Below are 288358 nucleotides of genomic sequence, written 5' to 3' on the forward strand. Positions count from 1 at the left end.
GGGTTATTAATCCATGTACACTAATAGGTAAGGTCCAAGGAAGTTACTGGAGTTCTTACTATCTGACAAAGTCCTATTAATATCAGCGTAATTAAGTGCTGATGCCATTAACAAGACTATGTATTAATATTAACAGACTGGCTAATCTTATGAATTAAGGAAATGAGGAGATGGTGGAAAGAAGGAGAATGAGAACATTTTCACCCGTCACATGATCCTAGAATTTGACAAAACTTGAGCTTGAGGACAGACAAAAAGGAAATACTTCTTCACACAATGCATAATTCATTACTGATGGCCTGGGACTTAGATGACTTTGCAGAATTAGATAAATTCCTGAAAGGTAGGGAGATCAATGACTATTCACCATCCCATACCATTATTTTTAGAAGAAGAGCCATGCTGGATCAGACCAAGGGTAGACCAGGAACCTACAAGCAGGACATGAGCTCAACAGCCCTTGAGGATGTTTCCGCCCTTTTTTAACTTTAAAAAGCCCTAAACGAGGGATGGGCAACTTGTGGCCCTCCAGATGTTTTTGCCTACAACCACCATCAGCTGTAGCCACCATAGCTGTGGTGAGGGATGATGGGAGTTGTAGGCCAAAAACCCTGGAGGGCTACAGGTTGCCCACTCCTGCTGTGTACCATTCACCGCAGCATGAGGGTCTCTTCCTGTAGCTTCCCGCTGGCCTCAGTTCCTGGAACACCTTGGGAGCTGCGCCATGTCAGATCATGTTGCTCCCAAGGCATTCCAGGAAGTGAGGCCCGTGGGAAGCTACAGAAAGAGCTATGTGCTGTTGTGATGGGTGTGGCACTTAAAATAAGTAAAAGCAAGAAGAAAATGGAAAATCCTCACCCACCTTGTAAGGTTAAGTAAGGTAAATTCATCCACCTTTGCCTCCCCACTCCTCTGTTCCGATTCTGCAAGGGAAGAGACTGAGCAGCAATGACAGCTGTTTGGCGGCCTGTCCAGAGAGCAACTGTGATTGGGAAAAATATGTCATCTTCAGAGTAATCCACAAGAGTAATCTCCGGGCGCCCTCTCTTCCTCATCCATTTTCATTAGGATTGTTGGGTGGGGGAAGGAGGTTAGAGCCTCTCCCCCCTCCCCTGGCAATCCTGAACAGAGAGGGGGAGAAGTTTCCTTGCATTAAGATTTCAGGGGGTGGGAGGTTCAAGCCTCAAGTGTCAAACTCATAGGCCCAAACAAGTATCATGTATTTTCAGCTATTTTTAAAAGACATAATTGGTGTTTTTTTAATGAAACTACTCATTACTGACATCCCTTCATTGTTAATAATTTTACGAGGGCCACTGGCCTTCAAAAAAAAAAAAAAGCTACCAACGTTATTCACTTTAGATGGTAATCACAGAATAGTGGGGTTGGAAGAGGCCTACAAGACCATCAAGTCATTGCAGGAATCCAAGTCAGAACATCCCTGACAGGTGGCTGTCCAGCCTTGTCTTGAATGTCTCCAGTGTGGGAGAGCCCACCACATCCCTAGGGAATTGGTGCCATTGTTGTATTGCTCCAACACTGAGGAAGTTTGTCCTGATGTTCAGCCGGAATCTGGCTTCCTGTCACTTGAGCCCATTCTTCCATGTCCTGCACTCTGGGATGATTGAGAAGAGATCCTGGCCTTCCTTTCTGTGACAACTAAGTACTTGATCAACCCTTTATCAGATCCGTGGCCCATAGGTCTGGAAGCCTTCCTTGACTGACCAGCAGGCGTAACTGACATTGTTTCTTTAGAATAAATTTTAATATGGAGTTTTATTCTTTTATCTTATTTTGTATCTTTTTTGTTCATCGCTCCAGAATTGGTCTAGATGTGGAGCTGTATATAAATGGGCATCACAATTTAAGAAGGATGCAGACAAACTGGAAAGGTTCAGAGGACGGCAATGAAGATGACCAGGGGACTGGAAACAAAGCCGTATGAGGAGAGACTGAAAGAACTGGGCATGTTTAGCCTTGAGAAGACTGAGGGGAGATATGATAGCACTCTTCAAGTACTTGAAAGGCTGTACAGAGAGGAAGGCCAGGATCTCTTCTCCATCATCCCAGAGTGCAGGACACGGAATAATGGGCTCAAGTGACTGGAAGCTAGATTCTGGCTGAACATCAGGAAAAACGTCCTGTCAGAGCAATACGACAATGGAACCAATGACCTAGGGAGGTGGTGGACTCTCCCACACTGGAGGCATTCAAGATGAGGCTGGACAGCCGTCTGTCAGGGATACTCTGACTTGGATTCCTACATTGAGCAGGGGGTTGGACTCGATGGCCTTTTAGGCCCCTTCCAACTCTACTTTTCTATAATACAGAAATAAGAAATAAATAGTAACTGTATGGGAGACGGAGACTGAAATGATATTGACATATATCAATATGTACTCATGCTCAATGTTTATGAAGTTGCTGCATTTGGCATAGCAACCCCTAGCATTCCATATATTTTTATTAAAAGCAGGTAAAAAGAGAATGCAGAAAAACAGCCTCCCCAACCTGGCACCCTGTGTTGGAACTAGTAGTCCCATCATCCCCAGCATGGCCATTGGTCATGCTGGCTGGGAATGATAGGGAGTTGTAATCCAACACCTCTGCATGGCGTCAGGTTGAGCAGGACCATATAAAATGAAGAGTGTTTCACTTGACAAAGCTGCACTTCTTGCAAATTCTCTGATGACGTTTCAGCATCTTTAATAAAAATGTTCCTGATTATTTGGAAAAGAAGAAAATTAAAGACAATGAGAAGGAACAGTGACGTGTGTGAGGAAATCTATGCAACAGGAATGCAGCTTCTGCATTCTGCAGCTGGATTATAACCTGTACTGTACTAAGCTTCTGTTTTATTTTCCAACAGTGGAAAAAAAGTTTTCCAACAGTTTCCTTTAAAGCAGCTTTCCCCAGCATGGGTCTCTCCAGATGTTTTGGACTACAACTCCCATCAGCCCTAGCCAGCTCAGGGAACGGAACTGGATGGAACTCGCACTAGCCTAATAAGCATGCATCCCCCAAACCATCTAGCAATTCTAGAGGGAGGAATCATCACCTCCACGGAAGATGGCCTGAAAGACATGCACAGTATATTGATGGTGGGCATATAAATATGGTAAATAATGAACCACAGTTAAGTCCCAGGCTAAGGAGCTATGAACTGGGGCTGAACTGAGGAGCAAAGATCCCTAGAGGAACAGACATACAAATGTTGGAAGAGGGATTTATCCGTTTTGTGGCTAAGCAGAAACCTGGCCATTGAGTGTAATGATGCAGATCTTGCAGGACCTCTATAATGGACAGGACCTCTTTGGGATTCTCATCCTTCATTTCATCATGAAACAAAGACCTACCAAATAGTGTTGTATATCCTATTTTGGGGTGGTTTGGATGACAAAAGAACAGAAGAAGAGCCCTGAAAGATCAGACCAAAGGCTTATCTGGTCCAGTATCCCATTTCCCACAGTAACCATCTAGATGTCTCTTGGGAAGCCCACAAGCAGGACATAAGGAAATGTAATGTAATAAAGAGAAATGTAATAAATAAAAATAAATAAATAAATAAGGGCAATAACCCTCTCCTGATGTTGATCCCCATTAATTGGAGGCATGCTGCCTCTGATCCTGGAGGAAGAATATAGCCACCATGACTAGTAACACTAGCAGAATATCCTCCTAGTTCTTGAAGTCTCTGCCACTTAACATCCAGGTTGTCAAATGTACAGTTCTGGCTGAGCAAGTCCACTGAGACGCAGGTGGAAGTTGCAAGATCTTGATGAGACTGGGAAACCACTATCTTCTGAACCAGAAGGAAGTAATGAGAAGGACCTTAGTACTTTACTCTCTTCTCTTAACAACAGGCTGGTTGAGCAATTTGAATTTGGCTGTTTATGCTTGTTCCTCCTTTCTTACAGTAGGTAGGGCTTTTTTCTTTACTCTCCACCAACAGGGCACCTAAAAAGTTTCCAATAAGATCAGTACCTGTGGACAAAACGTTGGGGAGATGGTTTGAGAAACCAGAGCCACCTCTGTTGTGCTTGGGCCTTCACTCAAAGAAATGCTTGTTCTCACATTGCATTTTCGTGCCTCTTCAGACATAGGCCTGACTTGTGAATAATGTATCTATGACCCTATGGGAGAAATGCCCCAAAATGTCATTTCTTCTGCAATGCAATACTCAGGCCACTACAAACATCTGGGAGACATTGGGTATATGACAAACATAAGTTTGTTCCTTCTGGGAAGTGGTAAATCATCCATGAACTTTAAGCATTCCCCATCTCTTCACACCAAAGGTAAGAGTGCACATTAGAGGAGATGTAAGAACATAAGAGATACACTGGATCAGACCAAAGGCCCATCTAGTCCAGCATTCTGTTCACATGGAATACATCCAGATACCTATGGTAAGCCCATTAGTGTGACTTGAAGGCAACAGCCTTCACCTGTCATTGCTCTGCAGCAACTGGCATTCCGAGGCATACCTCCTCCAATACTGAAGGCAATATATCACCGTCATGTTGATAGCTTTATCCTCCAAGATTTAAAACCCTTTTGAAGCTGTCCACATTGGTGGCTATCACTACATTTTGTAGTAGCGAATTCCATAGTTTAACTATGTGCTGTGTGTAGAAGTACTGTCCTGAATCTTCCACCATTCAGCTTTTGGTTCTAGTATTATGAGAAAGGGAGTTTTTCTCCCCATCCACTTTCTCCACAGTATGCATAATTTTATACACCTCTATCACATCCCCTTATTTGCCGTTTTTCTAAGCTAAAAGGCCCCAAATGTTGTAATCGTTCCTCAAAAGGAATTGCTCTGGCCCCTTGATCATTTTGGTGGCCTTTTTCTGCACCTTTTCCAGCTCTACAATATCCGTTTTGAGGTGCCAATGACCAGAATTATGTATACAGTAGTCCAAATGTGGTTGTACCATAGATTCATATAAGAGCATTATGTAATCTTGGCAGTTTTATATTTGATTCCTAATGATCCCCAACATGGAATTTGTCTTTTTCACAGCAGCTGCACACTTGGTCCACATTTTCATTAGGCTATCCAACACAACCCCATGATGTTTTTTGGTAATATGCCAGTACCAGTTGACAGCCTAACATGAGCCATCAACTGACATTCACCAAAATACTAGGTGTAGGAGGTAATGCGTTTTCCCAATTTCTCATTGTTATTTTGTTCTGTCAAATAAAATATAACTTGCTTTGCTTAATGGGTTTAAAATGTACTTTAAAATGGTTTAGTCTGGCATGTAGAAAAGCATGCCTGCTTTCAGGCAGAGGTTAGCTTCCCGAAATCTGCAGAAAGAAAAGACTGGTCAAAATCAAGAAGATCTAGGGGATACGATTTGTTATAAATTTATTTCATCTTCAGTATTTCAGCTTGCACCTTTGCTCCAGCACTTTTTAAAATAGAACGTTTCACCTATGGCAGCATCTGCCAAGTTTACATTGAGTCCCAGTCAATGTTCTTAAGAGAGGCTTAGCTTAATCCCATTAAACCGTGTTGTGTTCGGTGTTGCATATGACTAGTTTACTTCTGGATTCCCCCCGCCCTCCCCCCGAATTAGCAGTCTCAAGTTTTTACAAAGCTGTTGAGTTTACAACATCCATATGCAGACTCATATGTACAAACTATGACCTGATAATCCCGAAACAGTAGTCAGTTAGACAGGAAGGGGATTATTAGTTTTCCACACACTCTTCTTCTTTTTGGCCTGGAAACAAGAATCTCTCAAATTCTACCAAATATTTAAATGGCAGGAAGAAAAATATACAAGCTTGTATTTATACCGTACTTCTATCAATGGCAACAGGTTGTAAATTCATGTTTGCGACTATCACAAAAGACTCATGAACACCAACTCAGCTTTATACTGTAAATACTGCTGGATCAATGGTTTAGGATTATCAATCATTGTTGTCATATGTTGTCTATAACAGTTCAAAAGCATCCTGGAGAAAAATCCTGAAAAACACATACCTTACGGTATATAATAATGCACCTGCATTAGCTAAATATATACTGTACACAAGTCTTATCAGCATTTTATCTACCAAAGATGTGATATTCCACTTCTAAATACAAAGCAGATAGCCAGTAATGTATACTTATAATACAGCCCTCCCTTTTTTTTTTTGCTTTGTTTTTTAACCTTAAACAATTTGGTCACAATGCACCTTTGATATAAAATCGCTTTAAATTTTATTATTAATACTCAGGACATTAGGATTGCCAGAATTGGAATATTCTTTTTCAGTAGCATGTTGAGAACCACTTTTGGTAACAAATACAGTAATCAGGAATGAACAGCCGAGTTCAGAATGCTGAAGTATGTTATCCAGAATCCATTCCAGCTCAAAACAAAAAAGATGTTGCTGTGATGAGAAAAAGTATTAAGAGTTACAGAAACCCCACAGTATCTTTCCTCTCCAAAGGCTACATCTTTTCTTTTTCTTCTTTTTGGCTGGAATGTTTAATAAATACATGTTTAGGAACGTAAGGCAACAACTTCAAACAATCCAAACTGTTTGCTCAACTCCCCCCTGCCCTCGCTCCCACTCGTAGATCCATGACGACCATAAGAGACCGATTTCATAGATGTACTCTTTCTTTTTTAATTATTTTCAAGTGGCCCGAAGAAAATAGCAATACAATAATTTAGCCTCAGTATTACTTACACAAATCTGGTCATGTTATCAACGGTGTACAACTAATACTGGTCGGATACTGAAGTCTGCATTGTTGCCACTGCACACTTTGATAGAGATTGGTGGGATGACCCTGGATTCACAATCAATTGATTCACTGACAAATCCAGAGCATACTTCCAAATTCTGTTTATAACCACCTTAAATTTACTCATAATGTTCACACTGAAGGAGCACCAAAGCAAGTCTGGTACTCAAAAGTTGCTTATACCAGAACATACTCTTAGCATTCAGGACCTCTATTTTTTCCATGGCCCTGATCTGTATAAACATTCAACTCATGAAGATGTGCAAAAAGGAAAAAAAAACCAAAGTCAAATTACATCATAGTTACCCAGAGGAGAAAGATGTTACACAAACTCATAAGAAAATGACAATCTTTTTTTTCTCTTTTACTATAAATACATTTAACAGTTTAGCAGAAAGACAAGCTAAATTTAAGATTGTTCACATTTGAAGTTGTATCACTCTCTGCTAATGATAAATAAGGAACAGGTCCTGACAATGGAATTTGGACATAGCGATTTTCAGCAACAGATCTTTTGAAGACTCGTTTAAAGAAGGGTTAAAACAATGATTATTTTTGCAAAGTTCTGAGAAGTCCATCCGTTGTCCAAACTTTGGATTTAAGTCCTTATTTTTTTCCTTTACTTAGAGACAGATATATACAGTGCTGTTGTAATAATGAAACAAATGTGAAATCTACTGTAAAGTTGCACAATACAGAAAACTGTTGCTCCATCTTCTACTACATACATGTGTGACTCCACAGGTTAATTAATGCTGGTTGGTTTCTTTTTGTTAAGTTGGAATTATTCCATCACGTCTAAGACCCCGCTTTAATTCCAAATCCTCCAGTTTCTTCCATAGTTCTTCACGTTCCTTCTCCTTTTTCTTCTCACTAGCAAATTTTTAAAAAAGGATTAGCAACAAAGAAAGATTTTTAAGATCCTGGTTTTACCATCTGGCTTACAATAGTACTGCTACAAAAACAGAACAGCAATAGAGACAAATGATGTACTGAGTATCCCAAGATATCAATTTTCTCTAAAATGTCGCAAGATTGCACACAAAATAACAGCAACTGCAAAGTACCATGCATTGACAGGACAACCCAAGCTGGTTATGCCTTGTAGCATCCAATTCTACCAAGTCTGTCAAGACTTCTGAGTCACACCACTTGCTCAGTTTGCTGGCTGAACTTCTCCTGCACTTAAAAGAACTTCTTTATCCAAGTTAATGAAAAAAACCCTACTACAACAAAACAAAAGTAGCTGGAAGTCAATAGAATTAACACAATTACAGATCAATAATGTAGACTTTGGGGGGAAAGAAATGTGTTTACATTCCTGTATCTGAAGCCATTAAAAAAAGCTACCATGTCCAATACATTTCTTCAAATACTGCTCTCACCCACACCTAGGGCATCTATTTTCCTTTCTAGTGAATCCTTACTAATTTAATCTATTTTTAGTATAGGCTTATATCAGTTAAATGTCAACATTAAAGCATTATTCTGCTTGATTAATGATAAAGCATTCATATGCTTTATCTTTAATTAGAATAACCATTCTATCTTAAGTATTAATCTCAATCATAGCACTGGAATTATGGACAAATAGTGAGTACAACTCCAGTCTCCAACTTTTCACAGAACAAAAAACTGTCATTTAACCTTTGTATCTCTCTGGTTTATAAGTGTTATATATGCATAACTTTAAATTTGCTGGAGCCCTAATGATCTAGGGACTAGTTTTCTGGTCAGAACATGGGAATTTAACTTTCTCTGTAATTCCCTACAATGATTTAACAGCTATACATACCATACATAGTTAAGAACTGTAATTTTTTGTATTCAAGTACAATCCTGAACTACAATTGTATAACTAGTGTTGACAGAGGAAGCCCCAATGAAAACAATAGGGCTTACTCTCTAACCAAAATGTGCCCTCTACTTGATTAACATTTTCAATTTCTATAGGAATCGTGTTGCTATTAGTGCCGGAATCCAAAGAACAGCGTGACTAGTTCTGTGTAGCTGGCCAGTGGGGCTTTAGGCTTGTGTTTCTCAAACAAATTCCCCTCATGCCACATCAGAAACCATTTTTGAAACCAAAGGTGTGCCATGGGAGTCTCCTGTTCAAAGACAAAAAGACAAGAATCCCATGGCAGATTTTCAAGCCCTAACTTTATAAATCACTGCCTCTAGATCTCATAATCTCTAAAATGCAATTGATGCAAAGGAGGTGAAGCCTTATTTTGACCATTTGAGGTTTTCAAATACCAAGACTCCTGTTGAGATGCCAGAAACATGATCAATGCATCTCTAATGGATAAGAGTCCATCAGTTCTTTGATGAAACTTGCATAGCATTTGCATATGTCAAAATTAGCAGCATCCGTCTGTTTCCCTGAAAGTTTTCCAAGATGACCCTAGCATTATAGACACTGCCTAGCCTGGTTTAAACAAAATGTTAATAGACAAGCGCAATTCAGACTGAAACTATGTGTACCAGGCATTGAGTGTATAAAAACCAAGGGCACTTCATACTCCGCCAATTACATTTCTTTAAAATAAAAAACTTCAAGCAGTGAGCTGTGAGCCTGGAGGTGGAACTGAACAACATTACGGCCTCCAAAAATGTGTGAGAGGCTATACTAACCTAACAAGGCTTGATGACATACAGTACCCTTCGCTTTGCTTGTGGGAACCCCGAGTCTCACAAAAGACACGACTTTCACCAAGTCGCAAACTGCCCGGAGTTCCCGAAGTTTCCTCAATAGTTTCACCTGCTGCTTTGGATAAGCTGAAATTTCAGACAAAAGATGATGCACTATAATTGGAGAAGGATGATTAAGGAAAAGACAGAGAAACATTTTAACTAGGGTGCAACTAATGACTGTATGGATGGCACTTCTTCTAGATCCTGCAATGTCAAAGCCTTGGATGTATCAAGATATTAGAAGAAGGAAAGCTAGAAAGACTGAAAAAGTGTCACTTTGCTTAGAGATTTAAATAAAGATCAAGATGTAAGTCATGAGGGTTAATGTCAAATGCTTTTGCCACTCACCAAGAGGTCCTGTACATTCTGGACACTATCTTCAAGCAAAGTGATGGCTAATTGTTGGAGGGGGTTTTGTAATTTTATTTTTTACTACCAAAACTCTTGATACATTTAAGTCTTTAAGAACATAGAGCCAAAAGAAGTTCTGTGAGGAATGCAAGTTCACAAGCTACGCAATGGGTACTGTATCTCATAAAGGGGGAAAAAACAACCATCTATACGTCTTGCAAGGGCCAGGCTAATGAGCATGCAGGGGAAAAAATGAGGCATTGCAATCAATCGTGTGTGGAAATTATGCAATTACTGCAAAGTGTAAAAGAACAAAATAAAAAAAGAACGAAAAACTGCAACAGCAGGCTTAATGCACAGCTGACCAAAAAAAAAAATGCTTTAAAAAGTTACCGCTGGCGATCTGACTTGTAAGTGGCCGTCAGCTCATCAAACATGGCGCTGTTCATTTCCATAAATGCCTTCAGCACGTTGTATACTAAAGCCACAATAGCCCTGTGAAATATGAAAGGTAAGAGTCCATTAATCTGAAGTTCATACACAGGTCAAAAAATATTTTGCCAAAACCTTGTTCTGATCTCTTATGCTTATAATGGTCAAATTCCTTTTATTTCATTCCTGAGATAACCAAGGCCCCCATCATACCACATTTAAGCAGTTATAGCACTATCCCTACACATTTCTCATGCTTCTTCACACCACAATATTTCTGGACATGCTCAGAACAATGCCAGCTGGAAGGAAAATAGGAGATAAAGTTATTATGGATCCTCTGGGGTATGGTCCTTCCTCTCTTCTCCAAATCTATGATACCTCTACGGTATCAGAAGCCTGTGTTAAAATGTTTTTTGCTGCGAGTTGTCAGGAACCACAGCCCAATCCAAAGAGTCAAGCCTTTTAAAATTCTGCAACACTGAACCAAAAAGAAATTGTAGCAAGCCAAACTCAAGAGGTCACTGCTCTGTGGAGAATGAAAAGAACAGAAGGACCAGAAGGGGCAATTGTAATCCAGAGTTTGCTGCCAAAAAGAAAGAACTGAAATCAGAGACAGAACATAAGCTTCAGCACAGGATCAGAGTCAATTGCACATGTAGATGGCCAAGAAGTTGTCGTTCCTTTCATTTGTGACCCAGCATAAGGATGAGTGCTCAAAGCTGCCAATTAATGCTGCTCACAATACCCAAAGCTTTGGGGACCCTTCAAGGCTTTCTCTAGAGCCTCTCTCTAGACCAGCTTTCCCCAACCCGGCACCTTCCAGATGTGTTGGACTACAATTCCCATCATCCCCAGCCAGTATGACCAAGTTCGAGAAGGCTATATTACACAGTGCCCCTTCATGGATCACTGCCTTGTTGTGGCGAAGGGGCTTGTGTAACTCAGTGAAGCCATAACCTATGCCATGCAGGGCCACTCAAGACGGACAGGTCATGGCAGAGAGTTCTGACAAAATGTGGTCCACTGGAGAAGGAAATGGCAACCCACTCCAGTATTCTTGCCAAGAAAACCCATTGGAACGTATCACAAGGCGAAAAGAGATGATGCCGGAAGATGAGCCCCTCAGGTCGGAAGGTGTCCAATATACTACTGGGGAAGAGCAGAGGGTATTTCCAAATAGCGCCAGAAAGAGTGAAGCGGCTGGGCCAAAGCCGAAAGGACACTCAGCTGTGGATGTGTCTGGCGGTGAAAAGAAAATCCGATGCTGTAAAGAACAATATTGTTTAGGAACCTGGAATGTCAGATCAATGAATCAAGGTAAGCTGGAGGTGGTCAAACATGAGATGGCAAGATTGAACATGGACATCTTGGGAATCAGTGAACAAAATGGACAAGCATGGGCGAACTTAATTCAGGTGACCATTATATCTACTACTGTGGGCAAGAATCCCTTAGAAGAAATGGAGTAACACTCATAGTCAACAAAAGGGTGGGAAAAGCAGTACTGGGGTACAATCTCAAAAACAACAGAATGATCTCAGTACGAATCCAAGGCAAACCATTCAACATCACAGTAATTCAAGTCTATGCCCCAACCACTGATGCCGAAGAAGCTGAGGTTGATCGGTTCTATGAAGACCTACAACACCTTCTAGAACTAACACCAAAAAAAGGTGTCCTCCTCATCATAGGGGATTGGAATGCTAAAGTAGGAAATCAAGAAATCACCAGGATAACAGGCAAGCATGGCTTTAGTGTACAAAATGAAGCAGGACAAAGGCTTATAGAGTTTTGCCAAGAGAACACGCTGATCATAACACTCTTTTCCAACAGCACAAGAGGCTACACATGGACATCACCAGATGGTTAATATCAAAATCAGATTGATTATGTACTTTGCAGCCAAAGACGGAGAAGCTCTATACAGTCAGTAAAAACAAGACCTGGAGCTGACTGTGGCTCAGATCATGAGCTGCTTCTTGCAAAATTTCGGCTGAAATTGAAGAACTTAGGGAAAACTACTAAACCATTCAGGTATGACCTAAATCATATCCCTTATGAATATATGATATATGAGGAATAGATTTAAGGGATTAGACCTGATAGACAGAGTGCCTGAGGAACTATGGAACTATGGACGGAGGTCTGTAACATTGTTCAGGAGGAAGCAACTAAATCCATCCCAAAGAAAAAGAAATGCAAGAAAGCAAAGTGGCTGTCTGATGAGGCTTTACAAGTAGCTGAGGAAAGAAGGGAAGCAAAAAGCAAGGGAGAAAGGGGAAGATATACCCAACTGAATGCAAAGTTCCAGAGGATAGCAAGGAGAGACAAGAAGGCCTTCTTAAATGAACAGTGCAAAGAAATCAAAGAAAACAGTAGAATGGGAAAGAATAGAGATCTCTTCAAGAAAATCGGAGATATCAAGGAAACGTTTTGTGCAAAGACAGGCATGATAAAGGACCAAGAAGGCAGGGACCTAACAGAAGCAGATGAGATTAAGAAGAGGTGGAAAGAATACACAGAGGAACTATACAGGAAAGATCTTAATGTCCCTGATAGCCAGGATAGTGCGCTCACTGAACTTGAGCCGGACATCCTCGAGAGTGAAGTCAAGCGGGCCTTCAGAGGCATTACTAACAACAAAGCTAGCGGAGATGACAGTATTCCAGCTGAGCTATTTAAAATCCTAAAAGATGATGCTGTTAAAGTGCTGCACTCAATATGCCAACAAATCTGGAACACTCAACAGTGGCCACAAGACTGGAAAAGGTCAGTTTATATTCCAATTCCAAAGAAAGGCAACGCCAAAAGGTGTTCAAACTACCGCACAATTGCGCTCATTTCACATGCCAGCAAGGTGATGCTCAAAATCCTACAAGCTAGGCTTCAGCAGTATGCGAACCGAGAACTACCGGAAGTACAAGCGGGGTTTTGAAGAGGCAGAGGAACTAGAGATCAAATCGCCAACGTTCGCTGGATCATGGAGAAAGCAAGAGAATTCCAGAAAAATGTCTATTTCTGCTTCATTGACTACGCTAAAGCCTTTGATTGTGTGGATCACAACAAACTCTGGCAAATTCTTAAAGTGATGGGAGTACCAGACCACCTTACCTGTCTCCTGAGAAACCTGTACGAGGGTCAAGAAGCAACAGTAAGTACCAGACATGGAACAACCGAGTGGTTCCAAATTGGGAAAGGAGTACGACAAGGCTGCATATTGTCACCCTGCTTATTTAACTTATATGCAGAGTACATCATGAGAAACGCTGGGTTGGATGAATCACAGGTTGGAATTAAGATTGCCGGGAGAATTATCAACAACCTCCGATATGCAGACGATACCACCCTAATGGCAGAAAGCGAAGAGGATCTCAAGAGCCTCTTGTTGAGGGTGAAAGAGGAGAGTGCAAAAGCTGGTTTGAAACTCAACATTAAAAAAACTAAGATCATGACATCTGGCCCCATCACTTCCTGGCATATAGAAGGGGAAGAAATGGAAGCAGTGACAGATTTTACTTTCTTGGGCTCCAAGATCACCGCAGACGGTGACTGTAGCCATGAAATTAAAAGACGCTTGCTCCTTGGGATGGCACACCTAGACAGCATAGTAAGAAGCAGAGACATCACCTTGCCGACAAAGGTCCGTCTAATCAAAGCTATGGTTTTCCCAGTAGTAATGTATGGCTGTGAGAGCTGGACTATAAGGAAGGCTGAGCGCCGAAGAATTGATGCTTTCGAACTGTGGTGCTGGAGAAGACTCTTACGAGTGCCCTGGACTGCAAGGAGGTCAAATCAGTCCATCCTAAAGGAAATCAACCCTGAGTGCTCATTGGAAGGACAGATACTGAAGCTGAAGCTCAAATATTTTGGCCACCTAATGCGAAGAGAAAACTCTCTGGAAAAGACCCTGATGCTGGGAAAGACTGGAGGCAAAAGGAGAAGGGGACGGCAGAGGATGAGATGGCTAGATAGCATCACCGATGCAATGAATATGAACTTGAGCACACTCCGGGAGAGAGCGCAGGACAGGAAGGCCTGGTGTGCTATGGTCCATGGGGTCACGAAGAGTCGGACACAACTGAACGACTGAACAACAATGCTACTTAGCCTAAGTATGGCCTCCATTTTTGAGTACCTGATACACAAAGTGCTGATGACACCACCACCACCGCACTGTGACTAAAGCCCTCTTCAGGCTTTACTGTGTTGAAAGGACGTGTGAAGAGAGGAGCGCTCCAGCCCCAGCCCCTCCGTTGTGGTATCCGTTGCCCTGTATGCATGTAGGGTGACGGTCTGAAGAGGAGCGCCTCCTGTATCTGTGGAGGTGCGCCACACAATTAAGAACCTTGATTTTACATGGTAAGTAGAATGACTGAAGAAGGCTTATAGTCGTCCACATTATCTGTGCAAGGAAGTACCCATAGTAAACAAACCTCCTGTCAGGAATGAATCTAAGCATGTAGAGGTGTCTCGCAGCTCAGATTCAGAATCTGAATGGGAACAGCCAGAACAGAGGGAGGCAACCTCCCCAGTGAGCCCAGATATGGTGAGATTTTCTTCCCAAGACCTTGAACACACAGATAGCACAGACTGAACAGCTCCACCATGATAACGCAAGTTTCGGAGGAGGAGATTGGGGGGCGGGGGCAAGGGTGTGACTTGAGGGATGCGAGAGTCCGTCGCACAGCGAAGTGGGAAAAGTTAGGAGCAGAGCTAAGATGCTCCACCAGGCTGGCCACTTGTGATAGCCAATGTAGGAGAGAGCCACCCTGATGGAGGGGCATCCCTGCAAAGCTAGTCTGGCCGTGAAGTTCTTGCCCAGACTGCTGGCAACTTTCCTAACATCCACATGGTATCCTCTATTGATATTCAAAGGTGCATGGATTGGCTAGTTCATTGCAGTCTGAGAGTTTCCTAGAATTTGCATTTGTGAAGAAGCTAGTCGTTAACCAATAAAGCAGTGTTAGCCTGGAGCTTTGTTTCCTACAGTGTGTTGATTGTGAAGGAAGAGGAACATCACACCTCCCTTTTCCCAGTGAATTGTAGATTGTTCCCACTCTTTTGGCTATCATTTGATAATATTACTGGGCCTTGGTGGGGTAGGGGTGGGGTTGGAGAGAAATAAAGAATACAAAACCACTGCATCAGAGCACCTGGCAATTACATGCTGACTTAAGAGTATGGAGTGAACTTTATGCTTCTCCAATTTATCTTTCAGTTTGTGGGCAGTGAACTTTAAACAGGTGAAAGTTTGCCCAGGGTTTGCTAGTTAGTCTACTGATGAAATAACAATGTTTAAAGATCTGCAATGGTCCAGCTTTTAACTCTTCTTAGGGCTGTTCACACATAGTTTGTGGGGATATATATGTGGTGGTTGGAAGGAGAGTGCTTTGGGCTTACACACAGACCTCCATCACACATAGAACTAGTGACAGCACAAGACATCTTGGTGTCTGAGGCAGAAAATCAAATGCTACCATTTAACGGTACCCCAAAAGCGGCACCCTGAGGTGGACTACTCACTTTGCCGAATAGTTGGCTTTTAAACTCTTAAAAAGAGCTGGACAGACTGAGCACATAGGACCTACCTGCATAGGTCCACATGTGCCATGCCTAGATCTCAGTTTGGGGAAACTGAAAACACCTGGTTTCCAGAGTGGATGGGTATATATCTGCAGCCACTACAGGCCCTCCAGGAGCAGCAGAACACATCCAGAGCACAGGGAAAGAGACTGAACACCACCATCCTTGTCTTTGTTGGAGCCTTGAGAACTTCACCAGCATGACAGAGTGGAGCATGGGAGAGATCTGCTGCAGGCTTTAAGAAAACTGGCTGCTATTTTCTGAACTTTGTTTTCCTGGCACAGCTGTTGCAGTTCATAGTGTTCATTAAAGCCTTAATGCATAGGAAAGATTGAGTCTATTGGGCTCTGGTTTACACACTACTGAAAGATATTAATTGAAATTGTGTTGCAATGTTTGATTTTGCCTATTTTGTAATTACTCAGAAACGTTAGTATGCTAGTATCGGTGAAATGAGTAGTTTATTATTGTAATGAGGTCCTATTATAATGATGTAATGGTATGCTTTTTTGTTGTTGCATGGCTGTTTCGTTAGCTGCTTTGGGCACTTTTTGTGGAAAAACAGCATATAAATTAGATGATGACGACGACGATGACGACGACAATTAAAAGGTTATGTGTATAGCAAACAGGAAGCACAAGCCTGCAATTCACTCCCACAGCTTGCCACTTGTATAATCCACAAACAGAAGCTATATGTGAACCAGCCCATAGAAAAATGTGATTTGTTGCTTCCTTCATCCCCACCCCCAACCCTAAATAATACTTTAGAAAATCCACATGCTCAAGGCTGCAAGCACAGCATTCACTAATTCCAGGGGGCCTAGATTCAAGTAACAGACAACATGAGAAACTATGGCTATGCACCAAACAATATTTGTGTACAAGTTCCAGTATAACTTTCAAGTAAATACAATCAGATCATGAAGACAGTTCTTTTGGAAGTCCAACCAAGTCCCCTCTATATTCCAGCAGTTATGTCCTTGTCTATGTTCCTAAGTCTCCATGAACAGAGCAAAATCAGGCCAAGAACATACATTCATGCTCTCTTTCTCTCAGCAGTTCCAGAGTTTTGTTTTGTTTTTAGTTTCTCACCTTTTCTCCAAGGATCTCCAGGCAGGGTCCACGGGGTTATTCTATCATACTGTACTTTACAGCATTGTCAGCTAGTACAGTATACTGTGTACTGGATACACAGCAACTTTCCCTGTCATTGTATGGTATCCCAGAAACAAGTTTCCTGAATACAATGCAGATAAATATCTGTAATGCTTTTAAATGCACTGTTCTGATTGTGAACTTCCATAGTTAAGTACATTCTGTGTCAAGTTTAGTTATGCTATAAACCTTGGAGGGGGTGTAAAATGTTTAAGTCAGAGAATTTGTGTTTTACTGTATAGGAGACAGCATTCAAAGGTAGAAACACGATGCTCTCAGTATGCTGGAAGGTAAGCAGCAATGCCAAAATAAACTTACGGATTCCAGTGTTCTTTGGAAATCCTGTACAGACTGGAAAACATGATGGGAAGTATTACATTGGAATTCTCCTCTATCAAACTCATGATGTATTCATTATTCCAATAGTATAATGCTCTTTCAGCCACCTTGAATGAAGGGAAAATTTGTATTCTGTTATTTCCAAAATTGTATAATGTTTCCAAGTGAAAACAAAAGCACACAGCAAAACATTTATTTATTTATTTATTTATGTATGTATGTATGTATGTATTTATGTATTTATGTATTTATGTATTTATTGCATTTATACCCCGCCTTTCTCCCTCTCGCAAGGAACTCAAGGCGGCTTACATTATCCTCCTCCTCACCGTTGTATCCTCACAACAACAACCCTGTGAGGTAGGTTGGGCTGAGAGTCTGTGACTGGCCCAAAGTCACCCAGTGAGCTTCCATGGCCAAGTGGGGACTAGAACCCAGATCTCCCGGCTCCCAGTCCGTCACTCTCACCACTACACTACACTGGCTCTTGACCATGACCTTGTCATGTCAAATCGCAACAGAGGCAGTGACAGGAGGCAGTAATAGCCATTGTATCAGCCACCAAGGGAACACCATGGCAGCAGGAGAAGGATGGTTTATTCTGTCATCAGCCTCGAATTTCCTGATTGCTGTCATGGTGGGGGATAGCAGAACCACCAGCTAGCCACCAAGAAGACCTCCACAAGGAGCCTACAGCTTCCGGTGTTGGGATGTTGACTCTGGACTCAGTGCAGGCAACCAGAACAACTGCCAGACACCAGGAACCACTGCAACAGCCAGTCCATTAGGGAAACCAGGGGAAGGATTGTTATTGATAACATCATCCCTTCACCATGCCCCGCCCCTCTGGGTTCCTTGGGTAGTGCTGCAGCGAAGAACAGCAGACGATCAGTAGTTTCCACACTGAGTACACACTTCTCAGTACACACTGAGAAGACCTCCAATATGCCTATAATTCTATTTTCATGTGTTATATAATCTTGAAAGCTGCCTTGTCAGGGCAGTGTGCCCTGAAAGACGGGTTAAAATATTTTAAATAACTAAATAAATATTAATGTATGTGTGCGTGTCAATTCCTGAACAGCAAGCATTGCTTATTTGTATAGCACTTGTTAAAATTTACAGTGTGCCTTACAATACTATTCTGTGGATTCTCCTAACAAATGCAGACTAGATCACTATTTCCATTTTTCAGGAACACTTGAAGCTGAGAAACACTTGAAGTCAGTCTTCCACAGCCATACAAGGAGCCCATGGTGCATGTAGTACTGGAGTCAGGCCTCCCAAATCCAAGCCCATGTCTACCCATTAGTTCATCCTGTCTCATCCCTTTTTACTAAGCCCAAGGTGCATACTTTCAGGGTGGGCTGGGGATTTACTTATTTTATAAATTTCTATGCTGCTTACCATATCTAAAATCTATCTCTAAGCGGTTTAACAAAGCAAGTATTAAAAAAAGATTAAAAGACATCATAATAAATACAAAAACATTTATATAAATTATAAAAACGTTAAAACCAAACAAACTGGGCAGCATAACCAATCGGGGAATGCCTGAGTGAAGAGGGAGGTCTTCAACTGGAGCCTCCCTAATGCATTTTGGGCTTCCTCCATCCAAAACCACCGGAATGAGCTACACAGCTTACTTTTTCTATGGATTCTATTTCGAACAGGAAAACCACCTAATGAAATACTTTTATTTATACTATAATTTTAATGCCTTTATTATTAGGTACCTAAAATTATAGATATGTGGGACAGAAAACAAGAGCAACATTATTCACTACTATCTTCCCTTCTGTATGTAAACTTACAGCTTCCCAGAATGCCTACCTCTATTTGGGGAACATTTCCTCTCAAACTGACAAGTGAATAAGTGTTTCCAGTCAGTGTAATGGCGTATGTCATTGTGAAATGAATATTATCAATACAAGGCAAACTCAGAATTTAGGTACTGATTTGTTAGATCTATTAAGGGGCTTACCACAATCTTACACACAAATGCACATAAGAAAGCTTCAACTCCATTTTTTTAAAAGAGAAGCTAGGAGGAGGGAAATCTAGATGAAGATATCACAGGAGTAGGCAGTGGAGTTGCCTACCCTTTCCTACTCCATCTCTTATCTGTGCCAAATAACCCCACAAACGACTCCTTCCACCACCCCAGTAGTGTTCCAGTTATGTATTTGTGAGAGTAAATCTGCATGTTAAATTCCACCAGGGGAAAACGTGAAGTGGGGGGGAGGCTGCTTCACTGTTCTGAAATCCATTCTTCTGAAGTGACTTCTCATATAAAAAAAGCTGTTGTGGCTTTTTACACACATTTATGTACAACACACAATACTGACCTGAAAGCTGCAATACTGACCTGAAAGTGAGGGCTAGAGACACACTTAGCTATTTGTTTAAACAAGGGTTCTTGAATTTTTACAAATTGTGAAGGTTCAATCACATCTAATATCTCTTCCAGCTCCCCAAGAAACATGACCTAAAGTGTAAAAGGAAATATCAAATTCAGAAGTCTTCTGTTTGCAATTTTTCAAACAGATTTTGAAAGAAGTATCAGTTCAGCTTCTATAGTCAGGCAAGTACAGATAATGCAAAGAAGAAATATTCTTCATTTGCATATATTAGCTGCAATCCATATACTTCTTAGAACATAAGTGCACAAAAGTCTTGAATTTATTGGTACAAGAACATGAATGCTTGTAGTGTTTCACCTAAGGTAAAACCACCAGACTTCCAAATGTCACACTTAAGAGCAGATGAAAACAGTTACAACAGCTCTTAAAATGTTTAAGAACAACATGGGGTGGGCAGCTTACTTTTCCCAGATGGCATTAAGGAGGTAGCCATTATTTTACTCCTACAACAATATGCAACATACAATAGTTACTATTCAAAATCCTAAATTAGGCTGCTGTCAAACTGTACAAAACAAAGGACTTAGGATATCTGAGTAGTCAATGATGCACGTCAAAAAGGTATTATTTTATTTATTAAATGCCTCATAAAATAATTTTCTCTAGATGTCGTAAAGTATAAGGTATACTTATAAAATCATTTAGCAGAACTACTCATGCCTCCTCATAGGTTGCTAAATTTTCAATTGCACTACAAAGCACACATATTTATTATTCTATCCTGCCTTTCCTAAAGAGCTTAAGGCAATGTCCATGGTTGTCCCCCGATTTTATCCTCAGAACAAGCCAGTGAAGTAGGAGAGGCTGAGAAATATTTACTTGGTTCGCATGACATGATAGTCCATGGGTTAAACAACCCACGGGCTGTCAGGGATGAGCAGGGGAGAGCACATGCCAATTCCACTTTTAATCTGCAACCAATGAGCAGCTCTTTCATAGGTTGCTGAGCGTATTGTGCAAACCCAGAGTCCTTGGTTGTTTAGGGGCTAAACAACCCAGTCGTCCAGGTTCAGATGATATGCTCAACAACCTACAAAGGAGCCACTTGTGGGTTGTTAATTAAAAGCAGAAGTGGCAGGTGTGCTGCAGGGAGTGTCCACTCTCTCCCGCTTGTCCCTGACAGCCTGTGGGAAGTTTAACCCACAGGCGGTCGTGTAGTGCAAACCAGCCCAGTGACTGGTCCAAGGTTACCCAGCGAGCTTCACAGCTGAGTGGGGAGTTGAATCTGAATGTCCCTATAATTTTACAGCACTTCGCAGTTACGTCCAAGTGCGTTATGTCTCAAGCGTCAAACAGCAGGATGTCAGGGTGGACACTGAGCCCATAGAATCCCAGAGTAGTTCTGATTCTGAGGAAGAGGAGTCGCTCCTGGGAGAGGAGCACACTCCTCTTTCCCAGGGCCAACAGCTGACGGAGATTCCTCCCACCAGCATTCCTAGCTTAGAGAGCAGTCCTGGGAGTGACAGAGCGTGGGAAGCAGACTTGATGGACACGCGACGCCGACGCAGAGAGCGGCGCCAAATGGAGGGCACAGAAAGGAGGCGTGGTGCCCGGTTGGCGCACAAACAACGGCTGCGCCCAGAGGATCCAAGGGAAAAGGGGAGGGACTCTCCCTAGTCCTTAAGTTCAGGGGTCTGCCAGTAATTCCCTTTCAAACGGGGACCAACTGTTCCAACGTAGGGCATAGGTACTCTGCTGCTCATATCTAGTTGCTAACAGTAGAGTTGTTAAGTTGTAGAAGAGGAAAAGAGCTTTGAAAAGAATCCATTTGTTTGTGTCTGGACTTGGCTACTGGATTAGACTGAGAGAGGCCTCCAAGGAGCCCTTGATACAGAATACTAATGCATGTGGGAGAACATGGTACATTCTTCTGAGTCGTGAGGAGGAAGCTGCTCATGTTTATGTCCACAGATGTCCCATAAACATATAAAAAGCTTTGTAAAGCTATGTGTTATTTCATTTACATAGATGCATCTAGCTCAAAAGATCTATCAGACACTGATTTTCCTATGCTAGTACTACCTCAATGCATGCATAGAGAAGCCCCATAGTTTAGTATTTGCAACTGGAGTTAACAGGTTTGTGGACAGAGCCAACATATATTTGGGCTGTACACATACATGGCAAGAATTGAGACTGGACCTTATATCTGCCCAGCATGTGTTCTACCTCTGAGCATTCTTCTCCATACGCTTATGTGATATCAGCATAGGAAAAATTTGCAGTGTACAGATCACACAGATCCAGCCTACATCCATTGAGTTCTCTCCATGTAGGTCCCTATGCAAATGTGAAAACTAATACCTGAATATCAGGTGGGGCTGGCATGATCCTAATCCTCCATATCTGCAGAGGGCATATGATTTGGGCCAGAACTTTCTGTATGGATCCTATGTCAAACAGGAAGGCAACCTAAGGCCCATAGCTTACCTCTTTTTGACTGCAAGTTTTCGGCCAGAATTTCATTAAACCTCTAATGACCTAAATTAAAGCAAAGAAGATACAAAAGAGCATTTAGATATAGAAATACACAGCTCTGTGCTCTGTAAAGTTAATGTTCAAGACACAAAATGTATATCTATCATACTTACAGGCTCTGTGAGTGAAGGGTCTTTCTCCAAAAACTGCACTATGCAATATGCCAACTGTAAAGAGAGAGTAAACATGAAAATTAAAATCTTTTATTGGAAAGGCAAGGGGAATAAATGTATTGTTAGGGTGGCTAATCCAGATATATCGCTCGGATCCCAACTACTTTGAGCAGACTACCCACTGTGGTACTGGGCTTTTCCTCCTGCTGCTTCCTGCTGTAGCCCCCTGCACCAGAGGACTGGGTGACCCCTTTGGAACAATTTAGGATGTAGGGTGGGGGTGCTGCACCGGAAAAGGCCAAATCAGAGACATCCTGTCTCTTGTGTGAGCACAAAAGCATTTCATTTGCACAGGGGCAGCTTTGGATCCACGTCAGCTTCTTCTAGAAGTAGTTTCCATTTCCAGAAAAGATGTGGAATTCCATCAAAGCTGCGTCCAAGTTGATCAAAACACCAACTCCTCAGTATACTAAATCAACTAGCTAAATGTGAGTTTGAAGTCATCTGAATTTCAGCAGTCAATGCCTTCCTGTGTATGTTTTTCTTTTACATGTTTGGCAGCACTGGGGCATCTTATGAAATGAGGTAGCACGGCCAAAGACTGACATATAAAAAGACTAACCTAGCAAGACTACACTTGCAGGGATGTCAGAGGCAGTGCTGTATAAGACATACAGTAGTACAAGGAAGCGGTAGTCAAGCTGATGCCCTCAAGATGTAGTACCAACCTCCAACCTTATACCACAATTCCCGTAAGCCAATGGTCAGGGATTATGGCAGCTATAGTTCAAAACATCTGGAGGACACCAGGCTGCCTACCACTAGGTTATGCTTATAGTTGTCAGCATTAGAAAGTAAGAATCTGGTGCGGGATAATTCTAGCTGTGGGATTTATTCTAGCTGGAAGAAACCTGAATGCTTGACAAAACACTAAACCTTCACTATAAGAAACCTCCAAACATTAAAGACCCAACTTTGAGCCTGCCCAAGAGTAATTCAGCATGAAAAAGGACAAGCCACAAGCCTTCTCTTTTGTTTTGCTTTCAAAGGTTTGCAGGCAGACATACTGGCTCAGTTCACATGATCACTGTAGCTTAAACAAGCCACTGTGGTTTGTTTCAGCCGTAGAGCACGTTAGAGTGTGCCAGGCACCATTTGCCTAATCACCTGCCCAGGCACTGCTTTTCATGTCGTCCAAACCCAGGCGGCATGGCTAGTTGAAGGGGGAAACAACCTTCAAATAACCCAACAGGCCATAGCGATTGTGGGAACCAGGTCATTGAAGTGAAAGCAAAGGACAAGGCTGTTGTACCCTGCAACTGCAGGGTACAACACCTCCCCCTCAGTAACCTTGTAAGGCACCAAGAACAACCCAATTCAAATGGATGGAGCACAGAGTTATCTGCATTGTACCCACTGGAAGACTGCATGAGAGGGAGTCTTGTCTGACTGGGGGGTGGTCTCTAGGGAACGCAGAAGTATATGCTTTACGTATACATCCTGTAAAAGATCTCTGCCTAAGAATATGTGTTTATTGAAATCTACAGTTTCAGCTTTGTGGGGAGTTTGATAACATACTTTCAGTTTGGTACAGTTGCACATTCAGTACAGCACAGTGTTGCACAATTCTAGTGGGAAACAGAAAATATTTGTATAAAAGTTTCTACCTGTGCATGGAAGAGTGACAGACTCCTAACAGTATGTAGAGGGATCAGCACTTTCACCAAAAACTGTTTATGCTCTGCTTTAAGAGGTAAAGCAAAGCCATTGATAATACTAGAAATGAGAAAAAAGATTGTTTATTAACATGGCATCTCTCAATACAGACTGAACAGAACAGTACCTCATCACAACTACACAAGGGTACATTGGCACAAGCGTACACGTGTATGTGAAGCATGTTCTAGATTTGCCCAAGAGCAAAGGGGATCTTGCAAACTTTATTTATAAACAGAAAAAGCATATTCATTTACTGATACGTGCAAGCAATGCATATTATGAAGCACTCTAGGGGACTTTTCATCTCATTACCTCACCCCTGGGACAATGATATCAGAAGTGAGCTTTGGTCTCCTTCTCTCACTCCCTGCAGGTAGAAGTGAATAAATGATCCACATTTACTTGAAGATGGAATTTCCCTGACTTTGCATGATAAAAACAGAGGTTTTTCTCTCAGGATCAGAGATATTTCATGATCAAACAAATGTAGGAAATCTTCAGTCATTCACTTCTACTTGAAGCAAATTGACTAAGGAAGAAAGCACATGAGCCTGAGGTCTGTTCCTAGTCTCCCTGGAGCTAGAATCCTGGGAATCAAACAACAGGTACGCAAGTGCAAGGTATAGGCCAGCCTTCCACAATCTGGTGCCTCCAAATGTTTTGCACCTCAACTCCCTTCAGTATCAACCAGCCAGTCAGGAATGCTGGGACTTGTAGTTCAAAACATCTGGAGGGCACCAGGTTGGGGAAGGCTGGTACAGACCATCCAAAAAATCTATAATGGGAACACAGAAAAACTTAATGGCCTCCAACTATGTGACCTGGCATCTAAACTAAAATTAAGCAGATGCCTTACAGCTAAGGATACAAACCTATAACCTTTGAAAAATGTCACCATGGTTACATGAAATACTACTAAGAATGTAAGGACTAGCTTGCCAAAAATGGGATGCCCAGTAAAACACAGAATGTCTGGCAACTTGCCCTAACAGGTCAATTCCTTAAATGCACTTTAGCACAGTTACTGTAAAGACCATCTTAAACTAGCTAAGGCAAAGTAGCATCCAGCTTTGGCAAGTGACTTTGCCCTATGTCTGGGAAACCTATATCTACTTTCAAGGAGGGCTAACCACAGGTTCACCCACATCTACACAACTGTAGTTCTGTTTAAGTGTTGCATGAGACACAGGTGGGTAGAGGAAAGAGACAAGCACAATAGCTGGTACTGTGCTAGCGCTGAGGGTAACATACAGGCTTCAACAAAAGAACACCTATTTCGCTGGACAAAGTCACTTGCTGGAGTCTGGAATTCCTCATCTTATAGATCCTACATGGCAATGCAATGGCTCATATTGTATGGCTCATCATACACTTATTTGGAAGCAAAATTTTAACTGCCAGTGAGGTATAGTGTTAAGACAGGTGCCCAGGTTCACGTCCCTACTCAGCTACGAAGCTCACTGGGTAACTCTGGGCCAGTCCCCATCTCTCAGCCTAACATACCTCACAGGGTTAGCGTGATGATAAAATGGGCAGGGTGAGAACCATGTAAACTAATTCCTTTCTCCTTGGAGAAAGGGTAGGATGATGGTGGTGGTGGCGGTGGTGCTTCCTTAAAATTAAACATTTGGGGGGTTCCAGTGTTTGACTCTCAAAAAATTTAAGATAACCCTTTCAACATGTCAAGTTTAATACCATGTAGGAATGTTATAGGTGAGGTCAGTAATTAAAATGAGACTTCATTACCTTCCTAATATTTCCAGCAGTTCAGCTACACCATTGAAGTGTTCAGTTTCATAAACAAACCTGCCCAAACAAATTACATAGATCAAATGTTCGAACGTATTCAGTTATATAACTCATGTAACACTATAACCAGCTTTCTTTCCCCCACCCCCAAAAACTTACCGTAGAAAAATATTGTTAATCTGTTTTCTGATAAATGCTCTAAGACCAAGGAACTTGCCATAAATTCTGTGTAAGACTGTCTTTAAGTAGTCCCGCTCTCGAGGATCTTCACTGTCAAATAGTTCCAACAGCTATTTAAAAAACAAAACAAAAAAGAAAAGCTTAGACATGGTACATGACTCTAAACCTCTGAATCGCTTTTTCTGCCTTTCCTTTGCATTCTTTCTGCTTACCTTACACTCTGCAACCATTTTGTCCATTGTGATATCTGCACACTGCCTCCCTGATCCCTACCAGGACTTACTTCCCACTCTTTTCTGGAATGGGGCAGGTCAACAGAGCTCACGGACGGGAGCATTTCTGCTCATTTCAGGGTTATTTTTAGGAGTGCCAAAGCCCCATTGCACAAGCAGTGGGTCCCACAGGCAGAACAGAACCAGCAGCAGTGGAGCTGCCCTGTGGATACTGCCCACGCTGCTTATGCATTTGTAAGCCCTAAGAGGGAGGGGTGGATTCAGGCCTTTTGCACGAGTTATATTCATAATGTGGCAGCAGACAGAGAACTGTTTCAACTGATGGCTTTGTGGCACTTTTTTCCATGTGGCTTCTGGTTAAGTTACCCATTTCTTAGTGCCAATGTTTCCTCTCATCTACGACCTTCCAGTGAATTTCAGCTACCATCCTGCAACATTATCTTCGTTCATTTCAATGCAGGTTTCTAATGAATATGAGAAACAGGGATGTACACAGGGATGTTACCTGTTTTTTTAATTCCTCAGGCTCATTAATTCCTCCGACTACTAACAATCCTAATTAATAAAATCTAACAGAATAAATGCCACCATGAGCTTAAAGAAGACAGATCTCCTTACCTGTAATACAAATTTCTGATCTATGTACTTTTTGGCAATGCTGGGCTGGAATTCTTGGCTTTCCAAAAATCGTATGAAAAATTCATATACAAGCTGCAGATCAAAAGACAGTTTAGTCACGACTAAATTAATTTCTACTAGACACCTTTGTAAATTATTGTTTTCCTTCTGCCTTAAAAGAGGGAGGCAAGTAGATAAGTAGGCAGGCAGGCAGGCAGGCAGGCAGGCAGGCAGGCAAAGTCATCATCTATAGGCCTTCTTTGGGATCACATGAGTTACCACATCTGCTGCCCCCATCACCCACCCAGAGGTACTACATATTCTGGGGGGCGGGGGGGGTTTGTTGTTGCTGAATCCAACATTATTTTTTAAAATTCTCCACACAACCACCATGGTAAACCTCTTTTCCCTCTGTCACCTCCCACACTCCCTGGGTCACTTTATATGGCCTGTTTTTACAGTTAACCCTTCCATATGACACAGACACATATATACCATTGACTACTGCTGTTATATGCCCTGAGACATCAGGATTGGGTGGGATATATATCCAAATAAATAATCTCATATTTCTGTGTGTTCATATAAACTAGAGTGATACAAGCATAGTGCCCATTAATTCTTCTCATTTAACTGTTGTCAGGAGAATTCCAACTCATGCTAAGAGCAGGCATTGCCAACCCTGTAATGCTTGTTCACTGGCTGGTCAAACTCCCAGGGGTAATCAACAAGCACATTCTTCTGCCCTCCAGACCCTTGAAATCATATAAAATAAAGCAACTGTGATGTTGACAAGACTTGGTGAAACTGTTTGGAAACATTTTATGGTAATTAGAAAATGTTCAAGAGCATTATCCTACAACTCAGATGTCTGATACAGAATAATTTGATTTAATCAGGAGCCTAACTTGCTGAAAAGATTTTGCCTTAGCCTGAAGGATACTTACATATACACTCTCTCACATGCATGCACTCACACATACACACACACACACACTAATGCCCAAACTATACATTACATGTAAAGACGTACGACTGCAGTCCAACAGCCTTTTTGTGTGTGTTTAAAGCCACTTTGGGAGGGTATAATTGACAGAAGAGAAGCAGTAGAAGGAGGGAATACTTAACTTTTTCCTTGCCCAGTTTTCACACTCCAAATAACCCTGTGAAGCAACTTCTTGCTCCCCCTGTGTGGTTTTTGATGTATGGACATTTTATGAAAACTCAACAGGACAGCACAATTTGGAGAAAGGAAAGGGTACCCTCCCAAAGATGTTTTTAAAAAATAGGCTACAGCTGCACCTGTTTGTATGTACACAGAAACATATGCAGCTGCCTTATACCAATCAAACCATTGGTCCATCTAACTCTGTGCCGTCTACCCTGACTTGCCCTGGTTGTCCAGAGTTTGGCAAAGGGGTCTTTCCCAGCTCTATCTGAAGATGTCAATGCTTGAATCTAGGGACTTTCACATGCAAACCATGGGGCTCTATGCCCTGACTCATTTTAAGAGAAAGCAACTGACTAGACCAGGCGATTGTTCAAAAGTACAGAACAGAATATAAAGAAAGCAATGGAATTGATATTCTACTATTAAAATATCTGTGAAATTGGTTTTAGAAGCCGTAGCCTATCTTAAATGTGGCTCAGGTATTTAAGCAACCTAAAAATAAGCTGATAAGAAGACTAAAAGCTGTAGGTTATAGCTAATTTTCCCTAATGTGGCTCTATATTTCCTAGGAGACTATTTAAAACAATGTTCCACACTCCCTTTTGAAAAATCAGTACCTGCATTAAAACAGAAAGCCAAGATAAATATAGAATTTAAAAACATTGTTCACCCATGTACATTCCTCTATAATATAAAGAGATTCAGTAGTTCTATGGCTGCAATTTTGAAAAAGATCTAAAGAGTGAAGAGGAAAAAGTCCTAGAGTTTATCAGATATAATATACCTAAAAACCACCATCTATACACAACTATACTAAAAATAAATTGCAATAGCTCTTATGAGTATCAGACTAAAGAGACTGAAGATTTCTGTTCTCCTCATATACCTTGAACTGTCAACAGATGAGAAATAGGACTAACAGTATTTGAGTCTAAGGCAATGTAAATGAGGCCCTAAACTGCACAGGCACGTGGGGAGGAAGCTTTGGTACTCATCAGCAGCCAGAAAACCAAAAGGTTGTAACCCTTTTTTATTATTATTATTTGATTTGTACCCCGCCTTTCTATCGAGAAAAATGGCACTCAAGGTGGCTTACAATCATATATAAAACTTGATTAAAACAATAATAAAATACAAACACAATAAAAAAACACAGTAATAACAGAAAAAACAGCATCCAACCCAACAGACCTGCTTTTACATCAAAGGCCTGCTTGAATAAAAAGGTCTTTGCCTGCCAACGGAAGGACACCAGGGAGGGAGCAAACTCAGCCTCTCTTCTCTGCTATGCAAACACCAAAGCAAAGGGAAGACCATCCTGGCCCCAACATCAGCCAGGAGCCCAGATGTTGCAGGGAACTCACTTCTCTCTCTTCGAGAAACAACTTTGCTGCAACTGCCTGCTGCCCTGTGGCTGCAGAGACTGAAGAGAAAGACAAGATAGCTCCACAGTCACCAGAACTGGGCTGATGCTACCGACCCACCAGGGAAGATAGGACTGGTCCTTACTGGATTTAAATACCTGTCAGCACTTCCTTCTAGCACTGGCACAAGCCAATTCCCCTCCCTTCCTCTCCCCTTGCATGCTTATTGGTTTGTTTGTGTATATGCACATGTATGCAAATTAGTGTATTGCATTTTTTAAAAGTATACAATAAAATAAAAAAAACATTAAGAATAAAATCACCTGTAAATGTGGCCATGATGCCTCAAGGGTGGGTTCATCTTCTTCAGGGTCAAACTCGTTGCTATCACTAGGAGGAAGTGTTCGGAATATATTGCAAGAAACCTAGGAAGTTGAGCAAACAAAATTAAAAGCTGCTCTTCTACAAAGATAACAAATTCCAGAGGGTGGAGTGCTGTAATTTTAACATACCACTCTTTAGACAACTGCTCAGGAGATTCAATCCTTCTGTATTTTCTCACTAAAGTCTTCCAGCCTCTGTCCCAACAGTGTTCCTATAACCCAACCAGCTGCTCTTCTGTTACAATTATCCTCACCTATCAAGCTCATCATAATTTCTACTCCCCTGAAGCTTGCAGGGTAAAACAGTTCAAAGAAACCAGAGTTAATGTACAAATCAGTAGAATTCACCCAGAGTCCATGGCTGAATCTACACATAGCAGTTTTACCATTATCAAAACTCCTGTGTGCAGATTCAGCCCATGAGTTATTCTTGTGCATTTTACTAACACATTATTCTTAGCTAAAAACTATTTCTATAGAATTGTATGGTTTACAAGTAAACTAAGTGCCTTAACAATTCTTGTCTCATTTTAACCCTGCAATGAGAGGAGGCAGGAAGACCCTGATAATTCTAGCCAAGAGATCAATCTATGCAACAGCTCTTGAGCTGTTTTTATTTTTTTTAATGAACCACACAGACAACCTTGGCTATTGGGCAGTATAAAAATGAAATAAATTGTAATAGTAGTAGCAGTAGTAATAATCTAGAATTAAGGGTTAACTTATATGCAGAGTACATCATGAGAAATGCCGGGTTGGATGAATCAGAGGTCGGAATTAAGATTGCCGGGAGAATTATCAACAACCTCCGATATGCAGACGATACCACCCTAATGGCAGAAAGCGAAGAGGATCTCAAGAGCCTCTTGTTGAGGGTGAAAGAGGAGAGTGCAAAAGCTGGTTTGAAACTCAACATTAAAAAAACGAAGATCATGGCATCTGGCCCCATCACTTCCTGGCATATAGAAGGGGAAGAAATGGAAGCAGTGACAGATTTTACTTTCTTGGGCTCCAAGATCACCGCAGACGGTGACTGTAGCCATGAAATTAAAAGACGCTTGCTCCTTGGGAGGAAAGCTATGGCCAACCTAGACAGCATAGTAAGAAGCAGAGACATCACCTTGCTGACAAAGGTCCGTCTAATCAAAGCTATGGTTTTCCCAGTAGTAATGTATGGCTGTGAGAGCTGGACTATAAGGAAGGCTGAGCACCGAAGAATCGATGCTTTCGAACTGTGGTGCTGGAGAAGACTCTTACGAGTGCCCTGGACTGCAAGGAGGTCAAATCAGTCCATCCTAAAGGAAATCAACCCTGAGTGCTCATTGGAAGGACAGATACTGAAGCTGAAGCTCCAATATTTTGGCCACCTAATGCGAAGAGAAAACTCCCTGGAAAAGACCCTGATGCTGGGAAAGACTGAAGGCAAAAGGAGAAGGGGACGGCAGAGGATGAGATGGCTAGATAGCATCACGGATGCAATGAATATGAACTTGAGCACGCTCCGGGAGAGAGCGCAGGACAGGAAGGCCTGGCGTGCTATGGTCCATGGGGTCACGAAGAGTCGGACACGACTGAACGACTGAACAACAACAACAAAGCCCTTCCTTTGGGTACCTTGGGCATTGAGCATAGCTCATATTCCAAGAAAGGGAAGTAACCTGATTACTAACACTGTCCACTGCTATTGTTACACCTAATTGGGCCCACACCAAGTGTAAATGCAGCCTCCAGCACTTCTTTCTTTACAGTGAGTAATTCAAATCTAAAGAAGCTATCAATAAGGAGGGAGCAAGAGCATTTTATTTTCACAACACTTCTGTTAGGTAGAAACTGGAATACAGTGTCTTTCCCAAGGCCACTGAATGAACTTTGTGGCAAAGAAGAGATTTGAACTCAGGCATCTGCAGCCTAGTCGAAAACTGTATCCACTACACCACACTGGCTCTCAGGTTCTCATCTCATCCTCTTAATACTTTTCAATATTCCAGGTTATTTGTTTAAATTAATCAGAAACTTATCCAGGAGTTGAAACAAAGCCTGTGAGTTTTTAAACACTAATTCACATATTGCATTTCAGCATACTGATCTGGCCTTTAAGACAGCTGGTAAAAACTATACAGCTCCACAGAGCTTTCAGTGATAATCGCTGCTCCTTGATTTTAGATAATTCCCCTGATTTACTGCAATGTACGTATTTGTTTTGTTTCCTTTTTTTATATGTTATTTTTAATGGTTTTATTGTAAATTGATTCAAGCACTCAATGAGTGGGGGAGTGATTCAAAACTACATTAAATAAATATGTAAAATAGTATACTCTACTTTAAACACACAAATCTACCTGAACATCTAATTTGATATAGACGTAGTAGTTCATATACAGGGGCGAACAACTTGTGGCCTTCCAGGTGTTTTGGCCTACAAATCCCACCATCCCCCACCATTGGCTATGCTGGCTAGGGCTATGGGAGTAGTAGGCCAAAACATCTGGAGAACCATAAGCTGCTTGCTCCTGATATAAATGCCTGGGTTATTTCATGCAGGTTTTCTTATTTTGATCAAACAAAGCTGAAAAAAGTGCTAGAGAAATAGCTACTGTTACAGTATTAACAATTTAAGCCAGGAAGCCAAAAAAGCTCATTTGAAGAGGAGCTATAAGGATGCAGAAATAAAAAGGAAGTATGAAGGAAAACTAGGAGAGGATTAAGATACGGAGGAATAGCAACCAGGAAGTAAAAGGCTTTATCATTAGGCTTTCCTTTTTCCACCACAAGAGGGTGCATTTTGATATACTACTACTAAAGCATGCTGACTTTTACAGAAGTCTTTGGTATGCACAAATGCCTTGCAGTGTTTGATACTCAGAGAGAGAAGAATCTATCAGCAATAGGGAACATCATGACTGATTTAAATTCGCCTTTGGAGCATGTTTGCTAAGAGACAAACAATGTTTTGTTGTTCAGTCGTTAAGTGACCCCATGGACTATAGCACACCAGGCCTTCCTGTCCTCCGCTCTCTCCCGGAGTGTGCTCAAGTTCATATTCATTGCATTGGTGATGCTATCCAGCCATCTCATCCTCTGCCATCCCCTTCTCCTTTTCCCTTCAATCTTTCCCAGCATCAGGGTCTTTTCCAAGGAGTTTTCTCTTCGCATTAGGTGGCCAAAATATTTGAGCTTCAGCTTCAGGATCTGTCCTTCCAATGAGCACTCAGGGTTGATTTCCTTTAGGATGGACTGATTTGACCCCCTTGCAGTCCAGGGGACTCATAAGAGTCTTCTCCAGCACCACAGTTCGAAAGCATCAATTCTTCAGCGCTCAGCCTTCCTTATAGTCCAGCTCTCACAGCCATACGTTACTACTGGGAAAACCATAGCTCTGATTATACGAACCTTTGTGGGCAAGGTGATGCCTCTGCTTCTTACTATGCTGTCTAGGTTTGCCATAGCTTTACTCCCAAGGAGCAAGCGTCTTTTAATTTCATGGCCACAGTTGCCGTCTCCGGTGATCTTGGAGCCCAAGAAAATAAAATCTGTCACTGCTTCCATTTCTTCCCCTTTCATATGCCAGGAAGTGATGGGGCCAGATGCCATGATCTTAGTTTTTTTAATGTTGGGTTTCAAACCAGCTTTTGCACTCTCCACTTCCACCTTCAACAAGAGGCTCTTGAGATCCTCTTCGCTTTCTGCCATTAGGGTGGTATCGTCTGAGGTTGTTGATAATTCTCCCAGCAATCTTAATTCCGACCTGTGATTCATCCAACTCGGCTTTTCTCATGATGTACTCTGCATATAAGTTAAATAAGCAGAGCGACAATATACAGCCTTGTCATACTCCTTTCCCAATTTTGAACCACTCAGTTGTTCCATGTCCGGTTGTTACTGTTGCTTCTTGACCCTCGTACAGGTTTCTCAGCAGACAAAGTGGTCTGGTACTCCCATCTCTTTCAGAATTTGCTACAGTTTGTTATGATCCACACAATCAAAAGCTTTAGCGTAGTCAATGAAACAGAAATAGACGTTTTTCTGGAATTCTCTTGCTTTCTCCATGATCCAGTGAAACTTGGCGATTTGATCTCTAGTTCCTCTGCCTCTTCAAAACCCCGCTTGTACTTCCGGTAGTTCTCGGTTCACATACTGCTGAAGCCTAGCTTGTAGGATTTTGAGCATCACCTTACTGGCATGTGAAATGAGCGCAATTGTACAGTAGTTTGAACACTCTTTGGCATTGCCCTTCTTTGGAACTGGAATGTAAACTGACCTTTTCCAGTCTTGTGGCCACTGTTGAGTGTTCCAGATTTGTTGGCATATTGAATGCAGCACTTTAACAGCATCATCTTTTAGGATTTTAAATAGCTCAGCTGGAATACTGTCATCTCTGCTAGCTTTGTTGTTAATAATGCTTCCTAAGGCCTGCTTGACTTCACTCTCTAAGATGTCCGGCTCAAGTTCAGTGACCGCACTATCATGGCTATCAGGGACATTAAGATCTTTCCTGTATAGCTCTTCTGTGTATTCTTTCCACCTCTTCTTAATCTCATCTGCTTCTATTAGGTCCCTGCCTTCTTCGTCCTTTATCATGCCCGTCTTTGCACAAAACGTTCCCTTGAGATCTCCGATTTTCTTGAAGAGATCTCTAGTCTTTCCCATTCTATTGTTTTCCTCGATTTCTTTGCATTGTTCATTTAAGAAGGCCTTCTTGTCTCTCCTTGCTATTCTCTGGAACTCTACATTCAGTTGGATATATCTTCCCCTTTCTCCCTTGCTTTTCGCTTCCCTTCTTTCCTCAGCTACTTGTAAAGCCTCATCAGACAGCCACTTTGCTTTCTTGCATTTCTTTTTCTTTGGGATGGATTGAGTTGCTGCCTCCTGAACAATATTACGGACCTCCGTCCATAGTTCCTCAGGCACTCTGTCTATCAGGTCTAATCCCTTAAATCTATTCATCACCTCCACTGTGTATTCATAAGTAAGCCACTATCTCTCAACCTCAACCTCTACAAGCTCCTCCTCAATTAACAATACAGGAATACTGACCTACCTTACAAGGCTGTTGTAAGGACTGAGAAAATGCATAAAAAACAATCTGAACTCTCTAAATCACTATTTAAGTTCCCAGGTCTATTCAATATTTTTTCCTGAAAGTAGTTTCAAATTTCCTGTTGCATATTTACAAATGAAGACATGTCAACATGACTGATATATAAACAATTTAAAGCTGCTTATTTCTGAGACTGACAAAATTAATGTGTCCAAAAGGAATATTGGTTAGCAGGCACTGAGAAAGCTGATAATTACTGAATTCAAAGAGAGGTGGGAGGTTAACTCTTTCCTCCCCTGCTGTGCTCCTGACGAAAATCAATCCTTTGAAGTTGCTATTTGCATTGACAGGAAATCCCCCACTGGCACCAACATTGCTATAACGTAATAAATTTGAACATTCAGCTAAACTTTATTACAATGTTAACCTTTTCAGTAGTATACCATCATTGTACACAGTAAAGATGCAACCCTGTACACACTTACCTGGGACTAAGCTCCACTGCTTCTGAGTAAACACACACAGGATGCTGAGAGTGTCATAACTGTAGACAAAACTAGCTGTTCTAAACCTATCTTTTCTTTATTTATTTATATCCCACACCATCCTATCTGTGCAAATACTAGAAAAACTCAGTTTCAGAACCCATAGCTTCTGATTCTGAACAACCATGAGCTTCATAAAACCAGAACAATGGAAGATTTGCATCAATTGAAACAAGCGTCTAAACTCTTTGACAGTTGATACCTTCATTGTGTACCTGTTTTCAAATATTAATCTGTTTATTTCATGATCCAGAAGATGCATGAATCTTCTTGAGAACTGATAACCAAGAAGAGTCAGACGCTGTGTTGTACAAAAGCCTTACCACGTTGCAGAAGCAATATGCTTGGCATACTCCAAGACTGCACTCTCGCACCAAATAAATGAAGATGTTCTGCATATGGCAACATTTGATAGCATTGTTCTATCAAGTCCTAACCTAACTGTGTTGCTTGTTTAGTAATTTAGTAAAACACAGAAGCCCTATTCAGCTGTTACTCTACCCAATTAGCTGAACATGCAATCAGGGAGCGGGGCTGCACTGCAAACCCCACCCCTGACGTCGTACACTGCACTTCCCTACACAGGCATCCGCACATATGGCATGAACATCTGCAAACGGGAGTCCTACACAGGTACGTATGTGCATAGGTCTCCCCTGTGCAGACACCTGGGGGGCAATGTAAGAACATAAGAAGAACCAGGCTGGATTCATTCAGTCCAGAATTCTATTCTGTTCACACAGTGGCCGGCCAGCTATCCCAATGGGAAGCCCACAAGTAGAAAATGAGTGCAAAGCACCCTCCTGCTCATGTTCCCCAGCAACTGCTGTAAGTACTGTATACTGCCTCTGATTTTGGGATCGCATATAGCCTTCATGACTAGCAGCCCTAGATAGCCTTATCTTCCATGAACTTGTTTAATCTCCTTTCAAAGCCACCCAAATTGGTGGCTATCACTACAACTTGTGGTAGTGAATTCCATACTTGAAATATGAGCTATGAGCTGTGTAAAGAAGTATTTCCTTTTATCTGTCCTCAATATCCCACCATTCAGCTTTGTGGGATGACCCAAGGTTCTAATATTAAAAAAGAGAGAGAAAAGCCTCTTCCTATCCACTTTCTGCACACCATGCATAATCTTGTACACTTCTACCACATCTCCCCTCTGAGGCAGCGCGGAAGTAGGGGGAGGTCGGTTCCCAGAAAACATGATATCCTATGGCCGTCTACCCACTGTCTAGCGGCCATTAGGACTGCTCCCTCCGTTACCCTTTTCTGCACCTTTTCTTACTCTACAATATCTCTTTTTAGGTGCAGTGACCAGAACTCTACACAGTATTCCAAGTGTGGCCACACAACACATTTGTATAGGGGCAATATGATACTGACAGTTTTCCTTTCAATTACTGGAATTACTCCAAACATGGAATTTGCCTTTTTCATAGCAGCTGCACACTGTGCCATGCACAACAATGGGGGCAGGACTACGTGGCGCATCCTCACTCCCTGAGTACAGGGAGCACAGTAACACCCGAATAAAGCTAGTAGCAATGAGCATAATTGCTTTTAAATACAAGAGATCTGTAGCAGCATAAATTGGCTTTAAGAAGTATTGCCCCATCTATTTGATAAAGAAAACATTTCTTAATTCTCCCTCTCAATGCTAAAAAAAAGCAAACATCACCCCCCAAAATAAAACAGGGAACAGGCTTCATTGTTCTTCCCTGCACCTTCACATCTCTACTTTTATCCTGTTAGAAAGAATCTGTGCATATCCATTTTTCCACTGGAGAAAGGCAACTGTATACATACATGCAATTCTCGGCATCCAAAATCCAAATTATGTTAGTTCAGGATTTGGTTTGGAATCCTGGCACAACGAAACATTTTTTTTCACCTTTAAGAGCAAAATCTGCATGTGTGCTAATTCAGACTGCAAGGTTAACAACCACTTCTGGTGAAATTTTATTTATTTATTTGCAGCATTTTTACCCTGTTCTTCAGCCAAAAAAGGTTCCCAGGGTGGCTTACAAAGATTAATAATAAGCCACAATGTTGAGTTGGACCTTTTTCAAGCTTAAATTTTATTAACCTAAGTAGACTTGAAAGCTCTTATATTTTTAGTAACATATTGCATCCAATTTTACTATCTTTTTTTTAACTGGGATAAAGCTGAACAAAATCGTGAAGCGCACCATGATTCTTCCTTTGCGCAACATGTTTTAGGTCATTTTAAAACAATAATTCTGTCAGATAAGTCCTTCAGCTTGGACACAACAGCCTTTTTTGAAAAGTGAATCCATTAAATAGATTGATTAGCACAATCCATTTCTGCATGGGTGCAGCACTTGTGTGTAGAGGAATCTCTCATGGAGCAAACCAGAGCCCTGTTCCCTACCCCCTTTGTGTATGTACAGTCAGTGCTCCAAGCCATTACAGAGAGTAGGAGGTGTGTGCACACCTTTGATATCCTCATACAGCCTTTCTCCTCCACTTACTCAGGGAATGTGTTCATGCTGTTTGACCAAATAGAGGGGAGAAAGCTGGACAGAACTGATACACAGACCTCCCCATTCCTTGCATTGGCCTGGCATACTGATTGTGTGCACACACTGAGGAGGTAGAAAAACATAGCTCTATACAGATTCTTAGGCCCCATGGAGGAAATGCTCTCTATGGAGGCACTGCACCCATATAAAGAGGGATCATGTTCAATAAGTATGTTCTTCCCTGTCATTCACAAAGTGAACAAACCAAAATGATAGGCTCTACAAATATGAGACTATGCAAACCTGTGTTATCGCAGTCACAAGAATCTGATTTGTGAAAGCTTCATCTCAAAAAACAACCAATTCATTAAGATTCAAATTTATACTGGAAGTGCTTTGCCTCACTGCTGTTGCTGACAGCCAGGACAGTATTTGCTTTATAAATGTTTATCTGTGGATAATTTATTCAATATTTTTCGAATCAAAATGCTAATTCACTTAAAGCACAAAAGATTAATTAATAATACAGATGAATCTATGAGATTAATAATTACTAATTTGGAATAAGAAAGGAAATAGGAAAGAAGTCTTATTTCTTTGCTTTCTAGTCTCAGTTTTGTGCTGGTCCATCAGCCCATGATGCTACCATCATAGTGCTGCAACGTCAGCACATCACTTTTTGTGAAGAGAATTCCAGAAAAACATCTATTTCTGCTTCATTGACTACGCTAAAGCCTTTGATTGTGTGGATCACAACAAACTCTGGCAAATTCTGAAAGAGATGGGAGTACCAGACCACCTTATCTGTCTGCTGAGAAACCTGTACGAGGGTCAAGAAGCAACAGTAACAACCGGACATGGAACAACCGAGTGGTTCAAAATTGGGAAAGGAGTATGACAAGGCTGTATATTGTCGCCCTGCTTATTTAACTTATATGGAGAGTACATCATGAGAAATGCCGGGTTGGATGAATCACAGGTCAGAATTAAGATTGCCGGGAGAATTATCAACAACCTCCGATATGCAGATGATACCACCCTAATGGCAGAAAACGAAGAGGACCTAAAGAGCCTCTTGTTGAGGGTGGAAGTAGAGAGTGCAAAAGCTGGTTTGAAACTCAACATTAAAAGAACTAAGATCATGGCAACTGGCCCCATCACTTCCTGGCATATAGAAGGGGAAGAAATGGAAGCAGTGACAGATATTACTTTCTTGGGCTCCAAGATCACCGCAGACGGCGACTGTAGCCATGAAATTAAAAGACGCTTGCTCCTTGGGAGTAAAGTATGGCACACCTAGACAGCATAGTAAGAAGCAGAGACATCACCTTGCCAACAAAGGTCCGTCTAATCAAAGCTATGGTTTTCCCAGTAGCAACGTATGGCTGTGAGAGCTGGACTATAAGGAAGGCTGAGCACCGAAGAATCAATGCTTTCGAACTGTGATGCTGGAGAAGACTCTTACGAGTCCCCTGGACTGCAAGGGGGTCAAATCAGTCCATCCTAAAGGAAATCAACCCTGAGTGCTCATTGGAAGGACAGATGCTGAAGCTCAAATATTTTGGCCACCTAATGCGAAGAGAAAACTCGCTGGAAAAGACCCTGATGCTGGGAAAGATTGAAGGCAAAGGGAGAAGGGGACGGCAGAGGATGAGATGGCTATATAGCATCACCGATGCAATGAATATGAATTTGAGCACACTCCAGGAGAGAGCGGAGGACAGGAAGGTCTGGTGTGCTATGGTCCATGGTGTCACGAAGACTCGGACACAACTTAATGACTGAACAACAACAACTGCAATCCCATTATCTTTTCCTAGGCACTCACTGGGCTGCCACATAAACTCCTAGGTTGTTTTCACAAGAACAGCCAATATTATGCATTTTTATATGTTTTTACTGCAGAAGAGGCCACATACTCTGGATCATATGTTGCTAAATGCCAAAAATGGTGATGAATGAATAAGGCACCCTTCTGAGGGCTGAACTATACTTTACACCGGGGGGGGGGGCAACTTCTGGCCCACATTGGGCCCAATCTGGCCCATGGAAATTTGAGCACCCTCTGTGGGTCTCGCCTCCACCCTCCCCAAGCTTTGCCCCAAGGATGAACAGAGCAAAGGCAAATCCCTTTATCATCTCCAAAATCAGAGATAAGCTGTGGATTTCCTTGCACCACTTCCTGCTCTGCTTGCACCCCAATCAGGATGCAAGCAGGGTGGGTAGAAGGAACCTGACTTGGTTGGGGCTTGCAGGAGTCAGCTCCTGCAAGACCCAGCCAAATCCGTTCTGAGAGTCCCTTCCCAGTTTCCATGCAGCAGACACCACAAAAAAACAGCTGTCGGATGGAGTGATGCAAAGCAGAAAGGTGCAAGGGGTGAGTGTTTTACTCTTTTCCATTTGACATTGCTCCCTCTTAATTAAGGGGGGGGAGAGGTTTGTTACGTATGTATGTGAAATGTCTTGTTGTTGTTGTTCAGTCGTTCAGTCGTGTCCGACTCTTCGTGACCCCATGGACCATAGCACGCCAGGCCTTCCTGTCCTGCGCTCTCTCCCGGAGCGTGCTCAAGTTTATATTCATTGCATTGGTGATGCTAGCAGGAAAGGGACATGTGCATCCACCAAATTAGTCCTAATTCAACAGAGACTATTCTAAACACTATAATTAATTTAGAGGAGGAGGAGTTATGTGCTACACCAATCATATTCACAAGGTGTTGTTGTTTTTTAATTGGAGAATGCCATTTTTAGTATTGTGGAAAAAATGGCTTGCTGATAGTCCCTCCATCAAAACTGAAGAGAAGTGACAGGAATTTCTGGCACTGAATGTGCATAGTCCAAAGGGGAGGCAAGTGAAATAACAAGACATTTCTGCAATTCTAAAATTAGTTTTTCCCCCATGAATGAATGCCTGATATTGACTTTTATGGTAGAAAGCAAGTGTGTCTCCCACAATGGTGTTGCCAACAATAGGTCATTTACTTTGTCCTATAGAACTCAATGGGTCCACTAACAATAAAATGCAAAAAGATTAAGAAATGGTAAATACACTATTTAAATATAACTATTTACACTATTAATCATACACACATGCGCGCGCGTGTGTGTGTGTTCACGTGCGCATGAGATTGAGACCCATTCTTGTGTGTGTACAGGATTCATAGCTGCTGCACCCAGTTATATGGATACTTGTTTATCAAAAATATATGTGGACACAGTTATTTTAAACAGACTGCAAATTTCCTCTTAAGTTTCTTTTACAGCCTTAGATTTTGTCAAAGTTCTAAACAAACACAAATGCAAGTATCCCAGAAAGAGGAAGAAGTGATTGGATAGCTACTTAACAGTAAATCAACAGGTACCTAAAGTAATTTTAGATTTAAAATATAAGAAGAATTGTAAAATGAAGCACATTGGGGCAAAAAAAATCCCAACTACAAGAATAAGCTGATGGGATCTGAGTTAGCAGTGATGACTAAGAAAGAGATCTTGGGGTTGTGGTGGACAGCTCAATGCAAATGTCAACCCAGTGTGCAGCAGCTGTGAAAAATAGCAAATCCATGTTAGGTATAATTAGAAAAGAAATTCAAAATAAAATTGCCAAGATCATACTCCCCTTGTACAAACTTATGGTGCAAGCACAGTTAGAATATTGTGTACAGTTCTGGTCACCACACCTAAAAAAGGATGTTGTAGAGCTGGAAAAATGCAGAAAAGGGCAACTAAAATGATCAAGAGGCTGGAGCAACTCCCCTATGAGGAAAGATTACAGCAGCTGGGACTGTACAGCTTAGAAGAAAGGCCAGTCAGGGGGGACATGACAGAGGTGTACATAATTATGCATGGTGTGGAGAAGGCGAATAGGGAGACATTTTTCTCCCTCTCTCATAATACTAGAATCAAAAGTCATCTAAAGAAGCAAACTGGCAGAAAATTCAGGACAGACAAAAGGAAGTTCTTCTTCACCTTGCGTATAGCTAAACTATGGAATTCACTTCCACAAGATGTAGTAACGGCCACCAATTTGGTTGGCTTTAAAAGGGGACTGGACAAATTCAAGGAGGATTAGGTGATCGATGACTACTAGTCCTGTTGGCTATGTGCTACCTTCAGTATCACAGGTAGTATGCCTATGTATACCAGCTGCTGGGGAACATAGGCAGGAGGCTGCTATGGAACTCATGTCCTGCTTGTGGGTTTCTTGTGCACAGCTGGTTGGCCACTGTGTGAACAGAATGCTGAACTAGATGGACCCTTGGTCTTATCCAGCAAGGCTGCTCTTATGTTATAGTAGCTACCATGTTCAGATTGCATGGATGTGCTCTAAACTGAAAGAAAATATTGTAAATCCTCTAACATTAGCACACGCATGGCTGAAGTTCAGGAAACTGAAAGAACAGGAGCCATTACGTAATAGAGCCATCGAGATTAGTTGGAATGGTTCTTTTAATTTACAGCAACTGCTGTCATCCTAACTGTGTTCTTTATATCATAGCCAACTTCCATTTTCCTCTCAAGATCAACAATGAAGCCACTGGGACAACAAGCTGTAAGCACTAGATCAGGTCAATCTCTTCACAATGACCCGGTTCACACACTCAAAACCTATGAGCTGTTGTAGGGTTATGTGAGGGCTGTTTAACCCTCCAAGAAGCCATGCTGCCCAGGTTTGGATGACACAATAAGCAGCAGCCAGGCAATGATTATGCAAATCATGCCATGCACACACCACAGCTCACAATAAGCCACCGTGGCTTGTTGTGATTGTCATGCCAACCAACGCAATCTGGAACAAACACATATGTGTTCAAAGGTCATGCAAGTGTCCTTATAAGTGTCTTCTTTGTGCCAAACCCCATGAGGGCATGTAAAGGGTCATTCTCACATGCAATTTCAAAGCTTTTAGAAACCCTAATTCACCAGAAAATAGAAGGCTGAGTTCGCACGACACGATATGCCACAATGGTTTATTGTTCTGAATTAGCCATGATTGTTTATCGTGTCATCTGCAGACAGTTTTCTCCAATCACAGTTGTTTTAGCCAAAATAAGCCACCTTGATATGCCATGGTCTACAGTGAGGTTTATTTTAACCATCTAGGGACGTACGAAAGTCACTTACCTTTCCGCGGATTATGTTGATGGTGGGGGGGGAGGCGTTCTGTCCCTCCCCCCGGAATCCTCGACAGGGGGGGAGGCGATCCGTTCCTCCCCCCCGGAATCCTCCACAGCCGGCTGTGCTCCGCGGCAGCTCCGCGGAGCAGCCAGCCAGACCCAGCCCAGGCCAGAGCCGTCCGCAGCCGGGTTTCCAGCCGCGGAGGGCTCGGGGGGGGGACCGCGTACGCAAATGGCGGCGGCTACGGCCGCCGCCATTTGCGTTCCTTATTTTTGGCTGTCTCTACATAAATATTTACGTAGACTAAGTCGGCCAAAAATAAGGAACGCAAGTGGCGGTGGCCGTAGCCCCCGCCATTTGCGTACGTGGGGTTTTTTTGTTTTTTTAAACCCAGCCATGATAGGCTACGTAAATCTTTACGTACCCTATCACGTTGTTGTTGTTGTTGTTTTACAAGGCAAGGCTGCAAATGGCGGCGGCGGCAGCCAGTTGGAAGACCAGCTGCCGCAGCCGCCGCCACCGGAGCCGCCGCCGCCCGGAAGATCCGCCCCAGGTAAGTCTCGTCCCAGGGGGGATCCGCGGGGGGGGGGCAGGCCGTTCCGCCACGGAGTTTGGGGGGCTGAATGCACTGACATTCGGCCTCACTGAGATCCGTGGCGGAATTCTCTGCCATCCCTATAACCATCATGGTTTATCATGTGGTCTGGTGCTCTAGAGTGGTTTAAACAAATTGCCTACAGAGTCGCCTGGCCAAAGCAGTCAAAACCGCTGCAGCCGCTCTGCTCCTCTTGGGCAATCTCTGTTTCCGAGCTCTGCCGAGCAACAGACTGCACTCTCCGCCTGTCTCCACCCTCACCCCTCCCTCAGCGGTGCGCTCTGCAAACTTCCAAGAGGCATAGCCACACAGGATTTTAGTTCTGCCTTGGGGTGCCTCCCCACGATGGGAACCTGTGCATGAAATTTTGTCCAATTCCTGCAAACTGCCAAGGGTTTAGAGCCATCACCCCCTTTCTGGTGCAAAGGTGTTTTTGCTCGCACGTGTTTGTAAAGGTTTTATTTATTTACAATATTTGTATGCCACTCCACATCCAAAGATCTCAAAGCAGTGAACAGCAGACAGGATAAAAGAATAAAAACACCATGTGTTTAATTAATTAATATTTTTTAAAAGAAACAGAGTTCTGGCAAACCAAGTTTGATAACCCACAGCTGGTCACTCTAGGAAGGCATCCTAAAATAACAATGTTTTGGTTGTGAATTGGTTGTGTTGTCCCATTCCTGCAAGCTTCCAAGGTTTTAGAGCCCCCACCCCCCTTTTGGTGCAGACGTGTTTTTGCTTGGACATTTATAATCGTGCAGGGTTTTGGTTGCGCATCAGATGCCTCCCCTTGAGGGGAGGCTGGGTATGAAATTTTGTCCTGTTCCTGCAAACTTTCAAGGGTTAGAGTCCCCACACCCTTTTTGGTGCACACAGCTGGATATTATTTATATATTTACAGTATTTATATACCATTCCACATCAAAAGTTTTCAGAGTGGTGAACAGCAAGAATAAAAGATTAAACACCATATTAAAAGAATTAAAGACTTTAAAAGAAACAAGTTTCAATAAGACTGGATTTAATAAACCGTGGCTGGTCACTCAAGGAGATTAGGGAAAGGCTTGGAAATCCAGCTTGGGAAGCGTGGTGGCCGCACGAGGGATGGCAGGATATGATTTCCAGTGCAAAGGAAGTTGGGATACCATCCCAGCTGAGCGGGAGGACTATTGAAGGAGGGGGGGGATAAGCCACCCTGCATAGCTTAATTGCCTGATCATGTGAGGGACCACAGTAGCTTATAAACCACCATGGCTTATAAACCACCAAGTGACATGCGAACCTGCCCAAAATGTGTATTTTAAATTAGGCAAACATTTACTGGCATGGCCAATAATGAAGTGAAATATGGAGCTGAATATATGAAGCTCTTCGTTATATTTTTAATAATTTTTATTTTCAACATACTGAAAAAAGTCAATTATGTTTTAAGCTTTGATGGTATTTATATCAGATTTCTCTCCCACACCCCTGCCCTGCCTCTTTCTCTCACACACACTTGTGTGATCCACATCAAACAATTTCTCTGCAGTCCATATTTATAGAGAAGTATAACAAAGCAACGGGACACTAAAAAACATAATGGAATGTTACAAAAGCCAAACAGATTGCAATGTCTACGCAGCTGTATATAAGGATTACAAAAAATGACCTGCCACTAATAAGTAGTAATTCAGAGAAATCAACAAGCAAAACAAGTTTAATATGTAGTTTTACAGCTCCGTCCTGCTAAAGTTACCTTAAATCTTGCAGAAGATTTTTAAAAATTACCCTCAAAATTTAATGTATTTATTCTTTATAGATTTTAAATAAAGCAGCCAACTTTGTCAGGCTGGTGTCAATTGAGATAAGTGACAGTGTCATGCAAGCAACAGAGAGGATATTAAGGTCTGCCTTTTCTAACAAGTGTAACAGTCAGTATTGAGCATAGATATTTGAAAAGCCAGCTTTCAGAACACTGGAAGATTTAATTCTAAAGCATGTTTTAAGTACTCTGGTGAATGTTAGTTTTCATCAAAGATTATTAACAACACAGCCTTTTCCATAGATTTTAACTCAGATTTAAGACCACTGGCAACATCTTTCCAGAGATTCACACGTACGTATCTCCCTGCAACACAATGAAATCTTAATATGCAGTTGTCACAGGAACGAAGGAAGCCAACCATCTGGGGTTTGTTTGTTTTTTTTAACTACCCTAATTAGCCAAGGTTTGGCATTTTCCCCACATACTCACACAACTTACTTCCCTAAGTGTCCTGCTCCAGGGTTTCTTACACTGCTATTAGCCTTCATTTGTTGTTGTTCAGTCGTTCAGTCATGTCCGATTGTTTGTGACCCCATGGACCATAGCATGCCAGGCCTTCCTGTCCTGCGCTCTCTCCCGGAGTGTGCTCAAATTCATATTCATTGCATCGGTGATGCTATCTAGCCATCTCATCCTCTGCCGTCCCCTTTTTATTTATTTTATTTATTTATTATTAAATTTATTAATAGCCCATCTGGCTGGTCACCCAGCCACTCTGGGCGATGTACAACATACAATAAAAACAGTTTAAAACAATAAAATTCTACAATAAAAACATTTTCTAAAATACCCTAACCCACCCCAAATGCCTGCCTGAACAGCCACGTTTTTAATCCATGACGGAAGCTCATTAAAGAGGGGGCATGGCGGAGTTCCCTAGGGAGGGAGTTCCACAGAGTGGGGGCCACAACAGAAAAGGCCCTCTCCCTCGTCCCCACCAGTCTAGCTGTCCATCCGAGGCTGATCTTGTTAAGCGGCCTGTCTGGTGCTGCTGGAGGCGCTCCTTAAGATAGGCTGGGCCAGAACCATATAGGGTTTTAAAGGTCAAAACCAACACCTTGAATTTGGCCCGGAAAACAACTGGTAACCAGTGCAACTCCTTCAGCACTGGAGTGATGTGATCTCGCCAGCGGCTGCCTTTAATCAGGCGAGCCGCCACGTTCTGTACCAGCTGCAGTTTCCGAACCATCTTCAAGGGTAACCCCACGTAGAGCGCATTACAGTAGTCTAAACGAGAGGAGACCAGGGCATGTACTACCGATGGGAGCAGATGGTCAGGAAGGAAGGGGAGCAGCCACCGTATCAGATGGAGTTGATACAGCGCTGTCCGGCTCACAGCTGACACCTGAGCCTCCATGGACAGCTGGGAGTCCAAAATGACCCCCAGGCTGCAGACCTGGTCTTTTAAGGGTAGCTGTACCCCATTCAACACCAGGTCAACAACCCCCAGCCTCCTCTTGTCTCCCACCAAAAGTACCTCGGTCTTGTCAGGGTTCAGCTTCAGCCTATTCCTCCCCATCCAGCCACTCACCGTCTCCAGACATTTGGACAGGGATTCTACGGCCAACCTTGGTGAAGATTTAAACGATAGGTAGAGCTGCGTGTCATCCGCATATTGATGACACTGCACCCCAAACCTCCTGCTGATAGCCCCCAGCGGCTTCACATAGATGTTAAATAGCATCGGGGAGAGGATGGAACCCTGTGGCACCCCACAAGTGAGTGGCCACGGGTCCGAAACCTCCTCTCCCAGTGCTACCCTCTGGTACCTGCCGGAGAGGAAGGACCGGAACCACCGCAATATGGTGTCCCCAATGCCCAACCCCTCCAGGCGGTCCAGGAGGATACCGTGGTCAACGGTATCGAAAGCCGCTCAGAGGTCGAGGAGAACAAGGAAGGAGCATTCACCCCTATCCAGAGCCCTCCTCATATCATCTACCAAGGCGACCAAGGCCGTTTCTGTCCCATGCCCAGGCCTGAAGCCCAACTGAAATGGGTCTAGATAATCAGTTTCTTCCAAGTGTGCCTTCAACTGCACCGCCACCACCCGCTCAATCACATTGCCCAAAAATGGCAGATTTGAGACTGGGCGAAAGTTGTTCAAAACTTGAGGATCCAAGGAGGGCTTCTTTAAGAGTGGTCTTATCACTGCCTCCTTGAGGGCTGATGGCATCACTCCCTCCTCAAGGGAGGCGTTCACCACCGCCTTGATCCCCTCACCCAGTCTCTCTCTGCAGCTCATAATGAGCCAAGATGGGCTTCTCCTTGTGCCTTCAATCTTTCCCAGCATCAGGGTCTTTTCCAGGGAGTTTTCTCTTCACATTAGGTGGCCAAAATATTTGAGCTTCAGTTTCAGTATCTGTCCTTCCAATGAGCACTCAGGGTTGATTTCCTTTAGGATGGACTGATTTGACCTCCTTGCAGTCCAGGGGACTCGTACGAGTCTTCTCCAGCACCACAGTTCGAAAGCATCGATTCTTCGGTGCTCAGCCTTCCTTATAGTCCAGCTCTCACAGCCATACGTTGCTACTGGGAAAACCATAGCTTTGATTAGACGGACCTTTGTCGGCAAGGTGATGTCTCTGCTTCTTACTATGCTGTCTAGGTTTGCCATACCTTTCCTCCCAAGGAGTAAGCATCTTTTAATTTCATGGCTACAGTCACCGTCTGCGGTGATCTTGGAGCCCAAGAAAATAAAATCTGTCACTGCTGCCATTTCTTCCCCTTCTATATGCCAGGAAGTGATGGGGCCACATGCCATGATCTTCGTTTTTTTAATGTTGAGCTTCAAACCAGCTTTTGCACTCTCCACTTTCACCCTCAACAAGAGGCTCTTGAGATCCTCTTCATTTTCTGCCATTAGGGTGGTATCGTCTGCGTATCTGAGGCTGTTGATAATTCTCCCGGCAATCTTAATTCCAACCTGTGATTCATCCAACCCGGCGTTTCTCATGATGTACTCTCCATATAAGTTAAATAAGCAGGGTGACAATATGCAGCCTTGTCGTACTCCTTTCCCAATTTTGAACCAATCAGTTGTTCCATGTCTGGTTCTTACTGTTGCTTCTTGATCCTTGTACAGGTTTCTCAGGAGACAGGTAAAGTGATCTGGTACTCCCATCTCTTTAAGAATTGGCCAGAGTTTGTTGTGATCCACACCATCAAAGGCTTTAGCATAGTCAATGAAGCAGAAATAGACGTTTTTCTGGAATTCTCTTGCTTTCTCCATGATCCAGCGAATCTTGGCGATTTGATCTCTAGTTCCTCTGCCTCTTCGAAACCCAGCTTGTCATCTCCGCTAGCTTTGTTGTTAGTTATGCTTGCTAAGGCCCACTTGACTTCACTCTTTAGGATGTCCGGCTCAAGTTCAGTGACTGCACTATCATGGCTATCAGGGACATTAAGATCTTTCCTGTATAGAGAGGGACCCTTGCAGGGGTGTTGGAAGAGGACAGCATATTGGAAGAGTCTCAGCCCACCTCTTCCTGGTTTCCCCCTATCATTACTCCTCTAAAGATCAGAAAGGTTGCCAAGCAGCTAGACACATGGGGTTTTGAACATAGAATTTTTTTTTAATCATTTCCCACAGAGAGGTGGGGGTGGGGGGGAGAAAAACACAACATGTACAAAAGAATAAAATAATAAAATCAAGGTAAATTCTACATATAGGCTTGTGGAGATGGTATTATAAGCTGGCTCTATAATTTTATTTAGCTACTGTGCAATACACACACAACCTCAACTGACAAAGAGGCAGGACTTCCCCAAGCCATGAGTAGAAATCTAATATGGGACAGAAGTTTGCATTCTAAATTATTTCAGTAAGCCAGTTTCTTCTTTTTGGAGAGGGACAGCCCTGAGGGCACTGGCCCAATTGGCTTCAAGGGACTTAACTATTTAAAATGCTAATTTCTGCCCTCAGCCAGGACCGCCCAGAGGAATATGGTGGCCCAGCACAATGGAATTTTCAGGGGGACCCTGTCACACACAAAAATTACAATTAAAAAATCCTCAGGTTTTTTTTAAAAATGTTTAAGGCTCTCCTTGCCTCGGCTGATGTGAATGACTCACATTTTATTAAAAACAAGTGCTTGTCAGGGCCGCCCTGCTGTGCAGGGGTCCAGGGCAAACTGTCCCATCTCCCCCAGCCCCCAGGCAGGCCTGCCCTCAGCTAATGTTCACCAGGATCCCAAGGTCAGAAGACCAAGCTAAGTATCTCCTTTGCCACTAGCCTATGCTAAAAACATCCCTGCCCCACCTCACCCCCATGACTATAGGCAAAGTCTAGATTACTGTCTTTAAAGTGGATGGGCCATAAAGAGTGTTACACTGGCAGATCACTTTGCAACTGAGAAGCTCCTCACCAATGAATGTGTTTCCATAACAAAGGAATACACATTCCCTAGGACTGACAGCCCTGCATAGATGCTTCTATCAACCTGCCTTCATGGAGGCAGTCTGGGGTTTCATTATGGAGCTTATGATATCAACAACAACAAAATAATCAAGAGAGCTTTTCCATCACAATGGCACATCACATGGACAGTATAAACAAGCTAAGGACAATAAGTCATTGTGCCAATGGGTCAGGAGAAATTATACAATGAATACTGCGCACCACAGAACAACACATCTGTGGCACTGTAAGCAGATTCAAGATGGCACACCAGCAGTGTAGATCAGCACCACTATACTATGAAGTGGGGTTACACAAAGCCCAGCACCAAAACCAGCTATAGCAGAGCAAAGGTTAGCCTGAGCCTAATATTTGTTAGTAATACATTCCTTGCTTTATCACAGTATGATTTATAATGAACAAGACCTACTGCCCTTCCATAGGGGAACAGTTTCCCTTGACTGGAAACAGCTCCCCTGGATCTCAGGTTTTTCATAGCACTGCTGAGCTGCTTCAAATTTAAGATGTTGGGGAATGAAGCTAAAACTTGATACATGCAAAGCACACATTATTCCCTGCCCTTGCCTTCCACAAAATTACACTGGTTCAGACATGGAAAGTGAGCAATGGTGATTCTGGAGCCAGAATGATTAAATGTACAATAATTACTTAAAAGTAGGGTTACATGCACATCATGGGTCTGCAGGTCCATTATGTAAATGGAAATGAACACAGAATTCAGCAAACTCAGCAAGTATCGCTATTAGAAAAATAAAACCAAATTTCTAGTCTTTGTGGTTGCAGATAAAGGATGGGGAAAGTGTGGACAACGCCTGGTTTGGGAAGGTTCCTCACTAATTAGGCCACAGGCACTAGTGACCCTTCTCTAATTACTATATGTCATCCTGTCCTGACCTTACTAGCTATTTAAACCCTATCTCCATGCAGCAGCTTCCCTCCTCCTCATGCCCTCCAACTTATATCCCTCAGTAAATGCACTCCTTGCAAAAATATGAATGCAACTAACCCAATAAATCTTGGAAGGAGATGGAAATGTGCAGAATAAATAAATATAAGCAAATATCTTTAACGTGCATATTGATTCCAAATGCACGTTTTGGGAGTCTTTGGAATTGAAGGGGTGATTACAGAATATACACATCCCTGCATAAGTATCAGGCATCATGGGAAGGAGAAAAGTCCAGATTTTTTTCAGAGGATTAACCACATCTGCTTTTAGTTTGGGGAGTCTTTTGATGACATTTTTTTAAAATGCAGAAACATAACAGTGAATCTAATGAATGTTAAAAGGAAAGGATGATGCATTTTCTAAGTGTAACCTGCCACTAGTGTCATAATGAAAGGCAGAGACTGCTCAGCTAGAAAGGTAGAAGTTCCCCAGCAGTAGAGGACAGATGAGACCTGAAGGGAAAACGAAATAAAGACAACAGCATGCAGTGGCTGACTGGGATGGCAAGCAGTTTGTCGATTTCACTTTAAGAACAGCAAGATTTAGAAGCAGAATAAAGGTATATCAACAGAGTCTGTGACACCATTTTTTCTCCACTGCTGAAGGGATCACTTACAGCACAGCCCCCAAGATTAGCTGTCAATTGGAAAAATTAGTTACTGGATCATACCTAAGATTTTGCCTACACATATCTCATTAATAAAATCAGTTATGTCAGATTTTTAGTTAAACATGTACAACTAAGGATTGTACAACTAAGGGGAAAGGGGGGGGGCAGAACTTAGTGGCAGAACTCATGTTTTGCATGCAAAAGGTCCCAGGTTCGAACCCCCTGCATTCTCCAGGTAGGGCTGGAAAAACTCCTGCCTGAAACCCTGGAGAGCTGCTGCCAATCACTGCTGCTAGTCCTGGGCTAGACAGACCAATGAACATAAGAACATAAGAAGAGCCCTGCTGGATCAGACCAAGGGTCCATCTAGTCCAGCATTGTGTTCACATAGTGGCCTACCAGCTGTTGACCAGGAACACACAAGCAGGGCATGAGCGCAACAGCACCCTCCCACCCATGGTCCCCAGCAACTGGTGTACACAGGCTCACTGCCTCTGGTACTTGAGGTAGCATGTAGCCATCAAGACTAGTAGCCATTGATAGCCTTTTCCTCCAGGAATTTGTCCAACCCCCTTTTAAAGCTATCCAAATTGGTGGCCATCACTACATCCTGTTGTAGTGAATTCCATACTTTAACTATGCTCTGTATGAATAAGTACTTCCTTTTATCTGTCTGACTTGGTGATTGGGTTCACACAATCCCGGAGGGGTAAATAAGCCATGGTAGTTTATTTCTCCACACATGCTGGTCTCGTGCCAGGGGTGGGTGGCTGGGATTTGCATCATTACCCTCACCAGCATGGCTTGCCGTGTCGTGTAAGGCCGGCGAGGGTGGCTTGTTGCCATGATTAACAAGCCACCCAAAATCCATGGGCTGTTTTAGAGTTCTGGGGTGGCTTGTTAACCACGGCAACAAGCCATCCTCACCGGTTCACACAACACTGCAAGCCACACTGGCAAGGGTAATTACGCAAATGTGACCAGCACAAGCTGCAGGGGAAATAAGCCACCATGGCTTACTTCCCCATCTGTGATCATGCAAACAGGCCCAGTATAAGGCAGCCTCCTATGTTCCTAAGTATGCTTATCAAGCATTTTGTTTTTCCTATAAGTATGGTACAAGCAAATTAGATGGTACTGGGAAGTGATCCCTGCTTCTTTATATTCTGTTTTTCTTTCAGAGGTGCCAAGAGAACAACACCACTGGGCAGCCTATATAACTGGTGTAAATAAATAGGATATCATATCTCTATTAAGCAACTGATATATCATACAAACACTAAAGCTTATTTAATCATATTTTGACCACTCTCAGAGGCTTAAGATAAATCAGTGTTTCCACCCAGTTATTCTAATGCACAGTTTATTGAAATCAGACCTGAATAACAGTGCAGCTTCCAGGACCAAGTACCACTTCAAATAAAATCTAATGGTACATAGCATCTAGCGGCCTGTATATGTACTGTGTACATTTTGCACACAAGCATTGTATAAATGTTTACACTGTTGATCTGTCCAGAATTTTCTGTGCAAGTGCAGACATATCATGTTGGATACTGCCCATTCATATCAATGGGCAGTACCCAACAAGGGAAACCACTAACAAATTATGTTGAGGTAACATAAACTACTCCAGTGTTATGGCAATAGTGTTAGCTGGCACACCAATTTCCCCAAGTAGTTTACATTAGTGCAATGTAATTTACTTTAGCAGTTGCACCCCTTTGGATGCTAGCCAATATAAAAACAGACAACACCTATATCCAACTATCTTCAACTTCAGAAGGAATAAACTTGATAGTGGTTTAATGTATCAACCATGGGTTCTCTTTCTGGGCTGTTCACAGTTAACAAACTATGGATAGCATGACCACATTGACACATCAGGACAACACAGAATTAAACAACCCATATTGTGAGTTAGCATTATGTGCGAACCCTGCCAAAGTGAAGTGCCATTATAACAATATAAGAATTACAAATAATAAAACAGCAAAGTAAATAATCATCTCACAACTAAAGTAACAGCAAATCAAAAAATGGGAAAACAATCTTAACACAAAATCCAAAGAGAAGATCAAAACAACCAAAGCAACCTGAAGCTCATGCCTTTATCCTCTTTGTAAAGCCAAGTCTTACCATGGCATCTAAAAGTGACTAATGCTGTTGCTAGGCAGTGTCTTTAGGAAGAACACTCCAGGGAGTTGGTGCTGCAACCAAGGCAGCCCTGCTCTTTATAGATGCTCACTGTAAGAATCTGGAGCAGAGCCTCCGGTGCTGAATGAAGGAGATGGGGGAGAAACATATGGGATAAAGCCGCCTTTTAGGGACCCATGACCCAAGCTGTTTAGAACTTTAAAGGCAAGAACCAGAATCTTAAAGAAAAATAGGCCCAGAAATGTTAGCACCATTCAGTGAATAGCACTGGGGAAATATGTTCAATGCTTCCTTAGACAACAGCCTGCTGGCATCATTTTCTAACAACTGCAGTTTTCAGACACTTTTTAAAGTTAGCCCCATGTATAGTGCATTACATGAACTTCAGCACACTCCGGGAGAGAGCGGAGGTCAGGAAGGCCTGGCGTGCCATGGTCCAGGTGGTCACGAAGAGTCGGACACGACTTAACGACTGAACAACAACAAATAGTGCATTACAATATTCCAGTTTTGAAGTTACTAAAGCTTTAATGATTGTGGCTAGGGCTGCTTTCTCTAGGAAAGGGCATAGCTTGTGTACCAGATGAAGCTGGTAAAAGGAACTCCTAGTCTGCCACTTGAGCAACCAAAAGCAGCACCAGATCAACCCAGAACTGCAAGCCTGAGTCTTTAGGGAGTGCAATCCCATCCAAAACAGGTTTTATTCCCAACTCCAGGATAAGCTAATCTCCTAACCAACAGTATCTTCATGTTAGCAGGATTGTTTGTTTGTGCACCCACATTCACTTCCCCACAGTTTCCATACATCAATTCGGGTTTCAACTACATCCCTCGGAGCAGATGAAAACAAGAGATAGAACTGGATGTCATCAACTGACATCTCAGACTGATGACACCTCAGACCACATCTGCAGATGATTTCACCCAAAGGTTAAAAAGCACAGATGGAACCCTGAAATATCCCAAAATCCAACGGTCATGGAGCCGAGTAGTCCCCCAAGCACCACTTTCTGATACCTGCCTTCCCTCCCCCAAAAATGAGCGGAACCACCTCAGTATGGTTCCCCCTGAACCCACCGCTGCACAGCAGCCCAGAAGGATACCACAATTGATGACATCAAAAGCTGAAATCCAGAAGAATGAACAGGGTCAACTGCCCCTTGTCTCCCAATACAAGTTGTTCACCACAGCAACCAACCTGTAAAAGGCCTCTTACCACTTGGAAAATCAGTGCAATTAGTGATACAATATTAGACACAACCCCAAGAATTGTTTAAAACCCTTGATTTAAAGTCATCTCTATGTGTAAAGAAAGTTCTTAATCTTACACATGAAAGCTGGTATTTTCCCTAAACCTTAGTACATTGCGCAACATTAACACCACATAGAACTGTTTTAAAACCACAGCAAAGAAGCTCAACATTCAAAAGTCCTGGATATAAATAAATAAGGAATACAAAGGCTTCTACAATTCTTCCATGCTCCCCACTTTAAACTGTATTCTAGAGATGTGAAGTTCAGGAAAAATTGGAGGGGGGGGGACTGGGGGGGATTGAACAATTCAAGGTGGGAATGGGGGGGAGGATACATATACACACACACACACACACACACACACACCAGGTTTCCCCAGACCTTCACCTCTCTTTGTATTTTATACTGTAAATTAAAACAATTTAAATAATCTAAATTTAAAGATGTTTTAAATGAAAAATATCTTCCCTATTTTGCATTTGAAAGACTTCAATACTAACACATAGACCCAACATTCTCATTTAAGGTACTTACTCCACTATTATATTTAGCAAACAATGGGGTCTATAAAGTGTTTATGAAAAGAAGAAAACTCACCATTCTAACTACTTCAGGGTAAGTCTGCTCAGTCAAACAGCCTCTGCTTATTGTAATGTAATCCACAAGTTCATTAAGAGTTGAGCGCTTGTATTCTTTCATTTTAAGGTCTGAAAGCGTGTCCATGAAGTCAAAAATGACACAGCACTGCTGAAGTTTTTTTAGAAACAACTCAGGTTGCTCCGAAGATGGAACGTCTGCAAGGGTAAAAGGAAAGTCTGTGTGAGTCTAAAATCATTCTTGTATTAAACAAATTATGCGTAAAAGGAAGCAACAAACAGAAGTAGTATCCAGTAAAACAACAACCAAATGAACAATTGTGCTTTTGGAGGTTGGCTTCTTGGATACTGAATTGCACCGTGGTCATCAATAATTCATTTGTAGTTTCAGAAATAAGCCCACACCAAAAGTTCTCTGGTAGTCTTAGTCCTGCAAAGGAATCAAGATCCTTAATCCCCACTTAGATTTAGCAGAACTGCAAAATGCTGAATATCTCACAGAGCTCAAATAATAAAGAACAAGAATAATCAAATCTTGTTTTTTAATACAGGCGTATCTAACTTGAACTTCAATACAGTATTTTCCAAACTACATTATACGGAAAATTCCTTGGACTAGATCTAAGTGACTAAGTCCCAGTCATTCTGAGATTATTTTATTGCAAGAGGTATCATTTGTCTTTTCAACTCATAGTTAATAATATCTCTCCATTGCAGAAATCTTTAATTTTCTATAACATTGTTACGGATATGTAGATGCAGAACGACCCAGAACATTTGGGTGGGGAGCGGGAGGGAGTAAACAAGTTTAGCTTTGATACAAAAGTATTGCATATATTTCAGTTTTTCTCAAAGTTTGGAGAGGTGGAAAAAACACTGTTTCACTTCTCTAGCATCAGCATGTCTGACCCACAGGTAAACCTTTCAGAAGTGTAACACTACACCTTTCAAGGAAGTCATGCTTCTCTGACTACGAAGAAGTAAATATTCAATATATGTAATCAAAAATCAATACATATGAATATAAATATGACTTACACGATGTATTCTACAATGTTCATTTATAGCCACAGATGCACAAACCTTTCACATTCACTTTATGTACTGAATCAATTGTTTGGCACAAAAATACCATTTAAGGAAACCATGAACGCTGCAGCCATACCATAAATCTCCTCAAATCAGTTGACAGTTTCTATTTTACTCACAGTGTCAGGTTAGTTACTCTGCTACACATCTTCAAAGGAAAAGCATAAAATGTAAATTAATCTCAAGTACCCAGGGGGCTAATGGTAATATGCAAGTCACAGTAAGGAACACTGATCTCTACATGAACAGGAGACACCAAGCAAAGGGAAAAGACTTCTCCCCACCCTGCAGTTTGATTAGAAACAGCAGCTTTATTCATAATGTTTAAACAGCATCATGAACCAAAACAAAATGTGTTTTAAAGCAGTGCTTCAATTTAAAAGGTTACTTTAGTCTATATAGATTTTGTGATTTTGAAGACCTGCAAAAAGCTATCTGCTCTCTCTTCTGAACTTCTGAAAAAAAAACCAGTACTTTTATTTACATACTTTGCATTTCCCAATGACACATCACTTGTGTAAAATTAAATTAGCATTTGGCCTATAGTTTACAATTTTCACTGCCTAGTAAAAACTCCTGGATTCCAAATCTACGTAGGAATTAAAATATATAGGTCTTTTGTGACATGGCACATTTTCCAATCAACAATGTATGGCTAGCAGAGGCCAACCATAGCGTGCTACTGCACAAAGGGAATAGAAGGGATCCTTCCTTTGCCACACACTATAGAGCCATGTAACTGTTTTCCATTGTCTGGCTGTGCTTCAGCTACAAAAGGGGTAGCCACCAGCATAGACCTCAGTTTCTTGACATCTGGTGTCACTTCTCTACTTCTAGTGTCACTAAATTTACACTGCAAACGCAAAATTTGTGTGCTTCCGTCTGCACAGTCACCCTATTGCTTGATCAAGTTGCTACTTCAAGTGCACTTTTCAGAGAAAAAACAAACAAAAGAGAAACAGCGAACATACCCAAAAGCAACAGAAGGAGCATACTTTTATTGGGACCAACTAAAATGGCACAATGCAGTGGACAAGCTTTCAAATTCTTCAGAACTGTTCTACGGGCTTAATGGTAAGCAAAACAAGGGGAGGGGAGGGGAGGCAGAGAGAAAAGCTGGACATGGAAAAACCAAGTCTGCAATTTGTAACAGTTTTAAGATGGAGTGCAAGAGGAGCTATGCTAATTTAATTAGATTATACCTGGGGTCTCCAATGTGGTGCCCCTTGGTACCCGCCAAGCCCACTACTTCTCCTGATTTTTATTCTACTTCTTTAAGAGGGGGTATTTAAAAAAAATTACTGGGAGGCTGGCATGCTGCAAAGCAAAATGCTGCCATCCAGCCCCATCTTTGCGTTCAAAAGAATGGTTTTGTGTTTTGGAGCACAGACCCCACCTTTGCCTTGTATTTATATTCTTGGGGAAGTTATTTTCTTTTAATCTCACCGCTTTGCTTTCTGAGAAATAAGTGTTTTGTGATCAGCCGTGGCTGCCATGGCAGCCATTTTATGAATGGGCAACCTCCCACCCATTACAACTATTCTGTGAGAGCACCCACAATACTCTCACACTTCCAAATGTGACAACCAACCTAAAAAGGCTGGGGACTCCTGGATTACATCATGCTAAGTGAAAAATCAAATTTCAGGGCTCCTGGGATAAAGCGACAATGGCTACTCCCCCATTTAAAATAAAATAAAAAGCCAAAAGTAACTTTGTTCTGTCTACAGCATTAAGTGGAACTTATAGGTTATTTGTGAGGGAGATAACAGCATTAAGGAGAAACGTAGCACATAAACTCTTGTCCTTTATGTATATCCTGTTCTACCAACTGACATTCATAGGACTGCTGACAATTTACCAACTGATCCCTTAATTTTAACCACCATTAATATTTATATCCTGCTCATCAAGCACCCAGAGCTACTTACAGCCCAAATATACTATACAATCAGAGGAATTTTAAAAAGTAGTAAATTGTGAACCAAGGAAAGCCTCTTAGGCACTGACCCCAGTTCTTGGCTACTGTGGCTTCTTAAAGAGTCAAGACCAGAGGATACAGTTTGAGTGTCTAGGGGCATTTACTAGGCTTCAACCTGAGTTTGATAGTGCTTTGTCCCTGGTGCTTCTGAGATCTCTCCAGGTGAATGTATCAAGATTCACAGGGTCTTGGATGGGATCCAAGAAATGGAAGGGCTAGGTTCTTCTGTGTCCTTAATATCTGAAGTATTCAGGTGCAAAGATGCCAAATATGTGACTGGAGGGGGAAATGTCCTTGTCCTTCTGCATGGCAGATCTCACCAAGACTCTGCCATGTGTTCTCATACAAATCATACTGATATCAGTAACCTCATAATTCTGAAGTAGTTTCCCTGTAAACTGAAATAGCAAAGCTTAAGTCAGCTGGCATTCAGCAGGATCTCAGTTTCTTCCAGGCACTTAGTAAGTCCTTCAACCTCTGCCTCTGGGTCAAAAGAGATGACACAAAGATGAGTGTCAGCAGACTGAGGTTACTGAAGCTCATATTAGCACAAAAGCTCTACACTACATGCAGCCGCTTTGTGAAAATGTGACATGTCTGAATCCTGGAGAATGTCCCAACAGCCACAGGGGACGTATAAAAAAGGAAAGAGCAAAAACCACTTGTGTGTAGCATAACAGTCCTGAGCTGTCAAACTACCACACATGCAAAAAAACAGTGATAATGGCTTGCATCCTGAGATAAATTAATTTAAGGAAATTTCAATCCCCTCCTTCCCAATGCAGCCACATCTCCCCCCCACCCCATTCAAAGCACCTAGAGATGGCTCCCCCAGACAATGTGGGATAGGACGCAGGGCATACTGGGGGTGGGGAGGAGTAACCCATAAAGAATTTGAGAGGCGTATTGCTCAAAACATTGAAATCAACAATAACAAATATTAAAATACAGCAGAAGCAGACCCGCAAGGGGACCGCTAGACTGTTGGATGACAAATTAAATGTACAAGTTATTTTGCCATCCCCTCGTTAAAGATAAAGAAATCAAAGAATTTTGCTAGTTAATATGCAGACAAAATTACAACATATTGTAATAGAAACATTACAAGTATTCCTTTGCAACTGTCAAATCTTGTTCCATAGTTAATCTACAGAGATGACTTTGGAAACCGCAGAGTGTTCACAGTGTTAGAAATTACTGCAGCTTGCTCTAGCTGCATAACTCTGAAGTACTCAAACAGTCTAATCGAACTCCAGATGCAGGGTGTTTGTTTTTAATAAATACAATGCTGAAAACTCTTGACAAAAAGCATACAAAAAGCTTACAACCACTGAAATGGATGAGATTGTCAATGTAAGATTCCAGCACTTGCTCAAGTGTTGGGAATTAAATGTGGCTTAATTGAAATGGGCCACACATTATTTCTGCCAAAATGGGCATTCAAAAAAACTGAGGAGTGAAAGCTCCATTCCCAACCATTCCATTTTCCCAACCTTTACTCAGAGATTTTTAGTGACACTGATACATTCAACACCAAACAGGATATTTTTGTTGTGTTTATAATTTTACTGATTTTCAAAGTAGCAATACAATGCAACAATCATTACTTAGCCCCAAACACATATAAAATATACCCTCCTTCTCCCATTGCTGAGCATACCCCAACCTAAAGCCCCATTAACATCAAACAAAACAAGTACATAACTAAATCAGGATTAGAGTTCAATGTTGCAGCATAGCTATTTAGTCTCTTATTCAATAATTCCCATATTTGATCATGATTATCTGGGGTTTCCTGTCTATTATTCCCACTTCTTATTTCATTACTAATTTCAAAATGTACTCTTCCTTACAGAGCAACTATTACAGCTCTAGCAATCCATTCTTCATCAAATTTTTGGAGGGCGGAAGCAGCAGAAATATACTCCAAAATGCCATGATTTAAACAAAACTTAGGGAGGTTGACAAGATCAAGTTAACCCACTTTTCTCCTATATGTACCAGATAGCCATTACATCTCCAGCAGCGATCACTGCCAAAATCCTCCAAATACAGAATGCCTGACAGGATGCCAATGCTATCTAGACATTTTTTGCTGAATTAGTTTAGCTAAAGAACTACTCTTATAGTCTTTATGGATTTCACTGGTTGTTGTAACACTCAAGTTTCTGTATTCAACATCTCAGACCATCAAGGCTTATCTAGGTTTGATATGATGCAATTACAAGTAATCATTATAGTACAGGTAATACACAGTACAGCATTTAACAATGAGAATAGATTGGGGAGCTTTGGAGGCACCAAATGCATCAGTACAAAAATTTCCAGGCAAGAGTTGGATGTACTATGTACTAAGTTGGATGTATTAAGAGGTGGATGTACTAATAAATAGTATTTATTAGTAGTATTTATAAGACATCTATAAAACAGATTTTTTTTTATGTTTGAGCCATTCTTCCTATGGTCTCTAGATTATTTTATTTGCACAGCTGTTTATTCACTGTTGCTGCTAATTATTGTTTTTTAATGCTTGCTTGTCAGCCATTTTAAAGGAGCTAATGAGCTGGAAATACAGAATATAAATATTTACAAGAAATAAAATATATTATTTCTGTAATTGGCCTGATGCTTTAAAATTATCCTCTGTATCAGATAGGTTAGTGTATAAATTCCTCTATTTACCCATTCCTTTCAGAGAATCATTTTGTCACCACTGGTGGGTTCTTCCACTGAGAAAATTCTGCATGACAATCAGAATGGTCAAAGGATAGGTAGGCATCTAATATTTCCATGCTTTTCTAGTTGCGGTTATGGAAGGGCTTAAAAGTTCATGGATGACATAGATGCATGGAATCTAATAGTGCCTAACCGTTTATGGAATCAAGATTCCCTTCCTCCTATTGTAGGGTTGTTGTTTTTAATCAATATAAGCAACGTCATAAATATACATACAGTGGTGAGAAAAAGTTTGTGAACCTCTTAGGATTGTCATATATTTCCAACCTAGAAATGAAATAAATAAATAAAATAAACCTAAAATATTATTAGATCTTACTCTAGCCCCATAATCCTAGAAAAAGAACAACAGATAACCTGAGTAAACAAATGACATGCAAACATGATGCTTTTCCAACATTTATTTATCCACAACTGAGTCAACGTTCAATATCCATGTGTGAAAAAGTCTGTGAATCTTTAGATTCAGTACCTGATGACACCCCCTTGAGCAGTAATGACTTCAAGTAAGTGTTACCTGTAACTTTTCGTCAGTCTCTCACATCAGTTTGGAGGAATTATGGCCGATTCCTCCTTAAAGAATTGCTTATACTCAGTGACATTTGACGGTTTCCTTGCATGAATAGCTCACTTCAGGTCCTGCCACAACACGTCGATGGGGTTTAGGTCCAGACTTTGAGTAAGCCATTCTAAAACATGGAATTTCTTCTTCTGCAGCCATTCTTCTGTAAATATGCATGTATGTTTAGGATCATTGTCTTGCTGCATGACCCACTTTCAGTTCAGCTTCAGCTCACAACAGATGGATGGCCAGACATTTTCCTCTAAAATCTTCTGATATACTGCAGATTTCATTGCTGTGTCAATGATGGCAAGCCATCCAGGTCCTGAGGCAGCAAAGCAGGCCCAAACTGCCACATTCCCACCGCCATGCTTGACAGTTGGGATGAAGCCCTTCTGTTTGAACTCAGTGTTTGTTTTTCACCAAACAGAAAGTTTCTCACTGAGGCCAAAAAGTTCTAAGTTTGACTCATCTGTCCAGAGAACGCTGTTCCAGAAATCTTAGAGATCTTCTATGTGATCTTTAACAAACTTAATACTGTATAGCATGTCCTTAATCTTACTTTCTACCATATTTCTGTTTGTCTTTGGCAGAAGAGGACTTACGTATTTGATGACAAAATATAGAATTCTCTGTTGTAACAGTAGGAAATTCTCTTCCTAAAATCAGGGTCTCACTTTTGCCCCAATTAGCACAATATCCAGAGTATTCGCTAAATTTTGTTATTGCTGCAACAAGGCAGGAAGCAAATCTGTTAGGTCAGATAACAATGAGTTATGCTCACATACTGAGAGAGAGAGAGAGAGAGAGAGAGAGAGAGAGAGAGAGAGATTGGCATTGTCGACCAAGTAAACTGCTTTTGGCCAATGAACTATGCTGTTTTTGACCTATTAATATAATGTTTTATAAAATTATGGAAAATCTACATATATTGGCCTGGATCCAAAGACTCTATGAATGAAGTTCCACAGGTGGAAAGAGCACTCTCGGCTTCCATAAGTGAGTGGGGGGAGATTATTTTCACAGGTTCCCCCTTTCTCCTGCAGCCCTACCCCCTCCAAATCTGCTCTGGTGTTAAACAACCCCTTAAATCAGTATGGGAGGTGACACAAGTGGGAGGTGGAATTGACAAAAAAAACCCCTCCATTTGCCGGAATCTTCACTAGATCAAAGGCCCCTGCCTTCACGAAAGGACCCTTTTCTTGAACTGAAAAGCACCTCTGGAAACAACCCAGTGTTTTTTGACATATTATTCTACATGTATGAAACCTTCACCAGATGTTTATAATCTTGGGCGGAAAAAGTGTGCCTGTCTGCAACTGGGCTGCGAAGGTGGATTTGCCAGTTAGTACTTGATTGTGAAGAGTTCCTGGAGAAAATGTTGTCTAAGACACTATCTGAGCGGGTGGATTTATTTAAATAAGCAAGAGAAAACCTGGATTTAAATCACTGGTTTAAATCAAGTTTGACACAGATAGTTCTTCACATATTGCTTAAACAATTATGCAAATCCAATAACTAAAACATATTAATTTACAACTCAATACAGCATTTTACAACACCATTGATGGCATATTCCCAGATATGGTCTCTCTTCCTCCTAGAAACCATGATAGTCTTTCTGTGGCAAAAATGTGGGGGAATATAGGAACAGGAAGCTGTGCCTGTACTATGATGTTTTACTTTGTCTTTCCAATTCACTCCACAGCTCCTTTCTACTCTGCCTCCATCCATTATTTCTATATCATCTGTGTCCTAGCAAACTCCTCTGCCTTGCTCACCCCAGGTCTGCCACCACATAATCACAGAACAACAATTTTATTCATTATCACATGTGACTTTCATCAGAGGGGGTGTTCAGACGATCAGGTAGGGAGAAGACGCCATTGTAGCTTCTCCCCATGCGTGCCATGCGTGTGACCGCCATTTACATAATTACCTGCACTACAGTGCAGGTTGATGAGTCATCCGAACCCAGCATGCAGTGTGGCAGGGGTGGCTTCGTACCCACCATACAACCTCTACTGCATGTTGTGGATTGTAGGGTAGATACGAAGCCACCCACTCCGCACGCTGGGTTTGGATAACATACCAACCCGCACTGCATCGCGGGTAATTATGTAAATGGTGGCTGTGCATGCAGCACATGTGGGGGTGAGAGGAGAAGCCACGATGACTTCTTCTCCCTATGCGATCACTTGAATCCAGTCAGAGGAACATAGGAAGCTGCCTTACACAGAGTAAGACCACTGGTCTCTAAAGCCCAGTATTGTGGACGCTCACTGGAAGCGGCTCTCCAGGGTTTCATGCAGGATGTTTTCCTAGCCCTACCTGGTGATGCTGGAGATTGAACCTGGGACCTTCTGCATGTAAAACATGTGCTCTGCCACTGAGCTGGGGCAAAGCACAAAACTTTCAAAAAGCAAACACTAGTAGCTAGACACTAGACAGATACATTTTTTATGATAGGAAGAACAGAAATGAATGCCCATGTCTGACTGGTAGGTAATGCAATGTGTATGAGTTTGACAGAGCCATTAATTCATTTTTGTGAGATGTTTGGTGTAGGTTTAGCATGCTTGGGATTAGATTTAATTATAACTATGTTATTTTTTCATTGAGAGAAATTTAGTACTTTAAAAAAATTAAAGATTTTTTTTAAAAAAACAATAATCTATTATATCTTTTAATAATTGATTTGTATCCATCCTGCTTTTGACAGCCAGCCTCGGGAAACCCACCTTAAGTTATTACACTCTGAAATTATCCTTCATGAAAATTAAAGAAAATGTATAAAATGAATCAAATATAGATCTTGGTGATGTTGTTATAGAGTACATGCACAGCAAGCCTGCATATAGTACATTTCTGGAAGGATATTACTGAAATCACCAGTTGCCATATTATTCCTTCATTATCTATTCTGCAATTTAAATTTTACATTTAAAGATTTCTGCACACGCACACACAAAAGAAAGGTTAAACTAATATTAATATCAAACAAAACTTTAATGGCATAGCCTTAGCGAAAACATAAAATTCTGAATGCAGTTAATAGGAAAGCTACAATCTGGGACTTTGTTTGCTTAAATTAATATATTTTTATTAAACTGATAAATGGTGAAGTTAGAGTCATGAAAGGTTCAACAAAACGGGAGAAAGTAATTGATCCTATTAAACATGTAATATATTAATGCAAATATAATTCTATGTGTTATAGCTATATGTCAGGGTTGGATCGGAGCCCATAGAGCCCCAAAGCAGTTCTGATTCTGAGGAAGAGATAGAAACCACGGGAGAGGAACCCGTGCGCTGTTCAAAGGCACCGCCGGAGGAATAGCCCCTCCCTGCTCACATTCCTGAGAGTGGTAGCGACCCTGGCAGGCAGGGGGAGGGACAACTGGAGCTTCAGGATGCTAGGCACCGGGACAAGCGGGAGATGGAGGGCGCCGAGAGGAGGCACTCAGCCCACTTGGCGCGACGTCAACAGCTGCGCCCCGATGCCCCACAGGAAAGGGTTGGACTTTCGCCTCCTAGCCCTTATGTTCAGAGGCTTCACGCCTTTTCCCTCCAAAACGGAGACCAACTGTTTCCCTAAGGCTAGAAACCCCGGATAGGCAGCTCTCTTAAGTTTCCCTCATTAGGCTCAGGCAATTAGCATCTGTAAGTGTCATTAGGTTGAATGGAAATAAAGCCTTGGAAAAGAGCCCTATCATCTGCGTGTTGATTTTGGCCTCTTGAGGATTTCAGAAGGCAGCAAGGGTGCTCCTGACAGCTTCGTCTCCATTTTGGAGGGAAAGGTGGGAAGCCTCTGAACGTAAGGGCTAGGAGGCGAAAGTCCAGCCCTTTCCCATGGGACATCGGGGCGCAGCTGTTGACATCGCACCAAGTGAGCTGAGTGCCTCCTCTCAGCGCCCTCCATCTCCCGCTTGTCCCTGCGCCAGTGCCTAGCGTCCCGAAACTCCCCTCCCCCTGCCTGTCAGGGTCGCTACCACTCTCAGGAATGTGAGCAGGCAGGGGCTCTCCCTCCAGTGGCGCCTCTGAACAGCGTGCGGGTTCCCCTCCCATGGTTTCTATCTCTTCCTCAGAATCAGAACTGCTTTGGGGCTCTATTGGTTCCGATCCAATCCTAACAATAGATTACAAGAAGATGAAAATATATAAACATACATTTAAAAATAAAAAATACAGTCATGTAAATTACGCTTCCTGAATAAAAGAAGATTCTTTCTACCTAAAATGAAGACATGTATACTGCTTGGGAATTAAATGCTTTACCTCAGTAAAAAAAATGCAGGAGATTTTTTTTTATTTTTTGAAGGGCCATCAGTGTGAAACCCTTTCCTATAGGATTACTCTTATTTAAAGACAAAAGACTTTTTGATCTGCAATCAGTTTAACACTTTTCAATCTTAGCAGGGATGCCTAGCATTACTAACCAAAATATGCTCTTCCTACATCTTCCTAGCCTCTGTCCAGTAAGGCTAGGGAAGCTGCCATCTGGAAGATGGGGTAGTATCCAGTGCTGCCAATCCATGCATAGGGCTCACGTCCGCTTTTGCTCCACACATGAGGCCAACGCTGCTGATTCTGTTGCACAAGTGGCACCCACTGCTTGTGCAATGGTGTTCTAGTGCTTCTGGGGGCAAGCCCCAAAATGAGTGGAAATGATCATTTCTCAACAGGGCAGGTCGGTGGAGCTCTTTTATGCAGTCACCAATGGATTCCACCCAGAGAATGTACAGGCTTGGGCGGGGGGGATGAGAAGCTACACAAAAATCAATATTTACAGACAGGCTGTCATGAGGAAAGCCTAAATACCTGCCATGCATTTTACAGTTATGGCATTATATACAAGAGCCACCACCACAGTTTGACCTTTTATGTCACTAACAACTTACCACACAGCATTTCCTGTCATTTTCTCATTCCTTTCCCATCCTTGTGTCCAAACATTTCTCAAAGCAATTCAATCATTCAATGATAGTCTATATAAGCACTATTTAGCAGGAGCACCAAGGCTTTGGAGTTGTTAATCCAGCTCTAAAATTGATCTCCTCCCACCACTTCTTTCCTTGGTCTCCAAGTAGAAAGTCATGCAAAACATTCATTTCAACTATATGATCATTTGGCACAGGAATCTTTCATTAAAGCCCCAGATGAGTTTTGTTTTATATTCTGTTTCTATGTATCTCTCACCTAAGCCAGATAGCACATTCTGCTTTCTCAGTTTAGTTCTCTTTTCTTTTTTCTTCTCTTTTCTTTAATCAAAGGTTTTGATTTTGCCTTGAAACTTAACACTGAACCTACACGCCTCAGCTTAATTCTAAAAACTACTTATGTCCTGTTTTGGTATCGTCTTTCCTTCCTTCTTGCAGGTGTACTTACATTCCAATCAACTCTTGCTCAACACCACAGTACACACTATGTGTTTCTTCCTTTATGAAGCAGTTTAATGACATTTACCGGGTAAGGCCACTTTTTCTAAAAATAGAACATTCTCACCACATCAGTGGCACAAGATCATGCCTTATGCATAAATAACATACACTGGTACAAGATCATGCCTTATGCATAAATAGCACACAGTGGCAGTAGATCATGCCTTAGCATAAATAACAGTTCAAGAACTGACATTTTTGAACACCTTTCCTATCAAGAACTATTTTAAATATTTGGAAGGAAGAAATATTCAATTTTAAGTATTTCAGGATAGGAAGGCTGAAGAAATCTGCCAATTACAAAGAACTGAGCTTTGTTCTCGTTCATCACTTGTCTGTCCAAAAGTCTACATCAAATACTGAGGGCACAAGCAATTCAACAACCTTAAGATCATTAAAATGAGAGGATGCCTCTTATTTTGACTAGCAATAGCAAATCAGATAGTCCTATCAATTTAAACAACTTTTTAAAATGCAGTTTGCTCTTCATGTGGAGTATTGGTATTCTGTAATTCCATGAAAGGAGAAAATCTTTCCTCACAGAAATCAGCATTTTTGAGAGACTCAGGTTTCAGTTTACAAAAAGCAAGCTTGTTAAAGTAAGTTTAATGTGTGTTGATAATCCCTGATAACATCTCAGAATAAACCAATAAGTAGTGATGCAATGCCCATGACACAGCATCTCAGAATAAGGTGAGATAAAGAGGATGGGTTCAGCAGGATTTCCGGCAATTATGGGTGAGGCTTCAATTATCTACACAGATTCTGTACCCACTTCCCAAAGAGCAAAAGAAAAATCTGGACATTTGCTTTTTTGGATAAATTTCCCTATTCTTTTTTAGCACAGATTTTTAATCAATTTGGTGAAGTTTTGCTTTTTAAGCACATGGGTACACCTAGCCCTCAACATAACCTGGTTGTTCATAGATAAACTGGAATATGAAAGTAAAAAAATGAACCTCTATCTCTTACTGAAAACACTAAGGTACACTGATTGTAGTAAGTATAAAGGGCTTCACACTCCAATATGAAAAGGTTCAATATGAAAGTAGTTGAAAGCCTCCCACATTCCTTCCTCATCTTTATATTTCAACCAACATTCCACAAGGTCCAAGCTCAGCCCTGACCTCAAACATTCTCTATCAACAAACCAAGCCACGCAATTTTTATGCATTCAATTTGTTTGAGAAGTGATTCTGCTTTTAACACAGTTGTTGTATCTGTTCAGAAGTCCCAAAGAAAACCTCAGGACAGCATTATTGATAGCGCTGTAGGTTATGTGGAAAATACTGAAAGAAATTCAGTATACTTTGACCTGAAGTATTCTTTGTTGCTTTGACATTGTTCAGTATGAGAGAGAAAGGAAAAGGGGAAAGGTGCAGTGAGTCTGATGTAAATTTAGCTAGCACTTTATATAGTTTTTCATGTAGTAATTTTCAGAATCCTTCCGATGAAACAGCAAAAGTCCCAAACAGAATCAGCTTGCCTAATTGGTATTTATTTGCTTTAAGGACAAAAGTAATAGAGGCAAAGAAAGAAATACATAACAAGGTGAAACCTAGAGCTGTGCATCTTCCTCAGATGAGGCATGTTTTTGAGGCAAATATCACAACCTCTAAAGTTATTTGTACTACCTTGGATTCGAGGTAACTCAATCTCAAGATAGCCCTGAAGCTTCAGATATTCCTTGAAATCTAGAGGGAGTGTTTTTAACTCTTTAGTTCAGGGATCCCTGCCATGGCACCCACAGACACATCCAATGGCACCCATAAAGGGGTCCCCAACATGGCACCCACCCGCAAAAAAAAGCATGTTGTTATTATTTTCCATTTTTAAAATATATATACATGGATTTGTATATATCCATAGCAATGAATACATATGAAATGCATACAACTTCCTAGCAATTATACACAGGCTTCAACAAAAGCGGACCAATTATCCAAATAAGCATCCATTTGAAGGTGAATATGCCACCCATTCAAATATTGAAAGCACTGTAAGACATTGCATTATAGGAGGTGAGTGTTTATCCTTCCAATGTTGTAATATCAGCCTTCTAGCTCTCAAAAGGGCACAAAGAATCCATTTATGCTGACCATGTCTTAATTTCCATGAAGTAGGTAAATAATATAAAAGAGCATGTACATCTGTGAATATTAAAGACTGTTCCAGTACAAAATTTATCTGTGTCATAACCTCCTCCCAAAAAGAGACAACTACTGGGCATTGCCAAAATATTTGATTAAAAGAAGCATTAGCTGTATTGTACTGCCAGCGATTAGCTGAATTAGACAATCCCTTATTAAAGAGATGCTGTGGTGTCCAACAGACATGAAACAAACCTAAGATGCACAGCTGCGATAGATGCTAAAGCGGTGATCCGCTGATTAGGCGTTTTGTGGTGGCACCCACAGCAATTTCTCAAATTCCCAAATGTGCCCATGGGTCTAAAAGGGTTGGGGACCGCTGCTTTAGCTAACAGATGTTTGAACCAAGCTCTACAAACTTGCCATAAATAGAACATACCTCTGGGGGTACTTTATCAGAAGCTCTTTTAGGCTGCAATCCTATAAACACTTACCTGGAAAGAAGTCTCAATGAACTCAATGGGGCTCACTGATTTTTCTGCTCATTGTTTGGCAAATGACTGTCATCAGGCTGTCTCCTCCTCTCTGGGCAAGCCCTCTCCCAACATTTCCCACTGAAAGGGAACACTGAGAGGCCAGTCAGACCATGCTGCTTGAAGGTACCGTGATCACCATCAAGCAGCAGCATCCAACAACCGCCCACCCCAACATTTTCCAAGGGAAGGGCCCATCAGGAATCACTGCTTGAAGGAACCCCAAGCACCTTCAAGAAGCAGCCTTCACCCTATACCTGCTTTTTTCCAAGGGAAGGGCCAGTCAGGAGTGTGCCTGCCTGCTTGCCTGCCTCCCCTCAGTTCCGGTCACCGCTTGGTAGCAATGCTGCTGCAGCTGCCATCCTCTCCCTCACACTCACCCATGCATGTTTAGCCAGCAGTGGAGACACTGTAATAGGTCACTGCCACTGGGTAAGGGCAAGCACAAGGGAGAGGCTGCTGGCTGTCCATCCTGTCCCCTTAGAATCATAGAATAGTAGGGTTGGAAGGGGTACTCAATGCAGGAATCCAAGTCAGAGCATCCCTGACAGATGGCTGTCCAGCCTCATCTTGAATGCCTCCAGTGTGGGAGAGCCCACTACCTGCCTAGGTAATTGGTTGTTTGGTCACTCCTAAGACCTTCAAAATGCCAGATGTTGTAGAATGGCAGGATAACATTATGAATATTGAGCCTGTAATAGCTGGTTGTTTGTATTAAATTGGGAATAAACCTTTTAATCTTGGAAAAATTCAACACATTTTGATTTGGATGTGATAGAGCAGACAAAGGAAATTCATTTACAAAATAGATGCCACTCTTCCCCCCACCCCGCTTTCCTTTCTAAAGAAGAAAGCACTATTATCGCTGGGTTATATATTATTACTACCCATAATTAGCCACAGTAATTTTTGCCAAACTTAATGAGCAAGTTCTAACTCCTTTGCAACCCTGTCTGTACTGTTGCCTTTTCAATATCTGAGCTGGTGTCATCTGATGGAAGAAGTAGCTGTGATTCAGCAAGCCTGATATTTAATCCTAGTCCTGTCAGGAGCAGACTGGGTGGCCTTTTGGGGGGAAAACAACCTCACCTCCCTGTTCGTGTTTGTTCTTTCTGTAGCACAGGTGTGATCAAACTACCCCAAAAGGCGCTACCTGATTTGCTGCATGTGCTCTTGAAATCATTATTGCTTCGTAGCCTTCACTTGCAAAATGCAATGACTGCAATTGCTACAGGAGAAGCACACCATGGCTGTGTGTGCCTGGTTTCGCTGACTCTTAAGTGGATATTTTTAGAGAGTGTGAGAAATAGGGAGCATTTGTTAAATATACCAAAGCTGAGTGATTGATAAAATGTTCTGTACTTTACATTCTGGCTACATAACTGAAATAATGGTATTTGCTCTGGTTCTCTAAAATGCTAGGGCCCCACCGCTTGAGCTATTCAATGATGTGGCCTTGCACAGAAAGATGGCTGCTTTTTTGCACCACTTCGAGCGCAATCCTATGGATAGCCCTCCGTTCTACCCCACACCCTGCTGGCAAGAGCTAGCCAAGCGAGAAGAAGACAAGAGGCTTTTACAGCCTCCCATTCCTCCAATTATGTTATTTTCAGCTAGACGGGCCTCTGAGCTGGGCGGGGACAGGAATGGAGAGGCCTGCAGATCCAGGAGGTCCATGCCTCTCCTCTCCCCTTCCCCTTCCCCTCCCCACCCCTTTTCTCCCTCTCGGACCCTCTTCCAAGGTCACTGTTGCGACCTCAGAAAAGGAATGACTGAAGAGCGTGCTGCAGCAGCCGCAGTGGCAGGAAGGGGAAATACCTGTTCAGATTTTCCCCTCCCCAGGTCATAGTTGTGTATATGATCTCAGGAGCCCCCCCCCCCCGACTCTGCTCTACCCTGTTGCCTCTGGTGTTTATTGCATGACTTGTGTAATATGAACCACTTCACCGCAATTTAGTAATCTGGAACACTAATTTAGGGTTATTTATGTGATGTACAAAACATGTCACTTACACTGTGTATTCCACATAGAAATGATGCTGAATATACATATCAGGGTAGGTGGAGAGATTTGAAGTCTTCCTTCTCTCCAGCCCATAGGATTTTCACACAGTAGAAGAGGGTGGGGAGGTCAGAGCAACAGCTCTGCTGAATGGTTTCTATATCACAGCAGTTAACTCAAGACATATCAAAAATTAAAAGCATTTCATTGTCCCTGGATCATTGGTGAGTTAGTCCTTGCATAATAAAGAAGCATATGCTGAGAACAGGTACGGCCAGAAATATGAAACTGAATGTCGAAATAGGATGTTCAGTGAACTTGTGTTTTTGATATGGCTTGTTCTGTGAAAACACTTTAAATATTTGCACAACCCACAAAAGGTTTGGCAGGGCTGCATAGTTTATGCATAACTCAGGATGTTGCAACCAAAGTTTCTCATACTACGTACAGATCTTGCAGAGAGTTGTAATCCTGTTTTTGTTTCCTTATTCCCTAGAATATGGAGTAGGTGGGTGATGCATTGAAATTTACAGGACTGAATTGTGGCAGCTGAGTTAGGGCTTCTCCACATGGAGCTTTTATCCTGTCACTGAGATTGGTTAGTCACGGAAGTTTGCAGGTCCTTTGCATGACGTCATCAACCTCCAGGGTGTCTCCCGCACTAAATGACCTTTATCCCATTTTTTAAAAGAGCAGAGATAATGAGCTATCAAATTACAGCACATTGAATTTCCTTGTGAAAAGAGGAAGTCGTACAATAAGAGGAGCTACACCACAGCGCCATCTAGTGGCTGTATAATGAAGAATATAGAACATGAAGATAAAGGGGAAAAGGGGGGAAGCACGTCCAAAGGGACCAGTTGTGATCCTGCATTTAAAACGGAAGCAGAAAGCCCCCTTAAAGTTGCAGGATTTTAGCCTGGTGTAGAAATGCTCTCGGGATATAGGGAAGGGAAGGGGTGAGACAGCTTAGGCTTGCAGGCAGTAGATGGCCTACTGTTTCGCTTTGCTGCTTTATATCTGTATTTTAAATCTCTGCATTGCTGCTAGGTTTTATTCTGGTTGGATTGTAGTTTTAATGCTTTTATATTTTATATTGTTTTACTGTGTGCTTTTTGGTTTTAATTTTTGTGAACTGCCCAGAGAGCTTCAGCTATTGGGCAGGATAGAAATAAATACCCGCATCCCCAAATTCAAAGGCACTTGGAAGCACTTGCTGTTCACTGATATCTGAGGCTAGTGATCATACATCAGTTCCTGTTCCCCACCCACCATGGTGGGCTTTGGATTTGGGGCCAAGGTATACACCGGGAGGGGGGGGATGGATTGTTTAGCATTTCTCTCCATAGTCCAGTGATCAGTTCAAGTTCAGTGATCTTGTGATCAAACCTTTCCCATAGCATTACTCCACATAATTTTATGCTGCCAGCTTAGGGTGCTGAAAATGAGCAACTATTTTGTTGTTGGAACAGAATGCAGCATTCTACAGAATGGCCCTTTTGATGGAAGGAGATCATCTTTAGGCATAGCTAATCAGGGATTCCAATGAAAGCTACTAGCCCTGTTCCGACATCATGCTAATCCATGACGGCTAGGACTTTTGAATTTACCACGTTGGCTTAACATGACATCTGAACAGGTGTCTGTCCCAACCATGGTGGTTTATTAACCACAGATTGATCATGTTCCTTAACCACTTCCTGCAAGATGGTTAGTGGGCTCTACCATGGCTTAGCATAGTTTTTGAACAGCCTCTGTGGTTAATTGACAGCTGCCATAGAACTCCGCAGCAGGAGCGGCCAAAGAAGGAGTAGCCACCAAGCACCAAAATGGCTGACAGTGCAAAGGCCACTGGAATGCATGACCACCCATCCAGAGGACTGCGGGTTCCTGCGGGAGGGACGGTGGTTAGAGAATGCTTAGTCTAACCACATTGCGGAACATGGTTATCTGCACGTGTGGCAGTAGCACTTGCTGTGGTTAATGGTAACCACCATGCACCATGGTTAGCCTAACCACCCTTCCCCAATGTGCATCTGAACAGGGCAGCTGTGTTACAGCAGATAGTGATTTGGTCTTGAACCTGGGTGCAACAGCCAGTGTGCTGTACGTTCTTGGCCCAGTCATGGTCTCTCATTCTGTAGAATCATAGAATCATAGAACAGTAGGGTTGGAAGGGGTCCAACCCCCTGCTCATTGCAGGAATCCAATTCAAAGCATCCCTGACAAGTGGCTGTCCAGCTTCATCTTGAATGCCTCCAGTGTGGGAGAGCCCACTACCTCCCTAGGTCATTGCTTCCATTGTAGTATTGCATTAACAGTGAGGAAGTTTCTCCTGATGTTCAGTTGGAATCTGGCTTCCTGTCACTTGAGCCCATTATTCCACATCCTGCATTCTGGGATGATCGAGAAGAGATCCTGGCCTTTCTCTCTGTGACAACCTTTCAACTACTTGAAGAACACTATCATATCTCCCCTCAGTCTTCTCTTCTCAAGACTAAACATACCCAGTTCTTTTGTTCTCTCTTCATAGGGCTTCATTTCCAGTCCCCTGATCATCTTTGTTTTCCTCCTCTGAAACCTCTCCAGTTTGTCTGCATCCTTCTTAAAGTGTGGTGCCCAGAACTGGACACAGTACTCAAGACGAGGCCTAACCATTGCTGAGTAGAGGGGAACTAGTACTTCATGTGATTTGGAAGCTATACTTCTATCAATGCAGCCCAAAAGAGCCTTGGCCTTTTTTGCAGACACATCACATTATTGGCTCATATTCAACATATGTTGTGATCTACAACAATTCCAAGATCCTTCTCGTTTGTAGTGTTGTTGAACCACGTATCCCCCATCTTGTAACTGTGCATTTGGGTTCTTTTTCCTAGGTGCAGAACTTGGCATTTATCCCTATTAAATTGCATTCTGTTGTTTTCTGCCCAGCGCTCCAGTCTATCAAGATTACTTTGAATTTTGTTTCTTTCTTCCAAGGTATTAGCTATCCCGCCCAATTTTGTGTCATCTGCAAATATGATCAGCATTCCCTGCACCTCCTCATCCAAGTCATTAATAAAAATGTTGAACAACACTGAGCCCAGGACTGAGCCCCATGGTATCCCGCTCGTTACCTCTCCCCAGTTTGAGACGATCCCATTGATCAGCACTCCTTGAGTCCGATTCTGTAGCCAACTGTGGATCCACCGGATCGTTGTTTCATCTAGCCCACTTTGAGCTAGTTTGCTCATCAGGATATCATGGGACACTTTGTCAAAAGCTTTGCTGAAGTCAAGGTATATGATGTTCACAGCATTCCCACAGACCACAAGGGAGGTGACCTGATCAAAAAATGAGATCAGATTCATCTGGCAGGATTTGTTCTTGACAAATCCATGTTGGCTTCAAGTAATCACTGCATTGTTTTCAAGGTGCTTGCAGATGGATTGCTTTATCATCTGCTCCAGAATTTTCACAGGGAGTGATGTCAGACGGACTGGTCTGTAGGTCCCAGGTTCCTCCTTTGTGCCCTTTTTGAAGATAGGGACAACATTGGCCCTCCTCCAGTCATCTGGCACTTCACCCATCCTCCATGATTGCTCAAAGGGAATAGACAGTGGTTCTGAGAGTTCTTCTGCCAGTTCCTTTATTACTCTAGGGTGCAGTTCATCTGGCCCTGGAGATGTGAACTCATTCAAAGTCATTAGGTGTTCCTTGACCATATGCCTATCAATTTCAAACTGCAATCCTGCCCCTTCAGCCTGTACTTCGCCCTTGCCAGGGGGGTCATAGACCCTCTTTTGGGAGAAGACTGAGCCAAAGTAGGAATCGAGCACCTCTGCCTTTGTCATCTGTTATCATTTTGCTATCCTTATTTAATAGCTGAACCACCATTTCTTTACTCTGTCTTTTACTTTGCATGTAGCTGAAGAAAGCTTTTTTGTTGCTTTTAGCATCCCTCGCTAACCTCAGCTTGTTCTCAGCTTTAGCCTTCCTGACGCCATCCCTGCAATTCTGTGCTACATGCCTGTACTCTTCCTTGGTTGCCTGGCCTTCCTTCCACTTCCTATAGGTGTCCTTTTTTGTTTTCACTTCATCTCTAAGCTTTTTGTGAAGCCACACTGGCTTCTTCTGTTGTCTTCCACCTTTTCTTCTTGTGGGAATTGTTTATAATTGTGCCTTGAGAATTTCCTTTTTTTAAAAGTCCCACCCATCTTGGACTCCTTTTCTCATTAGAGTCGCTTGCCATGGGACCTTACTGATCATTGTTCTGAGTTTATGAAAATCAGCTTTTCTAAAATCCAGGGTACGCGTTTGGCTACACTCGGCTTTTGCTTCCTTTAGAACCATGAACTCAAGTATAACATCGTCACTTTCCCCCAGAGTTCCTGTAACTGCTACTTTATCCACTAAGTCATCTCTGTTGGTTAGGATCAAGTCAAGGATAGCCAATCTTCTAGTTCCTATCTTTACATTCTGTAGGAGGAAGTTATCCGCCACACAAATCAGGAATTTCCTGGAGGGGCCATGTTTTGCAGAATTTGTCTCCCAACAAATATCAGGGAAATTGAAGTCCCCCATTACTACTACATCATGCTTCCTTGAAACATTAGCTATTTGCTTTTCAAAAGTTTCATCCTCGTCTTCTCCTTACACTCATTTGTTGGCTTATCCATTACACCATTGCCACCAACTCTGAGCAAACTCGTGAAGAAGGTCTTACCAGTTAGTAGCACTGTAATCGGCTAGGAGCTAAGCAACAGCCTGGCTCTTAGAACATTACAGAGCTGCCACCACTGGGTAGGCCTGCAAGTCAGTCAGTGCCCAAGCGCTCATGCAAGGAGAAGGCTGGCAGGTGCTCCATCCCTTCGCAAGCAAGCACATGGGAAGGAAGAGACTAGTGAGACTAGTTCATAGGATTATAGCCTAAGAGAACCATTACGCAAGTTATGTGTTCACTATTAGGAATATCTGAAATCTAATGATACAAAGGATGGTGTGTGTTTTCTCTCTCCAAAATCATTTTCTGGAATAAGATTCTATAGCACTTTATCCTCCCTAAGAATAAAGTTTGTCATGAATTTTAAAAAGACAATTGTTCTGAATTTCATCACAAACTGGGCCTGTTCACACATCACAACAGCCCACTGTGGATTAATTTATCTGCGGGGGCTATCGCATTGTGCCAGGTGCCCACAAGTACCGTTTTTGCATGGCGCTTGCTGTGCCACGCAAACCCAGGTGGTAGACAACCTATTGGCTGGGTTTGCATGACACCACAAACCATGGCAAGCTGAGCACCCACGGGCACCATGCAAAAATGGTATCCATGGGAGCTCGCCATGACACAATAGCCCCCATGCACAGTGTCTATAGAATATTTATTGCTTGATACAGGCTTGTAAGTAATGCACCTATGAACAGCCCCACTGGATCAGACCGAAACCTTATCTAGCTCAGCATCTTTTTTCCCAGCAGTGGCCAACCAGATGCCTATAGGAACCCACCAAGCAGGGCATGAGGGCAATAGCCCTCTCCTGCTACTGGTCCCCACCAGCGGCAACTAGAAATTGCACACAAAAAACTGGCAACCAGATGATGGCTCAGAATTACTGATTTGAAGTATATTCCCCATAAGCATGAATCTAGACAAAAATAAAGAGCAAGCCACAGGACTCAGATCAATGAAAACTGAACCTCACAAATATATATATTCAGTGCCAGAAGCCTAGTGACTGTTTTGTAAGCGCTCCCCTGTTTACATCCTTGCTACACCACTTCAAATTCCAGTAAATTAAGATAAGGAGAGCAGATAGTTTGTGCTATGCAAGTGCGGTCTACCTACCTTTTTCTTGTCCTGAGGCTGAGTCAAAGGAAAAAATGTGGCGTGAACTTTAATTAGGTGAATGCAGAAGTTTCAGCTGCCTTAAAAAGAAACTGTTTTTGTATGGCGTTTGAAGACTATACAATGTGATTTATAATTACCCCTTTTTAAAAAAGGTACTTTATTAATTTTAGAAATGGCCTATTACTTCACAATGTTCTTGGGCTTGAACTCTTTCAATAGGGGTAAGAAGCCTGTGGCCCTCCAGATGTCACTGAACTACAACTCCCATCAACCCCAGCCAGCATGCCCAATAGTCAGGGATAATATGAGACATAGTCCAACATCATCTGGATGGCCACAGGTCCCCCACCTTTGTCTTTCAAGAAGATTTCTAGGAAATTCTGAAGCTACTATCAAAAAATAATATTTCTTAAAAACTCCTAAAAACCGTCTACATGCAATCTTTCTAGTAGTTTCATTATATGGAAATCTGGCAAGTCTGTATTACTACGGTGGTTATAATTAGTGGCTAAAATGACAGTATGTTTTAATAGCTAGGGAAAACTGTATTTTATACATGCTTGAGCTCTTCCAAGCTAGCCTCAGCCAAGCTCTTCCAAAAAAGCATATTTATTTATTTATTTATTTCATTTTTATACCGCCCAATAGCCGAAGCTCTCTGGGCGGTTCACAAAAAAACCAAATGGCACACAATAAAACAATTTAAAATATATAGAACATTAAAACCACAATATAACAATACAACCACAATAAAACCAGCAGCAGTGCAGGAATTTAAAATACAGATTTAAAACAGCAAAGCTAAAAGTCTAGAAAGCTAAAATGCTAAAATGCCTGGGAAAATAAAAAGGTCTTCACCTGGCGCCGAAAGGAATACAATGGAGGTACCAGGCAAACCTCACTAGGGAGCTCATTCCACAGCCGGGGTGCCACAGCAGAAAAAGCCCTCCTCCTAGTAGCCACCCGCCTCACTTCTTTTGGCAGGGGCTCACGGAGAAGGGCCACTGAGGATGATCTTAAGGTCCGGGCAGGCACATATGGAAGGAGGCAATCTTTCAGATAACCTGGCCCCAAGCCGTTAAGGACTTTGAATGTTAAGACCAATACTTTGAATCGAGCCCGGAAATGGACTGGCTGCCAGTACAGCTGGAAAAGTACTGGCGTAATATGAGCTTGCTGGCCAGTCCCTGTTAACAATCTTGCTGCCCTATTTTGGACCAGCTGAAGTTTCCAGACCATTTTCAAAGGCAGCGCCACATATAACACATTGCAGTAATCCAGACGAGAAGTTATCAGAGCACAGGTAACTGTAGCTAGGCTATCTCTGTCCAGATAAGGGCGTAGTTGGTATACCAGCCTAAGCTGATAAAAAGTGCTCCGTGCCACTGAGTTCACCTGTGCCTCAAGTGACAGTTCTGGATTCAAGAGCACCCCCAAACTATGAACATGATCCTTTAGGGGGAGTGCAACCCCTCCAGAACAGGTTGAATATCACCTAGCCGGGCAGACGAACCACCCGCTAACAGGACTTCCGTCTTGCCTGGATTGAGTTTCAGTTTATTGGCGCTCATCCAGTCCATTACTGTGCCCAGGCACTGATTCAGAATAGCTACTGCCTCACCTGGGTTTGATGAGAAAGAGAGGTAGAGCTGGGTGTCATCTGCATATTGATGTCACCTCAGCCCACACCTCCAGATAACCTCCCCCAGAGGTTTCATGTAGATGTTAAACAGCATGGGGGATAAAATAGAGCCCTGTGGAACCCCATGGCACAATTGCCATGGCACAGAGCAATAATCCCCCAGCACCACCTTGCGGAATTGGCCAATCAAGTAGGAGCGGAACCACTGCAGTGCAGTGCCCCAACTCCCAACCCAACCAACCTATCCAGAAGGATACCATGGTCGATGGTATCGAAAGCCACTGAGAGGTCCAGGAGAATCAACATGGTCGCACTCCCCCGTCCCTCTCCTGGCAAAGGTCATCCCACAGAGCGACTAAGGCAGTTTCCATTCCAAAACCAGGCCTGAAGCCTGACTGAAATGGATCTAGAAGAAGAACTCGACCTGGTTTGCACAATTAAAACAAGTCACCATGGCTTAAGCCATGGTGGCTTGTTTTAATCTCAGGTGTAAGTCAGGCACCATTTCCTTAATTATGTGCCTGGGTGCAGTTTGTTGTGTGATGCGAGCTCAGAAAGCATGGCTTGTTTGAGGGGGAAACAACCCTCAACCCAGGAGCTGTTGTACAGTTATTTAAGGGTTGTTCCCCCTCAAACAACCTATGCTGCCTGGGTTCAGACAACACAAGCCATGCCCAGGTGGATAATTCAGGAAATGGTGATTAAAACAAGCCATGGTGGCTCGTTTGATTGTGCAAACCAACATTGGGTCTTTTTCTGAGACAATCCAAGGACTGCAAAAATTACCTGACTCCTGTCTCCATTGACCTCCCCACTGCCCTTTCCTTACACAATTCCCCATTCCCTTTCTTTACCTTTAAATTGGCAGCAGCAGGAAGAGGGACAGAACCATATAGTAGAGGAGGGAGACTGCAGCAACTATCAGGAAAGTTACATCTCCCACAGTCCCTCATACTCCAGTACACTGTTACCCAGTGCATCAGATTGATGGAAGGAAGTGGGGGGGACTTCTCCCTGCCCTCTTGTCTCCACTGATGCTCCTACCACTAATTAAAATGTAAGGAAAGGGAAGGTTGGTTTTGAAGGCAGGGATTCTTCTCCTGACTGGGTTTAGATCCAAGCAAGAGAAGATGGGAGCTTTAAAAATTTGTCTCTCATTTGAGGGGAGCTTTTGTGAGTCTTTGAAGTTCATTTCTGAGCCTGGCTCAGGCAAACTTTGTCAGCACCTTTACTGTATTTTCTTTGTGATTATCAGAAAAACACAGGATGCATCCCTAAGAACAGAAAAAAACACGTCTCAGCCAGGAAAGACAGGCTGGGTAAGCTGACCTGGGGAGGCTGGGGCAGGGGGGGCTACTTTCTCCAACACAAATGAATAGTCCAAGGGAACCCTGCAGAACTCAGTAAGCCAGACAAGACACCTAAGAGACAATTCCCTGAAATGTACTTGAAAGACTAAATATTATTTTTCAAGGCACACAATAGAAGAATTGGATTTCTTTTAAAATCCCAAGTATTTTAACACACTTATACATAGTTTTTAAATACAAATATTTCAGTCTCAGATAAAATACATCCTATGCACCATTCCTGACAAATAGCTGGAGGAAGGAATTGCAACAGGATCAGAAAAAGCTATGAGACCTACCCAAACACCTAACAAACTCAGACAGGTCATACCTGCTCCTTTGGTCTGAACAACAAAGGAACTCAACTTCCTACTGCTCCCTGCCTTGTTCCACACCTACCAATCCTAGCCAGAGCCTCACTCCTCAGAGACCTTATCACCACACACAACTCTTCTGGGTAGCTGTCAAAGTGACAACTAGAAGTAAGCAATTCAATTTTGAGATTTGCTTTCAATTCATCATCATTTTGATGTATACTAAAAGACATGTGCCATTTTCCATTTACTGGGCCCAAAACATCTAGGCTGAGGATCGCACACCTAGTTCACCTACAACTGTTTATGATCAAGACACTAAGTATTTGCAGTTTATGATTCACAGGAGAATGACATAGCTAGGCCACATCTGCTATCTTAAAACAAAATCTATCCAGTGGATCAGACAGCTATTTAGGACTGACTACACTAGAGGAAGTCATTCTGCACAATCAGAAGTAGCCAAGTCTCCTTAACCACAAATACCACACCTTTTGATTATTGGGCATCTTTAAAGAAAATTTATGATGAAGCATGAAGTACCTGGAAAGAGGTACACTTGTTCCATATAAACCAGAGAGCTGCTGACAAAAAGCACTCTAAAGCTAGGGAACCAACAAACATCAATGTATTGTATCAATTTGTGCAGCAAATGATATGGCAGAGAGCTAAATGCTACTGCTTCAATACTATCCCTTCATACTTTTCCCCAAGGAACAAATATATTTGTGCATTTGGACTTCTTTAGTAAGTCAACAAGATAATATCTCTGCTAGCCAAGAGACTTTTAAAAGGTGTTCTCTATTTGAAGGTGCCAAGGAAACATTTGAAAGCAAATGTATTTTCATTATTTAGATTGATGACTTCCTCCTCTCTTGGATGTGCAAATACACACCCTTAAATTCGCAATGACTGGAATGTAGATTTTCCATCTGGCCCACAACTTCCTTCCTTCACAGCACAGTAGCTTGCCAACAGCCCCTCTGCCAGTTCAAGCAGATACTCACTTACCTTAGAGAAACAGCACTGGAAGTACTGGATTAAGAATGGACTCTAGCATTCTCAAAGCTAGAACATATCGTGCCTAGACAACCACCCAGAAGCATTAAGTGCAGAAGCTACGGGTTTAAAAATGCCAAATGCTAGGTCTATGTGGGTGCCCTTTTTCTTCATGTGCATGAATAAGAAAATTTTGCTGCCCCATATGGTCTTCCACATAAAAATATTAAACTGGCTTCTAAAATGTCCTTGTTTAAAAAGCATAATGTGATGTTTCACCAAAGATACCTGAATGCTGGGATCCAAAGAACCAGGCATGTCCAGGTTCACATAAACATAAGAAGAGCCACACTGGATCAGACCAAGGTCTGTTCACACAGTGGCCAACCAGCTGTCAACAGGAAACCCACAAGCAGGACACGAGTGCAACAGCACCCTCCCACCCATGTTCCCCAGCAACTGATGTACATAGGCATACTGCCACATACAAGAGGTATGCTCTGGGCCTTGAACAAATCAAATTATTAATAAATAGTACCTAAGAAGCTGCCTTATACTAAGCCATACCACTGGTCCATCTAACTCCATGTTGTAATCAGCAGCTTGCCAGGGATTCAGAAAGGAGTCTTTATCAGCCCTACCTGGAGATGACAGGGTTTGAACCCGAGACCCTTTACACGCAAAGCATGTGCCCTATCACTGAGCTACAACCCACCTCTACTAAAAAAAAAACTACAGCAAATGCATCTGTTGGACTCTTATTCTTTGTAAAATTATGTATAAAATACCTGGAATTGAGACAATTATTTATCATCTTTTAACATTTAAAAGAACGCCTCAAGGCAGCTTACAAGAGAATAAAATGTGTTTGTAAACCCAGACTAAAATAAATACACAAGGAGCACTATAAACATAACCAGTTTGAATCCACACTTGACCTTCTACAAACATAAAGCCTACTTCCATTCAGGGAAGAGACTGAGATCCAGCAGTTACTCCCCACTGGAAGGGGTAGGGGAGAGTGATTTTCGCCAGTTCCCACTTCACCCAGCACCACCTCCCATGCTGTTCTGGAGGGGTCCCCAGGCCATCCGCAGCAGCAGTGCACACAAAGGGGAAGGAACAATCAATGAGAATCAGCTTCTCCCTTCCTCCAGCAGCAGAGTCTTGTTAACAGAGTTCCACTCACAGATAAGCAAAGCCATCATATATCAAATGTTCATGAAAATTAAAATGTCTTAAACCAGCACTTAGAAGAATGCAAACTTGCTGCTATATGGTGTGTCTCAGGGGGTATTCTACAAAATACATGTATTTGTAAAATAAATTAGGAACAGTGACTAAACAACTAGCAGTCAAGTGCTGACAAGAAGAATATGAGTAACCTGAATATTGAGAGAAGTAAAAATGTTTGGACACCACTACCAGGATCCAAGAACCTTGCATGGAGTTCTGCATGTTAACAAGGCCTTCCCACTACAGTCCTTTGTTGCTTATTCGTTCAGTCACTTCTGACTCTTCGTGACTTCATGGACCAGCCCACACTTAGCACCACTCAAAAAAGCTACTCCTGAAAGTTGGGGGACCCTCCAGAACAGCATTGATGCAACGTGAGAAGCAGAAGGAAGAAAAAATCAGCAGCTCCCACTGTGCACGAACAGAAGTACTTTTAGTTCGTGAACATGAATTCCAGCCAATCTGTATGGATTAACACTGCCACGTTGTTTAAAAAAATCAAATTCTTCCAGTTTGTCTTCATAGGTACTGTTCCCATCTAGTTTCCCAGTGTCTCACACTAACACAAAACAACCAGTATTTCGGTTCGCACCAACCCTTTCCTCCCCTCTGTACATATTTGGCAGAGGTGCACACAATACCTACACACATACATTCCTAATTAAGCAGTGACTAATATAAAAATTACTTGGCACACAAATAGGATGGCATACAACACTTCAGTTAACCAACCATTAAACTGAAAAGGGTTGTGTTTTGTAATCATATGGAGGCTTGACTTCCTCCTCATCCACTTTGCTCTCAGTGTTTGTTTTTCACACAGTCTGAACTTTTAGTTAAAAAGTCAGCTCCAATTTTGAATTAAGGTGATACTAGAACCTCAGTACCAAGTATTCCACTACCCCAGAAATACTCAAATAATCCTTGGGAATAATCTGAGAAAAAATTCTGTCCCACATGCTACCACTTTTTTCCCTCTAGGTAGAGGATCACTTGCTCCAAAAATTCTATGGACTGTGCTTCCTCTCTCCGGGAGATGAGAACACGATGGCAGCTAGAAAAAGGTATGACTGGGAATTGTGATGATGCAAATATGCTCATTTGTTGGTTTGGGAAATTGGGGGTATAACTTAAGGTACTTTCAATATGCTGTGAGGTTTTAAAATGACGAGAAACACGGTTTTAAGCAAATCAAAATTAACCTTAGTTTTCCATCTATGTTTTTGTCTAGTTGTGCCTCTTTCCTTCTCTCCCATTTACATCTGAACTCTTAAACAAAAGCTCTTTCCTGTTAATTTTGTGACAGCAAACGTATTCAAGAAAACAAAAATCCATTAACACCACCACACACAATCTAAGACATCAACTTTGGTTTCTAAAAACCTATTTTCTACTTAATGTTTACCTGTTCCTCTTTCAAATAAATCAATTCTAATAAACACACATCAACAGTGAGATTATCTGTGTCTTTTAACCAAAAAGAATCCAAGATTACTTGCCTTAAGAGTCACATTTCTGATTACCTGTTAAAAAGTCTTTACACAGCTCATAACAGTGGAGAAAACAAGCATGGCTTCATACATAAAACTACCGCTGGTATGTTTCTAGATGAATTCTAAGAACATATATTGCAAATATAATCTGTCCTTGTTAGCACAACTCCAGCTCAACTGTAACTCTCACCTGTGAAACATAAAATTCCATTCTAAGGTCTACAGATCTGCATATTAAGCAAATGGGAGGTGCTGAACGTGACAATTAAGACAAGACGACAAGATATGAATAAGATGCATACAGAAAGCTCTGGCCATGGATATCCAAAAGCAACAGTCATAAACATGATTGGTATTTAAAATAAGGAATTCATTTTAAAATCTACTTGTTAAGAAATCATGTTTCCCTTTCATATATTTCCCTAAGCAAATACATGAAATTGATATTTTTATACTTTCTTTAAAACATACATGGAAAATGCTTTTTTAAAACAATGAAACAAATGCAATTCTGTGGTGTTAGTGATACAAGAACCAACAAAAGAAGTTCATATCCATTACTGCTCACATGCGCAGTATTAGTAAGCATCTACTGTAAATAAACACCAACATTAAAGCTTAATCTAACATTTCAAACTGCTGTAAAATTCTTCAAGTTCAGTTTCTTAGGGCAAACCCTATGCATGTTTTGTTGTTGTTGTTCAGTCGTTCAGTCGTGTCCAACTCTTCGTGACCCCATGGACCATACCACGCCAGGCCTTCCTGTCCTGCGCTCTCTCCCGGAGTGTGCTCAAGTTCATATTCATTGCATCGGTGATGCTATCTAGCCATCTCATCCTCTGTCGTCCCCTTCTCCTTTTGCCTTCAGTCTTTCCCAGCATCAGGGTCTTTTCCAGAGTGTTTTCTCTTCACATTAGGTGGCCAAAATATTGGAGCTTCAGCTTCAGGATCTGTCCTTCCAATGAGCACTCAGGGTTGATTTCCTTTAGGATGGACTGATTTGACCTCCTTGCAGTCCAGGGCACTCGTAAGAGTCTTCTCCAGCACCACAGTTTGAAAGCATCAATTCTTCGGCGCTCAGCCTTCCTTATAGTCCAGCTCTCACAGCCATACATTACTACTGGGAAAACCATAGCTTTGATTAGACGGACCTTTGTCGGCAAGGTGATGTCTCTGCTTCTTACTATGCTGTCTAGGTTTGCCATAGCTTTCCTCCTAAGGAGCAAGCGTCTTTTAATTTCATGGCTACAGTCACCGTCTGCGGTGATCTTGGAGCCCAAGAAAGTAAAATCTGTCACTGCTTCCATTTCTTCCCCTTCTATATGCCAGGAAGTGATGGGGCCAGATGCCATGATCTTCGTTTTTTTAATGTTGAGTTTCAAACCAGCTTTTGCACTCTCCTCTTTCACCCTCAACAAGAGGCTCTTTAGATCCTCTTCGCTTTCTGCCATTAGGGTGGGATCGTCTGCATATCGGAGGTTGTTGATAATTCTCCCGGCAATCTTAATTCCGACCTGTGATTCATCCAACCCAGCGTTTCTCATGATGTACTCTGCATATAAGTTAAATAAGCAGGGTGACAATATGCAGCCTTGTCGTACTCCTTTCCCAATTTTGAACCAATCATTTTTCCATGTCTGGTTCTTACTGTTGCTTCTTGACCCTCGTACAGGTTTCTCAGGAGACAGGTAAGGTGGTCTGGTACTCCCATCACTTTCAGAATTTGCCACAGTTTGTTGTGATCCACACAATCAAAGGCTTTAGCGTAGTCAATGAAGCAGAAATAGACGTTTTTCTGGAATTCTCTTGCTTTCTCCATGATCCAGCGAATCTTGGCGATTTGATCTCTAGTTCCTCTGCCTCTTCAAAACCCAGCTTATACTTCCGGTAGTTCTCGGTTCGCATGCTGCTGAAGCCTAGCTTGTAGGATTTTGAGCATCACCTTGCTGGCATGTGAAATGAGCGCAATTGTGTGGTAGTTTGAACACTCTTTGGCGTTGCCCTTCTTTGGAATAGGAATGTAAACTGACCTTTTCCAGTCTTGTGGCCACTGCTGAGTGTTCCAGATTTGTTGGCATATTGAATGCAGCACTTTAACAGCACCATCTTTTAGGATCTTAAATAGCTCAGCTGGAATACTGTCATCTCCGCTAGCTTTGTTGTTACTAATGCTTCCTAAGGCCCACTTGACTTCACTCTTGAGGATGTCCAGCTCAAGTTCAGTGACCACACTATCATGGCTATCAGGGGCATTCAGATCTTTCCTGTATAGTTCTTCTGTGTATTCTTTCCACCTCTTCTTAATCTCATCTGCTTCTCTTAGGTCCCTGCCTTCTTTCTCCTTTATCAAGCCTGTCTTTGCACAAAACGTTCCCTTGAGATCTCCAATTTTCTTGAAGAGATCTCTAGTCTTTCCCATTCTGTTGTTTTCCTCAATTTCTTTGCATTGTTCATTTAAGAAGGCCTTCTTGTCTCTCCTTGCTATTCTCTGGAACTCTGCATTCAGGTGGATATATCTTCCCCTTTCTACCTTGCTTTTCGCTTCCCTTCTTTCCTCAGCTACTTGTAAAGCCTCATCAGACAGCCACTTGGCTTTCTTGCATTTCTTTTTCTTTGGCATGGATTTCGTTGCTGCCTCCTGAACAATGTTACGGACCTCCGTCCATAGTTCCTCAGGCACTCTGTCTATCAGGTCTAATCCCTGAAATCTATTCCTCACCTCCACTGTATATTCATAAGGGATATGATTTAGGTCATACCTGAACGGTTTAGTGGTTTTCCCGACGTTCTTCAATTGAAGCCGAAATTTTGCAAGAACCAGCTCATGATCTGAGCCACAGTCAGCTCCAGGTCTTGTTTTTACTGACTGTATAGAGCTTCTCCATCTTTGGCGGCAAAGGACATAATCAATCTGATTTCGATATTGACCATCTGGTGACGTCCATGTGTAGAGTTGCCTCTTGTGCTGTTGGAAAAGAGTGTTTGCTATGATCAGCATGTTCTCTTGGCAAAACTCTATTAGCTTTTGTCCTGCTTCATTTTGTACACCAAGGCCATGCCTGCCTGTTATCCCGGTGATTTCTTGACTTCCTACTTTAGCATTCCAATCCCCTATGATGAAAAGGACATCTTTTTTTGGTGTTAGTTCTAGAAGGTGTTGTAGGTCTTCATAGAACCGATCAACCTCAGCTTCTTCGGCATCAGTGGTTGGGGCACTGACCTGAATTACTGTGATGTTGAATGGTTTGCCTTGGATTCGTACTGAGATCATTCTATTGTTTTTGAGATTGTACCCCAGTACTGCTTTTCCCACCTTTTTGTTGACTATGAGTGCTACTCCATTTCTTCTAAGGGGTTCTTGCCCACAGTAGTAGATATGATGGTCACCTGAATTAAATTCGCCCATGCCTGTCCATTTGAGTTCGCTGATTCCCAAGATGTTGATGTTCAATCTTGCCATCTCATGTTTGACCACCTCCAGCTTACCTTGATTCATTGATCTGACATTCCAGGTTCCTAAACACTATTGTTCTTTACAGCATCGGATTTTCTTTTCACCACCAGACACATCCACAGCTGAGTGTCCTTTCGGCTTTGGCTCAGCCGCTTCACTCTTTCTGGCGCTACTTGGAAATACCCTCTGCTCTTCCCCAGTAGTATATTGGACACCTTCCGACCTGAGGGGCTCATCTTCCAGCGTCATATCTTTTAGCCTTGTGATAGGTTCCATGGGGTTTTCTTGGCAAGAATACTGGAGTGGGTTGCCATTTCCTTCTCCAGTGGACCACATTTTGGCAGAACTCTCCGCCATGACCTGTCCGTCTTGGGTGGCCCTGCACGGCATAGCTTATGGCTTCACTGAGTTACACAAGCCCCTTCGCCACAACAAGGCAGTGATCCATGAAGGGGATCATGTTTAGGGGGGGAAAAGTCCTACAATTGCCAAGATTCCCCAGCAAGCATGACGGGCTGGGGAATGCTGGGAGTTCTAGGACTGTTTTCTGTCTAAACATGCATAGGATTGTGTCTTTCAGTCACCTAACCCAAGATAAACTCAGATCTGTATACACAGTCAAAGGTTACATCCAAAGGTCATAGGGCTGTGTTATTAAGTAGTTTTATTTTTGATATTTTAGATCATTTTGGGATGCCTGCTTTAGCTCAAGACACTTCTAATTGATTGTTTTATTATGCAGTTTCTGTTTTATGTGGATTTGGGGTTTTATTTGAGTTTTAATTTTATGTTGCCCTGAGAGCTACTTGCAATAGGGCAACTAATAAATCTGAGAAAAGACAGTTTGAGAAAAGACCCCAAATTATCAAAGAGTCTGACCATGGGATCATTTATTTGAACTATGTAAAATGTCTTAGGTAGTAATATCACACAAAACAAGTAGGAAAGGTAATATGCTTTCTCCCCCCCTCCCCTTAATGGGCCCACTTTTCTATACATCCCTCTTGCAGGGATCCTCTATACATTGCCCTGAGCTCCTTGAAGGAAAGGGCAGGACAGAAATGTAAATCATCAATTTTAATCAGTAGGGCTGAGAATTAAGGTCATTTTTTCTGGCTTAGTACTACAACAGGAAACAAAAAAAGAATATTATGATTGGCTTATATTCTATTTCCCATTTTGAGGGGGGAAGGCCCACACTTATGCAGCAACAACCATGCACAAAAGGGAGGTATTGGCAATCTTGTGGGGAAACCAAGGTTTGGAAAATCACCCAAACACCTCAATGACAGTTATGCCCATTTAGCTTGGAATGCTGGCTGAAAAGGGTGGGGGGAATCAGAGAAGACTGAGGTGAGGGGGAGGAGAGCATAATTGAGTCGCCGAAACAATGAACAAGACTCCTCCACACTGCAGCGTTTTGCCCCACTTGTATATATATAAAAATAGCCTTCTCTACCAATGAATGGTAACTTAGACACTTGCTCCGAGATAAGATCCACTGAACTGAACTGACTAACTCTTCTGAGTAGACATGCCTAGGACTCTACTGCAAGTAATCTTGTTCAGTCGTTAAGTCGTGTCCGACTCTTCATGACCCCATGGACCATAGCACACCAGGCCTTCCTGTCCTGCGCTCTCTCCCGGAGCGTTCTCAAGTTCATATTCATTGCATCGGTGATGCTATCTAGCCATCTCATCCTCTGCCATCCCCTTCTCCTTTTGCCTTCAATCTTTCCCAGCATCAGGGTCTTTTCCAGAGAGTTTTCTCTTCGCATTAGGTGGCCAAAATATTTGAGCTTCAACTTCAGGATCTGTCCTTCCAATGAGCACTCAGGGTTGATTTTCTTTAGGATGGACTGATTTGACCTCCTTGCAGTCCAGGGGACTAATAAGAGTCTTCTCCAGCACCACAGTTCGAAAGCATCAATTCTTCAGTGCTCAGCCTTCCTTATAGTCCAGCTCTCACAGCCATACGTTGCTACTGGGAAAACCATAGCTTTGATTATGTGGACCTTTGTCGGCAAGGTGATGTCTCTGCTTCTTACTGTGCTGTCTAGGTTTGCCATAGCTTTCCTCCCAAGGAGCAAGCGTCTTTTAATTTCATGGCTACAGTCACCGTCTGCGGTGATCTTGGAGCCCAAGAAAATAAAATCTGTCACTGCTGCCATTTCTTCCTCTTCTATATGCCAGGAAGTGATGGGGCCAGATGCCATGATCTTCGTTTTTTTAATGTTGAGTTTCAAACCAGCTTTTGCACTCTCCTCTTTCACCCTCAACAAGAGGCTCTTGAGATCCTCTTCGCTTTCTGCCATTAGGGTGGTATCGTCTGCGTATCTGCGGTTGTTGATAATTCTCCCAGCAATCTTAATTCCGACCCGTGATTCATCCAACCTGGCGTTTCTCATGATGTACTCTGCATATAAGTTAAATAAGCAGGGTGACAATATGCAGCCTTGTCGTACTCCTTTCCCAATTTTGAACCAATGGGTTGTTCCTTGTCCGGTTCTTACTGTTGCTTCTTGACCCTTATACAGGTTTCTCAGGAGACAGATAAGGTGGTCTGGTACTCCCATCTCTTTCAGAATTTGCCACAGTTTGTTGTGATCCACACAATCAAAGGCTTTAGTGTAGTCAATGAAGCAGAAATAGACATTTTTCTGGAATTCTCTTGCTTTCTCCATGATCCAGCGAATCTTGGCGATTTGATCTCTGGTTCCTCTGCCTCTTCGAAACCCAGCTTGTACTTCCGGTAGTTCTCGGTTCACATGCTGCTGAAGCCTAGCTTGTAGGATTTTGAGCACAACCTTGCTGGCATGTGAAATGAGCGCAATTGTACAGTCGTTTGAACACTCTTTGGCATTGCCCTTCTTTGGAATTGGAATGTAAACTGTGTATTCTTGTGGCCACTGTTGAGTGTTCCAAATTTGTTGGCATATTGAGTGCAGCACTTTAACAGCATCATCTTTTAGGATTTTAAATAGCTCAGCTGGAATACTGTCATCTCTGCTAGCTTTGTTAGTAATGCTTCCTAAGCCCCACTTGACTTCACTCTCGAGGATGTCTGGCTCAAGTTCAGTGACCGCACTATCATGGCTATCAGGGGCATTCAGATCTTTCCTGTATAGTTCTTCTGTGTATTCTTGCCACCTCTTCTTAATCTCATCTGCTTCTCTTAGGTCCCTGCCTTCTTGGTCCTTTATCATGCCCGTCTTTGCACAAAACGTTCCCTTGAGATCTCCAATTTTCTTGAAGAGATCTCTAGTCTTTCCCATTCTGTTGTTTTCCTCAATTTCTTTGCATTGTTCATTTAAGAAGGCCTTCTTGTCTCTCCTTGCTATTCTCTGGAACTCTGCATTCAGGTGGATATATCTTCCCCTTTCTACCTTGCTTTTCGCTTCCCTTCTTTCCTCAGCTCCTTGTAAAGTCTCATCAGACAGCCACTTGGCTTTCTTGAATTTTTTTTCTTTGGGATAGATTGAGTTGCTGCCTTAAATCTATTCCTCACCTCCACTGTATATTCCTAAGGGATATGATTTAGATCATACCTCAGTGGTTTAGTCGTTTTCCCTATGTTCTTCAACTGAAGCCGAAATTTTGCAAGAACCAGCTCATGATCTGAGCCACAGTCAGCTCCAGGTCTTGTTTTCACTGACTGTATAGAGCTTCTCCATCTTTGGCTGCAAAGGACATAACCAATCTGATTTCGATACTGACCATCCGGTGATGTCCATGTGTAGAGTTGCCTCTTGTGCTGTTGGAAAAAAGTGTTTGCTATGATCAGCATGTTCTCTTGGCAAAACTCTATTAGCTTTTGTTTGGCTTCATTTTGTACACCAAGGCTATGCTTGCCTGTTATCCCGGTGATTTCTTGACTTCCTACTTTGCCATTCCAATCCCCTATGATGAAAAGGACATCTTTTTTTGGTGTTAGTTCTAGAAGGTGTTGTTGGTCTTCATAGAACCCATCAACCTCAACTTCTTCAGCATCAGTGGTTGGGGCATAGACTTGAATTACTGTGATGTTGAATGGTTTGCCTTGGATTTGTACTGAGATCATTCTGTCATTTTTGAGATTGTACCCTAGTACTGCTTTTCCCACCTTTTTGTTGAATATGAGTGCTACTCCATTTCTTCTAAAGGATTCTTGCCCACTGTAGTAGATATAATGGTCACCTGAATTAAATTCGCCCATGCCTGCCCATTTTAGTTCGCTGATTCCCAAGATGTCGATGTTCAATCTTGCCATCTCATGTTTGACCACCTCCAGCTTACCTTGATTCATTGATCTGACATTCCAGGTTCCTAAACAATATTGTTCTTTACAGCATCGGATTTTCTTTTCACCACCAGACACATCCACAGCCAAGTGTCCTTTCGGCTTTGGCCCAGCCGCTTCACTCTTTCTGGCGCTACTTGGAAATTCCCTCTGCTCTTCCCCAGTAGTATATTGGACACCTTCCGACCTGAGGGGCTCATCTTCCGGCGTCTTATCTTTTAGCTTTGTGATACGTTCCATGGGGTTTTCTTGGCAAGAATATTGGAGTGGGTTGCCATTTCCTTCTCCAGTGGACCACATTTTGTCAGAACTCTCCACCATGACCTGTCCGTCTTGGGTGGCCCTGCACGGCATAGCTTATGGCTTCACTGAGTTACGCAAGCCCCTTCGCCACAACAAGGCAGTGATCCATGAAGGGGGCAAGTAATCTTACACTACCTTAAATATCTCCAAGAACTTCTATACTGAGGTTTTATCATGGCAAATGTATTTTAAACCAATTAATTGATTAAAAGGCATATTATTAATACTTTAATAATGTATTTAAAATGTTAATTTTGTCACTACTAAAGATCAAGGGGGACGGAGCTTTCAAAATACTGGGAAATCACAGGGGTTAAATATATTTTTTACTCCTAGATACTCTAGGTCATATGTCTTCTAATCCATGGCAAGGAGTGAGCATTTCTAAAGACAGATGGACAGAAACGGGAAAGTACTTCAGTTCTCTTGAAGAGAAAAACTGATGTATCCCCACCCCGCTTACTTGATTTGGGCGGTTGTTTTATATACATTTTGTATGTATTTATATGAATGTCTAAAAATGAACACACACAAACAGACCACCCAACGTGTGACAACGTTCTCTTATAAATTCCAGCCTCGAATCATATCAGGAGAATGAGGCAAAACTGTTACTTCTGAATTATTACTCTGAATGGACAATCTCTGAAAGTATTCCGGAAGTAGCAGTAATATAAATAATTAAGCAGCATTAGTAGTTTCACACAGCATGAAAAGCCGTAGCACAACTGAAGAGCCTAGGTGACTAGGAAGAAAGATAGCTCTTTCCCTTTCAATCTGCTGCACTCACTGCAACCTTCAGGTCACTCATAGAGCTGGTCAGGCTGCCTCTGCGGTGGCTGGATGACCTAGCAAACAGAGTGCTCCAGAACACACTCCATAATCCTTGATGCAAAAGCTTGTGGACAGGGTGTAATTCATACAATGGATCACTCCTGGCATATTTTTCAATGCCGGTAACCAATCCCTGGAATATATGAAGAAAGAATAAATCAAGGAGTGACTAGCTAAAGAGGATCACTAGACATCGGGATTAGGAAAGGTCTTCTAGATCATGGGGTGGCAGTTCCAGACAGACAAGAGCATTAACTACTCTTAGTATTTAAGCACTAGTTGTGGGTATGTTATGGTGCATCCTCTCAATTTTCTGAGTCTTGCACTTCCTGAATCCTGGGGCATACAATATATTCAAGAGCTTTTTTGCAGTTAAGTGTTATCCATACCCTGGTCACCTTGTGACTGCTGGACTTTCCCAGCTTTTACCCTGTTTTGTTGTTACTTTCTCCTTTTATTGCTTTCATCACTCCCTCCACTCCAAGCAAGTTAATTTGCCACAGGCCTCTTTTGGTCTCTTAATTCACTCCTGCTAACCTGTGTGCTCTAACTGGATTTTCTGTTTCCTACACTTCACCTGGCTTCTAAAAATAAGTCATTTTAAGAAAAAAAAATATCTCAAGCCCTCCCTATGAGTTTCCTAGATACCCTAATCTTTCAGGTGTCAGAGATAAGCCTGAGGATGCTTATCTAATTCTTCTTGTATTTTGTTTTTTAAATTGATGTTTTGTTTTCATAAGTTCATGTCTTGTGAGCTGCTTTGATTTCAGTTTACTTTAGAAAAGTGGAATATAAATATACTTAATAAAATTAAAGAAAGAAATAAAAAGTATTGTGCAAATGCAACAAATGTGCTCACAAGCAAGCATATAATACAGTCAAGAGCTGAAATTCCCCATGGTTTCCCAACAGGTACACTGGTTAGTAAAACCAGGTTTGCTGTCACCTGTGTGAAACGGTCCTTAGACAAAACCTCCATAGAACTATGATGGTAGGAGAAGTTAGACTTGCAACTCTTCCTCTAGTTCTCAAGTTTTTAAAGTAATTCTAATGCACATCTCATATGTGAACAGAGGCAGAATTCCTAGTCTTATTTTCTCTCATGCATTAAGGGCACTGCTGTCCTAAATGACGTTTCTGACCACACCTCCAGCTCACCAAGGGCACCTGATCTCTTCCAACTAACAAGGACATTCCATGCCCTAGGGAAATGGAATTGGCATGATGTCAACTCACAATAGATTCTGCCACCTGACAATTATGAAAGGACTTCACAAAAGGTGTAACAGGCACATAACGCTATCAATCCATCCTTCACTGACATCATCTTTTTTCAATTCTGTCCCATTCCCTTTGGCAATTAATGAAAACTATGTACACAAAAATGTAAGGAATACACTTCTACATCTGCTATCCACGTAATTTATTCTAAAGAACTGCCTGTCCTTACTTAAAGTGGCATTCCACATAAAAGAGGACATATGGATACCCCTTCTTGAAAACGCATGACTCAAAAATGTCAAGCATGTCAAATCATAGCCCTTTAACATGTTGCATTTTTCAGTCACAAATAACAAATTGTTTGTTTGTTTATAAATTAATAAACTGAAGCTCTCTGGCAGTTCAACTCCAAGACTCTTAAAACTCATATACTCTGTCTAAAGAACTGCATGTTTTTCATTGTAAGCCACATTTATTTCATCATATACAATATACTCTATAGATTTCCCCAACATATATACTTCTTGATTAATCTAGACTAACCACATCTAGTAGTGTTTTAGGGCAAGACATGATCATCCAAAGGTTAAATATATCACTCTCTTGTGGCTGCGGCTAATCACTGCAACTGGAAGAGAACATTTAAAGCTCTGAAAATGGCAAAGGTTATGAGAAATGAGAAAGAAAAGTGACAGAAGTTACTAGGGGAAAGTGAAAAAATAAAAGGGAAGATAACCCATGCTCTAATCCTAAATTGTAACTGTCATGCAAATAAGACAGCAAGAACTGAAATATAAGAACACTCAATCCCTGCCTGTAAAATATTCATCAGATATGTTTACAATAACTGACTTTTCTTACCAGACAGTATATTTCGTTTATGACAGGACTGGCTTTCAAACAAAAGCCCTTATGGTGAACATTGGCTATGATGACTTAAATGTTTTTATCTGGTCAGATGACACAATTCAGCATTTACAAGAATACCACACACACCCAACCACAAGACCTGTACATCAGACTGTGAATACAACAGTCCGTTGCCATTATTTTTTCATCTCAAATATTATTTATTGGCTTTTCAAGGTAATTGAAACAACGCATTTAAAGTAGTAAAACATTAACAGTAAACATACCCCAGAATAAGTAAGTATAAATGTAGTTTGCCCTATTCACATCTAGCCAGTAATCGTAATTTTCAATCTCATGTAAGATAATAGTACGCATGTGAGAGAATTAGATTAAAGAGTCTCTCCAAACTGTTGTATATTTGGTGGTCTGTTGGCATACAGTTATTCCTTTACATATGAAATAAAAGGATACCACAAGGTGTCAAATTGGTCTTGTTTAACCCCTACACAAGGAGAATCAAGTTCTTAAGAGAATAGGATTTCAGTTCCTACCTACTGCTTCATCTACAGCTAGGAACAGCTGTAGTCTTTTATGCCCCTCATTTCTACAATCTCACCCCCCAACATTCAACCGAGAGTAACATCTTTTCTAAGACTCAAAGAGGAAGAAATCGATGTGGACCTATGCTTCTCCCATTTATCTCCTTCCTAGTCCTCCACGGACCATATTTTAATTTAGACATCACATTTCTTGATCTCCAGGAATATGCCATAAGTGTCCACTGGCATGAAGTTGGATTTAACTCATAGTCTGCAAGATCGCTCCCCATGATTTCAACCCATGTGCTGTCAGGAACAAACAGCAGAGCGTATGAAGTTTTTATAATACTGGAGTTGGATCACTCGCACTATAATTGTTTGCTGTGTTCTCTGAATCGGGCTGTGGTCAATGCTAAGCAAGACTGCCTACGATACATGGACCTGGTTCATATGTAATAACAAACCATCAGTCAAACAACACAGGGGTTGTCATGCATGAGTGGGAGAGCTGCCTGCAGCGTGCTCACCACTTGTCTTTATTCAGCAAACCACAATCAGCTCCTTCATAGTTGCTGAGCATGACATCCGAACCTGGACTGCTGGGTTGTTTACGGGGCTAAACAACCCAGTAGTTAAATAACCCCAGTAGTTAAGTGGTCCAGGTTCAGACGTCATGCTCAGCAAACTACAAAGGAGCCGATCATGAGTTGCTCAATAAAAGCGGAAGGGGGGGGCATGCTCTCTCCCACTCGTGCATGACAACCCATGGATTGTTTAAACTGTAGTTTGTCGTTACACGGGAACCAGGCCTGTGTATCATAGGCAATGTTGCTTAGCACTGACCACAGACCAATTCAGACAACACAGCAATTATACCATGAGTGATCCACCTCCAGGACTATAAGAACTTCATACATTCAAAACCATACGATATGATCTCAGAAACATTAAGATTGAAAAAGGTCATTTGTGGCATTTTTTATTGCCTTGCAATTTCCAAAGACTTGCCATCATCACATTTTAAAGCTTATCTTTGCAACCATGACAGCTTTTAAATGAAAGCTGGAATTCTCAGGGTTTCTACAGGGCCTGTGAGCCACACGGAATACATCAGAATCAGAAAACCAGCCAGAGAGGCAGTAAGACTGTTAGATGACTAAAAAGGAATACTGAAAGAAAAGGAAATTGAAGAGAAACTAAATGGATTCTTTTATATAAGTCTCCACTGCAGAAGCCATCCATTCCTGAATCATTTCATTTATTTCATTTCTATACTGCCCAATAGCCAAAGCTCTCTGGGCAGTTCACAAAAATTACAACCCAAAAATACAACATAATCTAAACTGAATATAAAATCTTTAACATACAAAATTTAAAAACAATTTAAAGCAGCTAAGAAACAACTACAATAAGATACCTGTACCTGAAAAAACCACCATTGTTGTTTTATCATTATTTTCACGGAGTTCATTTGACGAACTATGTTAAATAGAGGTAATGTTTTAATTTGTCAATGATTTCTAAAACATCTAAAAATGATGTTTTAGAAATCACTGACAAATTAAAAAGTAGTATGTCACCCAGGCCTTATGGCACTCACCCAAGAGTTCTTAAACTCGAATAAGGAACTGCTGGTCTTTCAACTGAAATATGTAAATCAAACTCCTTATCAGAAGGGATTGGAAGGCAGCCAATGTGACACTGATTTTTTAAAAAGATAATGCAACTGAATCTAGGAAAACTACAGATTCCATCAGCCTAATGCTTGTTCCAGTGAAATTGGTGGAAAGCATTATTAAGGCTAGAGAAAGGATCAGTATGGCTTCTGCAAAAGGAGGTCTTTGCTCATCAACCTTTTAGAGTTATTTAAGTATGCGGAAACATGTAGATGGGGTGAATATGATAGACAATATATATTTGGATTTTCAAATGGCTTTTGACAAAATCCCACACCAAGGGCATTAAAAAACATAGTATGCATAGGTGAAGACAAGTTCTAATATGAATCAGTTGAAGAGTAATCCTGTAGTCCCTGGACAGCATCCAAGGGATCATGAGATTTATGATCCCCATCCTAAAGCCGTAGACACTCCTATTACCTCGGGAAGGGGACTACATGATCTAATCCCCCTCCCAGCCGTCATGGAAAGACACCAGCTGCTTTTCGAGGATGCAAAAGTAGCCTCAGAGGACCTCATAGAGGTTGAAAAAGGGGCATTCCAGTGGACAGGGAGGGAAAAGTCCAGGATACGAGAAAACCTATGGCCTCTCCAGTCCCGGTGCCACCACCACCAGATGGGCTCGGAGGTGAGTCTAGAGGAAAAACAGCAAAAAATAAGAGAAATGTGAAAATGCTGGCAGCAGTCCAGCAGGGCACTGGATACTCGGAAGCCTCTGAGATGGAAGGCTTCCATCTGGCAGGCAGCAATCTGATAGCCCTTAATTGGTTAAAAATAGGAAGCAAAGAATTGCAACAAATGTGTGTGTGTGCGCGCGCACACACACACCTGGCTGTCTATTACAGGGGTCAGGAACCTGTGGCCTTCCAGATGTTGTTGGACAGCATCAGATGTTATCTGATGGGTGTTGCAGTCCAACAACATTTGCAAGGCCACAAGTTGCCCACCCCTGTTTTATTGGGAGCCAGTGTTACTTAACATTCATAAAAAGAGCATGAGTGAACAGTGAGGTCATCCAGTTTGCTCAGGAAACCAAATAATTCAAGGTATGAAATCCAAAGCACTCCAGAAGGTATCTCTCTAAACTGTGTGAAAAGACAAATGAGTGGCAGATGAGATTTGTTAAGTGGAAAGTGATGCACACTGAGACAAATTCAATTCCTTGTGAGGAAAGGCTGGAAGAGGTTTTCATTTAAACAGAAGGAAAACTATTAAAGAGGGAGATAATGGAATTATACACTCAAAAAGTGCTGCGAAATTACAGAGATTTTTTCTCTCTCATGTAACACCGTAAGTTCATCCATCCAATCAAACAGATGGAAACAGAATTCAGGTTAAGGAAAAAGTATTTCTTCCCATAACACATAATTAACTTTTTCCACAGGGGTAGCCATGTTAGTTTGTTGCAGCAAGAACAATTAAGAATATTGTGGCACCTTCAAGATGTTAGTTTTTTATTATGGCATAAGCACTGGTGGGCTATACTCCGCTTCATCAGATGATTACAGATTTCATTATGGAATTTATGGAATTCATTATCTAAAGATAGCAACTAACATACTTGCAAATATCCTAGTGCAAATAATGCATTTCAGAAAATGAAATGCAAGACGTGGCCCTTAAACAAAAATAGAATATCAATGAGCCATTACTCTGTGAATCATCAAGCCCAACTTACTTGGGAAATGCATTCTCATCTATGAGCATCACCCCTACAACTAAGATCATCAGGTAAGACCCTCCTTTACGCTCCCCTCCCAATTTCAGAAGATCTGCAGGGATGCAGAACACAATGACCTGGTTCACATGTCATCGTCGCAATTCCAGGGTTGTTTTAACACAGGAATTATGAGGATGAGTGGAGCGTGCGAGCCATTTCCACTTTTGATTAACAACCAAGGAATGCCCCATTGCTGGGTTGTTTTGTGATGTGTGAACCTGGAAACTCTGGGTTGTCTACGGGTTAAACAACCCAGGGGTTACCCAACAAAAAACCATAGGCAATTGTTGGGTTAACTCTGGGTTGTTTAACCCATAAACAACCCAGAATTTCCAGGTTCACCTGATGCTTTAGCCCAAACCTCCAGATGGCTTGCTCCAGTGGCTTCATGTAGCCATTAAAAATACTGGGGACAGAACAGAACTTTGCAGCACCCCATAAGTCAAAGGTGTAATAAATGTCCACCAGCACTAGTTACTATGTCCTGCCAGAAAGGACTAAAACCAGCACAACGCCATCCCTCCTATGCCCACCCCAGTCAGAAGTCCCAGAAAAATACCATGACTGATGGTATCAAAGGCCGCTGAGGGGTCCAGGAGCACCAACAGGATCACACTCCCCCTGTTCATTCCCTGGCTTAAGTTGTCCACCAGAGCAATTTAACATTACTGAAGAACTATTTCATAATCTTCAGATTCACAGATGCATAAAAGGTAACTACAGAAATATGGAATTTCTCCACAAGATGAGAGAGTATCCTGAAACAATTTGCAAACTTATTTTTTACAATGAAAGATTTAAATCGGGATGAATCTTTCAGTTCAATAACCTATCTTTGACAGATAAACCCTTCAGATGACATAGTAATTCCTGCTTCTAACACAACTATTAGCTCTATAATTACCTAGAGCTCCACCTAAATCAATGAAATTCTGGCAGGAGGTCAAAGGCTCCACCTGTGCAAATCCATATTCAGACTAGCATGCTAGTATTAGGAGGCAAATTACTACAAAAAACCCTAAGTAGCTGTACAAGTTACCTAGTGAGTAAATCACAGCCCTAAAGTCAAGTGCCATTCTTAACCATTTCTGTCATGTACTTGGTTTTCCCCTTAACAAATATTATTTTCTACAAAGTTGTGCTCAACTCCTGTATTTTTTGAAAAATTCCTGTGCCCTAAATCAGTGGGTTCTCAAATTTTGGCACACAGAGGGTATCCCCCCTTCCAGCCCTGCAGATCAACAAATTATTCCCATCACAATCATCCCCCCTTACCACATCCTGTGTTGTGTATCTAACTACTCCCCTTTAGTTATATATTTAAACTTTAATTCTATCATAATCCATTGAGCTTGCTAAGAGCTGAAAGAAAATGTGTTTCTTTGACAAGATGTTTACAATTGGAACCGGATTATTTCTAGGCATCTAGCAGCGCAGACACCTAAAAATATTGTGGTAGTGCCCAAATGATTCCAAAACCCATTTCTGCATTCCAACCAGTGGGTTCACAGGGCAATGGGCTATTTCTGAGATACTGAAATCTAACATTCCCAAACTCTCTTGCTTCTCACCACGATCCCTGTGGATGTTACACCATCTCTGTCTGCCTTCTCCTCCATACCCTCTAACAGTCCCAAACTCCTGCTCCGTATCTCATGCAAGTAACCTATTACTCCTGAAGGCTTGCATTACTACCCACTACTTCCCAAACATTGCCCCTTCCCTACTTTTCTTCCCATTTGCAGCCACTCCACCTCCCTTCTTTTACAGATGGAATCTCATGTTTGCTGTGAAATACTTTTATCCAAAGACAATGTTTAATTGAACACTTAACATGTCCTAATTGTCATAACAGGCAAAAATAAAGGACATTCCTCAACTCTGAGGAATTAAATACACGTTTTGTATAAAACCAAGGTTTCCTGTGTCCTGTGAATATACTAGTCTCAGTATATACAATTTCTAGAAAATATTACTCAAATTACTGTCGTCTTTTCAGAAAATGTTCCATCTGTCATATTTGCACCTACTCAAAAAAGTAATAATTTCCGAAAGATGGCAGCCTGACAAGTGAACTGCAATGTAACATCGAACTGAATGCAGTGGTCTCTAAAACTCCTCACTTCCACATTACCATCGGTGATATGGTGTGGAAAAATTTCCAAAACAGAAAATTTTTCCGGTGCTTTATTTTTCCTAGGAACATTTTCCATTTCACAGGTTCACTAGTAACAATGAATGGATGCCAGTTGCAAATACAATGTTACGCAAGTTTGGCAGTTTCACAGTTGTAGTGTTTTACAGGTGATTATAACTGGCAAGAATGTGACAGAATAAACATATGTCCTTGAAATACAGATACATCTCAGTGTGAAATGGAGCTAATAAGTAATGACAGTAAAACTAGAGGTGCCCCAACTCCCTTAGTGGAAGAGAGTTTAGCGCTGTTGAAATAGATGAGTGGTTTATTTATTTTTATTACCCAGTTTTATACACAAGGTATCAAAGTGGTGAACACAAAATACAATGGCATCGAAACAATAACACCCAATACAAAATTAATCAACAGTAAAAACCGCACACTCCACTGCATGCTACAAACCACAGCTGGCTAGGTTATACTTCAGGGAAAGCCTGTGTGAAGAGATGAGTCTTAAGAAGACATAAAAATATCAGAACTGTGAGGCCTATCTAATGTCAGTTCGTAAACCATTCCAGAGGGTGGGTGCTGCAACAGTAAATGATCTACTCCAAGAGCTCCTGAGGCAAACCTCAGGAGAATGTGGCACAATCAAAAGCACTCCCTCTGATGATCACAGAGATGATCCAGGGACATCAGTGGTGAAGTAATCCCTAAGATAACCTGGTTCCAAGTTATTTATGGCTTTATATGTTAACAACAAAACTTAAACTTGCCCTGGTAGCTGACTGACAGCCAGAGCAGTTCTTTTGCAAGGGCATAACTTGCTGTCGGAAAGAGACCCAAGTAAGCAGTCTCACCAATGCGTTCTGCATCAGCTGCAACTTCCAGACCAAGCTCAAGGGTAGCCCCACATACAGCGCATTACAATAATCCAATCTTGAGGTTACCAATGCCTGTACCACCATGGCCAAGCTATCATGATCCAGGAACTGCCATTATTGGCATACCAGCCAAAGCTGGTAAAAGGTGCTCCTTGCCACTGACTGACAAAGATGAAGCCAGGAGAACCCACAAACTACGCACCTGTTCCTTCAGGGAGTGCAACCTCATCCAGAATGGGTAACTGACCTACTTCCTGGACCTGTGACCCACCCACCCACAGTGCTTCTGTCTTGCCAGGATTCAAACCCCATTTATTATCCCTCATCCAGCCCAGCCCACCACTGCATCTAAGCACAATATATGATGCACAGTTCTTTGGGTTGTCCTTAAATTTTTTACAAGTATTCCAAAAAAATTAACATATTGTAACATTTAAATCACATTAAATGTGCTTTAATTTTTTCCCTTAAATATTTCAGGACAACAATACATATTTCATATTTCAAAAATATTTCATATTTCAAAAGTACACTTGTACTTTTCACTGAAAACATTTTCTGATGCCCTAGATGCTGAAAATTCTGAATAACTGAATTTTTTCCTGTACAAATTACCATAATTACTGAAATAACTAAATTAAGAGGGCAGGCAGTGATGTCGGTTTTCTGGAAAATTTTAAATTGGAAAATTTCCCTATGCAAATTACCATAATTCACATAGGGACATTTTCCAATTTAAAAATTTCCAGAAAACCCACATCTCTGCCTGCTATCTTAATTTAGTTATTTTTGAAGATTTGTACTCCACCTTTCAATCAAATTATTCTTAAGGTGGTTTACAAGCATTAGGTAATTAAACAAATAGACCAAAACTCCCTCACTTGGAGCTCTGCCTCTGAATTCAGAAAGTGAGATCTGACCTATCCTATGGCCTCTGGGACACCATCTTAGGACCACAGCATTGCAACCTAAGTTGCCTTAAACAACCCGCACTCTGTGCACCCACTGATCTGCATAGTTTTATATAAAACATGCCTGATGTAAACAATTACTTTCAAATTACATTTATTTTACAAAAGGCTTTCTCCTGTCATGTTTGTCACTAGACTATCAGACACATAAACACTTCACACTGTGAACATTTGTTATTTTATCTATATTTAGCCTATCAGGAGATTTCATATAAAAAATCAAAAGACCAAGTTGAATAGAACCAGAAAAAAAATCCCAGGCACCTAGAAATGTTTTGCTTGTGCTTAAGAACGTGAAGGCTACTTTTGAGAGCAATCCTGAGACTGAAAGAACTGGGCATGTTTAGCCGTAAGAAGAGAAGACTGAAGGGAGATAGGATAGCGCTCTTCAAGTACTTGAAAGGTTGTCACAGAGAGGAAGGCCAGGATCTCTTCTTGATCATCCCAGACTGCAGGACACAGAATAATGGGCTCAAGTTACTGGAAGCCAGATTCCGGCTGAACATCAAGAAAAACCTCCTGACTGTTAGAGCAATATGACAATGGAACCAAGTACCTAGGGAGGGGGTGGGCTCTCCCACAGTGGAGGCATTCAAGATGAAGCTGGACAGCCACTTGTCAGGGATGTGTTGACTTGGATTCCTGCACTGAGCCGGGGGTTGGACTCGGTGGTCTTGTAGGCCCCTTCCAACCCCACTATTATATGATTCTATGATTGTTTGGTTTCCTGGATAAAAGGTTGGAAACAGGGCCCTGATCTTGGATCCAGGAAACTGCACTCCCCGTCCCTTCCCCCTTCCCCTCGTAGCCAGCACAGAGAGAACCTCGCCAGCTACCTCTCCACACTCGGAAAACAGAGCACTCCCAGGGGCAGGGAGATGAGGAGACTGGGGCGGCAGCCATAGCACATATCCTACGGCTGGCCAAGCTTCCTTCCCCCACGCCAAAGCCTCTACTAGATGGGTGAAAACACCCATCTAGCTTAAATGCAAAGCGCTGGTTTGGATACTCATGCCCAGGGCAGATCACATAGGATTGCACCCTTAATGTAGTAGCTAGTAGACTGAGCTATGAATGAAGTCCCTGGTCGAAATCTCACCTCATCCATGAATTGACTAGGTGGTCTTAGGCAAACTACTATTCTCTCAACCTCATCCCCTCCACCCCACCAAATCTGGGGATAATAATACAGACCTACATTATCTCAGTAATCCTTACGACAGCCCTGTTTCATCGGTGGTATGCTTTGAACACTCAAGAAATACTAAACACTATTATTAAATATTTATCCAGGCTTGTGCAATGTAGTGCTGGTATTGAGAAATCTGAAACATTCTCTTAGCACAGCAACCGAATAATGAGTTTCTCCATTACAGGGATCTGAAAAATTATACACCACATGAAGCTCAGTATTCATATTATATGACCAAAGAACAATTTCCTAAGCAGTATCTTCAATAAAGGCCTGCTGCAGACAATGTGCCTCTACTCTAAGAAGATGCGAGGTGCTCTTCATATGGACTTAAGCTTGACATGTAAGTTGACTACTTCCAGGTTATCTTTCAATTATTTTATTAACCGGCAAAGCCCTCAATTCCAAATCATTGAGTTAACCTTGTACCGTTTCAGACATGTTTCTTCTAATAATTTATAAGATTAGTATCTGCATTCTTTGTGATATATGGAACATAACTTATAAAAAATCCTGAAAGAGCAAAAGGTATAATATGCCAAGCATGTGGGGGAAAGCCAGTTCGTAGGCCCCAACATTTTGGTTTCAAATGCAAGCTGTGATCCAGGGCTAGAAAATGTTTAAATACTCAGACAACAGCGTCAAATTTTGAGGAATGGCCAGTCACCTGGGAGGTTTCAAGCCCTCTTTGTAAGTCTGGGAAGCAGATCAATTGCATGGTCAAATATTGTCCACGGTCAAATATTACGTGGTCAATAATGCCCTTATACAGTATATGTGGCAGAGGCAGTCTACCTTTATAATTGTATTGTGGTGCCATCCAATAATTGATGTAGAAGTGACTGCTCCTTGCTAACCAGTCTTGCAAGAGACTAGGTGCACAGCAATACCCTCTCTCTCTTCAATTATAGGAAGGAGCCTCCTGATCAGCACTATGTCCACATAAAAAAAAAAACAGTCTTCATATAGGAGCTAAATGCATTTTTATTTAACTTCATTTTAAATTTTGTTAACTGCCTCAACTATCCTTGGGGTTCTAAATAAAAACTAAAAAGAACTTTCCATTCTTTTAAATACTACTGACATTCATTTGCATTTGCATAACGAGGGGGCACAGCTCAGTCACAGGGCACATGCATTTACATGCAGAAGGTCCCAGGTTAAATTCCTGACATCTCTAGTAAGCTATAAATAATAATTGTTTACAACAGTTTAGAATATTGTTTCACTGTTTCATAATAGCTAAATAATCTGCGGGTTTGTATTAGCATAAACCTTTCTCTGTGTTACATTTCTACTGGCTTGATATTTTGAACACACTTAGGGCAAAATCCTATGGCCGCTAGTCAGAGGCTAGATGGCCATAGGATAGGTCGGTTCCCTGAGAACTGACCTCCACCTCCTCCCGCGCTGCCTCGTAGGCAGCCCCACGCTTCGCACTCAGAAGAGGAGCGCGGAGTGGCGAAAACAGGGCGTTCCTGGGGGCAAGCCAGGGCGGGGAGGGCAGAAGTGCCATTCCAACGCTTCCTATGCATCCTCCAGCGTCCGCCCCCCGCTCTAACTTCCCGCAGCTAGACAGCCGAAATCAGCTATCCAGCTGCGAATGCAAGGTGGCTGAAGCACGGAGGGGATGATCCCCTCCGTGCTGTTCCTGCCCTGCATTGGATAGGCGGTCACCTCCAAGTTCAGAGGCGGCCACCTATCCGGACAGGATTGCGCCCTTAATCATTATTTGACCTATCAACTGGCAAGCATTTTTGACCTGTTTACAGGCCAAGTCGACTTCCCTGTGAAAGTGCATTTTCCATTTTTCCACACGTATGCAAAATGCAGATTTCATGTGGAATTTTAGGCCAATAAGCTTTTAAAATATTTTCTTAATATTCAAATGCAACATTGATTCATTTATCAAAATGCCAGAGGAACCAACAAAAACAGTTGTTAGTCAGGTATTTCAACACACTGAACAATATTATTTGTAGTGTTACAGTAACATTAGCCCACATGATCAATTCAGAGTATTATGTATGTATACTGAAGGCCAAAACTAAGAGCACTTGTGCCAGATATCACCAGAATTTTTGGAAACACTAGCCTCAGGAGAAAAGCATCAGATTAAGATGGGATCTGGAGTCAGAGTTAAGCATCCCTGTGTCAGGTGCTAAAGGGTTTAAACCAAGAGCTCTGGAGGAACAGGCATCCATTCTCTGCTCCCTGTGCCACTATAGCTGTTTGCCACACAAGGAAACCTTAGTTATTTCAAGTCAGGCAACATACACTGCTATGCCAAGAACATTCTGAGCTTCAGTGCCAGGTGATACAGGACAGCCAATCCCACTCCAATTCCTGCTATATAACTCCAAGGCCTGTCACAGAACCTCAGTCTGGGCAGCTCATCAATGAAAAAACTCACCAGGCAGCCCCTTATGCTGCCAGATAGTTCCTTTGTCTCTATCAGGGGTGCGGAACACGTGGCCTTCCAGATGTTGTTGTACTGCAACTCCCATCATTCCTATCCAGCATAGCCAGTGGTGAGGGATGATGGGAGTTGCTCTCCAAAACTCCTCTACCCTGTCTTAGGTTTGTTTAATGGTAGCTGAGGTAGCATAACCAAGCTTCTGTCAGCCAGCCCTCTTAGTGCAGTCTAGCCTTAATGTTTATATCAGTGTTTGCTTGGGCAAGACCCCACCCCTCTCTCAATCACATGTGATATGCTCATATGTCCATCAACATCAACCCAAGTCTGCCACATTACAAACTCCACTAAGTCATTACCAATCCAGACCACTTGCATTCATTCTCAGGGGCATATATAAGCATATTTGCTGCTCATATATCTCACAAAAACAGAGCATGTCATCCTCGTTAGATTATTATTAAATATTCTATACCTTGCTTATTGCAAATAAACTAGATACATAGAAGGAAGGGAAAATATGAGCAGCTCCTGAACAAAACAAATCTCGCAGGTCCAAAACTCAAACATAACAGAATTATCGAATAACCATGGCATATATTTTCCATGCTTGTAAAACAGCATTCTCCCTTGCATGTGATGAGGACTTTACTTTTGCTATGCTGAAAATATCCGACAGTGAAAACATCTCAGTAAGAGAATATTTACAAAAGTTCCCCATATTTTTCAACTCTCTACAGAAGCTATAGAAGTTGTAAAAGCTTAAGTGCTGCAGGAAATCATTAGGGTATGGGATCAAGGATTAATTTAAAAAAACTGCACTTCCTAATAAAACTGCAGCTACATTACCATCAGCAGAGCAGGTGTTCAGTATCCATATCACAGGTTCTTCAACATAAGCATGTACAGAACTTACACAAGTATTATATAACTAAGGGTGCAATCCTATGCGTGTTTAGACAGAGAAAAGGCCTACAACTCCCAGTATTCCCCTGCCAGCCTGGCTGGGGAATGCTGGGAGTTGTAGGCCTTTTCTCTGTCTAAACACGCATAGGATTGTGCCCTCACTTTAATGCCTGCTGAACCTTCTTTCAATGAATAGCAAGTATCTCCTGAACCAGCCACAATTGGGTTATAATTAAAACTTTGCTTTCCAAATGATAAACTGGTATAGAGCCTTACCTTTTAGCAGAGGAAGTGGAGTTAACTCAATAGGCTTGCCCTGAGACCGAAACTGGGAGGAACTTTGCGACCTCTTCTGCCTGGCTTTTCTGACGGACTTCCGAGAAAATCCGTCTACTTTATCCACTGACGGAGGAGTGGTTGGTGCTGAGGACATATCCCTACTGAAGGGAAGAATTATTATTAATATTCCCAACTAAATATTATAAGAATTTTAGAAGAAATACTCCCCCTCACATTTAACCCTCCCTTTAAGATCATACTATCAAGAAATATTTCTCTCATGTGCACAGTTTAGTTTAACACATTGGTTTAGGGTACCTTTAAGTTAGAAAAATCCACTTTCCTAGTCCAGTTCTGATTATGCCATCTTGCATGTAACTGGTGGCTCCAGAAGCATCCATTAATAGGCATCAGCCAAATATTGCAATGCACATCCAGGTTTGGTGTTTGTTTTTTTCCCTTATTCTCACTCTGACTCTCATATTTTACTTTTGGGGACATTTTAAAATTCTCATTCAATAATTCTGCTTGCAGTACAGAGACAGCAAATCCATGACATCTTGAAACTGGTAACATGAACTCTCCTCCTACTATTAGTAAATGTTTCTGCAAAAGTACAATGCACCTTTCAGTCAGTGCACTGTTAAAATACGATAATAAAGACAGACCTAACCTAACTAACATTTTATGCTTGTTTATCTTTAATGCAAGTTTTGTAAAAACAATGACACTGAGAGATCAATTACAGTTAATTATCATGTCCATTACTTATTATGCTAGTTAGCAATATATTATTTTTCTCTTTTGCTTCTGATTCCTAGAATCAAAGAAGTTGTGACACACAGTCCATGTCCTAAGCCAGGATACCCTAAACACGTGTGTCCTTATGCAGCCTTCTCTTAGACGCCTCCAGGAAAAGATCCCACAACCTAACTAATTAAGTTGTTCCACTGATGAACTACTCTTAGGTCTGGAAGTTTTCACAATGATTAACCATAATCTACTGTCATCTATTTCAAATATAATGTTATGTGACTAATTCCTTTTTAAGATTCCACATCTTACTTTCTCTTACATGTACACTCAGTAGGGAACAGACTGACTTTATAAATTAAATATGAACTATTAAGTACAATTTTTAAAAGTCTTTGCCTATGGTGAATTTTTTTTAAAGTAGTACACAATGGCAAAATTACATATTTGCAACTAAAACCTACTAAAACCTATATACAACACATTAAACAAGTCAGTGGGTCCATGCATACTACATAAACCTTTGCAGGACAAGGGGTATCAACAATGATCAAATGCTGATTTAAATATTTCTGGTCAAGTTACATGAAGATTCTTTAAATGACAGTTGACATTTGCTGAAATTTAACGGGCACAAAAGTCTTAAATGTGTGCTCAAAAACTACTCTAAACCTCTAAATGGAATCACATGAGTCCTTGACACTCATCAGTGAGAGTGGCGTTATCTATAACAGTCCTTACTTTATCAAGTCATCATTCTCATACCCGTTGCTGTGAATTATACAGCCTACGCGCAAAAGATTAATGATACTGCATTAGTATAATTGTTATCAATTTAAATATTAGATATACTATGAATATGTGAGGGCTCTATGCAAGAACAACACTGTTTTCTATACTTCAGTTGTACAAAACCAGTCTTTAACATGTAATGAAAGGAGGTTGTACACACCACAAAAAAAGGATGTTACTTGTACTCCAGTGGGAATCTGAAACTCTAAAAAAAGAATCATAATCACACTGACAGCCCAGTAGGCATGCTTACTCAGGATTAAATCCCACTGAGTTCTTTTCCGCTTTTCCTAGTCCCCTTTTTTGTTTTGATTTTCTTTTTAAACTCAGTGTACATTGCATTGCAGTCTTAGGTTCTGGGCCTGTTAGACACAGCTCACCACAGCGCTTAGAATGTCTTCATCTATCTAGAAATCTTTTCACAAAGACTGAAAATGGAACTGCTAGCCCTATTAATGGACAAACCCTCAAGCAGATCCCTTCAACCGCAGGATCACTGTGTCAGCATGCTTTAGCCGCACTTCTCAGGTATAAATTTAGTAACAGTTCCTCTCTCCTGCTTTATGCATTATTAAGGTCTCATTCTAACTCAACAAGCCTTGGCAACATACAACAATAAACAAAGATCATGGAGCCCCCCCCCCCTTCCAGATCTGTCAAGTGACAGATTCTTTGGAAATCCTGAAATTGAAAAAGCAGAATTCAGATCACATTTATTTACTGTGGAGACTCTCAAGAGGAAGGCACAGCACTGGGTTCCCTCCCACAGCCCCCTTTTGGTTCTCACCCACGGGGGTAACGTAGATCTAAAAAGGGATTATTATTTATCATTCTTTCTACGTGAGGAGGGTTGGCACGATTTCGGCGCATATAAAGCAACGGTGTTGTCGTCGTCGTCAGAGACGGGGGAGGGGGAGGAAGAGAGTTCAGAAAAGGTGCTGAAAAAATGCCGACGGGCACCGAGAGGTAAGGGGCGGCCCCACCAGCCCCCTCGGCGGCCGAAGAGGCGCTGCGAGCAAGGTGCGGGGGGCTGCCCTGCCAGGCCCCCCGGCCTGGCTGGGTGTCTTCCCCACCCCCACCCCGATCAAGGGGCAGAGATCAAGTCCTCACAGACCACCGCGGGCTGATTCTGCCCCTAAAGCCCTAATGGTCGCTCCCCGCCCCGCTCTAAAGAGAGCGCTCTTCTCCCCGCCGCCCCCCGTCTCTCCCTGACGGCGGCCGGGTCGCTGGCCCGCTGAGGAAGTTACCTTGAACCCTCCTGGTAGAGAATCCAGAGACAAGGCGGAGAGAAAACGAGGAGGGGGCCGATCCCTGGGCGAGGCGAGGGCAAGCCGGGCCGGCGCGCCTGTGCGAGCGCGAGTGCGTGCCTCCCTCTCCCGCTCGCGTTCCGCGGCGCGGCCCCTGCCGCAGGAGGAGCAGCCGCCGCCTGGTAGGCCTCGTCGGCCTCCCCCAGCGCAAGACGTCGTCGCGGCGCCGGCGGCGGCGTCAGGAGCAGCGGCGGCGGCTTCCACTCGGTCCCATGCACCGCGCCCCGCTCGGCCGTCTCCCGCCCGCTTTCCTCCCTTCTCCCCCAACGACACGGCCGCCGCTGCTGCTGCCGCCGCCGCCGCCTGCGAGGCCTCGTCCTCCTCCTCCTCCTCCTGCCGCTTCTCTCACATTCCCGGCGAGCCGGCCTGGGGAAAGGAGGGGCGCCGAGGAGCGGGCGGGCGGGCGAGCGAGCGGGGCGCGGTGAGGAGGAGGAGGAAGCGGCGGCGGCTGATGCTGCTGAGCGGGGTTTGGCGGCGGCGGCGGCGGCCTTCCTCTTCTGTTGCTGCGGCTGCGGCGGGCGTTCCTGCAGCTCTTGCCTATTGTCAGTCAGTCAGTCAGTCACTGAGCTCCGGCCATGGCTCTCCCTCACTCGGCTCGCTCGCGCCCTCTCTCTGGAGGTGGGGGGGGGGGCCGCGCGCACGCGCACGCGCCGCCAGCCAGCCAGCCAGTCAGCCGCTCGCTCGCTCGCTCGCAGCCGAACGTGCTGCCCGCCCCTCGCGGCTCCGCCTCGCGCACACGCCCGCGAGACGCAGGAGGGGCGGCCGTCGTCGCCGCCGCGCGCGCGCCCGCGCCGCCGCAGCCGCCGCCGCCGCTTGCGCTCCCCCTGGGCGTCGAATGCGGCGCGCCGCCTCATTGGCCGAGGCGTCCCACCAGCCCAGCCCTCCGCCCCTCCCTCCTCCTCCGCCGCCGCCGCGGCTGAGCTCCCCCTCGGCTACCGGCCGCGACGAGGAGGAAGACGGCGCGCGAGGTGAGCGGAAGCGGGCCGCGCGGTGGCCGGTGTGGGGACGTCGCGCACGCGCACGCGGAGCCGCTCTTGTCTGCCGCCGCGGGGTGGAAGGCCGGGGACCGGCTGGTCGACCGGCTGGACCGGGAAGGCCTCGCCCCTTCCCTCAGTCTCCCCTCAGGGACGGCGACCGCCTTCGTGAGGCGGACGGGGAGCCCCCGGAGCGCGTGCGCCCGCCGGCTCGGGCGAAGGGTCGGCTTTTCGCCTGGGCTCGTCAGGTTGAAGGGGCTGCCGAAGAATAAATGCGCCGATCAACGCAGCCTCTGGGTTTGCTGAGGAGTTCTGCGAACCGCTCGGAGGAGCGTCGGCTGTTGGGCGGCGTAAAGAACTGTGATACGTGAACAAGTGGCTGCGTAGCAGGGCCGAACTTGAGCCTGCCCTACGAGCCTTTCCGGGAGCTTGGAGGGAAGCGTTCCGGCCGCTTCACACGTTACGCGTTTCCTGCGCGGAAAGGCGCGTCTGTGCGGGGAACGGTGCGACGGCCGTTCCGGAGGTTGCTTTCTGCGCGCACTTTGCTGCTCACGCGTGGACGGGGAGAGCAGCTCGCGTTCTCTGCTTTCTCTGTGGCAGGGGTGGGCTGACTTCAGGCTTGCGGGATGTACTTTTTTTTTATTAGAGGCCAAAGATTCTCCCCACCCCACCCCACCCACAGCTAGTGTAAAAGACACAGTGAGAATTAAAGAGTTCTGATCCCAGGAATGTATTTTGAGTTCCAGAACTGAATGGCATTCACAGCCCTTCTACACAAAAATCCACTCCTGGTTGCCCTAAGCTTTCTCCATTTCAGCTCTATAATTTAGGATTTGGGGGGGGGGTCACTTTGTTGCTGCTAGTGTTCAGCAGCTGGAAGTCAGAAATCCTTGCTGATTAATTACAAATCATCCAGAGATCTACCAGTAGATCCAGATCTGTGCTCTGCCCGTCCCTGCTCTATGGTGCTTTTCGTGTAGGAAAGTTGGGGGCTGACGTCAGACTGTTTGCAAAAGATACCAAAACTCTTGTTTAATTCATTAAACATATCCCCCCAAAATCTGGAAAATCATCATTTGGAGAAACATTTCCAAAATTGGAGATTTTAAAGATAGCCACCACTCTAATGTGATCTAACACTGAACTTTGACCAATCATATGTATACAGAACGATCACGTGCATCAACAAAATGCATCTTTTGCTTTCCACCTTCGATAAATACTTGTAATTCTGTGAGTGTGATCCTGGACTGGATTCTTAAAGGGGAAGATTTTTTGCCCCTCATGAGGTTCTTAATTGTCTGAGAAGATTACTGAGGTGATTTTAGCAGAAAAGACTCCTTTTCCCTTGCTGGGACCTGCAGCAGCAGTTACAGTAAGTCATACCTAGTATTGTGTCAGTATTTTTTTACACTTTGATTTTTGTCCCCCTTCATTTGTTAACTCAGTCATGTTCTATGAGTAATCCATGTGAAGGAGACAAAATTGGACTGGAAGTTTTATGTATTGTCTGTGTTTAGAAATTGTTTTGTGTGCTTTTGATTCTGACCCACTACTTAGGTCCTTTGTCTTAGAGAAAGTAGAAGGCAGACATAGGCTTTCTTCACACAGAGCTTTTATCCTGCGATTGAGATTGCGGGCTCTACATCTCCTGCACTAAATGCCCTTTGTTCCATTTTTAAACAGATCACAGATAATGAGCTATGATTCCCTCCATGAAAGGAGGAAAAGTGGCAAGAAGAGGAGTGAGACCAATGAAAGATAATGGAAGACTCAGATGTGGGGAGAAGGAGGGGGAAAGGGGAGGGGGGAAAGAAGTGGGTGAAAAAGGGAGTCATCAAAGCAGAAAGCCCCATTTTAAATGCAAGATTTTAGGCTGGTGTAGAGATGCTCATTCACTGGAGGCATCAATCATTAATCTGAAGATACACACGTAGCTTTGTAGGATGGTTGGGATAAATCTCTCACTTTTCCACCCCATTTAGTGACAGGCTTAATGCCACAGTAAGCTTCAAGGAATGGGGAATTGAAAACAACACCACACTGGCACTAATGAACACAGCTTTCCATTAAGACAAATAATAGGTAATAATAGAAATGTGCTGAAAAAGAAATAAAAATTAGCATTTGATATTTAAAAAAAATAGGACTACACAACAAAATAAAATTCTTATATGTTACATTGTACAGGAGATGTGTGTGATCTGCAAAAGATTGTTCCTTGATGGCATCAGCTGAAAAGGGGAGCCAGGAATTAAGCACGCAAGTCATGAATGCAGAGACAACATTGTGACATCACCTGACCAATGTGTATACAACCAGTGTGGTCAACTGTGTTGCAATGTAAATGTTATCAAACAAGACAGAAACCATACTAAAAGAGATTCACACATGGCTGATGGTGAAATTTGTACCCCTCTTTCTCAAGAACGAATGTTTACCTTCCATGAGTGCTGTCTGTTTTGTGGTAAACCATCCAAGTTTTCTGTAGGAAAAAAGTTTCAACGTTTTTCCTGTTCAAACTTTGGTCTTCCAAACAGCACTTCTTGGCATCTGTAATAAACGTGAAGACAATTGGGCAGAGAAGGTCAAGTCTAGGATTATGTCTGTTGACGACCTTCATACAGCTGATGCCATATACCATCAAATGCAAGTTTTACAGCGATGCATCAAATTCTTCAACTGAAAGGTGTGAAGAAAAAAAATGTTTGCTGGGTGGCCATTTGATTCCATCAATAATGAAATCTTTAAAGTTGTGAAGTATTGGAAAGACAATGATGAACAAATTAACATCCCTGATCTGGTTCAGAGGATGAAGGAGGAATTGTGAAGATTCCTACAGCGCAGTATATATGAAGAAGAAAATCAAAGAGTATTTTGAGGACAAAATAATACTGGCCAAGGTTGATGGCAAGCCTGATCCAGTTACTTTATGGAGCACAGCTGCATCTGTATTGCAAGATGTCTACAAGCATAATCAAGGGCAGAGCCCAGAAGATGAAACATTGTCTCTTATTGAACTGCTGTACGCGTAATTAAAAATGACATCAACTGAATGCCTGTGTCTAAAGCTGTGTCTAAATCCATCTCCCAAAGACCTAGTATCAGTTGACTTTCAGAAGTCTGTTCCAGATTTGTTGTAACTTTTCATAAGGACAATATTTAAAATAAAGATACAGACTTGAAATTATTTGCTGTGGGTCAGGCCATTGTACAAGCAGCTTCACTGCAGAAGTAGAGGAAAATAGTAGCACAATCCTATGCATGTTCCCTCAGAAGTAAGCCCTACTACATTCAGTGGGGTTTAACCCCGATTTAGGCTGCAGTCCTATGCATACTTACCTGGAAGTGGTGCATAAACAGTGACAGATCACAGGATACAATGTGGACTGTGCTCGAACTCTCTGTGATTTGGGCAGGGGGGACCAGAACAGGCTGCAATATGTCTACACACACCCTCAAGCCCTGTTCTCACTGTGGTGAATAATCTGTATCTTTGCTATATGATTCTGACTACATGTAAGGGGTTCATGTGATGGAATGCTTGATCATACAAAAATATTTCCTCTACCTAAAAAAACGGGCATGTCAGGGAGAAGGTTTTATCCTAGCCTTCTCCCTGATATGCTGAGTTTCTATGTGGAGGGACCCGGTGGTGGTGGTTTTTTTATATGGAGGAGTTTTCCTTCATGTGAGCCCCCATTCACAGTACAGCCAAGAAACAGCGTTACCAGTTGAGAGAATGTTTACCTTCTATGTTTACCATAGGCCTCAGACTTGGCGCCAAACAAGACATGGTAGGGGATAATCCTACTTGCTTGTTAACATACCTGCCCAGTATAAAAGATGGAGCAGAATGTCTAGTTTTTACAACAAAAGGTGCATGCAGGTCAAAGGGCTTTCCTTACCCACCCCAAACCTTGCCATGCCTCATCTCTTCACTTTCTTTCCTGCCTGCTTCATAGCTGGCATTGAAACCCAGCTGGGAGAAAAGTGTCTGAAATGATGGAACACAGGGAGTTGAGGTGAGGGTGGGTGGGTTCAGCTCCTCTCACATGCACATACCTTTTGTTGTAGAATTTATACATGATCACAGCAGATATAAAAAATATTGCTTCCTCTCCATCACATCTAGCTCCATACTCAGATAATTATCTCAAGATGATTATCTCAAGATGATTATCCCCCACATTGAGCATGGGGTTGGACTTGATGGCCTTGTAGGCCCCTTCCAACCCTACTATTCTATGAGGGTATCTCTAAAACTAAAGTGGTTTACGCTGAAGGCGTGGAAGGACAGAGGACTTTGCTACAAGTCGTCTCATGCAACATGCAGATGCCTGACCTTGAAGCAAATGAAATGTTAATCAGATGGTAAGCAGAGGATGCTTGAAAGTTTGGCCTCCTCTTTTAGCATATTTATTTTAGGTTTTTTTGTAATGTGGAATATCTCAGTGAGAATTACATATAATTAAATGCTGATTATTGTGCAATGTACTGAGTTAGGTGTGTGTGTATGTTTATATATATAAAGGATGTGATTATGTAATCTTATTTATGGATTTTTATTTTACTCTTTTAAAAATGTTACCTTACCTGGTGGGGAATCAGTTATCTCTTAACACCTTTAATTGCCTGCCATACTTAAAATGAAGTGAGTGAAGAATTATAAATGTTGCAATTCTAAGCACTGCTACTACAGAATAAGGCTCTGTGGGATCAATGTGACTGCTGAGTAAACACGTTCAGGATTATGCTGAAAAGGATTTTTTTTCCCACACTTTAATGAGTATTTGTATGTTAAGTGACAATTCTAAAATATGGCTGTAGTTATGATTAAGGAAACAAAAGGTGAAATTTATTCAAGAGCATGAGAATATGATCTCGTGTATGGGCCATTAAAATGTGTTATTGACTGTTCTTGTTTAGACCACTTGTCCAGTTATTGAAGCCCATGCACTACAAATTTTTGAGCGGTTTAAATAATTTTCTAAGCTTTTATGGTCTCTAGACTAAGTTAAAGCAGAGGTCTACAGATTTCAGGCTTGCGGGATCTTTTTTTTTTTTTTTTACTAAAACCCTGAGATCCACCAACTAGAGCCTGGTGCAAAAGAAACCTGAGCCCAGGAATTTGTTTTGAGTACCAGAACTGAACAGCAGTCATAGTCCTTCCACACAAAAAGGTTTCTTCATTTCAGCAGTATAATTTGGAGGGGGGGGAGTAATTTTGTTGCTACTGTTGTTGAACAAGTCAGAAATCTTTGCTAATCAATTGCAAATCACCCACAGATCTACTGTCTGCCCACTTCTGTCCTAAAGAATCTCATGAAATAGACTCTAGTCCACAAACATTTGTGCCATAATAAATGTGTTCGTTTTTAAGGTGTCACAGACTCATGTAGGTGGTGAGTCTCAAATAATTTCTCTAAGTAGCACCCTTTAACTTTGGGGGACTGTTACTGGTCAGTCTTTTTGCAGTCTAATCAGTTAAGGGTGCAATCCTATCGATTGCACCCTCGCTGATCGGACACCACCTTTCCTCCCTCCCAAGGCTGCTTTTCTGTTCAGAGACCATAGGATTGCTCCATCCAGTGCTTTAGTTCTTGTTTTCACCAAGTCATTTTAAGTATGCCACTTTAGTGATGTGTAAATTAATAATTGAGGCACTACAGAAATGAAAGTATATCATGCTTATTTCCAATAAATTAAGCTAATTTAAACATATATACAGTTGCCTGAGTATGTTGTGTCAATTTTATACCTACTAATATCTCAGTTTGCTGATAAAAGTTACAGAAATGTGGGGTTCTCAGTTTGTAATGTTCATTCATATTCTCTTAACACCTGTGGAGAGATGGTGTTTCCAAAATGAGGATTGTTTGCAAAAACAATGGACATCTGACAACCGTAATGGTTGGGACACAGAATCCTTGCTAGGAAGCCCTGTTCATCAAGACCATATGAAGCCAGATTTCAGTTGAAGATTGTGCACGTTGAGTAAAGTTGAGGATGAAGATGGAGCTCCTCAGAAAGCCTGTTGCTGAGGTGCAGGCAGATCATAAAATGAGTATGGCAGTTACTCCTTCAACTCTCAAAGCCAAAGATTCTAAGTTAATTTGCATAAGCCTGTTGGAGAAAGTAGGAGAAGTAACCTGCTCTATTTTATTTATTTAAAGCATTTTCCCTCACACTTCAGCCAAAAAAGGCTTCCAGGGTAGCTTACAAAGACAGTCCCTGCCCTCAGGCTTACAGTCTTAACAATACCATTCTTCACTGATGGAGAAATATCCTTATTACTCATTGTCTTGATACCAATAGAGCATAATTTGTAGGATGCATCTGTTTAAAAGCAAGAAACTCATAAAGATCAGGTCTATACTAATCTCATAATTGTTTCAGTTCAGTCATTTTCTCCACATTGGGTTGGATCCAGTGACCTCATTCCATCAGCAGAATGGGACTTCCTTGTTCTCTCTTCTCTTTTCGCCTCTGCACACTCTCCAGATCTGCCCTGGAGGGTTGAGGGACCCTCCATAGGATTGGGGGGAGGGGGTGGCTGCAGCAGGGAAAAGAGGATGGGGACTTCCTGTTCTACTGCAGTATCTGTTCTGCTGGCAGAACAACATCATTGGAGCCAGCAGTGGAAAACACTAATTTGACTAATTTCACAGATATACTGATGGGGTCTGAAGTGATGGTGATTAACTAGGAAAGAGTTCTTGGGAGTCATGGGGGACAGGTAAGTGAAAATATCAACTCTGTTTGCAGTGGGGCTTCCACTAAATAAGGCAAATCCCATGCTGATCCCAGGTCATGGTCTGAAACCACATGATATAACCACCTGCTGAACATAAACAGGTCTGGGTCTAGTAAGTGCCTGGATGAGAGACCACCTGGGAACCCATGTACACTGCCTTGAGTTCCATGATGGAAGAAAAATTAGATTGAAAATAAAATGACTAGTATTGTCATGCCTTTATGGTGTGGCCATGTTTGTTATACTGACTTTGGCTCTGGTCATCCCATCTGTAGTATTGGAAAAGGTGCAGAAAATGTCAGTTAAAACAATCAAGGGATGGAGTGCCTTACCTATGAGGAAAGGCTTGGGATCAAGAAGGTATTGATAAGTTAGAACACTGGGAGGAAATCTACAGAAATGATAAAAGGGTTGAGAAGAGTGAAGGAACTGAGAGAATGCTTCATTAGTATAAAAGGAGGGGGTTATGCACTCGAATTTCAAATATTTTAAAGTGTATCAAAAAGAGGGAGAAGAAACGTTTGTTTATCTACAGGATAGGTTGTGCGGTTAACCCAAAAAATAGAAGGAAGAATGTAAAGTTTGACCAGCTTGCCAGGAAAATAAGCTTTTCTATGGAAGCTGTAGAGTTGCCTTCCTTGGGGATTTTCAAGAAAAGGTTTGACAAGAATCTGTTAGGAATTCTTTTAAGTATGGATGCTTTGAATTGGGGAGTGGCAGGATTGTTCATATCTAACGCCACATGATTCTGTCACAGTAAATTTACTGTATTATGCATGCCTCTGCTGTATACAGATGTCACAGCATTTACATTGCCAATTCTAGGTCATATTTGAATTGGCATAAATTCAGACATCACAACAAATCATGGTTAAGGAAGTTCGGCATAAGTTCAGCATAATATTTGAATTGACAAAACATGGTTTGCACTTGACCAGTAAACCAGAAACTGAAAACATGGTTGTAAGTGGTTTGCTAACCATAGTTTGGCATGGTATCTGAACTGATCAGTGATAGTTACTGTTTCTCTGGTTGCTGACCCATAGAGACAGGAGTGACATCTTCATTTTATGAATGTTGACAGGATGGAAAATCGTACACAGCTCTAAACCATCATTTGTCTCAGTATATTTGGAAGTTCAAACCATAGTTTTGGTTCTATACCAGGATAACTACAGTCTTTGATAAATCTGTTTGCCATTGCTAGTGTGAAGGCTGTCCTCTGGAGAGCATGACAAGTGTAAGCCACACAGAGGCAATCCAGGAAAACTCTTCTTCTGGTGTGTGCTTCCAGTGCAGCAGCGCCTGATTACATGCTCTCCCGAAGGCTTTTCCCATTGGGAAAGACAGGTGGGGAGGGGATGTTACATGACACTGGTCAGAGGCACTTACTTCCAATCAGTGTTGTGCAGTTAGTCACTCTTGCTGGCCTTTTCCAATGGTAATTGCACGATGCTGATGGGTAATGCTCAGGGCACCTTCAAGCAGCATCATGCAACTGGCTGCCCTCTCACCAGTTTTTCCCATTGGGAAAGGCAGCAGGGAAAGGAGGTCTTGCATGATGCCAGTCATTGGCGCTTGGTCAACGAACTGTGTCCCCACAGACTTTTCCCAGGGTGGTAAAGGCAGGAGCTTTGCCCAGAGAGAGGCATTTTATTTTATTTATTTATTACATTTCTATACCACCCGATAGCCAAAGCTCTCTCGCAGTTCACAATTATAACTACAAAATACATTATTAAAAAGTTTAAAACTACAGTATAAAATAAAAGTTAACACCTAGCAGCAATGCAGAGATTTAAAATACAATAACAGATTTAAAACAACAGAACTAAAAGACAAGACTAAAATGCTTGAGAAAATAAAAAGGTCTTCACCTGGCCCTGGAAAGAGCACAATGTAGGTGCCAGTTGAGCCTCTCTGGGAAGCTCATTCTACAACCGGGGTGCCACAGCCAAAAAGGCCCTCTTCGTGGTAGCTACCTGCCTCACTTCCTTTGGCAGATGCTCCTGGCAAAGGACCATTGAAGGTGACCTTAGGGTCTGGGCAGGTACTTATGGGAAGAGACGATTCTTCAGGTAACCTGGCCCCAAGCTGTTTAGGGCTTTGAATGTTAATACCAACACTTCAAATCAGGCCTAGACATGGACTGGCAGACAGTGCAGATGGAAAAGTAATGGCATAATATGATCACATTGACCAGCCCCCATTAACAATCTCACTGCCCTAATGGACCAGCTGAAGTTTCCAGACAGTTTTCAAAGTAGTAATCCAATAATCCAGATGAGAGGTTATCAGAGCATGGATGACTGTAGCTAGGCTTTCTCTGACCAGATAAGGATGTCGTTGGAATGTCAGCCTACGCTGATCAAAGGTGCTCCATGCACTGAGTCCACCTGTGCCTCAAGTGACAGTTCTGGATCCAAGAGCACACCCCATCCAGAACAGAGGTCCAAGAGAATCAACAGGGTCACACTCCCCCTGTCCCTCTCCCAGCAAAAATCATCCCACAGGGCAACCAAGACAGTTTCCGTTACAAAGCTAGGCCATGAACCACTCAGAAAAGGTCTGCTGGACAACACTGAGAAGATGCAATGGTGGTGGAAAAGAACTCCCTTTTTGCCACCATCACCACCACAGAGTAGGTTCGATAGTGAACTCTAGCCTGTGTTCGGTCAGATTCGGCACGAGTTTTCCCCCACCAGCATTCTAGCTGTCTTCCTTCTTGCTGCGTTGCCCTCAGCTGAGGTGTATACCAAGGAGCTGGCCAGGCTCTGCTCAAAGGGAGAGGGCGCTTGGGTGCGATCATTTCAATTGCCTGAGTCATCTCTGCATTCCACAAAGTGACCTGGGCTTCGACGGGCACACCAGTCATACCAGAAGGAAAATCCACAACCCTCTGAAATCCATCAGAATCCATTCGCCTCTGGGGGCAGATCATTTTAATAGGTCCCCCAGCCTTGCAGAGGCAAAAGACTGCTGAAAGTCTAAACCTCAATAGGAAGTGATCCAACCATGATAAGGGGATAGATGTTAATTCCCCCACTTTCAGATCACCATCCTCCTACCCAGTCAAGACAACCAGATGAAGTGCATGTCCTCTTACTGTGTTGGGTCGATGACGTGTTGAGACGGCCCCATGATTGTCATGGTGGCCGTGAAGTCCTGAGCTTCCCTGGATCCAGCAGCCTCAGCACAGAAGTTGAGATCCCCCGGAATCATCCTAGGGGTCCTCAACACCAAATCTGAGACCACCTCTCTCAGCTTGAGCAGGCAGGGAGTCTGATGAGTAGTGGGGTGGGAGGTACACCAGCAGAATCCCTAATCTGTCCCGGGTACCCAAGACAAGGTACAGACAGATCAGCACTTGAATGAACAGGAAGCCTAGAGAGGGAGAAAGAATTCCTATAGACCACAGCAACACCACCCCCAACCCTCAAGTCGGTCTTGGTGCTGCACCAAGTACCCAGGAGGGCACAGCTGGGAGAGACTACCTCCCCCAGTCCCCCCCCCCCAAGTCTCAGTAATACATACCAGGTCGGCCCTTTCATCCACAAATAATGGATGAGGGAGATTTTGTTTTGGACCTGGCATTCAGCAGCAGCACCAGACCCAAGGGCAAGCTGGTAAGGCAGCCAGAAACCATCTGGTTGGAGGAAGAACTAGAAGAGGGGATAGCTGTAAGGTATCTAGCCCCTCTTCTCCTCAACTGGCCTGTTAATCCCGCAATGCCATACCTCCCCCCACTGACCTCAGTAATAGGGGCACCCCCTTTCCCCACTAAATTAACCAATGAATTTCCCAGGCAATTATACAGTTTTTAGTGTGGCCAGCGAGGCCTGCCAAAAATTGTAGACCTCTGATAAGTACTAGCTATGGTTTAGCACGCTGTCTGAATTGATTAGTTTTATGTATATCAAAAACATATGTACCATGATCCAACTCCAATTGTGCTTTTAATGTGGATGGGAATGCACAGTAGAGCATGCAACCCATGGAAAACAATGTAATACAGGCAAACATCCATCTGTACTGTGCGGTTGGATGTACATTTGATTTACGCTCACAATTCCCAATCTAAGGGTGCAGGCCTATGGGGCTAGGCGGCCACCTCCAAACTTGGAGGCAACCACCTATCCAATGCAGGGCAGGAGAAGCACGGAGGGGATCGTTCTGTCCGCGCTTCTCCTGCCCTGCATTTGTGGCTAGACAGCCAAAATTGGGAAGGCAGAGCAGGGGAGGAGGCTGCCGGACAACACATAGGATGTGTCATACCGGCATTTCCGCCTTCCCTGCCCCAGAACATTCCCCGGAATGCCCCGTTTCGGCTGCTCCACGCTCCTCTTCTGAGCGCGGAGTGCAGGGCTGTTCCACGCTGCCTGCAAGGCAGCACGGAAGGGGGGGAAGGTCAGTTCCCAGAAAACCGCATGTCCTATGGCCGTCTAGCCACTGAGTAGTGGCCATAGGATTGCTCCCTAACAGATGGAAGTCTGCTTACATGTGCAGCTCTCTTTAACTGGAGTAGGATGATGAGCTACAGCAGCATAGTGATGAGACTTACGTTGTACTTTGTCTTTCAACCAGCAAATTTTCTCCTTTCCTTTTCTTATTGGTTGATTTTCCTTTTCTTTCTTGGACATTTCCCATGAATTCTCGCTTTTCTGTATACAAATAAAATGAGATAAAATAAAAGTTGTCTTCAACTATGACATGTGACTAATTTGAGTTATCTGTCTCTTAGAAAAAGCTACAGCCAACTTTTTCAAAGAGCAGCAGCTTGTTCGATGCCATTTTATGTTTCATTTACACTTGGGGTTAAAAAAAAAACAGACCTGATGCAAACAAAATTCTCCTGGAACTGATAAATATCTGTTCATTTGTTAAACAAGAAGAAAACAACCCTTAAAAACAAAAAACAAAAACACTGCCAAATCGTGCCTCCGGCTGGTCTACACTTTCCAACATGTCTGAAAGTCTGAGGCATTTTACAGGCTGTATTTTGTGGTGTGTATCCTTCATTCTGTTAACCAGAGGTAGCCCCACTGAAACTATCTGAAGAGCAACGCTTGCTAAGTTAATAGATCTGTTGGAGTATTTTTTGATGAAAACTCCACAAATCACACAGAATTAAAACAACAACAAGCATGTTTTACTTAGGAGCATTTATAAGGTTCTTTAAGATATCCGGAGACAGTTAATTCCTTTTTTTAAAGGGAATTAAGAGGAGTTTGAGTGCCCACCAATCCACACATCTCAAGTTCAGTCTGCCTCTGCCATGCCAGTATCCACATGTGTTTTCTGGGGCTTGTGATCTGGATTGTGAGATACCTTCCGTGTCATACAGAAGACTAAAAGCACAAAGCTCTCCACGGATACATAGTGTAGATGAGCTACACCTCTACACTAGTGTAGATGAAGTACACCCTTCAACACCTTTTATCCACTGTGTTAAATTCACAATCAGGGTAGCAAAATGGTGGGCTCTTCCCACTCTTTCAGCATATTCTTATGGATGCAATGAAGCTTCTAGTCAATGTAAGACTGGCTCAGGGTAAAATCTTCAGGAGACTTTAAAACTTAAGATACCTTATTAGTTATAGAATCATAGAATAGTAGGGTTGGAAGGGGCCTATAAGGCCATCGAGTCCAACCACCTGCTCAATGCAGGAATACAAGTCAGAGCATCCCTGACAAGTGGCTGTCTAGCTTCATCTTGAATGCCCCCAGTGTGGGAGAGCCCACCACCTCCCTAAGTATTTATTTATTTCATTTCTAGGTAGTTGGTTCCATTGTTGTATTGCTCTAACAGTCAGGAAGTTTTTCCTGATGTTCAGCTGGAATCTGGCTTCCTGTCACTTGAGCCCATTCTTCCATGTCCTGCAGTCTGGGATGATCAAGAAGAGATCCTGGCCTTCCTCTCTGTGACAGCCTTTCAAGGACTTGAACAGCGCTATCCCATCTCCCCCTCAGTCTTCTCTTCTCAGGGCTAAACATGCCCAGTTCTTTCAGTCTCTCCTCGTAGGGCTTTGTTTCCGGTCCCCTGATCATCTTCATTACCCACCTCTGAACCCTCTCCAATTTGTCTGCATCCTTTTGGAGAGGTCATTGAAATAGTCATGTACAAGTCTAGTTCTTTTCAGAATTCAGTCTAACTGCCTGACATGACTGCTCACAACATCTGAACAGACCAGGGTTGCTCCTTTTTAGCAGTGGGCAGGTGCAGCCATGGTCTTGTCCAAAACTACCATACTCTTGGAGCAATGGTGGCTTTCCTTGCCTATTTTTTAAATGTTTTGGCCAATTATATATCTCATCTTGTTTTAATCTTTCATTATGCAAATGTGCTTCTGTTGATGCACGCACTGCATGTGGCAAATTATGGAATTACATTATGGAAATAGGCTGTGTACCATCATCTTAGGTGGCAAAAGGTGCAATGAACAAGCTATCAACACTACTAGGAAAACCATGATCACCCATACAGAGCAAGAAGCTTGAGGCTGGATCCATAACTCCCAGAATGAGACCCAATATCCATTTGGTCTGGGTTAGAAAACATGCTGGTAAAAGTGCACCTCTAAAGCTCAAGTGGATATCCAGAAGCTTGCTTTTACTGAACAGATGTCTCTGAGAACTAAACTGCACTTTACGTAGAACCATGTGAAAGAAAACTCTGGTCTGGTGTTTTGATTTTTCCTGAAAGGCATTATCAGGAGGAGGAAATTTCAGTGGGAAGAAACAGGGGAGGGGGTAATTAACCTTTTCCCCCATTTACCACTTTTCCCATAGGGCTCAAGATGCATGTTTGTAAGGATAAACATGCATCTGGAAACCACTGAGGGGGAAAACAGCTAAGGAAGAGTTAAACATAAAAACAGATGGCAGGGAAAGGTTTAAGCACTTACTCCCCCATCGCTTCTGCTCTGCAAACCACCACCTTTCAACTTTTATTTTCAGCAAAGAACATCAGGGTTTTCTGTCATGCAATTGCATGTTGTGTGTAGTTTGGCCCCATCATGTTGTTTTAGTTGCTTCGCCTGCAAATTTCTCTTTTTGGTTCATCCATTTTTGCTTGTTCTCCTTTGCCCCGCTGCTTTCATATTCCCCTACTCAACACTTACTCTCTGTTCATTTTGCTTCCCCTTATTCTTGTTCTCCTCAGCTCTGCAATGCATTCTTTAGAATCTTTTCTCTTCTGTCTAACTGTCATCCCCAACCGCTTTAGAATACTCTGAGTTAAAAAAAAAAATTATCTCCCCACAAACAGATAGTCATATCCTTGAAAGTTCCTTTAGAGTTTGGAAAATCAATATAGGAAAAAAATGTTTACTCGTTGGTCTCCATGTTTTCCTATTAATTTGTTCACGGAGTTGAACTGAAATACAGTAACTGTACTAAGCTATCATTTTCACTTGAGCTGGAACCAAACATAAAGTTAAAAGTATAAGCCCTATTCACTGGACCTGAATTCACTCCCTGTGGAGGACTTCATCATCTGCCAACAAGAGTTTGACCTGCCACCTAAGCTCCTGAGAGCAGGGCTGGAAAATCTCAGAAACCTAACTGTCAGCTGCCTACCTTTTTTATTTTGGTGCCAAATTTTTGGCATGTCTTCCATCCTTAGATAGGTCTTGCACCTTTAAAAAGGAAACTTAAATAACTGGAAGTGTATAGAAACCAGAGGGTGGAGGTGAGCATAGGAGCTGGGCAGTGAGCTAAAGATAGGATGGGCATAAAGGTCAGGCCAGTGGGGAGTGAGAAAAAACAGAGGAATGCATGAGCCAAGCAGGTATACCCAAATCTGCATATATGCTAGGATTCAATGGAAGCATAGGAGAAGCCAGAATTATGGTGATGGCTGTAGAATTTGGCTTCCTGAGAATGTGAGCTTTCATTGAGGGTAGGGTGTAGCTCATAGCCCTTGTTGCTGAGAGAGCTGCTAATAAGTTTGTGAGCAATGCCTGTTGAAATCTCAGAAGTCATACAGGTGGCAGAATAAGACTTCCAGCAATTAAGTTGGAGTTTCAGTACCCTGCATAGCTCCTTGCCCCTCTCCATTATTAGTAAACCCAAAATAAATTACATAATTATAAATTATTGAAATTATTGAAATGTTGAAAATCATAATTTGCATAGTTTACAGAGCTTGCTAAATTCCCATTTTTCTTGACACTGAATATGGATTATCTTGGTGCAGAATTTTAATTACTTTTTAGCCCACTACTGTGGGCATACCTAATGAAGAAACTAAGGCAGGCTGGTGGACAGCTTGTAGCCCTCCAGATTTTTGGCCTACAACTCCCATAATCTCTCACCATTGGCTATGCTGACTAGGGCTAATGGGAGATGTTGTAGGCCAAAACATCTGGAGGGCCATAAATTTCCCTCCTTGGTCTAAAATATGGGGATAGGCTCAGAATAACTTGTAAGAGGACGTGATTTCATAATAATTTCTGGATTGACTGAACTCAGATGCATTTGCTAAATAATAGATAAACATGATCCAAAACAACCATTTAAGCTACTGATTAAAGTAATTATTTAGGCTCTAATATTAAGCACACTTTTTTAAAAAAGTAAGTCCCATTGAACACTTACTTTCTCCTAAGTAACCCTTATCAGACCCAGAACTCACTTTTAATGTCAACCTGCAACATGAAACCCATTTTTAGTTTTTCACTGTACTGCTTTTTCACCTCTCATGTTTTACTTCACTCTTTCTCTTAAGTTTTTTGCCTTTCCCCTTCTTCCTCTTTAATTTTTTAAAAAGATATTGTGGTGATGCCGGTATGACTCATTTTATTGGTACATGATCCAATTGTGAGTCATAATACAACTGAACACCAATATGCTAAATGAACTCAAAACCTTCATCATATCAAGCTAGTCACATATTGCTGGCCATTCTCTCCTCCCCCTCCCCCCCCGGCCACACACCCCTTCCTATTTCATCAATTTTATATCTGTTTTCTTCTTAAATAACAGCTTGTTGAAATATAACCAGCTTTCCAGATGAAGTACAACATCTGGATGCTGAACTCTGCACAGTATCAGTAACTGCTACTAAGCAGGCACGTACATGAGAGTTTTGGCTTTCCAGAGTTAATGCATACCCTATTTTATTCTGCTCTGTTATCCTCTACGGTTCTTATCCTTGCAGGGAAGACTGTGCATGCCATGTGGGGTATGTTTGGTAGAAGTGTCGGGTGGGGCTTTTAAAAATACTAAATACCAACAAAGGCAAGTTGAAAAGAGTGCAGCTGAGCTTGTGATGGATTTAGTATCAGGATCACAAATGGTGCTTTCAGTGAATGTTTGAAGCATTCTTTTTCTGTGTTTAAAAATAGGCTTGGTACCTTTGGTGCAACACTCTACTGTGCTCATGGAGGAGAAATGTCAAGCACAATCCATGCGGAGTCTAAGGCATTTATATTGTCAGATAGCCATGTCCCAAGGCACAGAGTTAGGGGTGGGTGAGCTCAGGGGTTGCCCCGGGGTGCCGAGCTGAGGGGAGAGCCAAGCTGGGCTCAGTGGCTGATTTTTTTTAATGTCCTGTCTGCAGTGAGCTGGGGTGGCAAAAAGGAAATGTCTGTAACCTTTCTTTCAAGGTTGTACAATTTGTTTGGGTACTAACTACAAAAATGATCTTCCTTCAATTATCTTTAACGTATGTTTCTTTTTCAGTTTCCACTTCAATGTCATTTGCGCTAGGAAAAAATCAGTGAAACACAGCTTTATCTGAGGCACTCACCGTTACTAAGCACTGAGCACGTCAAATACTGTAAACGCTAGAAGTATTACATAAATAATAATAAAATAAAGACATAAGCTGTAAGAGGTCAGCAGGATACCTTTTTATTTCTAACTTCATTATTTTTAAAGTTACAAAGCAATGGGAATTCTAAAATAAAGCTTATCAAAAGATAGGAACTGCTACAAAACAAAATGGGTGGGTGGGGGGACCAAAGGTACTCCTCGCCCAGGGCCCTATTTATCCTAGGGCCAGCCCTGTACAGAGTACCTAGCCTGACTTTAGTGGCTACAGTAATGAATGTAACTCTAAAATCTCTTATATAAGTTGAATATCAAAGAACGTGATGGGTCTGGATTTAAAAGCAGAAACAAAAGAAGTATTTCTATTTGTACAATGTATAGCAATGGAAATTAATGGTATAAGGATGCTGTTGCACTCATGTCCTGCATATGGGTTTCTCGTGGGTAGGTAGTTGGCCACTGTGTGAATAGGATGGTGGACTAGATGGACCCTTAGAGCATCTCTAAACCAGCCTAAAATCCTGCATTTAAAATGGGGCTTTCTGCTTCCATTTTAAATGCAGGATCACAACGGACTCCCTTTACACGTGTTTCCTTTTTCCCCTCCCCTTTCCCACTCCTTCTCCCCCTTATCTGAGTCTTTCATATGTTTCATTGATCTCGCTCCTCTGCTTGTCACTTTTCTCTTTTCAGGGAGGGAACTCAAGCAGAACACAAGTGGGGTAGTTTGATAGCTCATTATCTTTGATCTATTTAAAACAGAATAAAGGTCAGTTAGCGCAGGAGATGCCCTGGGGATTCACAACGTCATCTAAAGGGCCCATAAACTTCCATGAGTGAGCAATCTCAATAGCAGGATAAAAGCTCTGTGTGAAAGAGCCCTTGGTCTGATCCAGTATGGCTCCTTTTATGTACTTATGTTCTTAAGGATCCTTTTTCATTTCTTTACACACCTGAATAATTGACAAAATAACATGTTACAATTAAGTCTTTTGCAGTGACTGTGAACAAACTGGAAACTATCCACTAGAAATCCACAAGGAGAGAACATGCCTCCGGATGCTAGGAACAAAAATGCTTTATTCATAAAGCATCCTGAGATGTAATCTTTTGCCACAAGCCATGACTACGCAGTCAACTTGTTGACAACACTGTCCCACAAAGTGGTCCAATTGCCTCCCAAGGTGTCCAGAGCTGCTCATCATGTCTTGGTCATTGCTGAGGAAGGGCCTGAGATAGGTAGGCAGCCATGCTGGGCAGAACAGAGGCTTTGTTTCCAACAGACCCCAGGCCACCCCAAGACCACTGAAGGAGCGTCAACAGTTTTCCTGGCATTCTTGGTACCTAGCTGGATCTTGACTAACCTGAAGAGCTACAAAAGAAGAGTATGAGAAGGACCAAAGTTCTGCACAGGTACACTTTCCCAGCTGCATGACTACCTGCATTCTAGGGAGGGTACATCTCCCATGTCCTCACTCCATGAGGACCACTGTCCTAAAATACATTCTATGTTCCTTTCCATACCGCAGATGATGCAGTACCTTTGCCCAGCTTCCTAGGGTGATCCATGCCTTAATTACCACTTGTTTAGACTACTGTAATGCACTCTGCATGGAGCTGCCCTTGAAAAATGTTGAGAAACTACAGCTAGTGCAAAATGCAGCAATCAGGCATCTGGCATGCACTTTGGAAGCCATAGAGGACCAGTTTTGAACCAACGGTACTGGTTTCCAGTTTGTTTCCAAGCCCAGTTCAAGGTGCTGGTTTAGACCTATAAAGCCCTAAACAGCTTGGGGCCAGGCTGTCTGGAGGACCACCTCCTCCCAGCATGAGCTGGCTTATAAAACGAGATCTTCATTAGAGGCCCTGTTGCATGTCCCACCACTAAGAGAGGTTAGGCTGCTGTGTACACGATGCAGCTTTTTCCTGTAGGAGCACCTCTGACTGTTAAACACTCTCCCCAGGGAGGTCAGGCTGGCACCATCCCTTTTAAAGTTTACACAGGTGATAAAATTCACTGATGGTATTGTTTCATCAGGCCTTTGGCTTTTAAAATTGTGTCCAGTCTGTTTTTAAAGAAGGTTCTGGGTTGTTTTGCTGTGATTTTACTGAATTTTATTGTACATTGCTTTGGAGGCCCTGGTAGGCAGGAAAGCAATACAGAAATATTTTTAATAATAAATAATGTTGTGAACCTCCCAGAGAGACCTGGCTTTTGGGCAGGATAGAAATGGAATGGAGGAATGGAGGAAGTCCAAGAGACTTAAAATCTGTTACAATAAATTCTGTTACAGACTTCTTTTTTAAAGGTTAGTAAAGTTAAGCAAAAGTAATGGTAGATGTGACAATTGCAGAGTCAGGGAGGGGAACTTTAAAAGGATCTGACTGCTTAACAAATTGCCTACTCTTGCTATAGCAAGGGTCTGAGATAGGGAAGAATGAATGTCTGCTCTTGGCATCATTTGAATCAAGCATAAGAGATGCTTTCTTGCCTTTATGACGTATCACAGATTTTCTAATGTTTGTAAGTCAATTACAAACCAATATTTGAGCTGGTGTCATCTGATGGAAGAAGTAGCTGTGATTAAGCAAGCCTGATATTTAATCCTAGTCCTGTCAGGAGCAGACTGGGTGGCCTTTTGGGGGGAAAACAACCTCACCTCCCTGTTCGTGTTTGTTCTTTCTGTAGCACAGGTGTGATCAAACCACCCCAAAAGGCGCTACCTGATTTGCTGCATGTGCTCTTGAAATCATTATTGCTTCGTAGCCTTCACTTGCAAAATGCAATTGCTACAGGAGAAGCACACCATGGCTGTGTGTGCCTGGTTTCGCTGACTCTTAAGTGGATATTTTTAGAGAGTGTGAGAAATAGGGAGCATTTGTTAAATATACCAAAGCTGAGTGATTGATAAAATGTTCTGTACTTTACATTCTGGCTACATAACTGAAATAATGGTATTTGCTCTGGTTCTCTAAAATGCTAGAGCCCCACCACTTGAGCTATTCAATGATGTGGCCTCGCACAGAAAGATGGCTGCTTTTTTGTACCACTTTGAGCGGAATCCTATGGACAGCCCTCCGTTCTACCCCACACCCTGCTGGCAAGAGCTAGCCAAGCGAGAAGAAGACAGAGGCTTTTACAGCCTCCCATTCCTCCGATTATGTTATTTTCAGCTAGACGGGCCTCTGAGCTGGGCGGGGACAGGAATGGAGAGGCCTGCAGATCCAGGACATCCATGGCTCTCCTTTCCCCTCCCCCTCCCCCTCCCCCTCCCCCTCCCATCCCCACCCCTTTTCTCCCTCTCAGACCCACTTCCAAGGTCACTGTTGCGACCTCAGAAAAGGAACGACTGAAGAGCGTGCTGCAGCGGCCGCAGTGGCAGGAAGGGGAAATACCTGTTCAGATTTTCCCCTCCCCAGGTCATAGCTGTGTATATGATCTCAGGAGCCCCCCCCCCCCCGACTCTGCTCTACCCTGTTGCCTCTGGGACGCCCTGTCAGGGACCATAGGGTTGCTCTGCTCATCTGTGTTTTAAGACCCCAATACTCCTAGTGAAACTAGTTGTACTCTATTTGCTGAGCATGTCCTCTCATGACTTCTTTTTGGTTGGAAGTCATTGCTGGTCTAAATTTTGTTCTTGAAAAATCTGTGATAATAGCAGATGTTCATGCGCTTTTTAATTACATCCCTGTGATGTGGGAATTAACAGACAGACAGCAAAAGCGGATACCGAGAGCCCTTACAGTTGTAAAGAGACTTATACTTCAAGCTTAGAAGGATAAACACCCACCACATATCATTCAGTGGACTGAAGATCTTACTGCTCTTGCCATATTGGAACATAGGTCCTACAGCCATCAATCTAGTATGGATGATTATTTATATATATGCCTATATTAACATATATATTTGAAATGGAAATGTTGAATCCTTCTTTTTCCCTCTCCATTTTATATCAAGGGTGATGTAGTTTCTCATACTATGTACAGATCTTGCAGAGAGTTGTAATCCTGTTTTTGTTTCCTTATTCCCTAGAATATGGAGTAGGTGGGTGATGCATTGAAATTTATAGGGCTGAATTGTGGCAGCTGAGTTAGGGCTTCTCCACATGGAGCTTTTATCCTGTCACTGAGATTGGTTAGTCACGGAAGTTTGCAGGTCCTTTACATGACGTCATCAACCTCCAGGGTGTCTCCCGCACTAAGTGACCTTTATCCCATTTTTTAAAAGAGCAGAGATAATGAGCTATCAAATTACAGCACATTGAATTTCCTTGTGAAAAGAGGAAGTCATGCAGTAAGAGGAGCTACACCACAGCGCCATCTAGTGGCTGTATAATGAAGAATATAGAACACGCAGATAAAGGGGAAAAGGGGGGGGGAGCACGTCCAAAGGGACCAGTTGTGATCCTGCATTTAAAACGGAAAGAGAAAGCCCCCTTAAAGTTGCAGGATTTTAGCCTGGTGTAGAAATGCTCTCAGAATATAGGGAAGGGAAGGGGTGAGACAGCTTAGGCTTGCAGGCAGTAGATGGCCTACTGTTTCGCTTTGCTGCTTTATATCTGTATTTTAAATCTCTGCATTGCTGCTAGGTTTTATTCTGGTTGGATTGTTACATTGTAGTTTTAATGCTTTTATATTTTATATTGTTTTACTGTGTGCTTTTTGGTTTTAATTTTTGTGAACTGCCCAGAGAGCTTCAGCTATTGGGCAGGATAGAAATAAATACCCGCATCCCCAAATTCAAAGGCACTTGGAAGCACTTGCTGTTCACTGATATCTGAGGCTAGTGATCATGCATCAGTTCCTGTTCCCCACCCACCATGGTGGGCTTTGGATTTGGGGCCAAGGTATAGACCGGGAGGGGGGGGATGGATTGTTTAGCATTTCTCTCCATAGTCCAGTGATCAGTTCAAGTTCAGTGATCTTGTGATCAAACCTTTCCCATAGTATTACTCCACATAATTTTATGCTGCCAGCTTAGGGTGCTGAAAATGAGCAACTATTTTGTTGTTGGAACAGAATGCAGCATTCTACAGAATGGCCCTTTTGATGGAAGGAGATCATCTTTAGGCATAGCTAATCAGGGATTCCAATTTAAAGCTACTAGCCCTGTTCCGACATCATGCTAATCCATGACGGCTAGGACTTTTGAATTTACCATGTTGGCTTAACATGACATCTGAACAGGTGTCTGTCCCAACCATGGTGGTTTATTAACCACAGATTGATCATGTTCCTTAACCACTTGCTGCAAGATGGTTAGTGGGCTCTACCATGGCTTAGCATGGTTTCTGAACAGCCTCTGTGGTTAATTGACAGCTGCCATAGAACTCCGCAGCAGGAGCGGCCAAAGAAGGAGTAGCCACCAAGCACCAAAATGGCTGACAGTGCAAAGGCCACTGGAATGCATGACCACCCATCCGGAGGACTGCGGGTTCCTGCAGGAGAGACAGTGGTTAGAGAATGCTTAGTCTAACCACGTTGCAGAACATGGTTACCTGCACGTGTGGCAGTAGCACTTGCTGTAGTTAATGGTAACCACCATGCACCATGGTTAGCCTAACCACCCTTCCCCAATGTGCATCTGAACAGGGCCGCTGCGTTACAGCAGATAGTGATTTGGTCTTGAACCTGGGTGCAACAGCCAGTTTGCTGTACGTTCTTGGCCCAGTCATGGTCTCTTATTCTGTAGAATCATAGAACAGTAGGGTTGGAAGGGGCCTACAAGACCATCGAGTCCAACCCCCTGCTCATTGCAGGAATCCAATTCAAAGCATCCCTGAAAAGTGGCTGTCCAGCTTCATCTTGAATGCCTCCAGTGTGGGAGAGCCCACTACCTCCCTAGGTCATTGCTTCCATTGTAGTATTGCATTAACAGTGAGGAAGTTTCTCCTGATGTTTAGTTGGAATCTGGCTTCCTGTCACTTGAGCCCATTATTCCATGTCCTGCATTCTGGGATGATCAAGAAGAGATCCTGGCCTTTCTCTCTGTGACAACCTTTCAACTACTTGAAGAGCATTATCATATCTCCCCTCAGTCTTCTCTTCTCAAAGCTAAACATGCCCAGTTCTTTCCGTCTCTCTTCATAGGGCTTTGTTTTCAGTCCCCTGATCATCTTTGTTTTCCTCCTCTGAACCCTCTCCAGCTTGTCTGCATCCTTCTTAAAGTGTGGTGCCCAGAACTGGACACAGTACTCCAGATGAGACCTAACCAGTGCTGAGTAGAGGGGAACTAGTACTTCATGTGATTTGGAAGCTATACTTCTATTAATGCAGCCCAAAATAGTATTGGCCTTTTTTGCAGACACATCACATTATTGACTCATATTCAACATAAGTTGTGATCTACAACAATTCCAAGATCCTTCTTGCTTGTAGTGTTGTTGAGCCACGTATCCCCCATCTTGTAACTGTGCATTTGGTTTCTTTTTCCTAGGTGCAGAACTTGGCATTTATCCCTATTCAATGTCATTCTGTTGTTTTCTGCCCACCGCTCCAGTCTATCCAGATCACTTTGAATTTTGTTTCTGTCTTCCAAGTTATTAGCGATCCTGCCCAATTTTGTGTCATCTGCAAATTTGATCAGCATTCCCTGCACCTCCTCATCCAAGTCATTAATAAAAATGTTGAATAACACTGGGCCCAGGACTGAGCCCCATGGTATCCCACTCGTTAACTCTCCCCAGTTTGAGAAGATCAAAGCCAAAGTAGGAATTGAGTATGTCTGCCTTTTCTTTGCTATCTTTTATCATTTTGCCATCCTTATTTAATAGTTGAACCACCATTTCTTTGTCTTTTACTATGCATGTAGCTGAAGAAAGCTTTTTTGTTGCTTTTAGCATCCCTCGCTAACCTCAGCTTGTTCTCAGCTTTAGCCTTCCTGACGCCATCCCTGCAATTCTGTGCTATCTGCCTGTACTCTTCCTTTGTAGCTTGTCCTTCCTTCTACTTCCTATATGTGGAGTGGGGCAGAGATTGAGAGATGGTCACCTGGTTAAGGCCATCCACTGAGTTCATGGCTAAACCAAAATCTGAACCAGCAGCTTCTAGCTCATAGGTTATTACAAGCTGAAGTATCCTCTAAATTAAATTATAAGGGGTTGGATCATGACTGAGTCCCGTTTATTTCAATGGGTCTACCTTAAGTATGACTAAGTCTAGAACCAGCCCACAGTATGGGTATCTGTATGCAGTTATGATTCATGAGAATAGGTTAAGTATCTCCTTATATATCTCGTATAAAGCAGCTTTTCCAGTAGATCAAGCCTTATTTATAGTGTTAGCAAATAGTTTGATAAGGGTGATCTGGCAAACACTGTCACCGACCTTTTGAAAGTCCTTATGTCAGGGTTCCCCTTATGACCTGGACCCCCTGAGCAACTCCTTAAAGATCTCTTGCCTCCTTAAGAGTCTCATCTTCCTTCTTTTACCTTCCCCTTCCCAGTAATGTGGGGTTTAGACTGTAGACGTGGCATTACTGACACTCCAGATACAGGGTTTAACCACAACAGTTTACTAGTAGATTTAAAGCAAACAAATTTGTTTAAAGCAAACTAATTTCAACTAAAGGTATTTGCACAATAAAGCTAAGTGATACAAAAGGCATTAAAAGAAAATAAAGGTTGCAAAATGCAAGTTCCTTTACCTAGCTGCACTTAGACTTTTCCAGGCTACTTCTTCCTGCTCCCTCTTCAGGCTCTGGTCTCCTGGACTCTGCTGTTACTGGCTCTCTCGCTCTCTTTATATATCCTCCTCCCTCAAAAGTATTGAATACTCCCTGAAAGTATTGCTTCAAACCTGCAGAAATGAAACTTAACTGGGTAAATGAAAATGAAACTTAACCAGGGAAATGAAACTACTCCTCTCAGGGATACTCCCTCCAAACAAAAATCTCCAAACCTCTAAGCCTTGCCTTTTTTCCCTTTGCCTCTGTAGACCTCAGACCTTCACACCTTACTATCTAAAATCCCTCAGTAAAGGTCCCGTTAAAAATGGAGTGGTCATAGAATAAGGGAACAGGTGTTGGATCTGTAATTGATTTTTGAAGACCAAGAAATAAAGGGAAAAATTTAATGAACACCTCTCATAATGGAGGGAAGTAAATGGCAACACATACACACATGGGGTCTGAATTGGGACCAGAATTACTTAATTTATCCATACCTTTTATTTCTTATTTATTAATTTGTTATTGTAATATAATTTTAAAAAATGGTTCAGAATGGTACATTTCCAAGCAGAGTGTAAAAAACTCCATAAGGGCATTCCAGATTGGGTCACTGAGCAACAATATGGCAGATGAGGTACATATAAAATAATGAGGTACATATAAAACACATTATGACCATCGCTGCTGCCAACATCCTATTATATATGCTGAATGGGCTCTGTGACTAGCAAGGAAGGAATATAGATGGGCTCTGTGACTAACAGGGAATGGGGGTCGGGGGGTCACAGTAGAAGACCCACTGAAATGTTGAGTACTGCAGTCTGCTGCAGAAGTGAGGAATTAGGAAAGTCAATAAATAAACTATCAATGCCATTTGGAATCTGATATATTCCCCTTTAAAATGCTGTATAGAGCTCAGGTTGCCAAAACTATATGCTGGAGCTAGAGAAGGAAAATTAAAATGATCAAGGAATTTCAACATTTTTCCTACAAGTACCCGGGACTTTTAGGTGTAGGAAAAATATGACTTCCAGTGCACTCCCATGTGTCAACACAGAAGTAAATCCCATTGAATTCAATGGGTCTTACTCCCAGGTAAGTGGGTATAGGGTTGCACCTTTAAGGGGATGTATCAAAGTTCTATAAAAGGGCTATAGACCAATTCATGGCACCTGGATCTGACAGCAGTTAGTCTACTAGCTAAACAACAACTCAGTGCAAACCCTATACTCAGACGTAGTATCCATCTGATTAGCAAATGCTGGGAGGAAACAAGGCAGTAGGCCATTTTCAATGTGAGCTCTTCTTATGAACTTTCCAGAGGCATCTGGTTGGGCATTGGTGCGCTGGACTAAACAGACTGCTTAGGCACTTCTTGCCAAACAATGGCAACATTAGAAATATTTATTCCAATAGCCCAGCCAAAGCTTCAAGTTCCTTTGTCCTCCCCTTTCGCAATCAACACACCCCAAGGCTTCAGGCTACGCTACTTTATTAGTGACTAGTTTCTTTAGAAATGCTGATTCTAGGAAACTCTCAGCAATGAAACAGCAAATCCACACATCTACAAATATCAATAGAGGAGACGAAGTGGAAGTTGGAGAAGTTGCCAACAGTCTGGGCAAGAACTTCTCGGCCAGACTTGCTTGGCAGGGATGCCCCTCCCTTAGGATGGCTCCCTCCTACGTTGGCTTCCACAAGTGGCGAACCCGGCGGAGCGTCTGAGCCCTGCCCCTAACTTTTCCTGCGTCACTCTGCAACGGACCCTAGCATCCCTCAAGGCACACTCTTTGCTCTCCTCCTCCTCCGAAACCTGGGTTCTCACGGTGGAGGAAACGGGGCAGGGGCGTTCAGGCTGGGCCTTCTGTGTGTCAAGGTCTTGGGAAGAAAGTCTTGCCATATCTGAGCTCACTAGGGAGGGTGCCTCCCCGTTCTGGCTGTTCCCGCTCTGAATCTGAGCTGCCAGACATCTCCACGCGCTCAGATTCATTCCTGACACAACTGTCATCTAACTTTACTGTGTTGATATGTCGCAGTTCAAAAGGTTCAAGAACTGGCCGTCAAATTTTCTCCTGTCATTGAGTCTATAAGAAAGACTAACAACAGAATATTCAAAATATATATTTAAGCTAAACGTTCTGGCTTAAAATATTTTTGAATATTCTATCTTTCTTAAACAGTTTACCTTAAGGTTGACTGCATCCACAGTGGATCCAGAGCCTCCTTGTTGCTTTGCTGTTGTGCCACTTTACACCAACCTCTCTCTCTGTGTGTCTTGCAGAAGCTCTGAATTGAGACACAGATTTGGCTGTCAGTTGAACAGCAATAGTGTTTGTGTGCATATCTAAGAGGTTTACCTTAGTGCAGCAACCATGCCCCGCAGTTTCTCACTCTTAGATTAGCAGGAGATATGTACAATCTCTGTTTTCCAGCTCCCAACCATTGTTTCGAAGTAGGATATTTTTCAAGACTTGTCAGCGCCTTTAGCGCACAAAGTAAAACGTAGTTAAACTCGCATTGAACCGACCCGGGCGGAAGGTTTCCATAGTTTTGTCAAGTTTCAACATAATGAAACCTAAACCTGCTCTCTTGCTTCGGCCTCTCTGCAGGCAACTTACAAACGGCAACAAAGCAAAACCTTTAGAGTTCTCCATGTTCCTCCTCTTGTAGTAACTCGGTCCTCTCAAAAGCAACTGGCATGAATATTTCAGAATTCCAAAGCCGGTCATGAATAGAGTTCTACACCTGCAGTAGTCAACTTAAAATGAATTCATCGCTACTGTAAATGTCAGAGAAGGGACCCTTTTTCCTCTATTAAGAAGGTGACCACCTCACATGCAACCATTTCCTATAGGAAAATTGCATTGTTGCATGACATGCACAAAAGTCTATTTAACTGTATGTACAAGCAGTAGGAAGTCTCAGTTGGGCAGCAGCTTATCATCTGACAGTGTACATCTGGTCTAAGCATTTTTTTTAAATTGGGTGATATTCTTATTCATCACATGAGAATCAGCCTAAAAGAACAAGCTGTTTAAAATGGAGATTTCTTTTTTTAAAAGGTGTAAAGATTTAACTCACTTATGCAGCCTTCCCCAATCTGGGGCCCTCCAGATGTTTTGGATTACAACTCCCAGCATTCCTGACCATTGGCGCTGAGCAGGGGGTTGGGCTCGATGGCCTTGTAGGCCCCTTCCAACCCTACTATTCTATGATTCTATGGCCATGGTGGCTGGGGCTGATGGGAGTTGAAGTCCAAAACATCTGGAGAGCACCAGGTTGGGGAAGGCTGCATTAATAGAACAACAAATGTATAGGCAAACTTTCAGTCATTTTTATAAGCTAGCATATGAAACATATACAATATTGCTTCTTTTACTGGAAGCTAGCAAAGTGTTCCTGGATATCAGCTGCGTAACTTAGAAAAGTGAAAGGCTTCCACTGCTACCAAAAGGGTTCCAATAGAGGACACAGCTAAACTGTGTGCACTGTGCAGCCCAGCCTTAAATACTGGTGGTAATTCACTGTATGAGAATAGAGCAAGTTTTGCATCTCTCCCCCTTCTGCACCTCAGCAATTTTCAAAGTTGTAGCATGTACATATATGCAGTAGAAGGAAATGGCCCCCATTGACTTGCATGAGAGGAGGAGAAGGTGGGTGTGCATTGTGATGGGCTGTATAAGGGCAGGGGAGGCAATGGGGCTGTTCACATGGAACCATTCAACCCGCAATCAGGCTACATGACATCCAAACCCATAGGTTAATATTGGGTTAAACCCACAGTTAACCTACAATTAGCAATTAGGTTATCTGTGTGTTGTATAATCTTAGAAGGGGGCGTGGCTGTGAGGGGGCGTGGCTACGGCTGTCATGAAGGGGACCTGAACTTCTGAATTTGCCACTACACTACTGCCCACAGCTCCCATCATCCCTCACCATTAGCTTTGCTGGCTAGAGCTGATGGAAATTGTAGGCCAAGATATCTGGAGGGACCGCAGTGGCTTAGTGGTTAAGACGCTGAACTGCAGACCGGAAGGTCGGCAGGACAGCAGTTCGAGACCCGAGTGCCGCGTGATGGAGTAAGCTCCCATTTTCAGTCCCAGCTCCTGCCAACCTAGCAGTTCGAAAGCAAGAAATTGCAAGTAGATAAATAGGTACCGCTTCAGCGGGAAAGGTGACAGCGTTCCATGCACCTCAGTGTTCAGTCATGCCGGCCACATGACCACGGAAGCATCTTCAGACAGCGCTGGCTCTTCGGCTCAGAATGGAGATGAGCACCACACCCTAGAGTCGGACACGACTGGTTGGGGACACCTTTACCTTTTTTACAAGCTGCCCACCCGTGCTCTAGCCTATCTGGCAGATTCAAGAGATTCTGAGCTCTATTACCAAGGGCTCCTTCCTTCAGCCTAGCTCTAGACAAAAATAAAGTAAAAAGGAAGATTCTTTGGATTTACTTTCCCAAAGCCCGGGGAACACTAAATCTTACAAAAACCTTGTGAACTATACTTGGAACACAAGGGAGTCACTTAACAACTGTGCAGTCTTAGCACATGAGGAAAAATTTAGTGAGAAATTCTCTCTTTAAATAATGCAGCCAAATGTCAAGGTATAAAAAGAAATTTCTTTTGGGAAGTGGGGGGAGAAAGAAGGCCAGGCAACACTCACACAGAGTGCCAAATAAAAATCAATAATGTTAGTCTAAGCTAGTACACTTTACTTACATGAGTACGACCTTGGGCTTCAGAGCATGCACAGAGAGGGTTTTTTTATAGAGCACATGGTCTGAGAGAAATATTTGGACTCCTCGTTGGATGGTTCGAAGAAACAAAATCTGAGGTGATACTTGACCTATTTATGGGTATTTGAGGCCAATAAAAGCTGGCTCCTTGATGGAAATACTCTGTTCTTCTGACCAATTGTGAGAGAAGTTCCATTTCTGATGTAAGTGATCTAGCTAGCCAATCAGACATAATTTAGAGGTTGATTCCACCTGTTTAATGACACTGAACTTACATTATAAAACAGCCTGCCAGTTCAGACAAGACGGGTTATTGTGAAAAGGAGATTCACCCAAGGATACCTGTTTGTGAACAAAAGTCAGGGTATCTGTCTATAGCAAGCTTCCAAAACAAGTGTGCAGGTTCCAGACATTCTAAGGGATAATTTACTCAGTTTTGCAGTGGCATATAGGGATATAGAACATTGGCTATTGGGAATTATAGAAATAACAACAACAACATTCATCACCCCACCACAAAATGCTTTTTCTGAGGAACAATCAATCTGCAAGTAGAAGAAACTCCCAACCAGAGCTCTGAACATGTGCAGGCCCAAGAGATTTTGTAGCCTGAAGCAGAGCCCAAACATTACCTACCCAACCCAAAGCTAGAGCCAACATACTTTAAAATGCCTTGCTGCACCATTTGGACACTAATTTATTTGTTTATTTATGTTGTTTATATGCTCCTCAAGTAACAAATGTTCTATGGGTGGATTACAGTAAAAGTAAAAAAATTACGTGCAAAATTAAAACCATAAAATCCAAATATAGCATAAAACCAGCCACTGACAGTAAAGCAATGAAATGAAACTCACAAGTAATTCACACCATCTATCCTTCCCTCTCAGTTCTGCCTGAAGCAGATTGCTTCACCCTGCTGCATGGCAGTCAGCCCTCCAGCGAACCACCTACAGCAAGGAAAAGCAGAAAGTAGATCTCCAAATGTTTTGGACTTCAATTCCCAGTTTTCCTGGCCATTGGCCATGCTGGCAGGGGCTTCTGGGAGTCAAAGTCCCAACATCTAGAGGTGTACCCTCCCACACCTAATGCGTGGTATGGCAATCTGGTGCCCTCCAGTCCAACAGCATAAGATAATGGGAGTTGTAATCCAAAGCTTCTAGAGGTACCCAGGTTGCCTACCCCTGACCTAGAGAGATAGGTCTAGCCCATTTCTTATAGGATCGTATGAAGTAGCTCATGTCAAAAGAGCCTGGCTACAACAAGGACACTGCTGGATGAACAGGCAATCTGTTCCTCTAAAACATCATTCCCCAACACAGTGCTCTCCATGTTTTTGACTACAACTCCCATCAGCCACAGCCAACATGGCCAATGATCAGGAATCCTGGGAGCTGTAGTCCAAACCATCCGGAGCACACCAAGTTGGGGAAAGCTTCTCCAAAAGGTACACAGGAATTGTTTTAGGCTGATAAAAATAGCAAAGAAATTAAAGGAAAATTGCTTGTCTCTTTTTCCACACAGGCACAGCTCAGTTTACTTAAAGCAGAATTATTATGCTCTGTGCTGATAAGATATCCTCTTTTGATGAGAGGAAAAAAGCCTTAGGAAAACAATGTATGTTGAATAGGTCTGAGAAGCCTAGATGTAAACAAATATTTAGCACAGATAGCTGTAGACTGAGAACGTACTTGATCGCCACAGGATGAAGGGCACATCCCGCAAATCCAGGAAAAGCTTGCCTTCTTTTTAACTCAGGCCATGACCTCTTGTCTCCTTCCAACAATGCATGGTTTGGTTTGGTTTTATTCTGAGTATCCAAGTCATATGCTGTTGACATGAAAGCACCGACAGCATTAGAACAAGAGGCTGGGTTTCCAAGCATTCTCTGTGTCTTGCATCACACAATGTGTACAGTTAACGGGTTTTCTGCACACTTTAGTTTATGAATGAGGTTGCTGGAAGATGGGGACTTCAGGGATTAGCAGGCCAGATAAATACTCATTAAAAATATACATTTATTTCAGAAAATTTCTATACCACTTTTCATTTAAGACATAAATCCCAAAGCAATTCACAAGGGAAAATCATGATAAAATGCAAGAAAACCAGTCAATAAAGCATGAAAGCTGTAATAAAACAGATATTCCATTGAAATAACCAAGGATAGCTGGCAATGCCAGCAGTCATTAAAACGTCTGGGTAAACAAATGTTTTAATTATCAGCAGAAAGACTCCATACGACGAGCCTTCCTGATCTCCATAGGGAGATCATTCCACAGGGTGGGTGACACAATGGAGAAGGGTCTCCTCCACATCACAACCAAGAGGCCACCTTGAGTGCCATCTTTCTTGGTAGAAAGGTGAGGTACAAATCAAATCAATCAATCAATAAGTGAGCATCATAGGCCACGGTATAGAACGCGAGGCATTCCCCTCAGAACATAAAGACTGGTGCGGCCTATACTGAAGGAAGTGGTCGCTTAGGGCACGATCGTATTGATTGCATCCTTGATGACTGGAAGCCCCCAAACTCAGAGGCGTCCGATCATCCAGTGAAAAGCGAGAGGAGTGGCGGAGGTGACCTTTGCCTCCCTAGCCTCCTGCCCTGCAGATTTTGCTAGACAGGCTTTTAGCCCATCTAGCAAGGGTACTTCAGAGGAGAAGGAAGCTGGATATCTCATATCCTGGCCTCTCCAATCTCCTCCCCACCCTGCCCAACAGAACACCCCCTTTCCTCCTGCTCCGAGGTTGCTTTTCTGACCTTGGTGGGCAGCCGGTTGGGTTCTTCCCACACCGGCTGCGAGGGGGTAGGGGGGGCGGATCAGATCTCTGACTCCCCCTTCCGAAGCCAGAGTGCTGTCTCCAACCTCAGGAGGAGGAATTGGAACTATTCTATGGTCCCTGGGACACCTGCTTTCTTTGATATTAATGCAATTCCTTAGTCATGATTGGCCACTACTTGATTTGCACAGCCTGTATCCAGTGGATATAAAGATATGAAACTGCCTCATCTTGAATGAGAAAATGTAGTCCAAAATTGTCTACTCTGAACGGCGGCAGCTCTCCAATGTCCCAGACTCACTACTTTCACAGCCTTGCTGAGATGCCGGGGGTTGAACTTGGGTTCTTATGCATGTAAAGTCTGTTTTCAGGATCCTGTTTTCAGGATCTCTTCTCAATCATCCCAGAGTGCAGGACACAGACTACTGGGCTCAAGCTACAGGAAGCCAGATTCCGGCTGAACATCAGGAAAAACTTCCTGACTGTTAGAGCCATATGCTAATGGAACCAACTACCCAGGGAGGTAGTGGGCTCTCCCACACTGGAGGCATTCAAGACGAGGCTGGACAGCCATCTGTCAGGGATGCTGTGACCTGAATTGAGCAGGGGGTTGACTCGACAGTCTTATAGGCCCCTTCCAACCCTACTATTCTATGATTCTACCATTGAGCTACAGCAGCCTTCCCCAACCTGGCGCACTCCAGATGTGTTGGGACTACAATTCCCATCATCCCCACCCAGCAGTGACCCATTGGTGGGAGCTATGGATTCATCCCCAAATGAATATTTACAGCTCAGTCCTAAATACATATATTCAAAATATTTACTATATTTTTGATCCACCCAATAACAAGCATTCTCTTGTTACATTGCCTTTAAGTGTACACTATCGACCTCAGCTGTCGACCATGAGGATCAACCTCTCCTATAAACAAGGACTACCTGAAATGGGTAACTGGATTACTCACCCATTGGGATCACTGGCTTTTCTTTCGGGACAAATACCACCCGCTAGGAGTTCTGAATTGGGACCATGTCAGGGACAAATGGTTAAAGGCCTTTTCACACAAACCACAGCCCTGATCTGAGTTGGGGAGCCTGCCAGGGCCATTCACATCATTGACTTCAAATCTAGTTTGGCCAGATTTTCTAGTGACATTGTGCTTTGGAACCTGCAGCGGAATCTGGTATTGTTAAATCCTGATATAACTACAGTCAGCTGAATGCTGCATCTACATTTTATTTGCTGGAATTAATTTAGGTTTTCAAATCTTCAATTGCACCTATATTTTTGGATTTTCAGTATTTCGGAGGGCGGGGGAGGGGTATAGTTCCTTATAGTTTATACAACTTTTTCAATATTTACACATTGCATTTTCTTTTGTTTAATTACTTTTTGCAAGTTCTTGTTGCACCATTTACATCCAACACAATTGAGGGAGCAGGGAGAGGTTTTGTGTGTGTGTGTGCATGTATGGGTGTTTTTGCAATATATACAAAAATCTTTTAGCATACACTCTTGCTGAAAGCTCTTTGAGGTCACATCATAGGGAGGATAAGCACAATAAAGATTACAAAAGGATGACAAGCCTTCAATATAGACGTTGGGGAAGTATTCCAGAAGGGTTTTTTCCCCTTCTGCTTGGATAAGCACTGCTTGCAAAGCATAAATCGGAGACTGGGCCTTACAGTGAATGATTTAGCACTAGATGGGTTCCACACAAACAGGACACAACAGGAAATGCCCTTCCAGCCATCATCCGCTGTGGCAATGAACAACTTGCAATAAATCACACAATAAAGGAAGTTCCTTGACTGTGTACAAAGCCCTGCCCCAGAATCAAGATCTTCTACAAACGATTTTGTTCCTCTGGCTTATGGCACCCAGTATCAGCAGTAGTTCATTCAGATGTTTAAACAACTGCTTTGGTTCCCCTCATGGCTCCACTCCAGAATCAAAGCTGCATGGAGAAATGTTTGCAAGATACAGTTGTACGTGACGGCTGCCATCTCCTGGACCACGATGCATGGTGGACAGTTCTTACTAACAATGTGCGCCCTTCTTGGAAAAACACACAAACAGTATCTCCATTTCCATTCCTTTACAATGCAGTCTTATGGTTAGGAATTTGGAGGGGTGGGGGGATGTGTTTGGATGTGCAGAGAGGTAAGGGGTGAAGTTGGTAAGGAAAGCTTGGTTACAGAGCCAGATATACTGGCTCTGACTGCAACCACTTGGGGGGCAACATCATCAGCTGCCACATTATAATCCCAAACCCTCTCTAAGGAGTGCTGTTTCCTAACTCATGTTGCCCCATCTTCAATATGGGGGTCCTCTGGTAAAAGGCCATTTAACATCAGCTGAATTTTATTATTGACAATTCCACTACTATGGCCTAGAGTATGACAAGTGGAACTTGGGCTTACACTCCAGTAATAGCTGGTATAGCATAGTGGGGAACAGTCCCAGAGTTCAAATCACCACTTGTGTGACCTGGGAGAAGGGAGAGCTAGAGATAACATAATTGTCAGTGGCTAATGGGACACTTGGGTGTCCAGGGGTCCATCTCCTTGCACGTTGGGGAGGGAGGGAGGTAATGTAAAAGGGGTGTGAGCTAGCTTTCTTTTAATTTTGAGAGCCAGTGCGGTGTAGTGGTTAGAGCGCGGGACTGGCACTCAGGAGACCTGGGTTCAATTCCCCACTAGGCCATGAAGCTCACTGGGTGACTTTAGGCCAGTCACTGACTCTCAGCCTGACCTACCTCACAGGGTTATTGAGAGGATAAAATGGAGAGGAGGACCACGTACACCATGTTGGGCTCCTTGGAGGAAAAGGTGGGATATAAATTAAACAAATATAGCTCTGAATTACAAGAATTGCTTTCAGCTTCAGTACTAAAAGTTCAACATCTATTTTTGTTGTTGTTCAGTCGTGTCCAACTCTTCGTGACCCCATGGACCATAGCACGCCAGGCCTTCCTGTTCTCCGCTGTCTCCTGGAGTGTGCTCAAGTTCATATTCATTGCATCGGTGATGCTGTCTAGCCATCTCATCCTCTGCCGTCCCCTTCTCCTTTTGCCTTCAGTCTTTCCCAGCATCAGGGTCTTTTCCAGAGAGTTTTCTCTTCGCATTAGGTGGCCAAAATATTTGAGCTTCAGCTTCAGTATCTGTCCTTCCAATGAGCACTCAGGGTTGATTTCCTTTAGGATTGACTGATTTGACCTCCTTGCAGTCCAGGGGACTCGTAAGAGTCTTCTCCAGCACCACAGTTCGAAAGCATCAATTCTTCGGCGCTCATCTATAGCCGTCCTCAATTTGGTGCCCTACAGAACTTTTGGACTTCAAGTTCCCATGAGTGCCAGCAGCATGGGGAACACTCAGGAATGTGGCGCGGGGGGGTCGAAAACATCCAGAGGGCACCAATTTGGGAAAGGCTGATATATAGCTTAGACTCTATACACTTATTATAGCTGTTGTCTATACAAGTGCATCACAATACTTTAATAAAGGTTTGTACATAGCATTGTCCTCAAAGCTTGTTTACTTCCACTGATTAGATGTCACGTTTGCACTTATTTTAAAAATTAATTTACAATGATCAAACATGAAACAATACTTTTGAGATTGTTTGTCTTAGAGAAACGATGAGTGAGGGGAGACATGAGAGAGGTCTACAGAAGTATGCATGGTGTGGAGAAAGTGGATAGGGAGACATTTTTCTCCCTGTCTCATAATACCCATGAAGCTGATTGGTGGGAGATTCAGGACAGATAAAAGGAAGGACTTCTTCACAAAGCACATAGTTAAACTATGGAATTCATTTCCACAAGAGGTAGTAATGGCCACCAATTTGGATAGCTTTATAAGGGGATTTGACAAATCCATGGTGGATAAGGCCATCAATGGGTATTAGTCCTGTTGCCTCTATGCTACCTCCAGTATCAGAGACTGTGTGATATGTAAACCAGTTGCTGAGAACATGAGCAGGAAGGTGCTGTTGCATTCATGTCCTACTTGTGGATTTTCCACAGGCAGCTGGTTGGCCAGTGTGAACAGAACGCTGGAGTAGAAGGACCATTGGTCTGATCCAGCGTGGCGGTTCTTATGAGACAGATTAAGATTGACTGATTGATATTTTATCTGGCCTTAACCTAGCAGTTCTGTTTTCCCCACTCAAAATGCAACATGATTGCCAAAGAAAGTTAAAAAGCAGCTACAAATCTGATGCCATTTAAAAGCTGACAAGTCAAGCAGATGGAGTTGCTTGAAAGGATCCAATGTGTGGTGGACTCCGATACCACCATGTTCTTGACAAGTGGTGAAATTGTGTTTGCTGTACGCATGGCACTAGCAGAGTTCATCATACAACGTGCAACCTTCCACATGGCTGGTTCTATGAAGATGTCACCATATGGGTAAGAAAAGAAAAATGCCTTTTAATTCCACCCACAAGCATGCTAAAACACACATTCCTTAATGGAGATGAATTTAGGCTAAAAAAATCTTTTTTTAAGCTTCTTAAATATAAGAGAAGTAGCAACAAGCTTTTTACTTTACTCTTATTTTATTTTTCCCAACCAGAGGGATACTTCATAGTTGTGTACTTAACATCCTTCATCCTTCCAAAACCAAGACTTTGGTTATAAACCAAACAAGATTCCAAATTTCACAAAATTGAGGGGGGTGGAGGAGGAAGAGATGAGTGTTTTGAGGCATTATTTTGCCAGTAATGCCTCTTTTTATTGTAGTTTAGTTTTTTCGTGTTTTGGAGTTTGTTTTAGAAGCTCTTCTCTTCAGCCCGAACCTTCCAGCCGCTCCTGTCATCTCTCTCTTTTGAAATAAATAACAATAAAATTTAGGCTGTAGGAATAAGGAGAAAAACATTTAAAACAATGTTGCCACAAGTAAAAATGATACCCTTTTATTTGTTTGGTAGGTCTCTCATATTGAGGCACCACCTCTAAGCACGCTTGGGCTGAATCTACACATAGCAATTCCACCGTTATCATACTGCAATGATAACTATTGGTGCACATGATGCCAATAGGCACCAAAAGTTATCACTGCAGTATGAGAATGGCATAACTGCTATGTGTAGATTCAGCTTTACATGGACGGCATGGCCCCACTGGCACTGATAGGGCATTTTCCATGTAAACATACTGAGGATCAAAGGTGTGCAGATCACACACCTGCAAATAGTTCAGGCATTCCAAGAAGTATTGCAGCTTTTATAAAGGTCAACCCTTAGAAGTGGAAACACTCATTCATTATGGCAATCCGTGCTTAATGAAATGGACTCTGGTCCATAAAAGCTTATGCCACGTGCTACAGTTTTTGTTGCAATACACTAACACAGCTATCCCTCTAGAACTTCCTTCCTCTACCCAGTTGCCCTCCAGATGTGTTGGACTACAACTTCTATCATCCCCAGCCAGCATGGCCATGCAGGTTGCTTAAGGAAGGCTGCTTAAGACACATACACAAATGGATATCTCTTGTCCCCACCTCTTCACAAAAATGATCATTTTTTCTTGCTGTTGAAATAGTTTTGGTGGACTCTCACTCGCTGATGAACAGAGGAAGCGGCTTTCATAGAGGTCTTCTTTCCAAAGACTTTTCCCACAGCTCCAGTTTTCCATAGCAACAACTGTGCATCCTCTCCGCCAGTCAACAAAGAATTATCTTCCTTGTTCCAGCAGAAAGAGCGGACGGTAGCAGAGTGTCCACCTTGAAGGGCTCCCACAGCATTCAGACCATCCGCACAGCAATCCATGAAACAGAGGCTTCCCGTTGACGTCCCTCCGACAACAAACAACTTGCCCAACTTTTCGTGATACAAACCACCAATTAAGTAGTCCAGTTTGGTATTTTCTACGCTGACTACTTCCCTGGCATCTGGAATATGCAACAACGTAAATGGCTGTTCAGTATCTAGCTGGGTAAGATCCCACCAACAAAATCCTTCATCGTGCGTCAGGCAATAGACCTGCTGACAATCTTTTCCAGCCCATCCAATAAAGCTTACTGAGGAATCAGAGTTACAAGTTGAAAGCAAAGCATCATCTTCGTTGTCCTTGTTAATGTCAAACACGTTCACCAATCCATCAGTTGACCCTGAAACGACCAAGTTTGGTTTGGTGGGATGAAAACATATTTTAGTAATATCATCATTGTGGGACTCTGAATAGACGCCCAGGGGCCCTTTGCTGGAAGATGCACTGCTTGTGCAGCCTCTGGCATCCCAGAATGCTATGAATGCATCCTCTTCCACTTTCTCTGTGCCAGCACATACTATGAGGTCGTTGCAGTTTATATCAACGCTAATGAAGACATTTGAAGGATAGCCACAAAACAACCGTACAGGCTCTACAGTAGCTAAACGATTATCCCAACATTTCACTGTTCCATCACTGCAGGCTGAAAACAACACACCTTCACACGCATGTGCAAATCTGACACCACTGAGCAATCCAGGCTGGTTGTTATATTCCCGTAGCAAACATAATGTCTCTCTATTGTAAACTCCAATTGATTTATTGGAACAGGAAACAGCCACTAAATGGCTCCCTGCTCCTCTTGAAATATCTATGTCCAATAAGTAAGTTGGGTCGTCTGTTAGCACGCACCGTTTTGCTATTTGGAGACTGGAAAATTGCTCTTTGATCTTCTCCATAGCAACTGGGACTAAAACGGCATCCAAAAAAAGGTAGATGTCTGCAATAAATAAACAGACTAAATTAAATCATATTCCCATTGTTAACCATTTCAACATGCAAAAGGTTTTGCACTTCTAGTCTCACTTATCCTCTAAATGTAATAATTTAGATCTGGGCAGGACTGGCCCTACCATTAGACAGACTGGGGCAGTGCCTCAGGCAGCAGATGCTGGGGGGCAGTGGTGGCAGCCTCCCAGTCCCTCCTGAAATCCCTTGCTGTTTTCCTCAGATGGAGGAGGACAGAGCTGAGTATGCCACACAACCTATCCTGGGGCCCCTAAACTATCAGGTGTGGTGGTGGAGGACACTATCCAATCGCCAGTATTGAAGTAAGATTCACCTGCCAGTCCAGTTGGCTTCTGTACGTGGAAGTGGGCACCATCTTGTCTCAGGGAGCAAAATGTCTTGGGCCAGCCCTCGATATGGGATGGCCAACTTCTCTATACTCGGGAGCCACTCATTATCCAGAAAGTGGTTTGGGGATTAGAGGGTACAGTTTGCTCTGGAAACTGATCTCTTCAAGATCCATAATAAAGTGGGCACCATCCAGCAGTTTTGAGCACATATTCTCTGGCATTACATAGACAAATACAAAAGAGACACATATTAACACATTTGTTGTGTGATCTCTTTCTTTTTTCCTTATGAGTGGGCAAACTTTTACCACAGCTTGCATGAAGTAGGATAAACCCTTTAGGAGCCAGATAAAATGGCTTCAGGGGCAGAGTTGGCTCACAGCCTGCATGCTGGCCATCCCTACTTTATTTAAGGCATTTATATCCCACATTTTACAAGATGGCTCGCAACCAAATAATCATAAATATTAAAGAATGTAAGAAGAGTCCTGCTACATCAGGCGAACGGCCTATCTAATCTCAACATCTGTTCCCACAGTAGCCAACCAGATACTTAGGGGAAACCCACAAGCAGAACATGAGGGCAGTAGCACCCTCCAGCTTATGCCTCCCAGCAACTGGTAATTCAGATGCATGATGCCTGCTATTAGAGGAAGTAATATATGGCTGTCAAGGTTATGACCTGGATGCCCTGAGCAGCTCCTAAGGATCTCTTGCCTCCTTAAGAGTCCCACTTTCCTTCTTCTAAACTTCCCTTTCCCACAACGTGGGGTTTAGGCTGTAGACGTGGGTGCCTGACACTTCAGACACAGGGTTTAACCACAACAGTTTACTAGTAGATTTAAAGCAAACAAATTACAACTAAAGGTATTTACACAATAGAGCTGAGTGATACAAAAGGCATTAAAAGAAAAAAAAGTTGCAAAACACAAGTTTCTTTACCCTAGCTGTCCTCAGACTTTGCTAGGCTGCTTCTTCCTGCTCACTCCTCAGACTCTGCTCTCACTTCAGGCTCTGGCTGTCTCTGCTCTTACTGGCTCTCTTACTCTCTTTATATACCCTCCTCCCTCAAAACTGAAAGTACTGCTTCAAACCTGAAGAAATTAAACTTAGGTAGAGAAACAAAACTGACACTTAACTGGAGAAATGAAACTATTCCTCTCAGGGTTACCCCCTCCCAACAGAAAACTCCAGGCCTGACCTTTTTTTTCCTTTTGCCTCTGTAGGCCTCAAACCTTCACAATGGCAATATCCATTGATAGCCTTATCTTGCATACATAAAAAATACACAGAACACCAAAGTAACAATAAAATGAATACAAGCAAAATCCGCATCATGAAAACTTATTGTTCATTAAAAGCTGACATTAATAAAACTGAGTTGGTCTGGCACCGAAAACTCCAGAATAGGCATCAGGCAGGCTTCTCTGGCGAAGGGGCTCCATAAACGGGGCACCACCACAGAAAAAAGCACTTATTACTAATATTCATTTATTTATATCCCACCGTTCAGGACCCAGTTGTCTTCCGCCTAGAATTGAGATGGACTTGATCATGGCTTTCCAGCAGATATGTTGTATCGCAGCTGGACAGGGTCTTAGATCTTGGTCTTTCCCACACCTCAAACTTAAAAAATATTCCATCCAGTGCACCACGCTGGTCCAGATCTTAACACTAAAGCTGTAATCCAACGCACACGGTTTTGGGTAAAATCCCGACTGACTTCAGTGGGACTTCCTTCTGAGTAAACACGTATTGGATCAAGCTGCAAACCAGATACCTATTAATTCAAATGTAGGACTACAGCAAGTTCTTCAGCAGCTGCTGTATTTTAAAGCACCTGTTCAGCAAAGAATTAGATAAATATTTCAGATCGTAATCCAGGGGAACCTGAATGAGTCTAAGTTCAGAAGCTGTACCCAAAATACATCCAGCTTGCTTTTTAAACTCAGAGGGTGTTTTTTGTTTTTAAAGAAGTTTACACAGGCCTTGTGGGAAATACTAACCTTTCCCATTGTACTCATTTAACAGAACTGAACTAATTGTGACATGGGTGTTCCTTTGGCATACAGACTGGCTAAGTGCAAAGTGTAAACACCAATAGATTTTCCTTCCCCTTTTGACAGCTAAAAGACTGATGTTACAACATTGGAATGATAAATGTTCACCACCTATAATGCAATGGATTGAAGACCTCATAACACTTTCAACATTTGAATGAGTAGTATATAGATGCCACCTGCGAATGGAAACTTACTTGGATGTTTGGTCTGCTTTTGTTGAAGTTTATGTATAATTCTTAGAAAGCCACATTTATTTATTTATGCGCATGCGAGCGCGCACACACACACACACACTGCATATGCATGTATTGAAATTGATATATTTAAATTTATGTAGCTACCATTTTTTCCTTTTTTCAAAGTTGTGTTCTGCATTTTTGAACATTTACAATAAAAAATTAATTATAAAAGTAGTTCACTGCCACCCATCCAGAAGATCTGTGTGCATATTTGAGCACACAGGGGGGCCCTGGATATGGCACAGAGACTTGCCCCAAAATTGGCCCAAGGAAATGGAAATCTGTGAAAGATAGGGTTCAAGCTATTTCAGTATATCGAAGTGCCTGATGTTTTACTTCGTTATCAACTCAAGGTTTTTTGAGACAATGGAGAATAGAGTATCAAACAGTTATTGAGGCTACTGAATTCATTACCAGTGAGCGATCCAACAGATCCAACAGATAACATCTAATAATGCCTTTGAATTCTATTATCCGGCCATACTGCTTGGTAATACTTTTTTTTTTTTCCTTTCAGGAGGTGTAAATGCCTGGCCTGTTGTTTTGCTGGCTAGAACATAATCTCCAGAAATACCTGCTCAGACACACAAACACATACAGCGAGGAAAAGCTTAATTCCAAAGTCACAAATAATCTCATTAAGCTATCTGCCTCAGTAATATCCTGTGACAAGGAGGTCCCCAGGTTAACTCTCTACATCAAAGGAACCCTTCAGCGCACAGCTGCAAGTGCTTTTAAAGCACTAAATATTGACATCTTGTGTAAACTCGTTTTCCACCAAGGAATATGAAATGGCAACGTTCCTTCTGGCCACCCAGCCAAAGAAACCTAAGCTGTTTTCAGCCTAACCAACCTAAATCGGTCCTTTAGGCTGTGCAAGCTATTAGCAACGTAATTACATAAACACTGCCCAGCTCCTAAATACCATTCAGTAGGCTAAGCTCTTCAAAAGGCACAGACTGGGGCCTGGGTTATATTTCCAGAGTGCAAAATGAAGTTACAGAAAACAATGCAGTCCCTTTTTATAGAATTAACAAATTTAGTATTTCCTGATTTGCAGCATCTTGCTAAAAACCTGGAACATTTCATTAGGCTACCATGGCCAAAAGAACACTTTCCCTACAGAATGCATTTAGCGCTGTGTAAAAGGCCGCTTGCCGGAGAATGATCTCAGCCAAGCATTTCCAAAGGTTGAAATACTGAGCCAATCTTAGGCTGAAACTAGACGGGGTAAGCGACGCACAGTTCTGAACTCCATCTTTCTCTCAAGACAGTAATGCAGAAGCAGAAAGAGGCTTACTTAACCCACCTACCTACCACCAGTTCTCCCCTACATTCCCAGCATTTTTATGCTGATTTTTTCCCCTCCAGCCAAGCTCCAAAACCGGAAAGCGCATAGCAGAGGGAAATGGCTGGGGGAGGCTTTTGCCGGGGGCGGGGGAGAGGAATCAGTGGGAGCAGGAAGGGTTAAGCACTCTCCCTCTTGCTGATTCTCCTCTGTAACCAGCATTCCTGTTCTTTCAGCAAACACAGATTTGTGAACGTGTTTGCTGAAATGATATCTAGTTCCACCCTTGGGCTAGAGCAGGGGTCCCCAACGCAATGCCCACGGGCGCCATGGCACCCGTCAGGACCTTCAACGGCACCCACAAAGCTCTCCACTCCCCGCCCCCAAATGGCAAAACAGAAGAGCGCCAGATTCTCCTTCCAGGGGGAGAAAGAGCAAAGCTAGAGGCTAGGAGCGGGCAGAAATGATGAGGTAAAGATGTGTGGGGAGAGAGAAATACTGAGGCTGGGGTCTAGGAAGAGAGAGAAAGAAGGCGGCGAGGGACAACGAAGGGAGAGAAATAGCAAGGCCAGAGTCTCGGAGTGGAGACAGAGAGAGACCAAGGGGAAAGGTCTGTGTGAGCAGAAGACTGGGCCAGGAAGGAACTCCTTCCATTTTCTCCTCCCTCCCAGCCTCTAGCCTCGCTATTTCCCTCCTTGACGGGCCAGGCCCCAATGGCAGCCATTATGTGACTAGCCACATCCTCCATGGGAGCCATTTTATGCTAGTGCCCACAGTGGTTTCTCAAATTCCAAAATGTGCCCACAGGTCCAAAAAGGTTAGGGAGTCCTGGTCTAGAGCAATGTTCCCCAACCTAGTGCCCTCTAGATGTTTTGGACTTCAACTCCCATCAGCCCCAGCCAGCACAGTTGGCACAAAATGGTCAGGAATGCTGGGAGTTGTAGTCCAATAGTCTGGAGGGCACCAGGTTGGGAAAGGCTGGTCTAGAACAACCTCCCCTGACCTGATGTCCTCCAGATGTTTTGGACTACAACTCAATCATCCCTGTATGTTGGGCAAGGAACCTTCTAGATCAAAGGGGGGGGGTGTAGAAATCAAATCAATAAATAACAAAGACAATTAATATTTCACAGATGCAAATAGGGGCAGCCTTGTGTACTTCTCACACCCATATCCTCATGCTATGGATCATGGCTTCAGAGTGTTTCCCCTTCGCCACCATGGTCCCCCAATTACACAAGGTCCTTTTCTGACTGACACCAAATTCATTTATTCTACCTGGAATATAGGAAACTGCCTTGTGTTTTATTTTGTTGACCTCATTATTTTTATGCCATCTTTCAGAGAGCAAAAAAGCTCTCTCAACGTAGCTCACAATCAACATCATAAAAGCAATTAAAATATACATAAAACATAAAAGAGTTTTAAGCAACATAAAACACACCCCAATTCAGCCCAGCGGTCCAAATCAAACAATATTTAGTCAGTCTCACATCATTTAAAATGGAGAGGAGAAACCATTAAAAATCAGAGCGTTGGTCCAGTTTCACACAAGGAGTCTTCCCAAGCCCACCCTGGAGATGTCGGGGATCGAACCTGGGCCCTTGCACATGCAAAATAAGCAGCTATGTGGCAGCTGTGAACCTGGGTGCTTCCCCATAGTTATAGCCTGACCAGCTCTCATTTAAGGGTAAGGAGGATGTTTGCTCTTTATACTAATTTTAGTATAAATATATACTAGAATGCCATAATTGTCCTACCACATGTCATCAATCTAGATGATGAGAACCAGTGTGGTGTAGTGGCTGGTGTTGGACTGGGAATCGGGAGATCCAGGGTCAAGTCCCCACTCAGCCATGGAAGTTCACTGGGTGACTTCGGGCCAGTCACAGACCCTCAGCCCAACCCACCTCACGGGGTGGTTGTTGTGAGGATAAAAAAGAGGAGGAGCAGGATTATGTACACCGCCTTGGGTTCCTTAAGGAGGAAAAATGGCGGGATAGAAATGTAATAAATAAATAAGAATAATCAACAGTTCAAAAGGGACCTCGCTGACTGCAGTGCAAGAGAATATGACAAGAAGTGATCTAGATGGTGCTTTATTTATGACAGCTAATACCCCACCTTGTGGGCCCAATGACAGGCCCCCAAAGAAGGTTAGGCCATGATCCTATGCATGCTTAGACAGAAAAAAGCCCTACAACTCCCAGCATTCCCCAGCCAGAATGTTGCTGTTGGCCTTTAGAGCCCTAAATGGCCAGGCACCAACCGGCCTCCTCCCATATGAACCTGCTCCAGATGTGTACCTAGTTTCTACTTGTCCTTTTGCCAGTGGAAATGCTGGGAACAACAGAGAGGGCCTTCTTCAATGGTGAGATAGTCTTGCAAGAAAGGTTTGTCTAGCCCCCTTTTAAATGGGCCCTTAAAGGCACAATCCTATGGATGTTTAGACAGGAAAAAAGTCCTACAAATCCCAGGGATGCTGGGATTAGTAGGACTTTTTTCTGTCTAAACATGCATATGACCGTGCCCTAGGGCTGCTTTATTCCAGTGGGCTTTTTTTTTTAAAGCAGAACCTCTGGGGTTTTTTGTTTGCTGTTGCCCATTATGGATTTTATAACGCCGTTTCCCCTGTTTTGGCTGGCTGGGAAATGCTGGGAGTTGTTGGACTTTTTCCGTCTAAACATGCATGGATAGGATTGCACCTTTACAAACTTCTTAAAAAAAAAAAAAGATTGAAAATGGGGGGTGGGGTCATACAGCACAATCCTATGCAAGTTTATTCTAGTTGGGTAGGAAAACTGAAATATGTTCTGGCAAGCAACAAGCCCTTTCGTAGTGCACTCCTATGCATGACTACACAGATGTAAGCCCTACCGAGTTAAATGGGACTTCCTCCCAGATAAGCAGATAAAAGACTGCAATCTGATTTTCCGCTACTATGACAGAATACAAAAACACTTGGGAGACCCTTTTTTCTCCCCACTTGGTATACTTGACTAGGAGACAGTATAGGCCATGTGGAAGCATGAAAGGTCAAAAGCACTGCAAATGCAAAAATGATGTTCAGTGGTCCTTTTCCCCCGCCCATTTAATTGTTAGATCAACTGTTATGAGGGCAACAAATCTCTCCGTAGAAAATCAGCCATTTTTTTGCCTCAGAATGCCGCAGACATAGCTTTGTTCCTGGGGGTGGGGAAGGCTACCAGGAGAATCCACCATGAGAAACTCTAGCAGGTAGCGAAAAGAAAGGAGAAAGAACTGTGAAGACAGTTAGAGAAATGTTAGCGAAAGTGGACAGGGACATACTTTTCTCCCTCTCTTGTAATACTAGATCCCGGGGTCACTCCATGAAGCTCACTGGTGGGAGATTCAGGACAGATAAAAGGACTTCTTCACTCAGCCCATAGTTAAACTATGGAATTCACTTCCACAAGATGTAGTCATGGCCACCAATTTTGATGGCTTAGAAGGGGGTTAGACAATTTCCTGGAGAAGGCTATCAATGGCTACTAGCCCTGATGGCTATATACTACCTCCAGCATCAGAGGCAGTATGCCTATGTACACCAGTTGCAGGGGAACATGGGCGGGAGGGTGCTGTTGCACTCAAGTCCTCCTTGTGGGTTTCCTGTGGGCAGCTGGTTGCCCGCTGTGTGAACAGAATGCTGGACTAGATGGACCCTTGCTCTGATCCAGCAGAGCTCTGCTTATGTTCTTAGAGGGTGTAGGAGTGAAATATACCTGCTTTAATTTAGAAGAAATGGTGTATTTCAACTTTGCCCAATTCTTCCTCAAGAGGTGTTACAGTCATCTGGGAAGACAGCAGGTTTGGAACTCTTCCAGGCTCCTATTGTACACCTTTTGTGTTTTATGTAAAAATTAATTTCCACATTTTCTGGAGCAATGTTTACACGTCCTTGCCATCAGAGGCCACCGCCTTTCGCAGGAAAGGGCAACATCCCACACAATGGGGTAATAACCTACGATGCTGCAATTTTGTCGACTGCCACATCTCATTAAGTCACATTACGGACATGCAGCAGAACATCATGTGGCGAAAGTGGAATCCCGGGTCTCGCTGGGGACGGCCAGCTGAAGGTTAAACAAACAATCTAGGCAGAAAGTCCAGGGTGTAGCTGGCGGCTCTTCCTCTTCACAAAGAGGAAGTCGCTGTGATACTTTAACGGGAGAGTCTGAATAAGAGGCAGGAGGAGTCCGGTTGCATTTATAGGAGAAATAGGAAATCACGATCTTCCTTGAACAATAGGAAAAATAAGAGCTGGGACACTTCCACAGGCAAAAACTGACAAGGCAGATCGGAAGGCTGCAAATCCAGGATCAGGTCTGGCGCCGCCACTTTCACACACTGACTCCGAGTTTCTTCATCGTCTTGAATCCTACTTCAGCTGGTCACCTGTGATTTATTCTCCCATATAACCAAGGTCTTCTAAGTGCCACGCTCAGGAACATGCGCTCTTCTGGGTCAGGTATCCAGCGGCCAAGGCCTGTGTGGCCCGCACAAACGTAACACAGGCACCCTGTGAACCACGCTTTGCAAATAGGGGGCCCACCTTGTGAATGCGTATTCCCAGTGGAGGCTAGTGGCCCCAATGTCAGTGGGGCAGTGAATCCACTCTGGGTTTCGGTCAGAACTCTAAAGGGTGTTCTGCTTCGCACCTTGGACAGCTCCTTTAGAGTTCTGACTGGTTCTGACTGAAACCCGGAGTGGATTCACCGCCCCACAGACATCGGAACCATCAGCCTCCGCTGCGTATTTCCTCCCTCTTCCCTTTCCTTCCCAGTATGAACCATGGTTTTGTGTTCTTATGCAAAATAGTGTGGAGTGTGTGTGTCATGGATAGACTCTGTAGTTTATTTGTTTATTTATTTATTTCATTTCTATATCACCCAATAGCCGAAGCTCTCTTCTAGTTCTTGGCACAGGCCTCCTTCTCAACCTTCAGACTAGAGAACTGGGGGGGTTAAATAGTATCCAGCTTTCTTTATCTTCCTCTGGCTCAACATGTGGTTATCTAGCCAACCACCTTAGCTCAATTGCCTCTAGGCCTTAAATGCTACTTCCAGCCCATCACCCTGCCTCCTTTCCAGTTCCTTTGTGGCCACCATAGATGACGAGATGAAGGAAGGCATCTCCATCTCCTGGCAATGAGGCCAGGGCTCTTCTGGTGTCGACCTCTGTGATGGACGGGGCCACACCCAGGGATCAACCAAAGTTGGGTGGCCTTGGCGTCCTCACCAGGATGTCCCCCAGCAGTTCATTGTCTTCTTCCAGTCTCAGCTCTAGTTGACACAAACCACAGCCTTTCCCTAACCATGGTTAGCAATGGTGGTTTGGAATGGTGGTTTGGGAGGATGCACGTGTAACGCAAAACCATGGTTAACTTTGAAAAAGGGAATGAATTGAGGGAAATTTGCTCCAGAGAGGAGGAGGAGGAAATATGTCACAGAAGCTGGCTTCCATTTTACAAACCATGGTTTGCAAGAAGAAGATGGTGCATTAATAATAGAAATACTCAGCGGGTCAGATGTTCTCCAAGGATTGCCCAGGTTGACTCTTCAATTACTATTTGAAAAACGCAATGCAAAGGACCATTATCTTTTGCCATACACTGAAGATGTTAAAGCACAGTGAAACTTTCCGTAACAGGCCTGGAAAATTGGCCCACGTGACTTTTAACATTATCAGAATACAGATAGGTTATTGCGATGTTCAGCATTTGACACACTAGTTATAAACATCATTTCTTAGGCTAAAGAGAGACCCGTGAGTCATTTTAATCCTACAAGGTTTTCAAAAATAGACCAGTGATTCAGAAATTACATTCTTCCTCCTCCTCTTTGAGAATCTTCTGGCAACAATGTGATTTTACAATGGTTCCCACAGCCACAAGGGCAATGTCATTGAGCTGTGCAACCACGGAAAAGCAAACCCCACAAAACACAGAGGTAGTTTCATATCTATATCAAGAATGGTTAAAGCCTGTCTGCAGCACACCACGCAAGACCACACAACACATATTCCCTTACATTCTCTCTCCTGCTCTCTCCCTCCAGCTCCTTCTGAATGTTTGCTAAAATCTTCTCTCCGGTTTCTATTATTATCACTTCACTTTCCTTTCTGCGTCTTCACATTGGCTTCTCGCTACTTTTGTGCATCTGTTCTAAGCTTCTAGTCCTTAAGTTTAAAGGTTCTTCCACCCTACTGACTACATCCAAAGACTGCACAGGTAGCTAGCCATCTTATATCAAGTCAGACCACTGGCCCATCTAGCTCTGTATGGTCCTCACTGACTGGTTGGTGGCTCTTCAGAGAAGGGCAAGGCTCTTTCTGGCCCTACCTGAAAACACCAGGGATTGAACCTGGTTCCTTTTGCATGCAAAGCATGCACTCTACCACTGAGCTCTGATCCTTCCTCTATCTCAGTTTACTGGAAGACACTTTACAGGGACACTCTAGTTCATGTGATCCTTGGCTACATGCCTCTTGGTGGAACAGGATTCCAGTAGCATTCAGATATTGGAATGAGCAAGTGTTTCTAAAGGTGAGGAGATCCCAAATTTTCATAAATTTAGGAATACAATATAGATGTGGCTCAGGCATAATGCTCAACTATGGTTTGTCATGATTTCTGAACCAACACCTTCAAATGAAACATGGTTTGCAAGCGGATATGAAACCTGGATCCAAAACCACAATCTGGGCAAACTGTGATTTGGCATTATATTTGAACTGCCCGGGGAGGTTGCTGTTTGAGCTAACGTCCAGGGATTGTCAGGGAAGGGGAAAACTGTACACAAGTCACGGCTTGCCTGTACATCTAGAGCACCAATTCCGGTTTAATATCTAAACTATAGTTAGTGCAAACCATGGTTTAATGTTATATCCAAACCAATCCTCAATTGCACTCAAGTGCCAACCCTCTAAACTAGCATTCCCCAATCTGGGGCCCTCCAAATGTTTAGGACTACAACTCCCATTAGCTTGAGCCAGCATAGCCAGTGCTCAGAGATTATGAGAGCTGCAGTCCAAAACTTCTGGAGGGCACCAGGCTGGGGGACCAGATTGATCTATATAACCTTAATCGGGAAACATTCAAGCACTATCTGCTGAAATGGTTACCCAAATGTTACGTATCAAACAAAGAAAAGCACATCCTACTTAGTTACAGCAAGCGTTCCCAACACAGTAAGTCACCAATACATGCCTCTAAAATTGCAGGTGTAGGCAGCAGGTCAGTGGAGAGAAAGCAAGCCTATCTTGAATGAAAGAGTGGGTGGAAGGAAGGAAATGCCTCTGAAGAAGAACTTCATAGATCAACAACCTGCTACAGGCCCTTTAAGAACAACAAGGAACCCTGGGTGAGGAGTACCTTTGCTCTCCCACCTGCCCACAGTCAGCTTTGCAGGGCCACCCAGAGGGTTTATGGAGCCTGGCGTAGGTGTGATGTTGGGGGCCCTGCTGCTGCTCCCTATAAGGACCCATGCACGTGTACAAAGCTGGAGGCCACCTGCAAGAATTATTGCAGGCATGGATGGCATTTGAAGAGCTAAGTGCTCAGAAACATTGCCTCAGAGTAAAGCTGGGTTCCACTGATTTTTAACTAGCACTAATGACATCAAAGTGGAAATTGAAAAAGAAACATACTTTCAAACTCACTGAAGGAAAATCTTTGTGTAGGTAGTACCCAAGCAACCTGTAGAGCCTCGAAAGAAGGGTTACAGACAGTTGCTTCTCGCCACCCCAGCTCACTGCAGACAGGACAGTCAAAAAACACAGCCACTGAGCCTAGCTTGACTCCCCCCTCAGCCCAGCTTGGCTCCCCACTCAGCTCAGCATCCTGGGCAACCACCCAGCTCACCCAGGCCTAAGGCCAGCCCTGGGAGTGAGCATCACTGGATGCCTCTGGTATCTGGGTAAGGCAGCAGGGGAACCCTTTTTCAGCTGAGGGCTGCACATCAGCAGTGAAAGCCCTTTTCTTTCTTTCTCTCTCTTTGCCACCCATCTCTCTGTGTGTGTGTGTGTGTGTGTGTGTCTCTGTCTCTCTCTCTCTCACTCACACACACACACACACACACACACTCTCATAAGGATTGTAAAGAGAGGAGAGGATTGACCCTTCCCTCTCCTGCAGTCCCGATGAAGATTACCTCCCTCCCGCATCTGCTATTAAGCTTTATTCCTAAGCTTCACTGCAGCACGGGGGGGGGGGGGGGAGAGATAGTCAGCAGGACTGCAGGGGGAGAACAAGGTTAACCCCCCCCCTCCCCAAGCTGATCGGCTGGGAACAGATGGGTGCCCCGCCCCCTGCTGATCAGCTGATCCCCACTAATCAGCAGGGCTCTACATCCATGCCATTCAGTCCCTGCAGCCTGCAAGGAGAGGCCAGGGGTCTGGTTGGAAAGGCCCTAAAGGCTAGGGCCAGCCAATTCCCATCCCTGGGGTAAGACAATGCAAGCCAGAACTACACCAGGGAGGTAAACTGTAGCACGCACCTGCCCTTTGTTCAAAGAGCTGATGCTGGGGTGTGGTTGGTATGAACGAGAGCCCCCAAAGTCCCCGGTTCGAGTCTTGCCTCAGCCAAGAGCTTACTAGACAGCATTAGGCAATCTGGTATGATATATACCAGAATAATATATATTAAACCTAGTGTAGTAAGACTACTACCCTGCACACTTGACGGGAACATGAGAAGGCCTTCTTGGTGGCTGCTCCCAGGCTCTGGAACACCCTGCCAAGGGAGCCCAGGCAAGCGCTATCGCTGTTTTCCTTCTGCCAGCAGGCAAACACCTTTTTATTCAGCCAGACTTTTGCCATCTAAGCTGATCTGCTGCCGAATTTGTTTTTTTAACTGCTGGGTACTTTTATTTATTTTTTTATTGGTGTGCTTTAATTTGCGTGTTTTTTTTGTTTTTATTTGATGTGCTTTGCCTTGATTTTTTTTAAGGGATGTGTTTAATGCTTTAATTATATCACTTTAATTTTTTTCGCTATTTTATCTTTAGCCACCTTGAGTGCTGTTCTAGTGGATAGGTGGGGGATAAATTTAATTAATAAATACAATAAATAAACTTAAGCAAAGTGACAAAGGGAGTGAGAAGGATGGGAAATAGCAAGCCCTATGATTTAACTCATGTTACTTGTTTATCCCCTCCTCCCAATAAAAGGCCTCCCTTCTCAATATGTCAGCATAACTTTAAATTGCATAATGAAAAAAAACCTGATCTTGGATGCTAAGTATTTCCACAAGAGCTGTTAATTGCCTTATTTAAAAACAAGCCCTTCAATTTTGTTGTGGATATGAGTACTCATAAATATTGGAAGCAAAGAAAAGTCTTTGGTCCCTTTCATTCTGCGAATTATTTCTTCATAAGATCTGACCCGCTTTGATCCAGTTGCAAAAAACTTGTTAAAAACTCATTTTCCCCACTCGCAAGAAGGGAGGAAGTGTTCACTGCTTATTTGAACACACTGGATGCTCCCAAACTATGTGGCTCATGGTGGCTGTTCTGTATCGTTCAAATGAAAAGGTCTTTGAAAATGAACCACCACCAGCAGGGGAAATATTCCCTTACATTCAAGATTAGGCAGATCAAATGTTCTTTGAGATGCAAAGCTTGCGTATTCCCATAAGACGAGCCCTGCAAAGCCCAGCTTCCCACACTGCCCAACCAGTTGCTTCCCAACCACAATGGATGCTGGCCCAGTCCAAGTGACCACCTTTCTCTGAAAGGAGGCTGTGAAAAAACCAGTGTTAAAAAGCCAAATTTAGATTCTATTTGGAAAATTATCACCTAAATCTCTAATCTGCCATTTTAAAGGAAGGTTCTGGAGCAAGAGAACATAAGAAGAGCCCTGCTGGATCAGACCGAGGGTCCACCTAGTCCAGCATTCTGTTCACACAGTGGCCAACCAGCTGCCCGTGGGAAACCCACAAGCAGGACGTGAGTGCAACAGCACCCTCCCGCCCATGTTCTCCAGCAACTGGTGTACCTAGGCTCACTGCCTCTGGTAATGGAGGTACCACATAGCCATCAAGACTAGTGGCCATTGATAGCCTTTTCCTCCAGGAATTTGTCCAACCCCCTTTTAAAGCCATCCAAATTAGAGGCTATCGCTACATTCTGTGGTAGCTAATTGCAGAGTTTGACTATGCGCTGTGTGAAGAGGTCCTTCCTTTTTTCTGTCCTGAATCTCCCACCAATCAGCTTCATGGGATGCCCCCACTGGGTTCTCGTATTTTGAGAGAGGGAGAAAAATGTCTCCCTATCCGCATTCTCCACATGATGCATAATTTTGTACACCTCTATCATGTCTTCCTTTACCCTCCTTTTTTCCAAGCTAAATACTCCCAGCTGTTGTAACCTTCGCCCATAGGGGAGATGCTCCAGCCCCGTGATCAATTTAGGTGCCCTTTCTGCACTTTTTCCAGCTCTACAATATCTTTTTTTAGGTGTGGTGACCAGAACTGCACACACTATTCCAGGTGTGGTCGCACCATAGATTTGTATAGAGGCAGTATGATTTTGGCAGTTTTATTCTCAATTCCGGTGTCTTGTCAACTCCACGCAGTCTTGGAGGACACGCTAACTATATAGATCCACTCGACTCTGATGTCCAGCATCAGGGAATGGATGGGGGGACTGCAGCTCTGTTGGTTCTCCTGGACGTCTCAGCAGCTTTTGATACCATCGACCATGGCATCCGTCTGGATCGCCTCTCCACGCTATGTCTGTGTTAAGGGATGTCTGATCTCATAGCCTCCAACGTTCAGGGTACCACAAGGTCCCATTCTGTCCCTTATGCTATTTAACATCTACATGACACCCCTGGGTGAAAGTCATCTGCAGGTTAGATGAGGCTAAAGAGTCACTGATATATGGTGCGGATGGACAGTGTCCACAAAAGCTTATGCCAAAATAAATTTGTCTTCAAGGTGCCACAAGACTCTTTTGCGGTCAATTAGTGGATGACACACAGCTCTACCTCTCTGTTCCATCTCCTAACCCCACAGAGGCAGTGGAAACCCTAAACAGGTGTCTGGGAGCAGGTTTGGGGTGGATGAGGACTGAAGCTTAATCCAGACAAAACAGAAGTAGTATGGGTTGGGAAGTCTGCTGGACAGACACCACGGCTTCCATTTTGTGTTTAGAGTTCCCTCCTGAGGTCCATCATTATTTATGGAGGGGGGGTATTCACGGGTATTGCACACAGGGGCTTTCGGACCCCAAATTAGAGCCCTGGGACTAATGTTTATTTTGGATTGGGCTGCCTTGCCTTCTTCCTCCATATACAGCTTACGGCTCTGCAGCCGGGATGGACAAAAGGTAGGTCAGGATCTACTGGTAGATCTCTGGATGATTTGCAGTATATCTCCAAGGATTTCTGGCACCTAATCCTTTAACGAAAGTAAGACCGCAAGGAAAAAAAATATCCAGCATGGCCAGCCTTGTGCTAGTTGATCATGACTGCATTCGCACAACATGCTAACCTACATTCAGTGGTTGAGTGTGGGTTATGGTTGAACCGTGGGTTAGTGTGTCATCTGAAGCCAGGACATTTTCCACAGGGTGGCTTGTTAACCATGCAGTGTGGCTTATTTTCTTGAATAAGCTACCTTGAGAACCCATGGTGCGTTGGTGGGTTGTTCAAGGTGGTTAACAAGCCACACTGCATGGTTTAGAAACCACCCTGCAGAAAACGTCCTGGATTTAGACAACACACTAAGCCATGGTTCAGCAAACACCCCACTCTCAACCACTGAGTGTGGGTTAGCGTGTTGTGTGAACAACCCCCATCTCTCAGGGCCCATGGGCTGTTTTAGGGTTCTGGGTGGCTTGTTGCTCACAGCAACAAGCCAGCCTGGCTGGGTCCACACGACATGACAAGGGTAGTTATGCTAGTCCCCCCAGCACACGACAGGCATATATAGAGGGGGAAATAAGCCACCAGGGCTGATTTCCCCCTCCATGATCGTGTAAACCCGTCTCAGCCTCAGTGTTCCTCATCTGTAAAACAGGAGTACTAATTCACTGCTTTGAACCAAGTCTTTGTCCAGCTCTGCTGGCTGGTTTTACAGAGTTGTGTTAGAATCCCTGATCTCTGGGAACTCAGAAGTAGATTTTTGTATATGTGCCTGTGTCTAGTTCATGGGGTACAGGAGATAACTGACGCTGCCCCCGGAGTCAACACTTTGCGTCTGGCTCTGCTTGGCAGACCTCTAGTGCAAACAAAATCGAAGCCACAAGCCTGAAGTCTGCCCACCCCTGCTTAACAGCTTGGAGAACTCTCTAGAAGACTGTGCCTGGACCCATCTTTGTTGCCACGCACTGCGCACTGAGGGCTCCTCCCTGCCAAGGGGCTCAGATGCTTGCAGCCACCTTTGCCCCCGACCTCGTTGACAATCTTGATTCTAGCCAGGGTCCTGCATGCCACACTGCCCTTACCTTTCTCCTTCTGCCATGCTTCCTCTAACTCTCAAATCAAAACAACGAATCTCTACCTTTTCCTCCCATTCCAGTTCTACATTCCACTGTGCTCTCCTAGCAGCATGCATGTGTCCCACTGGGGAGGAGTAAGCAGTAAGGCTCACCTGTAGGAAATGGGCCAGGGAATGGGGGAAGTCCAGGCTCAGCTACAAAGTCCTTCATCTCATCAAATCTGAGGACCAGGATCCAAGGATTGAGGAGAGGGTGTTAGTGATGGTACAGGTGCTGGCCAATAGGTGCACTCTCCGTGTGGAGGTGCTGATTCTTAAGAGAGAAGCTGGCCATGGGGATCGCTCCTCTCCCATGGAATTTCCATGCCACCACCATCCATGGTGTAGTGCGTTTATTTGATTTTTTAAAGGAAACTCTGACATAACAACTTTGCTCACTTCTTGAAAGTGTGGGCTAGGCTTCATGCAGTAAGCGCATATGGTCTACATCTAGAACAATGCAGCTGCTCAATGCTGGATCCCTTAGGTCATGTGGTTAGCAGCATAAACCACAATTTTCCCCTTACAGCTCACATGGCAAGCACACAGCACATTCTTCATATTCCGGGGGGGGGGGGGGAATAAGTATTTTGACATTTATGACCTGGTTTGCACAGAACACTAACCCATGGTTTATTTAATCCATGGTTTGTTGAATTCTGGTTGTCCTGATGTGAAAACCCAGCTGTCCTAACAAACCATAGTTTGTTAACCATGAACAGCCCATGGTTTGTTGTTGGCTTGTGAACTCTGGTTTGTTTAAACCATGGGTTGTTACATGTGCACCAAGAACCATGGGTTGTTTTGCCAATATACAGAAGCAGCAGGCAAGAGTGGTGAAAAAAACCCAGCCACTCTACATATCAGTATTACAGCACTGCAAAGGCAATTCGGATGCAGGGAGGGAGCAGGAGAAGAATGCGAGAAACAAACTACCCAGGGATTGAGAAAACAAACCACAATTTGTTCAATCATCTGCCAGACAAACCCTGGGTAAGGAAATAAACCATGGGTTAAATAAACCATGGGTTAGCATTATGTGTGAACCAGGTCTATAAGTAGTTATTGGAAATGCAAATCCAGAGCATTTCAAGAATTGCTGAACTATTTCAAGAAAAGAATAACAGGTAAAAACGGACCATGGTTAGAAGTTTCGTAGACCTTCAAACAACAAAACAGTTCTTTAAAAGTCTGAGCATGACTCATTTTCTGCATTTAATTATTTCTCCAGCTGGGCCTTCCAGCTATCTTGCAATTCCCACACTAATGCACATTTATTATATAAGCCACGTTTCCAAGGCAATAGGGCCTGAAGAAGCTACGCAACTGGCAACCAATCTGCTCAGCACTGCTGGTCTTGGTCTTGGAGAGGGTAGCTTTTTATGCCTTCGAAGAACAGAGTAAAGGTACCACATCCCTTCTTTTGTGCAGAGGATCAGCAAGACTAGATTTAACATTTGTTATTTATTTCAAACATGTATACCCTGTCTATGATAAAATCAGACTCAAGGTGACTTAGAAATAAAAATATAAACCACTCCTTCTAATAACAAACTCAGATGGCAAGTGCCGACAGAGAAACAAGAGAAAGGCATCAGCATGCTCAGAATAACCCTGAGGTTTCCAGAAGTACAAAAAATATATTTTACAAAAACATAAGGGAGTGGGAGAAAGAAGCCCATTGAGGACTGATCATGTTCACTATTCACAGAATACTGAGTGCCAATAGGAAAAGAAAAACAGAAAATGAGGACAAGGGAGAGAATGGAATGGTCAACAGAAGGAAGACAAGGCTCACTGGAACCCTGAAGAGGAGTATTCCTATTAGGAGATGTGAGACTTGTAACAAACATTGTAGTAATGTATATCACATGTAATATGTAACATCTAACACTTATACAGCACTTTCTAGCCTTTCACATGCATTATCTAGTCATAATCCTTTCAACAACCGTTCAAGGTAAGCCAGGTGAGATTCAAACTGGAACCTTCCTGATTCACAGTTCAGACTTTTAAGCACCTCTACATAGGGTTGGCGGAGAATTTCTCCCCGAAACTTCGGGGGGCCGAGCGCCAACGTGTTCGGCCCCCCGAACAAGTTTCAGGGAGAAATTCTCCGCCCCCCCGCCCCCCCCCCCGGGACGGGAATTACCTTTGGCGAATGTCCCTCCCGGCGGCGGGTCCGGCCGGCGGTTTGTCGGGTCTTCATCCGGGGCCGACAAACTGCCGCCATTCCAATAAAAGAAAAAAAAAACGCCCCCGTGATAGGCTACGTGACGATTAACGTAGCCTATCACGGCTAGATTTGCAAAGTCAGCCATGATAGGCTACGTAAATCGTCACGTAGCCTATCACTGGTGACTTTAAAAAAAAAAAAAAAGCACGTACAGATAATGGCGGCCCCCATAGGGAGCCGCCATTCCCGTTCCTTATTTGGTCGCTGTAGTCTACGTAAATCTTTACGCAGACTACGGCGAAAATAAGGGCAACGCATAGCATAGCGTTGCCCTTATTTTCGCCGTAGTCTGCGTAAAGATTTACGTAGACTACAGCGACCAAATAAGGAACGGGAATGGCGGCTCCCTATGGGGGCCGCCATTATCCGTACGTGCTTTTTTTTTTTTTTTTAAAGTCACCAGTGATAGGCTACGTGACGATTTACGTAGCCTATCATGGCTGACTTTGCAAATCTAGCCGTGATAGGCTATGTTAATCGTCACGTAGCCTATCATGGGGGCGTTTGTTTGTTTGTTTGTTTTAACTTTTTAGTTCGCGGCCGGGCGGGGCGAGGCGAGGCGCCTCCTCCCCGGCCTGAATTTCAGCCGGGCGAGGCGGGAAGCCTCCCCCCCCGGCCTGAACTTCGCGGGGGGAGCAGCAAAGCGCCTCCCCCCTACCGCGAAAAGCTTCGAGGACAGGTAAGGGACTTTCGTGCACCCCTACCTCTACACCATCTCTCGCTCTCTCTCGCTCTCTCTCACACACACACATACACACACACACACTAACATTTAAACCAATCATAACAACACAGACTTCCCTGACCTTGTACCATCCAGATGAGCTGGATTACAGCTCCCAGCACGGCTGGCTGATGGAAGCTGGGAGTTGTAGTCCAACACAACTGGAGGACACCAAGTTGGAGGATGCTGTAATGGCAAGACAAAATAAACAAAACAGGGAAAATGACATTATAAAATCCATATGGGCAACAGCAAACAAAAAACCCAGAGGTTCTGCTTTTAAAAAAATGCCCATTGGAATAAAGCAGTCCTAGGGCATGATCATACGCATGTTTGGACAGAAAAAAAGTCCTACTAATCCCAGCATTCCCCTGGGATTTGTAGGACTTTTTCTGCCTAAGGATTGTGCCTTTAAGGGCCAATTTAAAAGGAGGCAAGAGGGAGCCAGACAAACCTTTCCCACAAGGCTATCCCACCACTGATAAAGGCCCTCTCCATAGTTCCCAGCCACTGAATTTCCACTGGCAAAAGGACGAGAAGGAATGGGATACAGATTGTGATCAGGTTCATATGGGAGGAGGCTGGTTGGTGCCTGGCCATTTAGGGCTCTAACGGCCAACAGCAACATGTTGAATTGAGCCGAGGACCCAACTGGAAGCCGCTGGTCACCAAACTGGCCAGGTATGGTCTATCCCTGCCAACTCCAGATACAAGTCTGGTCTCAGCATTATATATGGTGGCCTGTTGGGAGGACTTTGGCTGAAAAGCAGGATACAAATCCACCAAACAAAATCGATCGACGCTGTGATGTTGTTTCAACTGGCCTCGCTGCCCTTTGATTGGAAGAACGGGCCATTCCTTAATGAGTCCACTTAGTGGCACTAAGTGACTGACCATTCCGGACACCAGCGCTACTTCCTAGGCTACCACAGGGCCGTGCCACGGAACAAAAAGGCCGTGCTATGCTGACGCATCACTTCTCAGATCAGCCGCCTCCAATACAGGACATGAGCAACATGGCCATCGTTTTGATAAAGGGATGTAATGATGTGTGTTTGTATTTGGCTGTGTTGTATGGGGGGACGCAATTGAGTGTTACACTGATGGGTATAAAAGGCCTTACCTGGTACTGTAAGGGGGAATATGAATTTGTATTGTGACTCACGCAGTAAAAGCTGTCTTTGCAACCTTGTATTGGAGTGTTCTATTTATGCTTAAGATCACCAAACATGACATGGTGTCAGAAGAGCGTGCAGCATGAGAGTATGCATCTATGCGTTTTGCAAAGATAGCATATTCTCATGCTGCGCACTCTTCTGACACATGTATACTCTGACGCTGGGGCCAGAGACACATGGTGGCTTCCCCAGAATGGGGACCCCTCAATGTGGATGAGGCTACCCAGTGTCAGGAGGCAGGTTTTGCTCTAATTGCCCAAGTACCGTGTCCCCCCTTTACTCTATAGCAGCCTTCCCAACCTGACGCTCTCCAGACGTGTTGGACGGAAACTCCCAGCATGCCCAGCCAGTATGGCCGTTTATTTATTTATTTATTTATTACATTTATCTCCCACCTTTCTTCCATTGTGGAACTCAAGGTGGCTACTGTGGTTCCCAGGCGGTCTCCCCTCCAAGCACTGACCAGACCCAGACCTGCTGAGCTTCAGCATGGTGGCTACCTCACATGCCTTCAGACCATGACCTGGGACTGTTGGTATGCTTTTTATCTGTCCTGAACCTCCCACCAATCAGGTTCATAGGATGACCCCGAGCTGGGTTCTAGTATTATGAGAGAGGGAGAAAAATGTTTCCATCTGACCTTTCTCCACACCATGCATAATTTTGTACACCACTATCAGGTGGTGATACCAACTCACCCAATTGTTCTCTAAGCTAAACAGTCCGGGGCGCTGTTACCTTTCCTCATGGGGAAGTTGTTCCAGCCCCTCGATCATCTTGGTTACCCCTTTCTGCACCTTTTCCAACTCTACAATATACCTCCTTAGGTATGGTGACACAGTATAAGTGTGTGTCCTAAGTGTGTTTGCACCATAGATTCGTATAAAGACATTATGATATTGGCAGTTTTATGTTTTATTCCTTTCCTAATGATCCCCAACATGGAATTTGCCCTTTTCACTGGTGCCAAGTCGACATTTTCATTGAGCTGTCCACCACAACCCCAAGATACCTTCCCTGGTCAGTCACTACCAGCTCAGACCTCATCAGCATATACATGAGGTTAGGAATTTTTTCTAGCCCAACATGCTTCAATTTATTAATAATACATTAATAAAGTATTTACCTCCAAACCTGATAGAACTTCCACCCTATTTGGAGGAAACAGTGATATGAACAATTAAGCAAATGTTCGTCTTGGAGTCCTCATGCTTGTTCTTCCAGATCCTCCATAGAAATAGAAATACTAATACACAATTTTGCATGAACACAACCCCTGCTGTAGCAACAATCATAAGCCCACAGTCATTAAAGCATCCCCCAGTTATACCAAACAAGCAGGAATAGGAGATACATCTCTCTCTTGCCTGTAAGCAAGCATTTTTCCAGTCCGAAGTTTGATTTTTGGGCAATAAAATTGTCATTCTGATGATTGGTTACTAATTATAAGGCATTTTACCACCACTATTCATAAATACTCAGGGTATGTGCCATCCTGTAATCAAAATATAAGCATGATTTGGGCACTAACAGCAGACTTTGAGCTAGTAAACATCAGATCTGGCTGAAGGGAGGAGGGAGAAATAGCCACTCTTAATCACTGGTAAAACATTTTTAGTGCCCCAAGCAATTTACAGCTGACTTCATGAGAACTCTATAGGACTGTAATTAAGTCCACTTATCACAGGAGGCCAAGTGACTTCTCCAGTCTGAAGACTGGAGATTCAAACCTGCATTTTTCAGATGCAAAGCCAGTACTCTGGGCAGAACTAGACACTGCAGGAAACATAGGTATAACACCAAAAGCACTTCTCCAGTCTGTAGATCTCTCGCTCATCCCCATAACATCCAATGAAACTCATCACATGGTGCCATGCAGCGTCATCTCGCTGTATGCTTCCCTAGCCCCGCTTTAGCTGCTGCTGCTGGGGAAACTTGTAGCATAAGGACATCATTATGCCACAAGGTGGGTTTCACTAGACATTCCAGGGAAGAGAGGGAGAGTTAGACACAGGAATGCCATTTTCAGCAGCAGCCCCACACCAGCCATAATGTTAGTTCCACCCTGAGACTATGGGCAGTATTAAACACTGATACAGCATATAGTTGAAACTGCTGATATTATAGTTTTATTTTTCCCCCTTTCAGTATCATATGGGAGCCATTGCAGAAGTTACTTTTTACTTAACGTTTCAGAACTCTGTAATTGCCACTTGTTACTTTTAAAATATATAAAAATTAACTTGACAATATTCAACGCCTCCCGTTCATTTTTCATTTGTAAGAGAAGGGCCCACTATATGTAAACAAAGCAAAACAAACCTGTGATGCCCTACACACTATGCTGGTGGGTGGATTATGGAGGCTGTAGTCCCAACCTGTGATCCCCTACACACCATGCTGGCGGGCGGATTATGGGAGATCTGTATACGAAGGATAATAATATCAGGGATAGATTTGACGGTGTGGTCAGTGAGTTAGAGCCAGACATCCTGAAGAGCGAGGTTGAATGGGCCTTAAGAAGCATTGCTAATAACAAGGCAGCAGGAGACGACAGTATCCCAGCTGAACTGTTTAAAATCTTGCAAGATGATGCTGTCAAGGTGATGCATGCCATATACCAGCAAATTTGGAAAACACAAGAATGGCCACCAGATTGGAAAAAATCAACTTCTATCCCCATTCCAAAAAAAGGGAAACACTAAAGAATGTCCAAACTATCGAACAGTGGCACTTATTTAACATGCCAGTACAGTAATGCTCAAGATCTTGCAAGGTAGACTCCAGCAATTCATGGAACAAGAATTGCCAGATGTACAAGCTGGGTTTCGAAAAGGCAGAGGAACTAGAGACCAAATTGCCAATATCCGCTGGATAATGGAGAAAGCCAGGGAGTTTCAGAAAAACATCTATTTCTGTTTTATTGACTATTCTAAAGCCTTTGACTGTGTGGATCATAACAAACTGTGGCAAGTTCTTGGTGGTATGGGGATACCAAGTCATCTTGTCTGCCTCCTGAGGAATCTGTATAACGACCAAGTAGCAACAGTAAGAACAGACCACGGAACAACCGACTGGTTTAAGATTGGGAAAGGAGTACGGCAGGGTTGTATACTCTCACCCTACCTATTCAACCTGTACGCAGAACACATCATGCGACGTGCTGGGCTTGATGAATCTAAGGCTGGAGTTAAAATCGCTGGAAGAAACATTAACAATCTCAGATATGCAGATGATACCACTTTGATGGCTGAAAGTGAGGAGGAGCTGAGGAACCTTCTGACAAAGGTGAAAGTTGGGTTGCAGTTAAACCTCAAAAAAACCAAGATTATGGCAACCAGCTTGAACGATAACTGGCAAACAGAAGGAGAAAACGTGGAGGCAGTGACAGAATTTGTCTTTCTAGGCGAAAAGATTACTGCAGATGCTGACTGCAGCCAGGAAATCAGAAGACATTTACTTCTTGGGAGGACAGCAATGACAAATCTTGATAAAATAGTGAAGAACAGAGACATCACACGGACAACAAAGGTCCGCGTAGTTAAAACAATGGCATTCCCCGTAGTAACCTATGGCTATGAGAGCTGGACCATAAGGAAGGCTGAGCGAAAGAAGATAGATGCTTTTGAACTGTGGTGCTGGAGGAAAATTCTGAGAGTGCCTTGGACTGCAAGAAGATCAAACCAGTCCATCCTCCAGGAAATAAAGCCAGACTGCTCACTTGAGGGAATGATATTAAAGGCAAAACTGAAGTACTTTGGCCACATAATGAGAAGACAGGATACCCTGGAGAAGATGCTGATGCTAGGGAAAGTGGAAGGCCAAAGGAAGAGGGGCCGACCAAGGGCAAGATGGATGGATGATATTCTGGAGGTGACGGACTCGACCTTGGGGGAGCTGGGGGTGGTGACGGCTGACAGGAAGCTCTGGCGTGGGCTGGTCCATGAAGCCACGAAGAGTTGGAAGCGACTGAGCAAATAAACAACAAGTCCAAACATATCTACAGGGAATCAGGCTGGGGATGGATGATCTGCACAATAAACAAGTTTGCTTCATTCACATTTTACATTTTCAGGCATACACTTAACACATCTTAGATCACCTTCTGACATGGTGTTTACAGACCAGAAGTCACTGCAGACTGCTCCTGCTTCCCATACATAGGGAGCCAGTGTAGTGTAGTGGTGAGAGTGTTGGACTGGGAGCCGGGAGACCCAGGTTCTAGTCCCCACTCAGCCATGGAAGCTCACTGGGTGACTTTGGGCCAGTCACAGACTCGCAGCCCAACCTACCTCACAGGGCTGTTGTTGTGAGGATAAAATGGAGAGGAGGAGGATTATGTAAGCTGCCTTGGGTTCCTTGCAAGAGGAAAAAAGGCGGGATATAAATGCAATAAATAAAATAAATACTACTTGGATAGCAGCAGTAATGTTACTGCGACAACTGAAAGAAGGCCACCCAACAGGTAGTGCAATATTCAGGGCAGCCTCCCCTAACCTGGTATCCTCCAGATGTTTTAGACTAGAACTTCCATCATCCCCGCCCACTGACCATAACGGGCTGATGGGAGTTGAAGTCCAAAACATCTGGAGGGCAACAAATTGGGGGAGGCTGCTTCAGAGTGCAGTGGGCACTTCTGAATATTACCCCATATAATTAACAAAAACAAGGCTTCTTTGCAAACCCAAAATTGGCACATGGGGAGAACTATATCGGCCCAGCATTCCTCCTGTTGCTTGACCTAATCTCCTGCCCGGAGGGAGTTTCATACACATGGGGAGCGTTCAAACATGTGATCCTCCCCTGTAGTCTGAAAAGGTACAGTCCACCTCAGCACTTTCTCCTCATTGCATTTACGAGCCATTTGGGGGGATACACTTGTAAAAATATTTCTTTTAAATATGCAACGTCCCTAAACCAACATTATTTCACACTTTAGGGGATCTGTAACAGTCATTACATTGAATTGCCAACTTAAAAATAAAATCAGTAACGCTGCCATCCTTTACACACTTACTTGGGAGTAGGTCTCATTTAACTCAATGGGGCTTACTTCTGAGTAGACAGGTACAGGATTGCGCTGTAAATTTACAAATGGGCGGCGGGGTTAAATTACGACCTGTACGACGCATCCCCCAGTAAATAAACAGACTTACACATAGACCCAGCGGGCCAACCATTCACACGTGCTATCAACACAGACGCGCAAAGACACGCGCGTTACCTCGCGCGACACGCGAAAGAGGAGCAGCCCCCTCCGCGCGGGCTCGACGTTCCTTCCTGCTCCAGCAGCCGCCTCCCATTGGCTGGCTGCTCACGACAGAACGGCGCCGTCGCCCGACAGAGTCCGGCGCTATGGTGATTGGTCAAGGAAGGAACAGAGGCGTGGCTTCCCAAGCGCCGCCCCCACCGCCTCCATCCTAGCTATAGAGGTAGAGAGAGAAAAGGTGAGAGCAACACGTTCATCACTTCTGGTCTCCCACGCTGCTACTTACAGTGCGCAGGTGCAAGCGCCTCTCCGCTCCCTCCTCTCTATGGTGCCCCGCGATCTATTTTGGCCACTTGGTAGCCCCGCGTGTTCGACTGGGAACCGGAAGTGTCAATGCCGTTCCAAGTGAATTTACGACGTTCCCCTTGTCCTTGGACGGATGCGCGCGCAGAGGGAGGACTGCTGCTGCACGGCGTGGGCGCCAGGGGGAGCTCGCGTACTGCTTTTCCTAACAAACGCTGGTATGCAGAGAATTGTGACGTGCAAGAGAATTCATAGCCGCAAATTAGAGGGGCGGTGAAATGGGAACATATGCAGAGCAGTAGGCAGGGCTTAGACCCAGAATCATCATTATTATTAGTTATTAATTATTAATTTTATATTCCATCACTTATAAAGTGCCTTCAAATTTCTAAGTGCTGTAGAAAGATTAAAAGACACACCCTGCCACAGGGCTACAGTCTAAGACACGATACAAAAGGAAAAAGGAATGAGGAGGGAAGAGGAAAGACATGGAGAGGGCAACCAAGATGAATAATTAGCAACCGTGGTTTTAAAACTGCGCTAAGTGCTTGCTGCATGACACCAAGGGTTTATTTGCTCCATGGATTTTCGTTTTTACCCCACATTTCCTCAAAGGTGTGCAGGGTGGCATTCAAAGTTCAAGCCACGTTTTATCCTCACGACACTGTGCGTTACGTTAAGCTGAGAAGACAGTGACTGGCCCAAAGTCCACACTCCGGGAGAGAGCGCAGGACAGGAAGGCCTGGCGTGTTTTGGTCCATGGGGTCACGAAGGGTCGGGCACGACTTAACGACTGAACAACAACAACAACAAGAGATTTGAACCTGGGCCTTCCTTTGTGTAATTTTCATTCTTTCCTTCCAAGGAACTCTAGAAGAACTGTAGCTCTGTTAGTAGGTCTGAGCACCTTGTCCAACTAGAAATCCCTGTGATTGCTTAGTCACGCCTACGGACAAGACTCTTTGGCATGATCCTATCCTTCATGTCATGCACCAATGACATCCCCCAGGTCTCTTCCTGTCATATTTAGCCATATTTAGTGGGGGGGACGGGACAGAATAGGAGCATATACCTCCCACACACTTAAACTGGTCATTCCCTCTCCCCAAAGAACCCACAGAACTCTTGTTTGGGGCAGATTGGGGGAGTGGGAGGCATCTCTAACAGACAATTCTCAGTACCCTTCCCAGAATTCTTTGTGGGGAAGCCATGTCAGTTAAACTGGTTTCAAGCTGGTACAGGTTTGTAGTGTCCTTTCATAGTAGATTAACAGCACAATCCGACACATTCCTCTTGAGAGGTAAGTCCCATTAAGCTCAGTGGTGCTTACTCCCAGGCAAGTTGGTACAGGATTGCAGCTTTAAAAAGCTGAGTTTTATTTGGGGTGGCGTTACTTAGTATATGCCTCCTAAAAAATGGGCGAGTCACAATCATGTAAGTGTGTTTTGTAATGCACATACATTGAACTTCAGTTCATAGAATCATAGAATTATAGGGTTGGAAGGGGCCTATAAGACCACCGAGTCCAACCCCCTGCTCAGTGCAGGAATCTGAGTCAAAGCATCCCTGACAGATGGCTGTCCAGCCTCATCTTGATTGCCTCCAGCATGGGAGAGCTCACCACCTCCCTAGGTACTTGGTTCCATTCTCATATTGCTCTAACACTCAGGAAGTTTTTTCCTGATGTCAAGCCAGAATATGGCTTCCTGTCACTTGAGCCCATTATTCCATGTCCTGCACCCTGGGCTGATCGAGAAGAGATCCTGGCCTTCCTCTCTGTGAGAACCTTTCAAATACTTGAAGAGCACTATCATATCTCCCCTCAGTCTTCTCTTCTCAAGGCTAAACATGCCCAGTTCTTTCCGTCTCTCTTCATAGGGCTTTGTTTCCAGTCCCCTGATCATCTTTGTTTTCCTCCTCTGAACCCTCTCCAGCTTGTCTGCATCTTTCTTAAAGTGTGGTGCCCAGAACTGGACACAGTACTCCAGATGAGACCTAACCAGTGCTGAGTAGAGGGGAACTAGTACTTCATGTGATTTGGAAGCTATACTTCTATTAATGCAGCCCAAAATAGTATTGGCCTTTTTTGCAGATACATCACATTATTGGCTCATATTCAACATAAGTTGTGATCTACAACAATTCCAAGATCCTTCTCGCTTGTAGTGTTGTTAAGCCACGTATCCCCCATCTTGTAACTGTGCATTTGGTTTCTTTTTCCTAGGTGCAGAACTTGGCATTTATCCCTATTCAATGTCATTCTGTTGTTTTCTGCCCACCGCTCCAGTCTATCCAGATCACTTTGAATTTTGTTTCTGTCTTCCAAGTTATTAGCGATCCTGCCCAATTTTGTGTCATCTGCAAATTTGATCAGCATTCCCTGCACCTCCTCATCCAAGTCATTAATAAAAATGTTGTTTTTAAAAAATTAGTTTTTTCAGCTGTGAAATTGGTAGACAATACAGTGCAGATGTATGTGTTTTGACTTGGTAGTTTGATCTGCCTGCTTTTCTCACCTGGAAATTATAAGTGGGCTTTCTTTATTCTTCTTCTTCATCATCATTATTTGTGGTATTATATACCCCTGAATATAATAACATTTCTCAGCAGTTCACAATATTAAAATGCAATATTAAAAACAACATTAAAAACATTTCCAACTACAGTAAAAAAAAAAAAAATCAAGGAGCACCACAATGGAGGGGCATAATTAATTTACAGCCCAGGCAAAGCCTGGGTGAACAGGTGTGTTTTCAGGAGGCATTTAAAAGATGCCACATTTTCTGCCTCCCAAACTGCACAAGGGAGGGTTTTCCAGATGGTGGGTTCGGCTACAGAGAAGGCCCGCCATCTGGGTATTTCATGGTGATATTACGTTCATTTTGGAACAACCAGTGTTCTTGTTGTGGGACCGTTATCCACATGACTTGCTCTGGCTCAAAGGCCAATTGAGGTTTGCCTACAGGACCGAGATTTATTGTCCCTAGTTTTGGCAGAGATCTGTTGAGAAAAGCACGAAGGAAATATTCTGCTGGAACATGCCCTTCCACTAGATGATTTTGCATTTTATATACACCCCACGTTCTTATCCATCGGATATCTTAATAAAAAAGCCAACCGGTATAACATGTTTGCACAACACCAGTTTTTCTCAAGGTTATGCAGCAAGACAAGGCATTAATACTGAACTGGATAGGCTGTGGCTCAGCCTCCCTCTCTGTTCATGAGAGGGGAGCTGGCAAGATGGGTTGACTCACGCATGACAAAGCGGAGTCTTGGGATCATCATGTAGGCAGCAGAGAGCCCTTGTGAAACCGAAACAAGTTTCCAGCCTGCCAAAAGATCAGGTCTCCAAGGTCTTTGCTTGTCAGTTGCATCACGCAGGGAACATGAAGCTGACCTTGCAGAGATGGGATCCAGGTTGTGCAATGCTGCTCCCAGAGACACCCATGGTCCTTCTTTGCCAGGTTTCTTGGAGCCTTTCCCTGCTGCATCGCAATAAGTCTGTTCTGCCCTTTGAAGAAACTGGGAAAGGCAGGGAAAGCAGTCCTCTGAAGAGAGCCTGAAATAAACCAAGTGGTGCTGCTGGGTTTACACTTTTGCCCCACAGTGCATGGCCGTTTGTCGAAATGCACCGGGCATGAGGGGCTGCTTCCCTGTTCCCGTGATCACTGCTCTCTCCCTTTTTTCTTCCCTGGATTGGTGCTCTCGCTCCATTTCCTCTTTAATATTTAAAGGGAACCACCCGTTACGCAGAATGAGGTGGCCATGCTTGACTGTGGTGGTATACTTCTGGACTGGACCACTTCAGACATTGCAAGTCCAGAAGCTGACTGGACCAACACAACAGTGGAGATGGGGCACCCAGGGTGCAGAGCTGGCTGCATGGTACACAGAGTTCTGTTGCCCAGCACCTTGCCACCACTCCACATCCCTCAGCATCTGCTGCCTGAGGTGGCTGCCTCATTCTGCCTAATGGTAGAGCCAGTCCTGTTTCCTGCATTGATAGATCTATCCTCCATGAATTTGATCTCCTATTAAGCCCCCTCTGGTGGGCATCACTGGAGCATACAGAGCATACTTAAGCTATGGAATTCACTTCCAGAAGATGTAGCGATGGCCACCAACTTGGACTGGTTTAGAAGGGGATTGGACAAAGTCATGGAGGAGAAGGCTGTCAATGGCTACTAGTCCTGATGGCTATGTGCTACCTCCAGTATCAGAGGCAATGCGCCTGTATACACCAGTTGCTGGGGAACATGGGCAGGAGGGTGCTATTGCACTCATGTCCTGCTTCTGGGTTTCCCTTGGGCATCTGGTTGGCCACTGTGCAAACAGAATATTGTTCTAGTTGGACCCTTGTCCTGATCCAGCATGGCTCTTCTTATGTTCTTATGACCACATCTACGGGCAGAGAATTCTGTAAATTAATGGAGTGCTCTGTGAAGGATGATATTAAAGGGAGACACGTTAGGCATCTTCTGATATGTGATGGGCTGCCATGCAGGCAATGGAGCGGCCTAGTTCTCTGTAGCTCCAGAGGGGAGGACTAGAACCAGTGGGTGGAGATTGTAAGGAAGCAGATTCCAGCTAAACATCCAGAGAAGCCTCCTAACGGTGAGAGATGTTCAGCCGTGGAGCAGCGTGCCTCGGGAGGCGGTGGGCGCTCTGTCTCTGGAGGTATTTAAGCAGAGGCTGGGGGGCTACCTGTCAGGGACACTGAGGTTGCACATCCTGCACTGAGCAGGGGGTTGGACTGGATTATTCATTTAGGGCGCAATCCTATGAAGATAATTGGCAGGGGGTTGGACTGGAGTCTGCTGAGTAGCCAAGGCAGGGCAGCAGGAGAGCAAAGGTGATCTTGGCCTCCGCTCTCCAGCTGCCCTGCATTTCTGCTAGACGGGCAATTTCACCTGTCTAGCAGTGGCACTTTGGAGGATGAAGGAGGGGGGCTGGGGCGGCTGTAGGAAATGTTGTACGGCCGATGCCCCAGCCCCCTCCCCGCCGCTGAGAACGCTCCCTTTTCCCATCTCCATGCTCTGTTTCTGAGCACAGAGACATAGCCAGAACCGCATAGGCTACCAGGCGGCGGGGTAGGGGAGGGTTTCTGGGCTCTGAGGTTGGAGACCCGTTTCTGACCTCGGAGCCCTGAAACTGACCAATCCTATGACCCCCAGATGGTGTCTAGGGGACATAGAATTGCTCCATTAATTAATGCGTTTTTACCCCACTCTTCAACCAAAAAGTCTCCCAGAGTGGCTTGCAAAGCCACATACACATTATACACATTTATTATGTATAATTTATACATAATAAATTATGTATTTTTATTTATTTATTTATTTATTTCTATACTGCTCAATAGCCAAAGGGTTCTTGGTGGTTCACAAAAAAATGCACACCAGAATACAAAATAAAAACAGAATATAAAATCTCTTACATACAACATGTAAAAAAATTTAAACAGCCAAAACAGTTACAATAAGTGGCTGATAGAAACAACTAACATCAACGCCCCCATGACATGCCGTCAAATGCCTGAGAGTAGAGGAAGGTCTTAACCTGTTGCTGGAATGTTGATAATGTTGGCACCAGGTGGACCTCAGTTGGGAGAGCATTCCATAATCGGGGGCCACCACCGAGAAGGCCCTCTCCCTTATTGCCACCTTCCGAGCCTCTCTTGGAGGAGGCACTCAAAGGATGGCCTCAGATGCTGATTGTAGTGTCTGGGTGGGTTCATTTTGGGAGTCCCAGGCCATGTATTGGGTATTGCAGTGCGGACACCGATTGTTGCAGTTCAGCACATCCACCGCCTCACCCGATGAAGATGAAAAGGAGAAGTACAGTTATGTGTCATCAGCATGCTGATGGCAGCACAGTCCAAAACTCCAGGGCCCCATCTATATGGCACCGCCTTGACTCCCCACCCCATCGCAACTGCGCAGCAATGCGGCTTCGAGTCAGCACACCCTGCAGTACACTCGTGATGTACTGCGCGCTTCCTTTACAGACTCACCGTGCCCTTTTTTTGCCATTTTACTGAAATGCGCAGCTGTGCAGTCCCATGAATGTGGGGGGTGACACTTCAGTGGCTGTTTTGTATTTGAGGGGCTCTGCTGTGTCTTTCAGCCCCTTTTTAGGTAAAAAGTGGGTGTTTTGTGCACCTTCATTTCCACACCATCATTTTGACAGTTCCCCGGCCCGAGACTCTCGCGATGGTTCGCACTCACAAGCGTGAGCGCTACGTGCCTAGCCATCGCTCCGAAATGGTGGCCAGAGCGATGTTGTTCCTCCCCCAAGACCCCCCCGGCCCTTGGGCACTGAGTCCAAAAGCAACCGTTGCAAAGATACGAAGCTGAAAAACTGTGCAAACGTGTGATTAAAGAAATGAAAATGCTCCTCTGTGCCTCTGTAACTGCGCAGCTGCGAAGGGATGAGGGAGCAAAGGGGTGTCACACAGTGACGCAGGCACTACACACACCTATAACACGCCCACTGTATGATGCAAGGTCAGGTTGGGAAAAGAACAGATGGCCCGCAACCACGGGGGAACCTGCAGCAACCCCAAAGAATCACAGTAAAACGACTCCTTGGAACTCCGCTTTTTCTGAGCAAAAACCACGGATGACTGCAAAGTCACAACTATGTCATCTATCATGAGGGACATCGACTCGCACCCGCCTCAGAATAAAAGCCAAGTGTAGAGGCACCCGAGATGACCCCACTCAGTGATTTCACATACATGAAAAAAGGCTTATGCTTTGCAGGCTGGATAATATCAAATTTGAATTATACCTTTGAGAAGATAACTCCTTTCTCAAAATTTGCCAATTCAACTTAAGCCTATACATTTTTCTAGACATCTGTATATCAAGCTTTTTGATGTGTATACCTTACACAATATTTTTTGCTCCTTAATTTATAAGGGAAAACTTTTAGTACACTTTTGACTGGAATAATACATTCTCACAGCTGTTTATTACTTAAATAACTTTTTGGCCCAAGTCATAGGGCTTTAAATCAGCATTTTCTCTTCGGATACCATCCAGGTCAGCTTGACCATTATTTTTATGCCAGTTACCCAGAATTCATTGTGAACTTGCTTGTGTCCTCTCTATTGGTACCAGTTACCTTATTATTTATAATTCTCTGAATTCCTAATTACCTTTTATGCAACATGCTTGATTGCCTGGGGCTTTCAGCTCCAAGACAAGCCAACATTTGCTTTTTTGTAGGGGGAAATGTACTTTCTTCACTTTCTTCAGTAATCGTTCTGAGCACATTCAGGACTGTGCCAGCAACCTTTTGTGGCAGATCCACCACAAGGGTTACGTTCCCCCTGTCTCTCTCCCAATATAGGTCATCATGCAAGGCTGTTTCCATGCCAAAACCTGCCCTGAATCCAGATGGATCCAGATAATCGGTCTCATCTATGAGTGTCTGGAGCACAGCAAGGTCCTGGACCACCTGCTCAAGGACTTTGCCCAGGAAAGGAACACTGGCCACTGGCCTAAAGTTGGTAAGACCTTGTGGGTCCAGGGAGGATTTCTTTGGGACTGGTCTTTGCGTAGTTCACATGTCTCTACGGCAGGAAGCGATCTGGGCAGGAAGCAATCTAGCTGGAACTGGTTCTAACCAGCTGCAGGAGTGGCAGCTACGCGAGGGGGGGGGCTCCTCTGGCTGTACCTGATATGAAACAGATCGTTACTGTTGGTGTCAAGGCAGTTGATAAGACTATCTTCCTCTGGGACTTTCCACTGTAGGAGGCTGCCTCAGATGGCTGCCAATACTTTAAGATGGTGCCTCTTTGTTTCTGTCAATCCCCCCTTAAAAGCCTTTCATCAAGCATTAAACACGTTAGTCAGCTGTACCTCAAAAACCTTTTTTCCTAGGCCAGTGACGGACTTCATGGATTTATAATATTCTGCCCATAAAGAAGTTCTAAAACTGTTTGGCCATTTTCTTGACAACAAGATTGCCCCGCTCTCACTACTCCATTGGAAAGTAGTGCTAGGACCCACAGCCACTTCATTTTCAGCGAAAAAGTCCCTTCAGCCCCGCAAGAGCCTAATAGGCCCACGCCCTCTCTAAATCTTGCCCTGTGCCTCCTCGAGCGTCCGGGATCGGGGAGGGCAGAGGGTTGTTGCTTGTGGACCCCGGGTCTCCTTGGGGACAGGATGCAGAGGTCTGGTCTGGATACTTTTTTATCCTAGTATGGTGAGTCCACCTATCCCACCCCAAAAGTTTTACCACTGTGTGGCTAGTCAGGGCCACAGTATAGGGTCCATCCCACCTGACAGTCAGGGGCTCCTTTTTCCACTTTTTGACCAGTACTTGGTCTCCGGAGCAGAAAGGGTGGACGGTCTGGTCAAGCGGCAAAGACTGGAACTCCGCGGCGTGGCAGCGTAACTGAAACAAAACAGACTGCAAACCAGTAACATGGTCCCACAACATTTGCTTTCCCACTTTCCAAGTGGCTCTCTCGCGTTGTCCCGGGGGCAGAACTTGGGTTGCCACCAAACATGAGCTTGAAAGGGGACAACTTAATCCCTTTGTGGGGTGTTTTCCGGATTTTAGTTAGGGCGAGGGGGAGGGCCCATACTCCAGGCAAAGCACACCTGCTGCCACCCCCCTTCGCTCATGCACAAAGAGGCGGAAGGCCTTGGCAGGATTTGGATCATCAAGGCCGGGGGAGACATTAGGGACTGTTTAAGCTCTTGAAAGGCTTTTTCCATATCCCTGGTCCAAGCCCAATCGAGCACCTCTTCTTTTGTTAAGGATTCATAGAGTGGCTTAGCCTTGCCACCATAGTCTGCAATCCATAAGCAACAGAATCCAGTGAGGCCCAAGAACAGCCGAAGTTCATGTGGGCAGCTCGGGGAGGGGTAGTCTTGAATGGCCTGTATTTGGCTATGATCAAGGCGGCGCTGGCCTTTTGAAATTCTATAGCCTAAAAGGTGACTTCAGCTTTTATGAGTTGTGCCATTTTGCCAGAGACATTGTACCCACAGGTGGCCAGCAAATTGAGCAATTCGCGGGTATATCGTTCACAGTCTTGCGGGGTCTCGGCGGCGATCAACAGGTCGTCACAATACTGTTAAGACCTGGCCTTTTTCGAGGCCCCCTTTCCAGGCGGCCAGGTCTCTTTGCAGTTGGGACCCAAAAATTTCAGGAGCTCATGTGAGCCCCTGAGGCACTACTGTCCACATTAGCTGGGTCTTGTGGTGGGTGTCAGGGTCTTCCCATTTAAAGGCAAACAGGGGCTGGGGCGTTTCATGGAGGGGGAGCCAGGGGGGCTGGTGTCTGCGCAGGACCAGTGGGCGCACCATTGGCCTGGTTCTGGGGACATTCATTCTTCCAATGGCTGTGCTGTTTGCAGCAGGCACACTGGTTCCTGTCTAAACAGCGGCCCATGTTTCTATTACTCTCGCCGCGCCCTGGTCCGCTGCGCAAGGACTCCCCCTGTCCCCCGCAGCCCCTTCCTCGGCATCCGGGATCCTCACCTTGGATGGCCATTGCAAGGAGCCTGGCCCCCTCGACTTTTTCTTTTTCTTCCTGCCTATCATAGACTTTCATAGCAATCTCAATAAGTTTTTCAATGCCCTTTCCCATTCCTCCTTCTACCTTTTGCAATTTTCTTCTAATGTCATCATATGACTGGCCAACAAATAGGGACACCAGAACCTGTCGATTGTTGGGGTTCTCAGGATCCAGATCAGTATACTTCTGACACACCTCATACAACCTTTCATAGAATCATGCTGGGGATTCTTCTTTTGTCTGCTTTATTTCATACAGTTTGGATAAGTTGACTGTCTTTCCAATACACTTCCTCATTCCCTTTACAAGCAAATTAGCATAGCCGGCGTGCTGTTTGCGCTCCGCATCAGTCCCATGTGACCACCCGGGGTTGGTGTCAGGGATGGCCTTGGCTCCGCTAATCTGATCTTCGTCCTCGCCCTGTGCTTGAGCCGTCTCGAAAACACATTCCCTTGCTTTTGTTTTTACTAGTCTACGCTCCTCAGCTGTCAATAGGGTGCGCATGACAATCTGCATGTCTTGCCAAGTGGGCTTGTGAGTGTCAATGATAGTCTCGAAGACCCCAGCCATTCGGCCCGGATCTTCGGAGAAGGTAGGATTTTGATGTTTCCAATTACAGAGGTCGCTGATAGCAAAGGGAATATACACATAGGCCGTGTGTCCCTCTGAGTCAAGGACTTCCCTTAAGGGAGCTTGGAGAGATGTTTCTAGCTCTGCCTCAGGGTTGTTTGGGGGGGGATCTGATTCGTGGCTCCGGAGAGACTCTAACCAAGCCTTGGCGGCGGCCGCCTCCCTGTCTTCACATTCCTTTTTCCAAAAATCCTCCCCCAATTTTTTTCTCAGCCTCAATCTCGGCCGGAGTTTTCTGGGACACAGGTTGTGGGAGGCTGGGATATAAAGGGGGGGGCTAAAAGGTCCTTGGGCGCTGGGGGAATAACAGGGGCTGACGGGGGGCAGAGGCCGTCCAAAGCTGCAGCCTTCGGGGGACCTCTGCGGACAATCATCATTTTACACTGAGACATTTTACATTTCAATAACCATGACGACGAAGGTTTCCTTGTAATCACGGATTCCCAGGAATCAATATATGGAAGTTGGTCTAAATGGCCGTATCTGGTGACTACTTGATAAACAGAAGAGACCAGCGAAGGGTCGTAAGAGCCTCCCTCGGGCCATCCAACACCAAACGTTGGCCACTCACGGTTACAAAATTTCTCCAAAGATTTTTTAGACATTTTAACGCCATAATCACCCTTAAACTGTTTCCAGTGTTGAAGCATACACCCCAGAGGTGTGCCCTCAGAACATTTACTAGAGGCAGAACCCATGGGTCTCCTGGCCTCTGTTCCAATGTTAATTCTAAAAGAGAAACACACTCTTACCTCGTCTGAGGTGGCTGCGTCCGGCTGCTTCAGACCGTCACCTCTGAGCGGAGGACTGTTGGTTCTGTGTCCAGAAAGGGACTTCCCCTCTAGGGTCCGCGGCGCCAGTCGACACACGTCCGAGAAGCAGGGGAATGGCGGATCCTAATTCAGGCTTTCGGTGCGCGCGTCATTCCTTGCCGTCGGAGGTTGTTTGGCCACGGGGGTCGACTAGAGGAAAAGTCCCAGTGGAGTCGCCATTTGTTGCACAAATTATGCTTAAGTTCGTTCCCTCTAGGAGGGGTATGCCAATATCCCCTTAGAGACACACAGAACTCTGAGATTCAGTCCAACACAGTTTTATTTGGCAGGAGACAAACAGTGCTGTTCGGGTGGATTCTCACAGCTAATGCCACAAAGGAGAACCACACCCTAGATGTTTTTGGTACAGCTTGTATACATTCAGTATAATGACCTCATTAGCTATGCAGGGTGGGCCACAAAATATTCATGAATTTCAGTAAGCATGCGTAGTTCACATGTCTCTACGGCTGACCTGTCCTTGCAAGCTGGGTGGGAAGCAATCTAGCTGGAACTGGTTCTAACCAGCTGCAGGAATGGCAGCTACTTGGGGGGGGGGGGGCCTCCTGTGGCTGTACCTGATATGAAACAGACCGTTGCTGTTGGTGTCAACAAGGTAGTTGATAAGACTATCTTCCTCTGGGACTTTCCACTGTAGGAGGCTGCCTCAGATGGCTGCCAATACTTTAAGATGGTGCCTCTTTGGTTCTATCACCTGTGCTAAAGGTCCCTATTTGGATTGGAAGCCCATCTGGCTATTTCTTAAAGAAAAATCCTGCACTCAAGGATAAACCCCATGATTACCATGATGTGTAGTCTGGGCCTGGGCCTGAGCCTGGGCACACTCCCCAACCCATTGTCCAAATGTTATTTCTCCCTGAATTTACTGGCATTTCCCCAAATGACTTTTATGGCAGCTTTGTAGATGACGGCGATTTCTGTGCACTTCCGAGTCAGGTATGTTCCCATCTAGCAGCATGATCATTCTTACGAGTGGAGTGGCTTTAAAGCTGTAGAAACTGTTTTGCACACTTCCCCTCCCTTTCTCCACCTCCTCCTTCCTTTCCCTGCTTTTTCCTTGCATGGATTTTGATGGGATTTGTAGGCAGGAAATGTTGTTGTTGTTATGGAGTCTGTTTTTCACTGTGAACTTTCACAGCTGCACAGCTGTGAATAACCACACAATTTTTTAAGCCTGCATTCCTGCACAGCTGCTTTAAATTTAAAAAAAAAGCAACCTGAAATGGCACCATGACCTTCCCACCTCCTTCTTCCCCTGCCCCCATGTATTTCTCCTCTTTTCTTGCATGGATTTTGATGGGATTTACAGAAGGAAACCTGGAGGTGGTGGGAGGGGGGCTGGTTGAGACTATTTTTCACTGCACACTTACCCAGCTGTGCAGTTGTGAGTAACTGCACAATTTATTTTTAATACATTTTTCACTGTGCACCAACACAGCTGTGAATGACCACACAATTAATTTTTAAACCTGCATTCCTGCATAACTGCGGAGCTGCGCATGCAGTTACTGAATTCTTTTTTTAAAAAAGCAACCTGTCCTGGAAGAGCAGCAGGACCTCCTACTTCTCCTGCAATTACAGCACTGTGCACTGGTGTGTGGTACTTGATTGTGTTATCAAAACAGCCAGTTCATCAGCATGTGCCCACCAAGCAGCAATTGCATTTGAAAAAAGGACCGGCACAGCAGTCCCTCACAAAGGAAAGGGGCTTCAGTGTAGATCCCCCCAGTGTAGCCATGATTTGCAGTGGCAGCTCTAGGGCCAGGCCACCAGGCACAGGTCTGGAGCCCCACAAACCTGATGACCCTCCAGAGCTTTCGGAAGAGTTTGGGTGCATTGTAGAGGAAGCTGTAGCAGCAGCTTTGCTCTGCAAGTGTGCCTGAACTCCTGTGAAAGCAGGCAGGCAGGCAGGCAGGCAGGCAGGGAAAGACTACGAGGGGGGAGAGAAAGAGCAAATAGAGAGAACTCCACAGGATGGAAGAGTGAAGGTATGGAGGTGGGGAAGAAAGAGTGAAGAGAGACCACATACCAGGGGGATAACAGCAGAGAGAGAGAGAGAGAGAGAGGACATGGGGAAATGGAAACTGGGGAGGTCGAGAGCTCAGGAGTGTGGGGAGGGGGCGGAGAGCATCTTGCTCAGGGTGCCCTCAACCTTGCCAGCACCACTGAGGATTTGGCCACATGCATAATGTGAAATCCTCTATCATGTCACACGATCCCAGGAAACTGCCTTCCACTAGGTCACTCTGACTATTTTGTCCATCCAGCTCAGTATTGTCTATTCTAAGGTTGGGCAGAAAGTAGATTTCCAGATGTTGTGGACTTCCAATGCCCAGCATTCCTAACCATTGGCCATGCTGCCAGGAGCTTCTGGGAGCTGAAGTCCACAACATCTGGAGATCTACCCCAGTCCCTTTTGAGGGTCTCAGGCTGGGAGAGGTCTTTTCACCTGCTACCTGTGCTTTTAACTGGAGCTGACAGGGACTGAATCTGGGTCTTTCTGCATGTAAAGGATAGGCTCTACCGCTGAGCTATGGCCCACTTCTCATAGGGTGCAATCCGATGCATGTTTAGACAGAAAAAAGTCCTACAGCTTCCACCATGCCCCAGCCAGCATGGCTAGCTGGGGCATGCTGGGAGTTGTAGGGCTTTTTTCTGTCTACACTTGCATAAGATTGCATCTTTAATCTTTTTTTTTTCCTCAACTCAAACATCCCAAACACTAGTAATATCTTTTTTGTTGTTTTGATGTTCCACGGACGAATCCATCCCAAAACCAGACCAGTTTTTTCCTTCTCTAATAAATACACACCTACACCCTGAAGCAAAACTGGGCTCTTGACTTTTCAATTCAGATCCTTTGTCAGCATCTCCCCTCCTGTGTTACTCCACCAGTTGCTGTTGCCACAGAAGGATGGATGACAGCCAGGAGATGGTGAAAAGACCGTACTTTGCATTTCCCACCATTAATATTTCAAGGAGTTGGTCTGAACAGGAGCTCCCAGCTTTAAAAATGTATAAGGTTTTATGCATGCTGCCTTGCTAAATTACCCATTTTAATTTCCATAATGGAGATCATTTCACTGGGATCATATGCTTTGTGAGACAGCTGTCTATGTACGGAGTCCACATAAGCCTTTCAACAGCAAGATTACTTGATGATACCTTTTTATAAGTTTGAAAGATTATAACAAACTGGAGCTGATCTCATTAAACCCTCCTTCAACAATGTGGGATCTGTTTGATCCCAGGCACACTGTTCCTTGCAGCATCTACACAAAAGTAGACCTAAAATGTAATCCCTCTAGGACAACCTTCCCCAACCTGGTGCCTTCAAGATGTGTTGGACTACAACTCTCAGCATCCCCAGCCAGCATAGCACCAGGATGGGGAAGGCTGCTCTAGGAGATTGTCACCTGTATGGTAGTAAATAGCCTCCTCCAGTTTCAGCCACTTATCATTTCCAGTTTTCTTTATGTGGTGGTGGTTGGGGGGTGGGGGGAATAGCAGCCCTAAATTGTTGCAGAGTAAGTTTTATCTGGTGAGACAGAAACAGCTGAAAGTTTTAAAGAGGACCTTTACTTAAGATTAACAGGTATCTCCCTGTTACAACTAAAGCAGACTAATGGGATGTGAGCTAGCAGTGACTGACCAAGACAGGGAACGTCAGCTTGTGGTGGACAGCTCGATGAAAATGTTGACCCAGTGTGTGGCCACTGTGAAAAAGGCAAACTTCATGTTAGGCATAATTAGTAAAGGAATAAAAAATGAAACTGCCAAAATCGTACTCTCTTTATACACTCTATAGCGTGACCATACTTGGAATACTGTGTACAGTTCTGGTCACTGCACCTAAAATAGGATATTACAGTTGGGAAAAAGGCAGAAAACAGCAACTAAAATAATCAAGGGGCTGAAGCAACTCCCGTAGGAGGAAAAGTTACAACATCTGGGACTGTTTAGCTTGGAAAAAGGGCGTACAAAACTATGCATGGTGGAAAAAGTGGATAGGGAGATATTTTTCTCCCTTTCTCATAATACTAAAACCTGATGTCATCCCATATAACTGGCTAGTAGGAGATTCGGGACAGATAAAAGGAAGGACTTCTTCACACAGTGCATAGTTAAACGATGGAATTCACTTCCACAAGGTGTAGTGATGGCCATCAATTTGAATGGCGCTGAACTGCAGACCGGAAGGTTGGCAGGACAGCAGTTCGAGACCCGAGTGCCGCGTGACGGAGTGAGCTCCCGTCTTCGGTCCCAGCTCCTGCCAACCTAGCAGTTCGAAAGCAAGAAATTGCAAGTAGATAAATACGCGGCGCTTCGGCGGGAAAGGCAACAGCGTTCCCTGCACCTCGGTGTTCAGTCATTCCAGCCACATGACCACGGAAGCATCTTCGGACAGCGCTGGCTCTTCGGCTTAGAAATGGAGAGGAGCACCCCCCCCCCCCCGAGTCAGACACGACTGGTTGGGGACACCTTTACCTTTTAGAAAGGGATTAGACAAATTCGTGGAGAAGGCTATCAATGGCTACTAGTCCTGATGGCTCTATGCTACCTCCAGTACCAGAGGCTGTGAGCCTATGTACACCAGTTGCTGGGGAACATGGGTGGGAGGGTGCTGTCACACTCATGTCTTGCTTGTGTGTCTCCCGACGACAGCTGGTTGGCCACTGTGTGAACAGAACACTGGACTAGATGGACCCTTGGTCTGATCAGGCCCACCTCTTCTTATGCTCTTAGCAATAAGGCTAAAGTGAAACCAAAACTAGCACCCCAACTCCTACATGCATTAACCACTGAGTGGCTTTTCAACCAACCAGTAATTTTTCCCCCTCCATAAAATGGGTTTTAACAAATGGCTGTTGCTTATTCCAACATAAAGGGCGTTCAGAACCTTATAAACAACATTTAAACAGAGTTTAAAAGAAAAAAGTGCAAAGAAATGAAAACTTCAATATTTTAATTAAACACCACTGAAAGCCAGATTATTATTTTTTTACTGCACACCTAAAAACCATTAGGGATTGAACTAGTTTAACTGTTTTCAGGAGAGAATTCCACAGTTGGGGTGCTGCCACAGAAAAGATCCTTGGGACGAAAAAAAGGTATTATTATTATTATTATTATTATTATTAAATTTATTAATCGCCCATCTGGCTGGTCACCCAGCCACTCTGGGCGATGTACAACATACAATAAAACAGTTTAAAACAATAAAATTCTACAGTAAAAACATTTTCTAAAATACCCTAACCCACCCCAAATGCCTGCCTGAACAACCACGTTTTTTAATGCATGATGGAAGCTCATTAAAGAGGGGGCATGGCGGAGTTCCCTAGGGAGGGAGTTCCACAGAGTGGGGGCCACCACAGAAAAGGCCCTCTCCCTCATCCCTATCGGTCTAGCTGTCCTGGCTGATGGGACAGAGAGAAGGCCATCTGAGGCTGATCTTGTTAAGCGGCCTGTCTGGTGCTGCTGGAGGCACTCCTTAAGATAGGCTGGGCCGGAACCATATAGGGTTTTAAAGGTCAAAACCAACACCTTGAATTTGGCCCGGAAAACAACTGGTAACCAGTGCAACTCCTTCAGCACTGGAGTGATGTGATCTCGCCGGCCGCTGCCTTTAATCAGGCGAGCCGCCACGTTCTGTACCAGCTGCAGCTTCTGAACCGTCTTCAAGGGTAGCCCCACGTAGAGCGCATTACAGTAGTCTAAACGAGAGGAGACCAGGGCATGTACTACTGATGGGAGCAGATGGTCGGGAAGAAAGGGGCGCAGCCGCCGTATCAGATGGAGTTGATACAGCGCTGTCCGGCTCACAGCCGACACCTGAGCCTCCATGGACAGCTGGGAGTCCAAAATGACCCCCAGGCTGCGGACCTGGTCTTTCAAGGGTAGCCGTACCCCATTCAACACCAAGTCAACATCCCCCAGCCTCCTCTCGTCTCCCACCAAAAGTACCTCGGTCTTGTCAGGGTTCAGCTTCAGCTTATTTCCCCCCATCCAGCCACTCACCATCTCCAGACATTTGGACAGGGATTCTACGGCCAACCTTGGTGAAGATTTGAATGAGAGGGAGAGCTGCATGTCATCCGCATATTGATGACACTGCACCCCAAACCTCCTGATGGTAGCCCCCAGCGGCTTCACATAGATATTAAATAGCATCAGGGAGAGGATGGAACCCTGTGGCACCCCACAAGTGAGTGGCCACGGGTCCGAAACCTCCTCTCCCAGTGCTACCCTCTGGTACCTGCCAGAGAGGAAGGACCGGAAACACCGCAATACGGTGTCTCCAATGCCCAACCCCTCCAGGCGGTCCAGGAGGATACCATAGCCTATCCATAGATTAAAGACTGGGAGCTGAGAAGAGCTGGATTCAAATCCCCCATTCAGCCAAGATGCTCTCTGGGGTATATTAGGTCACTCACTCACTCACTCACTCTTAGCCTAACCTACCTCACAAGGTTGTTGTTGTTCAGTCGTTCAGTCATGTCCGACTCTTCGTGACCCCCTGGACCATAGCATGCCAGGCCATCCTGTCCTGCGCTCTCTCCTGGAGTGTGCTCAAGTTCATATTCATTGCATCGGTGATGCTATCTAGCCATCTCATCCTCTGCCGTCCCCTTCTCCTTTTGCCTTCAGTCTTTCCCAGCATCAGGGTCTTTTCCAGAGAGTTTTCTCTTCGCATTAGGTGGCCAAAATATTTGAGCTTCAGCTTCAGTATCTGTCCTTCCAATGAGCACTCAGGGTTGATTTCCTTTAGGATTGACGGATTTGACCTCCTTGCAGTCCAGGGGACTCGTAAGAGTCTTCTCCAGCACCACAGTTCGAAAGCATCAATTCTTCGGCGCTCAGCCTTCCTTATAGTCCAGCTCTCACAGCCATACATTACTACTGGGAAAACCATAGCTGTGATTAGACGGACCTTTGTCGGCAAGGTGATGTCTCTGCTTCTTACTATGCTGTCTAGGTTTGCCATAGCTTTCCTCCCAAGGAGCAAGGGTCTTTTAATTTCATGGCTACAGTCACCGTCTGCGGTGATCTTGGAGCCCAAGAAAGTAAAATCTGTCACTGCTTCCATTTCTTCCCCTTCTATATGCCAGGAAGTGATGGGGCCAGATGCCATGATCTTCGTTTTTTTAATGTTGAGTTTCAAACCAGCTTTTGTACTCTCCTCTTTCACCCTCAACAAGAGGCTCTTGAGATCCTCTTCGCTTTCTGCCATTAGGGTGGTATCGTCCGCATATCGGAGGTTGTTGATAATTCTCCCAGCAATCTTAATTCCGACCTCTGATTCATCCAACCCGGCATTTCTCATGATGTACTCTGCATATAAGTTAAATAAGCAGGGTGACAATATGCAGCCTTGTCGTACTCCTTTCCCAATTTGGAACCACTCGGTTGTTCCATCTCTGGTTCTTACTGTTGCTTCTTGACCCTCGTACAGGTTTTTCAGGAGACAGGTAAGGTGGTCTGGTACTCCCATCACTTTAAGAATTTGTCACAGTTTGTTGTGATCCACACAATCAAAGGCTTTAGCGTAGTCAATGAAGCAGAAATAGACGTTTTTCTGGAATTCTCTTGCTTTCTCCATGATCCAGCGAATGTTGGCGATTTGATCTCTAGTTCCTCTGCCTCTTCGAAACCCAGCTTGTACTTCCGGTAGTTCTCGGTTCGCATACTGCTGAAGCCTAGCTTGTAGGATTTTGAGCATCACCTTGCTGGCATGTGAAATGAGCGCAATTGTGCGGTAGTTTGAACACTCTTTGGCGTTGCCCTTCTTTGGAATTGGAATGTAAACTGACCTTTTCCAGTCTTGCGGCCATTGTTGAGTGTTTCAAATTTGTTGGCATATTGAATGCAGCACTTTAACAGCATCATCTTTTAGGCTTTTAAATAGCTCAGCTGGAATACTGTCATATCCGCTAGCTTTGTTGTTAGTAATGCTTCCTAAGGCCCACTTGACTTCACTGTCTAGGATGTCCGGCTCAAGTTCAGTGACTGCACTATCATGGCTATCAGGGACAGTCAGATCTTTCCTGTATAGTTCTTCTGTGTATTCTTTCCACCTCTTCTTAATCTCATCTGCTTCTGTTAGGTCCCTGCCTTCTTGGTCCTTTATCATGCCCGTCTTTGCACAAAACGTTCCCTTGAGATCTCCAATTTTCTTGAAGAGATCTCTAGTCTTTCCCATTCTATTGTTTTCCTCGATTTCTTTGCATTGTTCATTTAAGAAGGCCTTCTTGTCTCTCCTTGCTATTCTCTGGAACTCTGCATTCAGTTGGATATATCTTCCCCTTTCTCCCTTGCTTTTTGCTTCCCTTCTTTCCTCAGCTACTTGTAAAGCCTCATCAGACAGCCACTTTGCTTTCTTGCATTTCTTTTTCTTTGGGATGGATTGAGTTGCTGCCTCCTGAACAATGTTACGGACCTCTGTCCATAGTTCCTCAGGCACTCTGTCTATCAGGTCTAATCCCTGAAATCTATTCCTCACCTCAACTGTATATTCATAAGGGATATGATTGAGGTCCTGAATGGTTTAGTGGTTTTCCCTATGTTCTTTAATTGAAGCCGAAATTTTGCAAGAAGAAGCTCATGATCTGAGCCACAGTCAGCACCAGGTCTTGTTTTTACTGACTGTATAGAGCTTCTCCATCTTTGGCTGCAAAGGACATAATCAATCTGATTTCGATATTGACCATCTGGTGATGTCCATGTGTAGAGTCGCCTCTTGTGCTGTTGGAAAAGAGTGTTTGCTATGATCAGCGTGTTCTCTTGGCAAAACTCTATTAGCTTTTGTCCTGCTTCATTTTGTACACCAAGGCCATGCCTGCCTGTTATGCCGGTGATTTCTTGACTTCCTACTTTAGCATTCCAATCCCCTATGATGAAGAGGACGTCTTTTTTTGGTGTTAGTTCTAGAAGGTGTTGTAGGTCTTCATAGAACCGATCAACCTCAGCTTCTTCGGCCTCAGTGGTTGGGGCATAGACTTGAATTACTGTGGTGTTGAATGGTTTGCCTTGGATTCGTACTGAGATCATTCTATTGTTCTTAAGATTGTACCCCAGTACTGCTTTTCCCACCCTTTTGTTGACTATGAGTGCTACTCCATTTCTTCTAAGGGATTCTTGCCCACCATAGTAGATATGTTGGTCACCTGAATTAAATTCGCCCATGCCTGTCCATTTTAGTTCACTGATTCCCAAGATGTCGAAGTTCGGTCTTGCCATCTCATGTTTGACCATCTCCAACTTATCTTGATTCATTGATCTGACATTCCAGGTTCCTAAACAATATTGTTCTTTACAGCATCGGATTTTCTTTTCACCACCAGACACATCCACAGCTGAGTGTCCTTTTGGCTTTGGCCCAGCCGCTTCACTCTTTCTGGTGCTACTTGGAAATTCCCTCTGCTCTCCAGTAGTATATTGGACACCTTCCGACCTGAGGGGCTCATCTTCCGGCGTCATCTCTTTTAGCCTTGTGATACGTTCCATGGGGTTTTCTTGGCAAGAATACTGGAGTGGGTTGCCATTTCCTTCTCCAGTGGACCACATTTTGTCAGAACTCTCTGCCATGACCTGTCCGTCTTGGGTGGCCCTGCACGGCATAGCTTATGGCTTCACTGAGTTACGCAAGCCCCTTCGCCACAACAAGGCAGTGATCCATGAAGGGGACCTCACAAGGTAGATTAATATAAAATGGCGACAGGGAAGAACCCTGAATGCTGTTCTGTGCTCCTTGGAGAAAGGGCAGGATAAAAGCTGGTGGGAGTAATTGTAGTAGCTAAGCAGGCTAGTTGCACAAGTTGTGGTCCATCTTCTTTTCCCAGCATGAAGCTTACTGGTTCGTTTGGAACAAATCCCTCTCCCTCTCTCTGCCTCATTTATCTTGGAAGGTTATTGAAGGAGTGAACTGTGTGTGTGCTTATTGTAACACAGGTGCAGCCCTTAGGTTAGGGCAGGAAAGTAATCTAAATGGATCATCTGTCAAGCTTAAATTAAAAAGGGATTATCACATGCATATCTGTAACAGAGGGATTGCAAAAGGCACACCTATGGGGGTGGGTTGCAGGGAGTGGAACATCCAGACATGCCCTGAAAAAAGGCTAGCATGCTGAAAAAGATTTAATTTGCAAAAAAATAATTATTGTCACCATTTTAGTCAGTGTGAAGTCTAGACTTGGTATTCCGATCTTTGATGATTCAAAGAATGAGGCAAAATCTACAGAGACCCAGAACTGCTGTGGTTGGCTACAGCACGGGGGCAACTCACCTGTTCAGGGCTGGTGTCAGGCAGCAGCATTGCCAGGCGTTTGTGGAAGCCCAGGAGGGAGCCCCCTTCTCACCCCCGGAGCCCCCCAGCCCTCTTGCGGTTCCTGTCACCATTGTGACCTGCAGTTGACACTCCCTGCTCAGATATCTGCCCTTTCTAAGGTAGGGGAGACTGCACTTGGTAGCCCTCAGCACAACGGGGCCCATGGCCTTCACCTGCAAGTCCAGCCTCAGCTGCGTCACTGCTGTCTGGGCAGCAGTGATTGAGAAAGTAGGCAGTTAGAGGAGGAGGAGAGGGACCTGCCCCACCCCATAAAAAACTGGATCATAAGAACACAGGAAGAGCCATACTGGATCAGACCAAGGCTGTCCTTTTAAAGCCATCCACAATGGTGGCCATCACTACATCTTCTGGTAATGCATTCCATAGTTCAACTCTGCACTGTGTGAAGAGGTCCTTCTTTTTATCTGTCCTGAATCATCCACCAGTCAGCTTCATGGGATGGCCCCACTGGGTTCTAGTATTATGAGAAAGGGAGAAAAATGTCAGCCTATCCACTTTCTTCACACCATGCATAATTTTGTTTTTTGTTATTAAAATCTTGTTTATTTATTCATTCATTTCATTTCTATACCTCCCAATAGCCGAAGCTCTCTGGGCGGTTCACAAAAACTGAAACCAAAAAGCACACAGTAAAACAATATAAAATATAAAAACTTTAAAACCACAATATAACAATAAAACCAGAATAAAATCAGAATAAAACCTAGCAGCAATGCAGAAATTTAAAATACAGATTTAAAACAGCAAAGTCTAGAAAGCTAAAATGCTAAAATGCCTGGGAAAATAAAAAGGTCTTCACCTAGCACCGGAAGGAATACAATGTAGGTGCCAGGTGAACCTCACTAGAGAGCTCATTCCACAGCCTGGGTGCCACAGCAGAAAAGGCCCTCCTCCTAGTAGCCACCCGCCTCACTTCCTTTGGCAGGGGCTCACGGAGAAGGACTGCTGAGGGTGATCTTAAGGTCCGGGCAGGCACATATGGGAGGAGGCGATCCTTCAGATAACCTGGCCCCAAGCTGTTTAGGGCTTTGAATGTTAATACCAACACTTTGAATCGGGCCCGGAAATGGACTGGCAGCCAGTACAGCTGGGAAAGTATGAGCTCATTGGCCAGTTCCTGTTAACAATCTTGCTGCCCTATTTTGGACCAGCTGAAGTTTCCAAACCATTTTCAAAGGCAGCGCCACATATAACGCATTGCAGTAATCCAGACGAGAAGTTATCAGAGCATGGATAACTGTAGCTAGGCTATCTCTGTCCAGATAAGGGTGTGGTTGGTATACTAGCCTAAGCTGATAAAAAGTGCTCTGTGCCACTGAGTTCACTTGTGCCTCAAGTGACAGTTCTGGGTCCAAGAGCACCCCCAAACTACGAATGTGATCCTTTAGGGGGAGTGCAACCCCCTCCAGAACAGGTTGAATATCACCTAATCGGGCAGATGAACCACCCACTAACAGTACCTCCGTCGTGTCTGGATTTAGTTTCAGTTTATTGGCCCTCATCCAGTCCATTACTGTGCCCAGGCACTGATTCAGAACAGCCACTGCCTCACCTGGGTTTGATGAGAAAGACAGGTAGAGCTGGGTGTCATCCGCATATTGATGGCACCTCAGCCCACACCTCCGGATAACCTCCCCCAGTGGTTTCATGGAGATGTTAAACAGCATGGGGGATAAAATAGAGCCCTGTGGAACCCCATGGCATAATTGCCATGGCACAGAGCAATAATCCCCCAGCACCACCTTCTGGAATCGGCCATCCAAGTAGGAGCGGAACCACTGCAGTGCAGTGCATCCAACTCCCAACCCAGACAACCTATCTAGAAGGATACCATGGTCGATGGTATCGAAAGCTGCTGAGAGGTCCAGGAGAATCAACAGGATCGCACTCCCCCATCCCTCTCCCGGCAGAGGTCATCCCACAGGGCGACCAAGGCAGTGTCTGGTCCAAAACCAGGCCTGAAGCCCGATTGAAATGGATCTAGATAATCCATTCCATTCAAGAGTGCCTGGAGCTGTCCTGCAACCACCTCTAGCTTGTCTCCCCTTACTCTCTTTTTTCCTAAGCTAAACAGTCACAGATGTTGTAACCTTTCCTCCTAGGGTGAGGTGCTCCAGCCCCTTGATCATTTTAGTTGCCTTTTTCCAACTCTGCAATATCCTTTTTTTGGGGCACAGTGACCAGAACCGTGCACAGTATTCCAAGGGTGGTCGCACCATAGATTTGCACAAGGTCCCACAGTAATTGTGCTTCTAGTCCAGATCACCAGGAGCAGCAGTAGCACACTTGTGGAAGAGGGAGGCAGGAACACAGGCCTGGCACGGTGGTTCCTTTTGCTCCCATCCAGGAGCCCTACAATGGCTCACTGCCTGTGTTACAGGGTGGCCATCCATTGCAGCACTACCCCTGAGTGTTTCTTTCCAGTTTTGGAGGAATTCAAGCATTCCCCACACCGGTGTCGTGTCCCAAGTATTTCCCAATTGAAATCTTCAATCTACGTTGCTTCCTCACCCCAAAACATACAAGTGCTTTCTTCCACTACTCTAAGGATGATCCAGCACATCTGTAGCCGGTCCTTTATTGTACAGCGGGGGTCAGCATCTTATGGCTTTCCAGGTGTTTTGGCCTACAATTCCCCTCCCCGCTGGATAAGCTGGCGAGGGCTCACAGGAGCTGTAGGCCAAAACCTCTGGAGAGCCACAAGTTGCCCAACCCCTGTTGTATAGAAATTGTCGATTTGGCCAAGGCAGTAACCAGAGAGGGGTCATGGGACCTAGCCCTCTCAGCAATATTCCAGGGCCCTTCCTTAAATAACAGCTTTCACTCAAAATTCAAAGTCAGTCAGATATTGGCACAATTACAAAATGTACTAGCCATGTGCATATACCCTCCAGAACAGCCTTCCCCAACCTGGTGCCACTAGGTGTTTTCGACTTCAACTCCCATCAGCACCAGCCAGCATGGCCAATGATTTGGATGCTAGGATTTGTAGTCCTCTTCTGTAGTGGCCCCCCAGTTGTGGAATGTTCTCCCTAGAGAGATTCGCTTGACCCCTACTTTGTTGACTTGCAAAGACCTTTTTATTCTCCCAGGCCTTTTAAACTGCTGCTTACTTTATTTTTGGTATGTGTACTGCTGCATTTTAAAATTATCTTGTCTGTCTTTAGCTGTTGTTATTTATCTCTTTCAAATGCTAAATTTTGTTGCTGCTTTTAATGCAGTACTTTTTAATGTGTTCTATTATTGGTTTTTATCATTGGTTGTCTTGTTTTTGCTTTTATTGTGGATGTTGCCCTGAGAGCTTCAGTTACAGGGTGACTCATAAATTGAATAAATTACTATTATTAATAGTAATCTGAGTCTGGTTGATAAGCTATGTAAGGAAATAGATTTGTTTTGAATCCTCCCATGAATGGAAAGGCTTAGTGGCTGGTATTTATAATATTTGCTGGCAGAGACATATGTGGGACTCAGTAGGCATAAAAAAGGCAAGGAAAAAAAGATGTAGGAAGGTAGTTGAAGCCTTCTGGTCTGCAATCTGAGTAAAAAAAACATTGAAATTTGTGTCTGCATCAGTAAGAGAAATACAGTAAAAAATAATTCACAGAAAGGGGGGATATAAATGCAATAAATAATAATAATAATACTTGACATCATTAAGGCCTCACTGTATCTGTAAAATTAATTCACTTCTTTGTTGGAAACCATGTGTCACATTTCCACATGTGGTGGGCATGTACAGTAGTGAATAATTTGGGGGAGCTAGTAGAGCTGGTCCTCTGCAAATGGAAGGGATCTTTCCATTGGCAAAAGGAACTGGAGTTTGTCAGAGGCTCCCTGCCGAAGGACGGAGTGGGGCAGCAACTTTCCCTGGTTTCTCCTTGCCCCTGCAGCCCACAGAACCAGCTCACACACTGTTCCGGAGGGTCCCCCAACTCACCAGAGCATTATCATGGGTTCAGGCAGCTGCGAAGGAAACGGGGGAATCAGTGAAAAACATCTCTCCTCCCCCTTCTGCCCACAGGATCATTCAGTTCACGAAGTTCTACTCCATTAATCTCTGGATCCTGTCTAAAGAGATTGTTCTCATAAGAAAACAACAAGTGATGCTTGACCCTTTATTGATGCTGTTAAACAATTTTGATGGTCAACAAGCAAGATCCACTTGTCTTCTTGGAGGTGGCAGCACAACAGGAAATTGCGTTACATTGGAAGACCAACCAGCTGTGTTCCACTGGACATTGGTATCAAATGGTGCGGGCCTTGGAATTAATGGGAAAACTCACATGGAATTTGTGTCATGCAGAAACTGGTTAAACAAGTTACTTCTACTTGGCATTCTTCTCTTACTTTTTTGGATCAAAATAGAGAAGAACCTGCTTTCTCAGCATCATTTTGGAAAGATCAACTTTGTTGAAATATGGGTAAATGACATCCTTCGTGTGTTTTCTTTAATCATAGAACCATAGTAGGGTTGGAAGGGGCCTACAAGGCCATTGAGTCCAACCCCTTGCTCAATGAAGGAATCCAATTCAGAGCATCCCTGACAGATGGCTGTCCAGCCTCGTCTTGAAGGCCTCCAGTGTGGGACAGCCCACTATCTCCCTAGGTCATTGGTTCCATTGTCGTATTGCTCTAACAGTCAGGAAGTTTTTCCTGATGTTCAGCCGGAATCTGGCTTCCTGTCACTTGAGCCCATTATTCCCTGTCCTGCACTCTGGGATGATCGAGAAGAGATCCTGGCCTTCCTCTCTGTGACAACCTTTCAAGGACTTGAAGAGCATCCTATCTCCCTTCAGTCTTCTCTTCTCAAGGCTAAACATGCCCAGTTCTTTCAGTCTGTCTTCATAGGGCTTTGTTTCCAGTCCCCTTGTTGCCCTCCTCTGAACCCTCTACACTTTGTCTGCATCCTTCTTAAAATGTGGTGCCCAGAACTGGACACAGTACTCCAGATGAGGCCTAACCAGTGCTGAGTAGAGGGGAACTAGTACTTCCCGGGATTTGGAAGCTATGTTTCTATTAATGCAGCCCAAAAGAGCATTTGCCTTTTTTGCAGCCACATCACATTGTTTGCTGATATTCAGCTTGTGATCGACAACAATTCCAAGATCCTTCTCGCTTGTAGTGTTGTTGAGCCACGTGTCCCCTATCTTGTAACTGTGCATTTGGTTTCTTTTTCCTAGGTGCAGAACTTGGCATTTATCCCTATTAAATGTCATTCTGTTGTTTTCTGCCCAGTGTATCAAGATCCCTTTGAATTTTGTTTCTGTCTTCCAAAGTATTAGCTATCCTGCCCAATTTTGTGTCATCTGCAAATTTGATCAGCATTCCCTGCACCTCCTCCTCCAAGTCATTAATGAAAATGTTGAAGAGCACTGGGCCCAGGACTGAGCCCTGTGGTAGCCCACTTGTTACCTCTCCCCAGTTTGAGAAGATCCCACTGATAAGCACTCTTTGAGTCCGATTCTGTAGCCAACTGTGGATCCACCGGATCGTTGTTTCATCTAGCCCACTTTGAGCTAGTTTGCTCATCAGGATATCATGGGGCACTTTGTTGAAAGCTTTGCTGAAGTTGAGGTATATTATGTCCACAGCATTCCCACAGTCCACAACGGAGGTTACCTGATCAAAGAATGAGATCAGATTCATCTGGCAGGATTTGTTCTTGACAAATCCATGTTGGCTTTGAGTAATCACTGCATTGTTTTCAAGGTGCTTACAGATGGATTGCTTTATCATCTGCTCCAGAATTTTCCCAGGGAGTGATGTCAGACTGACTGGTCTGTAGTTCCCAGGTTCCTCCTTTGTGCCCCTTTTGAAGATAGGGACAACATTAGCTCACCTCCAGTCATCTGGCACTTCCCCCATCCTCCATGATTTCTCAAAGAGAATAGACAGCGGTTCTGAGAGCTCTTCTGCCAGTTCCTTTATTACTCTAGGATGCAGTTCATCTGGCCCTGGAGATTTGAACTGATTCAAAGTAATTCGGTAATCCTTGACCATATGCCTATTGATCTCCAGCTGCAATCCTGCCCCTTCAGCCTGTACTTCGCCTTTGCCAGGGGGGTCATAGACCCTCTTTTGGGAGAAGACTGAGCCAAAGTAGGAATTGAGCACCTCTACCTTTTCTTTGTCATCTGTTACCATTTTGCCATCCTTATTTAGTAGCTGAACCACCATTTCTTTCCTCTGCCTTTTACTATGCACGTAGCTGAAGAAAGCTTTTTTGTTGCTTTTAGCATCCCTCGCTAACCTCAGCTGGTTCTCACCTTTGTTGCTTGGCCTTCGTTCCACTTCCTATATGTGTACTTTTTTTGTTTTCAGGTCATATCTTAGCTTTTTGTGAAGCCACATTGGCTTCTTCTGTTGTCTTCCACCTTTTCTTCTTGTTGGAATTGTTTGTAATTGTGCCTTGAGAATTTCCTTTTTTAAAAGGTCCCACCCATCTTGAACTCCTTTTCTCGTTAGAGTCGCTTGCCATGAGACCTTACTTATCATTGTTCTGAGTTTATGAAAATCAGCTTTCCTAAAATCCAGGATAAGCGTTTGACTACACTCAGCTTTTGCTTCCCTTAGAACCAAGAACTCAAGTATAACATGGTCGCTTTCCCCCAGAGTTCCTGTAACTGCTACTTTATCCACTAAGTCATCTCTGTTGGTTAGGATCAAGTCAAGGATAGCCGATCCTCTAGTTCCTTCCTCTACTTTCTGTAGGAGGAAGTTATCCACCACACAAGTCAGGAATTTCCTGGAGGGGCCATGTTTTGCAGAATTTGTCTCCCAACAAATATCAGGGGAAAAAGTCCCCCATTACTACTACATCACGCTTCCTTGAAACATGGGCTATTTGCTTTTCAAAAGTTTCATCCTCATCTTCTCCTTGATTGGGTGGCTGGTAGTAGACTCTGACCACCAGGTTCCTTTTATTCTTTCCTCCATTTATTTTGATCCAGATGCTCTTGATGGGGCTACCAAGCTCATCCTCCTGTATTTCTGTGCAGAGATATGTATTTTTCACATACAGTGCAACCCCACCTCCCTTTCTGTTCCTCCTGTTGTTTCTGAACAAGTTATATCCTTCAATTGCTGTATTCCAGTCATGAGAGTCATCCCACCAAGTCTCACTTATACCTATCAAGTCATAATTTCCCTCTTATATTAAGAGTTCAAGTTCGTTCTGTTTGTTTCCAATACTCTGGGCTTTAGTACAGTCAGGGCCAGAAATATTGGAACAAGGATAACTGTTTTGGCAGTTGGTCTCTGTACACCACCACACTGAAGTTGAAAGGAAACACACCGAGATGGGAGTGAAGTCAGGACTTTCAGCTGTAATTCAAGAGGTTTGACAAAAGTGGGGCACTAACCATTCAGGAAGTACAGCCACCGATATATAGTATATAGACATCGAAGACCATGTGCTTCATAGTCTGGCTTTCTTCCTACATGTGTTTGAAGACTATTATGGGGTGCTATTAGAGCTGTTCTCTCCGTTGCAGTGCATGAGCCTTCATCCATTTCTACCCCCAGCTTTACATCTCCCTTCCCTGTAGGATTCAGCCCTCCTGATGAAGTTCTTCAATCTGTGGCCAAACACATTTTTCCCAGCCTTTGTGAGGTGCAACCCATCCCTTGCCAACAGCCCATCTTCCAGAATGGGAAGATGGCCCATGGTCCCAGAATCCAAATCTCTCGCGCCGGCACCACCTTCGTAGCCAATCATTCACCCAGAGTATTTTTCTTTCCCTTTCTATTCCTGTTCTAACTACTGGAAGGAATACATGTAACAGGCCTCTTTTAGGTATAATTTTCTGAGATTGTATTGACTTTGTCATGGTTTGTTAAAAATGTGTTTGTACATGTTGTCTTCCTCGGTTGATCTATGTTTATAAGACACATTTGAAGAAATGTAGCAATGCCGCCACCTTGGATGGTTTTAAAAGGGGATTAGACAAATTCATAGGAGGTTAAGGTGCAATCCTATGCATGTTTAGTCAGAAAAAAGTCCTACAACTCCCAGCATTCCCTAGCCTTTTTTCTGTCTAAACATGCATAGGATTGCACCCTAAATCTACTCTTGGGTACCAGTCATGATGGCTATATATTACCTCCAATATGAGAGGCAGTATGTCTATGTCCCCGTTGCTGGAGAACAGAAGCAGGAGGTTGCTATTGTGGGCTTCCCATGGGCATCTTATTGACCAGTGTAGAAGCAGAATGCTGGACTAGATAGGCCTTTTGTTTGATCCAGCAGGGCCTGATGGAATGAGCACACTTATTATAGCAAAAACAGCAGAGAGCCATGTAGAACCTTGAAAACCATCATATTTAATGTGGAATTGGTTTTTGTGGACTAGAGACCAGTTTGTCAAATGCATGAAGTGTTCTCAGTTGGCAGACGATTTAATAGAAGCACACATACATGGGTACTGGCCAGAGAGGAGGAAATGTAAGCAGTGGATCTCAGAGGCCATGAAATGTAGGAGGTACGGTGCATCTGAGATTTTTATGCAAAACTCAAATGTGTATAAGCATTTACGTTTATATTTTCCCCATTTCCCACCTGCCAATTTCATGCATCTGATGTTGTGGGCCTAGTCCATGAAAGCTGGTGCTACAATAACTATGTTGATGTTCTAGCACCTTTAAAAGACCATCTTCTGTTTTTGCTGCAACAGAGTAACACGAGTCTGGAATGTTATTATAGTCCTTCTCCAAGAATTCTGCTGCTTTCATCTTTAATGCAAACATAACAAACATGGGCCAGTGGCTGACACACACAACAGGTGCCCATTATTTAATATAAAGGGAAATGCCCAATGGGATCTCAACTGTGCAAGTAAAGTTCTCCCTGGCCCATAAGGGCCTACGCTGCTATTAGGCAAAGTGATGTGGCCCACCTCAGGTGGCCCATTTTGGGAGACCATTAAAAGGCAGTGCCAAGGGGGGGAATAATGTAATCTAGGTGATCTTTTCCTCTTCTGTTCTCCAAAGAGACAACCACAGACATTTTTTGCTGGAGGTTGAAAATGCTAATGCCTGAGGTTTTGTGCTGTTTGTCTTTTGTGGCTGAGGTTGACCCCCTCCTCCCACCAGATGTAAAATTATTTTTTAATAATACAGTAATTGACGTATTTGCTGCCTTTCCAAAGCCCTTTCCAAGGATGTTTGCCTGGCCTCTACACTGATGTCATTTAGATGCCAAGTGAATGTATATTTATTTCCCCAGGCATTTCATGGATTTGGTTCTTTCATCTTTAAACAAATGACATTTTGTAACAGGGGTGCAGAACCTCAAGTCTGAAGTGGGAGACAAATCCAATCCCCCTTCCCCCAACCATCAATCATTTGGTGGTTTCCCCAGGTTTTGTGCAGTTTTTCCTCATTCTAAAAGGTTGAAATGCCACGCCAAAGGCTTAGTTACTGGCAGGAAGAACGTAAGCTAAAATATGCTACTATTGGGGAGGGGGCATCTCTTTTGCCCCACTCACCACTGGAATGTAGCCCCCAAAAGCTTCTCCAAAAAGGAGTTTTGTCCTTGAGTCGAAAGAGTTTTATGGCCAATGGTTTTTGTTGTTGTTGCAATTTTAAAAAAGGTTTCTTATTACTTGTACTATAAAATAAACAGTAGTACATTTTACATGTTACTGTTGTGTTTTACACTGCATATGTTAGCTGTTAACAGAACTCTTGTGGTTAAATGTGCAGGGTATACATACAATGATTCCCCTCTACTCAGCACTGGTTAGGCCTCAGTTCTGGACACCACACTTTAAGAAGGATGCAGACAAGCTGGAGAGGGTTCAGAGGAGGGCAACGAAGATGATCAGGGGACTGGAGACAAAGCCCTATGAGGAGAGACTGAAAGAACTGGGCATGTTTAGCCTTGAGAAGACTGAGGGGAGATAGGATAGCGCTCTTCAAGTCCTTGAAAGGTTGTCACAGAGAGGAAGACCAGGATCTCTTCTCAATCGTCACAGAGTGCAGGACACGGGATAATGGGCTCAAGTTACAGGAAGCCAGATTCCGGCTGAACATCAGGAAAAACTTCCTGACTGTTAGAGCAATACGTCAATAGAACCAATGACCCAGGGAGGCGGTGGGCTCTCCCACACTGGAGGCATTCAAGACGAGGCTGGACAGCCACCTGTCAGGGATGCTCTGACTTGGATTCCTGCATTGAGCAGGGGGTTGGACTCGATGGCCTTGTAGGACCCTTCCAACCCTACTATTCTGATTCTATGATTAAAATAAATAAAGCAGAAGTGTTTGTGAAGAGGAATCTCCTGGTGGGTTATACTTCGGGAATGTGAAGCAAATGCCCTATTTATTATTTTTTATTTATTTACAGCATTTATATACTACTCCACACCCAAACTGATTCTAGAGCGATGAACAATAAAAGATACAAAAATAGAAAAGAATAAAACTTAAAAATTATTACATTAAAAAATTCCAATAAAAACTGTGGCTGGTCAGTCAAGGAAGGCTTCCTGAAGTAGAGATGTAAGGCTGGTGCCTGCCTGACCTCCAGAGTCCGAGAGTTCCACAGGAAGGGGGCCACCACACTGAAGGCTCTTTTCCAGGTGGACTCCAATCAGGACATAGGTCCATGTGAAACCACCAGGAGCATGACCTCTGATGACCTCAGTGACCAGGCAGGTTGGTAAGGGAGAAGGCGCTGTCCCAGGTATCCTGGTCCCAAGTTGTTTAGGGCTTTGTACACTAGTACCAAAACCTTAAACCTGGTCCGGTAGCGAATAGGCAGCCAGTGCAGTTCCTTCATCAGAAGAGTTACACGCTGAAAAGGCGCAGCTCCCGACAACAGCCGAGCTGCTGCATTCTGCACTAGCTCCAGCTTCTGGGCCAGCCTCAAGGGCAGCCCCTCATAGAGTGCATAGCAGTAATCCAGTCTTGAGGTTACTAGCACCTGTACCACTGTGGCCAAGCTATCCGTGTCCAGGAGGGGCCTCAGTTGGTGAACCAGCCAAAGTTGGTAAAAGGCATTCTGGGCCACCATGGCCTCCAGCGACAATGATGGATCTAGGAGTACCCCCAGACTCTGCACCTGATCTTTGAAGGGGAGTGCAACCTCATCCAGAACAGGGAATGAGCCTATCTCCCAGACTTGGGAACCACTCACAGAGAGGGCAGGATTCAGCTTCTATTTATTGGCCCTCATCCAGCCCATTACTGAGTTTAGGCACTGATCTAGGACTTGCACAGCCTCACCAGATTCAGATATCACAGAGAGATAGAGCTACATGTCATCAGCATACAGATAGCACTTGGCTTCAAATCTCTTAATGACTGCTCCCAGCAGCTTCATATAGATGTTTAACAACATTGGGGACAAGATGGTACCCTGCAGAATCACATAGCTCAATTGCCAAGGGGCTGAGGTATGATCACCCAGTGTTACTGTCTGAAATCAGCCCCGCAGGTAGGACTGGAACCACTGTAACACAGTGCCTCCAACGCCCATCCCACGGAGTCAATCCAGAATGATACATGGTCAATGGTATCAAATGCCTACGAGAGGTTGAGCAGACTTAACAGGGTTGCACTCCCACATCCCTCCCTTGATAAAGGTCATCCATCAGGGCAACCAAGGCTGATTCAGTCCCATACCAGGTCGAAACCCAGACTGGAATGGGTCTAGATAATCAGTATCCTTCGAGAGTGCCTGCGGTTGCTCCATCACAGCCCTCCCAAGTATCTTCCCTAGAAAAGGGGTCTCTGTGACTGGCTGGTAGTTGTCTAGTACCACTGGGTCCAGAGTGGGCTTCTTCAGGAGAGGTCACACTACTGCCTCCTTAAGGACAGCAGGAACCACCCCTTCTCACAGGGAAGCATTTACCACTGCCTGGACCCACCCAGTCATACCCCCTCGGCTAGCTTTTATTAGCTGAGAGAGGCAGGATCAAGAGGGCACATGGTCAGGTGCATTGCTGCAAGTGCCTTGTCCACATCATCAGGACTCAGCAAGTGATCCCACAACATCAGGCGGCTGGTGGCATCGGACATCTCGACTGGAACTGCACTAACAACAGTGTCACGTTCACTGCAGAGACAAGTGATTTTGATGCAAAGTGTGACGTAAAAAGATCACAGTGGGTCCTCAGGGGGGCCAGGGTCCCATTTGCTGGGGTGGGTGCTAACAGTCTTAACAGCAGAAGAGCTTCACTGGACGGCTATTCAAGGACGCAATGGAGGCAGCAAAATAAGCCTTCTTTGCCCCCTGCACTGCTACGCAATAGGCATGATTATGTGCTCTAGAGCGTGCTTCGTCATCTTCGCTTCGGGTCTTATACCATTTGTGCTGTAGCCCACATCCATCCTGTTTTACTGACCGCAGCTCCCCAGTATACCAAGGAGCAGAGCAGGCTCTACAGAGTGGGTCCCAGCAGCTATATTTCATTCCATGTTGCATCTTGAAATGCCTCCCATGAACTTTCCATCTGAAAAGGTCACTATTACCACCCTTTGAAACCTACATGAATATGTTTCATAATTAATATTTATTCTATCATCTTTTTTTCACCCTTTTATTTATGTATAATTCAGGTCAATAGAACCACTCAAGCAACATACGTTGATGAAACTTTGTCATAATAATAACAATAGAGCCCAGACTGCACATCAAGTGTTAACAAAGCTTTTTCACAAGTTCATGTGAAGAGTCATATTCTGTACTGATCTCCATTCCTTAAACCAAAACATATTTGCATCATCAGTAGCCAAGCATTTTGTAATACAGACTATAGTATTTCATTTTATTTTTATATAGATGTACTTTGTGACCTATGTCTAAGGCTTTCAAGTCCCAACTTAAAGTAATACAGACTAAATTTTAAATGTGGATGGGATATTTCATTTCAAGATAGACTACAGACAGTATAAAAATAATATACAGAGTAACAGTAGAATATGCTACAGCGCATGCTTTTAAAACTTTGGAGACCATGATTCGCACATTAATATATGCCCAGTGAAATTAGCTCTTTCAGCAAAATTGTTTCTTTCTGCATTAATGGTTATAATAGTGCTAATACAACTTGAAAAATACATCCCAAAGTATTTACTTGCAAGACTTATTCCCTGTTTAGCCCTTTCAACTACTTACGTTAACAGTCTTTGTTAGAAAAATCAAGCCGTTAAATGAAGATATAACAAAGAGTCTATAAATATTATTTTCCCTCACTGCTGTGCTTTCATTTAGAATTAACTCCAGTAACTATTCAGGGATGTAAGAAAATGCCTATTTGTTGCCTAGCTGGTTGCTGAGAGCTATCAGGTTTAAGTTACTGAATGCTACCTGGAACTTTTCTTCTTCTAATGCACATTCAGCAAATAACTGTGTAATAGTTTGAGCTGTTGCATGTTTACTCAGAAGTAAGTCCCACTGTGCAAATAAGATTACAGCATAAGCAACCAAAAGAAAAAGTGTACCTGTACTGAGTGAATAGTTTTAAGCAAATTCCCCTTCGGCAGCTATTTGACATAATTAGTGGTTTACAACTTACCAGTGCCCAAGATCCAAAGAGCTACAGTACCTAGGCTCATGCAAATGGCAGGTACTAGTCCTGTGGGAGTTTTGGCATTTTCCCTTTGAGTAGTAGGACCTGATCCATATCAAACTGCTTTTGATTCTTCCCTGTTTCAAAGGAAGTTTACCATGGAGGCATGAAGAACTGGTGCTCAAAAAGAAAGAAGTCAACCTCCCAGGCTCAAGAAACTATTTTCATCGTTCTTTGTATCCAGGCCAGTATTGTGGACTGCATTTCTAACAGCACATCAGCATAATGCAGATTTGGAGCAATCTCCAAATGCATGTATCAGAAGATGATTTAATAATTACTACAACTAGAAATGTATAGAAAGGCAGTACTTTTAGTAAGAACAGGCTATGTACCTTTAACTGTGGTTCTTCATCTGTGCTTTCACACATATGGCTTCTGCACCTGTGCAGAACACTGTTTGGGATGTTCTAAAGCTGTAAAGCTTGAAGGTGGGAAGCCCCACCTCACTCTATTCTCTGTGCACACATCTAGGGTGTGGATCCTGCATTCCTGCTCAGATCCAGAGACTGATGCTGAGGCCAGTAAGAAAAACTGAACTAGAGACCACACCTGCACGGACATGGAGGGTGGGTTGTGTGAATGCACAGAAGACCACTTGAAGAATTACAGTTGCAGGTAAACAACCTGTTCTTCTTTGTGGTCTCTGTGCATCACACATATGGGTGAGGAGCATGCTGACTTACTGGTGGTGGAGCAGGTGTTGGTATGTTGACTAGAAAAAATGGTGAGGGTGAAAACAGTGTTCTTCTGGTAACTTCTTCTGATAGCCGCCCTTTCTAATGCGTAATATATCGAGAGAGAGGTTTAAGAAGGATAAATCCACCATGCCATCAGGTTCAGGGTGGGAAGGGCTGGATGTTGTAAGTTTCCTTTGGTGAGGGAAAGATCAGGAGACTGGAGCAACTTCCAGTAAACGTGGCAGGCCAGGAGGAAGAGGGCCATGAACCGAGGTTGTCTTCATCACAGGGTTGATATTGGTGTTGTCCTGTCTGATTTTCATGATGACCCTGGGCATGAATGTCATAGGGGCAAATGTGTAGAGATAGTGGTGGGCCCGCCAGGTGTATGGAGAAAAATCTAGCATGCTGTATACCAGTACCAGAGGGCCAGGGTGAGCTGTAGTAGCATGCACAAGTGGGTGCCCCCTTGCTTATTTACGTAATAGGCCGTCACCATGTTGTCCAAAGCCAGTAGAGACCCTCAAGGCAGGTGGTGCCGATGCCAAGGTAGACTGTACTGATACGGGAGCTGAACTGAGCTGGCATCTCTGGGTTGCAGGAGTGTGTCCACAGGTGGGAGCAATGAGATGAGGCCAGATGTGACAGAGGACGCTCCTGCGCTGCAGCCTGTTCCCAGTGGCGAGCTTGCAGGCAAGAGGAACCTTGCCGGTTTCTTCGTGCTTGGGCATAAAAGCCTGGCAATGCCTACACAAAGCAAACAGGTGTCTTTTCCCCAAAGAAAAGAGGCATAAGGAATGTCCATCAGATGATGGGAGCTTTCTCCTGCACCTAGCACATTTCCTGAATGGGGCCCACAAGGCTGTAAACCCCCTGAAGGCCAAGTGGCAGTGGCCCCTATGTAGTCACCCACTGTGATAATCCTCTGAAGACAATGAGATGTGAAGAATAAGGAGGAAAAATAAAAGGAAGTAAAATAAAAAGGAAGTACTAGTCTCCTCAGAAAACAGAATCACGAAGAACGATGTGCATGCTCAGCAGTCAAAAAGGAACTAAGTGAGAGCCACACCCTAAACATGTGCAGAGAGAGCTGGGCGGGTTTTCCTACCTTCAAGCTTTTCAGCTCCAGAACATTCTGAAGGTGCAGAACCCATATGTCTGATATGCAGAGGCCACGAAGAAGCTGTCAGTTTATCATGCCATGAAATAGAATATAAGTTCATAATGACACAAAAGATCCAATTTCAAGTTCCCATTTACAAAAGAATGAGATCAGGCAAAATGGAATACTTCACCCCCGCTCACACACACACGCTCACACACTCATTCAGTCAAGGTAAAGGTTTTGTATTGACATTTCAGAAAGACAACAAATCATCACTTTCTAATGTCTTGCAATTGGTGGATAATCAAACCGTGTAACTATTAGATTTTGTATTTTTTAAAATGGGGGAATAGCCATTATTGCTTCTTTGTCCCAGTGGCCCTGGGCACATCCTGCAATCTGTCTGGCACCCAGCAAGACCAATCCACTTTTGTCTGCATCCTGTGCCCCATCCCATTTTGTTTAACATCTAGCCTAATGAAGAGTTTCAGAGAACTCAAAAGCTTTCTCACAACTGTATGATGTTTTGGTTGGTTCTAATGAAAATATTACCATACTGTATTTTGGGCAGGGGTTCTAATGGACCAACACAGCTACTTGCAATTTTTGTATTATTTCAAGACTTCAGCAGCAAGACACACCCCACTGTTATCAAGGACAAACATTTCTTATTGAGTACAATGGTTGTGGGTGACACACCCTGTATAAGCCACCTTTAAAACTCACATAGCCAGAGTGAAATTAACAGCAAAAGATGCCACCAAAAGGACAAGTGCGTTGTTATCAAGGACCGATGGCTTCCCAGAGACACACAGACACCATTCATGCATGACCAGCCTTCCGCAAACTGGTGCATTCCAGATGTTTTGGACCTCAACTCCCATCAAAACTAGCCAACATGGGCATGCTGGGAGTTGTAGTCCAAAACATCTGGAGGACACCAGGTTGGAGAAGGCTTCATGACTGGCCAACACTACCATTTTTCAAAGGCTCAGCTCAAGCACTGTTCGCACAATCAGATGCACAGTGAACATGTGCAAGGTTAGCACAGACGACAGAAGCAAGTCCTGCCCGATAGCCTCTACCTACTCACTTGACCATTTGTGTGGTCCCCACATGTGTACATGTAGCCACTTTTCGCACGCTCAGGGACCATGCTTTTTGAGGGATTGTTTGCATGAGCATAGGAACTTTACAGACAATTAAGCAAATATGCATATGTTGGAGGCGGGGTTTGCTCCTCCAAACCCACTCTTCCCCCATGCACTCACTGTACACACTACAAACGTGTGGAAAGTGTTTCAGTGTATGCTAATATTTTATCTCATATAGACAAAGACATAAGCAAGCAAACATGCTTGTTTCTAATCTCCCTCACTGTGACTCAAAACACTAAGTATCAGGCTGTTCTCCAGAGATCCCCGGGACAACACACACGCCACATTAGAAGGGGTGGCTATCAGAAGAAGTTACCAGAAGAACACTGTTTTCACCCTCACCATTTTTTCTAGTCAACATATCAACTTCAAATTACATTAGCCAGTGCTGCCTTAGATACAATATCCACCAAGAAATTTCCTTTGGTCATTCTGAGGAATGTTTTCAAAGCCAAAATTGACAATGAAGCACCCAACCTCCACAGAATGGTCAGCCACACTTAAGTATCTAATAATTTGAGAAACACAATTCACAACTCATAATATCTAAGTCTTGTACATGCTTCTTGTGAAGCCAGCATTGTTAAGAGGATGGATTATTATGAAATGAATTTGAAGAAAACCAATGTGAAAAAAATAGTTTGGAGTTAACATGTGCATGGTTTGTATTTGTAAATGAGTACTCTCTCTTACTTTTGGACAATATATGCCTATATTATAAATTAAGACAATCAGCAGAAAAATATATGTTCTTCAAACAAGACACATTGCACTTAAAATACCTATAAAAGGGAATTAAACATCTGGTTCACAGCTAGTGAACTCCTATATACGTTGCAGCTCATTCCATTTTCATACTTTTAATACAGAAGATAAAATATTTATTTTTATTACTTATGTGGCTAGTTACATTTTAAAATACCTGCCAAATTCAGTAAAAACTTTAAATAGTTATGGGCTTTTTATATACATCACAGTATATGGCGCCTTTTAATTTAGCAAGAGAAAGGCACAATTATCAATTAAAAAATACAGTACCTGGATGTAACTGGCTGTATTCACAAATTAAAGTTATTTTAGAATAGGGAAAAGGATTTAAAATACCAGGTTTCAAAGCCAGATCTCATTAGAATTTTGGTCCATTATAATAGCTTCCTGCCTGCATAAAACATTTGGGAATGCAGAGGGGCAAGGAAAACAAGCTTTTTAATTATAGCAGTTTGTGGTCCAAATAAACAAATAACTTAATATGAAATCACTTAAACTGACTACAGACAAAACTTCTGGATCAGTTATAAACATAAACATTTTAACATGTCCAAATAAAGAGAGAGAGAGAGATACATTTATAGTCTGAGCCATACATATATGCATACACACACAGCTTACATTTTGTTACAACAGTAAGACTAGGCATGGTGTTTCACAGGGACCAGAAACCACTAGGTCTTTAACTGAATCAAAGATCTTAGCTCTCTTTAACTGCCACATATTTAGCTTAGGCAGTACATCTCTGCATTTTTCAAATGGTGCACCTTCTCTCACACGTGAATAAATGTCCACCTCCCTTCCCACACCAAGAAAACACCTACATCAGGATAGTCCCATTATGTGAAACAGGGAAGGAATCAAGAAACTCAGTGAGAATCCCACCATTCCATAGGTAAGATAGCGATAAGGTAGTTCAACCTCCATGCGCTGCCGGGCTTGTCGAATATCATCACAAGGTATAGAGAAGATTTTACAGGCCAGAGGGATGGTGACCTTCTTCATGCCTGCTTTTGTTAGCAACAGAAGCACCACTCCAATCAATAACCTCAAGAAGGCTTTTCCAAAGAGAGTCACGGTGAGTGGGGGCGGCAGTAGCGGAAGCATCTGTGGTGAAGGATCCGGCATTAGACTCAGCATGTACATAACATGAGAGCCACATGCAATTCCAGCACCACAGCCCAGGATTTGAGCTGTGTCCCCTCGTGATGTGCTCCAGGTATCTAAAGTGAAGGAGAAAATCCCCAAGGCAAGATGAAGACTGATGATGATTAGTGGTGCATACTTGCAAGTTAAGTTAAAGCTGTCAATTAGGTCCACAGTTGGAAGCAAGACAGCCAAGATGAGAATAGCATAAAAGAATCCAGCAATAACATCCTGTTGCAAAAGAGAAAAAAGTAGATTAATGCTATTTTAAGAATGATGACAGTTTTATGTGACATAAATTAAGCATTTTCAAACTTCATTTCCCCTGAACATCTTTTAAAACAGTTCCAAAACTACAGGCACAAAACGAGAGGGAGAAATGTATCAGTGATGTCTCAGTCACTATCCAAGTATATGCCCATGTTGCTCATGAAAAAAAAAATCTGCACACACCTCTTAACACAGAACCACTGGAGGAAAGATTTTGAACGTTAGCAAGTTCCTCCTGCGGCATTATAAAAATGCAGAAAACTGGCCAGTGCCAATTGACTAGAAGGAGAAGGAGAAGAAGAGATCAATGTGCAACAAGAGGACATCAGTGCTTCCACCTCTCTGAAAATGTACTGTGTGTACAAACCCCTCAATGCAGAAGGGTTCTATTGCAAAGTTCCATAATTTGTTTATCAGGCTGTCAAAAAAAGTCCTTTCTAGGTGGTCTTCTCATGGTTGCTTTATTGGAGTGCTATTTTAATTTTTTTGTTCTATTTTACTAACGTGGCTGTGCAAGTGTGCAGTGCAGTTCCTATGTGCACAGCTGCCGGGGGGGGGGAGGGGCAAGGGGACTATTTATTTGAGGAAGGAAACCAACAAGAGCTCCGTATACCAGATGGAGAAGCAAGAAGTGACAGGATCAAACCTTTCCTCCAAACAAAATGCAAAGGGAAATCAGAGAGGAGGAAGAGATTTATGGCCAAGATGTGCCATACAGTTTTATGTACACAGAACACAGCAAAGTGAGGAGTCAGACCTTTAAAACCGGCATTTTGGAGATAAGACTACAAGCATTTAAACATTCTCTTTATCGCTCATATACAAGAACTCGAACATCAAAGAGTGAGGAAAAAGTCTGCCCACATCCTCTTGAGAGGTCCATCTCGCCATTAGAAAATGGAAAGAAAAAAGTTAGAAGTTAGCTGAAATTAATGCAGGGCTGGAGGGGCATTTGCAAAGGGTAATCTGATGCTTAACTATTCCCTCACCAAACAATTCCCCCACCTCCAAATTTCCCCTCATGTTTTTAGTCAAGTTTTCTTTGCCGGAGACAAGCCAGATTTGGGGGGCAGGATTCACACATGGACAACTGGTGGACACAGGAAGGATTAATTACCCTTCCCACACACCAGTTATCCCCTACAAATGTTTGACACAGTTCCTAGGGGGAGATGGAATGACTATTAAGCCAGTTTCAGTCTCTGTGTAAAAATGTTCTAAAAGAGGGAAGGGGTTCCAAATCATAAGTTATTATTAAATTACATGCTTATACATATGCATACCAGGAGCAAGAATTTTTTTTTTTTTTTACAATTCTGTGTTAGATGTATGTCTGTGTTTGTATATCAACCTGGTTGAAAGCCAAGTCTTATTACTATGCCACTGCAGTTCAACATCCTGCTCCAGTTAAAGAGAGCTGCACATATAAACAGGCTATGAGATTAGGAATTATGAGTGTAATTGTACATCTAACTGCACAGATTGTGGATGGGTGTTTGTCTGTATTGCATTGTTTCCATGTACAGCTTTTAATACCTGCCGAAGGAGGCAGGTAAGTTCATCAGACCACTGAATTCAATGCAACAATTCCAGGTGTGTGTGTTAATTGGGTTAAAGCAATATTGTGCTATGGATTAATGCATTTAGTCTTGAACTGATTTACAAAATGAGTAATGCATGATTCGCTATGAAGAATTCTTGCCATGGGCAGCGGTCTGAGCAGTGATCAACATGTTCTTTGCACTGGAGGGGCACAGATGAATGTATACCGATAGGACAAAATCTAATGTCATGTGAACATGTCACATTCTAGTCTAACAACAGGACAACCGATTCCTCTCATCTCCCCTTGCATCTCCCCATATTTGACCTGGAAGATCCCCCCATCCCTCCAAAGAAGATTTTGGAGACATGTGAGGGGCTGCAGGGGAAATCTGTTACACCAACGGTGTCCGTTCTGCTGGCAAATGAACATTACTGAATTTCACCCTTACTAACTGGACAGTGAGAGTTACAGGATGAGAAGAATCACAGAACTGGAATGTAACTATTAGTCATCTCATCCATCCAGCCATCCTAATGTAAGGCATGCCTTATTGCAATATGAACCTACTAGAGTCTATTGTTAGGGAATAAAAGGCATGTTCAAAATAAAACCATCATCATCTTATTTAATGGCACTGATAATTGCAATCACTTTATGTTTAGGTTACTGTAATTCACTCTATGTGTGGTTGCCCTTAAAGACTGCTATAAACTTCAGCTAGTGCAAAATGCAGCAGCCAAACCTTTGTCTGGTGTACATTTCACAGGTCATGTAACACCAGTCTTGAGGCAGCTGCTCTGCCTTCCAGTTTGTTTCCAGGCTCAAATCAAGGTGCTGGTTCTTACCTATAAAGCCCTAAATGGCTTGGGACCTGGGTATCTGAAAGATTGCCTCCTCCCACATGAGTATGTCCACAATTTGCGCTCATCATCTGAGGCCCTGTTGTGTGCCTCACCTCCTAAAGAGGTAGGGTTAGTGGGCACTCATAATAGGGCCTGTGGTATAGCAGCACCTCTAGCTGTGGAATTCCCTCCCCAGGGAGGTTAGGCTAGTCTCCTCCTTAGTGTCCTTTAAATGGCTAGTGAAGACAGTATTGTTCCACTGAGCATTTAATAGTTAATTAAGCTCTAGTTTTGAAAATATGCTTTAGGTTTTTATATTGTTATATATTTTAATCTTTTCATTTTTTATTGTACATCACGTCGAGCGCTCATTAAGTAGAGGGACAATCCACACTATTCTAAGTTAATCATCATGAATAACAATTAATAATTGGAACCTAGTATTTGCATACACAGTAAACCCTCTCTGTGGGTATCAAGAAGCACAATAACCTTTGTGGATTCAAGGGAAGTAGATTCTGACTCGGTTCACATATAATGGCAATTTATGGGTCGTTTAACCCACGACTGTCAAGGTACAGTGGGAACGAGCAAGTGTGCTTGTCACTTCTGCTTTACATCCAGTTTTGTAAACAATGTAGGAAATACCAGCTTCCTAGGTAGCCGTCATTACATGCGAACCCTGTTGTTTACGGTTAAACAACCCAGAGTTTTAATCCAACAACAAACCATGGGTTGATTTTAACCCTAAACAACCCAGATTGCCAGGTCTGCCCGTCATGACAATTCCTGAGTTGTTTACAAATCCAGATGTAAAGCAGAATGGACAAGCACGCAGAAGGCAATGTGGTCACTTGCTCCAGCACGGCCATGACTATGGGATATTTAACCCACAGGTAGCCCTTATGTGCAAACAGGGTCTTTGTGTAAAAATAATCATGTGCAGCTAAGAAGGATTTCAGTTGCCCATAATTAATTATTCAGTATTTCGGACCACTATTTTGTTAAACATGATAAATGTGCCTCAACTGAGCAGAAAGATCAAGCAGCATAACAACCATCAGTGGTGCAACTCCTGGCTCTCATTCCCTCTGCTATCCATCTAGTTCAGAGATAAAGACAAACAATCTGATCACAGGAACATAGGAAGCTGCCTTATAGCAAGCCAGACTATTTGCCCACCTAGCCCAGTGTTGCCTACTCTCACTTGGCAGCGCGTCTCCGGGGCCTCAGGTAGTCACCTGCTACTCGAGATGCTAGTAACTGGAGATGCCAGGGGTTGGACTTAGTATCTTCTGCACACAAAGCATGTGCTCTATGACTGAGCACATGCCCTCTCCTAAAGGAAGGATGTGAGTTATCATGAGTTTCATTTATTGGCTGGCTTCTCTGTTTGATCTGAAAGCAAAGTTAATGACTGTATTTCATTGATTCATCTCTATCTAGACAGACTGTACAGTAAAGAGCAGGGAGAAAGAACACGCACCATGGTTTTCTGGTCTCGATACAAAACAAAAATAGAGTAAGAAAGGCAGTTAAATAGCTTGTTTTCTGTACACTTTCCTATACTGTAATAAACACATATCCGGGAAGTAAATCTGTTTGCATAATATGACTTTTAATAAGTTATGAAATTGTCAGGATTGGTCAACGTCCATTATGCGCTTTTAAAAAAAGTATTTTAATATATCTATGGTATTTTACATTAAATCAGCTGGCTAGAATTTATGAGACATTCTTCATGTTGCTGGAAGGGATGTGACCAGCATGGACATTTTAAAACAGAGTTAGTGGACATCACTTTGCACATGTATTTTGGTATAATATTACTGGTTAGACCTTTTCCTTTAATTCTCTATGGAATTATGTTGGACTAGTAACAAATATACTGACCTCAGCAAGATAATTAATAGCTATATACTGGGAACAGCAATAGCCCTATTAGAAAATTATAACAAAATGATGAGAAGCTTAGAAGTGTAAAAGGGTGGTAGAGCAAGCAACTGATCTTTTAATAGATGGGCCTCCTTTGCAATTTTCTGGAACATGTTAGAGGAGTTGAGCAGACTAGCACTTTACTATTACTTATATAATGTAATAAATCCAGTGAGATACTGGGCCTTTTCAGACATCACACTAACCATAAAGACATGATAGAGGTGTACAAAATTATGCATGATGTGGAGAATGCGGATACGGAGAAATTTTTCTCCCTCTCTCATAATACTAGAACCCGGGGTCATCCCATCTCATGATTGGTGGGAGATTCAGGGCAGATAAAAGGAAGTACTTCTTCACACAGCACATGGTCAAATTATGGAATTCGCTACCATAAGACGTAGTGATTGATGGCCACCAGTTTGGATGGCTTTAAAGGGGGGTTAAACAAACCCCTGGAGGAGAAGGCTATCAATGGCTACTAGTCCTGATGGCTCTATGCGACCTCCAGTATCAGGGGCAGTATGCCTATGTACACCAGTTGCTGGGGAATATGGGCAGGAGGGTGCTATTGCACTCATGTCCTGCTTGTAGGTTTCCTGTCAACAGTTGGTTGGCCACTGTGTGAACAGAATGCTGGACTAGATGGACCCTTGGTCTGATCCAGCATGGCTCTCTTTAAATTCTTGTTCTTATGTTCATAGTCTAGTGTTAAATGAATGAGCCTGCTTCTGCCTCAGGCTCACATGCTCCTCTCTGCTACACACCAGAGTGTGAATTGGAGGAACTCTACTTTGTTAAAACCATGCTTTATAATCCTGGCTTACTACTCACTAACAGCAGTTTAAACCAGGGGTGGACTTTTTTTTTGGGGGGGGGGGAGAAAATGGTCAGGGGCCACATACAAGCAGCAGGCAGGGCCAAAAGAAAAAGCAGGCATAGCCATCATCCATTCAATCTCTTTCATACTTTTTCACTCAGGCAAGTGCACTCACACACTACTGCAAACCTGCCAGCCAGCCAGCCAGCCTCCCTCCCTCTGGAAACCCCAGCCTCCACTCATCCTGCCAGCCTACTTGGCTTTTGTAGTCTGCTCCTGCCTTTCTCCAATGTCTGTTCACTCTCTCAGTCACACACCAGTGATATTTGATTGAATTTCACTGATGAGCCCAATCATAAACAGAGTGAACCACAGGGGATGTTCTACCTGGTGATCTCTATGATCAGCCCTTTCAGCACAGCTGCCAGAATGTTTGCTAGAAGATGCTCTGGCATTCACATTCAGAGAGCCAACCACAGAGTGTGCCAACTCCTTATAGGGTCCAGGATGATCCCAGTAGTGGCGGGAGCATTGACATGGGGACATTTGGGCGGGGGGCATGGCTAGGTCTCATGGATGATCAGCAGCAGCTCTTCCAGCCTGATGTGGTATGGAAAAGTACCTTTTTGCTAAATTGGGGGCAAAATCAATACAGGCAGCAGAAGAGCAATTTGTATGGGCAGCCAGTGCACTCAGTGAGCTGCAAGAGAGACCCCTAAGGGCTGCATATAGCCCATGGGCTGCCCACATGTCATTTAAACTAACCATAGTTCTCCAAAATTACAGGGAACTCTGGGTAGTTTAAAATCAGAAGCAAGTGTTTCTGATCACCTCGTCTGATGCATGCCAGATTAAAGGGGATACTTGAACCTGAGGGTTGAGCTGGATTGTTCACATAACAGTAAATCATGGTTTAGCATTAAACCTCAAATAGCCCATTGACTAAGACACTGGTCAGTAACTAGTTTTGCTGGAGCACCACTCTAGGAAGCAAGCAGGGTAGAAGGCCAAAGATTTATGTCTCCTAAAGTAGTCTGCTAGCAAATCCATATACACAGTCGCCATCTGCCTTGCCACCACCACCATCTCTTGGCATCTTCCTAGGAGTCAGACTTGTCCAAGGTCCTCCAGTGGAAGATTGTTATTTTAAGGACATTTGGGATAGTTTTTGTTTCTATAGTAAGAGAGAATGGATGTAACTGTATTCAGTGAAACTTGGAAATGTAATTTTTATTTATTTATTTATTTCATTTCTATACTGCCCAATAGCCAAAGCTCTCTGGGCGGTTCACAAAAATTAAAACCAAACAACACACAATAAAACAATTTAGAAAATATATATAATTACATATATAAATGTAATTAGAACTTTCAGTTAAGTAAGTCAAATCCAAAATTCAGTATCAAAGTTGATACATTGGAACAAATGAGATATACACATTCAGATCATATAAACATGTAAATTCTAAAGTAGCAGGATAACATTACTTGCATGTAAAAGTGGTTTTAGAATATATGTCCAGTAATATTTTCCTTACCAGAATTGAATGCATTCCCATATATATTCGACTAAAACAAACCAGAGAACACCAGGAGATGGCAAGAATCAGTCCATACATCAGAGGATACTGTGGGGGGGGGGGGAGGAGAGAGGAAGAGAATGCATTTGACCAGTTAGAAAGTAACATTTTATAGCCAAGTGATTTTCAGTTGAATATTTAAATATATAGATTCCACCTTTCAAAATAATAATTTCAAGGCAGCTTACAATAAGAACACCAAAATACTTTTTTAAAAAAATCTAGACATTTTAGGCTCTTTATAAATAAAAATAAATAAAAGTAACAGACACAGTGATGGATAAAACAGCCATGATAGATAAAAAGCTCATGGGGCTAGCAAGCAAAGAACCCCCCCGCCCCAAAACAGCAGTTGACAATTAAAAAGAACCAAATATCATTCAAAGCCAGTGAAAGCTTGAATGAACAGGACCTTTGGCACCTAAAAGATAACAGAGGGCACTAGCCAAATATGTCTAGGGAGAGAGTAGCTACATGATTTGCACAGCACAACAAAAAATGGCCCTTTCTCTAGTAGCAACATTACATCTGCACCGGGAGAGATTCTTAGGCAATGTTTGGCTTAGATATGGAAATCCCAAAGTTCAAATCCCCACAGCCCTGAATTCACAGCCATGAAACTCACTGGACTGGCCAACATGCCTGTTGTGATAATAAAACTCCTGTTTTGAAATCATTGAAAGAAGAATGAGACACAGGTTTGGCAAATAAAGAAAAATAAAAGTACAGTGGGAACACAAATCAGGGGTTTGCCTGCCCACTATTATAGCCACAATACCTGACCACCAGAAGTGCACATATATTTGCTAGTTTTGGCACAGGCAGAGTATAACTGAACTATGGAAAGCACATTGTTGTTTTAGCTAAGTTGACCTAAAGCATAGATGTCATCAAATTCAGGAGCACAGTCCTGCAAATAAATTGACAAGGTACTTGCCCACAATATTAACAACAATCAATTTTACTATGAACAAAAGAGTGAACTTCTACTTTGTTCTCATGGATTCCATTGGGTTACACTAGCAGCAGATACTCCAGGGTGGAAGCATTTAAATATATAAATTTTATTTATTTGTGACATTTATATACTGCTAAATATAATAAAAACCCTAAGCGGTTTGCATAAATGCCTTAGGTGCAATTCATTCAATCAAAGCTGCATCATCACCAGCAGTAACAGGACGTTATTTGATTACTCTAGACCAACGTTCCCCAATCTGGTGCCCTCTAGATGTGCTGAACTACATCTCCCATCATCCCCAGCCATGGTTAACATTCCCAGAAGCTATCAGTGATCTGGGTATAGGCTTCAGGGGAATTCTCAGATGAGCAACATCAAAGTGCATTATCGAGCAGCATAGTAAAATGTCCAGTATCAATGAAACACTGGAAATGTTGCTGTGATTATGCACTCAGTATAGATAAAAATCAGTGAAACATTTCAGCATTGCTCACTGCAAAGCAACCTGCGCCATGTATTGATGTTAGTAATCATTAAATTAATCTAGGGCAATTTTACAAATTAAGTAGAGCAGGCCCGGGTTTGCTGTCAAGTATACAGACGGAGGTGTATGGACTCGACCTTGGGGTATCTGGGGGTGGCGACGGCCAACAGGAAGCTCTGGCGTGGGCTGGTCCATGAAGTCACAAAGAGTCGGTAGCGACTGACCGAATAAACAACAACAAACAACATACAGACAACAGGGAACTACAGCCAATCCTGGCTCCCAATCATCATGTCTGTATGATACCCATAGTGATTGCAAACACAGGTATTTCACTTTTACACTTTACATTTTTAGATGTACCTTCTGTGTCCCTCCAAAGATACCAGCTAATGAGAAAATTCTCTTTCTTTTATGCACACTTTTGTAGATGTTGCTATGTTGCCAGAATTCACTAGCTACTATTCAATAGTACTTAGCAGGGAATGGCTTTTAGGAAAGCAGTTCTTAATATTAAGAACAAATTGTGCTTATACAATTTCAAATTTACTACCTAGAAATGGGCATGAGATGATTCTACATTACAAAGTTTATTAAACTGACTAAAAGTTACTTGGCAACAATACCCATTACTACTACTGTCTTTGCATAAAGCCCAAATAGCAGCAGCAAGTACACAGGATACTATAGCCAGCTTAGATGTAACACTACCTAAATGACAAACCATGTTTTGGAGGTCAACTGCATTCCATGAGCTGGTGCACCCCTTCCCACACAAAAGGGGAATGCATTGCAATGCATGCAATGAACGCGTGAAGGAGTAGTGGGGATTCTCAACCACGGATCACAGCCCTCCCATGCTGGTGCACCCACCAGCCATACTTCTTGGCAGTTATATATTTATTTGTGTTTATTTTATTTATTTTTTACATTTCTAATAAGCCCAATAATTAATGCTCTCTGAAGTTCAAAGTTAGTGAGAAGGCTGTACATGCATAGGGCTCCTCCACCCAATCAGGAACCCTGGCCAGAGTTCCCAACTGCATGGAGGAAACCTACACATGTACAACTATACACATGCATGGCCCCTTTCTCATCAATGGCAAAGGTATGGCTGCCAGCGGGTACATTCTCATGAACTCCCAATGCATTCACTGAATGTGTAGCGGGTTCTACGAGCACCCCGAAATTCACCTTCCCTTCTCTGATTAAGGTTAACTATGCTGTAGTGGAAGGCTGCCATCTCACAGCAACCAGCCAGTGGGCCTTTTCCATGGTTGCACTCAATTTTAGTATTTTACTAGTATTTTAGTATATGACATATTTTAGGCACTAGTTAAAGACCTATTTCTTTCCTAAGGCCTTCCCTGAGTAAGTGTGCTGCCCAGTCAGTTTGTTTATAATTATGCGCCATAGTGGTTTTTAATTGGTTTTAATCTTTTTATTAATGTTTTATATAAATCTTTTAGTATTACCTATTTTAATTGTAGGGCCACGGTGGCTTAGTGGTTAAGACGCTGAACTGCAGACTGGAAGGTCGGCAGGTCAGCAGTTCGAGACCCAAGTGCTGCGTGACGGAGTGAGCTCCCATCTTCAGTCCCAGCTTCTGCCAACCTAGCGGTTCGAAAGCAAGAAATTGCAAGTAGATAAATAGGTACCGCCTCGGCGGGAAAGGTAACAGTGCTCCGTGCACCTCGGTGTTCAGTCATGCCGGCCACATGACCACGGAAGCGTCTTCGGACAGCGCTGGCTCTTCGGCTTAGAAACGGGGATGAGCACCGCACCCTAGGGTCGGACACGACTGGTTGGGGACACTTTACCTTTACCTTTTTATTTTAATTGTATTTTAATGCATATCGTGACATATTTTCATGTTTTTAATTTTATTCTAAACTACTAAGAGATACTTTTAAATATGGACAGCGGTATATAAATCTGTTAAATAAAAAAATAACCCCAAACTTCTACAGAGCCTTAGAAAAGATAAATTGTCCTTCTTAAGGCTCTGTAGTGGCTTGCTGTCAAAATTTCATAGCAAACCATTGTTTTTTCTGCCGCCGCCACCCATGGGAGCTGCACAAGAGCATAGGGGCGCATGCGGTCTATGGGTCACATGTTGCCCACCCCTACTATAGAATGTACGTATGCACTAGCATAACCATATCACCTTTTAAAATCAGAGGTTGAATCCATGATTAGAAGCTGGTTTTAAAGCTGAATATGATAAGTGTTAACCATGGTTACATCAGTGTAGACATAGTACTGCACCTTAGTAAATACTAACGGAGGAGGGGAAGGCATCCACAAGCCTGAAAGGGAAGGAAAAGGAAGGGAAAGAGGGAGCATAGAAGCCCACAGGGCGCCCCCAATCACAAAACAAGGGCACTTGCAATCACCAAACAATATCTTGGTAATTAGAGTAGTGTTATCTCTCAACTAGATACAGTTTATCATTAGCTGTAACCTCTCCCCACAATGTATTACATATCAGCATTTTATTTGTTAAGATTTGCTTCTTCAAACAAAAATTACATTGCTGAGGGGAAAGAGCCCTGGTCACAGTAAGGCAAAGTCATGTAAGCTTACAAAAAGCATTATTCTTGACCACCTTATCTGTCTTCTTTCTTATTTTTGGCAGGGTGATTGTCAGTTAAGAGAAACAATCCATGACAATCCTGAAATCTATTATAACCAGCTGGTCTTGCTTTTAAAAAAATAATCAACATACCCATGCAATATTTCTCCATAGAGAAAACAATGGGTTGTGAAAAGCAGGGCTAGTTGAGACTAAAAGGGGAAATGATACAAACCCATGAATATGTGAAGGACTGCTGCATAGAAGAGGAGTAAAACTTGTTCTCTGCTGCCTCAGAGGACAGAAGTAGACCTAACGGGCTTTAGTTATAGGATGGTAGCTTTTGGTTGAACATTAACAGTAAGGGCAATTGGGCAATGGAATCTGGCCATCAACACATCACATGGCAATGAATTATATAAGCTAACTATGTGATGTGTGAAGTATTGCTTTAGTCTATCCTGGATCTCCCCCACTGGCCAATATCAGTTGCTGGTCCATACTGCCCTGCTCCCCTTCATGGATCACTGCCTGTTGTGGCGAAGGGGCTTGCGTAACTCAGTAAAGCCATAAGCTATGCCGTGCAGGGCCACCCAAGACAGACAGGTCATGGAGGAGAGTTCTGACAAAATGTGGTCCACTGGAGAGGGAAATGGCAACCCACTCCAGTATTCTTGCCAAGAAAACCCTGACTGCTCATTGGAAGGACAGATACTGAAGCTGAAGCTCAAATATTTTGGCCACCTAATGCGAAGAGAAAACTCCCTGGAAAAGACCCTGATGCTGGGAAAGATTGCAGGTAAAAGGAGAAGGGGACGGCAGAGGATGAGATGGCTAGATAGCATCACCGATGCAATGAATATGAACTTGAGCACACTCCGGGAGAGAACGGAGGACAGGAAGGCCTGGCGTGCTATGGTCCATGGGATCAAGAAAAGTCGGATACGACTTAATGACTGAACAAAACTGCCCTGCTACTAGACTCAAACGCAATCCCATAATGATGTGGTTAGGTCTGATTATGTGTAACTCCTTTCTTTTCTACATTATCTGTCCACCCACTCCATTACCATTTCCTTCACTTCCCCTCTCATTGACCTTAAAATGACATGGCCAGATTGGGAAGCTTTTGACCATTTTGTTGGCGTGGGTTGTTTCCCCTGCCTCAAAAAGTTATGTATATGCACATCGGGCCATAGTCCATTTTTACAGAAAAGTTAAGCTAAGGGTTACGTGCACAATACCACCAGAGTGTGGTGCACAGTCACCAAAGATAAAAATCCTCACCACAAAATCACAGTATTGAGGTAAGAGATCTAGACTGTCCACAAACAGATGTAAATTTGTCACATTAAATTCACTGGCTGGAAATGCCCCAAGATTACCAACATCCTGGCACAGCCTGGAAAGAGGCAAAGAACCAAGTGGCCATGGACCCAGAATGACAGAGCATTTCAAGCCACAGGCTTACAATAACCCTCAGGATTAAATTAAATGCTGTGTGTTTGTCAGATATTTACACCCCAACTGCATACTGCAAAAAGAAAGTCTACAACACACACATAGCCTATACACAGAAATTAGTCCCACTTTATTCAATGTGGCTTGTTAGGAACATAGGAAGCTGCCTTATACTTAGTTAGACCATCGGTCCATCTGGCCCAGTATTAATGACAGTAACTGGCAGCGGTTGCAAGTAGGAGGTTTTCCTGCCCTACCTGGACATGCTGGGGATCAAACCTAGAACCTTCCGCATGCAAAGGTGGTCTACCACTGAGCTACAGCATCCTCATATTTCCCAGTAAATGTGCACAGGATTGCAACCAACGCTATAGACTAGAAAGGCAGTTTCAGTAAAAATTATTATCCAGATAGGGAAACTATGGGGAATATCTGCCCTGTGTTTTGTTTGTTTTTGCTGCAAAATGACAGATCAAACAAGCAATGTTTATAGTTTTATGCAATAGGGATTATTTTTTTTGGCCAAGTTGAGGCCTAAGTATCAAAAAGACAACAATCTTGAATCGTTCCAAGCTACTTAGGAACATTTTTCACAGATGTTTGTTATCAAGGGTTACAAAACAAAGAGGATTAGTCAAAACGTTTTAAAATACCTTTGCAAATCCTCAAATTCTATTACATTATATCTAAAAAAAGAGCAAGAAATGCTTTTTCAGTTACAGTATTGCAGAATGCTACACTGTACAAGAACGGATACAACTCCCTTCCAAAGCTGGAGAATATTTACTACAGTGTATTACAAAGCCCTAAAAGGGAGGAAGTCACAAGAGAGGTGGCGTATGTCCAGAACTTAGCTTCATTTTCTTTATCACCTAAAGTATCTGTCAGTTCCTCAAAACAGGAGTTTGTACACAATGTATTTCTTTTAAAATTTGGATATTACAAATTCCAGCTTTGACAGTTTATTGTAATGTTCACATATTTTTATTAGGTGATTTGTAATGGTAAAAATATGCCATTGTTTAGTGTGTCCCTCAGGCTAAATTCACATAGCCATTGGCAAGCAATCAGTTTAGACTCTGGCAAGACAGATCTGTCCCTACTGAGCAGCCCACTTGGCTAGGAGGGAGGGAGGGAGGGAGGGAGGGAGGGAGGGGTGGCCCAGCTGACATTTGGCTCTGAACCCACTTCCCACAGGCTTCAGCCCTGCCCACCTCTGGCATATGACCCTTGAAAGATTACCTACAATGGAATGCAGCCCTCAGTAGAAAAAAGGCTGCCCACCCCCGGTTTAAAGGAACAAATTGATAGTGATCTTGAACAAGAAGTGAACCTGCTACTTTGATATAAGTGGGAATATTCTAATTGGAGCCCTTTCTCCACTTTAGGGTATATATGTACGACATGCTTAAACTGGCTTGATACTCATTCTTTTTCCTCAGGGAATGCTGAAAGCTGTGACCTCTAATGGAAGAAGTAGATGTTACTTCAGTAGATACATGATCCCAAACAGATTTCTGCAATGGTAACATGAATATGCAGGGAGCACTTGCAGGGGAGAATTGGTTGGTGTGGAAAAGGTTACGCCTCCCCCAATTCTCACCTGCAAATGTCTCCCTTGGCAGTGCTTCCCCCATCTGGACTTATTTCTAGACTTAGAACCTGGCTGAAGAAAAAATGGGTTAAAAATGGCTAGGGAAGACATTTGCAGGGGAGAATTAGTGAGCAGGGGTACACTTCAGCACTTCCTGTCTGCCAGTTCTCCCCTGAAATTGCCCCCCCACACACACACACACAGGCACCAGGAACTCAGAACCTCCTGACATGACCAATGTGTAGCACAGGCGCCATAAGCAGCACAGGCGCCATAAGCAGCACAGGCAAAAGGAGATTTTGGCACTTGTGGACATGACTAAGGAATAGTCAGGTCTGCATTCCTACCTGCCTGCCTGGCATCAGACTCTACCTACAGAAAACAGCCATCCAAACCAATTAGGGTGAAGGTATGGATACCCCTGTTACAGCAGCCTAATAGGATCCATCTATCACCACAATGGAATAGACTCTCTCTCACAGCAGTATGCATGCAGCTGTTGATATAGACTTATATCCAGATGTAGGTGCCTTTGCCTGATTTGGGGGGGATTCACCCTTTACTCTCATTCCCCCCACACACACATACACAACCAGCAAGGTCCCCCGAACCCCCTGTATAGCATTTTTGGGAGGCTGAAGGGGCTGCCATTTCATTTCATTCATTTCATTTATTATACTTCTATACCACCCCATTGCTGAAGCTCAAATTAAAAACAATTACAAATACATTATACAAAGCTATGGGGAGGAGGGCTGGCGGTGACACCTCTACCAGTGCAATTGTTGTTGTTCAGTTGTGTCCGATTCTTCGTGACCCCATGGACCATAGCACGCCAGGCCTTCCTGTCCTCCACTCTCTCCCAGAGTGTGCTCAAGTTCATATTCATTGCATCGGTGATGCTACCTAGCCATCTCATCTTCTGCCGTCCCCTTCTCCTTTTACCTTCAAGCTTTCCCAGCATCAGGGTCTTTTCCAGAGAGTTTTCTCTTCGCATTAGGTGGCCAAAATATTTGAGCTTCAGCTTCAATATCCGTCCTTCCAATGAGCAGTCGGGGTTGATTTCCTTTAGGATGGACTGATTGGACCTCCTTGCAGTCCAGGGGAGTCGAAAGAGTCTTCTCCAGCACCGCAGTTTGAAAGCATCAATTCTTCGGCGCTCAGCCTTCCTTATAGTCCAGCTCTCACAGCTATACATTACTACTGGGAAAACCATAGCTTTGATTAGACGAACCTTTGTCGGCAAGGTGATGTCTCTGCGTCTTACTATGCTGTCTAGGTGTGCCATAGCTTTCCTCCCAAGGAGCAAGTGTCTTTTAATTTCATGGCTACAGTCACCGTCTGCAGTGATCTTGGAGCCCAAGAAAGTAAAATCTGGCACTGCTTCCATTTCTTCCCTTTCTATATGCCAGGAAGTGATGGGGCCAAATGCCATGATTTTAGTTTTTTTAATGTTGAGTTTCAAACCAGCTTTTGCACTCTCCACTTTCACCCTCAACAAGAGGCTCTTGAGATCCTCTTCGCTTTCTGCCATTAGGGTGGTATCGTCTGCGTATCTGAGGTTGTTGATAATTCTCCCGGCAATCTTAATTCTGACCTGTGATTCATCCAACCTGGCGTTTCTCATGATGTACTCTGCATATAAATTAAATAAGCAGGGTGACAATATACAGCCTTGTTGTACTCCTTTCCCAATTTTGAACCAATCAGTTGTTCCATGTCCGGTTCTTAATGTTGCTTCTTGACCCTCGTATACAGTTTTCTCAGGAGACAGGTAAGGTGGTCTGGTACTCCCATCTCTTTAAGAATTTGCCACAGTTTGTTGTGATCCACACAATCAAAGGCTTTAGCATAGTCAATGAAGCAGAAATAGACGTTTTTCTGGAATTCTCTTGCTTTCTCCATGATCCAGCGAATGTTGGCGATTTGATCTCTAGTTCCTCTGCCTCTTCGAAACCCCGCTTGTACTTCCGGTAGTTCCCGGTTCACATGCTGCTGAAGCTTAGCTTGTAGGATTTTGAGCATCACCTTGCTGGCATGTGAAATGAGCACAATTGTGCGGTAGTTTGAACACTCTTTGGCGTTGCCCTTCTTTGGAATTGGAATGTAAACTGACCTTTTCCAGTCTTGCGGCCATTGTTGAGTGTTTCAAATTTGTTGGCATATTGAATGCAGCACTTTAACAGCATCATCTTTTAGGCTTTTAAACAGCTCAGCTGGAAGACTGTCATCTCTGCTAGCTTTGTTGTTAGTAATGCTCCCTAAGGCCCACTTGACTTCACTCTCGAGGATGTCTGGCTCAAGTTCAGTGAGCACACTATCATGGCTATCAGGGACATTCAGATCTTTCCTGTATAGTTCTTCTGTGTATTCTTTCCACCTCTTCTTATCTCATCTGCTTCTGTTAGGTCCTTGCCTTATTTGTCCTTTATCATGCCCGTCTTTGCACAAAACATTTCCTTGAGATCTCCAATTTTCTTGAAGAGATCTCTAGTCTTTCCCATTCTGTTGTTTTCCTTGATTTCTTTGCATTGTTCATTTAAGAAGGCCTTCTTGTCTCTCCTTGCTGTTCTCTGGAACTCTGCAATCAGTTGGATATATCTTCCCCTTTCTCCCTTGCTTTTCGCTTCCCTTCTTCCCTCAGCTACTTGTAAAGCCTCATCAGACAGCCACTTGGCTTTCTTGCATTGCTTTTTCTTTGGGATGGATTGAGTTGCTCCCTCCGTCCATAGTTCCTCAGGCGCTCTGTCTATCAGGTCTAATCCCTTAAATTATTCCTCACCTCCACTGTATATTCATAAGGGATATGATTTAGGTCATACCTGAATGGTTTAGTGGTTTTCCCTATGTTCTTCAATTGAAGCCGAATTTTTGCAAGAAGCAGCTCATGATCTGAGCCACAGTCAGCTCCAGGTCTTGTTTTTACTGACTGTATGGAGCTTCTCCATCTTTGGCTGCAAAGGACATAATCAATCTGATTTCGATATTGACCATCTGGTGATGTCCATGTGTAGAGTTGCCTCTTGTGCTGTTGGAAAAGAGTGTTTGCTATGATCAGCGTGTTCTCTTGGCAAAACTCTATTAGCCTTTGTTCGGCTTCATTTTGTACACCAGGGCCATTCCTGCCTGTTATCCTGGTGATTTCTTGACTTCCTACTTTAGCATTCCAATGCCCTATGATGAAGAGATTATCTTTTTTTGGTGTTAGTTCTAGAAGGTGTTGTAGGTCTTCATAGAACCGATCAACCTCAGCTTCTTCGGCCTCAGTGGTTGGGGCGTAGACTTGAATAACTGTGATGTTGAATGGTTTGCCTTGGATTCGTACTGAGATCATTCTATTGTTTTTGAGATTGTACCCCAGGACTGCTTTTCCCACCCTTTTGTTGACTATGAGTGCTACTCCATTTCTTCTAAGGGATTCTTGCCCACAGTAGTAGATATGATGGTCACCTGAATTAAATGCACCCATGCCTGTCCATTTGAGTTTGCTGATTCCCAAGATGTCGATGTTCAATCTTGCCATCTCATGTTTGACCACCTCCAGCTTACCTTGATTCACTGATCTGACATTCCAGGTTCCTAAACAATATTGTTCTTTACAGCATCGGATTTTCTTTTCACCACCAGACACATCCACAGCTGAGTGTCCTTTTGGCTTTGGCCCAGCTGCTTCACTCTTTCTGGTGCTACTTGGAAATACCCTCTGCTCTTCCCCAGTAGTATATTGGACACCTTCCAACCTGAGGGGCTCATCTTCCGGCGTCATCTCTTTTAGCCTTGTGATACGTTCCATGGGGTTTTCTTGGCAAGAATACTGGAGTGGGTTGCCATTTCCTTCTCCAGTGGACCACATTTTGTCAGAACTCTCCACCATTACCTGTCCGTCTTGGGTGGCCCTGTATGGCATAGCTTATGGCTTCACTGAGTTACGCAAGCCCCTTCACCACAACAAGGCAGTGATCCATGAAGGGGACCAGTGCCATTGCCCACACCTAAATCTGGATCCAATCCACAGGCTACTGTGCATGTGTGTAGGCTATTTATCAATTAGAACTTAGCATTACATCACTGTCCCCACATTATAAAGACACTCACACACCTTTCTGGAATTCACACCGTTTCTGCATCTTTATACAACAGTTGCCAAGACTACAGTTGCCAAGACTGACTGAAAAAGCAAGAATCCTTGAGTCCTTTGAACTCTTCTTCTGTGCTATAGCACCTTGCACCAAGCATCACAAGAAGAGCTCCAAGTCGCACAAAGCAGATTGAAGCTTAGTTTATGCTTGCAACAGAGTACTCAAATGAGTGCTTTGCCATGAGTACAGCCAGAAGCACAGTATGAAACCTCTGTTTCACAAAATATAGAAAGTCAAACCTAACAGTGAAGAAAATTATGCAGCTGCTGTTTACAGCAATGTAACTGAACTCCATCTCTAAACACACATGGATAAATGAAAACACATTACTAATACTGGGCAGTATCTTATGTTGCCCCCACACTAGTGGAAACGACCTCTACTGCAACAGGAACTACCGCATTCTGAAACAAATGAAAATGAGCAGAAATGGTTGGTTTTTAGTGGTGCTCACGGGAGGGAGCTATGCCGGTGTGCCCCGTTCCAGAAATTAGAATTTCCGCTTATTTACAGGGTTGTTTCAAGAACCTCTAGTTCCTGTTGCACTAGCAGACAATTCTGCTGGCGCAATAAAACTAGCACAGGCTCAGTGGCACTACAGGATACTGCCCATTTTCTTACAGAATAAGTATCTTGGCAAGGGGAAGACCAGCTGAGCCGCACACATCAGCCAATGAAGGAACAGTTGCAGGGAGCTTGTTTCACACTTCCCTGCCAGAAAGAACACCTATAAGAACTTTGAAACTAAGAACTGATGACTGAGTTTTGCTTTTTTCCTCCTTCCCCCCAATCCTTTTTCTTTCTGTATTGTGTCTTTTAGATTGTAAGCCTGACAGCAGTGACTATCTTATTGTTAATCTTTGTAAGCCACTCTGGGAGCCTTTTTGGCTAAAGAACAAGATAAAAACACTGTGAATAAGTAAATAAATTCTGAGTAATCGTCATTCAGGTTTCTTTCCTTCCTTCTCCATCATTTCTCTGTAATAGTACAAACATCAATACTAACACCATGCATATAACACACAGCTGCAATAAAAAGAGACCAAACAAATATCTCTGTGGCCATAAAGCATAATGTACCAGAATATGAACTATTTTTCCTTTGGGATTTTCAACAATCATTGGCATGCTGTGTTTACTAAACATATATTCTCAGAAGTCAATATAACTATTCTCATTAAAAAGAAACAATTCTACAGTTTTAAGAGTTATTAGTGGTGACGAAAATGTTTATGGTATTTTGGGACCAGCTTACTTTGTTTTCTTTAGCTCCAAATTGGGGATCTTTAATGTCTTAAGAACACATGCACACACACCTCTATTAGATTAGGGATGGAACTCTGGAAACACTTCAGTTATCCCACAGCTAGCAGCTGTTCTGCCTACATATCTGTTTTTCATATCCAGTTCGCAAATTCTGTAGACTGCTCAAGGAATTTAAATGAACAGTGGCATATAAATACCTTAAATAAAACAATAAAATTAATGGAAATACATTTTAGAGACAACCCTTGTGTCATTTTTGTACACATATATATATATGTATACTTATATATGCATGTGTGTGCAGTGTAGGAATAGTCGTGTTGTAGAACCCATACATACATGAGGAAAGGCGAGAGAAAAACCTTAGATTGGAGGCCAATCAGAAAAAAAGATGAAACTTGTTTTACAGCACAATCCTTTGCATGTTTACTCAGAAGAATTAAACCCCACTGTGTTCAATGGGGCTTACTCCAAAGGACTGCAGCCTTAATTACGTGAAATCTTATTGGTGTTCCTGTTTTTTATCCAAGTATGTTTGAAATGAACAGCAAAGCTTGTGGAAACTAAACCACTTTACCAGCAAGCTTTTTCTTGACAGCATTCACAGAGTCTTAATTATTAGAGCTCGGGGTGGGGGGAGGCTAATGATATATTTCTTCATTAGGCCAGCATTTGTAGACCTTTTCCTCTTGTTTGGAAACTCCCTCTTCTGTTTTTATTACATCCTCTTGCATTTTATTACACTCCTCTTGCAGTCCATGTTTTACATCCTGATTGGATGCACAGAGAAAATGTTTCGCTGAAGAGCTCTTCTTTCAAACCTGAGCTAGTGCCAACAGCTTTTATAAGAGAACAATGGTTTCAGGAGTATTAATAAGGAAACAATTCATTTCAAATGTTTACGACCTCAGACCTTGTTAAAAAAAAAAAAAAGAAGCATCCGTGTGCGCACACACATCAAGAATTAAGTCCATGCGCTTTAAACTTTATTGTATCAATTGTTCATAATGCAGACACGGGCATAGTTTGACATCTGACATTTAGACTCAAACGACATGTTATGAAACCTCCGAATCTGATTGGATATAGCTGGGAATAAATTCTAGACCAGCATTATGGCCAGACCAACCATTGCATGGTACCATCAACTTCCTCTATAGCTGTATCTAATTTAGGATGGGACCAACTGATCATTCAGTAAACATGAATTTCTCCTATTAGTCCTCAAAAAATACTCAAAAGAATTTTATTTAAAATAAGCTATTTTAGGCAAATGTATAGAATGTTCTAGAAATGAATTTAAAGAATTAGTGTTACAAAAACTACTTCTAGCCTTCCACTATAAAAGCTGACATCAGAAACAGAATTTACCACATAAATACAACAGTAATAAGAAAATGACCTAATCCCTGCCCAGGAACTTCTCCAGCTGGTACATTCCTGGCTTGCCCAACCCCAACAGATGGCTACCAGAGGTACAATGACTTCATGAGACTACAACATCAGAGACAACAATAAAATGAAGCACAAATCTTGAAGGAGGCAGAAACTCAAAAGCCCCAATATGGCTGCTTGTATAGTTACTGTAGGGAAGATTCATACACAGAAACAGGCTTCTGCATATGGCGCTCATGCAAACATATGAGCGTAAATCTTCTCATCCAGGACTACTAGCTGCTGCATGCATCTAGTTGGTTGCAACTGCAGTTGGAGCTGGGTCAACGTCTGCATACTCATATGCTATGCACATTTACTTGGAAGTATAAGGCTCCAATCCTATGCACACTTACCTGGAAGCAATCCCCATTAGACACAGTGAGACATTCAAGAAAACCTGTGCCTGTGTTGTTTTGTAATGTGTGGACCTGGAAACTCTGGGCTGTTTATGGGTAAAACAACCCAGAGTTAACCCAACAACTGCCCGTGGTTTGTTTATGGGTTAACTCTGGATTATTTAACCCATAAACAACCCCCAGAGTTTCCAGGTTCACACATCACAAAACAACCCAGGAACGGGGCGTGGCATACGAATTGCAGTGTGACATGTGAACTGGCCCACTGTGTGTCAGGTTAGCAAAGTAGTTCTAAACTAGAGATAAGGATTTAGATGCAGTAGGAGAAACCCTGGCGTACGTTATTTGTTTACTCAGGTTTGTAAATTGCTACAAACATCTAATTCATCTACATATTGGGGGAAAATACCTTGAACTTCTAACTGAGGCAATAGAAAATAATTTTCTTCCAGGGGCCATACATCACCTGGCTTCTAGACTAGCTCCCACACATTAAATCATACATAGTGCCGGAATATAAGATGCTCAAAGGTTACAAATGAAGCCTCCTTGAGAACATACTATAGAGAAGTCCTTATCAGCATATGAATTCTGGAATTATAAAGACCAATCCTTCTGTTTGCCTAAACACTGACGTAGTAAAGGATTCTTTCAATTTTGCATGAATTTTTTAAAAAAACAGCAGCACTTCATATTTTCAGCAGACCATTTGAGCAGTAATACAGGAGCCTTGACTAAGCACTTAATATGAAAGAAGGAAGGGCCCTTACCTGCCACCGTCCATAGCTGAACAAAACTAGTGCCATAGGGATGGCAGTGCCCGACATGGCATGGGTAGAGGGCATGCTGTATTCAGAGTTGTAGAAAACTTCCAGTTTCACCACCGGTGGGGAAGCAGGCCTTGGCCAACGGATAACATCCTTGGTACACTGACCCAGGTACATGACCCAAACCCAAACAATGATGAGCCTCCTTCCCAGCCAAGCATCCACATTCCAGAAGCAGAAAGGGAAAAAGAGGATATAGAAGAGTTCGTTGCCCAGTTCTGTGCCCAGACCGAACAGGTAATAAAGGAAGGGGTTGCTGATTGAGAACGCCTGGCATACAGATTCTTCGGCCAGGGAGTTGCGACGAGGCTGCCTTTTCGAACCCCAGCTGTGTGGCTTGCCTTCCCCAGAAATCTCCCCATTCTTCATGCCATTCGAGCACCCTGCGCCGTCGCCCTTCTCATCCACCTTAGAGGGGCCTTGGAATCGGTGTCGCCCGCCACCTTCGCCGTCTGGGCAGCTCCCGTTGGCCAACACGGCGTCCGACCCCTCCGCCTGAGCAACGGTGCCAGAGCCCCAGTGCACACCGCACAGCTGCTGGAAAGTGGCAACTTTCTCTGGATCCTGCAGGTAACTGAAGAGGTGACTGAGCAGGGACATGCTGAAGGGCGCCTGCCACCAAGAGCCGAGCCAGGCCAGGCCAGGGAAACCCCAAGCCCCAAATCAGGTGCCTGCGTGCGTGTGGGGGGTGGAATGCCAGAGCAGTGATGCACCGAGGAGGAGAGATCTGGAAGCGCTTCAGGCCGACGTCCTTCTTTTTCAGAGAGGGGTAGGGCAGACGTAGTGAGCCCCACCCCCAAAGAACGCGGGTGTGCGGGGGGGGCGGCTTGGGAGCTATGGCACAGGCACCACGGGCTTGGGTGCCCCCCCAGGAAGAAGGGGCGACGGGAGAGGAGTGGGGGGCCGGCTGCGCGAGGGGGCAGGGCGGGGAGGGAGCCGCCAGGGGGCTACGCAGGCGGTGGGAGGGAGGGGCGAAGCGATGGGGCTGAGCCGTGGGGCGGGGGCGAGGTTTTGGGGAGGGGGAGAAGAGAAGGCTCGAGGGCAGGCGGTGGCTCGACGGCGGCCTGAGGGGGGCGGTTAAAGCCCTGCTTGGGCGTGGGGGAGGGGGCGGTTTACCTCAGGCGACGCGGAAAGGGGAGGAATGGGGGGCGCGTGTGCCGGGGGGGGCGGCTGGGGGCAAGAGCGGGAGCTGCGGCTGCGAGGCGGAGATCCTGCCGAGAAACGCGGTCGGTAGCTGGGCCGGCCAGTCAGTCGGCTGGGCGAGCCGTCATTCCGCCCGGCGTCGCCGATCTGTCAGGCGCTCTCCCTCTCCCCTCAGGCGCTCGCTCTCGCGCGCGCGCCCGCTCGCGCCCGCCCGCGCAGCTCCCGCCCCGGGCAAGTCCCGCCCGCTGCTCCTGCCGCCGCCGCCGCCGCAGCGCGCACGCGCGGCCTCTCTCCCCCGCGTTGTCCAGAGCGTGGCCGCGCGCTTGAGACAAGGCGCGCGAACTAGCAAAGGGGAGGGGGAGGGGGAGCCTCGTGGCGTGGCGCGCACGCGCAGGATCGGCCGCTCCGTTCGCAGGCGCCCAGCTTCCACACCCACCCCCCCGCCCCGGCTTTTTAAAACAAGGACAAGAGCAGTGGCGGCTGGTGGCTCCGATTTCGGTGGGGCCGCGCATCCTTTCTGAGTCCCAGCCCGAACCAGCCAGAGCTCTAAAGGAGCTGCCCGAGGTGCTGAACCCTAGTCCCCGAATAGGTCCAGCAGGCTGGATAGCTCCCTTAGCGCTCTGACGGGTCCCGACTGAAACCCAGAGTGGATGCGCCGCCCCACCGAAATCGGAGCCACCAGCCGCCGCTGGACCAGAGTAAGAGTGAAAGGTTGGTTGTTGTTTACTCGTTCAGTCGCTTCCGACTCTTCGTGTCTTCATGGACCAGCCCACGCCAGAGCTTCCTGCCGGCTGTCGCCCCCCCCCCAGCCCCCCCAAGGTCGAGCCCATCACCTCCAGAATATCATCCATCCATCTTGCCCTTGGTCGGCCCCTCTTCCTTTTGCCTTCCACTTTCCCTAGCATCGGCATCTTCTCCAGGGCATCCTGTCTTCTCTTGATGTGTCCAAAGTACTTCAGTTTTGCCTTTAATATAATTCCCCCAAGTGAGCAGTCTGGCTTTATTTCCTGAAGTATGGACTGCTTTGTTCTTCTTGCAGTCCAAGGCACTCTCGGAATTTTCCTCCAGCACCACAGTTCAAAAGCATCTATCTTCCTTCGCTCAGCCTTCCTTATGGTCCAGCTCTCGCAGCCATAGGTTACTACAGGGAATACCATTGTTTGAACTATGCAGACCTTTGTTGTCAGTGTGATGTCTCTGCTCTTCACTATTTTATCACGATTTGTCATTGCTTTCCTCCCAAGAAGTAAACGTCTTCTGATTTCCTGACTGCAGTCAGCGTCTGCAGTAATCTTTGCGCCTAGAAAGACAAAGTCTGTCACCGCCTCCACGTTTTCTCCCTCTATTTGCCAGTTATCAATACGTGTCTCTTTTTTCCGTCCTCTCACTGCTGCTTTGAGTTTACTGCATGGGGCATGCAGCATCCGCATTCTCCCACCTTTGGCTTTGCTGAAGGACAAGCGACATCATCATCACCATCATTTTAGCTAAACCTCGTCTTTCTACCATAAATGGCGCTCGAGGAGGCCAGCAACAATACAGCGCTAGGTGAAATACAGAACTTGAATCAAAACATAAAAGCAAATCAGTTAAAAACACATCCATACAATTAAGAAACACACAGCGCCCACCAGTTCAAACCTATTTCAGTAAGTGAACAAGTCAGCTTATGTTGCAATCCTATACTCACTTACTTGGGAGTAAACCCCATTGAACTCAAAGGATAGGATTCTTCTTCCCTCCCCTGCCTTTTTAATGTCTTGCCTGAATTTAACATCTAGGGGGGGCTGGAAAGCTTTCACAATTTTTTTCTGGTCTTTTGGTGGGTCTAATAAAGGTATTGCAGCAAAATGGATTTTAGAATTTTCCTTATTGTCAACACAGTTACCTTGGCTATTTTGTCTGAAAAAGAACGTCTTTGCCTACCGCAGAAGTTTATCAAAGATGCAGTTATCCAGGCCTCCCTTGGCAGGGAGTTTTTCCTTCAATTAATCTAATGCAGGGATGGGCAACTTATGGTACTCCAGATGTTTTTGCCTACAAACATCTGGAGGGCCACAAGTTACCCACTCTAGATCTAATGTGTGTTTGTTTTACTCAGATGTACATCCCACAGAGCTCAATAAGCCTTGCTTGCTTTTAGAGATACTTTAAAAGTGAAACAGTTGTATTTGCTGCTCTCAGGGTGCAATCCTATACCCACCTACCTGGAAGTAAGACCCATTGAACTCCATAGGACTGAGTAGACATTAGATGATTGCATTATTATGCTGAAATCCTGTGTGCTCTTCCCTGGGAGTAAACCCCAATTGGACTTTACTTCTGCCATGCCTAGGATTGCATTGCTGGTTCATCGTGTCTCTCTTGCTTTTACTTAATGGTTACTGATGTTAGGTTATATCTCTTTGATTTGGTGATGAATCTTAAATGTTTTGCAAGGTGCTTTGGCTGCAAAGTAGGGCATGATAAATAAATGTGGGGGGAAAGAGTAAAATTGCAGTGAGGGGGCAGTTTGTGGGGTAAAGCTATCTTCTTGTTTTGAAAGGTTTTGCTGCTTGCTGCACTCTGGCAAAGCCACACTGTTTCCCAGTCATATGCCACCCTCCACCCCAATCAGGCACCACTAGGCTCTACTCCCTGCCCGCCACCACCACCACCACCACCACCACCACCATCCCTCCAGCTCACAGTCTCCAGCCATTGCATCTTTGAGCCTCAGGAAACCTAGCAACTTTAGAAGAACTTACCACCAAAGAAATTGTGCAGAGGCTGCAGTCCCATGACTAGCTGCACAGTGAAAATATCACTTCTACCCTTCCCTTCCTCAGGCTTTCCAGAGAAGTTTGAAAGATAGAGGGAAGGATGTTCTGTAAGTAGTGCTGAATAAGGGGAGCAAAGTTGAAAAAAACATTTCCCGACAGCTTTCGTTGCACAATCAATGAACTGTGTCACTATATTCTATGTAAGGATTTCGAGTGGGTGGATGGGGTCTCTTGAGAGGAAAGCAAGGGTGATATGCTGGAGAAAAGGACTGGAAATATAGAGGAGCTGGGTGTGGTTTCTGCTGGAAAGTTTAACCTTGTTTTGCTCTACTTAATTACAAGTGTATGTCATTATATGCAATATGGAGATAACAATGTGGACCTACCTGGCAGGGTTGTTGTGTATGGTTTACTGAGCATTTTCTGCTTCTGGAGAGAAGCGCCTACAGCTTGTCACACTCACAAACACATTCCTAGCTACAATATACCTTCATGTGGATTTTAATTGTAAGCTGCTTTGAGGACCAAGAGCAGGGCATACATTTATTGCATGAATAAAGTGCATGGAATCTTTTGAACGTGCAAAAAGGCACCTCATAAATGCGATTGTTATATGTAAAGCAGTGGAAATGCTGTAACTTGCTCTGATACGTCAGGATGTTCTTTAAAAAAATGTCTACACAACAGCTAAAATCCTTCCAGTTCTCCAAGTAAGCAACTTCCGCCCTATTGTCTGACCAAAAAAGCCACCTCCAAAACTAACAGTGATTGATTGTTGAAAGGAGAGAAGTGCCAAGCTCAAGCTGGGTTAGAAATCATACTCCTAAATATAGAAACCCTTCCCTCCTCCCAATTCCAAATGTTTATGGCTAGAAAAGAATCCTGCCTGAAACTCTGGAGAGACGCTGCCAGTCAGTGTCTGAGCCAGATGGACCAATAGTCTAACTCAGTATAAGGCAGTTTCCTGAGTTCCTAACTGGCTCAAATCAGGGCCAGCCCAAGATATTTTGCTGCTTCAGGCAAAGGTCCATTCCTGTCACTGGAGCCCGAGGTGGCCTGAAATACTTGGGGCCAGCTTTGGCTGATCTGCCAGCTACGGCCTTTCCTGGACAGGGATAACCTAGCCCCAGTAGCACATGCGCTGGTAACTTCCTGATTAGACTACTGCTGTGCACTTTACGTGGGGCTGCCCTTGAAGACAACTCAGAAGTTGCAGCTAGTGCAAAATGCAGCAGTTATACTGTTGGCCGGAACAGCTCGTAAAAATCAGGGATGGCGTCAGGAAGGCTAAAGCTGAGAACGAGCTGAGGTTAGCGAGAGATGCTAAAAGCAACAAAAAGGCTTTCTTCAGCTATGTGCAGAGTAAAAGACAGAGGAAAGAAATGGTGGTTCAGCTATTAGATAAGGATGGCAAAATGATAACGGATGACAAAGAAAAGGCAGAGGTGCTCAATGCCTACTTCAGTTCAGTCTTCTCCCCAAAGAGGGTCTATGACCCCCCTGGCAAAGGCGAAGTACAGGCTGAAGGGGCAGGATTGCAGCTGGAGATCGATAGGCATATGGTCAAGGAACACCTAATTACTTTGAATGAGTTCAGATCTCCAGGGCCAGATGAACTGCATCCTAGAGGAATAAAGGAACTGGCAGAAGAACTCTCAGAACCACTGTCTATTCTCTTTGAGAAATCATGGAGGACGGGTAAAACGCCAGATGACTGGAGGAGGGCTAATGTTGTCCCTATCTTCAAAAAGGGCACAAAGGAGGAACCTGGGAACTACAGACCAGTCAGTCTGACATCAATGCCTGGGAAAATTCCAGAGCAGATCATAAAGCAATCCGTCTGTAAGCACCTTGAAAACAATGCAGTGATTACTCAAAGCCAACATGGATTTGTCAAGAACAAATCCTGCCAGATGAATCTGATCTCATTTTTTTTATCAGGTAACCTCTCTTGTGGACTGTGGGAATGCTGTGGACATCATATACCTTGACTTCAGCAAAGCTTTTGACAAAGAGCCCCATGATATCTTGATTAACAAACCAGCTCAAAGTGGGCTAGATGAAACAACGATCAGGTGGATCCACAGTTGGCTACAGAATCGGACTCAAAGACTGCTTATCAGTGGGATCTTTTCCAACTAGGGAGAGGTAATGAGCCTGGGCCCAGTGCTCTTCAACATTTTCATTAATGACTTGGAGGAGGAGGTGCAGGAAATGATGATCAATCTGCAGATGACACACAATTGGGCAGGATAGCTAATACTTTGGAAGACAGAAACAAAATTCAAAGTGATCTGGATAGACTGGAGTGCTGGGCAGAAAACAACAGAATGACATGTAATAGGGATAAATGCCAAGTTCTGCACCTAGGAAAAAGAAACCAAATGCACAGTTACAAGATGGGGGATACATGGCTCAACCACACTACAAGTGAGAAGGATCTTGGAATTGTTGTAGATCACAAGCTGAATATGAGCCAACAATGTGATGTGGCTGCAAAAAAGGCAAATGCTGTTTTGGGCTGCATTAATAGAAGCATAGCTTCCAAATCCCATGAAGTACTAGTTCCCCTCTACTCAGCACTGGTTAGGCCTCATCTGGAGTACTGTGTCCAGTTCTGGGCACCACACTTGAAGAAGGATGCAGACATACTGGAGAGGATTCAGAGGAGAGCAACGAAGATGATCAGGGGACTGGAAACAAAGCCCTATGAGGAGAGACTAAAAGAACTGGGCATGTTTAGCCTTGAGAAGAGAAGACTGAGGGGAGATAGGATAGCGCTCTTCAAGTCCTGGAAAGGTTGTCACAGAGAGGAAGGCCAGGATCTCTTCTCGATCATCCCAGAGTGCGGGACACAGAATCCTGGACTCAAGTGACAGGAAGCCAGATTCCGGCTGAACATCAGGAAAAATGTCCTGACTGTTAGAGCAATATGACAATGGAACCAATGACCTAGGGAGATAGTGGGCTGTCCCACACTGGAGGCATTCAAGATGAGGCTGGACAGCCATCTGTCAGGGATGCTTTGAATTGGATTCCTGCATTGGGCAGGGGGTTGGACTTGATGGTCTTATAGGCCTCTTCCAACCGTACTATTCTATGATTCTATGACTCTGTGATTCTATGATCATATAACACCAGTTTCAAAGGAATTACACTGGCTGCCAATATCATTTTTGTTGTTGTTGTTTATTCGGTCAGTCGCTTCCAACTCTTTGTGACTTCATGGACCAGCCCATGCCAGAGCTTCCTGTCAACCGTCGCCACCCCCAGCTCCCCCAAGGTCGAGTCCGTCACCTCCAGAATATCATCCATCCACCTTGCCCTTGGTCGGCCCCTCTTCCTTTTGCCTTCCACTTTCCCTAGCATCAGCATCTTCTCCAGGGTATCCTGTCCTCTCTTGATGTGGCCAAAGTACTTCAGTTTTGCCTTTAAGATCATTCTCTCAAGTGAGCAGTCTGGCTTTATTTCCTGGAGTATGGACTGGTTTGATCTTCTTGCAGCCCAAGCCACTCTCAGAATTTTCCTCCAGCACCACAGTTCAAAAGCATCTATCTTCTTTCGCTCAGCCTTCTTTATGGTCCAGCTCTCGCAGCCATAAGTTACTACAGGGAATACCATTGCTTTAACTATGCAGACCTTTGTTGTCCGTGTGATGTCTCTGCCCTTAACTATTTTATCAAGATTTGTCATTGCTCTCCTCCCAAGAAGTAAACGTCTTCTGATTTCCTGGCTGCAGTCAGCGTCTGCAGTAATCTTTGCGCCTAGAAAGACAAAGTCTGTCACTGCCTCCACATTTTCTCCCTCTATTTGCCAGTTATCAATCAAGCTGGTTGCCATAATCTTGGTTTTTTCGAGGTTTAACTGCAACCCAGCTTTTGTACTTTCTTCTTTCACCTTCGTCATGAGGTTCCAATATCATAGAATCATAGAATAGTAGGGTTGGAAGGAGCCTACAAGGCCATCGAGTCCAACCCCCTGCTCAATGCAGGAATCCAAGTCAAAGCATCCCTGACAGATGGCTGTCCAGCCTCGTTTTGAATGCCTCCAGTGTGAGAGAGCCCACTACTCTCTATGTATATGAGTATGCTTCCACTCAGAATTCAAGGTGCTGATGATGACATTTAAAACCCTAAGCAACTTGGGACCTCAATATTTGAGGGAGCACCTCTCCCTATATATGCCTGCTGGAGGACTGAGATCTGTTGGAAGTGCCCTTCTCTGTGTCCCACGTACACTATGGTGGGACGTGGGAGAGGGCCTTCTCTGCTGTGGCACCCTGGTTGTGGAATGCCCTCCCCTTGGAGGCCCGATTGGCACGTGCATTGGTTTCATTTCAGCACCAAGTAAAAACATGGCTTTTTACCAAAGCCTTTGAGGGCTAACTGAATTCCCTGAAGTTGCACACTGTTTTAACTGTTTTATTGTTTTAGATTGTTTTATGCTTTTAGCTGCTTAAATTATTTATTGTTTTATACTGTTTAAATTGTTTTTATCTGTACGCCACCCTGAGATCTTAATGATACAGGGCAGGATACAAATGTTTTAAATGAAAGAAGAAAGAAAGAAAGAAAGAAAGAAAGAAAGAAAGAAAGAAAGAAAGAACAAGATGATGCTTCTCCCCCATTCCAAATACAAAAGCCAATTCGACTGTCAGTGCAGAAGGGTCAGTATCCTCCACTGCACCTGGGGGCAGCAGACTAGCTTAGGGGGCAGAGGACAGGCTGAGTGGCACAGGCAGCTCTGTCTTCCAGTGGATGAGAAAGGCCAGGGAGGTGCAGGAGGAACAGCTGGGGGCTGTACTGCTGTTATGCCCCACACCTGCAGCATCCATTTCCTGCAGCTTCTGTTTCACTCTGCCTAATGGTAGAGCCGGCCCTGCTCAAAGTGAGGGCATGTATACTGCACATGCTCAGAGGCTCTATCTTTTTCATGTGTGTTTCTTGGGCTGAACCTTAGCAATCACAGCTGTCTTGTATTACATCCTGCCAAAGAAATGGTGGAGGGCCATGGCTCAGTGGCAGAGCCCCTGCTTTGCAGGCAGAAAGTCCCAGGTTTGACCCCCGGCATCTCCAGGTAGGGCTGCAAAAACTCCTGCCTGAAACCGTGGAGAGCAACTGCTGCCAGTCAGGGTCACCGGTACAGGGCTGGATGGACCGAGGTAGACTCAGTAGAGCTGTTCTTAAGTGCTTGACATCTTGCCATTCCTTACCAGGCCCCTAAATGCAAGTGCTGCTCATTTCTGAATCCACACCTGCTAACCGTAATTGACAAGGTTCTGTTCGAAGCTGAGCCTAAGGGTGCAAATTTAGCCACCATTGCTCTCCCTCCAAACACAAGGATTTCAAGAAGCTTCGGACAGTTGTGTTGACATCGGAAAACGCCTTGTATAGAACCAGTCCCTTGATCCATCTAGCCATTAGCCGTGATTCTTACTGGCAGTGGCTCTCCAAGTTCTTAGGTTGTCACAGTGTAACCCATGACATTTTGCTGCCTGAGAAGGAGCAGTAAAGGGCATCTCAGGTCAAACTGCACAGTACCTAAGGCTAGTCAGGTTAATTTGGCACCTGAGCCAGAATATCCCACAAGTGCCTCTCCCCCTCACTAGCAGTGAAAACACAACAATAATAAATTAAATAACTAGCACTTTGCTGACTGTTCATGACACCGAAAATCAGCTGACTGAGGTAGCTGCCTCACTCTGCCTAATGGTAGGGCCAGCCCTATTTATCGTCAAGGTCTTTCCCTCCTTTTATGAGGCAGTCTAATGACTTTTCAAAGTACTTGCATCATGTTCCAGTCTCCAGCCTTCAAAAACTCCCATCATGAGGCTGTACAGCTTTCAGCGCCTCAGCATAAAAGGTTAACAACATCAGTTTCCTTGGATGTCCTGAGGACTTTGCCCAGCTGTTGTGACTAGGTTATATAGCATCTGTCTCCCTCTACAGCTTGGCCTAATTGTAACTGAGGGCAAGGTACAGGAAACGTAAGCATCTCAGTTATAAAGCAGCCAAAGTTCAATCTTGTGTGCATCTGGTTTCCGTGTTTGGACAAGGCAAACATTCAGCAGCACTTCCTGCCCGGTGGCCTTTTTTGCAAGTACAAAACCCGAGCCCAGAATGATTGCATTGTACACAATCACCTAATACTCTTCTCTTTGAGCAGCAATAAATTCCCTTCCTACCCATTCCCATTTCTTTGCATACTGCCATTGCCTTGCTTTAGTTTGTTCTACATTAAGGTTACAATAGCACACTTTATATTATATTTGACTATATATTGCATCTGTATCCTGCTCTTCCTCCAAGGAGTTTAGGGTAGTGTACATGGAGTTACTCATTTTTAATGTTGTTTACTGGACTGCTGGAGATTACTTTAATGGCCCTAGCAAGTGTCTGCTTTGTTTGGGAGATTACAGGGAAATGCCTCAGAATTGCCTGCAGGTTATTGTGAGCTGTGAACTGGGCCAATGACTAGGAAATAACTGGAGGTAAGCCATTGTGGCCTCTTTCCTGGCCACACAGGGTGCCTGCAACGACAATTTGCATCATTACCTGCTATGCAGCACGGGTTGCTCTGTCGTCCGAACCCAGCACGATGCATGGGTGGCTTCTTACCCACTCCACAACCACTACTATAAAGCATGGGTTGTGGCGCAGGCAAGAAGCCACCTCTGCTGCACACCATGCCAGGTTTGGATGACACAGCAACCCGCGCTGCATCGCGGGTAATAATGCAAATCGTGGTCATGCACGTGGCATGCGTGGGGGTGGGGGAAGAAGCCACGATGGCTTCTTTTACCCCCATGATTGTCCGAACCCAATCAGTGTGATCTAGTTCAAGGGTGAACAGAAGGTAGATTGGGATCTACCGATTACTGTTAGATTTCCAGGTGATTTGCCGTAGATCAGCAAGGGTTTCCGACTCCCAGTGGTTTAGCAATAGCAATAACAAAAAGTCTTATTTTCCTCCTAAACTAAGCTACTGAAATCAAGAAATCTTGAGGGCTAGGAGAGGAAATAGGCATAGATCTCTGTATGAAAGGATCTGTGTGCAAGCACCAGTTCTGCTGCTGAAAACAAATTCCTGGGCTGAGCGTGTGCTCAGATGTACCTTGTTCCACAATGCTATGCTCACCTTCCTGAGGCACTATTTTGCATCTGGCTGCGGTTCAGGGTAAAGAACTGAATTAGTTCATTTGCTAAATTACAGCTCTGTGCATAGAGAGGCACCACCTCCCTCTTCATCTCTTTGTCAGGCGCTGCTTGTGTTGTACACAGGCCACCTAGAGGACAGGAATGGTACTGCAACAGAAACCCAGCGTGTTGTTGTTCAGTCGTTCAGTCGTGTCCGACTCTTCGTGACCCCATGGACAATAGCAACGCCAGGCCTTCCTGTCCTGCGCTCTCTCCCGGAGCGTGCTCAAGTTCATATTCATTGCATCCGTGATGCTATCTAGCCATCTCATCCTCTGCCGTCCCCTTCTCCTTTTGCCTTCAGTCTTTCCCAGCATCAGGGTCTTTTCCAGGGAGTTTTCTCTTCGCATTAGGTGGCCAAAATATTGGAGCTTCAGCTTCAGGATCTGTCCTTCCAATGAGCACTCAGGGTTGATTTCCTTTAGGATGGACTGATTTGACCTCCTTGCAGTCCAGGGCACGCGTAAGAGTCTTCTCCAGCACCACAGTTCGAAAGCATCAATTCTTCGGCGCTCAGCCTTCCTTATAGTCCAGCTCTCACAGCTATACATTACTACTGGGAAAACCACAGCTTTGATTAGACGGACCTTTGTCGGCAAGGTGATGTCTCTGCTTCTTACTGTGCTGTCTAGGTTGGCCATAGCTTTCCTCCCAAGCAGCAAGGGTCTTTTAATTTCATGGCTACAGTCACCGTCTGCGGTGATCTTGGAGCCCAAGAAAGTAAAATCTGTCACTGCTTCCATTTCTTCCCCTTCTATATGCCAGGAAGTGATGGGGCCAGATGCCATGATCTTCGTTTTTTTAATGTTGAGTTTCAAACCAGCTTTTGCACTCTCCTCTTTCACCCTCAACAAGAGGCTTTTTAGATCCTCTTCGCTTTCTGCCATTAGGGTGGTATCGTCTGCATATCTGAGGTTGTTGATAATTCTCCCAGCAATCTTAATTCTGACCTCTGATTCATCCAACCCGGCATTTCTCATGATGTACTCTGCATATAAGTTAAATAAGCAGGGTGACAATATGCAGCCTTGTCGTACTCCTTTCCCAATTTGGAACCAATCGGTTGTTCCATGTCTGGTTCTTACTGTTGCTTCTTGACCCTCGTACAGGTTTCTCAGGAGACAGGTAAGGTGGTCTGGTACTCCCATCACTTTAAGAATTTGCCACAGTTTGTTGTGATCCACACAATCAAAGGCTTTAGCGTAGTCAATGAAGCAGAAATAGACGTTTTTCTGGAATTCTCTTGCTTTCTCCATGACGCAGCGAATGTTGGCGATTTGATCTCTAGTTCCTCTGCCTCTTCTAAACCCAGCTTGTACTTCCGGTAGTTCTCGGTTCGCATACTGCTGAAGCCTAGCTTGTAGGATTTTGAGCATCACCTTGCTGGCATGTGAAATGAGCGCAATTGTGCGGTAGTTTGAACACTCTTTGGCGTTGCCCTTCTTTGGAATTGGAATGTAAACTGACCTTTTCCAGTCTTGTGGCCACTGTTGAGTGTTCCAGATTTGTTGGCATATTGAATGCAGCACTTTAACAGCATCATCTTTTAGGATTTTAAATAGCTCGGCTGGAATACTGTCATCTCCGCTAGCTTTGTTGTTACTAATGCTTCCTAAGGCCCACTTGACTTCACTCTCTAGGATGTCCGGCTCAAGTTCAGTGACCACACTATCATGGCTATCAGGGACATTCAGATCTTTCCTGTATAGTTCTTCTGTGTATTCTTGCCACCTCTTCTTAATCTCATCTGCTTCTGTTAGGTCCCTGCCTTCTTTGTCCTTTATCATGCCCGTCTTTGCACAAAACGTTCCCTTGAGATCTCCAATTTTCTTGAAGAGATCTCTAGTCTTTCCCATTCTGTTGTTTTCCTCGATTTCTTTGCATTGTTCATTTAAGAAGGCCTTCTTGTCTCTCCTTGCTATTCTCTGGAACTCTGCATTCAGTTGGGTATCTCTTCCCCTTTCTCCCTTGCTTTTTGCTTCCCTTCTTTCGTGAGCTACTTGTAAAGCCTCATCAGACAGCCACTTGGCTTTCTTGCATTTCTTTTTCTTTGGGATGGATTTCGTTGCTGCCTCCTGAACAATGTTACGGACCTCCGTACATAGTTCCTCAGGCACTCTGTCTATCAGGTCTAATCCCTGAAATCTATTCCTCACCTCCACTGTATATTCATAAGGGATATGATTTAGGTCATACCTGAACGGTTTAGTGGTTTTCCCGACGTTCTTCAATTTAAGCCGAAATTTTGCAAGAACCAGCTCATGATCTGAGCCACAGTCAGCTCCAGGTCTTGTTTTTACTGACTGTATGGAGCTTCTCCATCTTTGGCTGCAAAGGACATAATCAATCTGATTTCGATATTGACCATCTGGTGACGTCCATGTGTAGAGTCGCCTCTTGTGCTGTTGGAAAAGAGTGTTTGCTATGATCAGCATGTTCTCTTGGCAAAATTCTATTAGCTTTTGTCCTGCTTCATTTTGTACACCAAGGTCATGCCTGCCTGTTATCCCGGTGATTTCTTGACTTCCTACTTTAGCATTCCAATCCCCTATGATGAAGAGGACATCTTTTTTTGGTGTTAGTTCTAGAAGGTGTTGTAGGTCTTCATAGAACCGATCAACCTCAGCTTCTTCGGCCTCAGTGGTTGGGGCATAGACTTGAATTACTGTGATGTTGAATGGTTTGCCTTGGATTCGTACTGAGATCATTCTATCATTTTTAAGATTGTACCCCAGTACTGCTTTTCCCACCCTTTTATTGACTATGAGTGCTACTCCATTTCTTCTAAGGGATTCTTGCCCACAATAGTAGATATGATGGTCACCTGAATTAAATTCGCCCATGCCTGTCCATTTGAGTTCGCTGATTCCCAAGATGTCGATGTTCAATCTTGCCATCTCATGTTTGACCACCTCCAGCTTACCTTGATTCATTGATCTGACATTCCAGGTTCCTAAACAATATTGTTCTTTACAGCATCGGATTTTCTTTTCACCACCAGACACATCCACAGCTGAGTGTCCTTTCGGCTTTGGCCCAGCCGCTTCACTCTTTCTGGCGCTACTTGGAAATACCCTCTGCTCTTCCCCAGTAGCATATTGGACACCTTCCAACCTGAGGGGCTCATCTTCCGGCGTCATATCTTTTAGCCTTGTGATACGTTCCATGGGGTTTTCTTGGCAAGAATACTGGAGTGGGTTGCCATTTCCTTCTCCAGTGGACCACATTTTGTCAGAACTCTCTGCCATGACCTGTCCGTCTTGGGTGGCCCTGCACGGCATAGCTTATGGCTTCACTGAGTTACGCAAGCCCCTTCGCCACAACAAGGCAGTGATCCATGAAGGGGAACCCAGCGTGACCAAGAGACAAATGCTAGAAACTGGCATTGGCAGGCAAAGCAGGAGAGAAGGATGGGCACAATATGTCTCTGTGCCTGCTAGATGGGATCTCAAGCATGCTGATGAGAAATGATATGGCAGCTGAGCAGTGTATTTTTTTCAGCAGACAAAACGTGTGCCTTTTAGTGCAATTCTATATACATGTCTAATCAGAAGCAAGTCCTATTTAGTTAAATAGGGCTGAGTCCCAGGTAAGAGAGTGCAGGATTGCAACCTTAATTGCTTGAGGAATTGAGTCCCCTTGCAGTGGGAGCAGAAGCTTCCACCGCAATTTTGTTGTTCAGTCGTTCAGTCATGTCCGACTCTTCGTGACCCCATGGACCATAGCACTCCAGGCCTTCCTGTCCTGCGCTCTCTCCCGGAGCGTGCTCAAGTTCATATTCATTGCATTGGTGATGCTATCTAGCCATCTCATCCTCTGCCATCCTTCTTTTGCCTTCAGTCTTTCCCAGCATCAGGGTCTTTTCCAGGGAGTTTTCTCTTCGCATTAGGTGGCCAAAGATTTGAGCTTCAGCTTCAGTATCTGTCCTTCCAATGAGCACTCAGGGTTGATTTCCTTTAGGATTGACTGATTTGACCTCCTTGCGGTCCAGGGGACTCGTAAGAGTCTTCTCCAGCACCACAGTTTGAAAGCATCAATTCTTCGTCGCTCAGCGTTCCTTATAGTCCAGCTCTCACAGCCATACGTTGCTACTGGGAAAACCATAGCTTTGATTATGCGGACCTTTGTCGGCAAGGTGATGTCTCTGCTTCTTACTATGCTGTCTAGGTTGGCCATAGCTTTCCTCCCCAGGAGCAAGCGTCTTTTAATTTCATGGCTACAGTCGCCATCTGCGCTGATCTTGGAGCCCAAGAAAATAAAATCTGTCACTGCTTCCATTTCTTCCCCTTCTATATGCCAGGAAGTGATGGGGCCAGATGCCATGATCTTAAGCTCCTTATCTGAAAATGTTGTCTGGATGATGCCACACATTGAGTTCAGTAAGTTGTGTGCACTCCTAGCACAAAATCAACATCATTTGGGAAAGCCTATAGAAACTAAAGCTGCAATCTGTCACGTTTCCCTTGGGCCCCTTCCTTACTTATGCACTCATACGCACAAATAGAGAGGTTTCAGTCTCATGCCTTTAATTTATTATCAACAGGTTCATTACAGATGCAAATCCTGGAACACTCTCAAGCTACAAAGGATTGCCTCCAGCTGTAAACTGGACTTCAGAAGCTGTAAACTGAACTTCACTGAAATGATATAGGGCTTCTCTACATTAAGCAAAAAACCTGCATCCTTACCAGAGCTTTCTTCTTCCAGAGTCTTTTTGGGTTTACAGTGGGCTGCTTTATATGGCGAACACGTGATTTGGAATTGAAAACTTTCCTTCTCAGCAATGCTCTATATGTTCAATGAAACAGCGCCATTTAGTGGCTGAATTATAGCGCAACACTGGCTTTACACACTGCCAACATCGCTGTCAGGAATGATTCTGAGCGTGTGGAGATAGTTAGCAGCTCAGATTCAGATTGGGAACAGCCAGAACTGGGGAAGGTTGCCTCCCTAGTGAGCTCAGATATGGATAGACATTCTTTTCAAGAATTTGGCTTCCAGATGGCTTGACCTGAGGGCCCTCCCCTTTCCTCCCCCGTGAGAACCCAGGTCTTGGAGGAGGAGGAGAGTGTGGGGTGTGACCTGAGGGATGCTAGAGTCCGGCACAGAGCGAAGCAGGAAAAGTTAGAGGTGGAGCTCAGACATTCCACCCACTTGGCTGTGTGTGAGAGCTTATGTAGGGGGGCACAACTGTAAGGGAGAGGCATCCCCCCCTAAGTTATTATGGCTGGCAAGTTCTTGTTCAAACTGCTGGCAACATCTCTGATTCCCACTTGGCTCCTCTATTGATATTCGTAATTATGTGGAGTAGCTGTTCTCCTCTGTAGTCTGACAGTCACCAAGGATTTGCATTTGTGAGGAACCTGGTAGCTAACTAATGAAGTAGTGAGCCTGAAGCGTGGTGCCTTGGTTGGTGTGATTGCCAACGGAGAGAACCAAGGGACCTGACAATCATGCCATTTCCTTTTATTACAGCTTCTCTCTGATTTTTGACAGTGGGATAAAGGGGGGAAAGTGCAGGAGAGGTCCTGGAGGTTGACAACGTTGTTTAAAGGGCCCACAAACTTCCATGAATGACCAATCACGAGCATGCAATGAATCGCTTGTGTAGAGAAGCTCCTAGTAGCCTGCATGTGGTAAGATCAGGAAGGACTTCATCCTAAGAACATGGTACAAAAGCCATGGAGCAGCTACAGCTGGACTATGGGGGCCACATCCATGGCCTCCACAGTCCAGGGGTCCCCCAAATGACCATCTAGAGAGCAGCAGGTGATGGCAGCAGTGGCAAACTGGCCCTGCATCAGCTCCTAGGCTGGCATGGGCATGCCCGGACCCATGAGGGTCAACACTATTCCCGCAGCACCCTTTTTCTTCTTATTTCAAACATTTTAGGATTAGGAGGCAGCCGACTGGGCATGTACGTGGTTACAGATGTTCATTTTATTGTTTTTATTTTAAATATATATTATCCTTTTCTACAACAAAATGGCCTGTGTTCCCAAGTGAATGTGTTTAGCATCAGGGCAGCCGGAGCAAACTTCATTTTATTCCCTGTGGTCATAATAATGCTATGATTTCAAATGCAAGACTACACCTGCCCAACATATTCCTTTCTTCTTTTTAAATCAAGGTTGGTAAACAGGATTTTGCTTTGTTTTGTTTTTGCCCTATCAGGAATGTAGACTCAGTTGTGAAGCATGGAACGGCAGGGAAGGGAGAAGAGAAATATGAGTGGTGTGCTTCACTACTGAAGTAATACACATGGCCATCTAAAGCCTCCCCAGTAAGATCATTAAGGGCGCAATCCTACCAAGATAGGGGTCCACCTCCAAACTCAGAAGCGACCGCCTATCCAAAGCAAGGCAGGAGAGGCACGGTGGGGACCATTCCCTCCGTGCCTCTTCTGACTTACTATTTTTCGCTAGACAGCCATTTTTGGCTGTCTAGTGGGGGGGGGGCAACTGGGAGAGGAAGTGTCAGGAGCGCCCTAGGGGCCTCTTTCAGTACACTCCAATAACCAGCTCAAGACACAGACAAAAGGATTCTTTTCAAGGCTTTAATCCTTTTGCAACTTAATGACTCTTTCAGATGCTAATCATCAGCGACTAAGCAAGGAACAGCAGAGTAGCCTATGCTCCGAGTAGGCAGTTGGTCCCCGTTTGAAGGAGAATCACTTGAGGACCCTGAACTTATGGGCTAGGGAGAGATCCTCCCTCTTTCCCTTGGGTCCATGGGACGCGGCCATTGCTTGTGAGCCAAACGGGCACTATGCCTCCTTTCCGCGCCATCCATCGCTCGTCACTCCCTGCATCTGCGTCGAGCGTCTAGCAAGCCCCCCTCCCGCACTCTCTCACTGCCAGGGTCACTATCTATCCCAGGAATGCCAGCAGGAGGAATCTCTGCCAGCTGCTGTGCCTGTAAGGGATGAGCTGGCTCCTCTCCCACGGATTGCTGATCCTCCTCAGAATCAGAACTGCTCTGGGGTTCTATCGGCTCAGTTTCCACCCTGACAGGAAGCTGCCGTACAACACATTGGCTGTGTCGTACACGCAGCTCCGCTCTCCCCGCCCCAGAACACCCCGCGGAATGCCCCCTTTCAGTCGCTCCGTGCTCCTCTTCCGAGTCCCATCTTGGAGGATGGGGCTTCTCCGCCCTGTCTCCAAGGCAGCGCAGACAAAGGGGGAGGTCAGTTTTCTGGGAACCGACCTCGGAGCATGGCTCCAAGGTCGGTTCCCAGAAATGACCATATCCGATGGCCCTCTAGACAGTGTCTAGTGGCATAGGATTGCGCCCTTGGTCCAGGGTCTAAAATTACTTAGCTGCACCACTGTAGAGGAGTAGGAGACAGACAGATCTCACCTATGGGGCATGAGTTTATGGGACGTCTATGGGGCTCCATTCCATTGAAATGAAGCTGCCGTTCGCTCCAATCAGGCTTGAGGATCAAAGAACTTCCCAGGAGTTTTGGCCAAATGTTAATGAAGGATGTTTTCACCTCTGGCAGAAAATCTTATGCTAACCTTGCACAAAAGTCTATTATCCATACACTACTGGATGTTGACAAACACTGCTCCATTGACTTCCTAGAGTTCCAGGTCCTGCCCAAACATGAAGTCTCATCAATCAATCAATCAATCAATCAGTAGCTGAGTTTATAGTTCATGCCTGGCCAGGGGCATTTGTTTCCATAGGGCAGCACTCCATTTCATTGATTCCACACTCTGTCCTTATTGAGCCTTGGCAATTTCTTTCTCAGCAAGCAGCTGATGGTATTCAAATTTAATTTTCCTTATTGGCAAGAAAATTAGTACTCTTGATGTGCAGAATCTACTTGAGTAACAATGAGCAAGTTACCAGTCCTTAGAAAAATGCAGGTAATAAACCAATATAACACTATGTGAGATAAGACTGATTGTGCATCTTCTTCAAGGCAATAATCTAACACAGACTTCTAAGATGCTTATCTCCATTGGAATCAGTGGGTTTAAGTGCAATTAACTTGGGGGGGGGCGGGGCTGGGGACCGAGGAAGCAGTTATCCTATTTTATGAGTTCCCTGTTACATGCTTCAGTTTTATGCACCATCATTATCAGCAACAGAAACTTAGACATTACGGTGTTACAATATCCATACAATATTTAGTTCTCACTCTGAAGCTTTAGTCCATGAATTGCATTATCACACATTTATTTCCTGTTACACTTGCCTGTTACTTTTTTTGCTTCCTTCTGCTTCTTCTGTAGTCTTCTCCACTGTTGTACTTTATATCATAAGAACCTAAGAAGAGTCATGCTGGATCTGACCAAGGGTCCATCTAGTCCAGCATTCTGTTCACACAGTGGCCAACCAGCTGCCCATGGGAAACCCACAAGCAGGACACAGGTGCAACAGCGCCCTACCACCCATGTTCCCCAGCAACTTGTGTATGTAGGTGAAGGTCACATAGAGCCATCAGGACTAGTAGCCATTGATAGCCTTCTCTTCCATGAATTTGTCCAATCCCCTTTTAAAGCCGTCCAAATTGGTGGCCATCACTATGCCTTGAGGTAGCGAATTCCATAATTTAACTGTGCGCTGTGTAAAGAAGTCCTTCCTGTTATCTGTCCTGAATCTCCCACCAATCAGCTATTACACTCATGTCCTGTTTGAGGGTTTTCCATGGGCAGCTGTTTGGCCGCTGGTGAGCCCTACTTGTGAGAAACTGTTGAGAATTTCTCCCCCCACTCCCCGCCCCTGGACTGAAATTTTAAATTTTAAAAATTACCTGCCCACAAATAGGGTGGAGAATTCTGAGCTCTAATGTGTGTGTGTATGTGTGTGTGTGTGTACTCAAAATATCTTAGGTGCAACTCCAAAAATTTAACATGTTATTGCTAGACATTAAAGCAGGAACTGTTACTTTCAAAATCCCAAACGCAATGCCACAAGGAAGGAAACAGAAGACTTGATTAAAAGGACTTTGCCAGCAAAGCTGCAGGAATCCTACTTCTCTTTCCACTTCTTTCACTCTTTTAGAGGCTTGTAAGCTTTGCTCTAACCATATCATATGGATATGGCAGATTGCCTTTCAGATAATTCCTAAGTGTAGGAGTAAAAAGTGACATCAAAAAAGAAAGGGGGCAGGAAAGAAAAGTGACGTTATATTGCTTATCTTAAAATTTGGCAAACTATAAACCAAGTGCTTTGTTTCACTTATATAATTATATCTGCATTAATCTCTTTCCTGGTTTTATTAAAATAGGCCACGGCAACATAAATCCTTTAAAAATCTATAGTTACGCTGCAGAGACTGCAGAGCTCACGAAGTTAAAGCACTGGAATGTTTTGATCGGCAGGGACTCTGGCATCATTTGCCAGCCCCCTCAGACTTCCTTGTTCCCTCTGTGCTTAGCTGCAATCCTCACCGTGGGGAGTAGGGAGAGATGGTTTTTCCCAGTGAAAATCTATTGTTGTCAACTATCCTCTTGTAATGCCAAGTATTCTGGTCTTGAATGAGCCATTAAGAACGATTCGCTGTTAACCAAGACCTGCTCCTGGTGGAGATGAACACTGTTCCGACTAGTTTGTTGATAGGGATCAACACAGCTGCCTGCATTTTTGGACTCTCCTTTGGGGTGTAGCTATGGGGACTCTCATGATGAGTGCCTGTACTCCAAAAGGGAACACCACACTACTGATCTCTACTGGAGAATTCTCTGTACCCTTGCCAAACTGCAACTGACAGTTAAACTGTTATAAAACCAGTATGCATTTGCAGCGTGTAGACATTCCATTAAAATACACTACATTTGGCTTAGGTGTGGTGCGCTAGGTGAGTGGTAGACCACATGCATTCTGGGCTAGCATCAAGGGTAGGCATTGTTGGACACCTGCTGAGGGCCCACACCCTAGCAGGGGCCCACTGACAAGAGCCCCCTGGAATTGCTCCTCCACTTCCCCATCGCAACTTGCTTGTTCACCTGCCTCTCGCTCTGGCCCAGGCAACGGGGGTGGTGAGAAGGAGGAGCAGGAGATGCAATGGCCTGCTTGCTCATTAGCTCTCTGCCTGTCTAGCAAGCAAATAATAGCAAAGATGATGGAGAGGATGAGGAGCCATAGTAGCAAGTGACAAGGATGGTGAGAAACTCGTTGCATGTAACGGCAACCCAGAGTATGGGTTGAATGTGGGTCGTTGTTACATGCAAACCCGGAAATATGGGTTAACTATGGTTTGTTAACCACAAACAACCCAGGAAGAGAACCCATGATTTGTTCTTGGGTTGTGAAGTCTGGGTTGTTTTAACTATGAGTTGTCATTACGTGCGAACCCAGAACTGTGGGTTGTTTCACCAGGCTACAGAGACGGCAGGCAAGAGAGGTAAAAACAACCCCAAACTCGGTCACCCTACATACCACCATTACAGCACCTCAAAGGCATTTGGGATACAGGGAAGGAGCAGCCAAAGGGGGAGGAAATCAAACAACCCAGGGACTGAAAAAATCCAACCTGCGCTTTGTGAGATCGTCTGGCAAGCAAATTATGGGCAAACTATGGGTAAGGCAACAACCCATACTCTGGGTTGTTGTTTACATGCAAACCAGGTCACTGAGGGAGGGGGTGCATTGAGGGTGACCTGTCCAAGGCCCTCTAAAACCTGGGGCCAGAACTGAATACATTGTTGCACCTTGGAGATCCATTTCATCCTCGCCAGCTTCAAACAGCCTGGGACCAAATCCTTTGGAGACCACTTGCTTAGGGTGGCCATGTATCCTTCTTTACAGACAGTCCTCTATTTGAAGGGCTGTCCAGTCCAATTCAACACGTAGCACCTAGAGAGCAGACTGAGCAGCAGGTCAGAGACTTCCCTGCTCTGGTGAGATACAGTGCATGCCTAATTAAATTATAGCAACAGCTTCTTAATTTGCATGTATTTATAACATGTAGCATATGCAAATGTTATGCAGTTCTGTGTCCTTTTTTGCCCTGTTACTTTGGCGATGCACTTCCTCTCTTTTGGCGACCCGTAAGTGGCCACCCTGCCCCTGCGTCTCCCTGCCCCGTGTACTGTGATGTGTGCTTTGGGCAATAAATGTGCATTTGTCGCACACAGTCTGTCCGTTTGCCCTCAACGTTATAAATGCTGTAAATAAAAATAAAGATTGCAGAGGCATCACATTCACCCAGCAAACCACAAATATTTTGTAATTGGGGAAAATTCAATTGTTTCCTAGCCTGATACCTTGATTGCCAATGTGGTTGCTGTGTGAAATAGGATTGCACAAGAGTTGAGTTCCATAACACCTCTCAGTGACTGATTGACTTCTATTAGTACACTGGGAGGGGCAGTGGAGGCTGGTAGTTCCAATGTCAGCGGGGCAGTGAATCCTCTCCGGGTTTCAGAACTCTAAAGGAGCTATCCAAGTTGCTCTCGGAGCCACCAGCCTCCACTGGGGAGGGGGCGATTTCCCTTCTCCCCTGTGGCCCCCTGCACCCCCTGGTGAAGATTTTGGGGTGTGGGGTCTGCAGAGGGGAGGAGATGCAGAATAGAAGTCTGCTTGGATGACATTGGGTTTTGGCCTTATTTGTTATTCTTATTATTTACATTATGTATTTAATATTTATTGTTTGCATGGTTTATTTACTTTGTATTTTAAAGTATGTTTTAATCTGTTTTTTGAGGGATTTACTCTGACAAGCAGGCTATACATTTATTAAATAAATAAATAGTGGAGAACAGCTTTTCCTCTTAAACATTACTGTGTAGCATGCATGCACATATGAACTCGAAATAGCTCCATAATATCCATGCAAAACCATTTCAAGCTGAAGTCTCAAAGCTAAGCTTTTTCAGTCAAGGGTGTGTCTGCATTTGCAGTAGGCAAAGAGAACAGGGCGTACTGAAAAAAAATTGTTGCCTGGCGTTTGGGAAATCACGCAATGATCTGCAAAGTGGCCACACCATTTGAGTATTACTTATGCTGCGCAGTTCAAACAGTGGCTGATAAAAATCTTCCATTGACCAACACAATTGGATCTCTCTCGTGCTTTTCTTGACGGGGGTTTAAAGTCACAGCCATATCCTTTCTCCCGCATGTATAGAGTGACTTCATAGTGGTGAAGGGAAAAAGGCAATCTGCACATGCTCAGCGGCTCTTGATATATTCTTCATACATTCCAGAGCTGAGCCCTAGCACAGGAAGGAAGGAAGGAAGGAAGGAAGGAAGGAAGGAGCTTCCAGGCCCAAATCCTGGATCAACTTCAAATTCTGTTTTTCTTACATTTTCTCAAAATACATATTGGACAGTATTGGTACTGGGACTACAGAAGGGTGTGGGTTCCATGTGTAGATATGGGCCCCAGGAACTTGAGTTTGAATGCAGAAAGTTCTTGCTGCCCTATGCCTTCCTACATTAATTAATTCACTAATCAATCGATTATATTTATACTTAGCTCCAGTGCCAGCTCCAGGTTTTGGAGGGCCATTTGGCAACACCCCCTCAATGGGCTCCCTCCCTCGGGGAGTTGACCTTCCCATCACCATGGTCACCAGCTGCTCTTCCTCCTTATCCTCTTTCTCAATCTTGCTCCCACTTGCTGGTTTGGCAGGCAGAGAGCCAGGGAGCAAGCTGGCCGTGGCATCTCCCGCTCCTCCTTCTCACCACCACCATTGTCTGGGCCAGAGCAAGAGGACAGTGAACAAGCAGGGTGCAATGGAGAAAAGGAGGAGCAAGTCCAGGGGGCTCTTGTCAGTGGGGCCCTGCTGGGTATCGGCCTTCAGCAGGTGCCCAACAATAGCTACGCATGATGCCAGCCCTCCCCAGCTTTGCCACCAAGGCGTTCAGGGCACCTTACATATGGCTCCCAGGTGGTCTCTTAGCCAGGTAGTGCTGTGGGCAGACCCACCTTCCCTAGTTTCAGTGGTGGAACTTTGTGAGACGCTTTTTGTGGTACAGCACAATACCTTCGCCACTGAAGGTCCCACATTCAGAGTCTGATATCTGAGGCAACAGGGCCTGCAAAGACCCTGCCTGAAATGTTGAGACAGTAACCACCAGTCACAGAAGGCAATACTAGGCCAGGGTCACCAGTGGTCTGTATAGATATAAGGTAGTTTCATGACTGTTCTCAGGGCATGTCTAATGGCGACCCCAGGTTTGAGGGAGCCCTCTGCACGGCACACAGGGAGCTTTTACTGAGCCAGTCCATTGGTCCAACTAGTTCAGTATTTGTAATGTGAGTAGGAACTAAAGAGATTTAGAAATAGTTGTATGCAGGGGAATCAGTTCTGGGTGAGGCCAGCAGGGAAAGGAATCTAAGAAGCATCTGACTACTTTCAGTTTTGTATATATTTTGATAGCAGCACATCAAGTAAAGTGTGTTCCTTCTAATTCAGACTCTGTGGTTCATTTTGTTGTTGTTGTTGTTCAGTCGTTCAGTCATGTCCGACTCTTCGTGACCCCATGGACCATAGCACGCCAGGCCTTCCTGTCCTCCGCTCTCTCCCGGAGTGTGCTCAAGTTCATATTCATTGCATCGGTGATGCTATCTAGCCATCTCATCCTCTGCCGTCCCCTTCTCCTTTTGCCTTCAGTCTTTCCCAGCATCAGGGTCTTTTCCAGAGAGTTTTCTCTTCGCATTAGGTGGCCAAAATATTTCAGCTTCAGCTTCAATATCCGTCCTTCCAATGAGCAGTCGGGGTTGATTTCCTTTAGGATGGACTGATTGGACCTCCTTGCAGTCCAGGGGACTCATAAGAGTCTTCTCCAGCACCACAGTTCGAAAGCATCAATTCTTCGGCGTTCATCCTTCCTTATAGTCCAGCTCTCACAGCCATACATTACTACTGGGAAAACCATAGCTTTGATTAGACGGACCTTTGTCAGCAAGGTGATGTCTCTGCTTCTTACTGTGCTGTCTAGGTGTGCCATAGCTTTCCTCCCAAGGAGCAAGCGTCTTTTAATTTCATGGCTTAAGTCGCCGTCTGCGGTGATCTTGGAGCCCAAGAAAGTAAAATCTGTCACTGCTTCCATTTCTTCCCCTTCTATATGCCAGGAAGTGATGGGGCCAGATGCCATGATTTTAGTTTTTTTAATGTTGAGTTTCAAACCAGCTTTTGCACTCTCCTCTTTCACCCTCAACAAGAGGCTCTTTAGATCCTCTTCGCTTTCTGCCATTAGGGTGGTATCGTCTGCATATTGGAGGTTGTTGATCATTCTCCCAGCAATCTTAATTCCGACCTCTGATTCATCCAACCCGGCATTTCTCATGATGTACTCTGCATATAAGTTAAATAAGCAGGGCGACAATATGCAGCCTTGTCATACTCCTTTCCCAATTTTGAACCACTCAGTTGTTCCATGTCTGGTTCTTACTGTTGCTTCTTGACTCTTGTACAGGTTTCTCAGGAGACAGGTAAGGTGGTCTCGTACTCCCATCACTTTAAGAATTTGCCACAGTTTGTTGTGATCCACACAATCAAAGGCTTTAGCGTAGTCAATGAAGCAGAAATAGACGTTTTTCTGGAATTCTCTTGCTTTCTCCATGATCCAGTGAATGTTGGCGATTTGATCTCTAGTTCCTCTGCCTCTTCGAAACCCAGCTTGTACTTCCGGTAGTTCTTGGTTCACATACTGCTGAAGCCTAGCTTGTAGGATTTTGAGCATCACCTTGCTGGCATGTGAAATGAGCGCAATTGTGCGGTAGTTTGAACACTCTTTGGCGTTGCCCTTCTTTGGAACTGGAATGTAAACTGACCTTTTCCAGTCTTGCAGCTATTGCTGAGTGTTCCAAATTTGTTGGCATATTGAATGCAGCACTTTAACAGCATCATCTTTTAGGATTTTAAATAGCTCAGCTGGAATACTGTCATCTCCGCTAGCTTTGTTGTTACTAATGCTTCCTAAGGCCCACTTGACTTCACTGTCTAGGATGTCCGGCTCAAGTTCAGTGACCGCACTATCATGGCTATCAGGGACATTAAGATCTTTCCTGCATAGTTCTTCTGTGCATTCTTTCCACCTCTTCTTAATCTCATCTGCTTCTGTTAGGTCCTTGCCTTCATTGTCCTTTATCATGCCCATCTTTGCACAAAACGTTCCCTTGAGATCTCCAATTTTCTTGAAGAGATCTCTAGTCTTTCCCATTCTGTTGTTTTCCTCGATTTCTTTGCATTGTTCATTTAAGAAGGCCTTCTTGTCTCTCCTTGCTATTCTCTGGAACTCTGCATTCAGTTGGATATATCTTCCCCTTTCTCCCTTGCTTTTCGCTTCCCTTCTTTCGTGAGCTACTTGTAAAGCCTCATCAGACAGCCACTTGGCTTTCTTGCATTTCTTTTTCTTTGGGATGGATTTCGTTGCTGCCTCCTGAACAATGTTACGGACCTCCGTCCACAGTTCCTCAGGCACTCTGTCTATCAGGTCTAATCCCTGAAATCTATTCCTCACCTCCACTGTATATTCATAAGGGATATGATTGAGGTCCTGAATGGTTTAGTGGTTTTCCCTACGTTCTTCAATTGAAGCCGAAATTTTGCAAGAACCAGCTCATGATCTGAGCCACAGTCAGCTCCAGGTCTTGTTTTTACTGACTGTATGGAGCTTCTCCATCTTTGGCTGCAAAGGACATAATCAATCTGATTTCGATATTGACCATCTGGTGATGTCCATGTGTAGAGTTGCCTCTTGTGCTGTTGGAAAAGAGTGTTTGCTACGATCAGCGTGTTCTCTTGGCAAAACTCTATTAGCCTTTGTCCTGCTTCATTTTGTACACCAAGCTCATGCTTGCCTGTTATCCCGGTGATTTCTTGACTTCCTACTTTAGCATTCCAATCCCCTATGATGAAGAGGACATCTTTTTTTGGTGTTAGTTCTAGAAGGTGTTGTAGGTCTTCATAGAACCGATCAACCTCAGCTTCTTCGGCCTCAGTGGTTGGAGCATAGACTTGAATTACTGTGATGTTGACTGGTTTGCCTTGGATTCGTACTGAGATCATTCTATCATTTTTGAGATTGTACCCCAGTACTGCTTTTCCCACCCTTTTGTTGACTATGAGTGCTACTCCATTTCTTCTAAGGGATTCTTGCCCACCATAGTAGATATGATGGTCACCTGAATTAAATTCGCCCATGCTTGTCCATTTGAGTTCGCTGATTCCCAAGATGTCGATGTTCAATCTTGCCATCTCATGTTTGACCACCTCCAGCTTACCTTGATTCATTGATCTGACATTCCAGGTTCCTAAACAATATTGTTCTTTAAAGCATCGGATTTTCTTTTCACCACCAGACACATCCACAGCTGAGTGTCCTTTCGGCTTTGGCCCAGCCGCTTCACTCTTTCTGGCGCTACTTGGAAATACCCTCTGCTCTTCCCCAGTAGTATATTGGACACCTTCCAACCTGAGAGGCTCATCTTCCGGCGTCATCTCTTTTAGCCTTGTGATACGTTCCATGGGGTTTTCTTGGCAAGAATACTGGAGTGGGTTGCCATTTCCTTCTCCAGTGGACATTTTGTCAGAACTCTCTGCCATGACCTGTCCATCTTGGGTGGCCCTGCATGGCATAGCTTATGGCTTCACTGAGTTACGCAAGCCCCTTCACCACAACAACGCAGTAATCCATGAAGGGGGTGGTTCATTTTATCATCTTGCAAATGTAACCCACAATATCTCTGCATTAGATAGGAGAAGCGGGCAGGTTCAGTCTTTTCTGACAGTGTGATTCCCATCCATATTTGCAATAACAAAGAAAAGAAACAACATCAGAGATCAAATTTAAATGTGTATTGAAATAAAAGAAATAATTCTCATTTATACACAGAACAGTAACACACAGTCAAGTGATAGTAATATTCTTGCTATTATTGACAGTCTGGTTGCTATTGCTCCATAGCAGCAAAGAAGTCACAAGGTTCCTTCAATTATTAACAGGGTGCACAGAAGGAAAAAAAATACAGTGAGCTCACAGGCCTTTTATAGTTGTTGCAGTTTTCTTGGGCAGGAATCTAAATCTTCGTTCTTAGTTGCTTGTATCCTAAAAACAAGCAAAGCAGGCCTGTGAATCACAAAGAGTCTGAGGGCCTTCCCTCTGGAGCAGCTTTCTCTTCTTGAGCAAGGCTGGACTGCTGGAATCTTCTCTTTACATACATAATTCAAATATATTTATCGAACAATATTTAACTGCATCTTCTAATAACGGCAGATACATATTTTACGATATTACAAAATTATGATTCTGCTATTAAAGTCTATATTAATCCCACCAAAGCAATGTCTAACCATTCCCACAAGTAATATTTGATCTCCAATTAATAATTTGGTCCCAACACATACCTAAAAACAAGCAAAGCAGGCCTGTGAATAACATAGCATCTGCTGGCCTTCCCTCCGGAGCAACTTTCTCTTCTTGGGCAAGGCTGGACTGCTGGAATCTTCTCAAAGAAGTCAATCTTCTCTTAGAGGCTAAGAACCGCACCCAGTGCCAGCAAACAGAGGCCTGCTAGATTTAGCATTCTTTTAATAATGCTGGGAGCAACAACTGAAGCGTGGGTTACACAAATACTGCAGCATCGCCTGGCAGTAGCTTTCCAGGATTTCTGAGGGGGTCTTTTTCAGCCTCACCTGGAGATGCTGGGGATGAAACCTGGTGTCAGGGTGGAACCTGAACTGATAGAACCACAGAGCAGTTCTGATTCTGAGGAGGATCAGCGATCCGTGGGAGAGGAGCCAACTCATCCCTCACAGGCACAGCAGCTGGCAGAGATTCCTCCTGCCGGCATTCCTGAGATAGATAGTGAACCGGGCAGTGAGAGAGTGCGGGAGGGGGGCTTGCTAGACGCTCGACGCAGACGCAGGGAGTGACGAGCGATGGAGGGCACAGAAAGGCGGCATAGCGCCCGTTTGGCGCGCAAGCAACGGCCGCGTCCCGTGGACCCAAGGGAAAGAGGGAGGATCTCTCCCTAGCCCATAAGTTCAGGGTCTTCAAATGATTCTCCTTCAAACGGGGACCTACCCGGAGCATAGGCTACTCTGCTGTTCATTGCTTAGTCACTGGTGATAGCATCTGAAAGAGTCATTAAGTTGTAAAAGGATTAAAGCCTTGAAAAGAATCCTTTTGTCTGTGTCTTGAGCTGGCTATTGGAGTGTACCGAAAGAGGCCGCCAGGGCGCTCCTGACACCTGGGACCTTCTGCATGCAAAGCAGGGCTCTACCACTGAGCTACAGTCCCCCCCCACATATGCTGGTGGTTGGGTGGGTGCCTTCTCCTCCTCCCCCTATTTATTTTCACCAGATTCAAGGGGCAGTCGAGGCCTACCAGAGGGGGCAGAAGGTGGCAGCAACAGAGGTGGTAGCAGCATTCTTCCGAGGAGCGCCAGGCAGCCGTTATTATAATTATCCACAATGCAAAGAGTGATATAACATTGCTGTGGGGCATTGTGGGCAATTGCAATGGTGGCTACCTGGCGGTCATCAGAGTGCCAGAAAAGGGGGCACAGGGCAGTGGTGTCAGCAGTGGTGGGCCCTTGGCAGCTGCCCAAGGATGCCACCTGTCAGGGCCAGGCTTGGTTGGTAGCTTTCTATGACTTTGACAAGGGTGATGTGGGTTTGAATCCCAGCTCAGCCACAAACTTCACTGGGTCGCCTTGTGAGAAAGATGCTGTCATTCAGCCTCATCTATCCTGCCTCACAGGATTGTTGTGAGGATCAAAAAGGACAAGCCTGTCTATGCCATCCTGAGCACTTAGGAGGAAGCAGACAGGAAACAAATGCGATAAATATTTCCTGTTACTGCACACACACACACACACACACACACAGAGTTGCCATGGTGAAAGCAGTGCCTGTGAATAGACCCTTCAGCCAAACACGTGGAGTCAATGAGCTGACACTAAATGTTGTTTATCTTGCTGGCCTTATGAGTCTCAGTTTAACCATGAATGGTTATAATTTTCTTTTAAACGAGCAGAACCAGCGAGGGCAGTTATTAGAACTCTACAAAAGAAGAGGATTTACGGATTACAGATTGGACTGCAGCTGCTGCTGGAAAGCCAACTTGGGTTACACCCACCCCCCTCATGCTTTTCTTGTGTGCATCCTTTGAGTCAGGCTAAGACACATGCTCCTCTTCATGTGGCTTTTGGCTGACTGCAGGCAACATTTCGTGCTTTCATTTCTTCTTCTTTTTAATGTGTGTGTGTGTATATATATATATACACACACACACACACACACATCTCTTTTTCTGGGGTCAGCAGCTTTGTTTCCCGGTTGGTTAATTAGTCATGAAGTATGTCATGGGTTGGGGGGGGGGTAGGGAAGGGAGAGTGAATTTGTAACACCGGAAAGTGAGAGTATTGATTTAAATACCAGGTAGAAATTGAAGTGTGAGATATTGAATGAAGATTTTGTTTGATTTATGTAACATAATGCAACAAGAAATAAAAATTAATAAACATTTCAGAAAAATAAAAAAGGAAGGTGGGAGCATTAGTTGCAGCATGATTTCATCACCATGCATTTGCTTCTCCAACACAACCCCTTAGTACATGATTCCTTATTATTAATCACAGTTGTCTCCCACCCTGCCTTCTAATGAATTTGGGCTGCTGCATGGGATTATTTCTCAGACTGTCCTCAGAGCAACCCTGCGAGATAGGACAGGCCAAGGGATGGTGATTGGCCCAAGACCATCCAATGAGTTTCACGGCTGAGTGGATATCTGAACCTAAGTTTGCCTGGTCCACTGTCCACTACAGCCTTCCCAAATCTGGTGCCCTCCAGATGTGTTAGACTGTAACTCCCATCATGCTGGCTGAAAATGCTGGGAGTTGCAGTCCAACATATCTGGAGAGCACCAATTTGGAAAGGCTGGTTCACTACATCACACTGGATCTCAGCACGTGTTCTCCTGGTGCCAATAGGAAGATTTTCTTATTTGCGGGGTACATTTCAGTGCCCACTTACAGCTCACCATTGTGTTCTGGCCTTGAAGGACTGATATCCCTCTTATTCCTTTTCCCTCCATTCCCCTTCCCTTCCTGGTGTGTCTTGTCTTTTTAGTTTATAGGCTGGACAGTAGGGTTTCTCTCTCTTTTAAAAAAATTGTTGTGAGGTGCTTTGGGAGACAATATTAGGACCAACTAAAGCATCACAAAGTAATAAACATTTTAGAGGTGCCTACAGATGGAGCACTTTATAATCTGCTCTGGAATCTTCCCAGGTATCGATGTAAGATTCACTGACTCTAATTCCTGGAATCTTCCTTTCTGCCCATATTAAATATAGGGACAACTTTTGCCCTTCTTCAGTCCCCTGGTACTTCACCCATTCTCCAGGATTTCTCAAAGAGAATAGGTAGAGGTGCTGAGAGTCCATGCTTCCTTACTGGAAAGAGGTAACCACAGAGAGCAGCAATTCATGCAAATTTGCAATCCACAACCTCCTCTGAGGGCAAGTCATATGGCTCACCATCAGGGGTTAATGAATGAATGACCCATTCTCCCTCGATGCAGGAATGCAATGGAATTAGCCCTGTCCTCCCCAGCAGCATCTGATTGGATAGATGCCAGGCCAGAACAGAACAGAAAATCATACAGAGATGCAATGGGAAACTTAGGGCACAACCCTAAGCATAGGATTGCGCCCTTACTCTCCTCTCCAGTGGAGGCTGGTGGCTCTGCTTTCGGTGGGGCTTCGGATCCATTCTGGGTTTCAGTCAGAACCAGCCAGAACTCTAGAGGAGCTATCCAAGGTGCCAAACCCCATCCCCAAAACAGGTTCAGCACTTTGGATAGCTCCTTTAGAGTTCTGGCTGGTTCTGATACCCAGAATGGATCCATGGTCCCACTGGAATCGGAGCCACCAGCCTCCACTGCTCCTCTCCTCTTCTGCCTCGTGGGAGCTTTTGCAACCCATTGCTCGGGGATGACCACACTACAGCCACAAGTGTGTTCTCATTTCAAATAAAGAAATGCTCTGCGCAGGGGCTGAACGAAAAAACCTGTATGCAATAATAAAGCCACTGTATACGCTGCCAGCTCTACTGTGGGGAGGTGTACAATGGTTCTTTCATTGTGACAAAGTTGAAGCGTGTTCCTGAACATGTTGCCCTTCTAAGGTGAAGCACTTAGAGGGCCAAACCACACATGACATGGATCACTTGATTATTTGTCTTTTGCAAGAATTTTGCCCTGGGTTAGATGTGTTGCTTGGCACTTAAAAGATTTGGGACTCATAAAGCACACACTACGTAAATCTGCATGTGCTAATTTATATCTATATATACATTACAAACAGTTATGAGGACTTGTTTAAATTTCACAGGATACGGAGCTAGCCAATTAATTTTTCATCCAAATCAGTCCAGTTAAAATCAGTTCTTAAACTAATTTTCACCCTGACTCAGATAATCCCAAACCAATGGCTTCCTCCCAACCCAAGCTTAACTGATAACAAGGGGAAGATATTTGGGGGTGGAGGGTATTGCAGTATGTGATATTTGGGGGTAGGGGGTATTGCAGTATGTGGGAGGGAAGATAGCCCTTCCCTCCTTGGCTGCAATCACCCTTGAAAATGCCCCTCCCCACATGCCAATTCAACTGGGAAAAAACCCACATAAAACCATAAAACACTCAGGGGCCTGTGGAAGAGACCCAGAGCCCTGTGAAATAGACTTAGACCCTGGGTTCCATGCACACAGGCCTAGTAATGTCCTTGCTCTGGGGGACTGCTAATTTCCTCACACCCTGGCACAGGGAGGGGGTCTTTAATCTTCCCTCTGTGCCATTCCCCCTCCTCTAAATCACATTCCAAACCTGCTGTTGCCCCACCCCAAGAGCAAAAATACAGCCACAAATCTCCCATGCCACATGAAGCATGTCTGCCCCATTCACATATGGATGATGAATGGTCAATGTGTGGCGAAGCACTTAGAGCAACCTTCCCCAAAGTGGCATCCTCCAGATGTGTTGGACTACAGCTTCCAGAATCCCCTGGCCAGCATATCTTGGAATGCCATGCTAGGGCCACGGAAACCTGAGTTCAAGTCTCCACTCCACCATGAAGCCCTTTCAGTGACTGTGGGCCCATCACACTCTCTGGGCCTAGGCTAACTCACCACATTGTTGTGTGGGCAAAGTAGGGGGACAGCCATGTACGGCGACACCCTGAGCTCTGTGGAGGATGAAAATGTAATAAAGAAATCATTCTAACATGTGATGGAAGGAGCTGAGCTCCCTCCCCTTCGCTCCATGTGGACTGTCACCCAAAGCAATATTTCTTTTTCCTCCCAGCCCAGATCACTTCCATTTCCAGAGCCAGGCTGCAGGTGGGGAAATGGCATTTAGTCAACAGACCATGGGGAAGTAAGGCAGGAAAGGTGTAGTGGCCTTCACCTTAGGGGAGCCATGTGTCCAAATTCAGTCCTCTATCTGAAGGGCTGCCAGAGAACGGTCGTCTACTTTGAATGCATCCTCTGTTTGAAGGGCTGCCCAGGCCATATCCAGTATAAAGTCAAAGAACCATCCAGAGGAATTTCTGGGCCTTGAAGTTACCCATCAACGGTTAGCGCCTGGACAGCTGACTGAGCGAAGTACGCAGGTCACCTGCTGACAGTCTTCCACACTATGGTGTAGCATACTGTATTTCTATTTAAAGTATAATATTTGTTTCTAAATTTGCAGCTATACATATAAATCTACCAATGCACATTTTGTGCAAATTGGTGCCCTCTTCTGTCCTCCTCTTCTTTGGTGATTTGTAAGTGGCCACCCTACCTCTTGCCCTTCTGATGTTAATATTAGACCCTCACCCCTTTTAACATGTTGACCCATAACACCCAGGGTAGGCATTGGCACCTTAAAAAAAGAAAGAAAGATCTGGTCAGTGAAGAAACCCAGAACCACTTTTCTCATCTTTGTGTGTGTGCTGCTTTGGACTGCTTGACACTTCTCTGATTCCCATTATCCCGACTTCCTTCCTTCCTTCCTTCCTTCCTTCCTTCCTTCCTTCCTCAGCCCAGTTTCTGCTCTCTCCCATGCTGCTCGTTCAGTATGGTTTGTCCTACAGCACCATCTGAATTCTTTTGACTGTCATGTATAAAAAAGTTAGCAAAGGGCTGGATGTGCCTGTTCTTGTCTGATCTCGAAAGCTAAGTAGGGTCAGCTTTGGTTAGTATTTGGATGGGAGATCACCTGGGAATCAGGCTTCCTGCACTGAGCAGGGGGTTGGATTCTATGGTCTTGTAGGCCCCTTCCAATGCTATGATTCTAAAAAGGTACCAGAACTCTTGGATTATTCTTCCTCGGGAACAGATGGCGATTAAACTCAGTTCCAGTGAGTTCTACCAGAAAAGAAGCACTGGTTATCTTGATCAATCAATCAATCAATCAATCGATTGTTTGTTTGTTTGTTTATTTTTTTATTTATTACATTTCTATACCACCCCATAGCTGAAGCTCTCTGGGCGGTTTACAAAAAATGTTAAAATACAATATACAAAGTTTAAAAGCCATTTACATAAAAGCATATGGACAATATATACAAACAACTTTGAACTAAAAACAATTTAATATACAATTTCTATATTACCTAGGGAGGTGGAGGGCTCTCCTACACTGGTGGCGTTCAAGACGAGGCTGGACAGCCATCTGTCAGGGATGCTCTGACCTGGATTCCTGCACTGAGCAGGGGGTTGGACTCGATGGCCTTGTAGGCCCCTTCCAACCCTACTATTCTATGATTCTATGATTCTAATAATAAAAAAAATCCAACAATGAAACAACACAGCTTAAAACAACACAGCTTAAAAACAGTATACAAGAGTCAGCAAAAGGAACAAGAGTTCTAAAAAGGGAAGGCCTGCTGGAATAATACTGTTAGTACAGTCCTATTAATGTCTTCTTGGAAGTAAGTCCTGCTGTTTTGAGTGGGGCTTTCTCCCTAGTAAGTGTGTTTAGGATTGAAGCAACCTATTTTTCATTTTTTTTAATGCCACTTGTTCACCCAAAATTGGGTCCCAAAGCGGTTAACAGCATTTAGAATCCAGTACAGATACCAAAGGAAGTTTCTATCAAAATGCTTCTTGGCAATGGGTTTCTCAGCTGAGGCAGGATTCAGGCATCCTGAAGGGGTACCTGGCTGCTGCTTTCCCTTCCTCCCTTTAGAAACTGTGTCTTCAAAGCCAGTGCCAGTGCAAAGGCTGCTTTTCTAGACAAGTCACTGCAGAAAAAGTTTTGCAGGCTTGGAGGCAGGAATGAAAGGAAAGGCTAGAGAATGTTTAGCTAAAAGATGCCAGTGAAAATAAAAGGAACAGGGGTCTCTCATTACTGCAGCCTTCCCCTATTGGTGCCCTCCAGATGTTTTGGACTACAGCTCCCACTATCCTGACCATTGGCTGGGGCTGATGACAGTTGTAGTGGAAAAAACATCTTGAAGGCGCCAGGATGGGGAAGCTTGTATTACTCTGACTAGTGAGGAAATGGGCCATCCTGGCTTTAGAGTGCAACAGATTTACCTAAGTTTATTTATATAGCACCAGTATTTACATAGCACAATAAGCTATACAAATACTGCCCTGAGGAGCTTACGGTCTAAAATTTGACACAGAAGAATGGAAGGGGAGTGGAGGCAGAGGAAAATGGAAGCCATGTGCAGTTGTTTCTGTTGTAAGTACTTAAGCTCAGTTACAGTAGGGCAGCCTTCTCCTCACCTTCCAGATGAATGGGACTACAACTCCCATCATCCACAGCCAGAAAGGGCCATCGCTGGCTGTGGCTGCTGGGGGTTGTGGCCCAGGGTGCCAGGTTGGACAAGAGAATTAGAGGTTTTTGCCAAAGGCTTCACAGGAAAGGTGAGTCCTGAGGAGGGATGTGAAGGAAGGAAGAGGTGGGCATCATGGAGGTGTTCTGGGAGGTGGTTCCAAGCATACAGGCAGCCATGTAGTAGCTCCAGGGCTTGCTGGCATCCGCCACCCTCTCTCAGATTTCCTTGTACCCTTTGAGCTTAGCTGAAATCCTCACAGTACCTAGGGGAAAATGAGTTTTCCTAGCAACAATATATTGTTTGCTGTCTTTATGCAAAGCATTCAGGGGTGACTTGCTCCTGAATAGGCAATGAGGTTTTTCAAACGACCAACTCCTGGTGGCGATGAAAACTGTTAGAAGTGGTTTGTTGATGTGGATCAACACAAGTGCCTGTTTTTTTGGACTCTCCCTGGGGGTGTAGCTATGACAGCTGTCATTCTGAGCATCTGCACTTCAAAATTTACCACTAGACCACTGCATACGGGGCAGCAGGGGAGAAAGGGCAGAGTCCTTTGAGAGGAGACAGTTGGATGGCGGAGGGTGGCTGAGCTGAAGAAACGACGCTCACAGACATGTTCGGATATAGAATATCACGTAAGAAGAGCCTTGCTGGATCAGGCCCAGGGTCCATCTAGTCCAGCATTCTGTTCACACAGTTGCCCTTGGAAAACCCACAAGCAGGACATGAGTGCAACTGCACCCTCCCGCCCATGTTCCCCAGCAACTGGTGTACGGAGACAAACAGCATGTGATACCGGAGGCAGTGTGATATAAGAGTGGAGAGATAAGGAGAGGGCAAGGCCATTGAATGAAGGCCTTGACTGGTGCAGTAGCTAAGGCAAAAAGACTGGAATGCAAAAGGGGACCATATTTGCAAAGATTATTATCATGCAAGATAGAGACTTTGGACTGAGAGCCAAAGGGTCAAAGATTGCTTTAGATTCGGGAGGCCAAACAAGATACAGGGAGATTCATGTTAAATCTCTTACTTAAAGAAATCAGCTTGGGGCTGTTTTTAACCCTGCCCCTGTACTATTTTCCCAGTTATAATCATGCCCCACTCCAAAGCTGCTATTTGCCCTGCAGGGAAAAATTTACAGGACTCATATAGATACCTGTCAAGCTGTCCCCCACAGGGCGGATAGCAGCTGGGATAAGGGGTCAAGATTGGGAAACGTGCAGGAAATATTAGTGGTGAGGAAATAGCCATCCTAGTTACTTCTGAGTCACTGAAGGATGGGGAGGTTAAAGCCTGCTGTCCCCTAACAACCCTGATGGGGATTGTTGTCCCAGGCCGAGGTGGGGGTGGGGAAACCTGGCAGGCTCACAGGCTGCATGGAGAATGGTCAAGGGCTACGGGTTGACCATCATCAAGGGCTGCGGGTTGACCATCACTGCACTATTGCAACCTCCCCCAACCGGGTGCTCTTCAGAAGGACTATGACTCCCATCATCCCCAAGCCAGCAATGCTACTTCCCAGAGCCACTAAGGGCACAATCCTATATATGTTTATAGCATGCTATATTCCCAGCATGCTGGGAGTTGTAGGATTTCTTTCTGTCTAATCATGCATAGGATTGCATCCTAAGATAATTTCCACCTGTCCTACTGGCTCTATTAACCCTGTCCTGTTCAAACCCCAGTCTTAGACCAATAGAACCATAGAGTTAGAAGGGAACCTAAAAGACCATCTAGTCCAACCCCCATTCCCATAATGATCTGTAACCAGAGGTTCTGTTGTGCTGTGTGAAGGTTTGTCGTGGCACTGCAGGGCTGGCCCTAGGATAAATAGCGCCCTGGGTGAGGAGTGCCTTTGGTGCCCACCCTCCTGGAGTCAGTTTTGCACGGCCACCCACAGGATTTGTGGGGCCTGGTGCAGCTGTGATGTCCATTGAGACCGACATTGCTCAAAGTTTTGATCTCTCAGCCGTCGTGCTACAGTTTGCCAAAGCTCTAAAAGCCACGTTCTGAGCAGTGGCAGTGCACTATGCAACACATATTTTGGTAAGCATTCCTTATTTTAGAATATCCATTATTTTTATTTTTTAAAATAACCAAGAAAAGTTATAAATAAAAAAGGTATCCAGCTGGCCTCTTACAGGTTATGACTTTATTTTATTATTATTTATGTGGTGCTTATAGTGTTTACAACTAAGTATGTGGGAACATTGCGGCGAAGTAAAGTTGGGTTCCACTGATTTTTACCTCGCGCAAATGACATCAAAGTGGAAATTGACAAAGAAACATACTTTCAAGCTCATTGAAGGAAAATAATTTTTGCAGTTGGTACCCAGACAACCTATAGAACCTTGAAAGAAAGGTTACAGACACTTGCTTTTTGCAACTCTAGCTCACTCAAGACAGAGCATTAAAAAAAACACAGCCAGTGAGCCCAGCTTGCCTCCCCCCTCAGCCCAGCTTGGCGCCCCCCTCTGCTTGGCGCCCTGGACAACCATCCAGCTTGCCCACCCCTAAGGCCGGCCCTGTGTCACTGGAGTGTTGCATTAATGCAAGCATAACTATTTCAACTGTATCATTTTTGCTAATATTATCCATGTTCAGAAATCACAGAAAAATCATCTTGCATTCATAAACAGAAACCAAATGGGGCAAGTAATGTAGCTTTGCAGAGTGTCAATAACTAGGACTTCACTGATATAATGGAAGTTGCAGTCCTAAACAAGCTTGCTGGGAAATAAGAGCCTTAGGATTTAGTGAGGCTTACTCTTGAGTAAACCTGCTTAGGATTGCACTGTAAGAACAGCTGCACATTTTATGTGGCAAACACGATTGTTCCTGGTATTTCCAGCAGCAATATACCAGTGTGTGTGTGTAAACACCTGTGAACACTTCTGGGAACTCCGATTGTGTTCCAAATACAGGAGTTTATAGACACACGTGGGTTACCAGCACTCGAGCCAAAATCTACACTAGGCTAATGCCCTTATTAGGGTCAACCAAAACATCACAAAGTTATGAGCAAGCTTTCATGTTCTCCAGAACCATTCATCAGATTGGAAGTTGAACAAAAGTGTGTGTGTGTGTGTGTGTGTGTGTAAAAAGTGGGGCATGTATCCCCAAAGTCTGCAGTTCGTAACAATTTTAAGATTGGTCGCAGGTAGAGTTTTGCAGTTGTAATAAGATTAGCCTTACCAGGTGCCAGAGAGATTTCAAGGTTACAGGGCTACAGGAAGAAAAGAAAAAAGCAAACAAACAGCAAACAAAGAAAAGAAGATAACCCTCTTTCTTTGGAAATAGGAAAAAGGAAAGGTTCCTCCTGTGCAAGCACCGAGTCATTACTGACTCCTAGAGGGACGCCACTTGTGCTGGCATTTTCATGGCAGACTATAGCGGGGTGGTTTGCCATTGCCTTCCCCAGTCGTGACTACCTTTCACCCAGCAAGCTGGGTGCTCATTTTACCAACCTGGGTGCTCATTTTACCGACCTCGGAAGGATGGAAGGCTGAGTCGACCTGAGCCAGCTACCTGGGACCCAGCTTCCGCTGGGATCGAACTCAGGTCGTGGGGAGAGTTTCGGTTGCAATAAATTGCTCAGTTCTGACTCCAGCACTATTGGGAACACACCAATTCCTCGCGAGATAGGGAACAGAAGGCAGAAGCTGTATTCATTTTTCTACGTTTATATCCGGTCTTTCATCCAGTGACCTCAGGACAGCTTACATGGTTCCCTCTTGTCCATGTTATTTTCACAACAACCCTGTGAGGTAGGGTAGATGAGAGTGAGAGGGTGTGACTGGCCCAAGATGAGCTTCATGGCCGAGTGAGGATTTGAACCCATGTCTTCCGAGCCCTAATCAAACACTCTAACCACTATACCTCACTGGATTGACAACCTGATGATGTGTTTGCTGCAGGAAACATGCTGGCAGTCCCAGTGTATTTGCAGTGACTGTATTTGCTGTGTAACATATGAAGCTGCCCCCCATGTGGCAACGATATTGATGCAGCTTGGGATGTCTGGCACAGCATGTGCCTCGAGATGAAATCAAGATACTTCTACTTAGATTAGCCAGCACCACATACAAACTCCAAAGTCCCTAACCCTTTATGCTCTCTTGCATGCAGATACATTGTGCTCAGTGGAGGCAGGCGGCTCCCATGACAGTGAGGTGGTGATTTCGCTCCGGGTTTCAGTCAGAACCAGTCTGATAGCTTTGCACCTTGGATAGCTCCTTTAGAGTTCTGACTGGTTCTGACTGAAACCCAGAGCGGATTTACTGCCCCACTGACATCGGAGCCACCAGCCTCCGCTGGTTGTGCTCCAACCCCACATTCGGTGATTTTTTTCTCCTTCAAGCTGAGGCCAGAAATTAAGAGGCATGCAGGTTGGTCCTGCCTGGGACCTCACGGTCTCATGGCATGCCAAAACATCGAGATCTCTAGACACTGCCTGCGACAAGGAATGCTCCTGCCAGCACTATCCATCTTCCCTCCCTGGAAAAACATGTATTGAAGGCCAGATTAAAATACTAGTTTTCCCACAAAGGTCCTCCTTTTAGAACATTAATGTAGAGAATATCAAACTTTCATCACGCATCATACATTCCACACATTTTGCCTGCTCAGATGAATGAGCCATCTATCTTAAAGTGCTGATAGTGACCTTGCCAGCATAAAAAATCTATTGTGCTGCAAAGCCCTCTGGTGGGAAAGGGATACAGCAGACTCGTGCAGGGACATTGGCATGGCCATCGAGTGAGGAGATAACTGTTTCCCTAACCTTTTGTACAGTTAATACCTAAAAATGTTTCTTGAATGGAATCGTTGGCTAAGAGTTGCTTCCTGGCATGTAAATAGAGGGATTGGATGGTTGGTGGCTACTAGCTACTGCACGCTCCGCCTGTTTGGTGGTGGGGAGACAGAAGAGATAACGTGGGTGGGTGATATGTGTGTGGTTGTATATGGAGAGAGAGAGAGAGAGAAAGTGGGCTGCTCAGAGTGTTTATGCAGGGTGGCCGCTTGTGAATCACCCAAAAAGAAACCAAAAGATGACACCGATTTGCATATGCTAATTCATATGTATAGATGCAAAATTAGAAATGATGCTTCTAATTTAAATAGAAATACAGCACATCTCACCATAGTGTGGATGTGGAAGGCTGTGAACAGGTGACCTGTTTGCCTTGCTCAATCTGTTGCCCAGGTGCTGCTGATGGGCAACTTCAGTGCCCAGCTCCTCTTTCAGATAGTTCTTTATCTTTAAACCAGACTTGGATTGGACGGCCCTTTATATTGGCCCCAGGCCTGTAATCAAGGCACCTGTAGTGCTGGAGGGGCCAGAGATCCATAATAATCTGCTAAGGTTCATTGTAGGTCTTATTGCAGACCGATCTGGTGTTAAATAGCAGCACCGCAAGACAGGAGGGCACAGTGGAAGAGCTACTCTGCTCATTACTATGGCATGTGCTGGGCCTATTATCAGCCTTGTGACTCATTTCACATGTCACAAGGCCGATAACAGGCCCAGCACATGCCATACTAATGAGCAGAGTAGCTCTTCCACTGTGCCCTCCTGTCTTGCGGTGCTGCTATTTAACACCAGATCGGTCTGCAATAAGACCGCACTCATTCACGATTTGATCATGGATGAGAGGGCCGACTTGGCATGTATTACTGAGACTTGGGTGGGTGAGCTGGGTGGAGTCAACCTGACTCAGCTCTGCCCACCTCGGTACTCAGTGCAGCACCAACATAGGTTGGAGGGCTGTGGGGGGCGGGGGGGGGGAGTTGCCATGCTTCATAGAACTTCCATCTCTATCACCAGAAGACCACTCCACCTTGGAGCGGGCCTTGAGGGGTTGCACCTGCTGCTGGGCCATAGAGACAGATTGGGGATGCTGCTGGTGTACCACCCACCCTGCTGCCCGGCATCCTCCCTGACTGAGCTGGCGGAGGCAGTCGCAAATGTGGTGTTGGAGGAACCCAGGACGGTGGTTCTGGGTGACTTCAACTTCCATACTGATGCTGTCTCCGGAGTTCCAGCTCAGGACTTCATGGCCTCCATGACAACCATGGGGCTGTCTCAGTATGTCATCAGCCCAACACATGAAGCAGGGCACACCCTTGATTTGGTTTTTGCTCCAACTTGTGAGATGGGTAGTCTGAAGATTGGGGGACTCCAAGTAACCCCATTGTCCTGGTGAGATTCGAACTTATGGCGTTACCCTCCTCCTGTGGGGGTGGGGGACCTATTCGGATGGTCGGCCCCAGGAGACTGATGGAATCCAATGGATTTCTGAATGCTCTTGGGGATTTTCCAGTGGAGAGAGCTGGTGATCCAGCCGAGGCCCTAGCCTCACTGTGGAACAGTGAGATGCGGAGGGCCATCGACATGATCGCACCTGAGTGCCCGCTCCGGCACTGTGGAGCCCGTTCTACTCCCTGGTATACTGGAGAGCTGCGGTCAATGAAACAGGCTGGACATTGGCTAGAGCGCAAATGGCACAAGACTCGAAGTGAAGACAACCGAGCACGTTCTAGAGTGCATAATTGTGCCTACTGTGCGGCAGTGTGGGCAGCAAAGAAGGTTTATTTTGCTGCCTCCATTGCGTCCTTGAGTAGCCATCCAGTGGAGCTCTTCCGGGTGGTCCAGCAGTTGTTAACATCTTCCCCACTAAATGGGGCCCTGGCTCCGTTGAGGACTCGCTGTGACCTTTTTGCATCGCACTTTGAGGACAAAATCGCTTGTCTCCGCAGCAACCTTGATGCTGTTGTTAGTGCAGTACCAGTCGAGGTGTCTGATGCCACCATCTGCCTGATTTTGTGGGATCAGTTCCAGTTGTTACGGCCTGATGATGTGGACAAGATGCTTTCAATAATGCGACCGACCACATGCCCTCTTGATCCCTGTCCCTCCTGGCTAATAAAAGCTAGCTGAGGGAGTATGACTGGGTGGGTCCAGGGAGTGATAAATGCTTTCCTACGGGAAGGGGTGGTCCCTGCTGTCCTTAAGGAGGCAGTAGTGCGGCCACTCCTGAAGAAGCCCACCCTGGACCCAACGGTGTTAGACAACTACCGCCCAGTCGCAAATACCCCTTTTCTAGGGAAGGTACTTGAGAGGGTCGTGGCGGACCGACTGCAGGCACTCTTGGAGGATACTGATTATCTAGACCCATTTCAGTCTGGGTTTTGTCCTGGTTACGGGACTGAATCAGCCTTGGTCACCCTGATGGATGACCTTCATCAAGAGAGGGACAGGGGGAGTGCAACCCTGTTAATTCTGCTCAATGTCTCATTGGCTTTTGATACCACTGACCATGGTATCCTCCTGGATCGACTCCATGGGATGGGTATTGGAGGCACTGTGCTACAGTGGTTCTGGTCCTGCCTACGGGGCTGATTTCAGAGAGTAACATTGGGTGACTATTCCTCGGCCCCTTTGCAATTGAGCTATGGGGTGCTGCAGGGTACCATCTTGTCCCCAATGTTAACATCTATATGATGCTGTTGGGAGCGGTCATTAGGGGATTTGGAGCTAAATGCCACCAGTATGCTGATGACACGCAGCTCTATCTCCCTGTGACATCTGAATCAGGAGAGGCTGTGCAAGTCCTGAATCAGTTCCTAGACTCAGTGATGGGCTGGATGAGGGCCAATAAACTGAAGCTGAATCCTGGCAACACAGAAGCCCTGTGGGTGAGTGGTTTCCAGGTCCGGGAGATAGGCTCATGGCCTGGTCTGGATGGGGTTGCACTCCCTCTGAAAGATCAGGTCTGTAGTCTGGGGGTAGTCCTAGATCCATCATTGTTGCTGGAGGCCCAAGTGGTCACGGCGGCTTGGAGTGCCTTTTAGCAGCTTCAGCTGGTTCGCCAGCTACGGCCTCTCCTGGACAGGGATAGCTTGACCACGGTGGTACAGGCATCAGTAACCTCAAGACTGGATTACCACAATGCACTCTATGTGGGGCTGCCCTTAAGGCTGGTCCGGAAGCTGGAGCTAGTGCAGAATGCAGCAGCTCAGCTGTTGCTGGGAGCTGCCCCTTTTTAGCGTGTAACTCCTCTGCTGAAGGAACTGCACTGGCTGCCTATTCGCTACCAGGCCAGGTTTAAGGTTTTAGTGCCAGTGTACAAAGCCCTAAGCAACTTGGGACCAGGATACCTGAAAGAGAGCCTCCTTCCTTACCAACCTGCCCGGTCACTGAGGTCATCAGAGGGCACGTTCCCAGTGGTTCCACATGGACCCATGGCCCAGTTGGAGTCCACCAGGAAAAGAGCCTTCAGTGTGGTGGCCCCCTTCCTGTGGAATTCCCTGCCTTTAGTGGTCAGGCAGGTGCCAACATTGTGTTCCTTCCAGCACCTCCTGAAGACATTATTTCAAGAGGCCTTCCTTGCATGACCAGCCGTGGTTTGTGAAATTCCACCTTGTTGGGGTTTGTCTTTTAAAAAAAAAGTTTTAACTCTTTTAACCTGTTGTTTTATTCTTTTATCATGTTGTTCACCGCTCTGAAATCATCTGATGTGGAGCAGTATATAAATATTGTAAATAAATAAATAAATAAATAAGAGTGTCTTGTGCCTGGGAAGCGAAGTTTGTTTATGTCAAGCTGCAGGTGGCCGTGCTGGGAACGGACACTAGGAGGTGCTTGCTAGTGTCATGCTGCCTCGCTGCTGACATGTATGGTATAAAACCCATTGTACCCCATGGCTCTGGGTTCAGAGAAGCTGTCTGATCCAGCCATTGGGTACGCCTGTGTGCTGTAAGTTACTCAATAAAGTACTCCTTTATCAGTAAACCTGGGTCTGATTTATCACTATCTTGGCACCTCTAAATTAAGAGTTCAGAGCCTACTGCAGGGGCAGTACACCCTTCAAGTAGGGGGTGCCTTCAAAACAGGGGATAGTCCCCTGGGAACCCTTCAAATAGAGGACGTTCGGCTGTAAAACAGCACACAGTGTGGCTACCCGCTGCAGGTGATATTGGGGTTCTGCTGCTGCCCCCTACAAGGACCTGTGTGTGTGTGTGGGGGGGGGGGCCTCTGGTGAACAGAGTCAGAGCAGAGGCCGACAGCATGCACAGGACCCTTGCATTGGGGGTCTGCCCAGGGCAAATTGCCCCCTTTGCCCCTATCTGGGCAGACCTGAGAGTGGTGGACCCCTTCAGTGGTCCCACACCCCAGAGGGATCCCAAATGACCATCCAGAGAGTGGCAGGATGAGTGCAAACAGGCCTGGTGTAAGCACCTGTCCTAGATGGGCGTGCTGGGCCCCACTGGGGTCAACACTGCATTGTTCCTTACTTCTTATTTTTAAAAGCATTTTACTGTCAGACGGGCATGTACAGCTGCTCATTTTATTTTTTTCACTGTAAATATACATTCTTCTTTTCGACAACAAAATGATTATTCCCAAGCATCAGGGCAGGTGGACGCAAACTCCAGTTTATTCCTGTAATCATATAGTTTAAAAGATGCGCCAGCGCATGCTCACCGTAATTTAATCAGGATTGCCAAACAGTTCCCCCGCCCCTGACCCGTTTTTTGGTCTAATGTATTAGGAATGTGGAAACAGATCCGAAGCATGGAATGGCAGGAGCTGAGGGAGAAAAGTGTCTTTCACGACTGAAATAGTGCACATAGCTGTCCAGAGGACCCACACACACACTGTCCGGAGGACCCACACACATTTCAGCAGGCATCTCTTAGGGTACAATCCTATGTATGTTTAGACAGAAAAAAGCCCTACAACTCTATGCTGGCTGGGGAATGCTGGGAGTTGTAGGGCTTTTTTTCCTGTCGAAACATGCATAGGATTGTGCCCTTAGCCAACAATTTCATTACTTAGGAAGATAGAAAGTTGTCCTATAGGAAGGCAAATCTTCGATCTATCTAACTCCGCATTGCTGACGCTGACTGACAATGCCTCTCCTCCATTTCAGGCCAGTGTCTCTCCCAGCCCTATCTGGGGATTAAACTTGGGCCCTTTTGCATGCCAAGTATGTGCACTCAACTTTTTACAGAGGCAAGGATCAGCAGCATTACATGAAGTCTCATGCGCTTAGTCATGTTCTGTGTAAAGGCCGGGAGAGATTGTTGTGGAAAGGAGCGGTATCACTGCTGCCCTTATCTATGTCTGCAAGCTGTGGCAGGCAAACGGAAAGCAGCGTCTGAGCAACTAAATCGAATTGGGGCATTAAACCGAGTCGGGAAGGAAGGAGAGATAAGGCGGCTTCCCTGATTTGTCTCTGTACAGGCAACCCCAGGAATAAAGTCATTATCAGCCCAAATGACTTGTTCTGTAAAGTTAGCATGTGGAATAATCCTACAGCTTCCTCTGAGCAAACTAACTGTGGAATGGCCACCACTGAATTAGAACTCAACTCTTTAAGACATATGATTAGCATCCAAGAGCTTTTAAAGCAGACTTCCCCAACCCAGTTGCCTCTAGATGTGTTGGACTGGAACTCCAATCATTCCCAATCACTGGCCATGCTGGCTGGGGTATCTTGGGAGTTGTAATCCAACACCATGTTGGGAAGGCTGTTTGAAAGAGGTCTCTCCAGGTCGCAACTAGGGGGGAGCCTAGAGCAGAGAGGTTGACCGTCTTTCAGCCTAAGGCCAAATTCCATTTAGAAGAAGCACTGGGGGGGCTACATTCAGGGCCGACCCTACCATGAGGCAGAGTGAGGCAGTCGCCTCAGGAAGCAAATTTTGGGTGTCATAAAAGGGCAGCAACTACTTTGTTATTTACCTTGTTGTTACTGTATTTCTACTGGAGCCTGGAGGGGGAGAGGGGCTGATGCATTTTCTGCCACATGTACCAAAACTATTGAGCTGACTTTGGGTACTACGCACCTTGACTTGGCGGGGGGGGGGGGGCACACAATGTGCTGCTCTGCCTCAGCCAGCAAAATATCTTGGGCCAGCTCTGGCTGCATTCCAGTGGCGGGTGAGGCCAAAGGCAAGATGGGGTGGGGCCTAGGCAAAAGGGTCTGGCCCAGATACAAAAAAATACCAGCATATTTCAGTTTAAAGCTCTTACTGACAATAATGAAGGCTTAGGAAATACATTTCAGCCTTTTAGAATGGGTAAGAACTGCACAAGAGCCAGGAAACTACCAAATGATTGTGTAGGGGCCAGGAGAAGGGCGTATGGCCATGGTGAACCCCAGAGGGCTGGATTGAAACCTGCCCCCTGGGCCTGAGGTTTTGCACCCCTGGTCTAGACATACATGAAACCAGGAGCTGCTCCTTACCAGAAAGCATATTCACCACGTTGTTGTGCCTGTAAATCTTTTTGTGAGGACTGAACCCAGAAGGAACAGCTTCTGATAGTTTAAAAGTAGGAGTGGTTCACAATGCTGATTAGCTGGGTGCCTGTGATACCACAAAGCACCCTCCCTTCTCTCCGCACAGCAATTTTTCGGCTTAAAGTATTGTGTTTTGTTTTGTTGGCTGGTTGGCCACTGTGTGAACAAAATGCTGGACCAGATGGACCCTTGGTCTGATCCAGCAGGGCTCTTCTTATATTCTTATATTTTTAAAAATCAGGCTGCTGTACAAAGGCCTGAATGGAGCTAAATGATGAGCAACAGCAGGCAAATCTCATCCTTTGCTAGGGAAGCTCTGCTGAGGTGTGGTTGGTGAATATGCAGGACAGGGCTTTCTCAGTGGTGGCCCATAGACCCTGGAACCCCCTCCCACAGGAAGGTTGTTTGGCTCGGGTGGGCAACTGGTGGCCTGCCAGATGTTTTGGCCTACAACTCCCATCAGACCTAGCCAATGGTGAGGGATGATGAGAGTTGTAGGCTGAAAACATCTGGAGGGCCACCAGTTGTCCACCCCTGGTGTAGCACCTTCCCTCCTAGCCATTCATAAGGCTGGTAAAGGCCCTTCTGTTTAGCAGAGTTTGAGTTTGGATTAATCCTGCACCCAGGAATGGCTAGTTCTTATATAATTTTGTGGCAGGTGTCACCGCTGAAAAGACCCACTTATATCTTGCATAATCTTTAGCCACAAGTCTGTAGTCTTACAGACATAATCTTTAGCCACAATGTTATGTGACTGTGTGCTATATTCTGTGGGAACTAACAGGAGCATGAGAAGCTTCCCTATAACCAGGTCAGAATATTTGTCAATTTAGCCCATGGGTGGACAAACATTTTGGCCCTGAGGGCCATATGCAGTATTGGTTGGGGAGCCAGGGCACATACATGCAAGTGCATGCGTGTGAATACACACACACTCTCTCACAGACACTCTCCCCCCAAACCTCAGGCCCCCTGAGTGCTAGTTTCTGGAATGTCCTCTGGGAACCAGGCCCTCTGAGTGTTGGTTCCTAGAGTGACCTCAACGACTAACTTATCCTTTCAACTGGAGACGCCAGGGATTGAATCTGGAACCTTCTGCATGCAAAGCGCTTGCACTATAGCTGAGCTACAGCCCCTCTCCATCATGCCAGTGTTTTCTACATGGTCCCAACAACGGCATATGTCATCCCCTCCACTCCCAGGCAACAGGTTAGTTCCTTAACTTAATAAATACTTTGTTCCCAATCTAGTTCCCCTTAAACCCCATTGCAATCAATGAAGTTTTAAGATAACCACAACATGTCCTGTTGATTCCAGTTGTACTCGTGTGTGTGTGTGTTTCCTATTACACAAACAATGGTTTATCCTGGAGAAGGCCTGTTTTTGTTGAATATATTATAAATTAAGGGGAAAAGTCTGTTTTTGCAAACCTCAGAATTGGGCTTCCAGTGTGGCTTCTGAATAGTCTTTTGAGAACAACAGTAAAATCTTTGGCACATTGTGTTTCCTGCTAGAAAAAATATATCCTCCCAGATCCTCATTAAAGTTCAGGAAATTCCCCCAAGGCTTGTAATCATAATGCAATTGTATTTTAAACACTCTGTGTAATGTTTGAAGTTCCGCCAGTAGATGTCACTGTTGCTTTTGCAGAGTGTATACTGGACTCTGGAATAGCCAGGAGGTTTAACTCCAACAAAAGATTGAAGGCAAAAGGAGAAGGGGACGGCAGAGGATGAGATGGCTAGATAGCATCACCGATGCAATGAACATGAACTTGAGCACACTCCGGGAGAGAACGGAGGACAGGAAGGCCTGGAGTGCTATGATCCATGGGGTCACGAAGAGTCGGACACGACTGAATGACTGAACAACAAAGTTAACTCCAACCATCAGGTAGTTTTGAAGGAGTAACCAGATCGAAGAATCCGATTGTACTAGCTCCTGCTGAAAAACAAACAAAAAGTACTTTACACATTCATCTTTTCCCACAAATATATCATTTCTTCCTTTTAAAAAACACATCACAGAACTATATCCAAAACTGTACCCAAACCTTATATTTTTTTATTGGAGAATGCTGTTATAAAATTCGAAGAAGTGCGGATTTGTAAGGTTAACTGGGTTTCGGTTGCCTTATAGGTTTGAAAGTGCAAAGTTTGCATCAAAATGCAAACTGAACGGATTTCTCCCCCACCCCTAGCGTAGGCACCATGACCTCTGATGCTGTTGCCTTATCCTTCCATGTACAGCTGTCACATCGTTCCCAACATTGTTCCAGTAAGACTGCCCTTTCAGAAGAAGTGTTTCAATTATGATCGGTACTTTCAGTCAGGGCACTGGTCAGCTGCGATCCACATATTTGGGATGCTGATCCCCAGGCAGGGAAGCAGCTCTGGGATTTGTACCTCCTGCTCCGTATACTGCTGGATCTCTAGGGCTGCCTGTGGGCCAGCTCCCCACATATGATTCGCTGAACCTGAGGTCCCCAGCCTTTTTGAGTCAGTGGGCACACTGGGAACGTTTAAAGTGTGCTGTGGGTGCTCTCACAAAATGGCTGCTCTGGGGTAAGGCTCGTCTGTTCATAACATTGTTGCCATGGTGGGCATGGCCAGTCACAAAACCCCCATTTCCCAGAAGGCAAAGTGGTGGGACTGAAAGAAAAGTAAGGACGCAA

At 44.1% G+C, this 288358-nt stretch overlaps 3 protein-coding genes and 1 long non-coding RNA gene across 16 annotated transcripts; 1 reads left to right on the top strand and 3 right to left on the bottom strand.

Annotated features, from left to right (window-relative positions):
• Nucleotides 1–6135: 6135 nt before the first annotated feature.
• PPP2R5E (protein phosphatase 2 regulatory subunit B'epsilon) lies at nt 6136–111940 on the bottom strand. 6 transcript variants are annotated; one of them, XM_084836776.1, is made up of 15 exons: nt 111085–111940; nt 108290–108453; nt 55325–55521; nt 29689–29790; nt 26831–26923; nt 25959–26089; nt 25797–25856; nt 23999–24107; nt 22332–22385; nt 22171–22221; nt 19686–19805; nt 17297–17424; nt 10196–10297; nt 9392–9535; nt 6136–7630 (listed from the first exon to the last, which is right to left on the bottom strand). In XM_084836776.1, the coding sequence occupies exons 2-15, from the start codon at nt 108444–108446 to the stop codon at nt 7531–7533; spliced, it is 1548 nt and encodes a 515-aa protein (XP_084692902.1). In that variant the 5' UTR covers nt 108447–108453; nt 111085–111940; the 3' UTR covers nt 6136–7530. The 6 variants fall into 6 exon arrangements, with proteins under 6 accessions (XP_084692902.1, XP_084692870.1, XP_084692881.1 ...); XM_084836744.1 differs by lacking the exon at nt 9392–9535 and having other exon boundaries at nt 111085–111263; nt 111448–111764; XM_084836755.1 differs by lacking the exon at nt 9392–9535 and having other exon boundaries at nt 111085–111263; nt 111445–111758.
• A 360-nt stretch (nt 111941–112300) lies between these two features.
• LOC146356942 (uncharacterized) lies at nt 112301–117842 on the top strand. The gene is made up of 2 exons (XR_014788096.1): nt 112301–113493; nt 114309–117842. It is a non-coding gene; the product is annotated as an uncharacterized LOC146356942 (long non-coding RNA).
• Nucleotides 117843–142750: 24908 nt separating this feature from the next.
• Nucleotides 142751–187977, bottom strand: WDR89 (WD repeat domain 89). 8 transcript variants are annotated; one of them, XM_084836869.1, is made up of 4 exons: nt 184954–187977; nt 150906–151135; nt 149355–150563; nt 142751–148706 (listed from the first exon to the last, which is right to left on the bottom strand). In XM_084836869.1, exon 3 carries the CDS (start codon nt 150520–150522, stop codon nt 149371–149373), a length of 1152 nt encoding a protein of 383 aa, XP_084692995.1. In that variant the 5' UTR covers nt 150523–150563; nt 150906–151135; nt 184954–187977; the 3' UTR covers nt 142751–148706; nt 149355–149370. The 8 variants fall into 8 exon arrangements, with proteins under 8 accessions (XP_084692995.1, XP_084692940.1, XP_084692968.1 ...); XM_084836814.1 differs by lacking the exon at nt 150906–151135 and adding an exon at nt 176373–176572 and having other exon boundaries at nt 179918–187977; XM_084836842.1 differs by having other exon boundaries at nt 142751–150563.
• Nucleotides 187978–208203: 20226 nt separating this feature from the next.
• Nucleotides 208204–239910, bottom strand: SGPP1 (sphingosine-1-phosphate phosphatase 1). The gene is made up of 3 exons (XM_084836799.1): nt 238484–239910; nt 223399–223488; nt 208204–216675 (listed from the first exon to the last, which is right to left on the bottom strand). The coding sequence occupies exons 1-3, from the start codon at nt 239138–239140 to the stop codon at nt 216124–216126; spliced, it is 1299 nt and encodes a 432-aa protein (XP_084692925.1). The 5' UTR covers nt 239141–239910; the 3' UTR covers nt 208204–216123.
• Nucleotides 239911–288358: the final 48448 nt, after the last annotated feature.

This window comes from Heloderma suspectum, chromosome 1, assembly GCF_057233095.1.
Source record: "Heloderma suspectum isolate Gila_16-S chromosome 1, 16-S_ref, whole genome shotgun sequence".
NCBI classification, from domain to species: Eukaryota; Metazoa; Chordata; class Lepidosauria; order Squamata; family Helodermatidae; genus Heloderma; species Heloderma suspectum.

Coding starts and splice junctions, on each gene's coding strand:
- PPP2R5E (XM_084836776.1), bottom strand. CDS start 108,446: ATGTCCTCAGCACCAACCACTCCTCCGTCAGTGGATAAAGTAGACGGA. Junction 25,857..25,958: donor ATTAACAATATTTTTCTACG/GTAAGTTTTTGG, acceptor TTGTTTGGGCAG/GTTTGTTTATGAAACTGAAC. Junction 19,806..22,170: donor AAACTTGCAGTCAAAAAGAG/GTAAGCTATGGG, acceptor TTTACACTTTAG/GTCATGTTTCTTGGGGAGCT.
- SGPP1 (XM_084836799.1), bottom strand. CDS start 239,140: ATGTCCCTGCTCAGTCACCTCTTCAGTTACCTGCAGGATCCAGAGAAA. Junction 223,489..238,483: donor TCAGCTATGGACGGTGGCAG/GTAAGGGCCCTT, acceptor CCCCCCCCACAG/TATCCTCTGATGTATGGACT. Junction 216,676..223,398: donor TGGGAATGCATTCAATTCTG/GTAAGGAAAATA, acceptor CTTTTGCAACAG/GATGTTATTGCTGGATTCTT.
- WDR89 (XM_084836814.1), bottom strand. CDS start 176,451: ATGGGAGGCGGCTGCTGGAGCAGGAAGGAACGTCGAGCCCGCGCGGAG. Junction 150,564..176,372: donor TCTTTCGCGTGTCGCGCGAG/GTAACGCGCGTG, acceptor TATTTATTGCAG/ACATCTACCTTTTTTTGGAT.